Raw genomic sequence first — 240,450 nt, 5'->3', positions numbered from 1 at the left:
GCCCAAAGTACGTGCCCTGACGGAAGTCAAATCTGGGACCCTTCAGTCCGCAGGCCGAAGCTCTATCCACTGAGCCAAATCGGCTAGGGCTACATAATTATATTCTTAAAAAAACTACTACATTGCTTTGGCCAGGTAACTCAGTTGGTTAGTGTTGTCCTGATACACCAAGGTTGTGGGTTTGATCCCAAGTCAGGGCAATACTACATTGGTAGACTTGAATTTTTATACCAAAAAATGTCAAATTTACTATTAACCACAAAGCTGGCTCAATTCCTATGTCTTTCAAAAGCTACTATATTTATCATTTGTTCCATGTGACCATTTTGGTTTCTATTTTCATTTATTTATATAGCACACCTAATTCTTCTAAGTGGACAGTGAATAGTTTATAAAACCGAGACTAGATGAGATCCAGGCCTTGAAGGTGTGTTTTAATTTAAAAAAAAAAATTAAGATTCCTTAAACTCTATAGCAGCAAATCCATTCTCGAAACATTCCAAAAATCTGAAGGGTAGATGTAAGAATTTTGTTACTAAAAAAAAAAAAAAAAAAATTATTGTAGAGCTCATCAAAATTTCAGAGCAATGAAAACTTAGAACTGCTTCTTCATGGAGTTGTCCCCTTAAAGAAGAAAGTTTTTCGGATATTTTCCAGAGAGTAGTTTGAGATGCTTAAAATAAAATAAATCACTGATATATAAAATAATAAAAATACTTAGTACTTTTTATTTACAAATTAATTTCATAATCCAACTATAATAAGCATGTCCAATCAACAAAGAAAGTTACTGGCTTCCATCCATTAGGGCTAGAAAAATAAATTCAGCACTGTGTTCTATTTTTTCACATAGAATTGTAAAGTCTTTAAAAGAAGCTACTTTAGAATAATCTTCTAGTATGAATTTCATAAAATATAAAATTTAGTATTTTATAAATACTATAATTTAGATTAATTGAATTAGCTACGATTAATCTGTGGAAATACAGAGTACAAATATGTCAATCATCCACAATTAGGTCTAACCATTATATACAAGAGACATTTTTCAATGTCAGAGTAAGACTTTATTCATATTCTTGAAAGGTAGCTTTGTTCCCAATAAATATTCTTTCTACCACACTTCTGTAAACTTTAGGGAGATCACATTCCTAACCTAAAAAGAAACAACATACAGTTATTTGACTTTTTGTTTTTTTCTTGCTTGAAACTGCTCTGTTTTGTTTTTTACCGATTTAATCAACATCGACAAGGCAGGATCAATGGACCTCTTTTGTGATTCCTTTTGAATTTCACTCTCTTTTTTCTTTATTGCCTGAGTTAGTTCTTGTTCTTTTTGTTCTCTTTGCCGGGCTTTCTCCTCAAGAATTTTCTCCATAGCTTTTGTTTTCTTGAAGTTAGGATCCGAAGGATCCAAATTGAATAAGTGGGAAGTATACATTGCCTGAAACCGTGCGTCCTTAACGTTTACCTGTAAATCCAAAGGAAAATAAAAAGAAATTAAATTACTAAACCAAAAGGCCCAGAAATGGGGCCAAATTTTAAGTCAATGAGTTGTTATTGGGGGGCGAGGGGATCACTTCATCTACCTAATAAAAGAGTAACATGCTAATTGACCGTACCTTCGCGACGCCCACCAGCCAAGCAGGAGCAAGTATGCAAATTAACCCAATAAGTATGGCGAGTTAATTTGCATACACAGGCTCCGAGCGGCGGGGACAGGGTGGGACGCTTGCATCGTCACCCCAGCCGCTCGGGGCCTCTGGGCAGCGTGGGAAGGCAGAAAGGTGGCTCTGGGCTGGAGCGGAAAGGTGGCTCCGGCCAGAGCGAAGGCGGTGCCGGCAGCCAGGGGAACGAAGGCCCATTCTCACAGGAATCTTCATTCGTGCATTGGGCCACTAGTAAGTTATATAAATGTTTAACCACAATGGTGTACACTGAAACTAATACAATGTTGAATGTCAACTGTAATTGGAAAAAAAAGGTCAGTGAGTGGTTAACTGTATAAAATATAAATGTGAATAATTTGTATAGCTTCATTAGAAAGTTGTTTTCCCACAGGATCTTTAATGGACTTTTAGGGCCTACTCTTAGATCACAATGTGCAGAACACACTGTTCCAATTGTGCGACAATCTCCTTGGAAGGGAACTGTAGTGGTCTATACATATGTGCCTGTAAGTACACTGGCCACATAGACAAAGGACTGTCGAAGTGGTTCCTGAGGCGTGGTGCCCCACGCTTACAGTGTGAAATCTGTTTCTGGCTGAGATAAGTCAGCCAGAGATGGTATCTCCTGTTGGAATTTTATGCAAAGTCACTGTATTGGAAGTACATTAAAACATTTTTAACCTTAGAGCCAAAAAAAGTAGCTACTGAGGGTGATTCATAGATCAAAAGATTTGAGAGACTACTATGGAAAAGGAGGCACCCCTGAAACCAAGGTCTGGTCAGATACAAGTCCCAAATTTATCTTCTATCTTTCTACCAAACCACCATGGTTTCACACTTAAGAGTACACTCTTAACCCCAGCCAGGCTTTCTAGTGCTGCCAGGCACAGGGGTGACCAGCAGAAAGGGAGCATGACTCACCGCCATGGACCAGATGAGTCCACCTAGAGATGGATGTAGCATTACATATAGTAAGGACAACAGATGTGATACTATCACCACCTTTACCAACAAAACACTCACAAAAATGTTTTTATGCATGATTATTAAAGTGTGAAGACAGTTTTCAGAATAAGATTTGACTGAAAATCTCTTTTTGACTTTAACTTTTCATAAGAAAACCATTCACTGAAAAGTGCAAGCAACATACATAGAAGTGACTTACTAGTATAGAAACGGGCACTACAGAATGGCCTCAAAGTCCCTCTACATGCTACTTAGAAATTATCTGTATGTTCCTCTCCATTCTCTGAATAAATCAAAATTTCCCCATGTTCTCTGGGTCTAGTCTTCCACGTTAATGGGTGGAAGTCATTAATTAGTTCCTGGCAGCTGTTTGTAGGTTTTCTGCATAGGGCTCAAACTCATGCATAAGGATATGTGGTCATTAGGAATATGTATTTAGCAAAAAGAAGAAAAAGAGAGAGAGCAATGGAAACAAAAAATATAGCAATTAAAAAAGCATGGCTTACTGCACTGGCCACAGTGAGTGACACTGTGACATGAGCCTGCTATTTCTCAGTTAGGCTCAATCAGCATATCCTTCCCAAACGAGCATCACACTGCATGTGATTCTAACACTGAAAGCTACCTAATGTAGTGCAACATGGCTACCAAAATACAAGCCGGCTATTTCACCCGGTGCTCAACTGGCTGTGTAGGACTAAGATGGTAATTTTGGCTTCATGGTCCTTCCTAAGACATCTCAAGGCTGACTTTCACTATGTTTAATTTTTATCTCCAGACCTGACTCTAGAGTCAACACCAGCTTAAAGAGGCTAATGGCATTTGTCCCTAGTTACCTCAAAGTCATCCTCTAATAATTCCTTCTTTTTCATAAGCTGTTTTTTCTTCTTTTTGCTTAGATTCTGGTGCTCCACAATCTTGTTGTAATTGAAGTGTTTCTTGTTCTCTTCTTCCTCATCCATCATGAGCAAAGCCATTTCAGCCTATAAAGAGAAAAAAAGTTCAAATGTACAACGATGTTTTTCTTCCCCAAACAGGAATATGGAGTATGAAATGCCCTCCAGGAAAGAAGAACTCAGTCACCAATGATCCAGGATAACATCTGTTATCTGTAAACTGATTGTGGATTACTGAAACTCACAAAGAAACCCAGAGACCTTTGTACTGCTGTAAGCAACAGGTAAAAGCTTCAGAAGCAACATCACTGACAGCAGGAGACGGGAGAAAGTCTGTATTTAAAAACCAGACCACATTCCATGTTAGTGTAACTGGGTAGCAGGCTGTAGGAATGAGTCCCCAAGTCACCCAAATAAAAATTTATCATTTTCACTTTGGTCTTTTAATGCAGTGATACTAAATATAGCAAACGTAGTATTTTGTGGTACAAACTACTCTTTAAACATGTATATTAATAACAAGAAATTTATTTTTCTTTTGCCTTTTTTGCCTTTATTGTTTCAATATTGATATGTTTCTATGAAGTGATATATCTTAATTTTTGCTTCTGAACTATATTATCTTGTCCACTAAATAGGTATTTTCTACCGACACATGATGGGATTAAATGTGAACCCTAAAGAACCAAGTAATCAATAATGTATACTAGAGAAAATACAGAGTATACTGTCAGACTTTTGTGAATCTTCCAATATTACTACTTTAGACTGCTTTAATTTCCTCTTACTTTCATCATTGGCACCTACAGTTGGCTTTCTTTTTCGAGCCATTTTCCATAAGAGAGATCATCTTTGTGCTCCTTAACTCTATGAGTATTCCTGTATATGCAATAAATGGAGAACAGAAAAGATCCATTAAAATGCAGAGTTTAAGTGACCAGCCAGGATCACTCCAGATACAGATGTGAATGTCAGTCATAGGGATGTTGTTGGCTCCAATTCCTGCCTCAGCAAAAATACCTATTACTCTGAGCCACGGGTCTTTGTTTTTTTTAAAATATATATATATTTATTTTTTACAGAGAGGAAGGGAGAGAGAGAAAGAGAGAGTTAGAAACATCGATGAGAGAGAAACATCGATCAGCTGCCTCTTGCACGCCCCCTAATGGGGTTGTGCCAGCAACCAAGGTACATGCCCTTGACCGGAATCGAACCTGAGACCTTTCAGTCCACAGGCTGACGCTCTATCCACTGAGCCAAACCGGTTTTGGCAGCCACGGGTCTTTGGAGTCACTGAAGAAAAGGTTCACTGCACTTCAAAGAAAAGACTTTACTTTTGTACATTAAACTTAGGATTTTTACAATAATAATGAGAGAAATTAGGGATTTTATAAACCATAAAAAGCAAAGTCTGTATTATGGGATTCAGATGAACTTCATTTAAATTACTTATGAATGATCGCTTACCTTTTGTTTCTCTATTTCAGCCTCCTCCTCTGGAGATGGGCCATCTGTTGCAGATTTCACAGATTTCTTCTTTTCTTTTATACCAAACAAAATTGGAGGGTTAAAAATTACAAGACTATCAGCAACAATAGGAACAGTAGGAACAAAAATGTAAGATATCTAGGAATAATATTATCAATAAATGTGTAGAAACTAGAGGACGTAAAAAAATATTACTGAGAGATTACTGAGAATGGAATAAATATAATACTTCTGGATGGGATGACTGAATATTATAAAAAAGCAATTTCTCTTGAAAGTGATATATCAATATTATCAATTGAGGAAGAAAAACCGTAAGATCATTTCAATACATATAGAATAAGCATTTGATAAAATTCTATATCCATTCATGATAAGATATATACATTTAACGAAATTCTAGATAAAATTCCATTCAAGGAAATCTTTACAAAGATTAACAAGATAGATTTGATATACTAGTGATACAGTTTACTAAAATGTACTACAAAAAATACTGTACTGTATAATACAGAAAAACAATAGTATAGCTTAGGATATAAGATGTAGCATCAGATATTACTGAAAAAAAAAATCAAGTTATTGTCTTACCCCATAATGTACAGGCAAATGAAATGCAGATAGGTTAATGAGTTAAACATTAAGAAAAAAACTTTATGAGAAAATACAGGGGTATAGCTACTTAAACTCATCTACAAAATGAAAACTTCATCCTTATAATAACAATTTGACAGTAATTACCTGTAAGTAATAGTTTAACAAAACCCTTCCCCTTGTCTCAAGACAAATTTGACCTTTGGTTAACTTCCTACTCAATTATGAGGCAAAATCACTTATGGTAAGAGCTGGTCCTGACTGGAAAACTGCTTGTATTTTCAGGGGCTCCAGGACTTCTAGAGACCACAGGGTGTCAGTTGAGATGTCCTTATCCTAATGGGAGGGAGAATGTGCAGCAGGTAAGGGCACTGGACTCTGGAGCGGTGACTTGGCTTTAAATTCTGGCTCTACCATCGGGTTTTAGCTGTGGTAGTTTGTACCTGTGTCCTTATCTGTAAAATGGGGATTATAATAATAGCACCTACCTCATAGGGTGTTGTGAGGACTAAGTAAATTATTACATGTTAAGAGCTTAGTTAATGCCTGCCACATGGTGCTATAAAGCAGGGGTCCTCAAACTTTTTAAACAGGGGGCCAGTTCACTATCCCTCAGACCCTTGGAGGGCCGGACTATAGTTTAAAAAAAACAACTATGAACAAATTCCTATGCACACTGCACATATCTTATTTTGAAGTAAAAAAAACAAAACGGCAAAAACACCCGGCGGGCCGGATAAATGTCCTCGGCGGGCCGCATGTGGCCTGTGGGCCATAGTTTGAGGACGCCTGCTATAAAGTGTTTGCTGCTACTGTTAAGATAATCTGACTAGGGTCTTTGATGATCAGGCTCATGCCTTATTTTTTCTTCCTATTTTGTGGCTATTGGAGTGAAAGGAATTCAAAGGGAGTTGGTTTCAGGGTGCTAAGGTGTGAAAGACTAGTCTGAAAAGAGAGAGGGTTCAGAATCTACAAAGCCATGTTGTGCTACTCTAGAGCATTAACGCACAATGCCAGTCTTCTCTGAACTGCTGGACCCTGTCTTTTTGAATAAGCTGTGTTCTGTCTTTCCAAAGCAAAGAAACAACAGTCTCTGAATTTTATGGTTAATGTTTACACAGCACTTACTATGTCAGGGAGTAGTAGTGTTCTAGTATCCTATATAATAAAAACCTAATATGCTAAGTGTCCGGTCATCCATTCAACCAATCATAGTGTAATATGCTAATGACTAGAGGCCCGATGCACAAAATTCGTGCATGGGTGTGTGTGTGTGTGTGTGTGTGTGTGTGTGTCCCTCGAGGGATGTCCGACTGCCCGTTTAGGCCCGATCCCAGTGAGCCTAAACGGGCAATCGGACATCCCTCTCACAATCCCGTAGGATCGGGCCTAAACGGGCAGTTGGACATCCCTCTCACAATCCAGTGGGATCGGGCCTAAACGGGCAGTCGGACATCCCTCTCACAATCCAGGACTGCTGGCTCCCAACTGCTCGTCTGCCTGCCTTCCTGATCACCCCTAACTGCTTCTGCCTGCCAGCCTGATCACCCCCTAACCACTCCCCTGCCAGCCTGAATGATGCCTAACTGCTCCCCTGCCAGCCTCTTTGACCCTAACTGCCCTCCTCTGCAGGCCTGGTCACCCCTAACTGCCCTCCCCTACAGGCCTGTTCCCCCCTAACTGCCCTCCCCTGCAGGCCTGGTCCCCCCCAACTGCTCTCCCCTGCAGGCCTGGGTCCCCCCCAACTGCCCTTCTCTGCAGGCCCGGTTGCCCCCAACTTCCCTCCCCTGCAGGCTTGATCGCCCCCAACTGCCCTCCCTTGCAGGCCTGGTCCCTCCCAACTGCCTTCCCCTTCTGCCCATCTTGTGGCGGCCATCTTGTGTCCACATGGGGGCAGCCATCTTTGACCACACGGGGACAGCCATCTTGTGTGTTGGAGTGATGGTCAATTTGCATATTACTCTTTTATTAGATAGGATAGAGGCCTGGTGCATGGGTGGGGGCCAGCTGGTTTTCCCTGAAGGGTGTCCTGGATCAGGGTGGGGGTTCCCTTGGGGCGTGGGGTGGCCTGGGCGAGGGACCTGTGGTGAGTTGCAGGCCAGCCACGCCCCCCAGCTACCTAAGCGGAGGCCCTGGTATCTGGGATTTATTTATCTTCTATAATTGAAACTTTGTAGCCTTGAGCGGAGCCAAGCCTCCTGCTTGCTCCGTGGCCGCAGTCATTTTTGTTGGGATTTATTTATCTTCTATAATTGAAACTTTGTAGCCTTGAGTGGAGACCAAGGCAGGCCAGGGCTGCGGGAGCTTGGCTTCCTCCATCGCCGGGGGCAACTCAAGCCTCCTGCTCTCTCCAGCTCTGTGGCTGCTGCCCTTTTTGTTGGGATTTATTTATCTTCTATAATTGAAACTTTGTAGCCTTAAGTGGAGGCCTGGGCTGGCCAGGATGTACAGAAAGCTTGGCTTCCTCCATTGCTGGGGAAACCCAAGCCTCCTGCTCTCTCCGTGACTGCAGCCAGTTGGGTTAATTTTCATACTCGCTCCTGATTGGTGGATGGGCGTGCCTTGTGGGTGTAGCAGAGTGATGGTTAATTTGCATATTACTCTTTTATTAAATAGGATATGCTAAGGCCGCTCAACCGCTCAGTATGATGTGCACTGACCACCATGGGGCAGACAGTCGACCGGTCAACCAGTCACTATGACATACACTGACCACCAGGGGGCAGACAGTCAACTGGTTGACCAGTCGCTATGACGTGCACTGACCACCATGGGGCAGATGCTCTGACCATTAGGTTAGCTTGCTGCTGGAGTCTGGTCAATTGGGACTGAGCAAGATGGGCTGGACATGCCCTGGAGCCCTCCCATGGTTCCTCCCCAGCTGGCCAACCTCCCGCATCCCTCCCGGCCCCGATCGTGCACTGGTGGGGTCCCTCCACCTGGCCTGCGCCCTCTCGCAATCTGGGACCCCTAGGGGGATGTTGGAGAGCCAGTTTCAGCCCGATCCCTCAGGCCAGGCTGAGGGACCCCACTGATGCACGAATTTGTGCACCGGACCTCTAGTCTTTACATATATTAACTAATTTTTTTAAATTTTATATTTTATTGATTTTTTACAGAGAGGAAGAGAGAGGGATAGAGAGTTAGAAACATCAATGAAAGAGAAACATTGATCAGCTGCCTCTTGCACACCCCCGACTGGGGATGTGCCCGCAACCAAGGTACATGCCCTTGACCGGAATCGAACCTGGGACCTTTCAGTCTGCAGGTCGACGCTCTATCCACTGAGCCAAACTGGTTTCGGCTATATTAACTAATTTAATCCTCATAACATGAGATAGGTTCTATTATTTATTATGATCCCCATTCTGTGGATGAGAAAACTGAAGCAGAGAGAGGTTAAATAATTCCTTCTCAAGTTTGGTAAGTGAAAGAACCATAATTCACATCCAAGCATTGTGGCTCAGGCTCTCACATGTTAACCACACTACCCTCCTCTGCTATCAAATATTCTCCCTGTAACACCCTTTCCATTTAAAGTGCATTTTGATGTGAAGTAACAAAGTAAAATTCAAAGCCTAAAGTAGAGAGACTTTAAGAACTGCTTTGTGTGCATTAGGTCCCTGCTGTACTTACGTAGCCGTGCCGTCGAGAGCATGCCAGCATGAAAGTGCTACTGGTTCACTGTGCACACTACCAAGGCATCTGCCTGCACTTCTAAGAAGAAATACTATTGTATGCAGCCTTTTTCCCTAGGATGAAAATCTTTCTTGCTCCTATTTCAAATGTTTTTCAGGGAATGATGTATCCACTTTAAGATTTTTACCTTTTTCTCTGTTTTATATGTGTATATGTATATATATATCATCAAGGTTTCACTTTCTTTCGGTTTGACTCCCACACCCTAAGTTCCTATGCTCTCAAGGCAAGAGCTCCTTTTGAAGTGAATGGACAAGTGACAAATATAGAAGATCATTCTGTGGGAGGGAAAAAAAATCAGGCTGTATCTGATTAATACATAACAGAGATAAAGATCTTCACATACAGCTGTGGGAAATAATTTCAAAGAGCCCACAATGAACTGTTCCGGATTTTATAACAACCTGGTGAAAAGTCATAAAAATAAACTTGAAAGGAAGACTGCAGCAAGGGAGGAAAAAAAGAAGCTCCAAGATGGTCAGGGTTAAAAATGATATCCCATTTTAGCGTGATGAAAATGTCTTTGCTCACAAAGAATTTACTGTGTGCTAGACTGAACTGTTTAGCCAAAAGATAAATAATGTGTAGAGATCCTTTCTGCACTGTTAACAAGACCGTATTAAGAGGGCACATCTTAATTTATCTTTTTCCCTTTGGAAAGTTTTCAGACTTAAGTTAAATGAAGAGTATGATGGAAATAAAAGTCCTATTCTGCAGTTATCTTTATTTTTTAGTGAATTATTTGGCAAGTTAGAAACCACACACACCTCTTAGGACTGCTGCAAAAAGTACATATGGATTGACTCTAATAAGATGAATACTAACAGAGACTGGAAATCAGGTATTAAGAGTTTTATAGTTAAAAAAAGTAAATCTAAAAAAAATCCTTACTGAGGCTGCTATCCCTTTAAGCAAAAAATGTAACACAGCACATCTATGGAAAAAAATGTGCTGCAATAAATTGATCTGTAAAATGACTATCTATAAAAGAAATTCTATTTTTCATTACTTGTAATGTCATAGAACTGTTCCCATAAAAACCTTCCTCCAGAGGGTTTAGTTAAGCACTTCTTATGAGAGACTAGTTAAGAGAATTCAGTGGAGGGCAGACATGGTCTCAGTACTGACCAGACAGGAGTGGTAAACCCCCTACCAATTCACTTTTTGCAGCAAATTCCTGCATTCAAAATCACTTTCCCATAATCAGATGCAGTCTGTCAATTTTTCTCTGGACCTGGGCATGCTGGCTTTGCTTGGAAATCCAGGAATTCCTCATGTCCAGCTCTCATACATATGGGTCCTAGCTCTGGCTTTGATCTACACCAGTGGTCGGCAAACCTCGGCTCGCGAGCCACATGCGGCTCTTTGGCCCCTTGAGTGTTCTAACGCCACTTCTTCAAAATAAGCTCGCCCAGGCCGAAAACCGACTTCTGCGCATGGGCCACAAAGTTTCAATCGCACTGTACGTGCCCGCCCGCACGTGGGATTTTGTGGAAGAGCCACACTCAAGGGGCCAAAGAGCCGCATGTGCCTGGCGAGCTGCAGTTTACCGACCACTTATCTACACAATATACTTGGAGAATTACAAAATGTAAAGGGAACCCATTAGGGTTCAGGTTCTTCCATCAACCACTGGTCCTACACAATTCAACTATGTTTCTTGAGCTTCAGTTTACTCATCTATAAAGTGGGCTGACGTTTGATTAGAGGACAGAATAAATATAAAAGCATTTGCAAACTGTAAAACAAGATATGAGCAGTACACAATAAGCATTTCACATACCGGATGAATAAAATATGTGTACCATATTACTAAATTTTCAAGCAGGTTTATCAAATATCTTAAGTTGTCAAGACAAAGGATACATTTTAATGGGGTATATTTACATGTGATGTACTTTATTTCACTCCTACTTCATAAAAAACAATCTTAATAAGGAGCTTATGCAATTAGTAAACAAGAACTTTTACTTCATTCTATTAAGTACATTACATTTTCGAAATTCTCATTTGATGTCAAGTTTGAAGTTTACAAAAAATAGAAAAATTATAGCAAGTTTATAGTGTAAGGGCGGAAAAGAGAAGGAAAAATTCGAAAAGATTTCTGGCATTCAAACTGGCTCCTAACCCAAGCCAAACACCATGTCTGGCATCAATCAATGAACTCAGTTCCTCCCTAATTTGAAGAGTTTAAGTTCAGTTCTATGGGCTTTCCTAGGGCAAAGATATCATAAATTGCTAAGTCCATCTGGTTTAAAATATATGTCTTCAACCATGGGATTTGAAATATATATATATCCTTCCAAACATTAATGCTGCTCCTCGAAAGTTTCTTAGGCTTTCCCGCTACCTTCCATGTAGTACCTTCTCTAGTATAACAGAGTGACAGTCCAATCCTGCATTCTCCTCTCTAATCAATGCTTCCTACCTCCAGTCCCATAGTTTGAAAGACTATTTTACTGATTTGTAATCTATATTTATACTTTGACTACTCAGCATATCTCCTACACTAATATTTACATTTGGATATCTAATTGATATCTCAAAGCAATTATATCCAAAATGAACCTACAGACCTTACTTTCCACCCAAACTTTTTGTTCCTACATTCCTTCCTCAGTAAGTGGAAGAGCATTCTTCCAGAGACTCAAACCAAAGATCTAGGAGTTATGCTAAATTTCTTCCTTATCCAACTAAATTAGCAAGCCTACCTGCCAAACATATATCAAATCCCACTCAGTTTTTTCCTTCCAGTTCCGTTACTGATATGCCATCAAAACCAGCCATCATCTCCTGTCTAGACCTCTGCAAAATCCCGATCTCCCAGCTTTTACCAATGCCTTTCTTTAATCTGTTCTCTGCACAGGAACCAGAGTAATGTTAAAATATACACCAGACCATGTCACATACTTGCTTAAAGACCCTTCAGTGACTTCCCACTGTCAAAAGAATAGCATCCAAATTTATTGCCAGGACAAGGCCCTGCAGGGTCAGTCCTGCATCCCAGCCTGGCCATGCTCCAGCTATACTGCTGTCTCAATTTCTCCACCACCACAAGTTCTTTCTCATCTCATAGCCTTTCTACCCACTTTTTCTCTCATTGGCAATGCTCTTCCCCCAGCTCTTTATGCCTGATTCCTTCTTATTCTATAGGTGTTAGCTTTATTGTCACCACCTTAGAGAAGCCTTTTTTTTTTGGCCTACCCTATGTAAAGTAAGCTACTCTCCTTATTCCTCCCCATTTTATCATCTATATTACTGTATTTATTTCCTTTAAAACACTGACCATATTCTCAAATATTCTTATTGGTTTACCAGTTTAGCATATTTTCCCTAAAACTATAGACTCCAGGGATGTAACCTTGCCTATATTACTACTGTTGTATGTCTAGCCTAGCAGAGTGCCCAGCACCTGGTAGGCACTCAAAAGTATTTACTGATAGACTGAGTAAACAAACATGGCAAGATACCATTTTTTAGTGCTAGGTTTTATATTAAAAAGTTCTCAGCCTTTCTATTATTCTTTTTGCTTTAAAAAAACAACTTAAGCCCATATATAAATAATTACTCCTATGCAGTATTCTGAAATCAAAAGTATATTGAAAGTAAGCAAATTTTATCTATACTTTCACTTGGAACTTCTGACAGTAACTTTAGAAAAAGCTTATTCACAATTGAAATGTGCTGATTCCAAGAAATAAGCTACTCCAAGCCATCAAATCATTTAACTTACTCTTTGAATCCTGTCCTGAGTTCTGCAATCAGACCAGATTTCACATGCCAAATGAAGCACTTTGGAATGAGAACAAGGAAACTATAATGCTTTGCATTTCTCCATATAATAAACTTGGTTTCCTGAAATCAGAGGATAAGACTAAAATCCATCATCATCTAGAAATGACCGCTCAGGTATGATAAAAAGCAGAACATGCTAAGTTTCCATTTCCCTTTCCAATTCCTAAGAATCTCACATCCTATAATAGACTTTATTCATTTTGATCTCCTTTTCATCAATAAAATGTCAGTGCTAAAAGGCTGTAACAACCAGGAAATAATTTTGAGCAATTTTGACTTTCCTGTTGAGAACTATTCTGGCCCACTAGTCACGAGGGACAAGAAGCAGGAAAACTTCATAAAATCCTTCTCTTTACAATGCCAGCTTGGGGTTGTTCCAGGAGCAAGCCTTTGGGGTTCATGTGTGTGGTATTCAGATCAGGGCAAAGCAAAATGCATGAGAGGGAATGGAAAATGCTTATAGTGGTCTCTGCACTGACTTGTCCAACTCTGGCCTGAACCTTACCACACACATTTATACATACCAAAAAGGTAAGAATAAAAGCATTTAGAAAAGAATGAGTGGTGCATATGCAATGGAAATAAGACTCCGTGGATATAGGAAATCAAATACCAGATAGTTTAGGGCAGTGGTGGGCAAACCGCGGCTCGCGAGCCACATGCGGCTCTTTGGCCCCTTGAGTGTTCTAATGCCACTTCTTCAAAATAGACTCGCCCAGGCCGAAAACTGACTTCTGTGCATGGGCCAGGAAGTTTCAATCGCACTGTATGTGCGCGCCTGCATGTGGGATTTTGTGGAAGAGCCACACTCAAGGGGCCAAAGAGCCGCATGTGGCTCGCGAGCTGCGGTTTGCCGACCACTGGTTTAGGGAATTCAAGAAAAAAGGGGAGGAAGTTGCTTTTCAGTTATAATGAAGCAGGATAAATGCAAAAAGAATATGAAACATGGATGTTTTGGTATATTTGAGCAGAAAAACTTTCACATAACACCGTGTAAATATTTTAAATTTATAAACATATCCACTAAACAAACAAATTTATTTCATACTTTCAATTCTTCATAGCCTTTGCAAAGAGACCTAGAGTGGATGCGTTATAAAAAAAGCAGTGAAAGCACACAAGAAGATGACTATTCCATTTTCTTTCAGTCTTTTATAGTCAACCTGTCTATAAGTATATTTCCCAGAAAGGATTCCCCAGTAAACTGTTAAATTAATCATGTTACCCAAAACCTCCTGCAATGACATTATTCTTTGCATGTACAGGGAGCAGGCCAATCCTTCTTAATCTGGTCAATCGTTATGCCCTACAAGACAGACCTACTTATAAGGCCCTAAGGGAGGTATACAAATACTAGAAAATTTAAAAGAATGGGTAGCTTATATTGTTTCAACCAATGTTACCTTTTTTCTTTAGATTCCAATTGAAAACTACAAATGTGTGCTGGCTTACCAATTTTTTTAACTTCTTCAGCAAAGTATGGGTCATTCATATCAACATCAGAAGGAAGTTCATCTTCACTGGACTCTTCAGCAAGAGCCTAAGGTTGAATGTAAAACACATATAGTTTATTACAAGGACCATCATACACACACACACACACACACACACACACACATACTGAGTGGCCAGATTATTATGATCTCTGAACGCATAATAATCTGGACACTCAGTGTATATCTTATATAATAAAAGGCTAATATGCAAATTGTCCCCTCGACCAGGAGCTCGACCAGCAGGCAGGCTGGCCAACTGCCCATGTTCCCTCCCTTTGGCCAGGCTGGCCAACCCCACCCATGTACAAATTCATGCACCAGGCCTCTAATATATATATACACTGAGTGGCCAGATTATTATGCATTCAGAGATCATAATAATCTGGCCACTTAGTGTATACGTGAAGGAAAATAATACGATTTCTTTCAAATCACATTTAAATTGAAATAATTTAATTAAACCAGTTAATTAATTGTTCAGTTTATAAAGTATGAGTTATTCTTTTGTTTGTTCAACAAATATTTGTGGAACACTTAATAAATTCAGGAAACTATGTAAGGCAATGGGGAGAAATCAAAGTTATCAGATACATAGTTTATGTCTTCAAAAATTTTACAATCTATTAAGAGAAATTAGACACAAACAGACATATACATCAGTAGTAATAATTCAAGATAGGAAATGCAAAAAGAGACAAAAATAAAATGATAGATATTCAAAGGAGGAAAATACTTTTAGATGGCTAGTCAGTGAAGAGAGGTGGCCTTCTCTCTCAGAAAATTGAGAAATAGCAGTGTGCTATTAATAGTATGAAGTAGTACATTGTGGGTTATCTTTTTTAAAAATATATATTTTATTGATTTTTTTTTTACAGAAAGGAAAGGAGAGGGATAGAGAGTTAGAAACATCAATGAGAAAAGAAACATCGATCAGCTGCCTCCTGCACACCCCCTACTGGGTATGTGCCCGCAACCAAGGTACATGCCCTTGACCAGAATCGAACCTGGGACCCTTCAGTCCACAGGCCGATGCCCTATCCACTGAGCCAAACTAATAGGGCTATCTTTTAAATTATTATTTAAAACACTTTGTATGTTGGTTAATTAAAAATAATGGTTATTTTGAAAATTCAAATAAATATAAAAGCAAAAAGGATAGCTCCCTGTTCGTTTTTATCACCCAAATTTCAACAAATATCTTTTTAAATCCACAATCTACCTCTAAAAACTCTTGGGCTATTTTTAAGCAAATCTGTTAGTTAAATTTCTGCTAATCAAATGTGAATAGGCTATCTACTGAATTAGTATGTTTAATTAAAAATTCAAGTCTATAAAATAAATAGAACATATGGGAATCAAGATCAGACTTGAGTTTATTCCCAGGAATTTAAAACATGAGTCATTTTAACAGAAGCATTTAGAATGCACATTGCTAATCATCATCCTGCATGCTGAAGAAGACCCAGCAAGCCCAAATATATTCATTATGATATTAATATCCTTTTAAGAACCGGGCATCTAAAAATTTTTTCACTAAAATATTATAATAGATTCAGCAATAATATGTTTCTAACAAAGATTATGGAATATTTATATCTAACTTCATATCTATTCATGTATAACTGTTTAGATTAAACTATATTTATTATCAACTATGGCATGTAAACATGTATTCATTTCTTCAATAATCATTTCTCAATATCAAAATTAAAGTCACAGAGCAGAAAAGAGGAAAACTATAACTTGAAAAAATTTCTTGAAACCCTTGTACATATGGAGAACTTGTGGAGTTGGAAGGTATCTGCTGGTATCACCAAGTCCAGTACAGAGCACGGAGTCTGGAACAAACTGGGTGTATTTTTAATGTTATTGGTAAAATGTGCCCAGTCTTAGTCTAATGAAGGGAAGGCGCCTAGCAAATAAAAATCAAAGCTATAATTTATTTTATATAAATAAAATCAAATAGCTGCTAAAGGTCTCAGAAAAAAGGAACTACTTTACTAACCCTATAGAGACCCACTTGTAAGTCTTCCAATAAACTGATGGCTTAATGACTTGTGAAATTATTCTGCCTACTTAGTTTTAAAGAAAGTTCTAGGGAAGAAGAGAGGTAGCATACCAATAATGGGGTAGGGGTCTTACCCCTTTCCCTAGCCACTTCCAGAAATACTGACTATAGGAGTACAAAAATCACTGTACTCCATTGTATCATTCAATTCTGTAGCTCTCTATCTTTATAAGCACTGAAAGTCACAGCTTTACGAAAGTACGAGAGAGAGAGAACACAGTGTAGTAGAGAGACACTGGAGTGAGAGAGCTAGATTTTGGGCTCAGACACATCCCTTAATTTTCTACAACTATAAAACATCAGGGACAGACTAGAACTAATCATTTAAGATTCCTCAAGTTGTAAAATTCTGTGATTAGAGATACCATTTTAAGAAAATGACTTTACTGCTAGAATGCTGCACTTGGTGACAAGAGTATTTTCTGTGGCAAAACCCTTAAGTGGTCTCTGCTATCACTAAGAAGCTAGCTCTGCAATGACTTAATGACAACTTTTATATGCATATATCCTCAAGTAAAGAAGTCTGTATGTACCTCTCTTCTTCAAAAACAAGAGAGAATCAAGCTGTTTTATATCCAGACATGAACTAAATGCAAAATTTTAGAGTACAGTGGCTGTGGATTAAAGTGGCTCTGGGTTTTTACCAGACATTGTATAATATTATGTAACCTCATAGAAAACACTTAAACTATTGGATTTTCCTTTTCGTCTTTCTTAAAACTGCAATGGTAACAAGGCCTACTCCAGTGAGTGGTTACACTGTGTGATAATATGTGCTAAGCACCTGGTACTGTTTCATACATGGTTGTTGTTCAATAAGTATTTGGCCATAATTATCTTTGATACCTTCTGTTTCTTTTTCAGTCTTTTTTTCTCTTTCTTCTTCTCTAAAAATTGTTCCCAAGGGGTCAGTTTATCCTTTCCTTCCAATTTGTTTTTGACCATCTCTTCTGCGCTTTCTTTAAGACCTAAGGAAAAACATAAAAATAGTTATATTTAAAATGTAATTTACAAAAAAGGTAATTTATATATATTTAATAGAGTAATAATGTAAAGTGCAAAAGTGAATTTTGCAATACTACAAGATCACAAAATAATGTAGGATTGACTTATATCAAAGCTATTTCCTAGTAGCAAACAACAATAAACCTAACCAAACCAAAATAAATAAACCCATCAACTTAACCCTTTGCACTCGCTTGCTTTTTTTCTCGATTCCTTTATTCTACTCGGGATTTAATTTTTTAAATACCCCAGATTTTACAAAGCATGGCAGTAGAATAAAAAACTGGAGTTTCTTTTCATACAAACTTATTTATTTGGATTTTTTATATTTTCAATTATTGATACATTCAAAGAGTAATTTTAATCTCTATAATTTTTCATGGTGTGATATTTTTGAAACATTCACCCACATGAAGGCCTGGTTTACATTCACATGTTTCGCAAATATAAATCGTCTCTCTTCTTCCTCCTTTGATTTTTCTGTTAGAACAAACAACACAATCTTTGTGTTTTTTGTTAGGGTGAGGTGTGATTATATGGAGCTTTCCATCTAAACGTTGCTCTAAGTTAGTGGATAATAATCTACCCCTGGAAGTTAGTGTACCATCTCTGAATTCTCAAACAAGATCATGTACTAGTTTCCTAATAAATTTTACATGCGTTATCGGTTTTTCATTTTTTCTTTTTTGGCATCAGTTGAGACGGCATTTACATTTTACTTGTCCTTTCATGCTAATGAAAACAAGAAAAGATACTGGAAAAATAGACAAAAATCCCCCCTCCCCCCCCCCCCCCCGCGGTGAAACTACGTGTCGAGTGTGGCTCGACATACGAGCTGCTACCGATGCTAACCGTGTCGAGTCACACTCGACATCCGAGTGCAAAAGGTTAATATATGATCAAGCCACTGAAGAAAAATCCTTTATTTAGCCTCAAATTTCATTTCTCTATACTAATTGCTTTGAGATTCTAGTAATCCTGGAACAGGTCATTAACAAAAGCTGATTAGTAAGGCAACCCCTGTTGCAATACCCCAGGAAGAAAGCATCCTCATAATCACTCCTCAAGCACTCTGTGAGGCCACATCTTTAAGATCAAAAGGACCACTAAGTTCACATTCCACTTTGTATGGTTTAACTCTTTCAATGTTGTTATTTGCTCTTGTATTTCATTAGACTCTAAAGGTCTTTGTTTCTTGTATTCTGCAGCTCCTGAATGTTTCTAGGTGGCTTATGTAATAGCTGGAGTGCATGAGAAGGTAAAAAAAAAAAAAAAAAAAGCCCCAAGGCTGATAATATCAGTCCATGGAGACCCTCATTATTGCCAAAGTACAGAAAATATGACCACTGTGTGGTCCCCTTTAATAATAAAGATGTTTGTTTTACTTTGTAGTATTTCTTTGGAGGTCATGGTTGGGCTTGGGGAAGAAGAGGTTTCATATTTATATGATACAAAATCCCTTTAAAAAACAATAATAGAATGATTCAAAATGCTGACATGGTCGATCCAGATAATCTTCCCAGATACATTTTAAATTCTAAGACAATGAAAGCAATCTTAAAGATATAATAATTCCCATTTTTCCTGATTGAGAGTTTAGTAACTTGCCTAAGAACATGCAGCTAGGAAGCTAAACAGATGAAATGTGAATTCCTGATTATCCTAAATACCATTACCAGATACATCTGGAAAGCTGGTTTGACTTAGAATAAAGAAATGTATAGCCCATGAGTAAAATCTAAAGCTTTGGGCCTCAGGTTTATCACCTGCAAAATGAGGTTGGTCTAGATCACAAGCATGCAACTGCCCCTCCCAAATACACCATTTTCCTCCCTCAAAGAACATATTTGGTAGAAATTCAAATATATACAACTAAAAGTAGTGCTTTGAATCTTGAGCCCCGAAGGGCAGCATAAAACAAGTATAATAGATGATCTCTATGGTCCCTTTCATGACTTTTAAACCCAGATTTAATCTCCAAATTTCTATGACTTAGAAAAGTATTATATTGTATGTATACTCAAGGTTATATAGATTTGTTTTTATGACATACTGCTGGTATGATCTCTGATTCATTGGATGCCAAATCAGAAACATAACTCTCAATTTTAAAATGCTGCTTATAAGAAAAACACAATTTCCTTTACTGAGCAGATTTTAGGAGAAATGTGAAGTGTATAAAACCATGTCCAGATCTCTAACTGAATCAAGAGATACACAACACCTAGGTCCAAATCTCTGACCGAATCAAGAGATACACAGCACCTAGGAAATATAAACTGGGATCTCCATTTGAGAGAAAGCAGCAAATCCTGACAAAATAAGTTGATTTCAAATAACAAAATGAAATAACATATATTATGCCAAAGGGTCAGGACATAAGCGAGTTTCACATTCTAAATGTACAGTATTATATTATTACACATGTTAAATAATAATCTTTAAGGTATTCTACTACTGTATAATTTCCAAAATTAAGAAAGATTTTATTACTCCAAAATATTAAGTATTGTTTAGATATTTTTTTCAACAAATGTATTCTCTGATTATAATCATGCATCGCATAATGACAAGGATACTTTCTGAGAATTCATGTTGGGCAGTTTTGTTGTGTGAACATCGTAGAATGCCCTTACACAAACCTGGATGGTATAGCCTACTCACACCTAGGCTTATTGTATAGCTTATTGCTCCTAGGCTACAAACCTGTATAGCATGTTATTGAACTGAATACTGTAGGCAACTGTAACACAATGATAAGTATTTGTGTATCTCAACATATCTAAACATAGAAAGTCCTATTTAATAAAAGCCTAATATGCTAAGTGTCTGACCGTTTGACTATTCGGTCGCTTGGCCAGTCACCATGATGTGCACTGACCATCAGGGGGCAGACGCTCTGACCAGTAGGTTAGCTTGCTGCTGGGGTCCGGCTGATCGGGACTGGGTGAGATGGGCTGGAGACACCCTGGAGCCCTCCTGCAGTCCCTCCCTGGCCCAATCGTGCACCGGTGGGGGCCCTCAGCCTGGCCTGTGCCCTCTCGCAATCCAGGACTCCTCGGGGGATGTCGGAGAGCCGGTTTCAACCCAATCCCCGCAGGCCAGGCCGAGGGACCCCACCAGTGCACGATTCTGTGGACCAGGCCTCTAGTATGGTATAAAATAAAAATACGATATACAAAATTAAAAATGGTACATACAGGACTGGGAAGTTGTTCTGGTGAGTCAGTGAGTGAGTGGTAAGTGAATGTGAAGGGTGAGGACAATACTATACACCAGTGTTTTTTCAACTGGTATGCTATGGCACACTGGTGTGCCACAAGAATTTTTAAAACATGCATACCTGTCTATTCAGTCAGGGGCACTGACCTCTTTTCCCTTAGAGTGTCAAATAAAAAAGTGACAACAGCCACCACAACAACAGCTGTCCAGTGTGAATGAATCAAAATAATACCTATTTTTGTCAGATTGACAAAAAATATATTTTTGGTGTGCTGCAGAAATTTATTAATTAGTTTATGTGTGCAATGAGATGAAAAAGTTTGAAAATTACTGCTATATAAAATTGTAGACTTTATAAATACTGTGCACTTAGGGTACATTACATTTATTAAAAAATCTTTTGCTTCAATAATAAATTAACGTTAGCTTACTGTAACATTTTTACTTTATAAACTTACAAATATTTTTTTAATCCTCACCCAAGAATATGTTTTCATTGATTTTAGAGAGAAAGAGAGAGGGAGGAAGGGAGGGAAACATGGATGTGAGAGAGAAACATCGATCTGTTGCCGTCCATCTGTGCCCTGACCAGGATTGACTCCACAACCTAGAATCGAACCTGCAACCTTCTGGTGTGCGAGATGATGCTCCAACCCACTGAGCCAGCAGGGCATTAATTTTTTTTTTTTTTACTTTGACTCTTTTATACTAACACTAGAGGCCCAGTGCACGAAATTCATGCACGGGGGGGGGGGGGGGAGAGAAAGGGTGTCCCTCAGCCCAGCCTGCACCCTCTCCAATCTGGGACCCCTCTCACAATCCAGGACTGCTGGCTCCCAACTGCTCGTATGCCTGCCTTCCTAATCGCCCCTAACTGCTTCTGCCTGCCAATCTGATCACCCCCTAACCACTCCCCTGCCAGCCTGATTGATGTCTAACTGCTCCCCTGCCAGCCTGTTTGCCCTCAACTTCCCTCCTCTGCTGGCCTGGTCACCTCTAACTGCCCTCCCCTGCAGGCTTGATAGCCCCCAACTGCCCTCCCTTGCAGGCCTGCTCCCTCCCAACTGCCCTCCCCTGCTGCCCATCTTGTGTCCATATGGGGGCAGCCATCTTGTGTGTTGGAGTGATGGTCAATTTGCATATTACTCTTTTATTACATAGGATAGATGCCTGGTGCATGGGTGGGGGCCAGCTGGTTTGACCTGAAGGGTGTTCCAGATCAGGGTGGGGGTTCCCTTGGGGCATGGGGCAGTCTGGGCGAGGGGCCTGTGGTGATTTGCAGGCCGGCCACGCCCCCTGGTGACCCAAGCAGAGGCCCTGGTATCTGGGATTTATTTATCTTCTACAATTGAAACTTTGTAGCCTGGAGCGAAGCCAAGCCTCCTGCTTGCTCCGTGGCCGCAGCCATTTCTGTTGGGATTTATTTATCTTCTATAATTGAAACTTTGTAGCCTTAAACGGAGGCCTGAGTTGGCCCGGGTGTGCGAAAAGCTTGGCTTCCTCCATCGCCGGGGAAACCCAAGACTCCTCTTGCTCTCTCCGTGGCGGTAGCCATCTTGGTTGGGTTAATTTGCAAATTCGCTCCTGATTGACTGGTGGGCGTGCCTTGTGGGTGTAGTGGAGTGATGATTAATTTGCACATTACTTTTATTAGATAGGATTTATCTTAAAACCAGTTACACAAAAATATTTTCTTTCTTAATATCCTTATTCTACAAGTTTTCTATTTTTAACCTTTTGCACTCGGATGTCGAGATTAAAATTACTCTTTGAATGTATCAATAATTTGAAATATAAAAAAATCCAAATAAATAAGTTTGTATGAAAAGAAACTCCAGTTTTTTATTCGACTGCCGTGCTTTGTAAAATCTGGGGTATTTAAAAAATTAAATCCCGAGTAGAATAAAGGAATCGAGAAAAAGCAAGCGAGTGCAAAGGGTTAAAGCTTTTAATTTTTAAAAACTTTTAAGTTTTTGATGCTGTTGTTAATAACTAAAACACAAACACACATAGGCCTACATAGTGTCAGAATCACCAATATCATTGTCTTCCAAACCTCCACATCTTATTCTACTGGAAGATCTTTAGGGGCAATAACAGGCATGGAGCTGTTTTGGCTTTTCTTGGGACATAACTTGAGAATTTGATAAAAGGTGTGGAATCCCTCCCTGAAACAATGCACTGGAAAAACTTGCATATTATGTTCAGGGAGTTTACAGATACCCAATGTTCATCTGTATGTAAGGATCCCAGGGCCTCAGGTAAAGAACATTTATAGGGGCTGTAGAGGTCTAAGGGAAGATGGGAGTTCATATTCAACAACTTCAAAACTGATCAACACAGACATTTGTAGGTTTTACATCAGGGTTATTCATTTCAGCATTATCATTTAGGACCAGATATATTCTTTGTTGTGAAGGATAATCCTGTGCACTGTAGGAGTTTTTAGCAATATCTCTGGCCTACCCACTAGAAGCCAGTAGCCCCAGTTGTGAAATACAAATTGTCTCCAGACATTAGCACATGTCCCCTTGGGGGGCAAAATCACCCCTCATTGAGAACCACTGTTCTAGACAATTATTAAAAGACATTTCTGAAAACAAAGGCTATTTCATTATTTGTATTATAAATGATATGAGGTTCTTTTGGTATTTGATTATATAATGTCTTTTCCACTTTAGAAGTTTCATCTGAGTATGCTTTTTCTTCCAACTAGACCAAAGGCAACTTAAGTCACCTTCTTTTGTATTCCATAATATTTAGGACAGTGCCAGACACAGACTAAGTACTTAAGCACTTAACTGATCTGTCTTGAAGGAAGGATTCTTATTTCAAGCCAAATGTTTGATCTTTGATGTTTGGAACATGTTCTCTCCAACAGAAAATGAATCAAAACTTTAACATCTAAATAAATGGCCTTTATCCCAAAGCAATTCATGTGGTTTTTAAAGGTCCTATAGCTCTAGAATAATTCATGAAATATTTATTCCCAGGAAATATTTTATATTTTTCTGGCATTTAGTTTGTTTACAACAGTAAATAGCATCTTCAGTTAAATGATGTCTGTATTATTTTTTGCTGGGCTTTCACATAATACACCAAAATAGTAGAATGACAAATACATTGCCATGGATTAACAGCCCCACGATAACTTAAAAATGCTTTGTTCTCATTGTCATTATGAGGTCATTTAAATCTCTTGCCACAGATCACAGTTGTTTATGTTCTAAATTCTCAAAAATATGCCCATCCCAGAAGCCTCTTGGCATACACACAAGAACATTCTTCAGAGAGTTTTAGCTTCATCTGAGAGCAGCCACTATGTGAATGTAAAACAACTATGTTTTAAGTTTTGCACAGATTTGTTTTAAGAAATTTTTAATGTATACGCAAGGACTGCCAGATTAGTTAAAAATAGCATCAATAATCCTACAAATAAGGGGTAAAACGACTCTTTCAAAGCCAACCATGAACACAGATGACTCAATTAATTTAAGTGCAATCCATTCAGAATTATTTTGGTAATTTGCATACATAGAAAAATACTTTAGAATATCCTTTGAAAATAAACTAAAATAAGACTATACATTTCTCTTGACTCTACTCATTTGAAATATTCAAAAGGTCTTCAAGGGGCAGGACATGAATGACTTCCAAGTAGCATAATGGGTTTTATTTATAAAAAACAAAATGCATGCTTTAAGATTTCTGATACAGGCTGAAACTGGCACTGTATATTTTACGAAGACTTAGGATCCAGAGAATATTTACGAACACTTACAGCTCAAACTTTATTTACGGTGGTATGTTTAAATCAGACAATATATATCAACACTCAGTTTTTCAAAAGTAGCTTTTGAAATGTAACTAACCACTACCACCCAAACTCCCAACTTGGATAGAATTCACTCTGGGTATAAGAGAAAACTACCAATCATGCCCTGAGGAACACTGGCATCAAAGGCACCCCTTCAAAATGGCCAGTTACCCCCAATGGCCAGGAGATGGAAAAGCATATTTACTTATATAATTAACAAAGGTCACAGGGATAATAGGTCCATGAGTAATGAGGATTTTTATCAGTGGCGGTTTTTTTTTCCCTCCATGGTAATCCAGTGATTACGCATGCAGGGTTATCATTAAAGCATATTGAATAAGCTAAACTATATTCTTTTACTCTGTACCATTTTTCACAGTTGGAACTTTATATTTATTTGTGTGATTTTTAAGAATTATTATTATTAATGGCTGCCTCCCTTACTAGGTTGCAAGCTCCATGAGGGTAGAGGCCATAGCTCCTCCCCCCACCAAAGGTAACTAGTGTCTAGTGGAGGACCTGGTATACTAAATGTCTGTTGAATGAAAGTGAAAATGAAAGCATAAATTCGTCAAATTTGTTCCCAACCTCATGGACAGGGAGCAACAATGCATGAAATTAAAAAGTAAAGTAACAACTAGCCTTGGGAACAATAGTAAACAGCAAAAATTACTAATCAGGCAGAACCAACATATGTCCTTTGTATGCAGGTAATACTGTTATATATCTACTACATGGAAACAACACAGACAGCTATAGTACAAATAATAAGATTAACAGGGTATCGGCACGCTAGTTTGGGAAATGGTTCTCATATAGCATTCAATTACGTATCCAGAGAAGATACTATATGCTGAATGAATAAATGTAAATGCTTTATGTTGTTGCCTAAAAGCTATTTCAATATGTAGGAACTGTTTTACATTTGTCTTTAATTTGACCTTATCATACTCAAACTTCTTCTAAATCTCCTTTTATTCTCCCTTAAAATGAAGCCTTCCATTTGCAAGTACAAGAAGGTCCTCAAATAATATTTCACTCAACATCATTTTGTTACAAGGTTCGTGAAATGCCATACAGGACTTAACTCTTGTTTATATCAATTAGCCTATGAAAAAACTTACTTTCATTATACATTGGTTTCACTTAAAGTCACAAAACCTATCAAAGACATTGAGTGAGAACTTAACTGTAATTCAAGTTGTCCCTGCTTCTTAGAATCAAATATTCTTAAAAAGCTGACTTTAAGTACAAGACATTTGGGCCCCATTAGGGAATCATTGTTTCCTGTATTTATCTGTAACTTTATTTGTATGTTTTCTTTGCCTTTCAAGTAGTTTGTTATCACATTGTACATAATATCAAGCTGTCCTAATACTAACAGAAGAAAATCCTGGCCAGGTCTGGTGAAGCCATTCTATTTAATTTATGGCAAACAGGACTGGAGAACTACTTGTTCTGTTATTTTTCACACATAACGTTTACAGACAAGGTAGAAAATATATGAAAACTTTTAAATGAATGGCTAAGAAATAAGAAAAAAAGGGGAATTTTTAAGAGTCCAGCCACAACAAGAAAGCTCAGATAGAAATGTGAAACTAGCTCAGAGCAGGAAGTTTTCCCTGGGGACACACACTAAACTGCTATAGAAGAGTATAGATCTGGGTTTTAGTGGGCTGCTAGCCCAGGAGACAGGAGACAATGTTGAGAGCCACATCATGGTGGAATGTCCCATCAGAGACCACGACCATGAAGCCAGGATCCTAAAGGGTGCCTTCAAGTGGGTGCTGCTCATCCTCTGACAACTGAGAGGGAATAATGCCTATTTGGGCTTCAGCTATGGGCAGAACAAGGAAAGTAAAAATACACCCCCCCCCCCCCCCAAGAGAATTTATAAGTACAAGCCCACAAATCCAGGGGTTTGTGGCTGGAATTCTCACTATCTGTGTGGGCCAAAACACCCCAATCCAAAAATTTGGTTTCAATTGGTTTTGGAACTGCCCTTAGGCACCTGGCAAATACTCTCTAAAAGAGGCACTTTTGACCCAGGCCTTAAAGAATTCCCATAGGTAAAGATCCAAAAACAATGAGATCACAATCAAAATTCAATATGAACCAGAGTAAGCAGAAACAAAATAATATAAGTCAGACCTATAAAGAGTATAGATTCTGGAATTATTCAGATACAGAATATAAAATCAGCACATTAAAAAAACAAAAGAGGAAATTAAAAAATAAGATTATGAAAAGTATGAGACAGGCTTGGGGGGGAAAAACTTCCTGAAGTAAAAACCATAACTGAAATTACAGGCAATGACCAAGTTAACAGCAGACTATAATGAGGTAAAGAAAAAAAATTAATGAACTGAAAGACAGAACTGAAGAAATTACCCACTATGCTACATAAATTGAAAGGTATGGAAAATATGAGTTATCACATAGAGAATGAGAAGGTACCACACATATAAAATAGGATTTCCAGAAGGAGAAAGTAGAGAAGATGAAGAAAAGGTAGTATTTTAAGAGAAAATGCTGAGACGTTTTCAAAACTGATGAAAGATACTCATCTTTAGTACCCAATTAATTCTAAGCAATATAAAAACATTAAGCAAAAAATGACCTAGATACATCATAGTGAAACTCAGAACAGTAAACTATTTTAAGATGTAGGAACGAAAGGCAGCACTGAGGAGCAAGGCTAACCCCTTCCTGACAGGGTCCAAGAGTGAGCCCGTGGGCCCTGGGATTCATGTAGTGTGTTCTTTAGTTACCTGGCTTCCTCACTTGTAACTCTGTCAACAGGAGTCAAGGGGAAGTCTCTAGCGCTCACCGTAAACTTGATCCTCCCCCGGAAGGGGTTAAGAAGGGAACTGGCTTGGCACATCCATGGCACCAGCAGATACCTTTCCCTCCCTAATCCTCAACATTAACAGCCTCACCATCAAAATCTGCCTGGAACCCACCAGGAATAATCTCTTTGTGCCTTTTATCCCTATTTATTTTGGTCACCACAAAAAGCCCCTAATCATCAAGTTCCCCCTAAATGTTCTAATCCTCTGAAGTTAACGGCATATCCACTCTTTTGCCGCCATCTCCCTTCCCTCTTTAATTCTCTACTGCTAAATTCTCTGGAATTCACAATACATCATCAGTAAAAACCCAATTATATAATTCTGAACATTATGTTCTTGCTCTAAGTAAAACCCGGCTCTCTCCTGAGGATATACAGCTCTTTCAAATTCTGTTGTTGTTGCTAGTGGGAGTGGTGTTTGTTTTTTTCACAGAGCCCTCATATAAACTGGCCCAGAGTGCAGATAGGGATGTGTGTGTATCATTAGTGCTCTTCATCCAGTTTTAAGAAGTGTGGTACTAATGGGGGAAGGGCATGCAACAAGAATAGGACCACAGTTCTTTAAAGATGATTCACCTTATTAAACTACAGATAAGAGGTTTTCTTACAGACCCTGGACCCACACCCGCTCCTGGAGTTTGCCTATGGAATGCTGACCATTCTCCAGTCCCAGGAACTGGAAGAGCTGGGTTTTAACATCACTGAAAATTAACTACAGTACCTTGTTATTGGATTTCAAGATCCTGGAAGGAGACACACAGACCATAGACCCTGCGGCCATTACCTTGCCCTCCCCTCACCCCACTTCCCCCTTGCATGTAAGCCTTTCTTCCTTCAACATATACTGTATAACCACCTGGCTAGTAGGGGGGTATTAGAGCAGAATCTACAGGATGACCTGATGTTCTCTCCATACTGCCAGCATTATTGGAATAAACATTCATATATGATTCAACCTGGTCTCTGCTTAATTTGGCTCAAGTAGTGATAGACGCTCGGACCTCTTTTGTGCTCAGGGACAGACAAGCAGACTAAAGAGAGGCAAGCAACAGATCCATGCAGTTTTGAAACTTTGGTACATGACAGAGTTGACATGCCAGATTATTGGGGGAAAGGATATTCAATAAATGGAACAGAATATAAAAATTTTTCCATGTAGAAGAAGATGAAATTGGATCCCTTATATAATATTTAAAAAAATCAACTCCTGATGGATCAAGGATTTAAATGTCCAAAACCTTACATCATTCTACCTTTAATAGAAAACAAAGGTGAATATTGGTCTCATCAATGATTTCTTAGAGGAAACACATAAAGTATTAACTATTTAAAAAAAGATTATTTGATAATATTAAAATCAAGAACATTTTTCATTAGACAACATGTCCAAGAAACTGTGTGTGTGTGTGTGTGTGTGTGTGTAGTTACATATAGAAGAGACATGCTAGCCTATAAAAGACAAAGGAGTTGTATCAAAGATAAAGAATTCCTAAAAATCAGTAGAAAAAGAACAAATAATGTAACAGAAAAATGGCCAAAAGATAGATATCTGAGTATTTTACTGAGGAGGAAACATTATGGCCAATATATATATGAAGAGATGTTTTAACTCATCCTATCTAATAAAGAGGGAATATGCTAATTGACTGCCACACCCTCAAAGATGGTGGCGCCCACAGCCACAAGATGGCAGCGCCCAGTCCCCTCAGCCCTGCCAGGGTGGCAGACATGAGGCATGGCCAAGCCCGCCCCGAGGCGGGTCTGGCAGCTCCGCGCGCCTGCCTCCGGAGTCCCCCAGCTGCCCAGCTGACGCCCGAGGCGCAGGCAAGCCTTGGATGGCAGCTGCCCAGCTGCCCAGGGCAGGCCCAAAGCACAGGCAAGCCTCGAATGGCAGCTGCCCAGTCGCCCAGGGCCACCCGAGCCTCGGGTAAACAGGGTTGGCTGAGGGTTGCACTGCCGGCAGTGGCAGCAGCAGAGGTGTGATTGGGGCATCGCCTTCCTCTGATCGCCGGGTCGCCTCCCGCCCCTGAGGGCTCCCGGACTGTGAGAGGGGGCAGGCCAGGCTGAGGGACTTCCCCCCCCCCCCAGTGCATGAGTTTTCATGCACTGGGCCTCTAGTTAGTGATAACAGAAATGCAAATCAAGTGTGCTGCTTGTGGGAATGTAAACTGATACCATCATACTGGAGAAGAATTTAGTTTTCATCTTGTAAAGCTGAACATTCACATACCCTATGACCCAGCAATTACACTCCTTGATAAATACCCAGAAATACTGAAACACATATCAGAAGATGTATAGAAATGTTCATAGCAGCATAAATCACCATAGTAAACACTAAAGAACATCCCAGATGTGTATCCAACAATATGCATATACAAACTGGTATACAGCAGTCAAATGAATGAGCTACAGATACAAAAAATACAGATAAATCTCAGCAATAAGATGTTGAGTGAAAAAAATCAGTCCCAAAAATCAGTCTAATATAATCCATCTATTTAAAGTATACAATTCAATGGTTTTTAGTACATTTAGATGTGTAAACATCACCAAAGTCTATTTTTAGAACATTTTTTAAAAACATATTTTTATTGATTTCAGAGAGGAAGGGAGAGGGAGAGAGAGATAGAAACATCAACGATGAGAGAGAATCACTGATCGGCCACCCTCTGCATAACCCTTACTGGGGATCAAGCCCGCAACCCAGGCACATGCCCTTGACTGGAATCGAACCTGGGACCCTTCTGTCCGCAGGCTGACACTCTATCTACTGAGCCAAATTGGCTAGGGCTATTTTTAGAACATTTTCATCTTTTCATAAAAGAAACCTTATTTCTCTCCCCAACAGGATAGTCCAAAATATACCTCCTCCCCTACAACTACCAACCTATTTCCTGTCTCTATAGATTTCCCTGTTCTGGATATTTTATATAAAAAATGTGGTCTTAGTGACTGGCTCCTTAAACTTAGCACAATATTTTCAAGGTTCATCCACTTTGTAGCATATATCAGTACTTTATTCCTTTTTTATGAAACTATACTTTTTAGAAATACTATAAATGAGATGAAAATATATACAATAGGCACAGCTGGTATGCTCAGTGGTTAAGGATTGAACCATGAACCAGGAGGTCATGGTGTGATGCCTGGTCAGAGCACATGCCCAGGTTGTGGGCTTGATCCCAGATACAGGGGGTGCAGGAGGCAGTCAATCAATGATTCTCATCATTGGCATTTCTATCCCTCTCTCCCTCTCCCTTTCTCTCTCTGATATCAATAAAAAATAGATTTTTAAAACTAGAAATTCAATATAAGACTATGTTATCCACAATGGCAAAACATCAGAAAGAGCCTAAAATATAATATTAGGGAGTGATTCATAACTTATAAATTAGAAACACAATGGAATGTGATGTAGGCATCCTATATAATAATAGGCTAATATGCAAATAGACTAAATGGTGGAGCAACTGAACAACCGGTTGCTATGACGTGAGCTGACCACCAGGGGGTGTATGTGGAACATGGCGGGCGTTGGCCGTGGTGGGATGGTGGAGCAGGTGAGTGGGGGTGCCAGACCAAGGCGGGGCACCATTTGCTGTCATCGGGCAAACCTCTGGTGATTACTGAAAATTCTTTGCTCCCGTGTGCTGCAGTTCTGCCTGGTCCGATGACGGCACTGGCCCCACTTGCACCTGCTGCTGGTGCTGGCCCAATCGCTCCACACTGTCAGCAGGTGCGAGCGGGAATGGGGCTGCCGGCAGACAGAGGACTGGGGGCCGCAGTGGGAGGGGCCGGACGGGGGGTGCGGAGGATGGGCCAAGACCCGCCCCTGTGCCCACCGCAGCTTCGCAGCACACAGTTCCTTTCAAGGTGCACGAATTCGTGCACTGGGCCCCTAGTTTGATTATAAAGATTATTTAGAAACATGTAAAAATAAATATGAGAAATGAAACCAAAAAATGAGAATGAAAAATGGGGATATAATATAATCAACTGTGTACCTGTATAAGAGAATGTGTAAAAAAGAGTGTTTTATATAGCTAAAACATAAAAGCAACCTATCAATGGCTGGGTTGATAAGCAAAATATGACATATAAACAATGGAATATTATTTAACCTGAAAAAGGAAATTCTGACATGCTATAACATGAATGAACCTTGAGGACATTTTGCTAACTGAAATAAGCCAGTCACCAAAAGACAATGTATGATTCCACTTACATGAGGTACAAAATTATAGAGACAGAAAGAAGAATGGTGGTTGCAATGGGCTGGGGGAATGGAAAATGAAGAGTTATTATTTAATGGATACAGAGATTCAGTTTTGCAAAGATGAAAAGAATTCTAGAGATGGATGGATGGTGGTGATGGTTGTCCAACAATATGAATATATTGAATACTGTACACCAAAAATGGTTAAGATGGTAAATTTTAGGTGTATGTTAATACAATGAAAAAATTTAGGGAAAAATGAATGTGTTAAGGTAGTAAATTTGAGATTATAAGACTTTCCAGTTTGGGAAAATAAACAATAGCAATAATGAAACTGTTGAAAGTTAAGTAGGCTGAGTGAATTCTGTCACAATAACATATGGAACAAGTGTGAGAAAAATGACGGTTTGCTAGTCAGGCAGTTAGTATATAGAATAATGACATGGAACAACCTCAAATAGAATAGGCAAAATTTCTGCTTTAAAGACAAAAGAATTCACAACTTCAAACAAATCAGCATAGCTGTGGGCTGTGGGAAACAATACATGAAACAATTTCTCTTCTTGAACTGACTTCAGGCAGATTGTAAATCTAAGGCAAAGTCAAAAAAGCACTACTGTCTGGAAATAGTGGCAACAGATGCAAACAATACAACTGATGTGATACATGTGCAGAGAAGGCAGGACAGGACAATGTGAACAGAATCATCCTAGATGCTTCAACCGGGAATCTCTTATGATTTACATATTTAATTTGGATCCTAAAACAGCAGACCAATTAACCTGAAACTTCCTAAGTATGGAAGTGTTAAGACTTTTTGAAACTACTACTAATATAAAGATATCCTATTTTTCTTTAGATCTTTAAAAAAAAGCCTTCTTGGAAAAACTTGTTTTAAATGAAATCTTAGTATTAATGAGAGAATATAATCTTTAAAATAACCCAGGAAATTCTGAGAAATTTACTGGCACTGAGAAAACGTGCTACCAGCGTCTTTAGATAACCCTAGCTGCTTCCAGTATTTTAGTACACATTCCACAAGTGATTAAAAAAAAATTTTTTTTGCATAGTAAATTTCAACTTGTTACATTACAAAGTCCTTATAGTTAACATGTTTACAGATGATTTAAGGAAAGAGTGCAAACCTAAGTTTTAAAATTCTAGCTACCAAATTAGCTGTATATAAGTTATGATAGGGCATTGTAAACTGGTTTCCTCCCCATCACCAAATTGCAAATCCTTCTAGACTATTTCAAGTTCAGGTTTTCCATTTAATGCTTTTCTCTACATTCAACTCAAAATTTTAAACATCTGGTTATTTTAAAAGTTCTAACCAAAAAAACATTTTTTTGAATATATTTCAAATAATGGGCACATTGGCAATAAATGGAAATAGAGATATAGCCAAAAGTAAATAGTGAACAGGTTTTGAGATGTTTGACATTAAAATGTTTAAAACTGGGCTGCCTAGAAAAATGAATGCATGACTGAATCAAAAATATTTTATTTCTGAATACAATGGCCAGAGATAATGTCACTGATGTCTGTGTTTAAGCTTCTTGATGAGACACTGGACAGAGAAATGGAGAAGGAATAAAGGAGGGGAAAAGGATGGACAAAGGATAAGAGCAGACACCAGAATAAAAATAGAATTACAACTGTAAAGAGTGGAGGAAAGAGTAAGTTAGTAGAGCAAGGAAGAGCTGCACCCCCACTTCCTGCCTCAACAAGTGGGAGCCAAGAAAGCACTCCTCTTGCAGAGTGAGACAAGAAACCTCGCTTCCAGGCCTCCTTTGAATGAGTTAAGTATCCACAGCACTGGGTGTTGCTGACAAGATCTCTCCAAAGACCATCAGTACCAATTTCATTATACCCTTTATCCATATTTAAATGTGTCACCAGAAAAAGTCTACAACTTCCAAATCATTTCCCTTCTCCTAAAAAATACTGAACATTTCCCACCCTTCCTCAACAATGAAACTTTTCTACACATTAATCAGTCATAAGCAGTCATCAGTAGCCATTAACAAAATCCTCTATATCCATTTGCCTGCTAATCTGAGTCACACTGAAACCTGGTTCTCCTCTGGGGACACTGCTTCTCCTGTACCCCTTTAAGGTGGTGAATTTTTCCCTCCCATAGTCTGTCCTTCTTGCTACTCATTGCCAACTCCAGTTCACTTGCTTGCCCTCCTCCCCAAAGTCTGCAACTTTGAACATCATGTAGAAAACTATACTACCGTCTATCCCTCTTTATTGCAGATATCATTTACTGAAGTGCTAAGCTTTGGCTCATTGCTTGCTCTCTCCAATACTAACCCTGTCATAATTCTTGGTGATTTCAATACCTACACAGATGACCCTTCCAACACTCTGGGCCTCACAGTTCACTGACTTATTTTATTCTATACTCACCTCATCCTCAGAAACTCACTCTTGGAATCATATCTAGAACATGTCATTACCAAAAATTGCAAACTTTTTCACCATAATCTTAATTTGTATCCTACTCTTCAACTACTATCTCCAATCTTTCTATTTTATTCTCTCTCATACCCCAAGGCTAACAATTCTAGGGATCTACAATCCATCAATCCTCTCACTTTCCCCCCATCCCTCGCCCTCAGCAAAACTCATTTCCCTCCTAACCCAACACAGATACGATGGACCATCATTACAATAGCTCCCTTGTCCTCAACTCCCTTGTCCCTCTCTTGCTTGGTCATTCTTGGTTGACAAAACTTCTAGTCTGGTTTAATCTAACTCTCTCCTTACTCCATGCTTGCACTACCCCAGTAATGTGGCTAAAAAAAGATAATTATGTTGATTCATCTTACTTTACATGACCATGAATTTCAAGTGCACCCTTATTGCTCTTCAGCAATACTATTAAATTTCCCTCTTTGCCACTCTCTTAGACAATTATCTCACCTACTTTTTTCAAACCTTTTCCTCCTCCTTTATCCCTACTCTCAGCTGATGACCTTACTTGCTATTTCACTAAGAAAATACAAGTAAGAGTACCACAAGCTCCCACCATCATTTCTACCCATTGCCCTCTGTGACCACATTATCTGACTTCTCTACTGTTACAATGGATGAAATGTCCATGCACATCTAACTGAAGGCCAATTCCTCCACCTGTGCAAAAATATTTCAACTCTTTTTGCCTACTTCAGAATGCAGTTCTCTGCATCATTTCCCGCCCTGTCTCTGGTGGATCATTCCCAGAGCACACAGCATGCCATTATTTTTCCCATATTAAAGAAAAATGCTCTCTTGATCTCACTTTCCCCTCCAGCTTCCTTTCTATTCCTCTGTGATCCATTATAGAAAAACTCAACATCTGTCAATCTATGAGTCTATAATAACTTAAAAGGAGTGGGAAGAAAGCTCCATTAGCTAGAGGAAGCTCTACCAGCACTAGTTAGAAATGCTAGCTAATAAATGCAGAAGGAATGATAGAAGTAGAAAATCAGCATTTTGCGACAAACAATATAATAGAGTCAAGCAGGAGATCACCAATGAAGGCTAACCAGGTAAAATGTTGGGAAACAGAATATTCACACACCCCACATTTTACTATCATTACAAAGGGAAAAAATGTGCCTTTACAATGGAAAAATCAGTCGAACACTACCTTAATGGAGTGAGCAGAGTTAACAGCACAAATAATGGGATAATGGACTTTAAATGCCTCCTGATATGATGCAATGGGAAGTATACAACATCATTTGTGCAGAATTCTTGCCAAAAAGTTTCTACATGAATTGTGAGGTAACAATTAGAGAAATCCAGATTGTTGGGTATTCTGTAAGCCAACTACTGTAGATATTTTAGAAGTGAGTGATCCTGCATCAGGAAACAATTATAAAAAATACTGTTGGAATGAGTGAGAAATCTGACTTAATCAATATTAAATTATGTTAGTGTGGTAAGGGCATAGTGCTCATGTAGAAGAATGTTTTTGTTTTTGGAAGTTACACACTGAAGTTTTTTTTAGGGGTGAAGTGTCATGATACCTACAGTTTTCTAATAGTCAAATATCTTAGAAAAAGGACTTATCTGTACTTGCTGTCTCCAATTTCACTGCTCATTCTCTCTTGATCCCATACCAATCTTATCCTCCCCATTCCAACCAAACTGTTCAATATCACTGATGATTTCTATGTATTGCTAAATCAAATGGTCATTCTTAGCTTGTATATTATTGACCCATTTCTCATTGAAATGCTGTCTTCACTTGGCTGACTTGATACCCTGCAACCCTAAACTCCCTCGTGCATTTCTGGTAGTTTCTTCCCAGCTACCTTTTAATGGTCCCTGCTCACTTCCTCAACCTCTAAATGCTGGAATGCTCCAGGGATCTGGTTTTGAACCTTTTTTTTTTTTTTTCCCCTTCCTATAACCATTCCCTTGGTGTTCTTCACTTTCAGAGATCTATATAATAAAGATTCCCAAATTTATATCTCCAGCCCTGACCTCTCTGGCTCTGATCTCTTCCCTGAACTCTAAACTGTATATCAGCCTCCTCGGTATGTCTATTTCCACATCTAATAGGTATCTTAAACTTAACATGTGACCAAAAGAAAACTTTTGAGGTTCCCTTGCAAACCCACAATCTTCATTATCTCAGGATTGCGATAGCGTCTTGACTGATCTCCCCAACTTTGTCCTTGCCTCCTACTTTGATTTATTCTCAAGATAGCAGCCAGAGTGATACTGTTAAGAATAAGTATATCTATATGAGATGATGGATGCTCACTAAACTTACTGCAGTAATCACATCATACTATATTAAGTAGAACCATTATGCTGTACAACTTAAACTCATACAGTGATGTATATAAATTACATCTCAATAAAACTGGAAAAAAAAAATAGCCCAGGCCAGGTGGAGCTTCATTCCATACATCAAAGGGTTGTGGGTTTGATTCCAAGGCAGGGCACATACCTAGGTTGGAGGTTTAATCCTGATTGGGGCACATACAGGAGACAACCAAACAATGTTTCTCTCTCCTATCGATGTTCTATCTCTCTCCCTTCCTCTTTCTCTAAAAATCAATTTAAAAACAGATACATATCATCGAGGATTAAAGAAAAAACCCCAATATATTCTCAAGTGAGGATTAAAAAAAAGTCAGATCTTATCACTTGCCAGCTGAGACACCACAACAGCTTTGCTCCCACTCACAGAACAAATTTGAACCCTTAAAATGGCCTACAAGGTCTTCATGATCTGGCCCCATGTTAGTTCTATGACCTCATCGATTGTTCTCACCTTCACTCACTCCAGTCATACTGTTCTCTTTGCTATTCTTCAAACATGATAAGCAAGCTACAGTTTCAAGGACACTCACTTGCTATTTCCTCTGCTCACACACTTTCCTCTGCAGGGCTCACTCCCTGACCTCTACTTCCTTTACTCTTTGCTCAAGTATTTTTCTTATGAGAGACTCATGTCTTCTTCTACACCAGAATATAGGATTTATGAGGTCAAGGGTTTGTACGTTCTATTTACATGTTATCTAGAATAGTTCCTGGCATACAGTAGGTGCTCAATAAATATTTAAAGTTGGGGTACTGAAGAATGTTGAATAGAAAAAAGACCAGCTATCCTTTTCACCAGTGTGCATTAAATAAGAAAAAAAGAGGATTTTTTATCGTTTCTAAACTCTTTTAAGATTATAAACAAAGAAATATTATTTGTTCATATTGTGGATACCGCTTTCACTATCTATAACAAAAAATTATTACATAGACTAATTGAACTATTAATATAGGGGAGGTTATTTAGTATATAAGATAAAACTGATTAAGCTTAATTTATATGTATACTAGAGGCCTGGTGAACGAAAATCATCACTCGGGGGGTGGTAGAGGGGGTCCCTCAGTCCGGGAGCCCTCGGGGGGATGTCGAACTGACGGCTTAGGCCTACTCCCCGTCAGTTGGTCATCCTTAGTGCTGCTGCAGAGGTGGGAGAGGCTCCTGCCACCACTGCTGCGCTCGCCAGCCATGAGCCTGGCTTCTGGCTGAGCAGCAGTCCCCTTGTGGGAGTGCAATGACCACCAGGGGGCAGCTGAGGGACAGCTCCTGCATTGAGCGTCTGCCCCCTGGTGGTCAGTGCGCATTATAGCGATCGGTCTTTCGGCCGTTCAGTTGATTTGCATATTAGCCTTTTATTATATAGAATTACAAATTCCCTAATGAGGCACATCACTGATAAAGGCCATTATGCTAATTGCATGCATCACCTTCTCTACTCATCAAAGTGAGTCAGGAAGGATACCTTTTTAACAATACATTGAGATGTAAAGTATTATTCCACATTAAAATAATGAATTACACTTTCTTTAAAAATCTTATAATTCAATATTATTACTTATTTACAATCCCAATTAATAAGGTTGTATTATCACATTTTCATAACTAGACTATCAATAGAAAGAGTACTGTACTTCATTCTGGTTGTTACACCCATATACCTGTTATCTGCCTCCCTGAATATTTACCCTTAAGGAATGAAACTTCTGATGTTACTATACTTGTATAGCCTAATGTAAAAAGATAGGCTATACAACTATAAGGCCCTCAAATCATTTGGTCAGGCCCTACCAAGTCACTAGAGGTGAGTTAAATGTTTGAGCAAATATAGCAGGCTAATTTTTTAGTTGATAATTTTGTATGGCCTGCAAATGATGTTATAACAATATCCAAATGGCCCTTGGCAGAAAAAAGGTTCCCCACCCCTGGCTAAACTAAAATTCCTCTTAAAAACGAAACCAACAAACCATATTCCAGCAAGTGTTAGTGATTAAGAGCACTTATTTTTCTGAAGAGTTTAATATTTTGGAAATTCAAGCTTCAGAAAAACCAATAAATGATACAGTGTAATCTCACACTGACATTGTGTGACTTACTGAAGTGTAACATCACAAAAAAGTCGTTGAGGTTCAGGGTAATTATGGTATTACTGGGAACATGTACTAAGACATAATTCCAACAAAATATACATATGATGTGAATAATACTCTGTAGCTTATAAGGTACCTTTATAAATACTCAAATTAAGAAAGGTATTAGTCCCACTTTCCAAATAAGTAAACTGAGGTCCTGCAAGATTAGCTCATTTATCTCAACTAACAAGTCTAATATGTAACAGACACTTTACATTTACAAACACAGATGCATGTAAGTATATGCCAAAGACTCACAGGTAACAATAATACCCTATATGGGGCCTTCAAAAATACTACAGTTAGCTCAGGCCGGTGTGGCTCAATTGGTTGGAGCATCATATTGTACACCAAAAGGTTGGGGTTCAATTCCTGGTCAGGGCACATACCTGTGTTGCAGGTTCAATTTCTGGCATGGGAGGCAAGAGATGGATGTTTCTCACATCGACTTCTCCCTCCCTCCTTCCCTGCCACCCTCCCTCCCTCCCTTCCCTGCCACCCTCCCTCCCTCCCTTCGCCCCCCTCCCTCCCTCCCTCTCTCCTACCACCCTTCCCCCACCTCCCTCCCTCCCTCCTTCCCCCCCTCCTTTTCCCTATATCTAAAATCAATGAGCATGTCCTTGGGCTCAAGGATTAAAAAAAAACCACAAGTATTCCGGTTAAAGACTTAAAAATGCAGTGTACAGCAGAACATCAATTTTCCCCTATTCACCTAACAGTAAAAAATATATACACAATGTTGATGACAATTCCATGGAATTGGCACTTTTACTCATTGTTGAAGGCTTTATAAACTGGTACAATCCAATTCCATTTCTGGGAAGGTATCCTATGAAAATACTTCAAAATACGGAAAAAGCTATAGATTATAACATCTTAGATGCTTGGCATCTGAGATTTAAAATTTGGGTTTTGACACTGGTAGTTTTAACAGCTTGTGAGAGAACCACAGGTTGATCCACAGCATATGCAAAGTTGCTATGTGAGCGAGGAAGTCACATAACTAACTAGTAAGTGAGCCTGACTGCCAGCATTAGCTTCTCTTTGTGGTCTCTACTAGTTCTCCAAGCAGAGGCATTTTTAAAACGGGGGAGAAAAAGAAAAGCGTCTTTGTTAAAAACTTGTTTTTAAAAGTAAAAATCCCTAAAATAGTAAGCCAATTATTTGGCTGGTAATGAAAGCGAAGAGATCTAAGAAAGTACTGATACTTGTGGGTTTGGAATCGGTAATGGCCTTAGGTCACATTTCTTTTCAATGCCATAGTTCTACTGTAGTGAAAGGTTAGAAATATGATTAAATATTCAACAATAGAGAAATGATCAATTAAACCATAACCTATCTAATCACTCAGTGGCTGAATCAGGGTAATGGAATTATAATTTTTTTGCAATTCAAAACATTTTATATGACATTAAATAGAAGGGGGAACAGATCTTAATTCATATCATGAAGTCAGCATTATCCTGATATCAAAAACTAACAACTCTATAAGAAATGAAAACTGCAGGCAAATATTCCTCATTAACACAGGTGCAAAATCTTTTAACAAAACATTACTAAACTGAGTCTAGAAATACATACATCATGACCAAGGGAGGTTATCCCAGGAAAACTATTGCTTAAATTTTCCAGTTACAGACCTAAGTGTAAATATCACTTTTTGGTATTTGCACTACATAACCATGTTAGTAACGACAAAGGTTAGATCTGGTCCATTCAATTTAACTCTGACATATTGCTATAAAACTTCTCAATCAAGTTAATTTTAAATCTTTCTCAGTCAACCGAATACCTCAATTAAAAATCTGTTCATTTAAAATATCTTCATTTAGTAAGTTCAAAGATTAGAATTAAGCTATAATTACAACATATTTTACTTGAAAGATAGAATTCAACATTTCTTAGAATAATCAAGTCAAGACCGTCAAGTAAAAAATTTCTTCACAAACATCCCAAGCAGTATGGTTGTATTGCCTATTGTGAGACTTACTGACAAAGTGTGCTCAACCCCTTAGAGCAGGCTTTGCGCTCTTTTGCTGGACAATTCTAAAAATATAGAGAATTCCTCTTTATATTACTTTGAAATCTACTTTCCTTCAGCTTTTATCCACTGGCAAAAGCAATGACTTCTGAGATAATAAGAGAGATTAAATCTCCATTTACATATTCATCCCTCAATCACTTGAAAATAACTATTAAGTCACTTTTTAGGCTTTTCTTATTCAGGCTAACTTAACTGAATTCTCTCAACCATTGTTCATATGATAATACTACCAAACTTTATTTTTTCTTACCATCACTTCCTTCAAAAGCCAAACATGGAAAAGAAATGGGTTACAACACAGCACCACTTTCCTACAGGACTATGCAGCAGACACATCCATCCTAATATTTTAACTACAACTGTCACTCAATTCTCAAACATTAAAACATATGCTAAGTTTTTTCCCAAATGAAAAGAACCCATGCACTCTCAATGCAAAAATATACTAGCTAGAAGAAACTGAAAAAACTGAATATAGAATATTTAATTTTAAGAAATAGTGTTATTAGTTAGTATTCTCCCATTCTAGAGGCTGAAAGAGCTGAATCCTTGTCTAAAATTATACCTAACTTTAAAAGATACACATTTGGCTCCTTTAACTTTCAACAATACGTTGTGTTACTGACTAAACTACTGCTCTTCTATTTTTTTTCCTCTACCCTGTGTTCTAACTACTGGTAAAACAGTGTGTGGTAGTGTTCAAAGGGTCAGTGAGTCATGGCCTTCTGAAAATTAATGGGAGTCTGGATGGAGACAAGGGAGGGACACTTTCTAACTAATTAAAATTACCTTAGGTTTTCATTTAATAAAGAGAGCATCTCATTTTGCAAAAACAAAGTTTAATTCAAAATGTTTTTAAAGCACATTATGAGAAACCTGGGCCATTAACAATTTTAAATAAAACTAGTCATTCTTTGAAATGTGAATAATTATTTCTTAATTTATAATTAGGATTTTGAAATATACTTTTAACATATAGGATTGGGGAAGAGATGCAAATATCTGCCCACAACCTCAATCAGACTTTAGCTTTTGGGGTCTGGCCTGAGAAATTGGACAGAAGTAGAAAAATAAGAACCAAAGAGCTTCCGCTTGAGAGAAATGTCGTCCTCAAGGGACTCTGAGCTCAAGCCTGAATGTTTCCAATGCTTCCTTCTATCTCAAGTCCCTGAGGAACTGGGGGTGGGTCCGGTAAGGAGGGGCAATAGTAAATCCTCCTCCACTGGGGAGAGTGGGAGTAACAAGTTATACTTGTTGGGGAAAAAAAAAAAAAGATATACATGTATGTAAAAAGCAGTAATCTGCAAAATCAACATTGTTTGCAAAGGTACTTGCTGATTTACCCAGGATTATTGAAAACCTGCATACACTGGAAAACAATCCTCATTTATCCTAGCTTTTATCTTTGTTTAGCTCTGACATGGTTTTAATTAGTACTGTACTACTCTAAAAAAAGTTGAATGGTTCAAGACAATTATAAAAATCACTTACTATACCATACTTTTTTGACTATTCACAGCAAAACTGAGATGGAAAACTAAGTATTTCATATTTTGTAATAGTGAAACCTAAACTAATTAACTGAGGTCTAGTGGAGTTATGGGTGAAGAGTCCACTTATGAATTTTGAAAAAGGTTTATTTTGAAAGAAGTTTAATGACTTTATTTATTTATTAAAAATATTTTTTATTGATTTCAGAGGGGAAGGGAGAGGGAGAGAGAGAGAGAAACATCAATGATGAGAATCATTGATAGGCTGCCTCCCGCATGCCCCCTGCTGGGGAATGAGCCCACAACTCAGTCATGTGCCCTTGACCAGAATCGCACCCGGGACCCTTCAGTCCACAGGAAGACACTCTATCTACTGAGCCAAACCAGCTAGGGCAAAGTTTAATGACTTTAGAACACATGGTACCTGGATTCAAGTTTCTATATACTGAGACTACTGGAATCAAACCTAGGAAGGTTTACTTTCATAAATAAACAGGAATAATTTGTAGTTAGTAAAATCAAAATAACCTGGCAAGAGTCAAAACACTAGTCCCTAAGTAATTAAGAATTAAATGATGTATGCAAATGCCATGTTAACTTCCTACTAAAACATTCCTAAAAAATAAGATTTTTAAAGTTTATGCTTCCAAAGAGGAGTTAATCTTTTTCTCTGTCACATCTAAAATGCTTTCAACATCCTAAAATGAAGAAAAACAAGCCAACATTTAGTTAGTATCTAATTCTTACCTGGAACCCACTTAATTTCCATTTCCATATCATTTTCTTTTCTTTTCTTTTCTTTTTCTTGAATAACTTGCAAGAGTTGCCTATATTTAGCAATTTGTTCTTCATCATCTTTCTGATGTTTTTTTGTTTTCCCATCTTCTTCTACATTGACTTCATCATCACCTAACAAAAAATAATCAATTTCATTTAATATCTATATATATAAAAGCCTAAGCAACCGTTATGACCGGACAACTGGATGACCAGCCAGTAGCTATGATGGGCACTGACCACCAGGGGGCAGAACCTCAATGCAGGAGCGGCCCCCTGGTGCTCAGTGCGCTCCCACAGCCAACCTCCCATGGCCGGCCAACCCTCACGGGCCCTCCCCGCAGCCGGCCCTGTTTGGGACTGGGTGAGATGGTCCCCAATGGCCCAGATCACTGGCCAGGCCAAGGGACCCCACCTGTGCACAAATTTGTGCACCAGGCCTCTAGTACAGAAATAATTCACATCTAACTCCAAAGTTTAAATCTCAGTCAATTCAGCACCCTCAGGTAAAATGCTATCAGACATACTGTAATAATAGAATATCAAAACTAGACAAACTTTTTTTTTTCTTTATTGATCCAGAGAGAGGAAAGGAGAGGAAGAGAGATAGAAACATCAATAATGAAAGAGAACCATTGATCAGCTGCCTCCTGCAAGCCCCCTACTGGGGATTGAGCCCATAATCCGGGGAATGTGCCCTGAGGGAATCGAACCATGACCTCCTGGTACATGGGTTGATGCTCAAGCACTGAACTATACCAGCCATGACAGACTTAATCTTCTTAATATTAAATGAACTGAATTAAAAACTTATGTCTTATTTATAATAAAAATCAGTTGCAATATAAGTTAGCACTGTCATAGCACGTGGGAATATCACTTTTTATTAAAATTCATATCTAAAAATAATTCTGTAGTCATGTAACATCCTCAAATTTATGTTCCCTATAAGCAAAACAGCAGGGATGGCATTTTATCTTTCTTTTATGTTCTCCACCATCCACCAAAATGTTATCGTCAATAAAAGAAGGCTAAATATTTTTGGGATACATTTGATACATGGACTTAGCTGTGCAGGCTGAAGAGACAGATAAAGTTGCTTATAATCCAAAACAAAGAATAATGAGACCTTTCGATTTGATGGTGAGCAAATATGAAGATTCTCAGGATCTCATTAATACATTAACAAAAATGAATGTTAGAAGTTTACTCAATTTCCCTATGTGGAAAAAACATTCACATTTCCATTTCCCGAATTTATAAAAATAATTAGAATACAAAGGAACAGTATAAAACTCATGGGCAACCAACACCAAAGAAAACCAATACGTGAAAAGTTTGTTTGCTCTACATTTCCACTGTAATTCTCCAAGGCAAAACCATAAATTAAGAACCTGGGTTTTAATGCAAAACATATAGACTTACTGAATGGACTAAATGTCCCAGTAAAGAAAAATTTAGAAGTAGCAAAAAGAAGACCATCTTTTCTATGAGCTATGACTAAATGGTAACTAAAAATGCCTGACATTACTAAGCACTTAGCTGTGAAACATCAATGTTAACATACTGTCCTTACATCTTTAAAAAGGTGATATGGAAAAAAGATTGGTAAAGTAAATGTTTTTACAGTTTTTTTCTCTAAATGAATAAAAAATAGTCCAGGACATTCTTTCCATCCTATCACACTTTTACATTTTCACTCAAACAGCTGAAATTCATTTTTTTCCTGTTTGTGCTTTGTGCCACAATAATAATGTTGGATTGAATTCTGTCATGTATCCCGTAATTCAATGGATAAAACATCAGGAACACATTAACAAAATGGCAATGTATTTCTTTCTATTAAAAGCTTACTTCTGAAAACATAATTAGAAGCAAGCTCCTTCCAGGTTGAAATTTTAGTGGTAAGTCTCTGATGGCCTACTTTAAATTGATTTTTTCCAGTACTAAAATTTACTTTCTGAAGCCCTAGAATGTGGGATAATTTATGTAGGTCTGTTTTTCTCCAATTCAAGGACAATACTTTGTGAAAGCCTTAATACTATATAATGAGTGAACAAATTAATTGTAACAGTAAGAAGCCCTCCTATGATCTCTTACAAACAACACCAGGAATATCTAATAAGTTTAAGGCATTCAAATATACTATTGTATCTAACAGAGGTACTAAATTACAGATTCAAGTAAGCTTGCAATCAATTCAAATACTGAAGAAAAATGCATGCTTTAAATAACTTAATGAGTAGTATATTTCACACAAAAAGCCATTAATCCTTAAAGTTTTAGAAGTAAAAAAATATGACATGAGGTAGTATGCTAAGCACTATATGTATATTATTGCAATCTTTCCAACCATGAGCCAGGTACTATTATGACTCTCATCTTATAGCTATGGAAAAAAAGGCAGAGGCTAAGAAAACATATAATAGTTTCACTATGTTGTAAAGACACTACTTGAAACCAGCAGAGCCCAATCCTATATAATAAAAGCTAATATACTAAGTGTCCAACCGTTTGTTCGACTGGTTGCTATGACATGCGCTGACCACCAGGGGACAGACGCTCTGACTGGTAGGTTAGCTTGCTGCTGGGGTATAGCCGATCGGGACTGAGCGAGACGGGCTGGACAGGCCCTGGAGCCCTCCCACGATCTCTCCCTGGCCCCAATCGTGCACCAGTGGGGTCCCTCAGCCTGGCCTGCCCCCTCTTGCAATCTGGGACCTCTTGGGGGATGTTGGAGAGCCAGTTTTGGTCTGATCCCTGCAGGCCAGGCCGAGGGACTCCACCAGTGCACGAATCCATGCACTGGGCCTCTAGTATCTAAATAAGAATATACTGACAAATTAATGCTTCTTTTCCCACAATACTAGCTGTCCTAATAATAAGGTCATTTAAAAAATCTACTTTAGTTCTCTCAAACCAATCAAAGAAAGCTATTTGAAAAACTTGCACCCAATCTTCACAAGTGTACACGGAATGTCCTCTTTATTTCTTTATCTCAGAACTGCTAGTGAAAAAAAAACAAACCTATCGAGAATTTTCAGTAAAGTGCTAAATGACCACTTAGGCATACAAATAAAAAGAAAATGTAAATACATTAGTATATCTGGGGGCAGAAAAGACAAAGGAGATTTGAAAAAGGACTTGGCTGTTCTGTGTACACTAGAAATAAAATGGATACTCAATTGTTTGGAATGCCAAAGAAATTAGCATTTAAAAAATGTGAAGGCTTTTGTGACCAACATAACTCATTGTGAATCATATATCTTTTCAATGACTATTAAATACCCAAGCAATTATGCGATTTTATTAATATGAAATGTCTGAACAAAGAAACTAGAATAATTAAATATGACTTTCCATTTCATGTATGGAACACAGTGCAAAAGTAGTACTTTATGAAACACTTAGCAAAATGAAGCAATATCTGCAGTAGGCTAAAAGTATGGTGATAGCCCAATCATAGGATCTTTCTTAGGAAAGTTAATGTTTAAAGGACCTATAATAATCCTAAAAAACACTTTAGGATTTAATTAAATTCACATTTAGGTTATAAAAACAATAGACATGTAAAGGAAAGCCAAAAGGATAGCTATGAAAAAGTTAAGCTACAAGTAAAATAATACTTATTCCTGTTATTTTAGAACATTTATATCTTTGTTTCACAGTTGTAGTTCCTCAGCACCAAATCTCTTACTCATAATTTTGCATGATTGGGAATTCTTCTATTAGATAAGAAGAATGAAGATGTGAAGAGATCGGGGAGATAGTGTCAACCAAAAACTGATTAGAAATGACAATCAAGCAACCAAATTTCTAAACAGAGCCTGATCCAGTATAGGGAAAAAGGATGTTTTGAATCTATTTTTAAAAAATGAGTTACTTTAAGCAAATAGCATATACAATTTTAAAATATACCCTTAATCATTTCAATCATCAAAAAATTTTAAAAATAAAGATATAGATAATCAGAATTTTTGCTTCCATTAATGGAGAGCTAGGTACTTCAGACCAGCCCTTTCACTGAGTATCCAGTTGGATTAAATATTTTAAAAATCTTTTTAAAAACTTCAAAGAGGTTTTAAAAAAATTAGACCTATTTTAACCTGAGAGCATTTACTGATCCACAAAAGAAACAGCTGTGGGACTAAACTACAGTTTGGGCAGCCTGGCAGTGCCATGAAGACAAAAGTTAATGACCATAAAGGAGGGGATTTCAACTAGTACCCCTGAATTAAGCAGGGCCCTTGCTATGAGAAATGTATTCTCATAGCAAGGGCCAAACAGAAATAAACCAGCCCTCATGAAGGCTTGTATCACCCACAAAATCCAAGGAACCTCAAGCCTTAAAATGCAGTGATGTGGCCCCAGAATGACCAGAGTAAATGAAGGTTCTCTTTGATGAGGTACTCTCACCTAAAATATCAAATCAGCTCACAAAGTTAACCAGGCACACAAATAAACAGAATTATCTTGTAAACAGAAATCAACCCCCAAAGATTTGAAATACTGAAGTTAACAGACAAGACTATAAAACATGCTTACTCTGTTTACAGGAATAAAAGTGTTAAAAGTATCTGCAGTGAGAAGAAAACTATAAAAAGATATTGTTGATTTGGAAAATAGCTAAATAGGACCTTTACAACTAAAGAATACTATAACCAAAATTAAGAATTCAATGCATAGATCTATCAGCATTTTCAACACTGTTGAAAAGAAAATTAGTGAACTGGAATACAGGTCTGAAGAAAATACCCAGAATCCAACACAGAGAGACAATAGATAAAAATATAGGAGAGTAGCCCAGCTGGAGTGGTTGAGCACTGACCTATGAACCAGGGAGTCATGGTTCAATTCCCGGTCAGGGCACATTTGCCCAGGTTGTGGGCTCAGTCCCCGTGGGAGTGGGGGGAGCGTGTAAGAGGCAGTCAATTGATGATTCTCTCTCATCATTGATGTTTCTATCTTTCCCTCTCCCTTCATCTCTGAAATCAATAAAAATATATTTAAAAAATATATATATATTAGAATAGAAACATGGAAGTTACAGTGAAAAGATCTACCAAATATTTAACTGGAATCCAAGAGGGAGAGGGAAGAAAAAATATCTCAATAGATAATGGCTAAGAATATTCCAAAACTGATGAAAGATACCACGCCAAGAAATGCCAACAAACTCCACACACAATAAATAAAACCTACTCTTAGTTTACAGTAAAACTGTAGGACAAAAGAAAGACATTAAAAGCAGTTCAAGAAAAAAATCCAGACAACCTTCAAAAGACTGAAAAAGCTAAGCTGATAGCTGACTTCTCAAAAACAATAATGAAGCCAGAATGCAGTTGCAAAGGGCTGTCCATTTAGAATGTTTTACCAGTGAAAATACCTTCACTGGTAAAAATACAAGTGAAGGCAAAATAAAGACACTTTTAGACTAAAACTCAAGAGAGTTTGATACCAGATGATACTATTGGAAATTACCAAGGATTTACTTAAGGCAGAAGAAAAATGATCCCAGACAGAAGTATAAGATTTAGAAAAGAATACAGAGGGAAAAAGAGGAGGAAATATGGGTAAATTTAAACAAAGGTAGTATAAAATAGTAATATTAATGTCTATGGGAATGAAAAAACAAAACAAAACAGAATTACAATACACAGGATACCATAAAAGTTGCTTTAAGATTTCTTGTATAATATAGGGCAGTAAAAATATTAATTACCAGTAAACTTTTCTAAGTTAGGGATGTAAGTCATGATTTCTAGGACAATCGCTAAATAAACAAAAACAGAGTCTACTTTCTAAATCAGTTGAGGAATAAAATGTAAAAAATATTCAATCAATCCAAAAGAAGCTCTTATTTAAAAAAAAACGGGGTATTAAAGTATTTTACTAATTTATTAAGAGATTGCATAACTATATGAACCATGACAAGTCTACCAACCAAGCTTTTTTGGTTAGGTCAAAAAATTTTTTTAATCTTTATTGTTGAAAGTATTACATATATCCTCCTTCCCCCCTCCACTGACCTCCTATAGATCACCCGCCCCCCCTAGGCCTTCACCACCCTATTGTCCGTGTCTATGGGTTATGCATATATGCATCCAAGTTCTTTGGTTGATCTCTTCCCACCCATGCATCTTCCCCAACCTTCCCTCTGAGGTTCCACAGTCTGTTCCATGCTTCTATGTCTATGGATCTATTTTGTTCAAGTTTTAAAGGAAATGTTTAAGGTTAAAGCATTTACAACCAAGAAAATACTTTTTAATAAAAATTCCGATTACTAAACTTTTTGTTGCCGACAGTTTAAGAATTAGTTTGGTATTCCCTTTTAAGCTACTGCCAAAGATATATTTCCATTCACAAGTCTAGATTAGGCATATAAATGCTTACAAATGTAGAACACCAGAAAATTAACAAGTAAGTACCTTGTAGTCCATCTTCTATGTCCTCTTCATCTTCACTAGAGGAAGCTAAATAGGCTTGAAAATCCATGTCCAAAAGCTCTTCCTTTTTAAACTTCCTGTTGAGTGTTGTAATTCTTTCATGATCAGTTTCATCCCAAGTGATCTCCACCTTTCACCAATGAAAAAGAAAAACAAGTAAAAATGAAATGTCAGCCACCCAAACTTGTTAAAGACTATTTGTCATTGCCCTGGCCAGGTAGCTCAATTGGTTAGAACATTGTCCCAATATGCCAAGATTGCAGGGTTCAAACCCTGGTCAGGGCATATACAAGAAGCAACCAATGAGTGCAAAAATAGGTAGAACAAGAAATTGATGTTTCTCTCTCTAATCAATAACAATAAAACAGAGAGAATATTTATCATTAACTTATTACAGGTAGTAAGTTCATTACAGGAACTGGTGGCTCCTGTCCTCTATGCAGCTCCCATTCCCAGATGGGGTCGTAATGGTTTTATCTTCATAACAGGATGGGTTCTACATCATTGTTTTCTTTCCTCAGACTAATATCCCCAGATCAGGACAACAAAATGGGCACCAATTAACCAAGGAATCTGATCCTTAAAATAGCTGGCACTGCCTTGGTTCTAATTAGTTATAAGATTCAGAATTATCCCTATTCTGATAATTAAGATTGAGCTGATGACCACAAAACTACTGCTGGAACTGGGACAGATATAGATAATACAGCCAGACCCTAGGAACTCCAGACTGGCTGACTGTACAGGCTTGCTCTGGTCACATTTTAGTCTTAAAATAACATGACTCTACCTTTTATGTGACTGAATCTTTTAGTCTTCACTTATTCATAATGGTGGGGTTATACTAATCAAGGCCATGCAGTGATCATCACAGCATGCATGACATGCACCTGACAGATACAGAAGCCTCTCTCTCTGCTACCAGCCTGTTCTTAGAAGAGCATGGTGGTTTGTCACAAGAAACGCAATGAGAAGCCTATATGCCTTCTGTGGGGGTCCAGCTGAGGATAGAAAGTTAATGGGGGGAAGAGAAAAGAGGGTATGTAGCAAAATAATAAACTAATTCAACAGAAATCTTTTGGCTGTGTGTTATTAAGCATTAATGTGACATCTAGTAGTCCCGAATTATTCTTCTTCAATTATTTTTTACAATTTTGGATCATATTTGCAGAAAAAAATGTGTTTCTATTTTAAATTTCCACTAGTCTTCTTTTAACTAGAATTTGAGGTAATCTTTACACTACCTCCTTCCCACTATTCCCTAGGATATTAATAACTGACATATTACTTATTAAAGAATCTAGTTGATTAAGAGTGTGTGGGAAAGAGAGAAGAAAAAAAAAAAGAAACATTCACAGGTAATTAACTCGGGCTTAAAAGCATAACAAAAGTCTGTAAATAAGTTCAGACAAACGTGGTAGATAAAAATACAAATACACTTTTGTCTCATTTCTATTTATACTTGTGCATTAAAATTTTGAATACTGTCCATTTCTAAAGATTCTATAGTAAATAGTACATGAAGTCTTTTCTTAAAACAATAGAGTCCAGCTACACATTTTTAAAAGTTAAGAAATACCGTTGATGTTCCCATTGCAGCAGATGTGAAATATTTTGGTTTATATGCTGTTAAATCCACTTCTAAGGCTACGTCCTTGGGCTCATCATCAAAAGTAATATCATCTGGTATAAACCTAAGAAACAAAGAGAAAATAAATGTACTTAAACATATGCTACAGTAATAAACAACCAGAGTTTAGAATCTCTTCTAATTAGTTGTAGTTTATACATACATACCATATAAAAGTTTCTACAGAACACACATGTAGATGAGGCAAACAATGTTAGAAATAACCTTGGCACAAAACTTCTGAAATTCATAAGCTATAAATCTGTAATTCTATTAAATTTAAGTGAACTCTGTGTAGGTAGAAACCCTGAATTAGGAGTCAGCTAATATGAGTCAGGTGCAAACACACATGGGTCCCTCATGTTTCAAAAAGAACTAGACTCCTGAAAGCACAGTCATTGGCTTGCTACATAATATTTTGAAGATCAAATAGAATTATTAATGGTTAAATGTTCTGAATATAAAGTATCATATACATGAGGTGTCACTGAAAATAAGGAAAAGCTTCAAGTTAATTCTTCAAGACTAAAAAATCCTAACAATCTGACCTTGCAATTTTTTCTACAAGTAGATAGCTGTTAAATGTAAATAACTGTTACACAATTCTTAGGCATCAGGCTAAGGAATTGGGGGCGCGGGAGAAGTAGAGTTAAATAATCCATGGTTACAGTATTTAGCTTTTGTAATTTATATAGGAGATTTTAATTCCACAAGAAAAGCATATGCTGTATATTCCATAAAAATAATTTTTGGGGGTGAGGAGTGGATAATTGAGGTTTATTACATCTACATAACATCCTTCTCCAGCTATACTTTTGCACACACTTAGAAGAAAAACAAATACATTTTTGAGACTAATATACTTAACTGTTATTAATAAGCATGCTTTCATATTTTGGAGCAGATGAAGAGAGTTTTCCCTAGATAATAGAATTGCAGCAGAAAACTCTATTTTCTTTTACATATGACAAAATAAAACAGTGAATGTAAAGTTTTCCCACGGTCATTGATTTGACTTTCTAGGCACTGCCAGAGCTTATTCTAAGACTGCATAGGAATGTCCCAAAAAGGAAACAGAAAGACAGAACAACCCTGAAAAGAACATCTTAACATTAATTCATGATACCCAGAGTTTGACATTCTAACAAATGTTTGGTAACTACTATTTAAACATTCAAAACAAGCACCTCCTATTGAAATTGTTAACAGATAAGAGAAGGAAATAGCTTGCCTTATGAGATTTGCCCTTCTTGCTATATATTTAAGCATGCTAAAATCTTACCACAAATACCAATTCCAAATTTTATTTGTATTTTTCTACCAGTTGGAATGCCTTTCAAATAGCGGTTGCCAACCGGTGTTCCGCAGACCACTGGTGGTCCATGAGGTCTGAAAGATTGGCAACCGCTGGTTTAAGGAAACCTTTGGAGCAGCTGTCACCAACCAGTAGTCCGCGGACCACTGGCGGTCCATGAGGTCCGAAAGGTTGGCTACTGCTGCTTTAAAGTATGAAAATCATAGTGACTAAGAACTGATATTTTCCCCTTAAAATATTTCATTTTGAGAACAAAGCCTCTAACAAATTTGCATACAAAGAAATAGTTTCTATTGAAAAGTGTCATAGTAGAATGGTTTATTAGGTTCCAAAGGACTAGGATAATGACAAAATGGTACAGTAGTTCAGCTTCCCATTTCCTTAGAAATGACACTCACAACCACCTAAGGTTTTTCACCTCTGGGTCAGTGAAGCCTGAGCACATGGTGAAAATAATGCCCAAGTCTAAAGACAATACCAGCAATTCCATCCACTCTTCCACTGAGCAGCACTAAGAGCAATGTTATTAAACAGAATTTTCTGTGATGATGGCAATGTTCTGTATCTAAGCAAATAAATTTTAAGTTGAAAAGAAATGTTTTTTTCTCAGTCCTCCACTACCACAAATTATGCAAATGAGTTTCTCACACATTTGGAGAAATTGCAGGGGTCAGCACATCCAGAATGGAATGGATAAACCTTGCCTTGGGAAAACCACCTTCATAATGATGGTATCTCCCCTGCCCAGGTAAGTATTTAAACTTTTTTAAAAAAAATCTTTACCCATTTTTTCCATTGATCTTTAGAAGAGAGAGTGTGGAAGGGAGGGAGGACGGGGGGAGGGAAAGAGAGAGAGAAACAGAGACAGACACATCAACTTTTGGGGCTCCCACACACACCCCGACCAGGGTTGGGGGTGGAACCTGCAACCGAGCTACGTGCCCTAGGCTGGAAATTGAATCCACGCCCCTTTGGTCCTCACGTTGGTGCTCTAACTACTGAGAGAAACTGGCCAGGGGAGTATTTTTAAAATTTTAATTAAATACATTTAAATAGCCAGATGCGATTAGTGGCTACTGTACTAGATAACACAGATCTAGAAGTACCAGTTTATTAGCCAATTCCTTTGCCCCCACTTCAACGCTTTTTTAAAAGTAATTCATCTTGTTCCTAATTCTAAAACACAGTTGCCAAGAAATATCACTATATATAACCCATCATCCTAAAAACATAGCCAACATATTTGAAAGGATACAAATGTGGGGTGGCTCATACAAAATACTTTAGCATTTTCTTATTCCAGTTTCTTTTTTTATAAAATATATAACATATTTTTATTGATTTCAGAGAGGAAGGGAGAGGGAATGATAGAAACATCAATGATGACAGAGAATCACTGATCGACTGCCTCCTGCATTGTCCCCCATGGGGCTCGGGTGTGCAACCTGGGCATATGCCCAAACTGTGACCTCCTGGTTCATAGACTGATGCTCAACTATTGAGCCACACTGGCCGAGTGTAGTTTTCTTTCTTAAGAGTGATGTTCCACAGGACAGAGTTCTTCCAAAAGAAAAAAATCCTCTTTTAGAATATGAAATAGCCAAACTGGTATGGCGCAGTGGTTGAGCATCAACCTATGAATCAGGAGATCATGGTTCGATTCCTGGTCAGGGCACATGTCCGGTTGCAGGCTGGTGGGGAGTGCAGGAGGCAGCCGAGAAATGATTCTCTCTCACCATTGATGTTTCTCTCTCTACCTTTCCCTTCTTCTCTAAAATCAATAAAAATATATATATTTTTAAAAAAGAGAATATGGCCCTAGCCCGTTTGGCTCAGTGGGTAGAGCGTTGGCCTGGAGACTGAAGGGTCCCAGGTTCGATTCCAGTCAAGGGCACATGCCCGGGTTTCGGGCTTGATCCCCAGTAGGGGGTGTGCAGGAGGCAGCCAGTCAATGATTCTCTCTCATCATTTATGTTTCTCTCTCTCCCTCTCCCTTTCTCTCTAAAATCAATAAAAAACATGTAAAAAAAGAGCATGAAGCAATACAGAGCACTATCAGTTTTAATATTTTATTTCTTATAATCACATTTACTACAAGATTAAATTGATAAGAGACACTCAGGATTACCTCAGATCTACAAAGGAACAACTACTTTCGAATTCCAGGCCATCACAATCCTCATAAAGTTTAGCAGCTGTTTCAGGAGAATCACAGTCTACTACTGCATAATAGTATTTTAGTCGTTTGAATTGATAATCTCTCAATTTTTCTCTAGAGGTCCTAAAAAGGGAAAAACTCATTAAGCTTACTTATACAGGAACACAAATACCTATCGACATTTAAGAAATAAATGCAATTGTTTCAAGAAAAATATGTTATAACCTTCATACCAATCTTCTTCCTCCATGACTTTGCCTTTATGAACATTAAACACTTAAGTTCAACTTATTATTCTGACAAGGTACAAACTAGGTATTTTGTTTGGAATTTGGTATCTAGAAAAGGAGAGTATAAGAATTGCAAGGGCTTACCTGTTAATTTAGTTTTTGTTTTGGTACCTCAAATACCCTTTTCAAATAAAACTGATGGACAAGCACTGTATTATAAAATATACTAGGAAAGCATTAGTTCTAGTTATAGTCTCCATCTGCTCTCTTCTGCCACCAATAATGTAGTACTTAACCACCATTTTTATTAAGCGCACACATAGCTCCACCTAGTGGTTTCAAAACTTAATTTTTTTCTATATAACATTAATGTGACAAAGTTATCTATCTTTTATTTTTGTATTTAATACTCAAATTAGGAAAATTACATAGCTTGAAGACAAATAGTTTCAATGCCACTTATGTGGAAAGATACATCCCAGAAAAAGCAATAATTATTTTAATGAATACAAAAACAGGAATACACACACAAAATATTGTTGGAATAGTATGCCACTTCTGACAGATTTTAATCTGCTTTGCAAGTTGTTTTAACTATAAATGGCATGTGTAAACTTTAGTCCTAATTTTCAAAGTGACCAGAATTCTGAATTAGTAACACAACTTATAAGGTTTAGTTTTATTATCTACAGTAATTTAATACCAGTCCTTTTCAGGGGCATCTTCAGGAATACTTAATAACTCGACTGGTCCTTGAACTTGCTCTTCCTTCATCCTTTCTTTTCCAAACTCTGAAAAATATATCTAAATATAGAAAAAATAAAATCAATGCAATTTATACTTTCCTTTTCTTTCAACATCCAGACCTATTAAGGTCAGTAACTCCAATTTACAATTGGACTCAATGAACACAGCAAAGTTGCCTCACTTCCAAACCCACTATAGGAAGCTAAAGCATCCTGAGGAATCTCCTTAAAAATGATCATTTTGGCTGGAGAGTAACTGATGTGGGACTTGAGAACAAAAATAGAATATCTCCTCTATTTATCAACTGGGACAAGATGGTTCAGGGCTCCAATGGAAAAATTAAAAAAACACCACCACCAAAAACAAGATTCTAAAGGAACTCAATGTAAACATACACATGAAAAATGACTGTATATTTTATGTAACCGCTCATCTGCCTGCCTGCCTGATCGCCCCTAAACACTCTACCTGCCTGCCTGATGGCCCCTAACCACTGACCTGACTGCCTGATCACCCCTAACTGCCTCTGCTTGCTGGCCTGATCACCCCCTAACTGGTCCCCTGCCAGCCTGATCGCCCCCTAACTGGTAAATAAACAAAAAATGATTAAAGAAATACCTATACTAATAAAAAGGTAATATGCTAATTAGACCAGGTTGACTAGACATCTTCTGGACGTCTGACTTCCTTCTGGACAGTTAGGGGGCGACCAGGCTAGCAGGGGGGCTGTTAGGGGATGGCCAGGCTGGCAGGGGGGCAGTTAGGGGGTTACCAGGCTGGCAGGGGACCAGTTAGGGGGCGATGAGGCTGGCAAGCAGAGGCAGTTAGGGGCGATGAGGCAGGCAGGTAGAATGGTTAGGGGTGATCAGGCAGGCAGGCAGGCGAGTGGTTAGGAGCCAGTGGTCCTGGGTTGCGATAGGGATATCCGACTGCCGGATATCCCCCGAGAGATCCTGGATTGGAGAGGTTGCAGGCCGGGCTGAGGGACACCCCACCCACCGTGCATGAATTTCGTGCATTGGCCTCTAGTCCTATATAATAAAAGCCTAATATGCAAATTGTCCCCTCAGGCAGTCTTTCGACCCAGAGACCAAGAGTTTGACCACTCGCTATGACGTGCACTGACCACCAGGGGGCAGCATGGAACATGGCAGGCGTTGGTGACACGGCATTGGCAGGGGGCAGCAGTAGAGGCACTGCCAGCCCTGATGAGCCCTGATAAGAGCTGGACCTCGGCGGGATGACTGAGCAGGCAGCCCCAGGCCAAGGTGGGGTGCCAGGCCCAGGGCTGAGGGGCTGCAAGGCTGGGGGCGCAAGCTGGGGCTGTGAGGCTGGGGGCGTGAGCTGGGGCCCGATCTCCACAGGCCACCCTAAAGGACCCCACCCATGCACAAATTCATGCACTGGGCCTCTAGTATAAAACATAATGAAGAAAAACAATTTTGTAATACCTACCTTATCTCTAAGTCACATAATTGATTCAATGCTTTTTTTAAAGACATTCCTTTTAATAGAAAGGCACTCTTACGTGACAGTCTTATCATGTACATTAGATATATATAGTCTTGGTATAAGAAAAAGGATTCATCCTCACTAGGATTTGGTATTTTCATATTTTGACTATTTTTGAGTCAACAAATATAACTGTATGTATGGGGAGGAGTGTAAGAGGGGCCGGGACTGGGCTGGAGGAGGTTAATGGGGGAAAAAGGAGGACCTATATAATACTTTCAACAATGAAGATTAAAAAGAAAATATAACTATATTAATTTGCATTGTCTTGACACTACTAGGCTTAATATACATTTAACTAATGCATATTTTTTGGAATTGTGTGAAATATGCAAATTATCAACTGGGGGTGAGTTTTTCTTACTATTTTGAGTTGCATATAATAGGATTTGATGTAGAATTTAAAAATACTTATGTAATCACATCTGTTGATTCTTTTTGTGTGTTTTTGTTTTCCTTTTCTAAGTGTAGAAATTTCTACTAACTATCTCCTAAAACTCAAGATTTAACAAAAACACAATTCTATTTCTGTAGTTTGGTTTTTAATTTTTTTCCTTTACTTTATCTGGAGTTTATTTGGGGCTCTCATAAGGTGGGGATCTGAACTAAGTTCTCTATGCAAAGACTTGTCTCAATGACATGATCTACCTCATTATTTAAACTCTTTTTATCTATACCATTCCATTTACTTGTCCCCTTATTTTTACCCAAACCTGTTAATACTCATAGCATTATAAAATGTATAGAAATTATAACTGGTAGGGTCCTTTAATTCTGGTATGATTTCTCAAAAATTTATTAGTCATCCTTACTTGTTTATTCTTTTATATCAGTGGTTCTCAACCTTTCTAATGCCGTGACCCTTTAATACAGTTCCTCATATTGTGGTCTTAGGCTCTATAGCGGCGGTTGCGACCCACAGGTTGAGAACCTCTAGCAGGGTCGCCTAAGACCTTCGGAAAACACAGATATTTACATTACGATTCATTAACAGTAGCAAAATTACAGTTATGAAATAGCAACGAAAATTATTTTATGGTTGGGGGTCACCACAACATGAGGAACTGTATTAAAGGGTCACAGCATTAGAAAGGTTGAGAACCACTGTTTTATATGATACTGGTATCCTTTTTCTTAACTTTATCTTGAAATGAGATTTTGATCGAAACTACACTAAAACTGTAGAACATCTTAAATAATTAAATATAATAATTATTTAGAGCTGCTTCAGGCACTGTACTAAATACTCAGTGTGAGATCCTTTTCAATCGATCGTTACAACTACACTAGAAAATAGTATTATTTTATCTACTTGTCAGATGAGAAAACACATCTGATTAATAAAATGCCCAAGGTCACATAGCATTTATCAGAATCAAGATGTGAACAACAAAAAAGCAACAAACAAATGAAAAGATTTGAATATAGGTCTGTGATAAATGCAAAGCCTAGATTCTTAATCATAATGCTGGCTCTCTAAAAATATGGTATTTCAAAATTTAGGTTTTTCAAATGTATCCAGTGTTATAGCTTATTTCATATAGGTCATGTGTTTAAGGTAATTTTCAAGGATTTTGTATGTTTCTGATGCTAAGGTAGATTTTTTCTTAATTGGTTAACCTTTTGCACTTGGATGTCGAGATTAAAATTAATCTTTCAATGTATCAATAATTTGAAATATAAAAAAATCCAAATAAATAAGTTTGTATGAAAAGAAACTCCAGTTTTTTATTCTACTGCCGCGCTTTGTAAAATCTGGGGTATTTAAAAAATTAAATCCTGAGTAGAATAAAGGAATCGAGAAAAAAGCAAGCGAGTGCAAAGGGTTAATGCTGATAATGAAGAATGCAATTTATTTCTAAAACTAGAGGCCCGGTGCACGAAATTCGTGCATGGGGGGTGGTGGTGGTGTCCTCAGCCCAGCCTGTACCCTCTTAAATCTGGGACCCCTCAAGGGATGTCCGACTACCTGTTTAGGCAGTCGGACATCCCTCTCACAATCCAGGACTGCTGGCTCCCAACTGCTCGCCTTCCTGCCTGCCTAATTGTTCCTAACCACTTTTGCCTGCCAGCCTGATCACCCTCTAACCACTACCCTGCCAGCCTGGTCACCCCTAACTGCCCTCCCCTGCTGGCCTGGTCGCCCCCAACTGCCCTCCCCTGCCAGCCTGGTCACCCCTAACTTCCCTCCCTTGCCAGCCTGGTTTCCCCTAACTGCCCTCCCTTGCAGGCCTGGTCCCTCCCAACTGCCCTCCCCTGCTGTCCTGATCGCCCACAACTGCCCTCCCCTGCTGGCCATCTTGTGGTGGCCATCTTGTGTTCACATGGGGGCACCCATCTTTGACCACATGGGGGTGGCCATCTTGTGTTTTGGAGTGATGGTCAATTTGCATATTACCTCTTTATTATATAGGATATTTATCTTATACCCCACCCCTTTACTGAGCTTATGATAACGTCTTTATTGATTTGTTTGAGTTTTTTAATCATAGACCATCACATAACCCATCAATAGTAACAATTTCACCTCTTTGTTTCTAACTTTTATTATACCTTGCTATATCAGTTTCATGCCTAACTGTATCAAACTTCCAAATAAATTATTTCCTTTAAAAGGAAAACTATGATTTAAAAAAATGAGAATGAATTTAAACGCTTAGAAATATTTACTTCCATATAAAAACAATTCTCACCTTGACAGAAAATATAACACCTCCTTTAGGTTTAAATGAATTGAACAGAGCCAGCAAATCTTTTGCCTTTAATCTATCCCAGTCCATGTTGCAAACTGCTAATCGACGTGTAATCTAAGAAATAAAAAAAGAGAACTTCAGCTCACACAATAGTAAAACTGCAACAGATAAACATTTCCTTTGATAGTTCTTGAATAAGAACATGATAATGATCTGATTTTTTCACTACCAAGTTTGCTATTTTGCCACTCATGCATAAACAAGAAAGTTGAGTATGGTACCCTGTAGCATTTCTAATAGATGCAATGGGATCTAAAACCAAATTATCTTTCTAATAATTTCATGTAATATTAAATTATTTATGTAGAACTTCCTTATTTGCTTAGACAGACACCAAGAGTTTTTCATCAGAATCATAGTTATTATTTAGCAATAAAGCATTTCCCACTTAATTTAATGACATCAGTCCCACCATCCATAAAAGCTACTTGTATGTTCTTCACAAATTATCTTATTTATTCAAAACATTACCTCATCACTCCGAGGAGCATCTTTATCTAGTTCTCTCCAAGCATGCTCAAAACCAGATTCCTCTGGAAGTAAATCTGCCATATCTTCTTCATCTTCGGAACTAGTTTCTATATTTCCTTTACCTCTTGCAAGATCAGGGCCACTGTCACTTTCATCATCATCCTCACTATCATCATTTTCATCCTCATCTTCCTCATTTTCATCACTGTTATCGTCATCAGCTGAAGCTCTACCAATGCCTGTAATACCATCTTCAAATTCTTCATCACTTCCTATTTCACTATCGCTTTCTAAATCCTCCTCCAGAACATCTTTATCAAACATTTTTTTACCCGGAGAGTTTTCATAACCACCACTGTGTTTTGCCACTGAGAGTGGAACCCCTGCAAAAAGATTAAAGGAGGGAAAATTAATATAAACATGAATTAAATTGAATTCAAGTTATTTCAACCTCAAAGCCAGTAAAAATATAATTTCTATAAAAGAGACTAGAGGGAAATATAAATTCAGGAAAATTCATGCCTAACCAGGTTATTTAATAGAAATCTTAACATTAAGATTATTAATAACTAGAGGCCCAGTGCACAAATTCGTGCACAGGTGGGTTATGGCCAGCCCGCCCCGATAGGGGCTGATCAGGGGTGGGGCCAGCCAGCCAACCGCCCATGGCCCCTCCACCCAGCCGGCCCCACTCCTGATAGGGGTGTTGGGGGCCAATAGGGGCTGGGTCAATTAGGGCCTGGATCAGGCCAGTTGGCTGCTGCAGTGCGCATTATAGTCACCGGTCGTTCTGGTTGTTCCACCGTTCAGGTCGCTGGGCTTTTATATATATCTACGCTAATAAAAGAGAAACATGCAAATTAACCATCATTCTGCTACACCCACAGCCAATTAGGAGCAAGTATGCAAATTAGCCCAACCAAGTTGGCGGCAGTCACGGAGCTGGAGCAAGCAGGAGGCTTGGGTTGCCCCGGCAATGGAGGAAGCCAAGCTTCCCGCCCGCCCTGGTCGGTCTGGCCTCCGCTCAAGGCTACAAAGTTTCAATTATAGAAGATAAATAAATCCCAGATACCTGTTTCCAGCCGGCCCTGGCCTCCACTCAAGGAGGTGCTGAAAAAATAGAAAGAAAAGAAAAAAAGGAGGGGCTGGGAGCCTGGATCGCCGGGGGGGGCATGGCCAGCCTGAAAACAGCCCTCAGCTTCTCACCCAGGCTGGCCACACTCCCATGGGGTGAGGGTCCCCGCTGGGGGGCTTGGCCAGCCTGCAAACAGCCATTAGCCCTCACCCAGGCTGGCCAGGCACCCCAGTGGGGACCCCCACCCTGAAGGGGGTGTGGCCAGCCTGAAAACAGCCCTCAGTCCTTCACTCCGTCAGTGGGGTTCAGTTGGAGGTGATCAGGACAGCGGGGGTGGGAGGGGGGGGGGAGGAGGGGAGTTTGGAGTGAGCAGGCCAGCAGGAGGGCAGTTGGGGGTGAGCAGCTTGGCAGAGGAGGCAGTTGGGGGTGAGCACACTGACACGGGGGGCAGTTGGGGGTGATCAGGCTGGCGGGGGGTGGTATTTGGGGGCGAGCAGGCTGGCAGGCAGAGTGGTTAGGGGCAAACAGGCAGGCAGGTGAGCAGTTAGGAGCCAGCAGTCCCGGATTGCGAGAGGGATGTCCGACTGCCGGTTTAGGCCCGATCCCTGTAAACCAGCAGTAGGACATCCTTTGAGGGGTCCCAGATTGGAGAGGGTATAGGTCGGGCTGAGGGACATCCCTCACACCCCATGAACGAATTTCGTGCACCGGGCCTCTAGTATATAGATAATATGATATCTCAAAATTAAGGTTTTTCAAAGTTATCCAGTGTTATAGTTTACTTCATATAGGTCATGTTTAAGGCAACTCCCAAGGACTTTGTATATTTCTGATGCTAATAAGAATATGACATTTTTCTTTAAAAAATGTATACATATACTTTGAATAATTACAAAGGCAGTGTTTATTAAAATAAATTTCATTTTCAAAATTGAGCTATCAGCTGTTAAGGCGTGTACTCATTTTTTGGGGACACCCTGTATATACCAGGCGATATAAGTAGATTCATAGATTCATTCAATATTTATGAAGTGCCTGCTATGTGGTAGGTGCTTAATATGGAATCATTGGCAAAAGAGAAGCAATCAATGCTCTCAATTAACTTCCAGTTGAGTGAAGAAGATAGATGGACAGATACTGATCAAATAAAATCAATCATATCAATACACATTTAGGCCCTGGCTGGGTAGCTCAATTGATTAGAGCACTGTCCCAATACACTAAGGTTGCAGGTTCAACCCCTGGTCAGGGCACCACAGAAGAAACAACCAATAAATGCATAACTAAGTGGAACAACAAATTGGTGTTTTTCTCTCTCTAAAATAATCAATCAATCAATCAATCAATCAATCAATAAAAAATTTAAACTACACACTAAAAAATATAATTACAACTAGGATAGGTACCAAGTAGGAATGTTATATAATGTTATGAGTTGCTACTTGAAGGATGAAGAGGGATTAAGTAAAAGGACTTGACAAATAGATTAGGGATATGTTCCAAACGGCCAAGAAAAGTATATGGAAAAATCTACTAATAGAAAGAAGCTGGGAAGCATGTCTAGATTGCAGATAGCTAGGAGCCAAGCAATAATTAAACTAAAGTGTTACCACTATCCAAAAACCATGTAGAAGGTTTGGACTTTGTTGTAAAGTAATGAGAAGCCACATGCTTTCAGAAAGAAAGACATGAGATTTGCATATTGAAAAGATCACCTTGACTACGCTATAGAAAACTGACTGGAGGGAGTCCAAAGTATATGTGAATAGACAAGTGTAGTTAGCACTCATGGCAAGAAATGAAGATAGCACTAAGTTGGTGGCAGCAGAAATGTAAAGAGAATCACTTCTGACTTCAGAGTCAATTAAGAAGTAAAACTAATAGTGATCAGTGACGGGTTTAGTAGTTTTGGAAGTGTCAAAGATGAGTCCTAGCTTTTTGGCTTGCAGTCCTAGCTTTTTGGCTTGCAGATCTACTTTTCCAATGTTGGAAAAGAACCAATTTGTTTGGTAGAGGCAGATTATGAGTTAACTTTTGGATATGTTGAATTACAAGTACCTTTGAGTCATCTAAGAAGACATAGCAAGAAGACTGCTGGCTTGTAGCTGTAGACTAAATAAAATTTTTGACTCATTCATGTGTAGTGATAACAGGAGTTGTGATGTGACTAACATCACCTCTGAAATGAGTGAAATAATAATTTTAACTTTCCTGCTAAATCTTGTGCTTTGTAACAAACTTAGTTAGCAATTATGAAGAGTGAAAGACTGATTTCACTTAACCTTTTGCACTCAGATGTCGAGTGTGACTCGATACGGTTAGCATTAGAATAAAGGAATAGAGAAAAAAGCAAGTGAGTGCAAAGGGTTAAATTAGATATTTTCATCCCTCACAATTCTGAAAGGGCTCATTTTCTATTTCTAAAACAATCATGTGCTTCTATCTACTGTGTGTGTATATATAGATAAATCTTACATATTTTGTTAATCTTTAAGTTGGAACTTAGTTTAAGACTAGGAATGAAACTGGAACTTAGCTCTTGGTCCTATAATTTCTTTTTTTAAATCCTCACTCGAGGATGGATATACGTGTGTGTGTGTGTGTGTGTGTGTGTGTGTGTGTATGAACACACACACACACACACATACCATATACAAGCAGTCCTCGGGTTACGTCGAACTTACGTCATTTCGTGGTTACGTCGCCATCTCCCATTTACAGTATTTATAAAAAAAAGTTTCGTTATTTTGATGTATGTACATATGTGCTTTACGTTTTTTTATTATTTATTTACCACAAGTAAAGGTCAGAAATTGTTATCTTCCTTTTAAATTATTTTTACTGTTTCACTTCATTAGTGCTATGTATGTGCTCCATGTGAGTGATGTAGGTGCTTATGTAGGTGGGTTCTGACTTACGGTGAAAATCGTGTTACGTCGCGCCGTAGGAACGGATTTCTGACGTAACCCAAGTACTGCCTGTGTATATATATATATATTTAATTTTAGAGAGAGAGAGAGTCATCAATATGAGAAAGAAATGTTGATTGGTTGCCTCCCATACCCCAGGGATTGAACCTACAACCTAGGTATGTGACCTGACCAGGAATTGAACCTGCAACCTTTTGGTGTACGGGATGACACTCCAACCAACTGAGCTACCAGGCCAGGGTGGTCCTATCTACCTAATAAAAGAGTAACATGCTAATTGACCATACCTATGCGATGCCCACCAGCCAATCAGGAGTATGCAAATTAACCCAACAAATATGGCGGGTTAATTTGCATACACAGGTGCTGAGCGACCAGGGACGGGGCGGGACACTTGTGTCGTCGCCATGGCGACAATGCAGGCGTTCCACACCACCCCAGCCGCTCGGAGCCTCTGGGCAGCGTGGGAAGGCAGAAAGGCGGCTCCGCCAGAGCAAAGGCGGTGCCTGAAGCCAGAGGAACTAAGGCCCGTTCTTGCATGAATCTTTATTTGTGCAGCGGGCCACTAGCAGTCTTATAATAGTCATTCATTGATCAAATACTTATTAAGTATTTACTATGTATAAAGCATTGAGCTAGGGAAAGGGAAAAGAGAGATGATTTGTAAGGTGATCCAATGCTTTTGATGAGTTCATAAACAAAAAGTAATTGTTTGGTGATTTATGAAGCTATATTCTAAAGCACCACAGAGAGAGACACATCTAAATTTGCCTGCAGAGAGGTATTTATAATAAGGAAGGCTTCACAAAGTTGCCATTTGATCTGAAACTAAGTGGAAAGGATTTTTTAAAGAGGAAAAGTAGGAAATAGGCTTTTATTTTAGTACCAAAAAAGAGTGGGAGTAATAAAAAATAATTAGGCAGTAGATATGAAAGAATAAAAAGAAGGCAGTATTATAAGCTCTGTATATAGGATTAGAAAGACACCATCATAATGGTGAAAGAATTTTACTGTAAGATAAGCATCAGAATTCTCTTTTAATCAACATACTCAAAAATAACATGTGGGGGGCCTATGACTAACAACTATTGCAATATTTATCAAGCATTAGACATTTCATACCATTTTCATGGTTTTTGCATATCACCAATATTTTTCATTAAATTGAATATTTAAAAATTAAATTTTAAATATTAGCTTTGTTCTAAATAAAATCCCTGAAATGTGGTGGTTACATTTTTTCCTAAGATGCTGAAGTAAATATGTAACTATTAACATAAAAAAAGTTTTGCATATCTCACATATGACATCTTTTCACATGACAGTAATACTACATATCACACTTTTGGAATGATAAATGGGAGATTTAAAGAGATATGGTATTTTAATATTTTTGACAATATCAGATATATTTGGAGTATTCAATTTTTGCTCAGAGCCCACCACCTACAAAGCTTTATGCTAGATAATGTGGGATTGCCTCTATTCTTAAATGGTACTGCTCTATTGCGATTGTAAACACTACTACTTACCCAGTTCTTTAAAAAAAAGTTTTATCATTTTCCACCTAATTATAAAATTGCTCATTTCAAAAAAATTAAGGAAATATAGTTAAAGAAAGAAAAGATGACTAGTAATTTTTCATTCAGAGATAATTGGATGGTTATTTTGGTACATAACTCCCTAAATTTGTTTTCTATGATATATCCACTAATTTATTTTTAAGTAGCTAATCATACCATTTATGCTATTTTGTAGCCTATTTTTAAAACTGCATATATCATAATCACACTTGGATGTACCATAACTTACTTATTAATCGATTAATGTTACCATTTAAAAATATGATTAATGTTACCATTTAAAAATATATATATATTGATTTCAGAGGTAAGGGAGAAGGAGACAGAAATATCAATGAGATAGATACATCAATCGGCTGCCTCCTGTATGCCCCTATTGGGAATCGAACTCGCAACGTGCGCATGTGCCCTGCCCAGGAATCGAACCATGACCTTTTGGTTCCAGGTTGACACTCAACCACTGAACTATACCAGCCTGGCTCAATTTTTTATATTGATTACACATTGAAATGATGTTTTATATACTGGGTTAAATATATTAACATAATTAATTTCATCTGTTTTTTACTTTTTAACATGTTCACTAGGACATTCAAAACTAGATATTTCTATTAGACAGTGCTACTTTAAAAAAAATGTTTATTAAATTTATTGGGGTGACTGGAAAGTGCTGCTTTCGACCAGGGCTCCAGCATAGTTTAGAGAGCTGTCTTTTGCAATAGAGGATCTGCAAAAGGGCAAGATAGGCTGAAATCAAGGCAAACTCCACACACTAAGCAACGCACTGTGCAGAAAAGCTATGTCTACTCATGTTAACAGAATCTGTTGCTTCACTTAAATATGTTGTCCCTCACCAAACTGTGAGTTCTGTGTGTTCAGAAGGGCATACCTTTTTCTAATTTTCACAGACATTATATAAGCTAACAGTATCCCTGAGAGGGGAACCATGTCTTACTCATGGTCTATCTGCTAAATACTAATCACTTACAGTAGTTGAATGAAGAAATGAATGAGTACCCAACTCCATTATCTTCTTCAGGCACAACTCTTATCATTTGATGAGAACATAATAACACTTTATCTGATTAGAGAATACAGCTCTAACTAGCGCTCACCACAAATCCAATTTATTGTTTAACCTCAGGACTCAATTTTTTATATCTCTTCTAGCCATTATAGTACTAAATCAAATATTAATAATGATTAGATGTTTTTCTTTCTTTCGTACCTTTATACTTTTAAATAAGCACTTGATAAACCCCATTATACTGTAAATATACTTATTGAATATGCTTACATTTAAAAAAGATTAGAATAAATATAAATAATGTAATACCAAAGAATCCTTAATTTATTCCAACAAACCTGACTGCATTTCTCTTCTTGTTTCAGAATACTTGATCTTGGGAGATTTCACAATTCCAGAAGTGCCCGAGTCTACCGTCCTTAGTCTTCCTTTGGGACACAAGTCTGTATTATGTTGAACATTACTTTTTTCCCCTTTTGTACTTTTTGGTATAAATTCTTCACTATCTTTCTTGGGACTTAGTTTTGAATCTACCTTCTGATATTTGCATGAGTTTTTCATTTTCTGAATTTTGTCAGAGTTATCCAAATCATTTTTATTTCCAGAATCCTTTTGGTTAATTTTCTTGGTTTCTTTCTTTTTCTCAACTAGATCTGATTCAATTTCATTTTTCTGGGGTTTTTTCTTCTTTATTTTCTTTTGGTTTAATGCTTTGTTATCTTCATCTGAGAGATCTGAATCAGAATCTGAAAGATCGTAAAAACGTTTCAAGTCCTCTGTAGTGCTGTGGGTGATGGGGCGTCCTCTTTTATCCACAGCATAATTCAACTTGAACTTTTTGTCATGAAACATTGCTCGAAATCTCTTATCAATTTTGACTTTTCGATCCTTTTCTGGCATTTCCCAAAATCTTGGGTCCTTTGTAACCCGCTTAAACCGCTGGTCACTCATTATCTCTTGTTTGGATGACATTTTTAAATGTCTGACTGGACAAATGCTTGAAGAAACCAAACACTGAAAAATAAAACAAATGTTACAATAATGAAGGTTTAGTAATATAATTAAATGAGATGTTTCAGGGAAAAAAAATTAAATCACAATATAATCTAAGTTAAATGCAAATAAAAGTAAAAAGTCTAATTTCATTTAGAAACTTATTCTGAGTCACATGCAGAAAACCAAAAACTATCAGAATATCCTCTTTCAATTACAGAGTACTTAAAAAAATAAATTTAGGGCAAATGCTTACCAACTAACTGTACTCACTTAGAATTTCTATATTTCTGTTTGTATAACGGTATGCATTACAAGTTAAAAGCTAATGTAATTAAGATTCCCAAGCTTCAACTGGTCTCATTTTTTCTTCACATTCTGGTCCCACTTACTCTGTCAGTCCTTACCTCATGTTATGTCAAACAGCCTTTAGTTCTACAAGGCTAGTCTCATAACAAAACAGACCAAAATCAAGTCAGGTTTAGCTCACAAAGCTCCCTGTTTAGATCCGACCATCCTTCAAGAACTAGACAGTCTCACTCTAGTTAATAAATATCATGTCTTTCTATGACTTCTTATTCTAGAAGTGACCAAGGCCCAAATGGGCTGATTCCGCTCCGCCCCCTAACATATTAGAATACGTGTGTTTGTAATTAGCACTGTTTCTTAAAAATAGTCACTAATGGTTTAGTATGTCTAGATTTGAAGTTTTGTAAAGACTCAAAAGTCATTGGTTATTAAGAGCAAAAAGTAACTAACCAAACAGGATATGGTGCTTTGTTCCAAAAAAGCAAAGCTTGATGATAAAGCTGTATTTTTTACCCTAAAAATTTTAAACAACATTTATAGGCCAAGAAAAGTCATAGGTTTCAATAACCCTCGTGCACACTTAAAAGTAGTATTAATAACAGCGTGCCAGGTAGTATTCTACGTATTTTAGATGTATTAAAGCATTTATCCCTTTGAACAGCCTTACGACGTAGGTACCATCTCATCCAACTACCAGAGGTAATGCATATACACGCTTAGAAGGAAAGCATTGGGCAAACCTCCGATATTCAGAGAGGAGAAGGCGGCCTGACCTCACCTCCGACGGACCCTCATCTCTGTGGTCCACCCTCCCCTGATACCCTCCCTCTAACGCGGGGAACACCAGGGTGGCCCGGAACCAGGGTCTCCTTCCCAGCTCCCAAACCTCAGGATGCTGCTACTGGACTGAGGTCCCTCAACAGGACCTGAGAAGGACCAAGGAAGTCTGAAAAATGAGGCTGGAAAGCAAGGAAGAAGGGAGCATCCCTCACGATTCCTGCCACAGACTAGTCCTGTCCCCTCCACCGTCCAGGTAAAACCCTACCCGACTCACCTCCTAGGAGCCTTCTCTGAGCCTCACGTGGGACCGCACCCACAATCCTCTGCGTGACGCTCCGCCGTAATGGCAGGCGACCTGGGCCAAACTACCTCCGTTTTCCCTCGCGAAGCGCTCTGGAGGAGTCGCCGAAGCTGCGGCGGCGCATGCGCGCGCGGCAGGCGCGCCAGCAAATGGCACCATTCAGGGAGATGCTGCCGCTGACCCGGTTCTGGCTCCGGTGGCGGCGACCTTCGGTGGCGGGGGTCCCGGGGAATAACCTTGGTGTCCGAAAGGTCGCCTCTGGCGTCTCTGCCCCGAGCAGTGCCTCGCCTAGAGCCCTAAATATCTTCGATCGGGATTTGAAGAGGAAACAGAAGAACTGGGCGGCCCGGCAGCCCGAGCCTATGAAGTTTGAGTACCTGAAGGAGGAGGTGAGTCTGCGGGGCGGGGCAGGGGTGGGCAGCGCCGAGCCTTGGCTTAGGTCCGGAGCTCTGGCCGGGTCCCGGCTGACCGCGTCTCGCCGCGTGACCTTGAGCAGCGAGCGCCCTGCCTTTCCGGGGCTCTATTCTAATCGCGGAAGGGCTGGGCTCAGATATTTGTAAGGTGCACATTCATTCATTCATCAGATATTTGTAAGGTGCACATTCATTCATTCATTCATTCATTCATTCATATTGCTTGAATTATAGATATGTCCAGGGCAAAGTAGACCGCTGCCCTCAGTAGATTTCATTCTTGTGCGAGAGGAGACAGACAGTGAACAAAACATTGATGTCAGCCAAGAAGTAAGGTGAGATAATAAAGTGAAGTGGTATAGTGACTGCGATGGTCAGGGAAGGCCATCGACAAGGCAGACGATCTGATGAAGCACCCTGAGCCTAGCTGGTTTGGCTCAATGGATAGAGCGTTGGCTTGCGGACAGAAGGGTCCCAGGTTCCATTTCGGTCAAGGGCACATGCCCGGATTGCGGGCTCGGTCCGGTCCCCAGTAGGGGGCGTGCAGGAGGCAGCCAATCAATGATTCTCATCATTGATGTTTCTATCTCTCTACCCCCCCCCCCCCCCGCTTCTTCTCTGAAATCAATAAAAATATTTTTTAAAAAAAAGAAAACTAAAACTCTTAAATAATAGTAATAATCCTCCCTGAGATCTGAGGAGGAAGGCCTTGCAGGCAAAGGGAAAGACAAATGCAGAGCCCCTGCCGCTGAAAGGACCTTGTTGAGGCCTCTAGTGAGAGTGTGGGAGAGGAGGGCAGGTTATAAGAGCCAAAAGGGGTAAGCACTTTGGGTTTTCTTCTCTGTCTCAGCTCCCCATTTAATATGGTAATCTCTGGCCACATGTGGCTACTGAGCACTTCAAATATGGCTAGTCCATAAAAATGCACTGGATTTCAGTGACTTATGGAAAACGATGTAAAATATTTCACTAATGACTTTTTATATTGATTCTATGTTGAAATTATATTTTTGATATATTGGGTTAAATAAATATAAGTCAATTTCTCCTGTTTCTTTTCATGTAAAGTGGCTACTAGGAAAATTTAAACTACACCTGTGGCTCTTACTGTTTTTCTATTGGCCAACACTGCTGTAGAGGAATGTGAGGCAGTTGGATTTTAGCAGTGGAGTGGTAGGATCTGACTTTTGTTTTGGGAAGATCAAATTAAAATACATTAAGATCTCTCGTTTTTCTGTGCTGGTTTGAGAGACCTCCTCTTCTCAGCCCAGGTAGACTAGAGACTGAGGGTTTTCTACTCTCTGAATAGACAGTACAAAGCTGAAGCCTATGTAGTTGTTTCTTTAGGGGTCGAGCAAAATAGAAGTCAAGTAACAAACACAGAGCTCCTACTTTGGTCAGAGCTCTGTGCAAGCCCTGGCCTGATCTGATAATTGATTATCTTGTCAGAGTTCATGATGACATGTACTTAGAAGATCGACATTCCTAGCCAGTCTTCTCCATGAAAAGCTCCTGGATTACAATTAGACTGAGGCCTGGCCAATGTACAGGACTAGAATAAATGAAACAAAGTATATGATAATTCTTTTTATAATAAATACAAGGTATTCATATTGAGCATAATGTCCAAAGTGGACTCTGGCAAAAGACTTCTGCTGTACCTCCTCCCTTCTCCACTCCTACCCCCCAAACAGATACACATAAGTTCTAAACTTTCAGGTCCTACTAGAAACTCTGGGGTGTTTATGAGGGAATGAGTAGAATGTGGGGAATACTAGGCTGCTGCATTCATTCCTGCCAGATGGAGCTAGCCCAGCAAAAGGAGGCACCTTTTTTATGACCTCTTTTAAATTAGGGTGGGGTTGGGGAAGGAGTGGGAATTGCAGTTTCTTCAGAATTGGCTGACTTTTGCTAATTGGCAAATATTGCACAGGGAAGTTGTTTACTCATTTAGGAGTTCTACAGAATTTGTTAGTAGTCATCAAATGATAGAGTTTTTAATTGAGTGATTAAGTTTACATATTGATCTGAATACACCCCAGCTAATTAAATACTTTTTCACTTTTATATACAATATGCTAATATCAGTGGGTAATTAATGTTTCTATTATGTTCCTGTTGATTTTCATTCTTGCGCTCTTATAGCATATGAAATATAAAGGCTGTATACATTTATATGGCACACATACACACACACACAGAATATAGAATATGTAGAATATGTTTAGTCTTGATTTTCTTTAACTTGAATTCTGAAGTAATTTGCCTCAATTTGTTTCCTGGGATATTTTTATTTCTTATGTTCCTATTTAGAATTTGAAAAGAAAGTTGCTATGGTCACATTGAAATGAGGATAAGGTACTTACAAACATGTTGAAATATAAATAACCTATGGATTGTTAAATACTAGAAAAAGAGTGTTACTTCTCTGTTAAACCTACTCATCTTAACTTGTATACATCATTGTCTCTTCAATCCTTCAGGTTGGAAGTCGGATTGCGGACCGTGTATATGACATAGCCAGGTAGGTGATGATGAATAACAAAATACAATCAACTTTGACTGGAGACTTGAGAGATTAAATGATGAGGGTTTGATATCTGGAATGACAGAATCTGGACAAATTTATTACTAGGATTAGTGATTTTAATCCCTCTCTAAGTCTCTTCTTTTTCATGTGTGGAAGAGCAAGTGTTCTTCATTGTTGCTTAAAGAAAGAATGAATGGGAAGCAAAAGGTTTAGCTTCCCTCTGAGCCTGAATGACTGATCCACTTGATTTAGCCGAAAGCCAGTAATGGAAAAATAGCTCCAAAAATGGAGATAAAGAATTGACTGTAGCCAGCTGGTGTAGCTCAGTGGTTGAGCCTCGACCTATGAACTAGGAGATCATGGTTCGATTCCCAATCAGGGCACATGCCTGGGTTGCGGGCTCCATCTCCAGTAGGGGGCGGTGCAGGGGGCAGCTGATCAATGATTCTTATCATTGACTAGAGGCCCAGTGCAGGGGGGGCGGGGGACAGGGGCATGTCCCTCAGCCCAGCCTGCACCCTCTCCAATCTGGGACCCCTCAGGGGATGTCTGACTGCTGGTTTAAGCCTGATCCCTATGGCAGTCGGACATTCCTCTCGCAATCTGGGACTGCTGGCTCTTAACCACTCGCCTGCCTGCCTGCCTGATCTCCCCGAACTGCTCTCCCCTGCTGGCCTGATTGTCCCCTAACTGCTTGCTTCCCCACGCTGGCCTGATCTCGCCCCTAACTGCTTGCTCCCCCACACTGGCCTGATCTCACCCCTAACTGCTTGCTCCCCTGCTGGCCTGATCGCCCCTAACAGCCTCTGCCTCGGCCCTGCCACTGTGGCTTTGTCCGGAAGGAAGTTGGACGTCTGGAAGATACCTGGTCAACCTGGTCTAATTAGCATATTACCCTTTTATTAGTATAGATGTTTCTATCTCTCTCACTTCCTCTCTCTGAAATCAATAAAATATATATATATATATTTTAAAAGAATTGACTGCATCTGAATTTTTAATATTTACTAAACCTAGCTTTAAAAGTTTAACTAAAAATAGCAACAGAATCCTTTATCATCTAAGCAAAGGAGAGTCTACCTAGATTTGTTTCCCAATCAGGATAGAAGAGACTTTGGCCATTTTATCTTAAGTATTCTTAATGGCAATAACTGTCCTATGATAATTATATAGAGGCAGATTTGAGAAAAGAACATTTTCTTTAAGTAATTATTAAAATCTCAATGGATATTGCTCTATATTACACATAGTAAAAACTTTACAGATTTGAATTTATAACTACACTAGAGGCCCGGTTTATGAATTTGTACACCAGTGGGGTCCCTTGGCCTGGCCTGTGGGATCAGGCTGAAATCATCTCTCCGACATCCCCTGAGGAGTCCCAGATTGTGAGAGGGCACAGGCCAGGCCAAGGGACCCCACCGGTACACAGTGGGGGCCGGGGAGGGACACAGGAGGTTGGCCAGCCGGGGAGGGACCGCAGGAGGGCTCCAGGGCGTGTCTGGCCTATCTCGCTCAGTCCTGATCAGCTGGACCCCAGCAGCAAGCTAACCTACCAGTCAAAGTGTCTGCCCCCTGGTGGTCAGTGCACATCATAGCTACTGGTTGACCAGTCGACTGCCCCTGGTGGTCAGTGCACATCATAGTGAGCGGTTCAGCGGCCTTAGCATATCATTAGCATGTTACACTTTGATTGGTTGAACGGATGGCCAGACACTTAGCATATTAGGATTTTATTATATAGGATGGTGGGAACCACAGTTAAACCACAGCTTTGCGTAGAATTACTCTGATGTTAGTACATCACTTTTTGTGCTTTTTTGTTTGTTTAAAAAACATTAAATTAGACCAATATAGGATGAATTTATTACATTTGTCTATAAAAAAGGGAATTGTGTAAAATCACAAACTCTTTCTATTATATTTTAGCTATATCCTTGCTACTTAATAGTGTTGGGATGATTTAATTTCATGAGGTTAAAAACAAGCTTCAGCCCTAACCGGTTTGGCTCAGTGGATAGAGCATCGGCCTGCAGACTCAAGGGTCCCAGGTTCGATTCCGGTCAAGGACATGTACCTTGGTTGCGGGCACATCCCCAGTAGGGGGTGTGCAGGAGGCAGCTGATTGATGTTTCTCTCTCATCGATGTTTCTAACTCTCTCTCCCTCTCCCGTCCTCTCTGTAAAATATCAATAAAATATATATTTTTAAAAAAAGCTTCATTGTTACAAATAATTGCCCCATATTTCATCTGTTTCATTAGTTCCATTATTTTAAAGATCTAAAAACTATCTAATTCTCTATACTGTTGTCATCTTATTTGCCTGAACTTTAGGTCATTTGTGATTTAATAAATTAAACAAATTTTCCAAATCTGTGAATTTAATAATTTTTTTAAGTCATACTATTGAATGAAGCACAGTTTGTGGAAAGAACTATGATTATGGCTAAAAGCATGTCTTAAACTAATAGTAACTCTTTGGAATTAAATTATCCTATCTAATAAAGAGGGAATATGCTAATTGACCCTCACACCATCGCAAAGATGTCAGTGCCCATAGCCAATAAGGAGAGAATATGCTAATTGACTGCCCTGCCCTCAAAGATGGTGGTGCCCACAGCCAATAAGGAGGGAATATTCTAATTGACTGCCCCCCCCAAAGATGGCAGCACCCAGTCCCTTCAGCCCCCCAACCGCCCAGGGCCAGCCTGAGGCGCAGGCAAGCCTTGGATGGTGGCTGCCCAGCCGACACTCGAGGCGCAAGCAATCCTCCGATGGTGGCTGGCCGAGGCTCAGGTAACCAGGGCCGGCCGAGGCTTGCACTGCTGGCAGTGGCAGCAGCAGAGGTGTGATGGGGCATCGCCTTCCCCTGATCGCCAAGTTGCCTCCTGCCCCTGAGGGCTCCCGGACTGTGAGAGGGGAGCAGGCCAGGCTGAGGGACCCCCCCCCTCCAGTGCATGAATTTTCATGCACCGGGCCTCTAGTCTATGTATATAAAAGGCTAGGTGTCCGTTTGACCAGTAGCTATGATGTGCACTGACCACCAGGGGGCAGACACTCAATGCAGGAGCTGCCATGACATGCACTGGCCATCCTATATAATAAAAGGCTAATATGCAAATTGTCCCCATGGGCGGGAGCTGGCTGACTGGCAGTTAGACGTGTGCTGACCACCAGGGGGTGGCGCGGAACAAAGGAAGGCCCTGGCTGGCAGCTGGCAGCTGGGGAAGAGAGGCCCCAGCCAGCAGCTGCTAGGGACCCTACCCATGCATGAACTTTGTGCACTGGGCCTCTAGTTTAAAAATAAACAGCACTGCAGACCTGGCGCCGACAAATCAACACTCAGCTTTCCCCAGGTGGGACACAGGCTCCGCCACCACCCTGGAGCGACACCCCACCAAATCACAGTCAATGCTGCCAAGACCCCATGGTGCAAAATGCGGCCCACAGCTCAGCCCAGCCTGGAAACAGTGGCTATGGGTGCCAGGTAATGACATCACATAGCAACACCCAACTTCCTCTCCCTAGTGACTAGCCTCCTTGGAGTTTCTTTAGCCCAGGAACCCGACTTGCTTTATAGCCAGGTGCAAACATTTTACAGTTTAACCAAATGTTTGTGAAGCAGTTTCCCATGCCTCATCTTGATCCTCACAGAAGTCCTGGAGTAGGTAGATAGGAGACTCAGTAGAATCCTATTTTCTTTTCATTAGCAAGATGCGAATAACGATATTAAAATATTTCTTCTAATTAATTTCCTTTCAATGTGTACAAATCTGTGCACCAGGACACTAGTTTAAAATACCAATCTAAATATCCTTATACTAATGTTCTGGTATTAGAAAGAGTAATTTATATTGTCAGCAATAATAAATTGATGATGATTTTTAAAAACTAACCCACTGATTATTATTTTTTAAAATTTATCTTTATTGTTGAAAGTATTACAGATATCTTTTCACCCCTCCCCCACCCCATTGACCTCTGTCCTCTCCACTCTCTTCCTCTCCCCAGGCCTTCACCCCACTATTGTCTGTGTCCATGAACCCCACAGATTATTACTAGTAAAGCTCTTATTTGCATTATTTGAGGCTCACTTAATACTGTTTTAATCATAACTCATAATTTCTGCTGAGCATTGTACTGGCCTAAATACTTCACATGCACTGTTTACTAAAAGTTGTAAACCAACTCTGAGGGAGATAATAACTTTTCCATTTTATGTTTGGGTAAACTGAGATACAGCAAGATCAAATCACTTGTTTCTAGTCACAGAGACAGTAAATTGCAGGCCCAGAATTCTAACTCATGTCTTTCTGGTTTCAAAGCCTGTGTACTTCTCAGTGCCACACTACCTGTGTTCCTAATCAAGATAGGGTTCTCTTTCACCAGTGATTGTCCAGTTGTGTACTGGTGTTCTATATTTTTGACATATGTTTCAACAGAACTTGAAAAGGGACTCTTTTGGTTCCAATAGGAAAAATGTTATTAATGAGTAAAATTTTAAGTTTTCTTGTCACAAATTTTTCATAAGCCTATGTCCTACAATTAGATGTGTCCTGATTTAGTATGACATGGTATATTTAGAGAAGACAGCATAGTGCAGGGGATAATGGTTCTGGTTAAGGTTTCAAACTGACTGAATTCAAGTTTTGACTGCTGCTTTTTAGTTGGATGACCTTGGGTTAACTCAGTGGTCGGCAAACCGTGGCTTACGAGCCACATGCGGCTCTTTGGCCCCTTGAGTGTGGCTCTTCCACAAAATACCATGGCCTGGGCGAGTCTATTTTGAAGAAGTGGCGTTAGAAGAAGTTTAATTTTAAAAAATTTGGCTCTCAAAAGAAATGTCAATCGTTGTACTGTTGATATTTGGCTCTGTTGACTAATGAGTTTGCTGACCACTGGGTTAACTGAACTCTGAACACTTAGCATACTTCTGAACCTGGTAAGACTGCAATAAAAGTGAGCTATTATTTAGTTGGTGTTTTTGTTTTTAGTTTAACATATGATATTTCATGGTATTTCATATGGTGATATCTAAGTCATGAGAAGTAGAAATAATTAGTATGTTCCTAATAGGTATGTGGAATATTTTTGTTGTTTTTTAAAAATATATATATATTTTTATTGATTTCAGAGAGAAAGGGAAAGGGAGAGAGAGATAGAAACATCCTATATAATAAAAGCCTAATATGCTAAGTGTCAGGTCGACTGGTCGGCCGTTCAACCAATCAAAACGTAATATGCTAATGATATGCTAAGGCTGCTCAACCGCTCTCTATGACATGCAATGACCACCAGGGGGCAGACAGTCGACCAGTTGACCAGTCACTATGACATGCACTGACACAAGGGGGCAGACGCTCCGACCACTAGGTTAGCTTGCTGCTGGGGTCTGACCAATTGGGACTAAGTGAGACAGGCTGGACATGCCCTGGAGCCCTCCCGTGGCCCCTCCCCAGCTGGCCAAACTTCTGTGTCCCTCCCTGGCCTTGATTGTGCACTGGTGGGGTCCCTTGGCCTGGCCTTCACCCTCTTGCAATCCAGGACCCCTTGGGGGATGTTAGAGAGCCAGTTTCAGCCCGACAGCAGAATGACCGGTCACTATGATGCTCACTGACCACCAGGAAGCAGACACTCAATGCAGGAATTGCCCTCTGGTGGTCAGTGCATTCCCACAGGGCAGTGGTTCTCAACCTTTTTAATGCTGCGACCTTTTAATACAGTTCCTCATGTTGTGGTTACCCCCAACCATAAAATTATTTTCGTTGCTACTTCATAACTGTAATTTTGCTACTGTTAATTAATCGTAATGTAAATATCTGTGTTTTCCGATGGTCGCAACCCACAGGTTGAAAACCACTAGCAGGGTCACCTAAGACCATCGGAAAACACAGATATTTACATTACCATTCATAACAGTAGCAAAATTTCAGTTATGAAGTAGCAACGAAAATAATTTTATGGTTGGGGGGTCACCACAACATGAGGAACTGTATTAAAGGGTTGCGACATTAAAAAGGTTGAGAACCACTGCCACAGGGGGAGTACCGCTCAGCCAGAAGCCAGGCTCATGGCTGGTGAGCACAGTGGCGGTGGTGGAAGCCTCTCCAGCCTCCACGGCAGCGCTAAGGATGTTTGACTGCTGGCTTAGGCCCGTGCCCTGACAGTCGGACATCCCCTGAGGGCTCCCGAACTGTGAGAGGGCACAGGCCAGGTGACGGATCCCCCACTGAGTGCACGAATTTCGTGCACCAGGCCTCTAGTTAATGATAAGAGAGAATCATTGATCGGCTGCCTGCTGTGCAGCCCATACTGGGGATCGAGCCCATGACTTGGGAATCGAACTGTGACTTCCTGTCCTGGTTCATAGGTCGATGTTTAACCACTGAGCAACACCAGCTGGGCTCATGTTAATCTACATTAACTTCTTTTTACTCTTTATCTGCATATATTATCAAATTAAAATACACTCACTAAATCTATTCTTTGAATCCATGTCATGGAGCAACCATATGGAAAGCCGGTTGACTGTGAGATCCTATGAATGGCTGGACCAGATAGACTTTCTCTGTCTGGTATGTTTTCTGGTACTTATAGCTTGCAAGGCAGAAAAGAGAGATGATAAAACTTTTTGAAAGTTACACTCACTTACAAATTAGTTCTTAGTGAATTATAAGCAAAATTAGATCTTAATAATTATTTAATGGACTATATTATTACAGACAAAACATAACTTCTGTGTCTGTTTTTTAGAGATTTTCCCCTTGCTTTGGATGTCGGTTGTGGAAGAGGTTACATAGCACAAAATTTGAATAAGGTATATTTATTATTTAATTTACTTTGAGGAATAAAGTTGGCTGGTTTTAAGGAAAGAATTTCTTAATCAGTTATATTTGGATTATATCAGAATTGCTAATTTTTTAAAGTGGTTGAACTAATGGTTGTGTTGTGTCCCCTCTTAAGTATTTTTCCTTAAAATTGTTTTTTTTTTTTACTTTGAATCTATTTTATACAGTGTTCCTAATGATAGCTTTTTAAATGTATATAAGATATGTTGCTCTTTATTTCTACTTTGTGCAAATGTTTTTAATAATTCACAATAAAATCTGATTGACATTCATTTAAAGAATGTGATTAAGCTAATATTTTACCTAGGAAAAATATTAATTTTAGTGTGATAAGTATCCTTTATTAATGTTTATACCATTTTATTTTGCATTTTCTAATTCAACCATAAAGACATTTATTTATTGGTTTAATCCCTATATAAAAGCCACCGATGGATACAGATTAAAGTAGGATTTTTATATAAAATCTACTTACAGTAGAAAAAAAACATACACTTGGGTCAGGACACAGGTAGAGATATGTGTGAGGCTCCACTGTTGTTGATAGTAGTAAATGCCACAGAAATGGTACAGTTATTAAACTGCATCAGGAGTTAAGGGAAAGAAAAAATCAGTAAGGTTCATGTGGTCAGAGACCTCTAAAAGGGTACAGAATCTGATCTGGGAATTAAAAGAAACTGAACTAGTGTTCATAGGCATTGGAAGTAAAGGCATAGATGGAGGAAAGGCACAGAGGTAGAATACTATAGGGTGTGATGTAGTGATGTTTAAGGAAGATTAATTTTAGGATGGTATGCAAGAAGGATTGAAGAAGGAAATGATAAGAAATAGACCAGTTAGAGGGCTGTGTTAAAGGCAGTGCAGACAGGAGAGTTAAAGACCTGCCACCTGTATGGAGGCTGCAAGATATGAAGGAAGGGGTGTATTAGAGAGACCTAGTAGAATCCACAAAACTTGATGACTGATTAGATATGGTGGGCATGCCAAATCAATTCTTCTAGTTGCTCAGGTTAAAAGACTTATTCATTGATTCCTCTTTTTAAAATATTGTTTAAAAATCTTTATTGTTGAAAGTATTACATATGCCTCCCATTCCCCCACTTTGACCTCTTCTATCCCTGGTGTTCATCAGTGCAGGTGGTCCTGATATGGGTAACTTACACCCAATGGTGTGTTGGAGTTAGCTCACACTTGCTCATGAGAGCTGATTGTTAGCATCTCTTCCCAACTCCGTGTTCAGTGACATCGTATTGATAGTTTGAAATCAGCCATTGTGGGAGTATTTGCACCATGGAAGTTGGCAAATGCTACCAAGCAGTCCCCAACCAACAGCCAGTTATTAAATATTTACCAGCACTCCACTGCTTCCACCCCAAGTCTACATGCTGTTCCAACTCTGGGGACTTCTACCCTGACTCCAAGTCTCTTAGTTTACATTTTTGAGTGAAAGACAGGGGTAGATAGTCTGGTTGGCCTAATTTTCACCCCTGGCATTAGTGTACTGGAGCCTATTGTGTAACATCTCTTCCCAATTCCACATTTAGCTCCATCATGTTGGTAGCATTAAATCCTCTATTGGAGTAGTTACACCATGGAAATTGACAAACTCAGGGCTCCATTTTTGGAGAGCTTAGAGTTAAACATTCACCTGCATACCAGTTGTCCTCAGGTGGCCAGGTAACTGTAGGCTGACCTTTCCAAGTTGTGGGAAGGGAAGTTTTTTATTTTTTTAATTTTTTTTCTAGGGAAGTTCTTTAAGAAATGGATGCGGGTGAAGTGGGAAGGATTGACATAACTAGCAGAGGAGGGGAACAAGAGTAGAAAGCAGTGATGTTTCTAGGAGACCATTAACAGGTAAAGTGAAGTAGGACTGAGAGCAGACAGACTGTAGTTGGTGCTTAGGTTGTTAGTGAAATAGTCTTCATAGAGCAGTGAAAGTGGAAATTGAGGAGAAAGACATTAGTAAGAAGTGGGATTGTGGATTACAAACAAAACAACTTGAAGGTGGTTAAAGGAGATTTTTCAAGATTGGGAGGCATCTGCTGTTTCAAGAAGATAGAGATTGAAGATTGGTAGAGATAGTGATGGAGGGAGCTGGATCCAAGAGAAAAGAGAACATGAAGGTGTTAATTGGAAAGAAATATGGTATCCTTTCCTCTTTGAAGGAAGGGAGGATAAGTGAAACAGGGAAAAGAAAGCCACTTACTCCCTTCCTCCTTCCCCCTCAGTATCTGTGTTTAAGTCTTTCTTTACTCTGTGTAAGCTCTGAATGAACAACTAAAAGGCTGGAAAACCAATGCAAGCCTTTTGTGGCACAAGAGTGGGGACTAGCTCAGGGCATACTATGCTTTGGAAAAGTCAATACATATGCCTAACCCAGTGGAGTAAATTAAAGATGTTGATTATTTACACCTGTGTTCTTTATTTAATTAAATATAGTTAAATATATTAAGTATAAGGTTGGGTACTTATATTTAACCCTACCAGACCTGAGGCCCTGAACCTAACTGTCCCCTATACCTGGGCTTCTGAGCATTAAAGAGAAAAAATCAACATGATATAGAAAAACGTTAGTTATATGCAAACAAGTGGTTAGAATAAGATGGAACTTGGAGACATTGTAGAAAATAGGTCTACCTTTCATCTAGCGCCAATATTCCACCTTTGTGTGCCAATCCACCCAGCAGGATGAGCCTTGTTTCACACAGAGGTACTTCTTGCAAAGTGAGCACCAGATGTTGCTCTTCACCTTCTTGCATGGATTGTCTTTGTAAGACACTCCAGGATTTTGCTTGTTGTACCTGGAGTGCTTTTCCATGCACACAACACAGATATGATTAGACGATGTCCCAGGGGAATCTCTGGAAAATGATTGCCTGGGGTCATCCGTTGAGGGCAGGGTTCCTTTTGTGGGTGGTGGTGGGCTAATGTCCTGTATCCACCAATAAGTTGCCGGCACAGTTTCTGAATATATCTGGTGAAATAAACTGGCTTTTTTGAAGCAGCTTGCTGCTTTGAAGCATACAAGATATAAGAATTATAACTGGCCCACATAAAAAATTTTATGAAAAGCCGCCGGGGCCAGCGGTAATGACTACGAGACCGGTGAAGGCGGGTCATCTGGTCATTTTTGTCACAGCCACCCATATATTTATTATAGTCCTTCACCAGCTGTGGCATCTGTATTTCTTGCACACTGCCATCTTTATTTCTCTGTTTATTACTACATTTTGGGCTGGATCGTGGTAGTTCGAAATAAATGTGATGGGCTTTCTAACCTGCCAAACTAAACATGTTACACTTTCTTGACATAGATTCATTGTGAATTTTCAGAATTTTTTCATGTCAAACCACACAAAGTCAATTCAAACACATGGGGGCAGACATTTGCAATGCCTAACCATGAGGTTTGACCATGAGTGGTTGGTTATTTTTAGTTTGTGACGCATTTTTTTCACGTACTAGGCAAAGTACCGAAAATTAGGTACAGCGGTATAGCGGCAGATTCGGAAATTACCAAAAAATTGGTACAGTGGTCTGGTAGGGTTAAACTAGAGGCCCAGTGCATGAAATTTCTTGCATGGGGGGGGCGTGTCCCTCAGCCCAGCCTGCACCCTCTTGCAATCTGGGACCCCTCGGGGGATGTCCGACTGCCGGTTTAGGCCTGATCATGCAGGATCAGGCCTAAACCGGCAGTCGGACATTCCTCTCGCAATCTGGCACTGCTGGTTCTTAACCACTCGCCTGCCTGCCTGCCTGTTCACCCCTAACCCCTCTGCCTGCCTGCCTGCCTGATCTCCCATAACCCTTCTGCCTGCCTGCCTGATAACCCCTAACTGCTTGCCTGCCTGCCTGATCGCCCCTAACTACTCTACCTGCCTGCCTAATGCCCCTAACTGCTTGCCTGATTGCCTCTAACCGCCTCTGCCTGCCAGCCTGATCGCCCCTAACCACTCTGCCTGCCTGCCTAATGCCCCTAACTGCTCGCCTGCCTGCCTGCCTGATCACCCCTAACTGCTCGCCTGCCTGCCTGATCACCCCTAACCACTTGCCTGCCTGCCTGATCGCCCCTATCCACTCTCCCGCCTGCCTGATCACCCCTAACCGCTTGCCTGCCTGCCTGATCGCCCCTATCCACTCTCCCGCCTGCCTGCTTGCCCCTACCACCTCTGCCTTGGCCCCTGCCACTGCAGCTTCATCCGGAATGACGTCCGGAAGGTCATTCGGCTGTTTGGTCTCATTAGCATATTACGCTTTTATTATTATAGATCTTTGTAACTTAATATGTGTTATTAAGGTATTTGTACCATAATGCTTTTATGCAGAAAAATACCCTTACAAAGCTGAAAATTAATCTGTAACTATCACATTCTCCTTTAGAAATTTCAACATTTGTTTTATTGTTACTGGATTTTTGTTTGTTTTTGTAACATTGTAATTATTTTATTGCAGGAAACTGTTGGAAAATTTTTCCAAGCGGACATAGCAGAAAATGCTTTGGTAAGTAGCTTTTTAATACACTATTGGTTTTTGGTCTCTTGGTTTGATTTTTAGTTTTTTGTTTCTTTATTTTTATTTCCTTTGAGATGAAAATAACTATTTTTTTCTGATTATAAATAATAACACAAAAAAGAACTAAATAATACAGGACCTATAAAGGCAAAAAGGAAAAAAATCACCCTAGTTCCATCACTCAGAGACATCTGCCGGTGACATTTGGTCTCCACCTTTGTAGATGTTTAACTGTCCCCAATATACGGTTTTATACAAACAGTTATGCTAACATGCTATGTTTTCAAAGACTATCATTCTTTTATATCAGTGAATGACATACACACACTGTCTTTTAAATTGGATATATAGTATTCCAATATATGAATATTTCATGGTTTATTTAGCTAAGTTTGTATTGTATAGTACAGTTATATTTCTAGTTTCTTAATAACCAACACTGTGATGAACATAATCATATAAAGCAACCTTGTGTGTTTTATTTATTTCTCACTGGCAATAAATTCCTAGTAATAGAATTTATGGATTCCAGATAGACCTTAGGAAGATTGAATAACCATATTAAATGACAGTACTCCTTTTTCCTCCTTTTTGGCAACATTGGTCCAATTGTTTTGTCTTTGTCAATCTGATAGACAAAGACATTATTTGCATTTCTTTGATGACTAATACAACCAAATCACTGTTGATGTCTTTTGGCTACTAGTATTTTTTAATTTGTGAATTTTATAATTTTGTGTTGTGTCTATACCTTCCCTTTATCTACTTTACCCTTGACATGTTTTTATTCTAAGTGGTTTTTATTCTCGCTTATTTTTTAGGGATATTAATCTTTCATTATATATTTCAAAAATATTTTCCCAAGTGTGTTGTTTACACTATTTATTGCTTTTTAGAAGTTTTTGATTAGTTTATCATCAAATATATCAATCTTTTCCTTTATAGTTTCTGCCTTTTGAGTCGTGTTTGCTTATGCATTTTCATCAAAGAAAATATTCACCAATATTTAGTACTTCAGTTATTCCACTTAAACTTTTAGCTTTCTGAGATTTGTTTCGGTGTGAGATAAGTATCCTATTTATGTTTTGCCAACCAGCTAACCAGTTTTTTGACTGGTCTTAAGTGTAATTTAAGAAATATTTTTTGAGTGCCTTCTTTGTGGCTTCCTTGTTTTCCCCCAGAAAGGCTAGAAACTGCCAAGAAATATAACATGTCTTAGGTTTAAGAAACAGTGATTGTGTTAATAATTGAGATTTTATAAATGTGTTTTTGAACTTCTATTTTTTAACCATTAGAAAAATACCTTAGAAACGGAAATTCCTACTGTCACTGTTTTAGCTGATGAAGAATTCCTTCCTTTCAGAGAAAATACATTTAACCTGGTGGTTAGCAGTTTAAGGTTGGTAATCCACTTGTACTTTTAAAAAATAGATGTTATAAATAAAATAGATAAGGGAGTAAATTCTTAAAATCACAAACCTGGTTTTCTTTGTTTATAAACTGTATGATTTCTCTGGTAAAGGATTGTGGATATTGGCTCCCTAGTGGAGATAATAGGATATAGTACCTCAACTTTCATAAACTCACTAGAGGCCCGGTGCATGGATTTGTGCACAGGTGGAGTACCTCTGCCTGGCCTGTGAGGATTGGGCCCAAAGTGGTTCTTGGGTGACGCACCCCAGAATCGGGCTCCCTCCTCTCTGGTTCCAGGTGCATCACCCGAGAACTGCAGCTGCCAAGTCACCGCAGCTTGGCAGCTCCTGCATTGAGCATCTGCCCCCTGGTGATCATTGCGTGTCATAGCTACTGGTCGAACAGTCAGACAGTCACTTAGGCTTTTATATATATAGATTCTGGTAAATAAGGAAAAGCTAGCATTTCCTTCTACTTTAATTCTTTTTTCTACATAGAAATATAGTCCTCAGGATTACTTTTTCCCCTTTGTTCTTTCTACCATGTCCTTCCACACTTATTACACAAACATATATTATAAATATTTATCAAATCTATATATATAAAAGGCTAATATGCATAGTGTCCCCTTGGGAGTTCGATCTGGAGACTGAGAGTTCGATCACTTGCTATGACATGCGCTGACCACCAGAGGGCGGTGCAGAATGAAGGAAAGCCATGGCCGGCAGCCAGAAGGCCCCAAATGGCCCTGATTGCTGGCCAGGCCTAAGGACCCTACCCATGCACACATTTCGTGCACCGGGCCTCTAGTAGATTATAATATGCAAGTCAGTGAGCTAGATGCTTTGGGGGAATACCAAAATGAATTCAGACAGGGATCCTGTCCTTAAAGAACTTACTGTCTAATAGAGAAAATAAAATATTCTATGTGGTACCTTATTTCTCCTGCTTTATTATTATAGTCAGATTTTCTTTCAAAGATTCAACATGCTCAGTACAACCCTTTTGATAGGGTGGACAGTCATCACAGTTTGCTCATTACTTTGCCAGTGTTAGCACTAGAAAGCCTGTGTCCCTGAACACTCCTCAGTCCCAGGCAAACTGGGAGAGTTGGTTACCTTTGCTGTTTCCTTTTTTTCCTCCCTCCCTCCCTCCCTCCCTCCCTCCCTCCCTCCCTCCCTCCCTCCCTTCCTTTTATTTTAAATATATGTTTATTGATTTCAGAGAGGAAAGGAGAGAGATAGAAACATCAATGATGAGAGAGAATCATTGATCTGCCACCTTCTGCATGCCCCTTACTGGGGCTCAAGCCCGCAACCTGGGCATGTGCCCTGACTTCCTGGTTCATAGGTCCACACTCAAGTACTGAGCCACACTGGCTGGGCACCTCTGCTGTTTTCTTCAGTGAGTTTGTAACTTCTTCCCTGTTTATCGAGGGGTGCTGAGCAAACTTAGAAAAGTATTCAGATTCTATTGCTGAACAAATTTTGAAAAGTATTCAGAATCTGTCATGAAATGGAAAACATTACAGAGGCTTGATCTAAGGCAGAGGTGGGGAACCTTTTTTCTGCAAGACACTTATGTTGTTTCCACATCTTGATGGTTGTCAATAATGCTGCACTGAACATGGACGTGCAGGTATCTCTTTGAAGTAAAAAGTGTTTTCATTTCCTTCAGATATATACCTGGAATTTCTTTGAGTTATATGGTAGTTGCATTTTTAAAAATATATATTTTATTGATTTTTTATAGAGAGGAAGGGACAGGGATAGAAAGCTAGAAACATCCATGTGTCAGAGAGAAACATTGATCAGCTGCCTCCTGCACACCTCCCACTGGGGATGTGCCCGCAACCAATGTACGTGCCCTTGACCAGAATCGAACCTGGGACCTTTCAGTCCGCAGGCTGACGCTCTATCCACTGAGCCAAACCGGTTTCGGCGGTAGTTCAATTTTTAATTTGTTTGAGGAACCTCTATACTATTACATGGTGGCTGTACCAATTTACATTCCCACCAATAGTGTACAAGGGTTCCCTTTACTCCACATTTTTGCCAGCATTTGTTGTCTCTTGTTTTTTTCATAATAGCTATGCTAATAGATATAAGATGTTGGTAACTCAAATGATATGCATTTTCCTAATGATTAGTGTTGTTGAGCATCTTTTCATATACCAGTTGGCCATTTGTCTTATTTGAAAAATTTACTTTTACTTTATTCAGCGAAGAATAATTGCACATAAAATCATATCGACAAAGTGAAATGCGATCACATTTTCTAGTGTGACAGAAGGAAAGTTTTTCCCTGGGCATATTTTTAAAAACCTGTATAAAATCAGTCAGTGAATTTTGATATGCAATTTTAAACTTAAAATTAACTCCTTTTTTATGGTTTGTCCTTATATTAGTGATACTTATACTAATTCATTATATGAATTAAGCTAGAACAAATACGTGTTTTCATTCTTTAGTTTGCACTGGGTGAATGACCTTCCTCGAGCACTTGAACAGGTAAGAAATTTAATGTTGATTCCAATAGCATGTGTTATTCTATTTATTATTAGAAACTTATAGATGTTTCTGTTTTCACATGGAAACTTATAGATGTTTTCCATTTTATACATCTGACAATTGGAAATTGAAGCAAATCAGTTAAGTATTTATTATATTCTGTGGGCTGGATATGCTTGGTGCCCTTTGACATATTAAATACATTGGGTGATTTCCCCCCCACCCTGCCAATTCAAAAAATCTAGTATGGAGATATTTAAATATTTATGAAGATTCTGATAACTTGTACAAGGTAATATTGATATTACAAGACTTTTTCTGATTGGGTTTTTTTTTTCTCCTTAATTGCCTATAAATTTTTTGTGAGTACTAACTTATTTATTTATATTTGTATCTCCCTCATGCCTATACTTAGAGAGTTCTCAGTAGATATTGATTGGCTAGTATTTATCAGCGTATAGCTGAGTGGTAGGTAAAAGGCAGATCACTCTGGCTTGGTTCTGCCAAGAAAGCTATAAGAGGAAGGAATTACTTGAACAGGGCCTTGGAGGGTAGGTTAGGTTTGGAGTGGGAAGACATTCCAGAAAGGCAGAATCAGGATAGGTGGGAGGTACAAGAGCCAGGAGCATGAAAGGACCAAGAGGAAGCCTCTTTGGAGGATTAGCATAGTGCTTGGAGATGAGTATACTGGGACCAGATTTGGGAGGACTTGCATGACAGAATAAGGAATTTGGAGTTTATTCTTTAAGCAGTTCAGAGTCACTGGAGAATTTTGAAGAGGAAGGTGACATGATTAAACAACTGGATGGCTGGATAATAACTACCATATGTGAAGCACATACCATTTGCCAATCACTGTGTTCTTTTGTATGTGTTAAATAACTGTGCAAGATGTCTTCCTTTTGATGATTAGAAAGCTGATGCCAGAAGTTGGTTCAATTGAAGTGAGATTGTTTCAGTGTTCCAGGCATGAGATAAACTAAACCTAGGTGGGAATGATAGGAGTGAAAAGGAAGAGAGAGGAATTTAGGACTCTGCAAAGGAAGAATTCATGGTTTAGTGGCTGGTTAGATCTGAAGATCAAAGAGAGGGAGGAGTTAAAGTTTTGAGTCTGGATACCTGGGAGAATAATTAGTAAAAGTAGAGGGAAAAATGATAGTGATCAGGTAAAGGGAATAGAAGATGATAATTAACAGAATTGTGGCAATTGTAAAGGGGAGTTGGTTTAAGAACCAATATGTATTGGATGTTCTGGGGAGTGAGTTTGCCAGGAGACCTAATGTTCATGGCACAGTAAGTTGAAGATGAATTTAGAGTTCTAAGAAGATGTACAAGCTAAACATAAGTTTTGGAAAATAATCCTTGTGAAATCCATAGGAATTGATAAGCCCTCTGAGGTAGAGAGAAGCTGAAGAAGCTGAGGACTAAATATTAGATACTTGCTATGTTAGAGTCTGGTGACTAGAGAAGGAAATAACTCTAAAAGGGCAAAAGGGAAGAAACCAAGGATTTTGTAGTTTGCTTATATACTAGTAGTGTTTTGTAAATGCTTCATATTTTATTATATGTTTTTATATTTTGTAATATAAAATATATAATTAAATAATATCATATCTAATAAAAGAGTAATATTCAAATTAACCATACCTCCGACACACCCACAAGCCACGCCCACAATCCACACCCACCATCCAATCAGAGCGAGCATGCAAATTAACCCAAACCAAGATGGCTACAGCCACAGAGAGCAAGGTTTCCTAGGTAACAGAGGAAGCCAAGCTTTCCGCCTGCCCTTGCCAGGCCTAAGCCTCCACTCAAGCTACAAAGTTTCAATTATAGAAGGTAAACAAATTCAAACAAATGGTGGCAGAATGGAGCTTGAGAGAGAAGGCCAGGGTTGCCGCCGGCAACAGGGGAAGCAAAGCTTTCTGCACACCCTGGCCGGGCCCGCCCGCTTAAGGCAACAAAGTTTCAATTATAACCCCAACACAAATGGCTGCGGGCTTCGGAGGGAGCCCCAGGCTTGGCTCCGCTCCAGGCTACAAAGTTTCAATTGTAGAAGGAAAATAAATTCCAGATACCAGGGCCTCCACTTGGGTCGCCGGGGGCGTGGCCAGCCTGCAAACCATCACAGGCACTTTGCCCAGGCTGCCCCATGCCCCAAGGGAACCCCCACCCTGATCTGGGACACCCTTCAGGGCAAACCAGCCAGCCCCCACCCATGCATCAGGCCTCTATCCTATCTAATCCTCCTATCTAATAAAAGAATAATGTGCAAATTGACCATCACTCCAACACACAAGATGGCTGCCCCTATGTGGTCAAAGATCCTGCCCCCATGTGCACACAAGATGGCCGCCACAAGATGGCCAGCAGGGAAGGGCAGTTAGGAGGGACCAGGCCTGCAAGGGAGGGCAGTTGTGGGTGATCAGGCCAGCAGGGGAGGGCAGTTGGGAGGGACCAGGCCTGCAAGGGAGGGCAGTTGGGGGCGATCAAGCCTGCAGGGGAGGGCAGTTAGAGGTGACCAGGCCGGCAGAGGAGGGAAGTTAGGGGTGACCAGGCCTGCAGGGAAGGGCAGTTGGGGGGGACCCAGGCCTGCAGGGGAGAGCCAGTTGAGGAGGACCAGGCCTGCAGGGGAGGGCAGTTAGGGGTGACCAGGCCTTCAGGGGAGGGCAGTTAGGAGCAATCAGGCTGGCAGGGAAGCAGTTAGGCATCAATCAGGCTGGCAGGGGAGTGGTTAGGGGGTGATCAGGCTGGCAGGCAGAAATGGTTAAGGGCAATCAGGAAGGCAGGCAGACGAGCAGTTGGGAGCCAGCAGTCCTGGATTGTGAGAGGGATGTCCGACTGCCCGTTTAGGCCTGATCCGAGTCCCATATTGGAGAGGGTGCAGGCTGGGCTGAGGGACACACCCCCACGTGCCCAAATTTCGTGCACCGGGCCTCTAGTTTTTAATATAAATTCAAGATGGATACTCTGATTAGAAGAGCCTGCTGTGATTTGGGTCCTGGTTCACTTCAGAATCCATCCTTTCCTGTGATGTTCCTCATTGTAGAGAATAGCCAGTTAAAGCTAGTTACAGATTGTAGGTCTAAGAGGGTCATGAGTAAACATTGGTGATTCTGGAATTCCTTCTAGCCACTACTTTGCTTAAGTTACCAATTAAAGTGTTTTTGTTCTCAAACTAGAAAGAAAGTTAGTTACTTCTTCTGAAGGAAAGCTAATGTGTTTCCAGGTTAATGTTGTGAGTCATAATGGTTTCTTTATAAATTAGCTTTTTCCGCATATCTAGCCACCCCAGCTTAGTGATTTAAAACAACAATTTATGTAGCGTGTGATTTTTGTGGGTTGGGAATTTGGGCTAGGAACTTCTGGTTCTGATGTGGCTCACCCATGTGGCTGTGATCCGCGACTAGATTGTCTTGGATCTTGCTGGTCAAGAATGGCCTCAGCTGGGATGCCTGGCTTATCTCTGCTCCTCATGTCCCTCATCTTTCACCAGGCTAGCTTGTTCACCACATGGTAGCTACATGGGGCTCCAAGAGAGCAGATAGAAGCGTGCAAGGCCATTTGAGACCTCAGTTTGACACTGATGCACTGTCACTTGCCTTGCTTTGGCCAAAGCAAGTCGGAGGCCAGCCCGATTCAAGGAGCGGGGAAGTAGACTCCATCTCTTGATGGGAGCTGTTACAGAATGGCATTTCAGAGGACACAGACACAGAGGGAATTGTGACTTTTGCAATCTTCTACACTATATTTTTTCTTTCGTTATTTTTCTGAATATAAAAATAAGTTTTCTATTAGTAAAAAATTTGAAAACATATAACATTTTACAGATACTGATACTATTAATACATGTCTTGTCTATCTTTACAACAATGTTAAGTATAATGCCTTTCTGATAGTTGTTGCCTTAGGTGTTATTTATTAAATTATCTGATCATTAATTTGACAAAATAAGAATGTAATCACAAGATATTGATTTAGACACCATATTTGTTCTTTTACCATTTTTATATGTAACATTTTGAAAAGTTTTGTTGTCTTGTATTTATTACAGATTCATTATGTGTTAAAACCAGATGGAGTTTTTATTGGCGCGATGTTTGGAGGCGACACCCTCTATGAACTTCGGTGTTCATTACAATTAGCAGAAACGGAAAGGGAAGGAGGATTTTCTCCACACATTTCTCCTTTCACTGCTGTCAATGACCTAGGACATCTGCTCGGGAGAGCTGGCTTTAATACACTGACTGTGGTAACTATCAGGAGTCTCGAGTAACCCAGTAATTACACAGTTCAGAAACAACTTCTCATTTTAAAGGTAGACAACTGTAGGTATTAATGGCATTATGGGAAGGTTTTGGCACTTTATTTATCACTCTGTTCTGTTTTTTAAATCCTCATCCAAGGATATGTTTGTTTGTTTGTCTTAAAATTGATTTTAGAGAGAGAGGAAGGAGGAGAGAGAGAAGCATCGATAGGTTTCCTTCTGAATGTGCCCCGACCGGGGATTGAACTAGCAGCTTTGGTATATGCCCTAAAAGGGAATCGAACGCACAGTCTTTTGGTGTACAGGATGATGCTCCAATCAACTGAGCCACTCAGCCAAGGCTCGCTCTCTCTCTTTTTAAACTTAGTGTGTATAAACACATCTTGATTGACACAAGATAGGAATGTAAAATGTTTAGTATTTGTTATCTGAATAGTAGCTCAAAAACTATGTACCTCAGTTAACAAGGAGGTTATTTTCTTTTTTAAAAAAATCTTTATTGTTGAAAGTATTACATAGGTCCTCCTTTTTCCCCTATTAACCTCTTCTAGCCTGCTGCCTCCCTCCCCCGCCCCCGGCCCTCACCACCCCATTATCTGTGTCCACGAGTTATGCATTTTTAGTTGCATACAAGTTCATTGATTGATCTCTTCCCATCCACCCACTTCTGCCTTCCCTCTGAGGTTATGCTTATATGCATGAATACAAGTCCTTTGGTTGATCTCTTATCCCTCCCCCCACCTTCCCTCTGAAGTTTGATGGTCTGTTCGATGCTTCTATGTCTCTGGGTCTATTTTTGATCTTCGGTTTATTTGGTTCGTTAAGGAGGCTATTTTCTAAGACACACTACTGCTCTATAGAATCTTCAAATGCAGAGGTCGGTGTAATGTGAGCATTAAAGCATTCCCAGTGATAGGTGCCGGGGCTGACCAGCAGACCCTGAGTGATGGATGAATGGTTACTCTGACACACGATTGCTGTGAAAGACAGGGCTAAGGGACAGCCTGGCTATAGGAACCAGACAGCCTCGATCGCCTGCCTCTTCAGAGATAAACTTTTGAGATAAAGTTTATCTTTTAGATACAATCAGTAGGGTAAGTAATCTTAGAGGATATATGTGTCTGCAGTGTCCTTTAGGCAAGGACACCTAAAGATTCAACATAATAATTCCGGTAAACACCAAGGGTCCGCTCATGAACAGACTTGTTTGGAAAGGTCAAGGAACAACTAGGGGTGGCAGCCTTCTGCCAACTTCCCGATGTCGGAATTCCAAGAAACAAGGGCAGACTGCCTTCAGCCAACATCCCTTTTCGGAATTTCCGCCTTACAGACTTTCCAACCAAGTCTCCCGTGCTTCCGTACAGATAGGAAAAGGGGTTGTACAGGAATTTACAGCACTACCTCCACCTCCAGGCCCTCAGTTGAAATAGTGCCATATGAGGCAGACATGACAGAAAGTGCATTCACAAGGCCTAGGGTTAGGTCAGGGTTAGAAAAGGTAGGATGGGGGATGTACTCCATTAGGGCTGAAGAGATCTGGAAAGCAGACCCACAGGCCATCAGGGCAGAAGAAACATGGAATTAGTATGGTGCATTGTTGTCTGACAGGTGTAATTTGGATCCTTACCTTGTCCCTTTACTAGCTAAAGGCATTTAGGGAATTTACTTCACCTCTCTGAGCATTCTTTTTTTCTTTTTCTTTTCTTTTTTATATTTTATTGATTTTTCACAGAGAGGAAGGGAGAGGGATAGAGAGTTAGAAACATTGATGAGAGAGAAACATCGATCAGCTGCCTCCTGCACACCCCACACTGGGGATGTGCCCACAACCAAGGTACGTGCCCTTGACTGGAATCGAACCTGGCACCCCTGAGTCTGAAGGCCGACGCTCTATCCACTGAGCCAAACCGGTTAGGGCTTCTTTTTATTTTTTTAATGCGAATGTTACTCACCTTAGATGGCTGTTAAGATTAAATAAGATAAAGGGTGTGATGTGCCTGCATTTCAGTAGATGCTCAATTAATAGTAGCTTCTGCCTTCCTCTTTCCCCCTCATCCTCCCCTAGCACTTTCCAGGCTAAGGCTTCCAACAGGGGTTCATGTGTAGAGAAAATGATTACCCCCTTCCAAATCCTTTCAATAGCAGAGTAATTCTGAAAAATGCCATTACTGCCTTCAGAGATTGGTTGAGTAGACTTTCCATCATTTTCTAAACCCTTCAAGGCCTGGAAACATCTCTAAACTAATTAGATGAAATAGGTCTTGAAGAAAAGCTCTTCAATACATAATTAGGATGATAGGCTTAAAACCATCTGTTTAAGGTGATTTAATGTGAATATATTTCATAAAATGAGGCAACCAAAAATGAATTGTCATATCCGTCCTTGTTTTGATAGAAAGGAGGGGCATAGACCAGGGCCTCTGATGGTGGAAGAGGCTTTCAGGGAAGGAAGAGGCAATAGGCTAGGAACTAATAACAATCCTCAAGATTTCACAGTTCTGTCTTTTGTAAACTCTTAAATGGCATGAGCCAATAGAAACTGCATTCTGACATGTTGGGCAGCTAAAAAATGGAAAACTGCTTCATGTGAGGGTTCTGGTTTATAATTAAAGCAAACACTCTCAATGTAGGCAATTGTACATTGAGGGATCACTATATAATTTTAATGGATTTTTAATTATATAAGTAATAACACAAATATATTGGTTGTGAACATTGTACTCTACAGATAAAGTGAAAGTCTGTCATTTTCCTCTTAGTCCCCAAAATTTTAGTTCTCTCCTGAGATCAACACTTCTCAAAAATTTGGTCTTATGATCCCTCTACACACTTATTGTGCGAGCCACGTACTGAGTGGTTCAGGGTTCGGGACCTGGAGAAGGGCTGCGAACAAATGACAGAGATGAGACAAGAAATAATAATTTGGAAATATTGGGGGCCAGACAGGAAGCCCAATGCAAGGGGAAGGACTTCCACTGGTGCCCATACCTTGCCAATGTTTTATTCAATTTTGGATACATATATAGCCCTTAGTCAGGCAGGCAATTCTGGTGACAGACAGACTATCTTAAAGGTCAGTAAATATTAGAAAGATTTACTCTGAGACTATTTGGTCAGGAAATTGCTTGAGCCACCATTGTCTGGACTAAACAATCGGTGCATAGCTCTGGCCCTTGCCAGGGCTCAAGGTTCACCAGCGTTCTGGGCTCCTTGTTTACACTTCTCTGATAGTGAAGACAATGGGTGGCTTCCTACACTTATAATTATTGAGGTCCTTAAAGGGCTTTTGTTTATGTGGGTTAGAGCTATCAATATTAGCTATACTGGAAATTAAAACTGAATTTTAGTCATTATTCACTTAAAACTATAATAATCCTACCTAATAAAAGAGTAATATGCAAATTGACCACACCTTCATTATGCCTAAGCCATGACCACCAGCCAATCAGGGTGAGTATGCAAATTAACCCAACCAAGATGGCGGTTAATTTGTATATCCATACAGTGTAGAAAGAAGCCAAGTGCTGCAGAAGGGAGCAAAGCTGCAGAGAAGCAAGCAGGCAGGGCAGGGAAAAGGGAGGAAAGCAGGCGGGGCCAGCGGAGAAGGGAGGAAAGCAGGCGGGGCCGGCAGAGAAAGAAGGGAAGCAGGCGGGGCCGGCAGAGAAGGAAGGGAAGCAGGTGGGGCGGGGGAGAGTGCAGCAGGAAGCCCTATTGCAGGAATCTTCCTGCAACGGGCTACTAGTATACCAATTATATGCTAACATAAATGACCTATTATTTTGTGAGAAAGAACTGTATTTTCCAGAAGTAAAAAAAAAATTTTGGGGGGGAGAAAAGAATGTCATTGCTTTGCAGTTTTACATATTTCTTTAATGTATGGCATAATAAAAGCTAGAATCTCATGTCTGCTGTGCATTTACATCAATTGCAATATCACATCATGTAACTTCTGAAAAATCCCACTGTATTCTTAGGAGAGAATGGAAGATGAAGAAGTCAGATAGCATTTTAGTATCATTATGAAAATAGTTTGACTTCCTGAAGCATCAAAAGGGCCTCCAAACCACATTTGAGATCTAGAAGTAGCTATTGTCATCAGTTTTGTGTGTAATGTTCCAGATTTTTAAAAATAACAAATACTCTACCATACTATATATAGACATGCATGCAAATATATGTATATATTTCTGAAACTTAGTTTTAATTCTTAATGGAATATTTTAAATTGTTTCCCAAATCAATGTGAATATATTTGCCCTAACTTATACGTATTATTCTCTAGTATGACTATACCGAAGTTTTATTTAACTACTAGAGGCCTGGTGCATGAAATTCGTGCAAGAGTAGGCCTTCCTTCCCCCAGCTGCCAGCACCGGCTTCCCTCTGGCACCGGGGACCTGGGCTTCCCTCGCAGCCCCGGTTTCATCCGGAAGGACGTCTGGTCTAATTAGCATATTACACTTTTATTATTACAGATTTCCCTAATGAACAGCATTTAGGTTTGTTCCAGTTTTTTGTTGTTGGTTCTTTTGCCAATAGAAACAATTCTGAAATGACTATCATTGTATTGTGTTTTTATTTATTTATTCAATATTACGACAAACATTTATTGAGTACTTTCTGTGTGCCAGGCACTATTCCAGGTACTTTGGATGTAGCAGTAAAAACAAAAATCCCTGCCTGATTTTCTTGGATTTATAGGGGACCTGTCGGTAAACTAGAGGATCCACGTTGTAAAGAAACATGTTTTTTTGTTGTTGTTGTTTGTATGTAATTTCATCAGATCTTGAGAGAGGACTGTCACTGAAATAAGTCAGAATCCACTGGTTTAAAGATTATCTTTGTAGTTCACCCTCTTAAGAATTGCCTCCCATATTGTTAAAATTCTGTTAGTCCACATGGTTTTCCATGGTTGTCAAGTGGATTGTGTGTTTTAGAAAGATTTCTACTAAAAATGCTTAATCATAGCATATAAAAGCCTACATTTTTCTTAATTAGGAAATCTATTAATTCAGAATAAATTTTTTTTGGATATGTATCAATCCATGTTTGTTTTTTTTTTAATCTTTATTGTTCAGATTATTACAATTGTTCCTCTTTTTTTCCCCCCATAGCTCCCCTCCAACCGGTTCCCAACCCACCCTCTGCCCTTACCCCCTCCCCCGCCAGCTGTCCTCATCCATAGGTGTACGATTTTTGTCCAGTCTCTTCCTGCACCCCCCACACCCCTTTCCTCCCGAGAATTGTCAGTCCACTCCTTTTCTATGCCCCTGATTCTACTATCTTCACCAGTTTATTCTGTTCATCAGATTTTTTATTCACTTGATTTTTAGATTTCACTTGTTGATAGATATGTATTTGTTCATAATTTTTATCTTTACCTTTTTCTTCTTCCTCCTCTTCTTAGAGAATACCTTTCAGCATTTCTTATAATACTGGTTTGGCAGTGATGAACTCCTTTAGCTTTTTCTTATCTGTGAAGCTCTTTATCTGACCTTCAATTCTGAATGATAGCTTTGCTGGGTAGAGTAATCTTGGTTGTAGGTTCTTGCTATTCATCACTTTGAATATTTCTTGCTACTTCCATCTGGCCTGCATAGTTTCTGTTGAGAAATCAGCTGACAGTCATATGGGTGCTCCCTTGTAGGTAACTAACTGTTTTTCTCTTGCTGCTTTTAATATTCTCTCTTTGTCTTTTGCTCTTGGCATTTTAATTATGATGTGTCTTGGTGTGGTCCTCTTTGGATTCCTTTTGTTTAGGGTTCTCTGCACTTCCTGGACTTGTAAGTCTATTTCTTCACCAGGTGGGGGAAGTTTTCTGTCATTATTTCTTCAAATAGGTTTTCAGTATCTTGCTCTCTCTTCTTCTGGCACCCCCATAATTTGGATGTTGGTACGCTTGAAGTTGTCCTAGAGGCTCCTTACACTATCTTCATATTTTTGGATTCTTTTTGCTTTTTGCTTTTCTAGTTGGGTGTTTTTTGCTTCTTTGTATTTCAAATCTTTGACTTGATTCTTGCGATCCTCTAGTCTGCTGTTGGATCTCTGTATATTATTTTTTTATTTTAGTCAGTGTATGCTTAATTTCTAGTTGGTCCTTTTTCATATCCTTGAGGGTCTCACTAAATTTATCAGCCTTTTCTAGAAAATTCTTGAAAAACCTTATAACCGTGATTTTGAACTCTATATCCAGTAGTTTGCTTTCCTCCATTTCTTTCATTTGTGACCTGTTTCTTTGTCTCTGCATTTTGGCTGCTTCCCTGAGTTGACAGAGTGGCTTTGTGTGGTAGGTGTCCTATAGGGCTCAGTGGCTCAGCCTCCCCAGTTACCTGAGGTGGACACTCTTGGTGCACCCCTTTGTGGGCTGTGTGCAGAGTCTTGTTGTAGTTAAGCCTTGATTGTTGTTGGTATCACTGGGAGCAATTGACCTCCAGGCCAGTTGGCTGTGAGGATCAGCTGTGTCTACGATGGGAGAACTTCTGTGCTGGAGACACCCTTATGGGGCAAGACTTGCTTCAGTGGGGCTTTGGTGCTCACTGAGTCTGTCCCCTGAGTGTGTCCCTTATGGATCTGAGGAGTTGTAATATGGATGGTCCCACTCTGATCCCTGGGTACACTGGCTCTTGGATCTCCAAGGAGGTGCTAATTTAGCCTCTGCCTGAGGCCACCCAGCAGGAGCTACGGAGAGATCTGTAGATTCCTCTTCTTTGTTTGGGTTTTGGAGGTGCCCAGATGAGGCCCAGGTGTGAAGCAATGCAAGCTGCTGTGGGGCCTTGGGCCTTCTTTTGGATGTTCTGGGTCTCACTGACTCAGCTACAGTTTGTTAGGTAAGTTTAGATTTCAAAGGACCAGGCCATTCATATACAAAAGCCTCTGTGCACAGCTTGGATGGGGCGGAGTCTCAGGGCGGAGCAAACAGCAATGGCTTCCCATCAGCCCTGCCCTCAGAGGCCCCGGGTCTCAGTGTCCCTTGGTAATCGCTGCAAGCACCTCTGAGAGAAAGGCACCCTCGAGTTCCACTCTCTGCCAGACAGTCCAGTTTCTCCCTGTATGAGTCTGGGTCCCCAGAGTCTCGCCCGAACTGGAGTTCAGAGCAGTCGGGAGCTTGTGTCTCCCTCCGGATTGAAAAAGCCAGCCATGTACTCAGTTGCCAGCCCTCTCCGTGCGTGCGCCTCCGTACCTCTGCACTTTATTTCCGCAGCTCCTGTGAGTCTCAGTGTGCTTTTCTCTTCCCTTCTAGTTGTAGAATTTCCATTTAGCCAGCCTTCCTGTGGTTCTGGATGATGACCGTTTTATCTTTTAGTTTTGAGGTTGCTGTGCGAGGCAGCAAGTTCAGGTGTTTACCTATGCCGCCATCTTGGTTTCTCTCTCCAGAATTATTTTCATGTTCTTCTCCAAACATGAACTGAATAACTTAAACATTAATATAATACAAAAGTATTGGTGTAGAATCTTATTTATAGTTTCCAAAATTAGAGAATTGCTGATTTAATAATAAATTTATAAATTTGTTCCTTGAGACATATACACTGTCTCTAAAGTGCTGTATTAACATTGCACTCTAATTCACTTTCTAAAAAATCCATCCAAAAAAGCTTTTATATAATCAATTATAGAGGTTGATGTTGCATACAACATTAGATATATTGCTTTTATACTGCTATAGTTTCCTATTTTTAAATGAAATCAAGTTAAATTAAAGCCAAATAGTTATATTTACATTTATATGACCCTCTTAGTGAATTATTTTCAGAGTCATTTGGCATTCTAAATGAAGCTCATTTCCTTTTAGTATCAAGTGCCAGACTAGTATATTAGGAGAAAATGCAGGTGGTCCATCTTGATTTCAATAAGGCCTTTGACAAAGCTATTGTGGTACTCTGATTGAGATGAAGACAGTGCTTTTAGATTGTTTCATTGTAGAATGGTTTTCAAAGGATATTGCTTAATGGCTGCATATCAGCTTGGAAGAAACTTTGTTTTTAATCTTAGGATCTCTTTTTAAAAATAGTTTCTTAATGTAGAAAAATATGTAGAAGAAATGAATTACCCAGGGACTGTCTTGTTAAAAAGTTCACACACAAACTGATTCATGCATTTCTTTTTAAAAAAAGTAAGCCCTGGCTGCTCAGTTAGTTGGAGCATCATCCTGTACACCAAAAGATTTAATTCTTGGTCAGAATACTTACCTAGGTTGCTGGTTCCATCCCCAGTTGGGGAGCGTGTGGGAGGCAATCGGTCTATGTTTTTCTCTCACATGGATGTTTCTCTCCCTCCCTCCCTTTCTCTCTCTCTCAAATCAGTAATAAAAAAAAATACCTTCGGGTGAGGATTAAAAAGAAAAACTGGAAACAATCTCAATGTCCATTAATAGAGAACTGGTTAAATAAATTAAGGCATATCTATTTAATGAAATAGTATACAGCTGTTAAAAAAGGAATGCAATAGATATATGTTTATAGGGGAAGATCTCCAAGATGTTATTTTTTTTTTTAAAAAAAGAGTGCAATATAGAAAAAGAGCAAAAGAGTATGTATGTATGTACACATATACATATATAGTTGCATATGTAGGTTTTAAGTGATATAATTATATTTGGGTCTATGAGGAAAAATTGTTCTGAAAGGATGTATAAGACAGTTAACAAAGGTTATCTTTGGGGAGAGGGACAGAGTATCAGAAGTCAGGAGGAGGAAACTTCTTTTCACTTGTGACCTGCTCTGTATTTATCGCATTCTCTCTACATTTTTTATTTCTTTTTAGGCGGTTAAGGTTAAAAGCTTTTCTGAAGTCTTTTGATTTAAAAAAAGAATCAGTCTAAAATAATCCAAAGAAACATATTTTGGGGTGAAATCCTGCTCCACTACAGTCTCCTGGCAGAATTTTTAGATGTGAAGAAGAGGGTAATGGTTTGCAGAGCACAGAATGGACTGATTCTGTGTTGTTCCCAGAGAAAGAACTAGAACCAGTTGATAGAGTTTTAGGAAGCGTTCTCTTAAAATGGCAAATATTTATTCTGCAATTTGAAATCATCGTAAATCAAGCATAAGCCAGATGACATCTGTGAAGAATGTTGTAACTAAGAATCCTACTTACCATAAGAGATTGATTTGGGTAATCTCTGTGGCCTTTTGAATCTGGATTTTTTGTGTGATAAATGTCAAATGAATATTTTTTTTTTCAATAGGACACTGATGAAATTCAAGTTAACTATCCTGGAATGTTTGAATTGATGGAAGATTTACAAGGTAAGGCAATTTAAAGCATTTTTACACTTTCTCCAACAACACCAGGCAAAGAACAGATAGTTAAATTTGTTTGGGTTGGGACTTTGCTAATTGAGAGTGACATAAAGACAAATGGATGCAAAAGGTGAAGGGATTAAAAAAAACGGATTGGTAGTTACAAAATAGTCATAGGGGGTAAAGTACAGCTTAGGAAATACAGTGATTAATATTGTAATAACTATGTATGATGCCAGGTGGGTACTAGAATTATCAGCCGGGTCACTTCTTAAACTACATAAATGTCTAATCACTGTGCTGTACACCTGAAATTAATATAATATAACATTGAATGTTCACTGTAATTGAAAAATGTAAAAATAATTCCAAGAGTGTAATTGAAATAATCTAAGCTGGAAGGAATGGTACTTTGAAAGAAAAGAACAAGCTAATGGATTGGCAAAAAGTAGAGGAGACATGCACAAATGATCCCCAGGTGGTCAGAGAGTGATTATGGTTGAAATACCAGAATGCTGGAGCACAGGAGATGGTCAGCAGATGGGATATTTGAATTAATGATTTTGGAACATGTTGCAGGTGTGATGGAGAAGTCCATTAGTGGTAAGGAGACTAAGAAATCTTAGAGGCTGTGGTTATTAACAGTGAAATCATCTGTGCTGGTGGCAGGACTTGGTTACAGAGGGAAATTGAACCAGGTGAACGACAGGAGGGCCTGGGGGCCTGATATCTGACAGCAGCAGGAGTAGTGGTCTCAGCAGGGCTAGGGTTTTAATAGGCAGAGAAGTAATGGCTTGGAAGAGGCTTGGAGCAGCTACAAGGACACAGACCCTGCCCCCAGCCATGAAAGAGGCGAGGTATGCAAAAATACACATCTACCACTGAGGGCTGCAGGAAAAGTGACTTTCTCAAAGGAGAGCCTCAACTAACCCCCAACCCCGTGAGCATTTGTGAGGTTTGATTCTTTTGTTACACAAATGGCATAAACAAGTATGGATTGAAGTGTGTTGTGTGAAACCAGGGAGCCTTCATCTGGATCCTGAAAACTTAAAGTGACTTAAAGCAAGAGGATTATAAAAAGAAGTACTTTGTTTATAGACTTATAGTTTTTGTAAGCGTTATTGCACTCGCTTCCCTCAACCACTCTCTGGTAACTACTTCATCTCTGCATTACAAATAAGAAAAAGGAGGCCTAAAAGAGAACACTTACCTCCTAGTGGAAGAATTAGGTGCCAAACTCTTGCCTTCTTAACTCTTGCCTTCTTGAGTCTTGCATTGGAATTCTCTAACCTGATTCTACTGCTTCTCGTAACTACCCATTTGTAACAGGTCTATTTGAGCCATTGTCCAACCTCCTTTGAGAATTACAAGGGGAAAGACGTGTAGTGGAAAACTTACTATTATTGTCATTCTTTATTTATTATACGTCAGTACAGGGTCTGGCAGCCTTAGCGTGCAGCCCAACGTGACAGGGAAGCAACAATAACTCACACACTCCCTCCTGAGCACTGCCCCTAACGCTTGGCTCCCCCTGATCACTTTTACTGGAAAGCTTGAGAGATGATGGTATGCTGGTAATTTATCATTCAAATGGTTATGATAAGGGTATTTTTCAAATACACCATTTATTTTTGTTCTACTATACAGTAAATGCTGTGCTCATGATTCATTTCAAAAAAGAAAAGAGAGACTAGAAATTAGACCTATCAGTTGAAAGAGGTTGCAACCTCCTGATTTGAAAATATAGTACTTACTCTGTGCCAGGTGCAGTTCTTTGAGATTTCCTAGTATCCTAATTTTACAGATGAGCACATTGAGACATTGAGAAGTTAGTATCTTATCTGTGATCACAATTAAGTCTGGAGTTATGATTTGAATCCAGTTCTTATACTGGGTATTTGATCTATGTGGTGTTTTTTTTAATTGACGTTAGATGGATGTTCAGTAAAATGCACTAATCTTAAGTGTACAGCGGCTTGTATTTTTAACTGTCATCCAAATGAAGCTATAAACTAGAAGGTTGACTCGTACCCCCTCCCAGTTGATAACCTGGGTTTTAAATTGGTCATTATTTGGGGAAACTGTTGTCTTTCATTTACCTTCAAGAGGTTTGGCCAATGCCCTATTTTTACTGTATAGTCTTTTACACAAATCATGTGTTTTAGTCTTAGATATTTCCTGTCCTTAGGAGGTTTAAGAGGAATTATTTAAAGATAACTTGTAGGCCAAAACCGGTTTGGCTCAATGGATAGAGCGTCAGTCTGTGGACTGAAGGGTCCCAGGTTCGATTCCGGTCAAGGGCATGTACATTGGCTGCGGGCACATCCCTGGTAGGGGGTGTGCAGGAGGCAGCTCTTTGATGATTCTCTCTCATCGATGTTTCTAGCTCTCTATCCCTCTCCCTTCCTCTCTGTAAAAAATCAATTAAAAAAAAAAGATAACTTGTAAAAATGATATCTAACAAAGTAGATACAAACATTAGCTGATTGATTTTTATATTCATTCACTTACCATTTATTGAGCATCTACCATGTGCCAACCACTGAGCCAGTGATGGGAATACACAGTTCCTGATGTCAGGGAGCTTGTGCTCTATGGAGAGACAGACATCTGTATTTAGCTGTAAAATGAGATCATTGTTGGTTACAGTGCAGGGAAAATGAGAAAAAGCCCCTAAACCTTCTTAGGGGGGAAGGGATGCTTTTGCAGAAGAGGCAGCACCTCAGCTAAATGGGCTTGCCAGGAGAATGAAGGAGTGGGTGCAGGCTTGGGGCGTGGCGGGCATTGCATTCCAAGCCAAGAAAGTGGGCTGTGTAAAGTTAGAGATGTAAGAGGGCACACACTTCTCTAACTAAGGAACTGTACAGTAATCCAGTACTGCTTGGACATGTAGAATGGGGAGATGATGGAAAATGATGCAGGAGAGTCCATCAGAGGCTTCTAGATTTTCTCAGGTGGGCCTGGTAGTGTCTGGGAAGAATTTTGCACAGAGGAAAGACAATCAGATTAGTGTGTCAGAGGGCTCACCCTGCAGCTATGTTCATGAGCATATTTATGAGGAAGATGAGACTAGAGCTACCAGAGTTAACCTCTCTTGTTCTGCCTGAGGAAATTGAGGCACAAAGAGAAGTCACTTGCTCATGGTGATGTATTTAGTAAGTGGTAGAGCCAGGGTTTAAACCCAGTGTAGCAGCCTGATTCAGATCCTGAATTCTTGACTACCCTCCTGATGAGAGGTCAGAGGCAGCTGAGACAGGAAGAAGTGGTCAGGGGATGAATGGAGGAGAGAGAAGCGTGGGAGAATTCCAGGTGTGCGGCTTTGCAGGCTGGAAGATGGTGCTACCTTCAAATTGTTTTTTGGTATTTTACATTGCATTATACATTTTTTTCTTGATGGTTGTGGTGTTTCTCATTCAAGCTGCCATTATTATTAATTCACAGAAAAAAGTCAAGAATGTTGACCTAACTTTACAAAACAAGTTGTATATCAGTGATGAATGCATGAAAAATTTTGGAGGCTATCACAGTAGTTTTAAGGTAAGTTCAGTTATTATTATTTTTTTAGACATTACTCAGTATTTTTCCTAGTAAACTGGAATAAATCAGATTTTTAAAAAATAAACAATTGAACTTAACCTTAAAAACACTGTGAGAGTCTTAATCAGTTACCTCCTTCCAGATTTTTCTGTTATACCAAAGTGCAGAGCTGCTCAGGAGTCCCCATATGTGTTTCCGAGGTAGTCTTCAGTAAAGGCCCATCAGGAAGTGTTAGGAAGTGTTATCATTCCACTTTGAAGATCACAAAACTGAGTTTAGTAGAGATTAAATGACTTTGCTCCAGGTCACGGAAGGGTCAGAACGGGGATTCTGATCGCTCAGTCTTTGCGCCCATCACAGCGCTTCTGCAAGGAGGGAGGTTCAGGGTGGCTATGCACGTCCCTGTGAGGGGTGGGCTGCCCTGGCAGCAGAGTTGCTGGCCATGCTGCGTATTAGTGCTCTTGAATTTCTGTATCAGAAAGAGCATTATGCCTAGGTCAGACCTTCAGGAAGAGCATTATCACTAGTAATCTCAATTAGCAGATCCCAATAACAGTTAGTTAGAAGGCATTTCATAGAAATGCATTAAATATTTACATTTAAAAACTGAAACCTGTTTTTCACAGGTGCTACCTGTTATCTAATCGTCAGTCATGGAAACCACAACCATCATCAGCAATAGACTCTTCCAGTATGAGTCCCAGTTTACCTATAGTTGATACTCACTATGTAGGAGAATGTTTTAAAAATTAGATTATGTAATGGGTCCAAAATGTCAGCATTGGAAGCCCGGGAGATCCTCTAGTCTGACTACCTTAAAGACCCAGAGCCATTGCTCTGAGATCATCTAGCTGCTTCATGACTGCAAGACTGACATCCACCTTTTTCTTCCTGGTGATTAATCCGCTGGTTTGTCTGTTGTTCTTCATGAATTGGGCTATTATACTCACAGGATGTGGGGCATTGCTTTTAGTATTAGAGATTCATTATTTTAGGGAATAATAGGAGCCTTTTAGGGTTGGAGAGAAGAAAAAGGTTTACTTAGTACAGCAAATTTGTTGATTGTTTTCAATAAGGGCATTGAAAACTTGGAATATTATTTTTAAACTAATAAAGAACATTGATGTTGAAAAGTTTATTGGTTTCTTTTGTGAATGTAGAAAAACAAAACCAAGAAGCTGATTTCTAGTCATGTAGTAGATAGAGAATAAATATAAAGGATTTTGCTTTTGAAATCCTTTTAATATTGAGACTAGTTTAAAATGTAGCCTTACAAAGTAATTTTATTTAAGTAAATGCATTAGGAAAAATCAAATGTAGCTTTTAGCTATCAACTTGAAAGAAAGAAATCTAAAAGTGAATTTTAAAACATTAAGGAAAGTGCCCCTGAAAAGAATGTACCTAATTTTTTCCTAATCCGGGACTAGCAAAGTATTGTAAGATCTGAAAACACATTAGCTTTGGTATTATCTAACAAGTCTCGGAGCCCTTTTCCAGGTTTCATGATCATATTACATTTATGGCTTTGAAGGGGTGAGGCATTGTAACAGTGTCCTGTCCTCCTTTGAACAGCAGCTCAAAGAGGCATAACGTGGCATCCTTCGAAAGGCACTTGGCAACTCCTAATGGCTCACTGGGAGGGCCACTCACTTTGCTTTTTGCCCAACTGGCTTGCTTGCTTACTTACTTACTTACTTATTTATTTATTCATTCATTCATTCATTCATTCATTCATTCATTCCTCACCCAAAGATATGTTTATTGACTTTAGAGAGAGGAGGGTTCATCGATCGATTGCCTCCCATACATGCCCAGACCAGGGATTGAACCCACAACCAGAAACCTTTTGGTTTATGGGACGATACTCTGACCGAGCCCCCCGGCCAAGGGCCCTACTGGCTCACTTTAGAACATTTCCGGCAAGTAAAGTGTGCTATGGGGCGAGCCTCCTGAAATTTGACTTCTTCACTGTCTTAACATCCAGACGCTCTAGGTAGTTTTGCCTTAGAATCACTAAGAAGCCTTGCTACATTCTGAAAGCAAAAATGAGATTATTTAGGATGTTTTGCATGACTGTTAGAGCATGATGGTATACTGTTGGAGGAGATAAGAGTAAATCTGTGGTATTGATTGAGCTGCTCAGGGTTTTTGCTGTATTATCTCCAACTGCCTATAGTGTATTTTTAGGAATGGGTGAGAGTAACTGTGCCTGGAATAGAAAAGCTCTTCTGCACCGAGACACGATGCTGGCGGCTGCGGCGGTGTACCAAGGTAAGGGAGCCGGCCCTTCCGTCACCCGGGACTCACTGAGAAATGTGCCCTGTCATCTTTATCCCTTAACGTTGCCAATGCTTTTTCCTTTTCTGTTAAGCACCATCAGAGTTCTTTTTTTTTTTTCTTTTAATATATTTTTATTGATTTCAGAGAGGAAGGGAGGAGAGAGAAACAGAAACATCAGTGATGAGAGAGAATCATTGATTGGCTGCCTCTTGCACACCCCACACTGGGGAGCAAGCCTGCAATTCAGGCATGTGACCTGACCGGGAATCAACCGTCACTTCCTGGTCCATAGGTCAATGCTCAACCACTGAACCACCCCAGCCGGGCACCATCAGATTTCTTGTCCTCCCTTCCAAACTCAGACCCCATGTCTCCATATCACTTTCCAAACAGTTCTTACTCCTCCCCTACTGTCAGCTTCTCCGGTGTCGAGGGTTTTTCACAGGAGGCATTTTCAGAATCCCACAAGTTCCTACTATCCATTCTCTTTGGAGGATACAACTTTTGTTGAGCAGATTATTTTTCCTACTGGCATTTTTTCAGACTTTAACCATTGTCTGTCTTTATAGAAATGTACAGAAATGAGGATGGTTCGGTGCCTGCCACATATCAGATCTATTACATGATAGGATGGAAATACCATGATTCACAGGTAACAGTAAGACCAATCACTTTTCTTAGTGGGCTTATGTTTCCATTTGCTCTTTATTGTTTATTTACTTAGGGTGAGGGATGTTTTTCAATACAAGACAGCATGAAGGGGTTCATTAGGACTACATATTTATCTATTTCTGATGTCTTTAATCTTTCTCATTAATTTCAGGCAAGACCAGCTGAAAGAGGTTCTGCAACTGTGTCATTTGGAGAGCTCGGAAAAATAAACAATGTTATATCACAGGGGAAAAAGTCACAATAAATATTCTATTCAATGTTAATGTGGTCCAGAATTTTCATCCGAGATGGGTAACTTTCACATCCAAAATTATTACAGTTTGAAGCAAGAAGCAATATACTAGCTATTTACTAACAGACTTTTAGAATAACCTAAAACTATCTTTAGTAACCTTTTCAGTTTCTCATGGTTTCTCTTTTCTAGTGATTTGAGTGCCTTATTTGCAGATTCTGCCCCAAAGCAAGAAGATATTTCTCCAAAAAAATCCACAAATACGTTCACATAAAAATCGCTGACTTGATGAAAAAACATTACACATGCTGACATTTTATACCTCTTTTCTCCTGACCTGTTGTTTCTATAAGAGGACCATAGCAATGGAAATGAGGGAAGGTCAAGTTGGTAGATTTTCTGGTGTTCTGGCTTATTTAGAATAAAAACAGACTTTTTATAATGACTATTGTGAGACACTTAAGGCAAAATTATTTGTCACACTGTCGCTTTGTCATGAAGAGAACAGAGATTTATGTATTCTCCAGAGCTATCAGGTAGTTTTTCACTTCAGAAGAGTGTGTACCTTTATTGGATCCTTCCTCACTTGTTTAAAGCATCAGAACTTGAATCTTATTTCTTTTTTACCTCCAGGATCTGAGCAGGACCCCCATCGCCCTCCTTAGGATAATTGAAGAGGCAAAATCACACATAAAAGTGTCTGCACAGTGATAAAAAGTGCTGTTTGTGGTTCGACTTTCCTTTGTCATTTCAGCCCTTTGGCACTGTTATTCTAATCCAACTCCACTAGGAGCAATCACAATCATTTGGAAGCATTTAAGCTCAGACAGCATAGTGTGGGGGAAGAAGGTGGTCATAGAAGGAAGCAGGGAGGAAGCTGGGAAGCACACAGGAGTGCGAGTTTGTTTGTACCAGTCAGTGGTGAGCACTTGGCTGTCCTTTTCACGTAACCGGGCCAGGTCCCAGGTCTTCAGCTTTAGTAATTTATCTTACAGTACTTGCCCCTCTCCCATCCGCCTCCCTCCCTCCAACATACAAGCACTAAGCTCTTCCTGGGTAGGGGCTGGGTCTCACCCTGTACTCCTAGATATTCCTTTAAATTTGAATTAAATTATGCAGAAAACACATCCTTGGGAAGACTAAGTTAAAAAGCCAAAGTTTTGTAAGAGAAAAGAAATTACTGTTCTTGCTCTCTTCAGTTAAGAAATTCATCAATATTAGAAGTTGGGATACTCTTGGTAGTCTTTTTGTTTTGTTTTTGTTTTTAACACAAAGGTAAAGAATACCTAGGAAGTAGAATTTGGGAAAGGTTTTTTGTTTTTGTTTTTTAGCTTAATTTTCAGAATTTAAAGGGAGACGAGAACAAAAACAAACAAAAACACCCACCAAAACCCTGTGTATTAAAGTGCAAACTGGTGACTGAGGAACAGATAAATTCCATGTGTCTGTGTTCCCTAAAGGACATGTGTTTATAGGCATTCGTGTTTGTTTTTGAAGAATGCAGACATATGTGGTTACTGCTGAGGAAAGGGACTGTCTATCATCGGGTTTGAATGTCTGTCAGGGGTGCAGTTGGTAGGCAGAAACCAGGAGGGAGACTTGTACTTCTTATCTTTATAAATCATGAAGTTTTTACTGAGGATATTACTTTTGTTTATTTCATGCCAACTGCACATGTGGATGGTGGGGTGGGGCTGGAGAGGAATCTACACTGAGCTATTTCAAAAATAAGCTCCATTGTTTTTTTTAAAAAAGGAAAGCCCTGGCCAGATAGCTCAGTTGCTTAGAGTGTTATCCCAGTTCGCTAAGGTTGCAGGTTTGATCCCTGGTCAGGGCATGTATAAGAATCAACCAGAGAATGTATAAATACATGGAACATCAATTTGATGTTTCTCTCTCTCTCCCTCTCTTTCTCTTTAAAATAAGTAAATACAATTAAATAAAGGAATGAAAAATAAACACAATTAGTTGAGGACACTTATTAACACTAGAGGCCCAGTGCACGAATTCATGCACCAGTGGGGTCCCTCAGCCTGGCCTGCGGGATCGGGCCAAAACCAGCTCTCTGAAATCCCCTGAGGGGTCCCAGATTGCGAGAGGGCTCAAGCCAGGCCAAGGGACCCCACCGGTGCACGATCGGGGCCAGGGAGGGAGGTGGGAGGTTGGCCAGCTAGGGAGGGACCGTGGGAGGGCTCTAGGGCATGTCCAGCCCATCTCGCTCAGTCTCGATCGGCTGGACCCCAGCAGCAAGCTAACCTACCAGTAGGAGCATCTGCACCCTGGTGGTCAGTGCACGTCATAGTGAGTGGTTGAGCAGCCTTAGCATATCATTAGCATATTATGCTTTGATTGGTTGAATGACTGACTGGACACTTAGCATATTAGGCTTTTATTATATAGGATGGGTGAAAGTAGTAAAATTAAGTTAATGTCTGCTTGAAGTATTAAGCTTTAATTGTTTGGAACCTTCAGGAAATTAATTTTTCTGAGCTTACCTTTAAAAAAATTTTTTAATTTGTATTGATTTCAGAGAGGAAGGGAGAGGAAGAGAGCAAGAGAGAAACATCAATGATAAGAGAGAATTATTGATCTGCTGCTTCCTGCATGCCCCCTACTGGGGATTGAGCCTGCACTGGCTGGCTTTAGTACCATTTTTATATACTAGGTGGAATTGGTATGGCCTGTATTGTACAGTTTTTATATTCAGTATGTATCCCTTAAGTAAGGAGGGATAAAAGTATTTTACCATGGATTGGCTTCTGAGTAAGGAATCCAATTGGAAAGAAATGAATATTAATTGATAACTGGGAGAAAGAAGGATACTTGGTGCAGTGTTTATTATTTCTTCACCAGAGGCTCGGTACATGGATTTGTGCGCTGGTGGGGGGCGTGGCCTGTGGGGATCAGCCCGCTGTTGGAGTGCTGCTCATCCCGGTCAGCTGAGCGGTGCTCCCACTGTGGGAGCACACTGACCACCAGGGGGCAGCTCCTGTGTTGAGTGTCTGCCCCCTTGGTGGTCAGTGTGTGTCATAGCGCACTGTCATTCTGGTTGTTCCACCGTTCAGTTACTGGGCTTTTATATATATAGATAAGTTATTTTAGCCTCTTTTGCTGAAGAAGAGACGTTATGAACTTTTGGGAGGTGGGGGTGTTTTATTATTGTTTCATTAATAATGTGAAGTTTACCTTCAGAAAACGTACAGTAAGTGGACCTGCCCTTCCAGAAATTGATATACTTGAATTCTCTGCCTGGATATCTGACAGATTTTTATCTTGTTGATTTAAAATATTAATTTGAAAATAATGGAAGGTATATTGAGCCCTGGTAAGTTGTTAACAGATAAGGAAAGAATGTTCCTGGTGTCTGTGGTGGTTCTAAAATCTATCCACAAATTTTTTGACATGGTTCTCTCTTAAAGGTGGAGCCCCAATAAATTCAATAAAAAGGAAAAAAGCAAATAAACTACTATTTCAAACATAAAAATAAATTAATTAAAAGGTAGAACTTCCTTGCCCTCCCTTTGAGTATGAGTTGAATTTAGTGACACCTTTCCAACAAATAGAATATGGAAGTGGAAGTGTGTTACTTCTGTTAATAAGAGGCATTGCTGCCTCCCTGCTCTGTCTGGGGTTGCTCACTGGGGAAAGCCAGCTGCCATTCTGAGAGGGCTCTCGGGCAGCACAGTGGAGCGCACCTAGGGGTGAGGACTGCCACGCTGTGGGATGAGCCATCTTGGACATAGACCTTCCAACCCCAATCTGTCAGGTGACTGATCCCTGCTGACATCTTGATGGCAACCTCAGGAGAGACCCTGAGCCAGAACCCCCAGATTAACCTCCCAAATTTCTGATTCACAGAAACTGAGATAAGAAAAAAATTTTTTTTGAGATAAGAAATGTTTGTATTTAAGCTACTATGTTTGGAGTAATTTGTAAACACAGTAATAGATAACTAATTTCCTCTCTTTGGGAACAATTGGGTGCCTAGCATGTATGGCATTGGTACTTCAAGTATAGAACATAGCTTGCTTATTTGAAATTATGTAAAGCCAATATTAACTACCATATTACATTGTTTCAGGGAATACTGGCCCTGAGATTCTCTTACCTTGAGGTTTGAGTCCATGATATTTCAAAATAGAACTAACCTTCCAAGGTATATTTAGCAAACCTCAAATTTCACTTCCTAGGAATATTAGGATCAATTTTCTGGAAGCCTGATGAGGCTTGTCCAAAATTAAACCAGAGAATTTGAGAACACTCTGGCCTTGAAAATTCAGTGAGCTAAGCAACTGCATGGTTTCCTCAGTCACTTCCCTCTGCATTAGCTTTGGGTGGCTGACAGCTGGCTGTCAGGATGGACCGTTGACACTGCACGTGTTACCAGACTCTCAGGTGTGCATGATGCTGTGGAAATGGGCTTTTTGCCCTGCTGGCATGGCTCGGTGGTTGAGCATCAACTTATAAACCAGGAGGTTATGGTTCGATTCCCTGTCAGGGCACATGCTTGCTTAGGTTACAGGCTCGATCCCCAGTGTGGGGCGTGCAGGAGGCAGCTGATCAATGATTCTTATCATTGATGTTTCTATCTCTCCCTCTCACTTCCTCTCTGAAATCAATTAAAAAAAATTTTTTTTTAAAGAGGGGCTTTTTAAAAACTAGAGTTGATCCTGTCTTGCTAGCCATGGTTGACACAAGACAGGTAAACAGCCTTCACTTTCAAAGTGCAAATGTAGTCCGTCCAATCTCCAGACACGTCGTACAAGAATCTCGTGAGTGCTCAGGACGTGGTTCCAGGTGTGACAGAGCCAGCCTGGCAAACAAATAATCGGGAACAGCTCCAATCTAAACTGTGTTTACGCTTAGATTGAGAATAGGAGATTGGGGAGGAAGTTTCCACAGGATCTGCCAGTATTTGCCAAAATAAACACTGGAAATAGAGGGCAGCGCAGGGACTGGGAGTCAGGTGGTCTGGGGTTAGTCCTGGCCCTGCTGGTGCCCAAGGCTGAGGCCGAATCCATCTTTCTGGCCTCAGGGTTTTCATCTAAAATTACAGGTTTGGTGCTCAGTCTCAAAGGAGGCCACAGGCCTGCCTTCCAATCCCTAAGGGGCTTTTTCGAACAAAACTTTCCCACCTTCCCATTTTGGTTAATAATGGCCTTTGGGAGGGAGTCCCTGTCACTGAGGGAAGCATGGGACACCCCTCTATCATGTTATGGTGTGAGCCGTTGGGCTGGATGATCTCGGCAGCATTCAGTCTGATCCTAGGACTTGGGTCCTGGAACGGAAGAGACAGGGTTCCTTTCCCATCTTTACATGCTCTTAGACTCCATGTTGATGTTTTGGAAACTTTTTCCCCCTTCAGAGTTCACTTGAATTTCATCTGAGGATAAGGTTTGAGGTGAACACTGATTAGCCTTGGGTTCCCTAGTCCACAAAAGGGGTACAGCATGCATTACTGCTGTAAGTATATGGGACATAGTGAAGGGCTCTAGAACCTAAAATATGCAGCGTGGACTGCCTTCTACATTTTCCATGGAAGATGACATTTTCTTCTAGGCACCGAGCATTTAGCATTTGGTAAGCGTCCCTGAATTTTGCTGAAAGCTCCCAGTTACTCTTCTGGGTGACGAGGTTCTGACTCTTAAGTCCCACCTGAAAAGGAAATGCTCAGGCTTCGGGTGGCTGGAGGACCAAGTGGAGAAATAGATAGGGAAGTCCTTTGGGATCTCTAAACAGGTTGTCTGCATCATTTCTTGAGAAGCTAGCTGAGCGCTCATTGTTCTCAGATGCAGCTTATTTAACGTCTCCTAAGATGTCATGAGTTGGTAAAGCCCTCCTTTGAAAGCTCAGCGTGTTCTACACCCTTGCCAGGCAGTGTGCCAAGCCTTTGTCACATCCTCACATCTCCCTCTAAGGTGGCTAACAGTACCATTATCCCCATTTTTCATGAGGAAACAGGCCTAGAGAGGTAAGTTCTCCAAAGTCACATAAATAAATGTCAGCCAGCATGTGACTTCAGTCCTGCATGTGACAAAGCTAGTGCAATTAACAATTTTATTACGGTGCCTTCTTCTAGAGGTCAAAGCCTTCTGTGAAGTACCAGTCTTTTCCTCTGTGTTCTCCCTCCTGCCACAACCTTTTTGTGGGAGCCAGACAGGTGACTCCATCCAAGGTCTCCCACACACACTCAGCCCTGTGCTTGAATGTGTCCTTGTGCAGCTGCCTGCCCTCCCAAGTCTTTGTCTCTTTTACGCTAAGCTCAGGCATTCTTTAAGTCCAGCTCAAGTTCACCTTGCTTTCTTGTCCCAGACCATCTTGAACTTTTGTTAGTTCCCTTTCCTTCAGCATTATTTTTACATCATTTCCTGTCCATGAGTTCTTCCTCTTCAGCTAAATGTTCAGTTCCTTGGGGATTGGCACTCATGCTGTGAATCTGCCGGAGGAGCCTATATTTTATGGCATCTTCCAGACCTAAGGACCAGCAAGCTATCAGGAAGCATCTTGCAAGATCTTGAATCAGTCCTGGGAATCATTAGCTCTACACAATGCTAGGCATTGCAGAGACATTGAATAATTTGAACAGTTTCAGGAAAACCTACATTCAATTACAGTATCCACACACCTGCAAAATTGTTTATGGAAATTTGTCAAGGCAGTTCAGTGCAGTGGTCAAGAAAATGGACTCTGAACCAGTTGCCCTGGCTGTGTGGTCTTGGGAAAGCTACTTGACCCAGTTTCAACGTCTTCTGTAAAAGAGGGAAGATGATGCAGTATCCTCTCAGGAAGGCAGTTGTAAAGAACAAATGAGTTAATACATTTAGTTAGAACAGTGCCTGGCATATAATAAGCATGATATGTTAGCTGTTATTATTCAGAGAGAATGAATCTTAGAGAGGCTTTCAAGAATTAGTGACTGCTGTTGTGATGCTAGCTTACCATTTGTCCTATGTAAAAGTTGCTCTTGCTTACGCGAGTAAATTGATTAGTAAACAGATACTGCTTTTAAAAGGAATAAGTCAAAAGACCTCAGAGAGCTGTTTTACCTCTATGCCAAAATCCAAATAGCTCTCAAATGTAAGAGATTTGTTCTAATGCTCTTCGGTTAAGAGTGAATGCTCCTTTAATAAAAGACACTTTATCTTTACCTAGACTTTATTTTCTGATGAATGAAATACAACTTAAGATAACTCATCCTATATAATAAAATCCTAATATGCAAATTGACCAAACAGTGGAATGACTGGTGGCTATGATGCACACTGACCACCAGGGGGCAGACGCTCAACACAGGAGCAACCCCCTGGTGGTCAGTGTGCTCCCACAGAGGGAACACGGCTCAGCCAGAAGCTGGGCTCATGGCTGGCGAGCGCAGTGGCGGGAGCCTCTCCCGCCTCCGCGGCAGCGCTATGGAGCAGTGAGCCAAGTGGTAAGGAGCAGCGAGCAGGCAGTGGTAAGGAGAGAGGGGTCCTGGACTGCGAGAGAGCTGTCCGACTATCAGCTTAGACCTGCCAGGGATCGGGCCTAACCTGGCAGTTGGACATTCCCCGAGGGGTCCTGGACTGCAAGAGGGCACAGGCCAGGCTGAGGGACCTCCCCCAGTGCACAAATTTTGTGCACCGGGCCTCTAGTGATGTTATAAATATCCAAATGGCCCTTGCCAGAAAAAAAGTTCCTCACCCCTGACTTACTTTCTGCCCTGACAGAGCTCACAGCTGGGCTCACTGGAGACCACAGTGAAACTGACATTGGGTATTTTCTTACAACTAAAAGTACTTTGAGACTCTTAGTGAAGGCACTGTGCCAAATAGGGTACTATGATCCTCAGGTAAATAGGGCGGGGACCCTGCCTTCATTTCAATGGTGTCCGGTAACAGGCACTCAACTGTAGTTCAAGGTAGAACATGAGATACTCCAGAAAAGAGGTCTGACTGAAGGGCCTCGTGAGTTCAGAGGAGAGAGGTGACATGCAGTCTATGTGCGGTGGGGGTGGGGGCGCCCTTGGGGAAGGCTTCTTTCCTTTTTGCAATCATTCCACCAATTCACTGGGCACTGCGAGGTCCTAGCCATGGTGCTAGGTGCTGGGGTGCTAGGGTGTAATGATGAAAGAGCCTCAGCCATTCAGGGGCTTCCTGTTAAATGGAGCAGAACAAATAAAAATACAGGAGTTCTTCAAATCTAAGTGCTATTCATTTTGAGTGTATCCTAATTTTGGAAATGTTAAAATTTGGAAAGAAATTTTAGAATTAATGAATTAAGGTAGTAGTAGAGAACCCAGAGTGCTTCCTGTGGACCTGACACTGTCCTAAGTGCTTACACGTAGCACTTATTACTTACTTAATACCAGTGAAAAGCAAATTATATACAGTGACAAGTGGCTTGTACTGAGTAGGCTCTTGGGAAACACGGTGAATAAGTAAGTGAATACATGAATGAATGAATACTAGGAGGATAAACCTTCTGCCCTTCACCCTTAGACCCTCTGGTGAAAAGAGTTCCTTTTCTAAGAACTTAGATCTTTACAAATAAATGGTAATTTCAAAACTTTAGTGTTACAAGGAAACAGCCACTAAGAGAGGTCTCAGTAATGCTCTAAACCACTCATATTTTCAAAGGCCTTGCTCATATTTACTTGGAACAATGAGCTGAGACAGGAAACTTGGGTCACATTGCCCTTGCTCCTATATTTTAGCCAGAGCTGAGATTCAAGCCTGACCTTTAAGATGAGTCATGGGCCTTTTTCACTCTCCTTGCCCACCCTGCCTGGGCTCCTCTTCTTTGCCTGTCAGGGGAGATAGAAATCTGGACCCTTTAGCTTCTATCCCAGGAGACTGGAACCATCTATGGGTACTCCAAGGGAATTCCACCCAATTCCTGGGTGAGGAGTGTGAGTTGGCCCCTGGCACAGATGCCACAGGAGCTTTTGCTCATTAGGTTTTTGATGTGGTTCACAGGATCAACCCCACAAGAGGAAGGTTCTATTGTAATTTTTGTATTTATCAGATCTGAGGGATCTGTGTTCCTGCCCTTCCCGGACTTGGCCTTCTCCCTATCTCACTGTGTCTGCAGGAGCCAAGACACCCATTTGTTCTCTTGAAAGGTTGTTAGCATGAAAATTGGCTTGGAATTGGAGTCTATATCCCTGACTCAGAACTAGATCACTAAGATGATAAGTTTGATAAGCCTTAGGTGACTAGTCCCCAGTACCCCTCAAGTGGTCACCTCAACTAAGCAGGAAGTGAAATGATTTCTCAGAGGACAGGTCCCAAGCTTTGTCCATTTTCCATCACAGGCTTTTGAGAAATCGTGCAAACTCTCGAGCTTGACAAGAAAATTCTTTATTTAGTGAGTGAACTGGCTCTCATGAGCAGGTTTTTCTAGAATCCAGATCCTATCCGTAGCGATTTCTAAGCAAGTAGATCAGCATAGCAACAATGAGGCCAATCGCAAATAAATCCCAGTATTGTCCAAGGGTATCATCCAATTTCATCCATTTCCATCTCATTGTAAACTGCTGGGAAAAGACGTTTTGTTAGAAAAAACATCCAAGCCTCCCACTCTATTCAGGGGAATAGATCCCTCCATTCCACCACCCAAGAGTTGCTCACTGGATTTTTTCAGAGATTTCGGACCTATTTGAGACAAACTCACATTAAAAAACAGGATATCTTGGAGCAAATGCATAGTCTCCAGTTTCACGAGAGCAAAGAAGACAGGCATATGAGCGTCGGGACTTGTTTGAGCAGCCATGTCATATAATCTCCTGGCCAAGTGAATGTCCTAGAAATAGAAGAACAGCCCATACTCATTAGTAAACAGAAGCCATTGTGTAAAATATTGTAATTTGTCTTGGGTATGCAGCATGGCTCCCCCAAAGATGTTATGTTCTATTCATTGGAACCTGTGAATATGTTACAGGCCTTAAGATAGAGAGATCATGGTCTATCCAGATAGACTCAATATAATTACTTGAGTTCTGAACCACAGAGTTTTCTCAGGGCTGAAGGCAGGAGAGAAAGTTGGAGAGCTTAGCAGGAGAAGTCAGATATTCTACACATGCAAAGGACTCACGCACCATTGATGGAGGGCCACAGGGAAGAAATAAGAAGGAATGCAAACAGCCAGCAAGGAAATGGGGCCCTTAGTCCTATAAGCACAAGAAACTGAATTTGGCTAACAACCTGAATGAGCTGGAAGGTGGATGCTTCCCAGAGCCCCAGTAAGGAGCATAGCCTACACAGAGGACCCAGTCAGCTCACCCACACTCCCGACCTACAGAAACTGTGGGATAGTAAATGTGTGTTGCTTTCAGCTACTAAATTTGTGATAATTTGTTACAGCAGCCATGGGAAACAAACACAATCTCCAAACACTTTCTTGGATACCTCTGGACTCGATATTAGGTATGACTCCTTTTAAAGAGGCAGGAGAACCCTAGACACAGTACAGTTCCCTAAAACAAATAACAATACAGATAATAACAAGCATTTAAAATTCCTAGTTTTCTTCATATGCTTATCATCGCTGATGTTAATAGAATTTGTTTATTCATTTGCCTGTCTCTTAGTCCTGAAGGCAACGACTTGGACTCCTGCTTACCTTTGAATTCCCAGTGTTTTATGATATGCTGAGTACATAGTAAAACTCTGATAATACTAGTAGAATGAATGAATAAACTATTTTGGTTCTCAGGCTAGAATTGGATTCCTCAAAGGACATACTATATTTTTAGGGACTTTCTTTTTTTTTTTTTTTTACCATTAACTTATGTGATGGCACATAATCATTAAAAAAATGTTTCACCTGCTATGGCTTGTTTTTGTTTGCTTTGTTTTCTAAAGCAATGTAGTGAAAAGGCTAAGCAGAGTTGCTTTTCAAGATTGAAGTGACCTGGGACAGTCCCAGAATTGTACTTTGCTGGGTGCCTGTAGATTATTTTCAAAAGAAGGGGAAGAAGAGAGATTTTTCACAAATTGTGGCCATTCAGTATCTCTTTCTTGTTCCTCTCCATCTCTCAGAACTTCATTACACAGAGTTCAATAGTTATGAATCCTTGAGACCTGTGCCAAACCATTTATTGGGCAGTGTCCTCTCTCAGCTGTGTTCTGCTGGTCATTTCTTAAGTTTTCTCAAAGCTTTGTGATCCAGTAAATTGATTTGTAGAGAAAAAAGAATACTCTTGCTTAAAATACTAAAATTCAGAAGACTGGTTCTGAACAAATCTTCCTGGCAATAGAGAAAATGGATGTCATAAAAAAACTCCTCTAATTTGTGTCTCTAATTCCAACAAATCCAGTGGGTGTTCATTTGAAAGTGCCCTGCAGATTAGAATGGCATGTCACCTGCCCCACATATGAAAGGCATATTGACTTGAATCGTTCAAGGGAAGGCAGCCTTTTTCAATATCTCAGGCAATCATTCTTATTTGAGACAGGCAATAGGTATTAACTTATTTCTTGAGGCATAAACATCACAATTCAGTCACTAGCTTATACTAAAAATAGTGAGAAGTACCTTTAATGCCCAGGCAGCCTCACAGATTATAGTGGGGGTGGGGTAGGATAGAAAAATATTTCTTTAAAATTTCCAGAGAAAGAAATTTCTGAACACTTGTGGCTAATAGGGTAACCCATATAAAAGAAATTTTATTACTAGATTCTAGAAAAGACTCCCTATTCTTTAGTCTATTTAATAAAAAATCCAAATGGCTCAACTAAAAAATTTCCTCTGAATAGTGTTTTGATGATGACTAGAGTTCATTAAATAAGTCCATTGAACTCCTACCCCATGAACACTTAAACTTTCTGTGGTACATTTGTGTTTATTTTGCTTTAACTTCAGTGATTCAACAGATTATGCAAAGCAATCTACAGATTCTTCTTGAATCCATTTTCTAACTAAAATGTCAGGTGTGCCAATGTTCACATGTTCAAAATAGCTTCTTATAATTCAACTAGAGGCCTGGTGCATAAAATTCGTGCATGGGGGGGGTCCCCCTCAGCCCAGCTTGCACCCTCTCCAATCCGGGGCCCTCGGACATCCCTCTCACAATCCAGGACCACTGGCTCCTAACTGCTCACCTGCCTGCCTGCCTGATCACCCCTAACCGCCTCTGCCTGCCGGCCTGGTCACCCCTAACTTCCCCCCACCCCTGCCAGCCTGGTCACCTCTTACTGCCCCCGTCCCCCCTCCCGCTGGCCTGGTCGCCCCTTACTGCCTCCCCTGCTGGCTGGGTTGCCCCCAACTGCCCCCCCCCACACTGGCCTGGTCGACCCTTACTGCCCCTGCTGCTGGCCTGGTCGCCCCCAACTGCTCCCCCTGCCAGCCTGGTCACCTCTAACTGCCCCCCCCCCCCCCCGATGGCCTGGTCGCCTCTAACTGCACCACCTGCCAACCTGGTCGCCCCATGCAGCCTGCTGTTCAGTCGTTTGGTCGTCCCTCACCAACCCCCCTGCTGGTCTGGTTGTCCCATGAAGCCTGCTGTTCAGTCATTTGGTCGTCCCTCACTAACCCCACTGCCGGCCTTGTCACCCCACACAGCCTGCTGTTCGGTTGTTACTGTTACTGTGACAGCATCCTGGACAATTTGCATATTCCTCTATTATTAGTATAGAAGATACAGAATTCTTCAGCAATAAAGGATCTGATTTATTAAAAGTATTCAATTACATGATGAAGGAGCCCCAAAGTGCAACAGCAGGGGTGGACCTGTAGATTATTATGCTAGTGAAATAAGCCAGTTAGAGAAAGACAAATACCATATGATCTCACTTATATGTAGAATCTAATGAATGAAATAAACTGACAAACAAAATGGGTCCAGAGGCATGGATGCATGGAACAGAATGACAGATCTCAGTGAGGAGGAGAGTGGAGGGGACAGGAAGAGATTAACCAAAGAACATATATGCATTTATGCATAACCCATGGATACAGATAACAGTGTAGGGAAGGCCTCAGGTGGGAGCTGGATGGAGGGGGAAAAAGGGGAGAAATGGAGGGACATCTGTAATACTCTCAACAATAAAAATAGTTTTTATATTGGAACAGGTAATTTTTGAATAATTTATTCTTTTCCTATAAATATAGTATATGCTAATTTAAGGAAACTTTGAAAATATAGAAGTGAACAAGTTTTAAAAATCACCTACAATTTCACTGTAAAGAGGTAAGTTCTGATACTATTTTATATATATTCCTCCAGCATTCCAGCATTTATATCTATACTAGAGGCCCAGTGCATGAATTTGTGCATGGGGTAGGGGGGCCATCGGGGGCAGGGCCAGTCACAGGGAGGGGCTGCAGGAGGTTGGCTGGCCGGTCCCACCCCGTCTTGGGGTGAAGGGTGTGATCAGGGGCAGGTCAGCCAGGGGGAGGGGCCTCGGGAGGTTGGCCAGCTGGCCACCCCCCCCCGATCAGGCAGGTTCGCTGGCTGCAGTGGGCGTCATAGTGACTGGTGGTTCCGATTGTTCCAGCGTTACGGTCCCTGGCTTTATATATATATATATACACTAGAAGAGATTCTTATACATATAATTTTAATTCAGGAATTTTTCACTTTGGGTAATATTATGTCTTCTGCTTTCAATATATTTCAATACTTTTCAAACAATTATACCATGTCCTAAGATATTCCTTTAGTCTATAACCGTGGTCGGCAAACTGCAGCTCGCGAGCCACATGCAGCTCGTGAGCCGCGGTTTGCTGCTCTGTTGACTAATGAGTTTGCCAACCACTGGTCTATAACATTTTATTTTTAATGGTTGCATAGTGTTTCAGAACAAGGGCTAATAATTAAATACTTATGCTACATGCCAGTCATCACTGTCATTTAGTTAAATCTCATGACAATTCTATAGGGCAGATGATATTATAACCCCATTTTAAAGATGAAGAAACTAAGGCACAGAGAGGTTAAACCACTTACCCAAATTCATGTGACTTGTAAGTGGCAGAGCTGAGATTCAAATCCAGACTTCTAGCCTGCTCACTTAATGAGGCCACAGAATACCTGATGGAACCACACACTACCACACAATAGTTCAAGTACAGGGTTTCTATTGGGGAGCATTTTGGTTGTTTGTAGGTTTTTTTTTCTGTAATAAAGCTTTATGTACACAATTTTTTTCCATGTTTCTAATTATTTCATTAGGAAATATATTTATTTCAAGAAAGGCTGTGACTATATTTAAGAGGTATATATTCTATCCTGTCATATTCATGAGAGGATCATTTTAAATTTCTAACTTTTACTTGTCCTTTCCAGAAAAGAATTCTTTTCTGGTATTTAAGACTACAGTTCTAACTATCCATAGGTGGTCAGACCAGACAAGTGAGAAATAAAAATGCTTTGTGCCATAATTACTTTTATTTTTGACAGGACTATTTATAATTTATTCAGTATATACAATTTTTGTTTTCCCTGAAGGATCCCCAAAAATGTGTTATCTACTATGTTGCAATATTGTGATTAATAAGAAATATGTATTTGTTCACTCAGATAACCAAATATATGCGACCGAAGGTCAGGAGGGTTCAAGGTCTTTTGTGGGGGAAGGAAAAGTAGTCTAGAAGATATATAGAGAAATAGTGGCATATCAAGCCATTATAATCAAGGTAGGGTAGGTCAGGGTAAGAAGTCTGGACTTCATTAGGCAATAGAAAGTCAATAAGATTTATTTTTTGGTTTGCTTGCTTATTTTTTTCGTGTGTGTGTGTGTGTGTGTGTGTGTGTGTGTGTGTGTGTGTGCATGTTTTGGGTGGGGGAGGGGAGAAAGGTAGAGAAATAATGGTACCAAAGTTATTTTTTATCAAGAATAACCTGATAGCATTTTGTTAGATGGATTAACTAAAGTAATGCTTATATCTGTAACAACCCCCCAAATAGCAGCAGTTTAACATATTTAGCATTCCAAGTGGATGCTCCTGTTTAGTGGGGAATTTCCTTCTTGTGATCATTGAGGAACCCAAGCTCCTTCTGCCGCGTGCTTCTGCCTGTCCCTAAAGCCTCTGGGTCTCTGCGTTCAGCCAGTGGAAGGGGAAGGAAACCAGGGAGAAGCTCCATCTACTTCTCAGCCACCTTAGACCAGAAGCGACACCTTCACCTTCACTCCCATTCCTTTGGATGTGACAGGGGCCTGGAGATGCAGCCTATGACTAGGAGGCACACAGCAGCAGTGAGACCTCCCTGTGGATGGGCATTACAGGGAACTGGTGGACAGACCTATCTCTGCCACAGACTCAAAGGAAAATGCTAGAATGGGAGACTCCTGAGGAGCCTTTACAGAAGAAGTCTATGTGAGTAGAAATTCCAGCCTGAACCAGGATATGGGCAGAAGGAATGGGCAGGAGGGGATGGGCATCAGGTTTTGTCCTAGGTTAAATTTCTGAAGTAATTCTGAATCAAGTATAAATTGAGAAGTAGTTTCATAACAACTTGTGAGATGAATATAGAATTATATATAGAATGTAGAATTTCTAAATTTAGAATTGGGAGGTCATCTCCCAACTTCTCCCAGATAGTTATTTTTTGTTCTCAGAACAATGGTGCAGTCAGCTCTGGGCCACAGTTTAAGTAAAAAACTTACTGAGTTTAATCAGAAGTCAGAAATTGAGGAGTGAGATGCTTTTCAGTGAGGCTATTAGGATAACTCGCCTACATCACCCTAATCCCAATGTTCTTTTCTAAAAATAGATGAGAACCATGACCCATATTTTTACACTGATTTACTTAGAGTTGATTTATATTTCACTTTCTTCTCCCAGTGGGCTTAAATACAGAGTCTACGAAACCTGATTCCATACTACACCTGTTTTGATTCTCAGAGAAAGCCTAGTAATAATATTATACTCACCTTTCCCACGGGTTTGCACAAGGATTAACTAATAAAGAGGATTGTGAAGTGCCTTCCTGAACAAATGTGTAATCACTGGATGATTTAAGTGCTGTGAAAGCCTGTTCTAATTGTTGTTTTGCTTTCATTAACCATCCCTGGAACAAGCTCTGGGCTTTTAATTATCAGCATACTCATTTTGAGGATTAGGAAAGGTGGGATCTCCTTGTTAACCTGACTGTGAGATAACAAGATTAATAAACCTGGCACCTTTGTACAGTACTTGGTTATTATTTTCTAATTGTTAAACAGAGAGAATTAATAAAAACAAAGAGCAATGGCACTCATTAACTATATCTAAAATTTCCATATCCCGGCCTGAGGTTGAGTACACCTGTGTGCGCCTGTGTGTGTGTGTGTGTGTGTGTGTGTGTGTGTGTGTGTTTACATGTAGAGACTTTCTGTAGAAAAATGTCTGTGAATGAGAGAGTGATCAAAATGCCCTGTGATAAAACAGGAACTGTAACAGAAAAAGAACAGAAAGTCAGAAACTCAGAGAAACTTCAGAGTTTTTTCTAAATGTCTGAAATGTATGTTTCGACAATTGTTATTTAAATTGTGAAGCAAGTGCCTAGGGGAGCCATCAGCAGTGACTCCAAGGAGAAAAACCCTCTGACACAGCTGGGGGTGGGGTGGCGTGGGGGTAGGAGAGTTAATTTGAATTTAATCTATGGGGTGGGACCACTTTTATCTTTTATGCAAACTACGTTCTTCTCACCATTATGGTTGTTTTCCATGGGGAATGATGAAGTAAAGCTTTAATCTTTCTGAAGCTGCCTGGGGCAGGACAGGTATCACTATTCTGTTTTGCAGATGTGATGACAGTTAGAGGGGAACTGGGTGTGGCTGAATAACAGCCAAAAAATCAACTAATACAGCTATACAATCCAATCCCAATACCTTTCACTTTCCATAAACACAGGAAGCTTTCAGCTTCTAGAAATGGGGAAAACAGACTAGATTTGGGGTTAATATTCTTTCTACTGCTTAGGGTACTGGGGCTGATGAAAAGTGATCAGCCAGCCTGGCCGGTGTTCTCAGTGGTTAGAGCACTGGCCCGTGCACCGAAGGGTGGCCTATTTAATTTCCTGTCAAGGCATGTACCTAAGTTGCAGGTTCAATCCACTGCCCCAGTTGGGGTACATGTGGGAGGCAACCTATTAATGTGTCTCACATCGATGTTTTTCTCCCCCACACCCACTCTTTCCTCTGTCTCTCTCTCCCACCCTCCCTTCCACTCTCTCTGAAAATCAGTGGAAAAAATATCCCTGGATGAGGATGAACAACAAGAAAAAGTGATCTGCCAAAAGGCCACAGGGCAGCACAGAAAGGCAGGGATCTTCTCTGCTGGATTGTTAGGACCCGACGAAGGTACTTTGGTTGCAGTGTGGACCATTAGCCGATGTCACATAGGAAATTCCCTACCTCTAATTCTCAATTACTGGCATAACTGGAAGAAAAAAGAGAGCATTAAAAACAAACAAAAAGCATAGAAAAGCTGATAACCTCTCATTATTTGGCTCTGGAAATGCAGCCCAGAATATAATCACTGAAGTGAAATATATCCTTGAGCATTAAGGATGACAAAATGCAAGGCCCAGCCTTTCCTCAAAAAGCAAGGGGTCAGGCAGTCCTGGGTTCAAATTCTGACACTACTACTAACCTCTCTGTACTTCAGTTTCTTTTTATTTTTTTTTAATATATTTTTATTGATTTCAGAGAGTAAGGGAGAGGGAGAGAGAGATAGAAACATCAATGATGAGAGAGAATAATTGATCAGCTGCTTCCTGCACGCCACACACTGGGGATCAAGCCCACAATTGGGGCATATGGCCTGACTGGGAATTGAACTGTGACTTCCTGGTTCATGGGTCGATGCTCAACCACTGAGACACACTGGCTGGGCCTGTACTTTGGTTTCTTGATGCATTCATTGAGGACAATTATAGGGCTTATTTCATTGAGTGGTTCTGTGATTTAAATAATAAACCAATACCTGGCTATTATCATTATTGATATTTAATACCTTTCTCACCCTGTCAGATACCAAAACCCTCTTCTGCCTTAATTACACTTACTTGTCTAAGTGATTTACCCAGTATTTCCTTGTTTTGTTAGCTCTTTTTCTTAATAAATATGCCTCACCTCCTCAAGTCACATGTAATCTTTGAAGGATGGAGATCTATTTTCTTGGGCCTCTCCAGAGTGCTAAGCACTGTGTCATATACACAGAAGGTGTTTCAGAAGACATTTCTGGATTAATGTCACTTCAGTGTCCACCTCTAACCTCATTCCCACTTTCTCCATGTTACTAAGAACCTAAGAGTCAATGGAAAAGGTCACTAGGTAGAAGGGAGTCGGGGCAAGGTCCACCAGTATTTCTTGAAAGAAGCATGAATTTATAAATCAAATTGGCCAAGCCTATATTTAGTCTACTCTGTAGTTATGTCCTTGGGCATAAATGTAGGAAATAACTTCTACCTCAGAGGGTTCTTAATAGGGTAAGTAATATGTGTTGGTACATGGGATGGACTTAGCAAATGTTAAGTCTTTTCCTTCCTTTCTCTACATTTTGATGACATCAATGAAATGCAAAACAATTATAAATTGCCCCTTCCCATAGAGCTGCCATAGCCAGGTTTGGATTATTACCAATAAGATTACCTTTGCGGTACCTAAACCGTGTTCATACATGTAGGCCAGATTGAACATGGCTTGTGCGCTCTGGTATTTATGGGCTGCAATGCTGTAATGTGTGGCTGCTGTTTGATAGTCCTTCTTAGTCCCATAGCCATAGTAATGGTAATCTCCAATTTTCACTCTAGCGAATGCATTGCCTGGTAGAAATATTAGAATAAAACATAAATGATTCATGTTCAGTTCCTAGCAACTCAACCTATAATATATATAAAAGAAAAAATTTACACTCAGGATCCAAGAATCAGGATTAGTTATCATCTATGGAACACAAATATAACACTCAATGCTAGCCATCTTCACTATGGGATAACTCCCATGGTATAGTATAAATATCCTTAAAGAATAAAAATTGTGCCCTAGCTGGTTTGGCTCAGTGGATAGAGCATTGGCCTGCGGACTAAAAGGTGCCAGGTTTGATTCTGGTCAAGAGCACCTACCTCAGTTGTAGATTCAATTCCCAGCCCTGGTCGAGGCTCGTGTGGGAGGTAACTAATACATGTATCTCTCTCACAGTGATGTTTTTCTGTCTCTCCCCCTGCCTTCCACTCTCTAAAAATCAATGGAAAAATATCCTGAGGATTAACAACAACAAAAAGAATAAAAATTGTGAATATCATCTTTTAATTTTTTTCATTTTTTCAAAATATATGTTACTAATTTCAGAGAGGAAGGGAGAATGAGAGAGAGATAGAAACATCAATGATGAGAGAGTATCATTGATTGGCTGCCTCCTGCATGCCCCACACTGTGACCGAGCCCACAACCCAGGCATGTGCCCTAAATGGGAATCAAACCATGACCTCCTGGTTCATAGGTCAACGCTCAACCACTGAGCCATGCTGTCTGGGTTTAATTTTTTTTTTGAAGATAAGTCACTTTTGAGAAACTGGACCCCACCTGTTCTGTCCTTAGATTCACTTCTGAAACTCGACTCTTCTGCATCATCAGTTTCCTCCTCTTTCCTAGATCAATCCCATCAGTCATTCAAACCCACTTGGTATTTTCTATGAAAAAAAAAAACCCTTAGAAATATTTCATGGTGTCTCTTTCTAACTACTCCCATCTTTCTATTCCCTTCATACTAACCATCTCTAAAACTTCACCTCCCCTCCCATATACTCTTCAACCCAATCCAATTCTGCCCCTCCTCCATGAAATGGCTAATTTCAAGGTAGTCAATAACCTCCATGCAGCCAAATCCATTGGCCACTTCCCTGTCCTTATCTCGCTGGACCTCTAAGCAGCCCTGGAGTCACTGGATCTACACGTATGTTCCCAAGCACTTTTCTCTCTTGACATAAGTGACCATGCATCCTCTTGATTTCACTTCTACCTTATAAGCCTCCCTTTTCGCACCCTTGCCTGACTCCTCCTCTACTCAACTTCTAAATTTTGGAACATTAAGGGCTTGTTATTCAACTCCATTTTCCCCTTTCTTCTCTTCCTTCTTTTCTCTTTTCTCTTCTCCCCCAACCCTCCTTTTTCCACTACTCTCCTCTATCTCAACTCTTCCTCTAGGTAATCTCATGTAGTTACGTGGCTATCTTTATGTTTACTATTCCTGAATTTATTATCTACAGTCTTATCTCTTCCCAAGCCCCGTACTCTTATAATTGCCTTATTGACTTCACTACTTGGATCTAAAACTTAAAACATTCAACAGAGATTTCTAACACCCTGCTACCAGGCCCCCTCCCCTTGCCCCAAACACACACACACACAAAGACACACACACACACACACACACACACACACACACACACACACACACTCATCAGTTTTTTTCCCTATTTCAGGGCCAGCACCACCAATGTGCAGGGCATGAATCTAGGATAATTATTTCTAATTCTTTTCCCTGACTTCCATGATCAAATCCATCCCCAAGTTGGTTCTACCTCTAAAACATACCTATTATATTCTCCTCCACCATCTAGTCCAAGCCTGGAGTACTACAATAGCTTCCAAAGTGTCCTTCTATTAATCTATTCTCCATACAACAGCCAAGATGATCTTTAAAAATATATAATTAAATCATGTTATTCCCCTGTGCTAAATCCACCCAGTGCTTCAGTTTGCACTCGGGATGATTTCCAGATGTCTTACCTGACCTACAAGTCATGACTTTTCTGCCTCTCTGACTAGCTAGCCTTCTCACATGTTACTTTCTTGATTTCCTCTAGCCTTCTTAATATTCCTTAAACACATTTGAGTTCATTCGTATGATCTGACATATATCACTAAGGGCTACAGGACTCCTTCCAAATTCCATTTGGCCTAGTGCAATGCCTAAAATCCTTTGGAATTGATTATTTGGGGTACTGAAGTTCTTTTAATCTTTCAGAATCCTCTATTAAAATGTAATACCACAAGCCATCTTTAGCTCTTTCTGAGTAGAGGTAACGTCATACAATCCTTAAGCTGCCAAGACATTAGTTATCAGGGTTTGCTTCCCAGGTACTTCAAAATGTACAGGTAGCTGGCAGCAAGACCTTACAGAAGTGATGCCCAGAAGAGGGGTCTGCAGGGACCTAGAGAGGCAAGAGGCCCCAGGAGCCCTTTGAGAAACCCACTCAATCTCTAATTTTGCCCAAATCTGCCTTCCTTTGACTCCAAGATTCCTTCTGGGCCATAAACCAAAAGGACAGGACTTCTGTGTACTTCTGAGCTGTACAAGCAGTAAGCAAGACCCCTGAGGTCTCTAAGAATAGAAGGCAGTGAACAGTAGGTTCTCCAGAGGATTCGGCTGCACCCTAATTAGGGAGATAACTGGGGACATGGGGGGATCCTGACAGGCTCCCAGGGGTCACTTGACAAGGGTAGGGATTTCCCCTTCAATTTCATAGTCACAGGTGGTGGTGACTTAGTACTGATGGCTCACCACTCTCCTCACACATAGTAACTGCTGAAAGAAGCACCACCAGTGACTGATTAGAAACTTTCATTATCAGATTTCCTAACTGATTAGAAACTTTCATTATCAGATTTCCTAACTGATTAGAAACTTTCATTATCAGATTTCCTAACCTCAAGGGAGCGACATCTTTGGGGACACTCATGCCTGACCTCTCTTGTGACAGGTAATTATTTTTAGCGGCCTAACGTTCTTATATTGGTGAATTCTGTTTAATATTAATGTCCCCTCATTTTCTTTTGTGTATGTGTATCTGTCTTTTTTCCTTTTTATTGAATTTATTGGGGTGACACTGGTTAACAAAATTATACAGGTTTCAGGTGCACAATTCCACAACACATCTGCACACTGTATTGTATGTTCACCACCCCAAGTCAAGTTTCTGTCCATCACCATTTATTCCCTCTCCCCTCATTTTCAATGGCTCTTTTCCTTGGTGCAATTTTCACACCATTTCCTGGCTTTGAATAAACAAGTATTTGTTGAAATTGGGCTAATTTGCCATAGCTGAGAGGTTGCTGGTGTTGTTTCCCCACTCCAAACAAGGTCTTTATTGCATTTAGAAAATATAGACTTCTTTTTTAGGGAATTTCTCACTAAAATTGGCTGGATGGCTTGCTGCTGTATTACCAGCTCAGCTGGGTGTGAGGAGGCACCACTGTGACTTTTTCTTCTGCCTCATATTAACATCAGCTGAGAATCACTTTTTATCCCATTCCCTTCTTGTAGAAAAGGGTGATTTGGCTTCAGCATGATTTGATTTTAAGAAACTTAATTGGAAGCAAAATTGCTCTCTTACTGCAAGAGAGTTCCTCACATATCCAAATGCCAACAGTGACAGCTTTGCAGTATCTCTCAGCTCTCAGTAATATAAATGTAGGGAAAGAATGGAATGAGACATAGTGATGCAAATGCCACTTGTCAAAGCTTCCCCACCAAATGCTGTCTTAACATTCCTTATTGCATGTGAGCATGTGATCCCTATAAGCAGGGCTCCAGGAAGGAAAGAGGATCTGGCCAATTAACTCTGTGTTGTTTTTTGTTTGTTTGTTCTCTGATGCTAACATGCTAATGGTTATAATAAAGATCTGAAGTTTGTGGCCATCATCAATGTGATATTTTAAAAGAAAAGTCAAGCAAGTCTTAGATCTGTAAATAATTTTACCTATAACCTCATTGAGACATAACATAGACCACACTTTTGATTAAATTCAGAAAAAAACTCAGCAAATGAGTGAATGAAGCCAGACCAAGAAAATTGGTTTCTTGAGTAAAACTGTCATGTGTCAAACAACTGTTCTGGTGCCATTGAGACAGAGCCACAGAAACATTCATATGGTTTGTTAAACTGAGACTTGGAAAATAACAAAGAAAAGAAAATTTTGGAAATGACCTGTAACCAAAGGCTGATCCTAACACCAGTACAATCTGAAGTACCACCTACTTGTGCACCTCTTTGCCTATTGCCCAAGAACTCAGCTGGAGCAAATCAGATGAATAATGGTGGACAGGGAACAGGTAGGTGCTCATTTTTATCTGGTTCTATACCTTGAATGGCAGCTCGATTCCACAGGAGAAGTGCCATTGGATACATCTTCTCTTTTTCAATAATTTTAGCCTTTTCTAAAAAAAAAGGAGATATTCCGTTAGGAAGACTTAAAATACTCCTGTAGTGAAATCATATATGAATATGTATGATTAGGGAATTTTAACTTATCTTACTAGATTCCAAAATGAATGCTGAATTGCTTTGAGCTACTTCATACCCCATTTCTGCAAGTAGTGCATACTGAACAAGGGAAGAATCTATATCACCATCCTTATAGGCAAAGTATGCTGTCAGGAATTTCTCAGCCCAGTGTCCTAGTTCACAGACACCTTTATAAAGCTGTATATGGGAAAAGAAATCAAGCAGATTAGTTAGATAATATACTTCATTCCAGGTAAAAGATAAATGACATCAGTCTTCAGCTCCTGCTGGCTGGTCAGGCAAGCATTTCCAGTCTAAAGCATGGCTTTTGCAAATTATTTAGGGTTAAGAGTTAATTCCTTTCATAGACTCAAAGATTACAGGTGCATTTTTTTATTTTTTTTTTTATTTTTATTTTTTGGTCTTGAGCTGAAACTTCCTGAGGCTCATTTTATGTTTTGTAATAAACTTTCCTGACTTACAGGTGATTTGGCAGGACAAGACTACATTGACTTCTGTTTTTTTAAAAGGGCCTTTCTGGGCACTGCTGCTCTGCAAGGGTGAGTTATAAGGTTACAGCTGATATGGAAAGGAGGGAATGAAGGGAAGAAAGTGCCTGGGGCTGTAGGTGACATAATCACGAGGGAGCTGTGCGAGTTCTATGGGGACAAATGTCAACTTAGCTGAATAGCCCTTATGTAACCAAAAGAGGTTAGCCATACATAATTCATTAGGAAGTTGGCAAAGGAGCAAATCTAAAGATAGATTATTAGCTGGCAGCTTTTGAACTGAGTTTCAGAGGGGCCAGACTGCAACATGGATATATTTATACTGGTGCAGCTGAAGTATTTAATAAATCAATGAAGGGCATTAAGGTCCTAAAAGCATTCTTTTGAAAAGTACATCACTGGCTCAGGCTGAAACAATTCACTTTGTCAACCAAATCATCAAATACCTAAAGACCCTGCTTTTTGGGAGGAAGTGAACTACATTTTCCAGGCTAGATCAAGCCTTTTGATTCCCAAACTGCATTGCCTAATCCCACTAGAAGTGCCAAATTGTCCTGGTGATTTGATTGAAGGCTGAAACAGAGCTCCTTAACTGCATTTGAGGGAGCTCTGAACTTGATGAAAAGCCAAATGCAAGAGGAGAGGGATCATTTCTTTTCCTCCATTTCCAGCTTGAGTTACATCAGTGCTTTCCCTCCCTAACCAATGTCAGTGCTTACGTTGCCAACTGGGAGAAAAGAGGTGATATCTATAAAATCAAAGGCACCAACAATTTAAGGGCAGTATAGCCTCTTCTGTATGATAAATGAAAAGTGCTTTACAAATATCTCATTATTTACCTCCACAGCAGTTCTGCATGACCTTAACACTCCGGCTCCTGTTGCATACATCTCAGCCAGGTAGTAGATGGCGAGGGGCTGCCCACTCTGAGATGCCAAGTAAAAATATTTGAAGGCAAGTTTATAATCCTTCCATACTCCAGAGCCAGCTGAAAAGTAAAATGATTTTCCGCTATCTCTTATTTATTTTTTACATTATAATCTACGGATATAATGGTCATAGTGATGCCTGCTATTTCAAATAGGATGGGAAAATCCAACCCAAAGTTAAGCTGTTCTAGTGTCACTGGGTTGTTTTTTTTTGGGGAGGGTGGTGGTGGTGGTGGTGATTTTGATTATAAGTAAGAATATAGAAATTCTTGTTCTTGACCCATTCAGAAAACTGAAGGACTGTTTAGTTTCATGAAAATATCTTCTCAATATGAAAAGGAGACCAAATGCTGGTCTCTGAGGACCAGAGCCCCACCATGATGTATCTCTGCATCCTTGCCATCTTTATATCAGGAGATCAGTATAGTTCCTCCCAGCCATAACTATGGAGTTTGCAGCAGGCAAATCCCAGCTCCAGGGGGCTCTGCCAGGACTCAACTCATCGTCAGAGCAAGGGAATCAACATACTCCCAGCAGCTGGGATTCTTGTCTTGGCTCTCTTTTATGAGCTGGGCACCTCTAGGCACTTCATTTGCAAAAGAAGGAGCTTTCCCTAGTTGGTCCTTAAATTCCTCTCCTGCATTAACGTTTAATAGCCTTCAGAAGCATGTCATGTAAAGGCTACTAGCAAAGGCTCTAGAGGCAAATTGCTTGGTTTTGAATCCCAGGTTCACTGAGATATTGGCCAAGATGTTTAACCACAGTGTAGCTCAGTTTGCTCATCTTTAAATGTTGGGATACCCACTAGAGAACTAAATGAGTTAATTCAAAATGAGTTAATACAAAATGAGTAAAGACTAATAAACTTTAGCTGTTACTATTACTGTTAGTCTAGAAACTTAAGGAGTCTGATGGATCCTGAGCCTGTGACTTGGAAAGAACTAGAAGAATAAGGCCATCTTAGGCAAGCCCCCAAGACAGTGCAGAATAGGCCCTGCCCCACCTACTGTGGAAAATGCCAGCCAACTTTTTGGCCAGATCTGACCTCCTTGATGATGTGGTCTGTGGCTACGCTAGCCCCAACTCTGACAGGAAGGACTTAATGGGGAGACTAACATTGTTCAGATCGCCTGGTACTTGTCTTGGCCACCTCCCATCCTCTTAGTCCCCACAGAGATGATGACAGAACTTCATGGCTTTCTGAGACCTCCTACCCCAATCACTCTATCTCTTTTCTCAGAAGACAACTTTGTACCTCCTAACTCACTGAGGAAACCCTCCCTTTGTCTTTCCTCTTGCCTCTTTCCTGTGTCCCCCAGATTTACATATGCATCATCCTTTCCTTTCCGCCTTCATCTTTGAGGATGAGAAGTCCCTCCTCTCTGTGAAGTATACAGATCCTAATGCCACCCTACTTTTGACAAAACCCTTTTCATCAATTATCTCATTTCTCGCACGATTCATTAACCATCTCTATTGGCTGGCTTTCTTTCCTCTGTCAAAAATTATACTCATAACTCTCACCATCTTAAAAACAACTCCCTCTTGGTTCTCAGTCCCCTTCATGCTACCATCACATCTCTCTTCTTTCATTTAAAGGTGCAGTACTTCCAAAAATATTTTTACTTCACTTTCCCCTCACAGTTCAACCCATTGTATCTGGCTTCTATACCAACCTGTCCAAGAACCTCACTAACATCCTCGATATTGACAAGTCCCATGGGTACTCAATTCCTCTTTTAAAATTGAGAACCAGGCTTCTTGCTGCATTCAGAGGGATGCTCACTCATTTACTCTTTCTTGAAAGTTCCATCTTTTGGCTTCCTTAAGATCATCCTCTCCCACCTCTGCCCCCACCTCCTCTAACCAAGCCTTTCCAGCCTTCTTGTGACCAGTCTTCTCTGTTCATCTTTTTAATGGCACTGAGTATCACCATATTTCTAACCATGGTCCACTGCTTCTCCCCCTCACACTCTCATTTGCAACCTCAGTTATTCTTAACAAACACCTGCAAGTTGATGTTTGTCATGTCCCAAATGTTTTTCTCCAAATTTGACCTTTCTTGTGAGTTTCTTTTAAAAAAATATGTATTTTTATTGATTTCAGAGAGGAAGGGAGAGGGAGAGAGAGAAACATCAATGATAAGAGAGAATCATTGATTGGCTGCCTCCTGCACAACCCCTATGGGAAATCAAGCCTGCAACTGGGGCATGTGCTCTTCACTGGAATTGAGTCCTGGACCCTGTAGTCCAAAGACTGATGCTCTATCCAGTGAGCCAAACCAGCTAGGGCTCTTCTGAGTTTCATACTTGCTTCTGGGTATGTGTAGTATTGGATATCACAAGGCAACTCAACCTTTTCAAAGGTGTGTTTCCTGACTCTGTACCTCTTTGCCTCCTCCTCCCAATGGTATTCTTTCTTTTCATTTTCTTTAAATTCCCACTCAAATTGCTGCCTGAATGTTTTACCTAAACCACACATACCAGTCCTTTGATTTTTGTTTAAAAAGGAGCAAAGTTAGTAATCATATTCATAGCACTTACAGTAGTACATGAAGCCTAATTGAAACTGTGCGTTGGGCCATCCTTTCTCTGCAGCTTTCTGAAAGTATTTAAGTGCTTCACCATAATTCTGCAAGATAATTATACTCTATTATTCAGAGGTATAGATATAACTCCATGGTAACAATTGCCTTCTACTTTTAAAAGAGAGTATAGATAGTGCCCTATGTGATTTAGGCTAATTAAAATAGTATCAGAAGTATTATATATTTTGTTTCATTATTAAATTATGTTAGGAAATAATTATCTCATTTTCAGTGTAAATTATGACTTTTCCTACATTGATAGTAAGTTTTGTTAGACATTAGGGAAGGTCACTCAAAGACAGAGGATATCAAAATTTCTCTATCAAAAAAATCCTCAGGGGTTAGATGATTTCTAAGGTTACTATTACATTTGGCTATTATTCCTTATGTAATGATTAGGGTTTGTAATTCTTGTCACAAGGCTGTTCTATGTCTCTTTGGAAAACATTTCACTAGATTATTTTATTCTCTATTATAAGATGTTATAGTCTGGCATATCAGGTAATAGAGACTAATTTCTTTAAATTAATCAATGACCATGAATTTTACTTTATAAGTTGCTAGAAACATGTTGAAAAGATAATGGGAATTATTTAACTTACCACAGGAACGCCTTTTCCATAAAAATAAAGAAGACCAAGCCCATGAAGACCAATTGCATTACCCTAGAACAGGTTTAAAAATCCAAGTTTTAGAAGAATTCATGGTAAAGAAAATTACTGAAAAATCATTCAAAATATTTGAAATTCACCCCATAGTGATTAATCAAGGCAGTTTAATCAGGCAGTTGGCAAGTTATTCTGACCCTCTCTAGTTTCTCCTTTCATATCTTCATAACTCCCTCTGACTGAAAAAAAGAAGAGGAAAATGAAAGTCAAATCCTTCCTCCATTCTTTCATTCAGATTTCATTTATTGCTCTCCCTGTGTATGACTCCATAAGAGTCATGGGGCAGAGGAGGGAGGTGAAAGGTAGAAGATGAATAAACCATGATCCTTGTCTTAGAAACTTCACAGGTTAGTGGTCTCTGACTTACTAGGTAGCTCTTCTTATCTTAAAGTGATCATGTCAAATGTGGTAGTCCTATAATAGAATGTGGTGGGTTCCTAGAAGAGGGATACTCAACTGCCTGGATCAGCTTAGGGTCTGAGGGATTTGAGCTGTCAGACTTAGCTACATTTGAGCTTCGTCTCGGACTATATATAGGAGTTTTCAGGAAGGGAGAAATCTATCCAGACACTTGTTACCTGCTTTGGTCAAAGGAGGTTACCACAAATGGCCAAATAACATTTTAGTGTGTGAATTTCAATCAAGTCATTATGAATGGTCAAGCATTGTTGGTATATATTACCTTATGCAAACATACCTTATGGAAGGGAGTACTTAGCACTTTAGCATTTAGTACACATTCAAAAATATTTATATTTAGCATATTAATCATTGATGAAGTAACTTCTCTACCAGAAAACTCACTTTTTCTTTCTATCTGCCATCATGCATTTCATTCTGTAGTAACTGAGTAAAAAGCCACACTTGGCCATTTGGCTTTCATTCAGCATATCTGTAGGATTGTTTTATTGGTTTATAGTATTTCCTCAGGAACTTTCCCCAGGAACTAGTTCTAATAGAAAACTCTCCAGAATTCTTACCATCTAAATGTAATTATTGTGGGTGAAGCCAGAGTACCCCTCAGTGATACAGGAATAGCACATAACTAGAGAAGGCCCAGTTAAAAGACTACTTGAAGATTCCAAAGTTTGGGCCTATGAATATGAAAGGGCCAGCTATTGTAAGAGTTCTTAAGAGTTGCGCACCTGTATTTAAAGCAGGTGGTATATGTCTGCTTTCTTCTCCCTTCTCCCTGACAACATCTACTTGTGGTCTTAGGAGTACTGTAATAGTCTGATCTGGGGATAGTCATGCCTAGTATGATAGATGTGATAAAGTCTAGTGAGTCTGTCTTCTAATTATCCTCATTTAAGGGTTGAGAAAAAAGGAAGGGAAGGAAAATGAGAGGAGGGAAAGGAGAAAGAGAGAAGGTGAAAGGTTAGAATAGTGGAGACAAATTTCTCTAAGAGAGTCCCAGAGCCTCATTGGATGACTCACCAACTGTTTAAGCCCACAACACCGTTTTAGAACTTTCAGATCAGGAGTAACCATGCAAGTATGTAAGACGGAGATTAAACCAGGTTATTAGGTGGCTGGGACTGAGGAAAGCCAGAGAGTGCCTGTCCTGTCTAAAGGTAGCAGCAGGTCCATGCTCTCTGCTCCAGGAAGTTTAAAAAAAAATAAATTAAAAAAATATATATATTTCATTGGCAAATTCTGGGAAAATATACATCAAACTATTAACTATGATGATGAGATTATGAGAAATTTCACTTTCTAAGAAGATTCTGGAATTTTTTGGTTTTTATCTTTTTTATTTTTTAATTAAAAATTTTTTTTCCAGTTACAGTTTATATTCTGTATTCTTTTGTATTAGGTGTTCAGCATAGTGGTTAGCCAATCATATACTTGACAAAGTGCTCCCCCTGATATTTCCAGTACCCACCCGGCACTATACATAGTTATTACAATATTATTAACTACTAGAGGCCCGGTGCACAAAATTCGTGCACGGAGGGGGGTTGTCCCTCAGCCCAGCCTGTACCCTCTCCAATATGGGACCCCTCGAGGGATGTCCGACTGCCCGTTTAGGCCCGATCCCGGTGGGCAGTCGGATCCCTAAACGGACAGTCAGACATCCCTCTCACAATCCAGGACTGCTGGCTCCCAACTGCTTGCCTGCCTGCCTTCCTGATTGCCCCTAACCACTTCTGCCTGTCAGCCTGATCACCCCCTAACCACTCTGCTGCCAGCCTGTTTGCCCCCAACTTCCCTCCTCTGCCGGCCTGGTCACCCCTAACTGCCCTCCCCTGCAGGGTTGATCGCCTCCAACTGCCCTCCCTTGCAGGCTTGGTCCCTCTCAACTGCCCTCCCTTGCAGGCCGGGTGCCTCCCAACTGCCCTCTCCTGCTGGCCATCTTGTGGTGGCCATCTTGTGTCCACATGGGGGCAGGATCTTTGACCACATGGGGGCAGCTATATTGTGTGTTGCAGTGATGATCAATCTGCATAGTACTCTTTTATTAGATAGGATAGAGGCCTGGTACAGGGGTGGGGGCCAGCTGGTTTTCCCTGAAGGGTGTCCCGGATCAGGTTGGGGTTCCCTTGGGGGGGTGGGGCGGCCTGAGTGAGGGGCCTGTGGTGGTTTTCAGGCCAGCCACGCCCCCTGGCAACCCAAGCAGAGGCCTTGGTATCTGGAATTTATTTTCCTTCTACAATTGAAACTTTCTAGCCTGGAGCAGAGCCAAGCCTGCTGCTCCCTCTGAGGCCGGCAGCCATTTGTGTTGGGGTTATAATTGAAATTTTGTTGCCTTAAGTGGGTGGGCCCGGCCAGGGTGTGCAGAAAGCTTTGCTTCCCCTGTTGCCGGGGGCAACCCTGGCCTGCTCTCTCAAGCTCCATTCTGCCGCCATTTGTTTGAATTTGTTTACCTTCTATAATTGAAACTTTGTAGCTTGAGTGGAGGCTTAGGCCTGGCAAGGGCAGGCGGAAAGCTTGGCTTCCTCTGTTACCTGGGAAACCTTGCTCTCTGTGGCTGTAGCCATCTTGGTTTGGGTTAATTTGCATACTCGCTCTGATTGGGCGGTGGGCGTGGCTTGTGGGTGTGTCAGAGGTATGGTCAATTTGCATATTTGTCTATTATTAGATAGGATATTTCTTATCTGTACTTTACATTTCCATGAATACTTTGTAACTACAAATCTGTACTTCTCAATCCATTCACTTTTTCACACAGTCCCCCAACCCCTGTCCCCACTGGCAACAATCAGTGTGTTTTTTGTATCTATGAGTCTGTTTCTGTTTTGTTTATTCATTTATATTGTTCTTTACATTCCACATATGTTACATCATATGGTTTTTGTCTTTCTCTGTCTGGCTTATTTCACTTAGCATAATACTCTCTAGGTCCATCCATGCTGTTACAAATGGTAAGGTTTCATTCATTTTTATGGCTGAGTAATATTCCATTGTATATATGTACCACCACTTTTTTATCCACTGATCTACTGATGTGCACTTGGGTTATTTCCATATCTTGGCTATTGTAAATAATTCTGTGAATACAGGGATGCATATATTTTTTGAATTATTGTTTTGGGTTTCTTAGATATATATCCAGAAATGGAATTACTGGGTCATAAGGTAGTTCCATTTTAATTTTTTGAGGAACCTCCATTCTGTTTTTCATAGAGGCTGCACCAATTTGCATTTCCATCAGCAGTGCAAAGGGTTCACTTTTCTCCACATTCTCATCCACACACTTATTTATTGCTGATAGCCATTCTGACGGGTGTGAGGTGATATCTCATTGTGGTTTCAATTTGCATTTCTCTGATGATTAGTGATGTTGACCATCTTTTCATATGTCTACTGGCTATCTGTATGTCCTCTTTGGAGAAGTGTCTATTCAGGTCCTCTGATCATTTTTTAACTGGATTGTTTGTTTTAGGTTGAGTTATATGAGTTCTTTATACATTTTGGGTATTAAGCCTTTATTGAGTGTATCATTAGTGAATATTTTCTCCCATTCAATAAGTTGTCCTTTTCTTTTGTTGATGGTATTCTTTGCTGTGAAAAACCTTTTTAGTTTGGGGTAACCCATTTGTTTACTTTTTCTTTTGTTTTCTTTGTCTGAGGAGAAAAAAAATATTGCTAAGAAAAATATCAGAGTATTCACTGCTTATGATTTCTTATAGAAATTTTATAGTTTTGAGTCTTCTATTTAAGTCCTTAATCCATTTTGAGTTCATTCTTGTATATGGTGTAACAAGGTGGTCTAGTATCATTTTTTGCATGTATCTGACCAATTTTCCCAACATCATTTATTGATATAGATTTTCTTTATCTCATTGTATATTCTTGCCAACTCTGACAAACATTAATTGACCAAATAGGTGTGGGTTTATTTCTGAGCTCTCTATTCCATTCCATTGATTTATATGCCTGTTTTATGCAAGTACCATGCTGTTTTGATTACTATAGCCTTGTAGTATAGTTTGATATAAGGTAGCATGATACCTCCAACTTTGTTCTTTTTTCTCAAGATTGCTGTGGCTATTTGGGGTCTTTTGTGGTTCCATATAAATTTTGGGGTTATTCAAGTTTTATGAAAAATGCCATTGGTATTTTGCTAGGAATTGGGTTGAATCTGTTTATTGCTTTGGGTAATATGGACATTTTAACAATGTTAATTCTTCCTATCCATGAGCATAGTATATGCTTCCATTTATTTGTATCTTCTTCCATTTCTTTCTTCAATGTCTTATAATTTAAGTACAGGCCTTTTACCTCCTTTGTTAAATTTATTTCTTAAGTACAGTATTTTATTTTTTGATGTAATTGTAAATGGGATTGTTTTCTTAGGTTTGCTTACCAATAGTTCATTACTTAGTATAAAAATGTAACCAATTTCTGAATATTTATTTTGTATCCTGCTACTTTACTGAATTCATTTATCAATTCTAGTCATTTTTCCCACCATGGAATCTTTATAATAATTGATATACATTATCATGTCATTGCAAATAATGACAGTTTTACTTCTTCCATTCTCATTTGTAGTCAGTCTGTTCAGATTTTCTGTATCTACCTGATTCAGTTTTGAGAGATTGAATGTTTCTAAGAATTTATCTATTTCTTCCATATTATCCAATTTGTTGCCATGTAGTTGTTTGTAATATATATATTTAAATAATCCTTTGTATTTCTATGGTGTCAGTTACTTCTTTCATTTTTTAAATTTTATTTATATGGGTCCTCTCTTTTTCTTGATGAGTCATTTATCTTTACAAAGAAACAGATTTTGGTTTCATTGATCTTTTGCATTTTTTTAGACTATTTCTTTTATTGCCCCTCTGATCTTTATTATTTCCTTTCTTCTACTCACTTTGGTCTTTGTTCACTGCTCTTTCATTAGTTCTTTTAGGTGTAAGGTTAGATTATTTATTTGAGATTTTTCTTGTTTCTTGAGATAGGCCTGTAATGCTATAAATATCCCTCTTAGTGCTGCTTTCACTGTGTCCCATAGATTTTGAGTTGTTGTGTTCCCATTTTCATCTGTCTCATGGCATTGTTTGATTTCTTCCTTGATTTCCTTATTAACCCATTCATTATTTAGTAACATATTATTTAGCCTCCATGTGTTTGTGTGTTTTTCAGTTTATGTCTTATAATTGATTTCTAGTTTCATAGCATTATGATCAGAGGAGATATTTGATATAGTTTCAATCTTCTTATATTTATTACAACTTGTTTTATGTCATAACATGTGGTCTTTCCTAGAAAATGTTCTGTACTTTTAACAGAATGTATATTCTGCTGCTTTGGGTAAAATGCTCTGGAAATATCAATTAAATCCATCTGATCTAGTGTGTCATTTAAGGCTTCTGTTTCCTTGTTGATTTTCTATCTGGAAAACCTATCCCTTGTTATCAATGAGGTGTTAAAATCCCCTAGTATGACTATTATGGTGGACCTCTTCTTCCTTTATATCCACCAAGATTTGCTTTATGTATTTAAGTGCTCCTATGTTGGATGTATAAATATTTAAAAGGGTTATATCCTCTTGTTGAATTGTTCCCTTTTTCATTATACAGTATCCTTCTTTGTCTCTTATTATATAGACTTTGTTTTAAAGTATATTTTGTCTTACCTAAGTATTACTACCCCATCTTTTTAAATTTCCATTTGCATAAAATATCTTTTTCCATCCCTTTATTTCAGTCTCTGTGTGTCTTTCATTCTGAGGTGGGTCTCTTATAGACAGTATATACTAGTATATTGGTCTTGCTTTCTTATCCATTCAGTTACCTTATATCTTTTGATTGGAGTACTTAAACCATTTACATTTATAGTGATTGTTGATAGGTACATATTCATTGCTACTTTATTCTTTATAACTATGTTCCTTTATTTCCTCTTTCTTCTTCTTATAGAAGTCCCCTTAACATTGCTTGTAATACTGGGGTGGTGGTAATAAACTTCTTTAGCTTTTCTTGTCTGGGAAGCTCTTTCTCATACATTTTAAAATGATAGCCTTGCTGGGTAGTCTTGGTTGTAGGTACTTGCTTTTCATCACTTTGCATATTTTATGCATATCCCTTCTGGCCTGAAATGTTGCTGTTGAGTAATCAGCTCTTAGGGGAACTCCCTTGTTGGCAACTTTCTTTCTCTTGCTGCTTTTAAGATTTCTTTATTGTTAACCTTTGCCATTTTAATTATGATGTGTTTTGGTGTGGGCCTCTTTGGGTATATCTTGTTTGGGGCTCTCTGCATTTCTGGACTTGTATGTCTTTTTCCTTCACTGGATTAGGGAAGTTTTCAGTTATTCTTTCTTCAAATAGGTTCTCAATCCCTTGATTGCTCTCTTCACCCTCTGGTACCCCTCTGATTCAGATGTTGTTACACTTCGTGTTGTCCTTAAGGTCCCTTAAACTATCCTCATTTTTTAAAACTCTTTTTTATTTTTGCTGTTCTGATTGGGTGTTTTCTGCTACATTGTCTTCCAAATCATTGATTCAGTCCTCTGTTTCATCTAACCTATTGTTGATTCCTTCTAGTGTTTTTTTTCACTTCAGATATTATATTATTTATTTCTGACTGGTAGTTCTTTTTTATGGTTTATGTATTTTTTTTAAGCTGTTGAAATTCTTGCTTCTTTGAGCATTTTTGCAACTATTGTTTTGAATTCTACATCTGGTAGATTGCTTGCCTCCATTTCCTTTAGTTCTTGTTCTGGAGATTTTTTTTTGTTCTTTCATTTGGGGCATGCTTCTTTGTCTCTCCATTTTGGCTGCCTCTCTGTGTTTGTTTCTGGGCATTAGGTCAATCTGCTATGTTTTCCTGTTTTGGCAGGGTGGCCTTATGTAGTAGGTGTTCCGTGGAGCAGTCTCCCTGATCACCTGAGCTGAGTACTCTAGGAATGTCTCTGTGTGGGTTATGTAAGCCTTCCTGTTATAGATGAGTTTTGACTGCTGTTTGCCCCTCTTTGCAAGAGGTCGTCCCTCTGGCTGGCTGACTGTGAGGACTGAATCCAACCATAGTGTGTGAGCTGCTATGCAGGCACTGTCCACACTAGCCTCAACAGGGTTTGGGCCTGCTGAGTCTCACTTTGGATGCAACTCTTGTGGAGTTAATTGGGTTCTGCTCTGATATTGTCTGTATTCTGCCATAGGATGTGCTGATTCTGGGACCTCTTGGGAGGGACTCTGGTGCAGGTCAATGTCAGATGCTGCCTATGACTGTCCCTAAGCAACCTCTTTTGAGCTACAAAGTGATCCACAGTTTGTTGCTGCCCTTACTGGGCCTGGGTGTGTGTTGAAAGTGCCAAGCTCTGGACCAAGGCCAGCTGCCTCCTGCATCAAACTGGGGAACAGGTCAGCATAAGACCCAATTCATCCTGATATCTGCCTCTGCCTACCTTCACCTGCTGGCTACCTGTTAGGCTCAGTCATTGAAATAGCCTCTGGTGGTACTGAAGTTACATGAGGTAGGTTCTCAGTGAGTCATCAAATAGGGGCAAGTGGTGTTTACCTGACTGATACAGATTCAAACTCTGTGCCAGTGCTGGATCTGACTCAACTCAACACAAGTCCCAAAGTACACCAATGCCAACTACTACCCATCAGGCCCCTGCAGACCTTTGTGGTGGGACAGGGTCTCAGGGAGTCATCAGCATGAGGCCTGCAGAGCTTATCGGGCCCAAACAGAACAGTCTGGCCATGGGAAGGGAGGATTCTGCACAGGAATATTGTGAGGAAAAAATGGCCTCCACCCTGGAGACACCATGAATTCTGTGGAGACTTCTTCAAGAGCCTGAGCTCAGCAGTGTGGGGTGGCAAGGAGTTAGGAGGGTGGGGCTAGTGGATCTGCTGTGGGGTGGCCATGCCAGCCAGACTCTCAGGAAGGGGAGAAATGGACTCAGTCTCTGATACAACTCCAGTCCACCCAGACCTCCACCACATGTGCAGGCAGTCGAATCCTCTGCAGTGAGCTCAGCAAGATGGGGTGACAGGGAGTCAGGAGGGTATTGCATTTCCTGGGGCTACTGCATTTCCCCAGGCTGATGCCCTATGGAGGGGCGTGCTCAACCCAAGAAAGATGGCCTCGGTGGACGGTGGGGGAAAGGGACACAACATAGGGACCCTAGCAGTTGTCCCTTCAGCTCCCTCCTCTTACTCTCCCCCGAGAGCCACTCAACTTAGTCTCTCCTCACACACTCTAGTCTGCTCAGAACTGCCCTCCCTTTGCTGGAGCCAGGGTAAGTGGCTGTGAACAAGATTTTGTGTGCTGGCCCTTTAAGAGGGTGCCTGGGTTTCTAGCACACTCTCATCTCTCCCTGGCAGACAGAATCCCTCCTGATTCTCATAGCCTAGCTCTGGTGCTCTGGGTTGGGGAGCCAGGTTTGGGGTTGAGATCCCATGCTCCTCAGGGAGAACCTTTGCAGATGAGATATCCCTCTGGAATTTCAGCTGCCACGTGTGGGAGCCAGGCCAGGCCTTTGCAAGTCTCTGCCCGTCCTACCAGTTTCAATGTGGCTTCTTCTGTAAATCCTTCTGTTCAGTTGGTCTTCAGTTGGTTATTCAGACTGATTATTCTATATGTTAGTTGTAATTCCAGTTTGTTCCTACTCTGCTGCCATCTTGGATCCTCTCCAGGCAGTTGTTGTTATATGGAATAGTGGCCTTATAGGTCAGCTCTTCCTATTTTCCAAAAAAAAATCTGGATATTGAGATTTTAATATGAAATTTTCTAATTTTAAAAACACTTTCTGGGCCAAATATAACATGTGTAGGCAATCTCATTATATATAATTCCACTTTAGGGCTCTTGCTTAGGTTAACTGACATGAACTCAGTGAGCAAATGATCATTTATCTGGCAAATATTGTACTAAGACTGTAGCCCTTTTGGAATTGAGGAGACATGACTTCAGACAGCAGGAGAGACGGCACAAGGTAGAAGCAGTGAAGTTCCAGTGGTTGGTAGCACGAATGCAGGGCAATTTCAGAAGAGGAAAAAGATTATGTGAGCAAAGGAGGATAAGGGTGGCTTTGTGCAGGAAGAGAGGTTAAACTCTCATCTGGCGGATGGGTAGGATTCAGAATGGGAGAGTCTGGGAAGGGAGAAGGAAGGACAAAAGTATGGAGATGGGGTGGACCTGATGTGTTCAGAGGTATGAGAGAGAAAACCAGAAGAATATGGGCCCAATATCACATAGGATAAATGTTCATGATTCTGAGTAAATAAAAATCCAAAGAGGTTATAACGTTTGTATCTTTTCATCCTGGTACTGATATGACCTAAAAACAAATTGAAAAAGCAATGTTTTTTTTTTTTTTTTTTTAAATTATTAGTGAAAGAAGAGTATGGATGTGCAGAGTGGAAGACAGAAACTTTTTTACTTTACTAGTGACCCAAAGTAAGAAATTAGTGCTGATAAAGGAAAAAATGGCCTCCACCCTGGAATATTGGTGATGTCAACCCAATGCCATTCAGAACAACTACTTTAAATATATGTCAGATTTCCTCTGTAAATGAAGGTAGCTTAGGTTTAGAACTCGAGTAGCTCAGATCACTGCTGGTCATACAACCCTGGATAGTTTGGGAGCTGGGTTAATTTACACACTCAGCTTCCTGGCATTATTCCTCTGGACTGACAAATCAGCATTATTTGCCAGATTATAAGAGATCTTCCCATTACATTACCTCTTTTTCAGTTGGCTTTCCCTTGTCATCCTAATCTAATGGTACTCCAGATAACTGTCTTGCTGCACCACAGTTCCATATAAATTACAAGGAAGAGGAGCCTCCTACCAGCCTTCTCAGTAATTTACACCACAATAGCAGCAGCACCAAAGTGCTAGTCATTTATAAATAGGCTCCTAAAGCAGCATGTGGGTTTTTAAAAAAGAACAGTTAAAAATATTCCCCAGTTTGAGCACATCTTTACTGCTAGTGTTATAGTATGACATAGACAACAAAATGTTTTTTATTGTGTAGGGATAGAAAGTTTATTAAAGCCACTCACCAACATTAGGTTGATGGGTGTTGCGATTAGGAGCTCTTTATGTACTAAAGGGATTCAGAGTAGTCTACTAAGTTTTATCTGGCAGATACCAGCCTCACTGAACCTAGGAACCAAGGCAAAACTTCAATGGCAGGATTCAAATAACATCATTTATATATTCCCTAACATATTCAATCCATTTTGGCTTAGATATGCTTTGAAGCTCACTCTATCTAACTGGTCCCAGGCTGCAAAATATAATAGCAGACACATACCACTTACAATGTGCCAGGCAATGCTTTATCTACTTTATAATAGGAGGCACAGAAATGTCAACTCAATAAATCCTGACAACAACAACATGAGCCAAATCTTCTTATACTCCCATTTTATAGATGGGGAAATTGAGGCACAGAACGGTTAAGTACTTGCCCATAGTTATATTGCTAGTAAGTAGCAGGGCTGGCATTCAAACTAAATGTCTCCAGAGCTTTGCTCTCAATCATCTTGTCCTGGCTACCTCTCTGACAACCCCTTCTCTGGCCAGGGGAATGTCTGCTTTTGGGTAAGATCGAATGGGAGAAAACTGGGCACTTCTTGGTTGTTTTTGTCCTGAATGGATTGCTTTATTGATTGAATTTTCCCTTCCTCTGTCCTTATCTTTTTTCATTTCTTGTTTTATGAGCTAGATAGCCTCGTCTACAGCATGGGAGAGGGGAAAGCTGAACTTCTGTCTGTCCTCCTGCTAGGAGTCACTGGCGTTTCCCATTTACCAAGAGGACAAGACATACCTCCTACCCAACCAAGCCCCATGTTTTATTGTTAACAATATTCTTCTCCTGGACACCAAACTCCTCCCAGGTGTAGCTACTCTCTAGTAGCCTGCATGAGGCTTAGGAGTCCATGTAATACAAGCCAAATGCTTTTATGCATTTGCAGAAATGGGCTGAGTACATACCTTATTGGCTGCCATGGAAAAGTATTTGAAAGCAGTAGCATTATTTTGTGGTGCTGCATCATTACCTTCTAAATACATCTAGAAAAAAATTAAAGAGAGTGTAAAAACTAAGGAATTTGAGGTGATGGTTACACAAAACTGTGAATATAGTAAATGCCACTGAAATGTATACCTTTAAACGGCTAATTTATGTTCCATGAATTTCACTTCAAATTTTTAAAAAAGAAAAACTAAAGAAACAATCTACTATATACATTCTGGAGTGACCTTGCACAAGAACCAAAACACGAGCCCTGTTTGTGTTTTTTTTTCATGTTTCCTTGTATCTACATTTACTGCAGATTGCACTTCTGAAAGCTGGGCACTTGTCCCCACGGTTACTAATAAATGCAAACTGGCTGCCGGGAGCCAAAGGCAGCACCTGGCAGAGCGAGTGGTCTTTGAAGAAAGCAGAACATGCTCTTCTAGAGGGACCCTCCACAAAGGCTGCTCAGGAGCCGCAGGGGGCTCCCATTATGCACTTTGGTCAGCCTGGATCTGGGTCTTACTCTTGGAGTTAAGGAAGGAGGCACTCATTGGATTGAGGACTGTACCAGTCTTGGATGCATAACCATCCCGGGTCTCCTGTTACATGCCAGGGGAAGGGGTCATGGGAGGGATTCTGAGTTATATTCAGTCAAAGAGCCCTAAGACAGGTGAACTTTCAAGGTTGTGTTTGGTGTCCCAGATAAAAGCTGCTGTTTTGTGGGGCTCCTTCCCAAACTATCACCTCAGGAGTACCCTCAGTCTGTAACCACATGCCTCTCTCAGCTGCTTCTGTGAAAGAGACCTGCATCATTGTACCTATGCTGGGTTCAATCAGCTGATAACATTTAAGAAATGAAAATTATTCATCAAGATGAAGCATTTACCTTTCCTATGAATGCCATGGCATTTGCACTCCCAGCCTTTGCTGCCTTTAAGAAGTAGTATAATGCTTTCTGGAGAGAAAGAGAACAGTATTATTGGTAGTCATGAACATATCCTACAAAATGGTGTTTCAAAGCAAACAATTTCATTCAACATGCATTAAAAAATATCTATGAAACGCCCACTTTCTTCAAGGTACTATTCCAAATGCTATTTGAACCATAAACAGGAAGATCTGGAGATTATATATCTATCTCATATGCATATTTAGAATGTGAGGACTTCTCACATTGGGAAAAGCTCAATGGACATGTGGCTTAGTGGAGGACAAATGAATCCCAGCCGCAGACCTAACAGTCTAGTGTTTTGAAAAAGTAAGCTTCTATGTTGATACTATGTACTTATAAGACAGTTTATACAACTGGCAGGATTTATCCTAATGTTTGTAAGGCAGAGTGAATAGGACCAGACACACATGGCTGCCTGCTGAGACCAGATCTTCCTTCAGAGGTGAACTTCAAGCCAATTCTTTCTAAGTCAATTTGAAGGAGCCCAGCAAAGCCTCTGATTTTCTCTAGGTCATGACATTAAATGAATGGCTCCGTCTAGAACACATAAGGGTAGCCCTGTACCTTGCTGCCTCATTCCCCAGCCTCATCCTGAACTTCCAGAAGTTTTCCTCAGAGACCACATGGAGTAATGAAAGAAATCAGCCCCGGGAATGAGAAGTTCAGAACTCTCCAAAGTGTCTTATTAGGACACAATTCTGCTCTTTAAACAGCCTTGACTCAGTTTATGTGCAAGGCTCTGCTCCTTCACAAAGAGGAGAGAATGTTTAAGGAAAATATGTGGGTCGTTTTTTTATATATAAACTAGAGGCCCAGTGCACGAAATTTGTGCACTTGGGGGCGGGGAGGGGTCCCTCAGCCCGGCCTGTACCCTCTCGCAGTCTGGGAGACCTCGGGGGATGTCCAATTGCCAGCTTAGGCCTGCTCCCTGCAGGAAGCAGGCCTAAGCCGGCAGTCAGACAACCTTAGTGCTGCCGCAGAGGTGGGAGAGGCTCCTGCCACTGCCACTGTGTTCGCCAGCCATAAGCCCAGCTCAGGGCTTCTGGCTGAGGGGCGCTCCCCCTGTGGGAGTGCACTGACAACCAGGGGGCAGCTCCTACATTAAGCGTCTGCGCTCTGGTGGTCAGTGTGTGTTATAGCGACTGTTTGTTCCACTGTTTGGTCGATTTGCATATTAGCCTTTTATTATATAGGATTTGCTCTAGAAATATTGCCAACTTATTTGACAACCACATGCTTGGCCAACCAGCTCTGGCCAATAATACTCTAACTAACTATAGATGCATGAGCAACCCCAGCCAACATTAGTTGAGTTTGGCCCAGACCAGAATTACTCTGCTGAGTTCAATCAAAACTGCTGACCTGCCAAAATCATGAATTAAACAAGTGGTTGTTGTTTTAAGCTTCCTAAGTTTGGGAGTGTTTTCTGATGCAGCCTAAACTAACTATAAACCAATCACTATTGAGCGCCAAGACCTTGACTGGAGTCTCCCATGGAAATTCCAGTTTATTAGGCTGAGGAAAGCAGCAAGGACCAGCCTGTGCATGCACCAGAATGTGCCTGAACCATGGGGGGTGGTTGTGGAATTAAACCAGCTTTTCCCCCTCCTAATCCTCACCCAAGAATATGTTGTATGGCTTTTTAAAAATTGATTTTAGAGAGAAAGGAGGGTGGAGGAAGGGAGGGAGGGAGGGAGGGAGGGAGGAGAGGAGAGAGAGAGAGAGAGAGAGAGAGAGAGAGAGAGAGACTCAATTGAGAGAGAGAGAGAGAGAGAGAGAGAGAGAGAGAGAGAGAGCGAGAGCGCTCCACTGGTTACCTCCCATATGTGCCCCTACCAGGGACTGAACCTGCAACCTGGGTATATGCCCTGACCAGGAATCAAACCCATGACCCTTCAGCACTCCGGATGATGCTCCAACCAACTGAGCCACACCAGCCAGGGCTAAACCAGCTATTTTGAGATGTATGGATGGGTAGCATGGGACCTAACCCATCTTCAGAAAGTTAGATCTGAAGGAACCTGAGAGATTATGCCATCCCTTGTTTTTGCTTTATTAGAGAGGAAACTAGATTTTAGAATCCCTATTCCCCCTCCCCCCAGGTCAAAAGGAAATAAGGCTTAATGGAAAGAGCACAGGTTTTAAATGCTGAAGCCCTATGTTCAAATTTTGCTTCATAATAACCTTACTACCTGGTAGTGAGACTTGAAGCAATTTACTTCATTTTCCAGCCTCAGTTCCACATCTGTATAATAGAGATGTAAAACCCCTGTGACTGAGCTCATGGGAGGGATAGATTGAGCTCCTGAGTGATTCCAACTGCTTGGCTGTTGCCACTACAGAAGCAAATCCTTCAATGCCAGCCTTGGATAGCACTTCATCCTCACCTGGAAGCAGCTACCTCCCATCTGGTGTTCACAAAGCTAGGTGGCTGGAATTGACCAGAAGTACCTAGCTTTGTGGGGTTTTATGCACTCTACAAAGATTGGTGGATTTTCTCTGTAGCTGAAACTTTAATGCCTTAATGATCAAGCTTCATGCTTGCGGAAAATGGAGAATTTTTCTTAGTTATGCATCACATGGTTGCATGAGAAATTCATTGCAGGCTGAAATCTGACATTGGAATAATATTGTAAATTCAGAAATTCCCATCTAAAGAGCTAAAACCTTGGCTAATGATTAAGATAATTTAATCTGAAGACCTTCAATTGAACTGTCATTGGCACACATATGCTTATTTCCATTGCTACCTATTTTTATCACATTTTATGAACTTTGAATTTACATAATATATAATATATCTCATATAAAAAAACTATATTACCAATGACATACTCATATCATAACAATATGAAATTATATGGAAGGTAAGAGTAGATTACTCTTTTAAGTAACTGCCTTAGAAAGTAATATTTTCTATTGCTTAGCTTTTGGGACCATGTTAAAATAGGGTATGTGCTCCTTTCAGCACGTGGCTCCTATAAAATAACAAGGGTTGAAAAAATCATCTTTTAAAAAGAATCCTAGTTACTTCCCCAGGCCTATGGGGATCTAGGGCCTTGAAATCATAGCCAGGATCTAGACAAGACCTCATCCCAGGGCTCTGGTATCTAATTGAGGAGGATCCTGTATAGGATTTGCTCTTTCTTCACTAAATTTGAATTGTTAATTAATCTTCTAACCTCACTGGGATAAAGTAAGGTTAAGCAAGGTGATTGAAAGAAGCTTTGAAAATTCATAAATATGGTGAATAATTCTTCTAATTACTGTACATTGAAAGCTGTCTGGCCTCTGATCTAGCTAAATGGGGCTGAGGCTGGTCCTCAGGCTCCTTAGTAGGAGACTTCCAGGTGGATTTGGGGAATGGGCAAGTCCCAGGCCAGCAGGTGGGGTATCCTCCTCACCTTTCCCCAGTACAAAAGTCTGTTTGGATAGAAAGAGGCTAGGTTCAGAGCATGGGAACTCCCCTGCCCCAACGGTTCCTTCAGAAGCCCCTACCCCTTTGTACTTGGAGGCAGATAGAAAGAGCGCTCCCTCTGGTGAACTTTGTTCTCCTTCAAAAGCTGGAAAACTGATCTGACCAAGGAAGCAGCAGTGGGCTTTCCCCAGCAACTCTTCCACATCCCCTCCCGTTTCACTGGCTCACCATCCTCCCTCACTACTACGCTCCCCTCCCCACATGATGGAATCTTGAGATTGACTTACGTAGTAATCCTGATCTAGACCTTTCCTCCCAATTAGATGTAATTGTCCAAGAGAAACCTAGGAAATATGATTTTTGAAAATTATTTTAGCAGTTGTATTAATTTACATAAAGAAAAGAAAAATTTTACTTGGTGATTTTACTATAGTATGTTGATCCACTTTGATGTAGTTGGCATGTCTTTAAAAAAAGCAGGAAAACATTCCAGACTATATCTTTAATTGGGTAATTGGTTGATGCTGAGCATATGGCTTCTTTAATGAGTGGCCTGCTAGTGTATAGCAACACGTGGGCACATAAACCTAGAGGCCTTAACTCTTGGCTATGAAAGGCCCACAAACGCCATCCCATTCTCACTCCCATAGACAGAACATTTCTGGATCCTGGTAAGAAGGAGTTCATTCATATTAAAACCAACATTGGATGGTGCTTTTTTCTATAATTAAAATCTATGTTTTTTAAAAATGAGTTTTTAGGAGTAAATGTAAAAAAAAAAATTGCCATTACTATGGCAACTGGCTCTTCCATAGGCCATAGGAACTGCAAGTAGCAGGGGACAAAAAAAGAGTAGGACAAAGAAGAGAGGGTATCTCTTCCCTTTCTCATTTAGGATGGGGCATTGTTAACTCTTCTAAGACTCAGAGCAAATAAAGCCCCTTGTAATTTAAATGTTCTTAAAAATTCAAGTTTGTCTGTATACTTTACTTGTATCTGAACATCTCCTCTTTCAGCCAAAAATTTATAGTATTGGTATATGTCCCAATCCAGAATCTCACTGTTAGAACTCAGATTTTCAGGTCTCTCAGTTAGTCTCACTTTTTCCACTGGAATACCTTCACTTTTTTCCAGTTTGTCAGCAACTGTGAGTAGAAACAAGCCAGAGAATAGCCAAATACACAAGTTTGCAAAAGATAACAGTCAACTTAGAGAAAACACTGATAGGTCTATTCTCTTTATGTTGTACAGAGATCTGGTCTATTAACAAAGGAAATATCCTTAGGTGATATAAATTTGCTAGATTTATTCGGTTCTGAGAAAAGTGCAAGCAAGCTTTGCAACCCATACAAATCTTGTATCAACATATATCAAACCATACTGAAGATCTTGGCCAAGTAGGTTTAAGAAAAAAAGACAGCTGTCCAGCTGGTGTGGCTCAATTGGTTGAGTGTAGTCCCATGCAACAGAAGGTCGCTGGTTTGATTCCAGGTTAGGGCACATGCCTGGGTTGTGAGCTCGATCCCCAATAGAGGGCATGCAGGAGGCAGCCAATTGATGATGTTTTTCTCTCTCCCTCTCTCTTTCTCTCTGAAGTCAATGACAAACATATTAAAAACAACAACAAAAATCTGTCACACCTTAAAAAAAAGAGAGTTATTGTATGACTAATAACAAAACAACTCTGGTAGATAGAGTGAAACTTAAAACAAAACAAAAAAAAAAAACGAAAAAAGAAAAGAAAAGAAAAGTAGAGAAAAAAGGACAGCTCTTTTGGATTTTAGGAACAAGCAACTGACCCCTTCTACCACTGTCTTTTTCAGAGACTGAAACTACAATATAAGAGCAATAACTGCTCCTTACTTCCTATGGGTAATCTGAAAATAAATATAAAGATAACTATGCTTGAATAAATATAACAAAGCATGCACTTTGAACTATACATATAGTGATTCTAGTTTCATTAAACATATGAAATGATCTTGTTTTATATAGCATCTTAAATTCAAAATTAGTTATTTTAATTTTTTTCTCAGATCCCAATAATGCCAAATATGTGTATTTAAATGTTGTTGTGATTATAGAAATTAGCCAAATGGACTTTACCTTATTTACTTCTTGGCAGACTTTTATTTAAAATTCTATTATGTAGTCTGATTCAGTGATTTTGCATGATGAAATGTGATATACAGCTTTGAAAATTATTCTAGGGGAGAAACCAATATGGCGGCATAGGTAAACATCTGAAATTGCTGCCTCGCACAACCACTTCAAAACTACAACTAAAAGACAAAACGGACAGCATCCAGAACCACAGGAAGGCTGGCTGAGTGGAAATTCTACAACTAGAAGGAAAGAGAAAAGCACACTGAGCCTCAGAGGAGGTGCGGAAGGCAGAGGTACGGAGGCGCGCGTGCGGAGAGGGCTGGCAACTGAGTACGCAGCTGTCTTTTTCAAGCCGGAGGGAGACACAAGCTCCGACTGCTCTGAACTCCAGTTCTGGGCAGGACTCTGGGGACCCAGACTCATATGGGGAGAAACTGGACTGTCTGGCATCAGGCGGAACTTGAGGCGACTTTCTCTCAGAGATGCTTGCAGCGATTACCGAGGGACACTGAGACCCGGGGAACCTGAGGATCAGCCATAGTGGTTTGCTCCACCCTGTTGATTCCCTGAGACTCTGCCCCACCCAAGCTGTGCGCAGAGGCTTTTGCATATGAATGGCCTGGCCCTTTGCAATCTAAAACTACCTAACAAACTGCAGCTGGGTCAGAGAACCCCAGAACATCCAAGAGAAGGCCCAAGGCCCCACAGCAGCTTGCATTGCTTCACAGCTGGGCCTCATCTGGGCACCTCCAAACTCCAAACAAAGAAGAGGAATCTGCAGATCTCTCCATAGCTCCTACTGGGTGGCCTCAGGCAGAGGCTAAATTAGCACCTCCTTGGAGATCCAAGAGCCAGTGTACCCAGGGATCAGAGTGGGACCATCCAGATTACAACTCCTCAGATCCATAGGGACACACTCAGGTGGCACACTCAGTGAGCACCAAAGCCCCACTGAAGCAAGTCTTGCCCCATAAGGGTGTCTCCAGCACAGAAGTTCTCCCATCATAGACACAGCTGATCCTCACAGCCAATTGGCCTGGAGGTCAATTCCTCCCAGCGATACCAACAACAATCAAGGCTTAACTACAACAAGACTGTGCCCACAAAGGGGTGTACCAAGAGTGTCCACTCAGGTAATTGGGGAGGCTGAGCCACTGGGCCCTATAGGACACCTAGCACACAAAGCCACTCTATCAACTCAGGGAAGCAGCCAAAATGCGGAGACAAAGAAAGAGGTCACAAATGAAAGAAATGGAGGAAAGCAAACTACTGGATATAGAGTTCAAAACCACAGTTATAAGGTTTTTCCAGAATTTTCTAGAAAGACCGATAAATTTAGTGAGACCCTTGAGGATATGAAAAAGGACCAACTAGAAATTAAGCATACACTGACTGAAATAAAAAATAATATACAGAGATCCAACAGCAGACTAGAGGATCGCAAGAATCAAGTCAAAGATTTGAAATACGAAGAAGCAAAAAACACTCAACCAGAAAAGAAAAAAGAATCCAAAAATATGAAGATAGTGTAAGGAGCCTCTGGGACAACTTCAAGCGTACCAACATCCGAATTATGGGGGTGCCAGAAGAAGAAAGAAAGCAGATACTGAAAACCTATTTGAAGAAATAATGACTGAAAACTTCCCCCACCTGGTGAAAGAAACAGACTTACAAGTCCAGGAAGCGCACAGAACCCCAAACAAAAGGAATTCAAAGAGGACCACACCAAGACACATCATAATTAAAATGCCAAGAGCAAAAGACAAAGAGAGAATATTAAAAGCAGCAAGAGAAAAACAGTTAATAACCTACAAGGGAGCACCCATATGACTGTCAGCTGATTTCTCAACAGAAACTATGCAGGCCAGACGGGAGTGGCAAGAAATAGTCAAAGTGATGAATAGCAAGAACCTACAAGCAAGATTACTCTACCCAGCAAAGCTATCATTCAGAATTGAAGGTCAGCTAAAGAGTTTCACAGATAAGAAAAAGCTAAAGGAGTTCATCACTGCCAAACCAGTATTATAAGAAATGCTGAAAGGTATTCTTTAAGAAGAGGAAGAAGAAGAAAAAGGTAAAGATAAAAATTATGAACAACAAAGTGATAACAAATATATATCTATCAACAAGTGAATCTAAAAATCAAGTGAATTAAAAATCTTAGGAACAGAATAAACTGGTGAATATAATAGAATCAGGGGCATAGAAAGGGAGTGGACTGACAATTCTCGGTGGGAAAGAGGTGTGGGGGTGTGGGAAGAGACTGGACAAAAATCATACACCTATGGATGAGGACAGTGCGGTGGGGGGGGGGTAAGGGTAGAGGGTTGGGTGGGAACCTGGTGGAGGGGAACTACGGTGGAAAAAAAAGGAACAACTGTAATAATCTGAACAATAAAGATTTATTTTAAAAAAATCTTAAAAAAAGAAAATGATTCTAGGAACATATATTAATCTCATGCTTTTTTTTTTTTGTAGATAAAGGTAGGGTGATAGAATAATGATTACTTGAATTGTTCTCAAGTGCAGTAATAGAGATCGCCAATGTGTGTACCTTACATCCATTTATCCTGGAATTTTAAACAAGTCATGCCATATTATAAATGTTAATATTCATTGATGCTACATTCAAATTCTCAATAGAAGGAAAGAACATCACAAGAACAAGTAAAACAGAATTGTTTGGGGTCATGTACTAACAAAAATAAAAGATGAGCACAATAATTTAAAACTTGAAAAGTAACTGTTAAGAAATCAGAAAACTACATTGCATTGAAATAATTGTATTATAACAGATGTTAAAAGAATAGTATTTTAATACTTTCATAAATATGTCAATTGGCATTGATTTATTTATTTTTAATGCTTAGCAAGTCTGTTTATCTTAAAATAAACTGTGTGGATTACTCACTATAATCTGCCACTTTCTTGTAATGATATAGGGCAACTTCACAATTCTGTAGAACATTGATTCCTGACAAATATCTGTATCCCTAAAACACAGGCATATATCCTTAGTATTCTGACAATGCTGTATTTACAACATAACTATCTGGGTCCAAGAATATTTAATTTACAAACCAATATCATCTGGGACATCATGCTTCCTCCAGCACTTCCAAAGGTGTAATATATCAGTGCCTAGTTAAAAATAAATGAATATATATAATCTAAATTTGAAACTCAAACTAATCATTGCTTTTCTTATTCTTAGCACAGAAATGAACCCGAAATAAATTCCAAATTTCATTCTCTTCCTCTGTAAAGACAGTTGGCATTTTTTTTTTTTTTTTTTGAGGGATGGAGGGAGTCTTAGTGATCTCTGCAGTCTGTGAAAAGGGCATTGTCCATGAGATTGTATTTACTCATCACAAATCCCTATGAAATAGATATTATCTATCTTTAATGAAGAAACTGAAATACAGAACATTAAAAACGTTATGGTATTTTAACCCTAAACTTCTCTGACTATTCAGCTGGTGCTTTCAATCACTGTACTAGAGTGAGCCCCTTTATCTAAAGCAGGGGTGGGGAACCTTTTTCTGCCAAGGGCCATTGGGATGTTTATAACATCATTCCCATGCCATACAAAAGTATCAACTTAAAAATTAGCCTGCTATATTTGGTCAAACCTTAGTTAACTCACCCCTAATGCATTGGCAGGGCCAGCTCAAATGATTTTGCCAGCCTTATACAGCCTGCGGGCAGGATGTTCCCACCCCTTACTAAAGCATAGACTCTAGTCAATGTTAATGTCCCTTTTAAAAAGAAATCAGTTTTGTTTCAGAAAAAAATAGAATGATCTTACCTTGGCTTGATTATATTCCATTCCTATTCCATAAGAAGACAAAAACCCCAATGCCTAAAGCTCAAAAGAAAAAGTCAATAAATACATTTATTTCACAATTATCTTATCTATATTGGTAAGGGATATTTTAAGTATCTGTTTCATAATAATTAGTATTGTTAACATTTCTTATACCATAACAAATAGGAAGTGTTAACAAGGATATGGAGAGACAAGAACGCTTGTGCACCATTGGTGGGAATGTAAAAGTGCAGCTACTGGGGAAAACAACATGATGATTCCTCAAAAAGTTAAGCAGAATTACAATATGATCCTGTAATTCCACTTTTGGGTATATATCCAAAAGAACTGAAAACAGGATCTCAAAGAAATATTTGTATACCCATGTTTATAGCAGTATTATTTACAATAGCTAAAGTTGTAAGCAACCCAAATGTCCATAATCAGAGGATGAATGGATAAACAAAATGTGGTTTGCAATTATGTTGATTACTGCAGCTTAAAATATGTCTTGATACTTCATGGAGCAAGTCTCCCCTCATTATTATACTCCCAATTTGTTTACTATTCTTAAACATTGTGGATACATTTTAGTGTATGTATTCCAAGTGTCACCAAACTTTCATAACATAAATATATCTTTTTAATTTTTTTATACATTTTGGAGATTTCCTCCTGCCAATACTTACAGGTAGACATGCCATAACTTCATAACATAGCCATTTCTCTACTGTTAGCCATTTAGGGCATTTAAAATTTTCAGCTCTTACTAAAAACACTGCAATTCTTGTACATGTATATATATATAAAAAATATACATATTTTTATATATATTATATTTTTTTTATTGATTTCAGAGAGAGAGAGAGAGAGAGAGAGAGAAAGAGAGAGAGAGAGAAACATCAATGATGAGAGAGAATTAATGATTGGCTGCCTCCTGCAGACCCCACACTGGGGATTGAGCCCACAACCTGGACATGTGCCTTGACCGGGAATTGAACCGTGACATCCTGGTTGGTTCATAGGTTGACACTCAACCACTGAGCCATACTGGCCGGGCCTGGTATATATTTGTTAGAACAAATAACTGGAAATGGAATTGCTGAGTCAAAGTGCTTCTGCAGTGAAAATGTTAATACGTACTGCCAAATTGCCTACCGAAGTGTTATACAAATTTACGTTCTTACCAAAAGTATGTGAATTACCCATTCCCTCATAATCTCACCAACACTGGATATCATTGATCTTCAATTTTTCAGTTTTACCAATCTAATGTATAAAAAAATCTTATTTAAATTAGGGTGTTCTGAATTTCTGGTGGGTTTATCTTTTCTTATTTACTAGCCATTTAATTTCTTTTGTCATTTGCATGTTTATATCATTTGTCCATTATTACTAGGTTTATGTATCTCTTCTTATTGTTATGTAGGAACTTCATATAAACTATATGTATTAGTCATTTGTCTGTTATATATTTTGGTGAATATTACCTCTTAGTTTACTGCTTGCCTTTCAATAATGATTACACCACTAATGGTTAGTGATGTTCAGTATCTTTTTATGTGCTTATTGGATATATATATATATATATATATATATATATATATATATGTGCACTTTGTTATGGTATAAGAAATAAGTTAACAATACTAATTATACAGAAGTTTTAAAAATAAGATTTCTCAAGTTTTCCTTACAGAACTAAACAAATCCTACCTAATAATAGACAAATATGCAAATTGACCATACCTCTGACACACCCACAAGCCACGCCCACCATCCAATCAGAGCGAGCATGCAAATTAACCCAAACCAAGATGGCTACAGCCACAGAGAGCAAGGTTTCCTAGGTAACAGAGGAAGCCAAGCTTTCCGCCTGCCATTGCCAGGCCTAAGCCTCCACTCAAGCTACAAAGTTTCAATTATAGAAGGTAAACAAGTTCAAACAAATGGCGCCAGATTGGAGCTTGAGAGAGCAGGCCAGGGTTGCCGGCGGCAACAGGGGAAGCAAAGCTTTTCGCAACCCTGGCCAGGCTCACCCTCTTAAGGCTACAAAGTTTCAATTATAACCCCAACAGAAATGGCTGCGGGCCTCGGAGGGAGCCCCAGGCTTGGCTCCGCTCCAGGCTACAAAGTTTCAATTGTAGAAGGAAAATAAATTCCAGATACCAGGGCCTCTGCTTGGGTTGCCAGGGGGCGTGGCTGGCCTGCAAACCACCACAGACCCCTCGCTCAGGCCGCCCACACCCCAAGGGAACCCCCACCTGATCCAGGACGCCCTTCAAGGGCAAACCAGCTGGCCCCCACCCCTGTACCAGGCCTCTATCCTATCTAATAAAAGAGTACTATGCAGATTGATCATCACTGCAACACACAATATAGCTGCCCCCATGTGGTCAAAGATCCTGCCCCCATGTGGACACAAGATGGCCACCACAAGATGGCCAGCAGGAGAGGGCAGTTGGGAGGCACTCGGCCTGCAAGGGAGGGCAGTTGAGAAGGACCAGGCCTGCAAGGGAGGGCAGTTGGAGGTGATCAACCCTGCAGGAGAGGGCAGTTAGGGGTGACCAGGCCAGCAGAGGAGGGAAGTTGGGGGCAAACAGGCTGGCAGCAGAGTGGTTAGGGGGTGATCAGGCTGGCAGTCAGAAGCGGTTAGGGGCAATCAGGAAGGCAGGCAGGCAAGCAGTTGGGAGCCAGCAGTCCTGGATTGTGAGAGGGATCCCATATTGGAGAGGGTACAGGCTGGGCTGAGGGACAACCCCCCTCCGTGCACGAATTTCATGCACTGGGCCTCTAGTATTAATAATAAATCCTCAGAGTGACTTTTCTGGAATCTACACATGCCATTTGTTCTGTATTTTACATCAGTGAAATTGAATATAACATGTCTTCATGTTACCTTCTCAGATTATGTATTACTAACCCACTGTTGTGTATTGGGATGAAAATAGTGCTTACTTGCACATTAGGTGCTAAGATCAGCATTTCAGCTTGATTAGTCATTGGAGGGAGACAATGGAGTGAGAAGTGGACAAAAATGCTTTTTAAAAAAATGAAATTAAGGACCCAAATCCAAAGCAGTGATAACATTAAATGTTAGTGAGGATGTGGAGCAACAGGAACTCTCATTCATTATTGGTAAGAATGTAAAATGATATAGTCACTTTGGAAGACAGTTTGGAGGTTTCTTACAAACCTAAACATAAACAAAAATAAAACTATACTCTTACCATATGATCCATTAATCACACTCCTTGGAATTTACCCAAATGAAATAAAAACATGTTCACACAAAAATAATTTGCACACAGATGTTCATGGCAGCTTTATTCACAATTGTCAAAACTTGGAATCTATCAAGATATCCTCCAGTAGCTGAATAAGTAAGCAAACTGATATATCTCGACAATGGAATATTATTCAGTATTAACAAGAAATGAGCTATTGAGCCATGAAAAGACATGGAGGAAACATAAATGAATATTACAAAGTGAAAGAAGACAATCTGAAAAGGCTACATTCTCCATGATTCCAACTATATGACATTCTGGAAAAGGCAAACTGCAGACAGTAGAAAGACCAGTGGTTTGCAGGGGTGGGGAGGGAGGAATGAATAGGTGAAGTACAGAGGATTTTGAAGAGCAGTGAGTACACTATACCATAAACGTGGGCAAAAAAAATTATATATTTGTCCAAACCCATAAAATGCACAACACCAAGAGTAAACTCTTAAAAATGAAATTAAATAAATTCCTCTTACTGAAAAAAACAAAAACCTGTGGCAGGGGTTGCTGGTTGTACCTTAGGATTCCCCCTCCTTCAAGAGTAAAAGAACTCTTGATTTACAGCTGAGGATGTGGCAACCAAAACACTAAGGTTGAACCATAAGAATTTGATGGTGTTGTAGGTCAAATAAATAGCAATGTCATGATTTAACTTAATATTTTCCTTAGCCTCCTTAGTTAGCAGTCAGATGTGCCCATGTGGTTATTACCAATAGATACCAAGTGACACTGACGTAAACAACTTCCACGTCATGTTTGTAAAGGTGTGCCTTCCCTTTCCCCTCGTCCTCTTCCTATTAGCTAGAATGCTGACATGATGGTAAGCCAACTTGGACAGTGCAAAGGAGAGCATATCCTAAAGATGGCAAAGTTACAAATTAGGAGTCTGAGTTCCTGATGACTTTACTACTGAGCAGAGCCACCTTCTCTACTCAAATTGAACTGTAGGGAAAATACTATACTGTTTTGTGTAAGTCATTTTATTTTGGGTCTCAGTCATGCTCAACTAAACCTATATCCTAACTCTGTAGTTATCAAAGTATAGTTTGTAATGACTTGGAACATCAAGTCCTTTCAGCAGGTCTTCAAGGTCAAAACAATTTTTATACTTCAAAGATAGTATTTGTGTTTCTCTTCATGGTGACATTAACATTAATGTTGAAGAGCAATGGTAAGTAAAACTGGTAGCATGTTAGCATGAATCAAGGAAGTGCCCCAAGCCTCCATTTATATTATTATTCTTCATACATGACACTCACAGGAAAATATGCTAGTTTCATTTTAGAATGTTTGTGATGAGGCAGTAAGAGCATTATTTTTATTGTCTCAACTTTTAAATACATGTTTCTTTAATATTCTGCATGAGCAGGTATGAAGTAGGCATAAAGCACTTCTGATAGTAAAATATGCTGAGTATTTCAAATAAATTCTTGAAGTGCTTGTTTGAGTTGCAAGCTGAACTAGCCACTTTTTTCATGGAACACCATCTTTCCTTAAAAGAACAATGAACTGATTATGTTCATTTAGATTGGCAGACATTTTCCTGGAAATGAATAAAGCAAGCTGGTCACGTCAACAAAACAATTAAATGTACTTGCCAATAATAAATTTAAGCTTTTAAGAAAAAAAACCCTGAAATTTGGAAAACTTGTATCTGATACTATGAGCTTGATACCCCATTAAAGACTTTTGATGAGCTCAATGGCAATATTAGCATACATGATTTTTTGATACCATATAATGAAATTTGTCAAATTTGGAAGATTTGCATAACTTGGAGAACCAATATTTTCTAAATGACCACTGTATGATGATATAAAATCATATATGAGTAAAAAATTTCCATTCAAAATGCAAGACAGACCAGTCAATTTAAATGTAAGGAGTAGGAAAAGATCATTGATAGGATTTCAGATTCCACATTGCAGCTGACCTTTAAAAAGTTATCAATCACTGTTGAAGTTTGGTGAGGAACTAAAGAAGAATATATACAATTATCTGAAAAAGTTACTAAAATACTGTTTTCTTTTGTACTGTTATTTTACTGTTTTTTTCTTTTAGCTTTTTGAGATATAAATTTGTGTTTCTTGTTTATTAAAACATTTAAAGCTGTGTATTTTCCTCTGCATATGGCTTTAGCTATATTCCATAACTTTTATATGTAGTGTTATTATCATTGTTGAGTTTTAATATGTCATTTCAGTTTCTATTTTATCTCTATTTGCTAAAAACTAGGAGACTTAGAATTTATAAGAGGCTAAATTTTAAGCTATATTTTTGTCATTAAGTTTTAGTTCTATTGCTTCTAGTCAAAGAATGTAGTATCATTTATACTTTAAAAAATAAATTCACATCTGGCTGGTATGGCTCAGTGGTTGAGCTTTGACCTATGAACCAGAAGGTCACGGTTTGATGCCCAGTCACGGCACATGCCTGGGTTGCAGGCTTGATCCCCAGTGTGGGGCATGCAGGAGGCAGCCAATCAATGATTCTCTCTCTCATCACTGATGTTTATCTCTCTCTCTTCCTCTCCCTTACTCTCTGAAATCAATAAAAATCCTATATAATAAAAGGCTACTATGAAAATTGCCCCCATGGGCAGGAGTTGGACTGACCGGGAGTTAGATGTGTGTTGACCACTAGAGGACGGCGCAGAAGATGGTGGTGTGGAACATGGTGGGACTGATGGGCCTTGATAAGTGCAGGACCGCGATGGGATGGTGGAGCAGGTGAGTGGGTGGCACCAGGCCAAGATGGGTGCAAGTGGGGGCCCCAATTGCCCTGCTGGTTGCCCCACAGATGGCGGCCAGCGACAGTGTGGGGCTGGGCTGGCTAGTGGGCAGTGTCAGGCCAAGGCGGGTGTGAGCAGGGGCCCTTATCACCCCACCGGTCATCCCACAGATCGGCCCTGATTGCTGGCCAGGCCTAGGGACCCTACCCGTGCACAAATTTCGTGCACTGGGCCTCTAGCACATATATATATATATATATATATATATATATATATATATATATATATATATATATAATTAACATTTTTCCTTGTGTGATTATATTTTGAAAATACTTTTTCAATTTTAACTTTTTAATTTTGTTTGTATTTTGCATGTAGATGTCGTCAGTGTATACTTTTTTGTCTTTCTGGATTCTCTTTGTGAAACCACCTTCAATTCTCTGTTCATTTGTTCAATGAACTAATGGGCTTCTCACTCTTTTCTGAATCCAGAGGAGGTCATCTGACATTGGCTCAACCAATCTTGGATGTAGTGAAATTTTTTTGCACTTTTTTCAATATATATTTTTTCAATTACAGTTTTGCTTTAGTTTCAGTATACAGCATAGTGATTAGACATGATACTATACATAGTTGTTTCAAAATTATTGACTATATTTCCTATGCTGTACTTTACATCCTCAGGACTACTTTGTAACTACCAATCTGTACTTATCAACCCCTTCAACTTTTCACCCAGTCTCCCAATCCCCTCTACCCCCCTTCTGGCAATCATCACTCTGTTCTCTATCTATGAGTCTGTTTCTATTTTGTTTGTTCTTTAGATTCCACATATAAGTGAAATTATATGGTATTAATCTTTCTCTGACTGACCCATTTCAGCATACTACCCTCTAGGTCCCTGGATGCAATGATTGACTCAGGGTTGGCTTGTGATCTAACCCAGTGCTTTTGATGAAACCATTGGGAAAGAAGCTGGCTTCTCTCACAGAGACTTTCAGATATAAGGGAGAAGGATATCTACAGCTGTTGTTGGCCATCTTTGCTTCCATATGGGGTCAGCTGGCTCAAAATAAAGCCATAATAGAAAAAAAGAAAGCAAAGAGCTCAAAAAAGTATGTCTTGATATCTTCATTCTTTCCTCTTTAACCAGGTTATTAAGGCAGCTACAACTTGGACTTCACCATTACATGAGCCAATAAATCCCACTTTTGCTTAAGCCAGTTAGGTTGTATTCTCTGTACTTGAAACTCAGAGAATCCCAACTGATACAATTGGACATCTCTGTTGGTGGGAAGTTTATTAAGTTAATAGATACTTAAGCAAAATTAATCTCTATATAGTAGTTGTTGCCTTAGTACTTAGTTGCCTTAAACTGTATAATAATTTGGTGCTCTACAAATCACTTCCTTTTTTGCAACACTCTCTGCCTTTTAGACACTTGAGGTCAGCTGTCTGGTACCTCAATTGTTCTCTTCTACAAAGATTCCCCATTCTGCCTTCCTCACATAATATATTTTGGGTTATAATCACCATCCTCTGTGTTCTCTGAATCTGGACTACATTGTGGATGCCATATTTCTATCATGACCTTGTCCAAACAGAGTAGTTACAAGTTCCTAAAAAAGGGAAGATATCCCAAAGTGGATGAAACTGTGTTACTTTCTATTACTAATTTATGTGCAAAATGTATGGCTGCAAGCCAAGCCTTGAAACTCAAGGCAGGAGAAATTGCCAAATCCCAAGGAATAGATGAAAACTGTTAAACAATGAGAAGCTGTGGTGACCAATTTATTTAACATGATATATAAGGATTAGGGTGTTCAATATTGAACATTGTCAGATACTTCTTGCTGACTTTGAACTGAACTTCCAGAAACATGTGATTCAACTGAAGAAAAAAAATAAGTACTGTATGTTTAGTCAAATTGGAAAGAGTCAGCACTAACAGGTGCAGAATGAGTCAGTAGTTTGGAAGAAATTCTGGAGGTAATCGAGGAACACTCCCTAAAGATATTCTTTTCTTAAAAACTTTTAAAATATATGTATTTTATTTATTTCAGAGATGAAGGGAGAGAGAGATAGAAACATCAATGATGAGAGAGAATCACTGATTGGCTCCTTCCTGCATGCCCTCTGCTGGGGATTGAGACCACAACCCAGACATGTGCCTGGTTCATAGGTCAATGCTCAACCACTAAGCTATGCTGGGTGGGCTCTAATGATATTCTTAATGTACAGAGAATGATATCATGTTGGACAAAGATAGTTACCAACTAAGTTTTCTAAGTTTAAACTGATTCAATTGGACTCTGAATGAGAAGAATTTTGGAACACCTTAATTTATTTAACTTAGAGTATTTACCTTTTTTATATAACCAAATACTGGCCTATGATAAAAATCTGTGTCTAAAATGTCTAAAACAAAACTTTTAATAGAAATAAAACATAAATTCTAATAAGAAAACACTGATTTATGCTTTAATTGACAACTTTTATATGATACAAGTATATAACTGACATTTAAAAAGTATATAATTTATAGTCAATGGTGTCTTATAATAGATAAAATATGGAATTATCATCTCTACTGCAAGTTTCCCATTTCTCAATTTAGCAATTGCTTAATACAAATTGTTCTTAATGAATCCATGCTGCTTGACAAATAGTACAGCTTCATTTTATGGGATTTTCATAAACAAACATCATGAAAATATGATGGGGAGTCTTCCATTAAACTCACCAACACTGTGTGATTTGGACGAATTTGGCAACCAGCCTCCAGGGTTTGTGGCTTCTTTCCTGCCCTTGTTAGTCTTTGACAAGTTGGCAGTGACATTTACAAATTCTCTCAGTATCCAAGGATGAAACTGAATTGGGTCAAGAGACTTGAACTCACTGCAAACAGATGTTCGCTGCACTCTGCTTTAGGTGCTTGCGAGAAAAGTACATTCTAAGCTTTTATTACTTAATATAAGTACCCTTGTTTTATTTTAAACACAATTTATATTGAGGGTAAAGTTAATATATAAATTTAATATTTTATATAACTTCATCAAACTAATGGATGCATATGTATATAAAAAATTAAAATTCTAATACTTCTGAGGGCTTATAATATAAACATCAATACCATGCTCCTTTATAAGTCACTCCTTATTCTCTTCATAAACAACAATTTTTGATTATTTTAGCATTTTTCTTCTGATAATTACCACTGTTGTAACACCTGATAAGCTGCTACTACTTGCTGTTAATTTATATATTTCGCACATTATCTATCTGATAGATATTTATTTTGGTCATCTATATCACTTTCTCATTTTTTTCTCCTCCCTCCTCTTCTTAATAGGGTCACAACACTGTATTTTGTCAGAATATAATTATAAAATTTGTTTTGGTGTTTCTAATCTTTTCAAGGTTCTATCATTTGGAGCTTTATCATTCCTGTCAGCATTTTTACAAGCTTGTCTCACATTTTTATGTATATCATTGGTAATATGCCTTTCTTTCCATGCTTTATATTAAAAACAATCTGATATTAGCCATTCAACTCAATAGTTGATGAAATATTTGAAGAGCACAGGGTCATAGGCAGAATTCTTTGGCGGACTGCCAGAGACTTGATTTTACATTGGCATTGATCCATTAGTCTACACGCTTTATCTACCTTCATCAAAGCCCACATTTTTATTTTTTCATCTAGTTCACGAGAACATCATGCAAGAACAAAGAACTATGCTACTTTTTAAAGTAGGGAATTGACTACAGAGTTCAGTTCCCCCAAAGCTTATAGCTCTAACATGTGGTTTATAAGTATAATTTGTATAATCTAGTTAATCTATAAACTGAAAAAAATATTCTATGATTCAGCCAATTCTTTTTTCGTCTCCAAGGCTCCCTTTTTTAGAATAGTTGAGCACAAAGGCTGTTATTAGTAATGGAAGGCATCTGGAATCCTGGCACTCCTGTAACCCTTTAAAGTTTATATTTAAAGCTAGAGGCCTGGTGCACGAATTCGTGCATGGGTGGGGTGCAGCCGGCCCGCCCTGATCAGGCCAGCTGGGGGGAGGGGCCATTGGTGGTTGGCTGGCTGGCCCCACACCCTGGTCGAACTCCCTGTTGAACTCCTTGTTGAGGGGACAATTTGCATATTAGCCTTTTATTATATAGGATGATTTAATTGGCTCCTTTTAAGGAGTCAATATTAGATTCTTATTTTTCTTGAAATACTTGAAATTTTTGACTCAGCTTAATTTAGAATCTGGTTTACTTATGTAGAAATTTTGATAGTAAAGAAATATTTCATCAACTATTAAGTTGAATGGCTAATGTCAGATTGTTTTCTATAAGAAAATTAAGATACTGTGCTATTCAGTTGAGCTTGCATTTTTAAATATGCTTCACCAACAGTGTTTTATTTTGTGCAAAGCCTACTATACTTTTTGGCTTGATCCCTCTGAGAAATTTGTGAGGTCCTGAAATTGTGAAGTGAGTTGTGTAGAAGTTAAATTTCCATCCTGTGACTGTGGAGAAGAGCTCACCTCTGTATAAAGCTCACTCTTGAAAGAAAGAACTAAAACCATCATTTTACCAGCTGCAAAGAACCATCCCAGAGACACACTTCCTCTCTCTTCAGCAGAAAAGTAACCATGGGTGATTTTGAATTAATTTTTGAGGGTTCAACTTTCTTTCTTTTTTACATTCCTTAAAGCATGGCAGGCACTAGAGGAAGACAAAAGATGTTATGGGCTCTTTTGTAGTAGATATGCTGATTATAGTCAGTTTTGCCCTATTCCTTTACACCTGGGCATTGTCTCCTAACAATTTACAATAATCAAGTTTTGGTATTTGATCTTTTTCTGAGATAAGGACTGAGATGAAATGAGATGGATTATAGAATGATAAAATCTTAATCCAGATAAAAATGCTTTGAGTTGAAAGAGAAGCTACATAATAGTGATGACATCAATGACACTTTCAGTGGCTTTTAAAGGTCGAACTCTGCAAATTAGATTTGTTTATAATACTGGATTCTGAATTCAACCGTTGTACTGTGCTTTTTAAGGATCTGTTAAAGCATCTGGAATTTGAATGGAAGGAGTTAAGCATAGGGAATATTTTATTATATTTCAAAACAAATTACACAGGTTCTATAATAAGAATTTAAAAATTAAATATTCCTCCTTTTATTTGTTACATAAGACATTATTGTTAAAAAAGAAAAAATATTAAACAAGTTTCCATTAATTGTTGTACAAGGCTGAAATCATTACTTTTAGCTCAAATTGCTACCAAACAAAAGTGTGAATCAACCTTAATGAGCAACTTAGATCTGGTCTATAGTCTTACTACAAAAAGAGCAGTCACATCAAGATGAAATGCTTTACAAAGCAATCCTAGAATTATCAAAGTGATTATTCGATTGATACTAAAATATTTTTTCAGTAGTAGCACGGTGCTAATAATTATAGTCCCTCTATAAAACACATCTGTAATTCAAATCTGAAATAAATGAAGAATATGTATAATCCACCATTGTGATAGAATTATTCTAGAATCAAAAACCATGGTAAAATAGTTCTCACTTATATACTAATAGTTATTTTTACATTGTAAAATGGATTTCCTTATAATTCATATTAAAACTATTTTGAACTGTGTAACCAAGAGAGTAGATGCATCTAAGTTAAGTAACTTTTTCTGGTATCAAAGTAGTACATATCCATGAATAGAAAATTTAGAAAAAAAACACCATAGAAATATTTTTAAAAAGAAAATAGCTACAAATAATACCACCACTTAGAGATTACAGTGATTAAGTTTTAGGTGGTACGATGTGGATGATTCATTTATTGGTTCTTTTTTAAAAATATATTTTTATTGATTTCAGAGAGGAAGGGAGAGGGAGAAAGAGATAGAAACATCAATCATGAGAGAGAATCACTGATTGGCTACCTCTTGCGCACCCCACATGGGGATGGAGCCTGCAACCTGGGCATATGCCCTGACCGGGAATCGATCATAGGTCGACGCTCAACCATTGAGCTACAGTGGCCAGGCAATTTGGTTCTTAAAGCACATGAGATTTAACCCTACGTTCTTATTTGGCAAATTAACAGACAAAATCCCATTGAAACAGCTCATCAAGAAAAGAGTTCATCTTTCTAATTCTGAATTTTTGCTTCCTGAGCGAGAATCAGAGAAATAAAAGGTAAATAATTTATCTACCTCCAGCTAGTATAATACAACATCTTATAGGACATCTTCCAGGATATGACTGTTTTTTGTTTGCTATTTTCTCAATTTCCACCATTATTATGAAGATTACTCCATTAATTAATAGTTCTCATTATTTCAAAGGTATAGATTCTTTGAAAATCAATTAAATGAACTCTGTTCATAACTTTAAATGCTTTTATTGGGATTTATTTTAGTTGATTTTGAATTTTGTGAGATGAAGCCTTCAAGGTGCATGAAAATAAATAATTATGCCTTTTCTACCATCAGCTGCCCTTTATACATAGCTTGAAATTGCATTTCTTCCACCCCCTCAGTGCCACTTTATAATATGAATTCATACCTCTTTTTTCTTTGTTAATTCTGGTCTCTCCTAGACCTCTGGCACTCCAGGTTTCTCCCATTTAGTATTACATTTCAGTATTTCTGATTATTCTGCCCCTTTCTCCCCAGAGGTAGGTGTTTTAATTCTTTTCATTCCCTTTCTCTCTGTCTCTATTCCTCTCATATTCTTTTATTGTCATTTTCAGCTTATTTAGCCACATTTCTGTTATGTTGTCCTCAGTTTCCAGCAAACATTACTTACAAGTGCAGGCTGGCACAAACAGCTTGAGAAGAAAGATGGTTATCTGGCCAGCCCTACTAGAGAGCTGTGATCTATATGCCTTGTGACCAATCCTGGCTGGGTGGTTCAGATGGTTGGAGTGTCATCCTGTACACCAAAAGGTTTCGGGTTTGATTCCTGATCAGGGCACATACCTAGGTTGCGGTTCAGTCCACCAGTCAGGGCACATATTCGAGAAAGCTGATCAATGTTTCTCTCTTACATCTATGTTTCCATAACTCTCCCTTTCTTTCTCTCTAAAGATCAATAAGAGCATATCCTCGGATGAGGATTAAAAGTATATATATGGCATGTGACCATCCTGGTCCCAGCAGCCAAGCATTGTTGGTAGCACAGAATCTCTTTGTCTAGTTGTGCTTTGTACCAGGAGATAAATCAACTACAAGAGGACTGGATATTGGAAACAGATTTTCCTATAGGGATGACAGGGACAATAGTCAAAATTTCAGAATATAATCTGGCTGCAGCACTAGACCAGGGTCCTATTGGCTCCATGCTCATTGAGATGTTAAAGATTTGATCACTAGGGAATTCATGGGAAGAGGGGGAATCTGAAGTGAAGAATAAGGGTGTCCAGGATCTCTTGCTAAGAGATCTTTTGGATATTATTTAGCTCTTGTAGTAACCTAGTGAAATATCATAGTGTGAACCTTATTAACAATCACCTTTTCAGGTGTGGGAAACCTGAGGTTTCGATAAGTAACTATTTCAGGAATACTAAAATAATGAACAAAAGAATGAACATCATTAGGATCTAGAATCTGGATTCACACACTGTCAAACTTTCTGATTCCAGAACCTCTGCTCTGCTACTACACAATGACATCCTGATGTCTGTAATTATACATTTCCAAGAACACTGTCCCCCCAATGCCTGCTCTTCTCTACAAAGATGGCTTTCATAACACATGGCCAATGGTATATATTTCGAGTTTTATTTTTTATTTTTTCGGGCATTGAGTTAGCACTCAGCCAATTACATTCCCCTACCTGATTCTCCTTAAAATCAAAGGCAAACAATTGATGGTCAATTAACTAGGAGTAGAGAGTGATTTGCAACCATGTAACAGAACCACACTAACTACAGTAAGTAGAGTGAAACTTGGAGTTCAGCTCTAAAATCCATGTGTTTTAATGTGCCATTTATATTAATTTGAAATTTCTTTTCTGAGAGAGTTATTTTGACATTAAATCAAATACTTTATTTAAATACAAATAAATGTTTTATATTATCTATATCCAATATTCAAGACTGGGTTGTCAATGTAAAATAAAGACTTTAATCTATTAATCTTTTTCTCTCATCAACTAGATTATGTTTAGCAGATAATAAGTGTCCAAGAAAAATTATTGACTTAACTAATTAATATACCCATTGAAAAATAAAGTACATGTCCACTAGTTTGGAAAGGATAGGTGAGTTTTTTTTTTTACTTTAAATATATATTTTTTCAATTACAGTTGATGTACAATAGTATATTAGTTTCAGGTGTATAATTCAATGATTAGACATTATATACTTTAATAAGTGATCACTTAAAAAATCTAGTATCCATCTGACACCATACATACTTATTACAATATTATTGATTATATTCCCTATGCTGTACTTTGCATAGTATGACTATTCTGGTTTTTAGTATATGTGCTGTCAAAGCGATTATCTCTGTGACTATTTGTACTTCTTAATCACTTCACCTTATCACTCATCATCCCTCCCCCTTCCCATCTGGCAAAATGTTCTCTGTATGGGTCTGTTTCTGTTCTGCTTTTTCATTTTGTTTTTTTAAAATCTATTTTATCTGATGTAAGTATCACTACTCCAGCCTTTATTTGTTTCCATTTTCATGAAATATCTTTTCCCATCCCTTTATTTTCAGTCTGTGTATGTCTTTCAATCTGAAGTGAATTTCTTATGGAGAGCATATGTAAAGGTTTTGTTTGTTAGCCATTCAGTCTCTATATGTCTTTTGATTGGAGTGTTTAACCCATTTGCATTTAAAGTAATTGTTGATAGGTATGCCATTTTATTATTCACATTTTGCTCTTTTTCTTAAAGAAGTTCCTTTAGCCAAAACCGGTTTGGCTCAGTGGATAGAGCGTCAGCCTGTGGACTCAAGGGTCCCACGTTCGATTCCGGTCAAGGGCATGTACCTTGGTTGCGGGCACATCCCCAGTAGGGGGTGTGCAAGAGGCAGCTGATCGATGTTTCTCTCTCATCGATGTTTCTAACTCTCTATCCCTCTCTCTTCCTCTCTGCAAAAAATCAATCAAAAAAAAGAAGTTCCGTTAATCCTATATAATAAAAGGCTGATATACAAATTGTCCCTTCTACAGGAGTTTGACCAGGGAGCGGGGCCAGCGGCCAACCTCTCACATCCCCTCCCCCATGCCACAAACACACTGAGTGGCCAGATTATTATGCATTCAGAGATTATAATAATCTGGCCACTCAGTGTAAACTGACAATCTTATGGGACCTCCCTTGTAGATAACTAACTGCTTTTCTCTTGCTGCTTTTAAGATTCTCTTTGTCTTTAACCTTTGACATTTTAATTATGACATGTCTTGAGGTGGGCCTCTTTGGGTTTATCTAGTTTGGAAGTCTCTGAGCTTCCTGAACATATATATTTCCTTCACTAGATTAGGGATGTTTTTAATCATTACTTTTTACATAGGTTTTCAATTTCTTGTTCTCTCTCTTCTCTTTCTGGAACCCTCATGATTTGAATGTTGGTATGCTTAAAATTTTCTCAGAAGCCCCTTATACTATTCTCATTTTTAAAAAATTCTTATTTCTGTTGTTCTGAGGGTGTTTTCTGCTTCCTTATCTTCCAATCTCTACTTGGATTTTCTGCTTCATCTGCTCCACTACTGATTCCCTCTAATGTATTCTTCATCTCAGCTGGTACATTCTTCATTTCTGACTGGTTCTTTTCATGTTTTCTATTTCTGTTTTTATGTTTTTTATCTCTCTAAGTTCTCACTAAGTTCAACTACTATTCCCTTAAATTCATTAAGCATCCTTATAACAAGTGTTTTGAACTCTCTCCATTTAGGTTAGTTCTTTTTCTGGAGTTTTGTTCTGTTCTTTCATTTGGGACATGTTTCTTTGTTTACTTATTTTGGCTGCCTCTCTGTGTTTGTTTCTGTGTATCCAAGGTGCTATATCTCCTGGGTTTGGTAGAGTGGCCTTGTGTAACAGGTGTCCTGTAGGTCCTGGTTTGCCCCCTGGGTGGAATATGTATACCCTCCTGTTGTAGTTGAGCCTTGATTGCTGTTGGTACATCAATGGGAGGGATTTACCCCCAGGCCGATTGGTTGCAAGGGCTGGCTGTGATCACTGAGGAGAATCAGCTGTGCAGGGACTGACCCCACTGAGCAGGACCCACTTCAGTGAGGCTCTACTCAGTCTGCCCAAGTAGTGTGTCTCTGTGGAGGAGGTAGGGTGGTGCTTTGACATGATCTGAAGCTGTCTACTAAGTGTGCTTGCTCCCAGGAGGTACAGGCCAAGGTTAGCTGCCACCTGAGTCCTGCCCTGGGGCTACCTAGCATGAGCTACAATGTGATCTGGAGATGGGGCTAGGAGAGGCCAAGTGGTTAACGAAGGCCAGATACCACTACTGCTGGGCCTGACCACTTAGAAAGAGGTACGCTGTATGCTGAGGCCAGATGCTACTTGTTTGAAAGATTTTAGGAATGTTGTCTTTAGCATGAGCCATGATAGGTTGTTTGTATGGAAAAGCTACTGAAAATTGCTTGGGTTGGGCCTGCAAGTTGGGTAGGGTGGGCTCTTGGGGAATCACCAAGGTGGGGCAAACTGTGTTAGCGAGGTTGATGGAAATTCAGATATGGTGCCTGCCTGCTGGCTCTGTGAGGGGAGAGCCCAGACAAGAAACAATGGCCTGTGCTCCCATTTCTGTCTGGGAGAAAGCTGCCCCCGCACCAACTCTTGCCCCAAAGCTAGACAACTTCCTTCCGTCCTGTATGTCCCTGGTGCCCAGTGCTAAACTCAGAGTGAGTGACTCTGTGTGTCAGCCCTTAAAGAGGAACTTCTTAGGACTTCCGCAGCCCTCCATCTCACTCAGCCACAAAGTTCACTGGCTTTACCAGCCAGAAGTTATTGGGACTTCTCTTCCCAGCTGGGGCCCTGGTGTGAGGCTAAGACCCCTTGATTCTCAGGGGGCACCACTGCATTTGAGATAGCCCTCCTAATTTTTATCCAACACACATGGGTGTGGGACTAGCCCATTCTGCATCTCATCCCTCCTACCAGTCTCAATGTGGCTTCTTCTTTATATCCTTAGTTATAGCACATCTGTTCAGCTAGCTTTTAGGAAAATCTGAATGATGGTTGTTCTATAGTTTAGTTGTAATTTTGATGTAGTTGTGGGAGGAACTGAGTACCGCATTTACGTATACTACCATCTTGACTGGAAGGGCTCGGTGGTATCATTTTAGTGGTGGACATGATGATAAAATTTGGTCTGTCTTGAAACTTTATATTTTTGATTATCGAAATATTGAGAAAGAAGGTTTGATAACTCATATTTTATTACAACATTTATAAATCTGTTTACTGTTTTGTAAATATAATTATATTATACTTAACTACAAAACATTGCTTAGGGTAAAAATAGTATTCAACAACTCACATTAATTAAAATTATATGGCTATTTAAAATTATGATGTAATCTGTATATACTTATATGGGAAGATGTCTATAATATATTGGTAAGTGAATAAAGAGCAGATTAGGAAACAGGAATTAAAGTATGATCTCATTTTCAAAAATAAATTCTACATAGTTATAGGTAAAATTTTAGAAGAATAATAGTGGGAATAATATTTATATTCTTTCTTTATAATGAATGATTACAAAGTTCCAGGTTGGAATTAAGTAGCTTCACATATTATTTTAATCCTTACAATAACTCCATTGACTAATTCATCATTAATTGTTATATAGTTAATTACATATAAATATATAATTAATTATATAAACATATAATTATTTATATAATTTATAATTAATTAATTAATTATATTTTTTGTCCCAGGTATTGTGCTAAATGCTAGAGATACAGCAGTGAAACAGACAGACACAATACCCAGTGAAGTTTTTTTTAAATTATAATTTACATTCACTATTATTTTGTATTATATTTAGGTGTATAGCCATAGTGGTTAGACAACCATATACTTTACAAATTGTTCCCCCTGATATTTATAGTATCCACCTGGAATCATATGTAGTTATTACAATATTATTGACTATATTTTCTATGCTATACTTTACATCCCCATGACTAGTTTGTAAAGCTTTACATTTATACAATGGAATATTACTCATCCATACACAAAAAATGAAATCTTACCATTTGCAACAGCATGGATAGACCTAAAGGATTTTATGTAAGTGAAATGTCAATCAGAGAAAGACAAATATCATATAATTTCACTTACATGTGGAATCTAAAGAACAATATAAATGGACAAACAAAATAGAAACAGACTCATAGACACAGAGACAGACTGATAGTTCCCAGTGTTTTATCATTATCCTAAATACAGATAAAAATTAGAGAGGTTGCACCACAGTCTTATGGACCAATTTCTGGTTCAACTAAACATAAAGACTCACAAGATTCCCATAGGCTACATTTACCAACAGTCTATTCAGTTGGATATAGCACAGGAACCACAGTTTCAGAAGGCAACACCAGGCCCTCTTGTCTGTGGGAGTCTTCCCAGCAGTTTGCACAATATTCCAACAGCTATCTTTGGTCCCTTAGATGATGGCTCAGATCCAAAGGCTTATATCAAGACTGGGTGGGTGTGGGAGCCACCCTAACATAAAAATGTCATGCCCCATGTAACAACTCCATAGATTGTCCACGGTAAGAATCACTATGACTATCAGGTATTTATAGTTCATTATGGTTCCTCCCAGTCCAAAGGAAGTTTGCCAATCAGAGATCATTTCAATCATAAGCAATGCTTCCTAGAAACACAGTTAACATTTTGCTTCTATCAAATTACCAGGGAAACAGAGCTAGAGTGAACGGAAGGTCAAATTGTCATGCAGAAGAGAAAAAAATTTTCTTACATAGCTACACAATAAGCAAGTGGCAGTATAGATTCAAACTTAAGTTTTTCTGATTCCAAAGCATAGTTTCTGAAATTTACTGGATGGTTAAAAAAAAACACAAAAACACAAACACAAAAATATCTGGGAGGAAAGTTTTTAGACAACTTTGACTTTCTTCTTCATATTTTCTGAATTCTCAGATTTCTTTTTGTAATGAGCATTAATTTCTTTTGTAATTAGGAAGAAATATTTTCAATAAAAAGACTAGAAACATGAAAATATGATTTTGCTATAGCATTAAGTAGCCAGAAACAAAATTATATATGCACTTGTATTGTGATTAGAATGGTGTAAAAAGGAAGATGCAGAGAGGAAGAAACCAAGGGAAAATGCAATAGTCGAGTCAGGGTAGTTGGTTTATGAAGGTCTTTTTTTAAGTTTTTCAAATTTTCTGTGAAATGCTTATGTTATTCTTGGAATAAAATGAAATGCATTTTTTAAATAGAAAAGGAAATGTATATAGCTTATAAAGTATTTCAAACGTAAAAAACAGAAAAACATCCTCCTAAGGTAATAGATTTAGTTCTATATTTCTTTGTATAGGTGAATATACTTTATGTATAAAATGTATGTTAGGAATTCAGAGTTCTCAAATTTTCTCAGAACACACATGGACATGGAAAATGGAGTAGAGAGCAGTTCTGTTCCATTCCTGAGGGTCACTAATGTAGCTAAGGATTTGCCCAGGGCTGCTGCTGGGTCCCTGCCCTGACACTAAACTATTCTGTGCATTGCAGTAACTTCCCTAGGTCTGGATTCATGAAGTAGAGTGGGAATACTATTGCCCAATTCCTCTTACATGTTATAGTTATTTCAGGATGTAGTTATTTAAGATTTATTTTTTTCCAAAACTCACATTTTGGGCTTTATATGATCCTTCTTTGGCCAACAATTCATATAACTGGATAGCTGCTGTTATGTTTTGCATGCCAAAATTTCCAAATAGCAAAGCATCAGCCATTTTCTCCATAGCTTTCAAATTTCCCAGGTCAGCTGCTTTGGCAAAGAATATGTAGGCTCTGTTTCAAGAATATCAGGTTAGAAGTTTGATAATAAAAAATGAAATTTTCTGTTCCTTCTTTCATATTACTTCTCTCTAGGACCCAGTTGTCATTGCTCTTAACAATATGGTTTAGCTAAAGTTCATTGCATCTCTAGACTAATAGATTCTTTTATCCTTAGATTAGTCTAAGATTATAATTTCAATATATATGACAAATAGGGAAGCTGATAAAAAGGAGAAATACATAAAATACATTATATATACCAAGCTTATATACCAAGTGAAGTGAAAAATTGAGGCACTTGTCCTAAAACAGTGAACTCCAAGTTCACTATGAATATTTGTTTTATAAAGTAAACTCTGAAATATATAACAATATAATAAAAAATAAATTGAATATAATCAAAGTGTCACTTCTAGGAAGTTACTATCATGAGAACAACAGTCCCTTAATATTCTGAAATAGTTTTTTAAAACACAACATATTCTTATCAGATCAAAGCTAGGACTATACAGAAAAACAATAACCAAACAAAACCTAATGATTATAAGGGCTCTAGATTCTGACTGCCTCAGTTCAAATCCTGGCTCTACCATTTATTAGTTCAGATCTTTGGGCAAGTTTTTTAACTTCCCTCGGGCTCTTTCGCCTATGGAATAGAGATAATAATAAAACCTATTTCATAGGGTTGCTGGGAAGATTCAATTAAATAATCCATAGGACGTAATTGGTATAGACCTGGTACAGAGTAAGTACTCAATAAATTTAGCTACCATCATCATCATCATCATCATCATCATCATTATCATCATTTTTGCATAGATTCTAAAGTTTTATGGCATTGTAATTTTCTCCTGTAATTAGTGGGTAAATGATGGGAAAGCTTAGTGATTGCAAATATAGATGCCATAGGATTGCTTCACATTGCATTTTCTGAGGGGTCAGAAGCCACCTTCTGTACAGCAGTAACAGATCTGTGTAACGGATCTGTATGACAGCAGTGATGGAGAGACTTGCAAGGTCAAAACTTGTGTCAGAGACAGAGAGTACTTTTGGGATTGATTTTTACTACTATAACTTCCTTTAGGGTAGTGGTAAGACATGAAAGCATTAACCTTTACCTGTGACCTTGACTCAAATGCTGGAACAAACACACATATCTGCCACTGCTACCAGTTTAGAAGGATCAGGAGACTCAGCTTTATTTACCACCTCTCCAGGCTGATGCTAACATAGCCTGCTCTTGGTAAAAGGCTGGGATAGAATGACCAGACAAAAAAGGATGGGCTAGTGATATCCAGGTAGGCATTAGGGTCCTGGATGGCAAAACAGAGAGTAGACTCCAGTGGAAAAAAAAAAGCCAGGAGGTTAAGCAAGAAATTGTCAGAGCAAGTTGAGAACCTGAGAAACAGAAAGCAAGTAAGCTAGAAGGTCTCAAAGGTGAATAAATGCATATGTCTGGCATCCAGGGATAGATTTGACATCAGGATATAGACTCTCTAAAGCTCTTCTTCTTACTGCTGCAACTGCATAGCCTGCTGGGATGCTCAGACCAGAAGGGCATTGACATGGATCAGGGCAGAAAAACCTTGGATTTCGGATCCAGCAGTATATCCATTCACTGGTGCTGGGTGCAGCAATGGGTTGCAAAACCAATCTTTCTATGTGTCTTTGATTTTGAGAGAGAGAGATGGGTATTTAGGTCCCCCTATCAGGAAGGTCCAAGGTGATATAAGGAATACTAGAAGCAGGACCTAGGGCTGGAGAAAGTTGTTGGTAAATTAAATAGGATTAAGATCTGGGCTACAATCCCCAAGAGGAGAAACTGGGCAGCAGGGGCAAAAGGAAAGTTCAATTAGGTATCTGGTATTAGATGCTAAGGTGGGTGCAGGGAGAGGGGAAGGCTAAATGCATCTCTAGAACACATCAGAAACTTGGTGTGGGGCAGTAGCATAGTTCCCAACCTTCTTTGTTGATGTGGAATAATTCTTAATGGCAGCTAACCCTGGCTGTCACAGAGGCTTCTTGACTCCTTCAGACAAATTTGTATTTCCCTGACATGCTTGCTTAACATCTGCAATTCTAATAGCACTGACTTGTTTAACCATTTGCCTCTCATACATACAAAGAGGCTGAATGACTGAAGGAGAGGACCAACTCCCTTACTTTTTTCTTTTTGACTTTGAAAGAATTACAGAATCCTTTTGACCTTCCATTTCATCCTCTGTCAATTGGGGATAAAAATCTATGTCTATCAATATAATAGTAAACAATGAATAATATTACACATAAATGCCTAGAACATTAATTAACACAGAATAGGTGCTTACTGGTATAGATGGGAATTGCTGGTGTTGTAATAATCATGTTCATAGTTGAGTGTCCCCCCTCATCTTTTATACTCTTACACTCGTATCACTTTGAGTTTTAAGAAAAATTCTGCTGTTGTCCTGTCTCAGGTTGGCCAATACAGCTCTGGGATGCTTCCTCAGGGCTAATTAAGTATGCTTAATTTGTGAGAAAAAAAAGATGTCTCCTTGTTGGGAGTTCTGAGCCCATTCTTTCTACTATTGGTACAATACACTTGCTTTTTTTTATCCCACACCTTCCACTTATTGGTTAGAGGATGAGAGATAAAAATAACAAATGCCTATCATAATCCTGGTTACTATGTGTCAGGCATTGTTCTAAGAGCTTGACTGTATTTTTCAGGGCAAAAGGAGTTTAAGTAACTTGGCTGGGATCACATAGCCAATAAATGGTAGAGCTAGGATTTGCTCCAAAAGCTTTAACTACAGACTTGAAGGGTGACCTCATATTGTGCCCTCTGCTGAGGGGAGGAGATATTTCTGACTCTCTTGAAGACAAAGTAAACAAGTGAAAAAACAGACGTGCACAGCTTAGTCATTTCCCAGCTGTGTGTTTGTGATCACCTCAGTTTAACATCCTCAATTCTGTTCTTAACTTTTTAATGTGGAAGAATGATGCTCTTCTTAACTCATAAGTCTGGGGATAAAATGGGATCACATACATGAAAGTGCTTTAAAACCAGAAAGTACTGAATGAATACATAGGAGAATAAAGCATTCTAAAACAACTACACTAATTTAAATAGCACATTTAATTTTATTTGGAATCCTATATTATAAAAGCTTAATATGCTAAGTGTCCAATCATCCAGTTGGTCATTCAACCAATCAAAGATTAATATGCTAATGATATGCTAAGGCCGCTCAACCGCTCGAGGTGACATGCACTGACCACCCGGAGGCAGATGCTCCGACCACTAGGTTAGCTTGCTGCTGGGGTCCGGCCGATCGGAACTGAGTGAGACAGGCCAGACATGCCCTGGAGCCCTCCTGCACTCCCTCCAGGGCTGGCCAACTTCCTGAATCTCTCCCCGACCCCAATCATGCACCTGTGGGGTCCCTCGGCCTGGCCTGTGCCCTCTTGCAATCTGGGACACCTTGGGAGATGTCGGAGAGCCAGTTTTGGCCTGATCCTGCAGGCCAGGCTTAGGGACCCCACTAGTGCACGAATTTGTGCACCAGGCCTCTAGTATCTAATAAAAAGTCAACAGAGAATATTTTTACCTGAATGTTCAGATAAGTGCCTTAATTCTAAATTTCACTTAAAGTATAGGAACCACAATTTCACATATGGTTCTATTTATTATGCTGATAATATGTGGGATTCCTTAAACATGATTTGATCCTATTAAAAATAAAAACTTACGGGTAAATATGTTTATTTGTTATTTCAATGACATTTTAATGACATTGAAACTAGATTTTGAATTGTTCTTTTTCTCAACCTGGAAATTTAACTTGGCTTATGTCACTGGATAAAGACTTACTGTGCTTTTTGTCTTTGGCCCTTAGACTGCTGGAGAATCTTGATGCCCATCTTAAATAGCTGTTCGCCTTCAGCTGTGAAATTTTTCTTTGATCGCTTTTTTGCTGTATATTAAAAAAACAAGGAAAAGTAACATTAGTTTTGTGTTTTATATTTTAAAAATAATGTGCTGGCATATAAGCTTAACTTTTGTTCTCCTTATTTTTTAATCTCTGCATTTCAAGAAAATCACCTTACATTTGGTCAGAAGGTAGAAACTGCTTACAAAAGTACATTTGTCCTGCCTTTTGTGAAAGGGTCTGGAAGATGGAGGAGACACTGAGATGCTTTTGATGGTAAAAGGGAAAGAGATGTTCCAAGTCTGGAAAGGGGATACAAAGTCCTAAAGCAGAAGGCAGAAAGCAAGGCCTCCAAGAGAAGGGTTTGCCTGGTATACCTGGAGGCCAGCTCTTAGACATCAGGCTCCCAGTTCCCAGACTCCCTTAATTAAGCATGGACCATAAACCTCAGAGCCATAAGATCCCAAGAGGACATAAGGAAGGACATAGGCAATGGGCATCTCCAAGATGACTGGTGTACACATAAGATTGGAGGTAAAAATTTAGCTTTGCCCAAGGCTCCCCACTCCTCTCCTAGAATCTTTCTGAGATCTTTCTAGACTATCTGAGAACTGTTGGAAATGAGTATCAGAAATAAAAGAGGGCTGAGTAAGTGTGCCACCTTTAGGACCTTAGGGAAGACACACAGAAAGAGTATCAATAATAACTTGCCTTGTGGGATGGGGACGTAGAGTAAATTTAATAGGATTTAATGAAAATAAAGAAACAGAATTTAACCTGCTGCAATCATGATATTTCTCAAATGTATATAACACCTCACATTATCACCAGTTTACAGATAGGAAAATCTGGCTAGCTTTAGAGTCCTTCACCCCACCACCACAACATACACACACACACATACACTCACACACACACAAATTCACAGTGCATCTTAAAGTCCATTAAAGCACTCAGTGAAACCTCTAATTAGATGAACCCCTTCTGAAGCCATTTTAAAGGAAGGCATTCTGGGATTTGATGCTTCATTAACAAGACTACAAAGACTTAAGTGCCTCTTGTTTTTCTTCTCCTTGATAAGCTATCGGAATTGTTCACTTTCTTTTAAAAATGTAAACATTTTAAACTAATGTCTAAATTTAAAACTAATTCATAATTATTTTGAATGTTTCAAGTTATCTAATCAATTTAGTAATATCAGACATTTTAGCATGTAATTGCTGCTTTGAGTTATATGTTATCCATACTCATAATTAAGGAGTATAGATAATGGGGAAAATCCTAAGGACACATATGTAATACCTTAATCAATAATAATAAAAAAAACAACCCCCCAAAAACAACAACAACAACAAAAAGACAACACAAAACAAAACAAAACAAAACAAAAAAACCTACTAATCTGTGTTTGGAATAGCAATGTTCCTATTAACATGCTTTCAATGAGGGAGAATAACTTGGAAGATTAACTCTGCCATGCATATACAAAAGAGAAATTACTACTACTACAGCTTTCCATCCATGGCTTTTACTTTTTCATTAGTAACTCTTTTTTGTGCTTTCCAAATATATTGAAATACAATTTTTATTTAATATGAGAGCACAATTATTAGAGAAAGTTATCTTCATGCTACTTTAATTTCTTTTTTATGGTTTAATGATTTCCAAATTTGGGGAAATGATTTGAGAACATCCTGAACTTGATGTAAAGGATTTTCATGAGTCTGAAGTCCTCTGAGATAGCCATCTTTAAGCCAAGGGGAGAAGGATGAAACCAACCTTGCTGATCATAGACTTTTGCCTCCAGAACTGTGAGAAAACAAACTTCTGCTATTTAAACCACCTTGCCTCTGGTATTTTGTTATGGCAAACTAATACAGATACCAACTTCATATCACGTGAAAAACAAGCTGCCCCTTTTCCCCATGGGAAAGAATGCACCCAAAATCAACTTTCTGTCAGATCAGTAGCTACATTCTAAATGAATGTAGGAGGGATTGCAATTTCCCCTGGGCCCTTAAGGTCTCCAGGTGCTAGACATCTGATTTTCCCAGGCAGTTAGATGCCCAAGTAGCTCACCTCTGAGAAGGGTACTTTTTTATGATTGTACTCTAAGTAAGCAGTGTAGCAGGTAGACTTTCCATGTATGCAGAAATCCCTGGACCTCTCTCACCTCTCTGAGGGATGAGGGAGAACGGGGAACCTATGCCTTCTCATGTTGACCCTTCAACTGTAAATTTCCCTAATCAAGTCTATTCCTTAATCCCCATCACTTGTCCTTGTGGAATTAATACCGATTCTTCTTGTTTATAATGAGTAGAAGCAAATCTTTGGAACAAAAAGTGCTCACTTGCTTGTTTCAGATACTAATGAGAAAGAGGAGAGCTGGAGACAACTTATTCTCTGTCATTCATACATTTACATATTTATTCAATAAATATGAATTGAATATTTACCATGTGTTAGACACAGTGATAGATATTGTGTTCACATATATGATCAAGACACTGCCCCATCCTGGCAGGGGAGATAGACATGCTTACCAAAAGTTACAATAGTCATGTGGTAGGCACTATGGGAGCATAGGAGCTTTCTTGTTTGTAATAAATACAAAAAAATGGAACATTCTCAAAAATAGACCACATATTAGGGCACAAAACAAGTCTATATAAATTCAAGAAGACTGATAAAATACCAAGCATCTTCTCAGATCACAATGACATGAAGTTAGAAATCAACTACAATAAAAAAAAAACCCCTCAAAAACACTCAAATACATGGATGCTAAATAGCATGTTATTAAACAATGAATGGGTTACCAATGAGATCAACCAAGAAATTAAAAACTTCCTGAAAACAAATGAAAATGAACACACCCAAAACCTACAGGACATGGCAAAAGCAGTCCTGATAGGAAAGTTCATAGCATTATAGACCTATCTCAAGAAACAAGAAAAAGCACTAATAAACTATCTAACCCTACAGCTAAATTAATTAGAAAGAGAACAACAAGAAAATCTCATGGGAAGTAGAAGGAAGGAAATAATAAAGATCAGAGTGGAAATAAATGACATAGAGACAAAAAAAATACAGTACAAAATATCAATAAATTCAAGAGCTGGTTATTAAAAAAGACAAATAAGATTGATGAACCTCTAGCCAGACTCATCAAGAAATAGAGAGGACACAAATAAATAAAATATATCTTAAAAATCCCCCAAATACCAATCAGAAAGAATATATTCACCCCTATATTCATAGCAGAATTATTTATCATACCTAAGATTTGGAAACAGTCCAAGTGCCCATTAGTGTGTGAATGGATAAAAAATCTATGGGACATTTATATGATGGAATACTATGCAGCTGTAAAAAAGAGGGATCTCCCTTTGGGACAGCATGGATGGACCTGGATAATATTATGCTAAGTGAAATAAGCCAATCAGAGAAAGACAAATATCACATAATCTCCTTTATTTGTGGAATCTAATGAACAAAATGAATTGACCAACAAAATAAGACCCAAAGCATGGAGGCATGGAACAGACTGACATACCTCAATGTGGGGATGGGGGGACTAGAAGAGATAAACCAAGGAGCTTATATACTTATATGCATAGCCCATGGATACAGGCAATAGGGTGGTGAAGACCTGAGGGGGTGATTAGGGGCTGGGAGGAGGGGAGATAAAGGGTGAGAAAATGGGGGACATCTGTAATACTTATCAACAATAAAAATATATTTTAAAAAAGAGAATAATCCAAGACTCATCCATTACCAGTTTTTTGTTTTTTTTTAATCCTCCAACCGAGCCACACTGACCAGGGCCCATTACCAGTTCTGATCATAGCTTGCTAAAACATCAGTGCACATGCTTATTTTTCATTTCTAGTACTCAAGGAAATAAATGACAGAGCCCAGCTCTGCATTAAAAATAAAAAGATAAAAGTTTTGGTATGCTTTAGGTATCCTTTTTCAGATATTTGTAGCAGCAGGATTTCCATATTGGACTAGCCCACCATTTTGCTAGAATGGGATATCTTTAGTAATTTTCTTTTAAAAACAACTCATTTACATACATTTCCTATTACTAAAAGTTTTTATTTGATTTAAATAAAAACTTTTAGTAATAGGAAATGGCATGTAGATTGGGTTTCCTGATAAGCAGACTGTAAGAGTTCATAGTGTTATAAAGAAGTGCCCTTGGGAACCACACACGGGGAAGAAGATGGATTGGGCAGAAGGAGAAATTAAAGCCTTTAAACCCTTTAAACCCTTCCCTGACCCTACAGTGTGCTCTGAAGCTTAAATGGCTTTTCTAACTCATCCCAAGTTAGGCTGACATGGCCCAGTCTTTATGCTCCTGAATTTACTAGTCATAGGAAGTGGGCTGTCCCAGGGAGGAGGCATAACCTTGGCTATGCAGTATTCTGCACCTGAGACAGTCCCTGAAGGGACTGACTGCTTGAAGGCTGTCTGCATACAGACTGCCAGCAACTGGGGCAACAAGTCCCTCACTGAAGAGAGGGTCTGAATGGCACTTCACAATATCCTCCACGTTCATTCCAAAAGTCCATAAAGTGAAAAACAAGTGATAAATTTAGCCTAGTTAGTCATAGACCACAGAAACAAGAAAAAGGATGCCAAGACTGGCTTAACACAAGATTCCAAAACAGCTCTTCCCCAAATCAAGAACACTGTAGTGATCTGATTTCCAAAATTAATAATGATTAAATCCAAGAAATGCACATCCTTTCGGTGTATGCCCTGATCAGGAATCAAACCCCCAAACTTTAGGTATACGAGATGATGCTCCAACCCACTGAGCCATACAGGCCAGGGAAATCTCTTTAATTTTCAGAACAGGTTATTATACATGGTTTTTGAGCCTTCAATTAAGGTGATGTGATCACTAAGAATTAGGAATGTTTTTTGTTGTTTTTTTGAGAATGTTAGATAAAATCTCATTTCTTACTTCTGAAGGACTAGCAAGTCTGAGAATAGCATTTATGCAGAACACTCATATCCCATCTTTTATGATATCCTTTGTACAAAATGTTGAATGAGAATAGAATTTAGCATAGTTTTAGCCAGTCTGACAACCATGTGTAGCCCATATTCCTTTTCACTCCACAACCTGTGAAGTTCAAACCCTCCCTTTAGAGAAGGTTACTTCTCCATGGCTTCCTCTACTTTCTTAACTTGATTCCATAGGTACATTTCCTAGGTTGTTCCATATCCACCCACAGGTAACTCAACATCACTTCTAGTTGTTCCCCCAAAATATTCACTCTTACAACGCATTTATAAGGAAGATTGATTTTTACCAAAGATTTTATAAAGCAAAATGAGATCATTAATTCCACTAACAAAAACAACTCTAGGAGAGAAACCAAGATGGCGGCATAGGTAAGCACCTAAACTGCTGCCTCGCACAACAATTTCAAAACAACAACTAAAAGACAGAACAGACATCATCCAGAACCACAGGAAAGCTGGCTGAGTGGAAATTCTACAACTAGAAGGAAAGAGAAAAGCTCATGGACAATCAGAGGAGTTGCAAAGGCCTGAGGTACAGAGACACGCACGCAGAGAGAAAGGGCGGCCGACTGCCTGGCTGGCGTTCTCTGGTGGGAGAGGGAAGGAAGCCCCCGACTGCACTGAACCCCAGTTCCGACTGCACTGAACCCCAGTTCCGGCCGAAACCCCATGGACCCAGGCTCATATGGGAGGAGTTCAGACTGTCAGGTAGAGAGAAAGGCATACAGAGACTCGGGGGATATGTGGCGGGCAGGGGTCTGAAGGCACTCGTGCGCGCGAGTGCGTGCAGAGAAGACTGGCTGCGGAGGTTGCCACAGGCTTTCCCTAGGGGAAGGGAGTTGGAAGCTCCTGATTGCACTGAACCCCAGTTCCGACTGCACTGAAACTCAGTTCTGGGCAAGCCCCTGGGGGACCCACGCTCTTACAGGGGGAATCTGGACTGTCAGGCAGAAACTCAGGAGAGCCACGGAAGGTAGAGGTCTGGAGGTGCGTGCGCAAGGGCAGGGCTGATGGGAAGCCAAGACTGTCTGCTCAGCCCTGAGACTCCGCCCCATCCAAGCTGAGCACAGAGACTTTTGCAATTTTGCAAGTCTGGTCCTATAAGGCTGTCTCCAATACAGAAGGTCTCCCGGCGTAGACACAGCTGATACTCACAGCCAATTGGCCTGGAGGTCAATTCCTCCCAGTTATACCAACAACAATCAAGACTTAACTACAACAAGGCTGTACACACAGCCCACAAAGGGGTGCACCAAGAGTGTCCACCTCAGGTAACTGCGAAGGCTGACCCACTGAGCCATATAGGACACCTAGCACGCAAAGCTACCCTACCAACTCAGGGAAGCAGCGAAAATGCGGAGGCAAAGAAACAGATCACAAATGAAAGAAATGGAGGAGAACAAACGACTGATCTAGAATTCAAAACCACGGTTATAAGGTTTTTCAAGAATTTCCTAGAAAAGGCCGATAAATTTAGCAAGACCCTCGAGGATATGAAAAAGGACCAACTAGAAATTAAACATACACTGACTGAAATAAAAAATATTATACAGAGACCCAACAGCAGACTATAGGATCGCAAGAATCAAGTCAAAGATTTGAAATACAAAGAAGCAAAAAACACTCAACCGGAAAAGCAAAAAGAAGAAAGAATCCAAAAAGTTGAAGATAGTGTAAGAAGCCTCTGAGACAACTTCAAGCATACCAACATCAGAATTATGGGGGTGCCAGAAGAAGAAGAGAGAGCAGATACTGAAAACCTACTTGAAGAAATAATGACCGAAAACTTCCCCCACCTGGTGAAAGAAACAGACTTACAAGTCCAGGAAGCACACAGAACCCCAAACAAAAGGAATCCAAAGAGGACCACACCAAGACACATCATAATTAAAATGCCAAGAGCAAAAGACAAAGAGAATATTAAAAGCAGCAAGAGAAAAACAGTTAATAACCTACAAGGGAGCACCCATACGATTGTCAGCTGATTTCTCAACAGAAACTATGCAGGCCAGACGAGAGTGGCAAGAAATAGTCAAAGTGATGAATAGCAAGAACCTACAAGCAAGATTACTCTACCCAGCAAAGTTTTCATTCAGAATGGAAGGTCAGATAAAGAGCTTCACAGATAAGAAAAAGCTAAAGGAGTTCATCACCAACAAAGCAGTATTATATGAAATGCTGAAAGGTTTTCTTTAAGAAGAGGAAGAAGAAAAAAGTAAAGATAAAAATTATGAACAACAAATACATATCTATCAACAAGTGAACCTAAAAATCAAGTGAATTAAAAATCTGAGGAACAGAATAAACTGGTGAATATAATAGAATCAGAAGCATAGAAAGGGAGTGGACTGATAATTCTCAGGGGGAAAGGGGTATGGGGGATGCAGGAAGAGACTGGACTAAAATCGTACACCTATGGATGAGGAGAGTTGGGGGGAGGTAAGGGCAGAGGGTGGGGTGGGAACCGGGTGGAGGGGAGCTATGGGGGAAAAAAGGAGAAACAATTGTAATAATCTGAACAATAAAGATTTATTAAATTAAAAATAATAAATAATAATAAAATAATAATAATAATAATAAAACTCTAAGTGTTATCATGAGTTAAAAACCTCAGTTGGGTTCTCCAACTTTGATGTTTTATTGGTTTCTTAAATTGGCATAATAACTATCTTTCTGACCCCTTAATTTCTCCATATTTTTTTTCTATTCTCTTATTCTTACTCTTACAAAAATAAAATGACAAGATTAATCTTTTTGGCTCTACAGTGAAATTTCTTTCCACCCTTGAATACTTGGAAACAGCTGACACTAGGCTTCTGTGTGGATTAGAGATGGGGCATCAGAAAAGGGTGTTTGCCTCCCTTCTATCCACAAATGCATATTAAGCCAACTTCCAAAACAAGGACAGTGATCACTTTACAAGGTATTCAAGTTAATAACATTTTATTTTTTCAACCTCATTACATATAGATTTGCATCTGGTTGATCAGTGGGTAAATATAATTCTAAAAATTTATGGTGGATTATTGAAGGTTTTAGGCTCTAATGTTGACCCTGTCTTGCTAACTTCTTTAACAAGACCTTGAGCAAAAGATTGGAAAGCATGCTTGTCAACATTTTGAATGACAGAAAATAGAAGAGAATAGCTGATGAGTTGGTTAGAATAATAGTATAAAATGAACACAATAAAATTTAATATACATAAATCTAAAATCTTAGGCTTAGATTCAAATATTTAGATGAACATATAAGAATTGGAAGATACTTGGTTGTAATGATTAGTTTTATGTGTCTACTCACCTAGGCTACAGTCCCCAGTTATTAAATAAAACAGTAGTTATTGCTGGGAGGGTATTTTATAGATGTTATTAAAACTTGTAAGCAGGTGACTTTAAGTATGGGAGATTATCCTAGATAATCTGGGCTGGGCTGAATTAATCAGATGAAAGGCTTAATCAGTTAAATGGGAGCTGGGGTTTCCCTGAGAGGGAAAAATTTAACCTATAAACAGTGGCTTCAGCTGCTGGACCTGGAGTTCCAGCCTGCCCTTGACAGCCAGCCCCCCACAATTATGCAGGCCAATGCCTTGTGATAAATCCTTTAACATATATCTCCTATTGGTTCTTTTTTTCTGGTTGAGCCCTGACTGATACACTGGTTTAGTACTTTAGGTGAGCAAATATTTCAATTTGCTATAAGTTCATTATATGTCATCACTGATAGTGGTACCAAGTACAACTAACAGGATCTTAGAAACAATATGCATGAACCACAGTAGTCAGGGAAGTAGGGTAACAGCTCCACTATACTCTGCATGGAGCAATCAATAACAGGATGATTAGGTCTGGCTCCAAATGGCATAGTTTAATACCAACATAGACTACTACTTAAGATCACTGTTGGCAAGTGATTTTGGTTTAATCTAAGTTAAGAACATAAGAAAGAGATGTATTAAATCTATATATATAAAAGCCTAAGCGGCCGTCACAACCAAAACAACCAAATGGACAACGGAACAGGCTGCGTGGGGCGACCAAGCCTGCAGGGGGGTTAATGAGGGACAACCAAATGACTGAGCAGCAGGCTGCGTGGGGTGACCAGGCCGGCAGGGGGGTTAGTGAGGGATGACCAAACGACTGAGCAGCAGGTTGCATGGGGTGACCAGGCCCGCAGGGAAGTTAGTGAGGGATGACCAAAGGACTGAGCAGCAGGCTGCGTGGGGCAACCAGGCCAGCAGGGGTGTTAGTGAGGGACGACCAAAGGACTGAGCAGCAGGCTGCGTGGGGCAACCAGGTTGGCAGGGGGGTTAGTGAGGTACTGACCAAACGACTGAACAGCGGGCTGCGTGGGGCAACCAGGTCGGCAGGGGGGTTAGTGAGGTACTGACCAAACGACTGAACAGCGGGCTGTGTGGGGCAACCAGGCCAGCAGGGGGGTTAGTGAGGGACGACCAAACGACTGAGCAGCAGGCTGCATGGGGTGACCAGGACAGCGGGGGGGGGGGGGGGGCGCATTGGAGGCAACCAGGCCAGCAGGGGGGGGGGGAGTGAGGGGTGATCAGGCCAGCAGGGGGGCAGTTAGGGGCGATCAGGCAGGCAGACAGATGAGTAATTAGGAGCCAGTGGTCCTGGATTGTGAGAGAAATGTCCAACTGCCGGTTTAGGCCCGATCCAGGATCGGGCCTAAACTGGCAGTCGGACATCCCCTGAGGGGTCCCGGATTGGAGAGAGTGCAGGCTGGGCTGAGGGAACCCCCTTCCCCCATGCATAAATTTCATGCACTGGGCCTCTAGCAATGTCATAAGCTGCTTTGTATGATGTAGTGAGCTTAGTCACGAATATTTAAGTAGGAGCTGGTTGTCATCTGCCAGAAATACCTGATGAAAGATGACATTAGACTAGATGACTTCTAAAGTTTCTAATTCTAATATCCTGAAATTTTACTTTTAATAACTATGCTACTATTCCATATTACTGAAAGTCTATCCTTTTAGTTCATGCCATCTAATTTCTTTGTCTGGAATACCTGGTGTGTTGGATAGGTTCTGATTGCCTGTCTAGACCAACTCTTCTCTATTCTGTTCCCTGGCACACGAACCCACATGGACTAGAATCAGGGGTCCTCAAACTTTTTAAACAGGGGGCCAGTTCACTGTCCCTCAGACCGTTGGAGGGCTGGACTATAGTTTAAAAAAAAAACAAACTATGAACAAATTCCTATGCACACTGCACATACCTTATTTTGAAGTAAAAAAACATAACGGCAAAAACACCTGCATGTGGCCCCCGGGCTGTAGTTTGAGGATGCCTGGACTAGATCAATGAACTCCCTTCTCCTCTAGCTTCTGGTTAGGTTGGGCTGAAAGGCACCAGCAGGAGGGATGGAGGGTAGGAAGAGCATGAGGAAGGCCACTAAAAATTATCCAATTTAATTGTAGGTGAAGCATCTAGAATGAGTAGGGGAAAAGTCTGCAAATATATGGCAGGATTCTGCCCACAGATTGCTCCATAAATGTCTTTAGTGCTTCGCTTTATTAAATACCTGAGATGGGAAATTATAAATGTTTCAGTTTGAGTGAGGTTTATACTACAAATGCCAATCAGTGGACCTATGCTAAATAAAAGGCAGGCCATGTTTCGATGTAAAAAAGAAATGGTTAGGTGAAATGTTTCAATGTATATCACTTAGATTTAAAATAGGTTAAAGAGATGTATATATAATTTTTTATAATACCATTAAAATTGATCTTAATTTTTTCTGTCAGAACTCTTAAATGAGATGTTAATAAAATAGAACTTCATACATATGTTAGAAAAGAGAAAGCTTTCATGCATCAGACTTAAATAAAATGTTGAAATTGACTCTTAAATTTTATGATTGAGCACTAGTTAACTCATACAGACAGAATCTATGCAGACTTTGTTTATATTATCTAGACCACTCTTGCATCCAGAGAAACTGATGCATTAATCAGGCATGTCTTTACCAGGGAGAGTTTCAGATAGACTAGGGAAAATAAGAGTATAACATCAATTTTTATTTTCTTCAAAGTATAAGGGTTTCAATTAGCAGAATAGCTAATAAAAGTTTTATCTGCACAATTTTTTGATATTTTCCCCCCAGGAGTTCTATTTATCAACCTTGCTTATTTTCATCAGTACAAATTCTGAATCTAAAATGAGGGTCAGAAACTGCCAAATTTAAGGCTTTTGTATATATAAATATTTATTACTATACCCTAAGACTTTTAAAAAAGTAGCTCTAAAATTCAATTTTAGATTACATAAAATTATTTTACAATTACATGTGAAAGGCAATTCAACTTACAATAATTTTTATTTCTTTTCGAGATATCTTTATTTCGAATTCCTTTTATTCTTAATTTATGTTGATTCTTCTTTTTTTCCAAGAGATTTTCTCTTTTATTGATTACTTTGATCAATTTTCTTCGTTCCAATATATATGATAAAAATTGTTTGATTTTGTTCACTGATATCTACAAAGAAAAAGATTTTTGCTCATGTTTTAAAAAATAAAACAAGAAAGTAAAAAATTCATCTATTCATGGGAAAAATAGTAGTTTAATGCAATCACTCTAATGACTGCTTAGTTCACTTTAAAAATTCGTATCATTTTTAAAATCCTCACCCACGGATATTTTAAAAATTAATTTTAAAGAGAGAGGAAGGGAAAGTGAGAGAAAGAGAGAGAAACATCAATGTGAGAGAAAAACATTGATTGGTTGCCTCCAATACACACCCTGACTAGGGATTGAACCCGCAACTTAGGTATGTGCCCTGACTAGGAATAAAACCTGCAACCTTTTGGTGTACAGGACGACACTCAAACCAACCAAATCACCCAGCTAGGAAAAGAATTCATATCTTTTATAAATAAAAACTTTTAAATCTATTGTATTGTCATCTGAACTGCAGAGCCAAGCATTAAAACCTAAATGTTATAAATAGAATAGTCAGAGAATTTAACCAACTTTACTTTTCTACTGCTAAGTTGTCATGGTAATATCAATTGTGTACACTTAAAAAAGATGAAGATGTTGATACTGCCTTCACATTACAACAAATTTATGATAGAAAGAAAGAAAGAAAATCCTGTGACTAACTAAAATAAAAATGTTTTTCTAAACTTCTTTCCACAATTTAAACTCCCTCTTTCCAAGGTCACTTTCTAGACTGCTTAATATCTTCCCATGTTGCAGCAAAGACATCAGAGCAATGACCCAGAAGCTAGAACATGCAGGGGCATGAAGCTATGTAGTAAGGACTTTTATTTTTAAAGAGATTTATTGTGATATAATTCTCATTTTATAGTTATAAATGTACTAGAGTCCTGGTGCATGAATTCGTGCACCAGTGGGGTCCCTCTGCCTGGCCTGTGGGATCAGGCTGAAACCGGCTCTCTGACATCCCCTGAGGGGTCCCAGATTGCAAGAGGCTGCAGGCCAGGACGAGGGACCCCACCGGTACACAATCAGGACCGGGGAGGGACACGGGAGGTTGGCCATACGGGGAGGGACCGCAGGAGGGCTCCAGGGCATGTTTTGCTCAGTCCTGATGGGCCAGACCCCAGCAGCAAACTAACCTACCAGTCGTAGCGTCTACACCTGGTGGTCAGTGCATGTCATAGCAACTGGTTGACTGTCTGCCCCCTAGTGGTCAGTGCACATTATAGCAAGCGGTTAAGCAGCCTTAGCATATCATTACCATATTACACTTTGATTGGTTGAACAGAAAACTGGACTACCAGACACTTAGCATATTAGGCTTTTATTATATAGGATAATTGTATGTTTAAGTGAACAATTCAATGGTTTTTAGAATAGTCACAGATATGTGTAACCATCATCACAGTCATTTTCAGAACATTTTTTTCACCTCAAGAAGAAACCATACATCCTTTAGCTATTACCCTCCCTATTTTCCCAATTCCCCTACTCTCAGTCCCAAGCAACCACTAATCAATGTTCCATCTCTATAGATTCCCCTATCCTGCAATTACTATACTATGTGGGTTTTGGTAACTGACTTCTTTCACTTAGCATAATGCTTTCAAAGTTGATCCATGTTGTTGCATGCATCAGCATTTCATTATTTTTTATGGCCAAATAACATTCCTTATATGGCTATACTACATTTTGTTAGTCTGCTGATGAAACATTTGAGACGTTTCCACATTTTGGCTGTTATGACTAATGCTACTGCAAACATTCATGTACAAGTTTCTTTATGGATATGTAAGGGCTTTGAGTGTGGGGTGGCCAGACTCAGCAAATAAAAATACAAGATGTGTAGTTAAATTTGAATTGCGTATAAGCAATGAATTTTTAATAAGTATAAATATGTGCCATATATAGATCTTATATCATAGAAATGTATACTTGAAACCTATATGATCCTATTAACCAATGTCACTCCAATAAATTTATTAAAATCTATAGTAGTAAAAGCATAATATGCTAATTAGACTGAATGTCCTTCCGGACGAAGCGGAGCTGTCAGGAAAGCCCGGGTCCCAGGTGCCAGAGGGAAGCTGGTGGTGGCAATCGGGGGAAGGAAGGCCTACTCTTGCACGAATTTCATGCATCGGGACTCTAGTAAATAAATAAACAAATAAAGCCAGTTAGACTGTAGAGAAAAATAAGTATGTGCCAAATATTGCATGTTAACAAATAAACCCACAATGTATAATGGCTCAAAATCAATAGGCAGGTGTTCAACTTAGTGGCAGCTGTCACTCAGGGATCCAGGCAAATAGAGGGTGTGCTGACTTCAACATGGGAATCACAAGGTTTCCCTAAGCATTGCTATCTAGCAAGCAAAAAGGGAAAGAGCATGGAAGACCATGTGCAGAAGGGTTTTTGTTTTATTTTGTTTTGTTTTGTTTTCTTCAATAGGCCAGACCTGGAAGTGGCACAGTGCTTTGAGCCACTTTACACTGGGTAAAACCATAAAATAGCTCTACCCAAGTGACCAGGCAGCTGGGAACATAATATCTGGGTATCACAAAAAAGAGAACATGGATGATGATGAGCCTCCAGAATTCTTTGGGACAGTAGGATTATCATATGCTATTGTCATTAAAAGAAACAAAATTTTGATTCAAGACTAGCCAACAGCTAAGTTAAGGAGGCAGTGCAAACTTATCAAATGCCTCTGATTGTCTAGTATTTCTATCTTCTCCTTCTACAGCGGCCATTGTTTCTTGATTTTGATTCCTTTTTCACTCAGTGGGAGTGGGCAGTACAACAGCCAACTGGAGCAAGTACTAGTATAACGGACCTCAGGCAGATAGAGAGCCTTTCTCTAACTCTCAAAAGCATCTAAAGATTATAAATTCAATAAAAGACACAAGTATTTACTGCGTGTCCATCTCAGGCCCTGTTCTAAGATAGACATATATAAGGGAGACAGCCAGGCACAGTAAAAAGACTGCCCTCATGAAGATGATGTTAAGATAATAGTCAACTGATAAAAGGAGGTTTTTAAAAAAGAGTAGGAGGATGAAATTGATAAAAGTTGGTGTTATTTGATATAGGATGGTTAGGGACAAGTCCTCTGATAATTTTTGAGTAGACCCTTCTGTGAGGAAGGAGGGATTAGTAATAAAAGTACCCCAGAAAAGAGTTCTAGCAGAGGAAATATCAAAAGTAAAGGCCCTGAAGCAAGGGCACCTAGTGATGCAAGTAAGATAGTGTAGTTGCCACAGAATACTTGGTGATATTAGATATTAGATTCTCAAGGTCTTGGGGGTTTTTACTAAATGCTATTTTTGCTAAATGTTAAAATGTAGCATAGTATTTTGTAGAGGAAGAGGTAAACAGGAAGAACTTGACAGGAACTTGAATAAGCGTAGCCAAATGCAAGGAGGAAATCAATGTGTAAACTATATATATGAAAAGCCAGCGACTGGAATACCATAACAACTGGAATGACTGGTCGCTATGACGTCCACTGCAGCCAGTGAACTGGCCTGATTGGGGGGTGGGGCCGGCCGGCCAACCTCCTTCGGCCCTTCCCCCTGGCTAGCCCTGCCCTTGATCACCCCCACCCCAATAGGGGGTGGGGCTAGCCAGCCAACCTCCTGCAGCCCCTCCCTCTGGCCAGCCCCGCCCATGATGGGCCCCCACCACCCCGATCAGGGGTAAGGCCAGCTGGACCACGGCCCACAGCCCCTCCTCACAGCTGGACTCACCCCCAATCAGCCTCCACCACTCCAATCGGCCCACGACCCCTCCCCCGGCCAGCCATGCCCCTAATAGGCCCCCCACCCCAATCAGGGGCGGGGCCCACTGGCCAATTGCCTGCAGCCCCTCCCCCCAGCTGGCCCAGCCCTGATTGAGCCCCAATTGGGGTGAATTGGCCGACTGGCCAACCTCCCGCTGTCTCCTCCTCCCGACAGGCCTGGCCCTGATCCGCTGATTGGGGTCAGGCCAGCCAGACCCCACCCATGCATGAATTTGTGCACTGGGCCTCTAGTTAACCTATAATCATGGAGCTTAATTTCCAGTGTGGGAATCAAAGATGAATAATTATATAGAAATATAATGGCACATGGTGATAAAACATGAAATCCCAATCTGGGTAAAGAATATGTTCATAGCAACATCTATAATAATAAAAGCATAATATGATAATTAGACTGGACAGCCAAACAACCTTCCAGATGAAGCCACGGCAGCGGGGGCCAAGGCAGAGGCGGTTAGGAGTGATCAGGCAGGCAGGCAAGCAGTTAGGGGTGATCAGGCAGGCAGGTTAGTGGTCAGGTGATCAGGCAGGCAGTCAGAGTTGGTTAGGGGTGATCAGGCAGGCAGGTGAGTGGTTAGGGGCAATCAGGCAGGCAGGTGAGTGGTTAGGGGTGATCAGGCAGGCAGTCAGAGTGGTTAGGGGCAATCAGGCAGGCAGGTGAGTGGTTGGGGCAATCAGGCAGGCAGGTGAGTGGTTAGGTGATCAGGCAGGCAGTCGAGCAGTTAGGGGTGATCAGGCAGGCAGGCGAGTGATTAGGAGCGATCAGGCAGACAGGTGAGTGGTTAGGGGCGATCAAGAAGGCAGGCAAAGGCAGTTAGGGGTGATCAGGCAGGCAATCAGAGGTGGTTAGGGGCGATCAGGCAGGCAGGCAAGCGGTTAGGAGTCAGCAGTCCCGGATTGAGAGAGGGATGTCCGACTGCCGGTTTAGGTCTGATCCTTGGAATCGGGCCTAAACTGGCAGTCGGACATCCCCCGAGGGGTCCCAGATTGTGAGAGAGTGCAGGCCATGGTGAGGGATCGTGCCCCCCCCCCCGCCCCATGCACAAATTGTGTGCACCAGGCCTCTAGTTATTTATAGTAGCCAAGATCTGGAAACAGTCCAACTGCCCATCATATGAGTGGATAAAAAGATGTTGTACATTTACACAATGGCACACTACTTGGCTGTAAAAAAGAAACAACTCTTACTTTTTGCAGTATGGATGGACCTGGAGATTATTATGCTAAGCAAAAGAAGCCAGTCAGAGAAAGACAAGTATCATATGATCTCACTTATATGTGGAATCTAATGAACAAAGTAGAACTAGAGTCATGGATACATGGAACAGACTGACAGAGGTCAGAGCAGGAGGGTGGTTGGAGGACTGGATAAAAGAAGTTGAAGAGAGTAGCCAAATAACATATATACATAGCCCATGGACATAGGCAACAGTGTGGTGAAGGTTAGGGGGGAGATGGATAAAGTGGAGGAAATGGGAGACTTTTGCAATAGTGTCAATAGTAAATAAAATTCATTTATTTAATAGAAACTTGTCTATTTTCACATGTCTTGCTTATTTTATATTTTAAAAGAAGACAGTATTCATCTATGTGTTTTGTGTAATGATTATATCAAGTGTAGGGGTTTTATGTCATGTTATTAAAATTAGTTAAGCAATAAAAAAAGTCTTGCTTGGCCTAACTGGTTTGGCTCAGTGGATAGAGCGTCAGCCTGCGGACTCAAAGGTCCCGGGTTTGATTCCGGTCGAGGGCATGTACCTTGGTTGGGGGCACATCCCCAGTAGGGGGTGTGCAAGAGGCAGCTGATTGATGTTTCTCTCTCATCGATGTTTCTGGCTCTCTATCCCTCTCCCTTCCTCTCTGTAAAAAATCAATAAAAAAAAAAAAGTCTTGCTTTTTGAAAAAAAAAATTGAGGGGGAAACATATTAAGTAGATTCCTGGTGATTATTAGGCAGATCACCCTAGCAGAGGAAAACAGTAGGCACTGAGGTAGAGGTATCCTTGGGTATTCTAAGCTAGTATGAAAGCTGAGATGGCTGGAATGGAGTAATGGGGAGAGTGGTCAAAGTTCAGATAAACAGCAAAGACCAGGTCATGTAGGACCCTGTGGGACATGAAAAGAGTATATATCTTTGTGTAATGGGACATATACTTTGAAGTGAATAGACTGCAGTGGGGCAAGAATGTAGGCAGGAAGCCAAGGAGTTGACTAAATTTTTACCCCAAGCATCTGGTGGATGAAGGGGCCATTTACTGGTACAATTAGACACTAGGGAAGGAACAGGTTTGGGGTTGAGGAAAATCAACATCCCACTAGTCAACATATCAAGTGTCATGCCTTTTAGACATTCCAGTAGAGATGTGTCTTAGTTTGTGACTAAGGTTGAGGTACTGTACACGGTTAGAGATCCTGGTAGACTGATAGAGTGGTTGGTGTAGGAGGATGCAGGTTTGCTCTTCAGACTATTTTTTTTCAATGAGAAAACAAACCCAGCTGAGAAAAGTAATCATCTGAGAGTGTTGAATTTTGAGAAGAATATATGCAACAGCAGCATTAGAGAGGGAGAACAATTTGATTAGGGAAATGTTCAGGTTTGCAGGGACACATTGAAGGCCTACTTGAGGCTTGTGGTCATAAAGTTGAAAAGATTGGTTGCCTGATTGTGCTCGTTTCCAGCCACATTCAGATACTCAGGTGCAGGAATTGATATGTGGAGATCTGCATTCAATCAGGGTTGATGTTTTACCAATAAAGTGGATGGAGTGCAAGAGGGGTAACTAAATGGAAGTTCTGTAACAAGGGAGAGATTTCACAGGACCCCCAAACTCTTATCTGCAATTCCAAAATCCAAAAATATCTGAAAACTGAAAGCTTTTCAACTGTTTTGTATTCACATTCAGATGGTGAGAAAATCTGCCTGCAGCTGATGTAAAGTTATGTTCTTTATTTATCTGATTTAATGTGAATATTTATGTGTTTTACTACATAATGTTAATGTGTTTGAAAACAACTTATTTTTCCAGCCTCTGATGGAGGTATTCTATAAATATGATGTATAATCTCTCTCTCTCTCTCTCTCTCTCTCTCTCTCTCTCTCTCTAGTATTATATTTCTACCTCTTAAAAAACCTGACTTCTATCTCATACTCTTCCAAAATATTAAATTGGAGAGAACACTTCTACACTCATTCTATTAAGGCAGTATTACCCTGATACCAAAGCCAGACAAGGACACTATAAGAAAATTACAGACCAATAATCCTGATGAATATTGATGCAAAAATCTTCAACAAAATACTAGCAAATAGATTCAACAGTACATCAAAAAGATTATACCATGACCAAGTGGGATTTATTTCTGAAATGCAAACATGTTTTAACCTACAAAAATCAAGCAATGTAATATACCACATTAACATAATCATTTCAACTGATGCAGAAAGAGCATTTGACAAAATTCAACAACCTTTCATAATCAAAACACTCAACAAACTAGGAATAGAAGGAAACAACCTCAATATAATAAAAGCCATATAGAAAAACCCACACCTAACATCACACTCAATCTTTCACTTTTGTGAAAGACTGAAAGATTTTCCTTTAAGATTAGGAACTAGGCAAATATGTCTCCTCTCACAACTTCTATTCAACATAGCTTAAAGTCCTAGTCTGAACAACTATGTAAGAAAAAAATAAAAGACATTTAAACTGGCAAGGAGAAGTAAAATTATCTCTGTTCACTGATGACATGATCTTGTTTAAAAATATATTTTTATTGATTTCAGAGAGCAAGGGAGAGGGAGAGAGAGAGAGAAACATCAATGATGAGAGAGAATCATTGATCAGCTGCCTCCTGCATGCCTCACAATGGGAATTGAGCCTGCAACCTGGGCATATGCCCTGACTGGGAGTTGAACCGTGACCTCCTGGTTCATAGGTTAATGCTTAACCATTGAGCCATGCCAGTCGGGCAGATGATGACATGATCTTATATGTAGAAAACCTTAAAGATTTCACAAAAAGCTGTTAGAATAAATAAATTTAGCAAAATTACAAGATATAAAATCAACACATAAAAATCAGTTGCACTTCTACACACTACCAATGAACAATCATAAAAAGAAATTAAGAAAACAATTCCATTCAAAATAGCATAAAAAAGAATCAAGTACGTAGAAATAAACTTAGCCAAGGAAGTGAAAGGTATCTCCATATTGAAAACTATGTAACATAGAGGCTGGGTGCATGAAAATTCATGCACTGGACAGGGGGTCCCTCAGCCTGGCCTGCCCCCTCTCACAGTCTGAGACCCCTCAGGGGCAGGAGGCGACCCGGCGATCAGGGGAAGGCGACGCCACCATCACACTTCTGCTGCTGCCACTGCCAGCAGCACAAGCCTTGGCCGGCCCCGGTTACCTGAGCCTCGGGTGGCCCTGGGCGGCTGGGGGCTGAGGGGACTGGCGGACTCTGGAGGCAGGCATGCAGAGTGGCCGGACTCGCCTTGGGGGGGGGGGGCCCGGCCATGCCAAGCACCTGCCGCCCTGGCGGGGCTGAGGGGACTGAGTGCAGCCATCTTGTGGCTGTGGGTGCCACCATCTTTGAGGCCGTGGCAGTCAATTAGCATATTCCCTCCTTATTGGCTGTGGGCGCTGCCATCTTTGTGAGGGTGTGATGGTCAATTAGCATATTCCCTCTTTATTAGATAGAATTGCTGAAATAAATTAAAGAAGATAACGATGAATAGGCATCATGTGCTCACAAAGTAGATTTAATATTGCTGAAATGTCAATAGTACTCAAACTGATTACAGAATTAATGCAGTCCCTATCAAAATTCCAATGGCATTATTTTTTTTTTCAGAAATAAAACATTGAACCTAAAATTTATATGGAGCTTGAAGAGACCCTGAATATCCAAAACAATCTTGAGAAATAAGTTGTATGTCTCACACTTGCTGATATCAAAACTTTTTACAAAGCTACAGTAATCAAAATAGTACAGCAGTGGCATAAAGACAGACATGGAGTAGCATAGAGTTAAGAAATAAACCCTCTGAAATATGGTCAAATGATATTCAGTAAGAATGTCAAGACCATCCACTGAGGGAAAGAACAGCCTTTACAACAAGTTGTGCTTGGAAAATTGGATATCTACATACAAAATAATGAAGTTTGTCTCTTACTTTAAATTATATATAAAAGTTAATTCAAAATGGATTAAAGACCTAAATGTAAGACCTGAAACCATAAAACTCCTATAAGAAAAGCTACGGGAGAGTTTTATGACATTGCATTTGATATATGACATCATAAGGACAGGCAAAAAAAAAGAAACACTAAGTAAATTGGATTACATCAACATGAAAACCTCTGTGCAACAAAAGACACTATCAATAGAGTGAAAAAGCAACCGATGGAATGGGAGTAAATACTTACAAATCATATATATGGTAAGTGGTTAATATCCAGAGTACATAAAGAATTCTTACATCTCAACAACAAAAAGCTCAAACAACCATATTTAAAAAATGGGCAAAGAATTTGAATAGCTATTTCCTTAAAGAAGACACACAAATGACAGACAAGCATATGAACAGATCCTCAACTACTAGGGAAATGCAAATCAAAACCACAATGATATACCATTAGTGTGGTTACTATAAAAAAAATCAAGCAAATGGAAAATAAGTGTTAGCACAGATATGAAGAAATTGGAGTAGTTGCTGTGGAAACCAATATGATGATTCCTCAATAAATTAAAATTAGAATTACTATATGGTCCAGCAATTCCACTTTAAGGTATACACCCAAAAGAATTAGAAGCAGAATATCAAACAGATATTTATTTGTACACCCAAGTTCATAGCAGCATTATTCACAACAGCCAAAATTTGTAAAAAAACTCATGTCCATCAACAGATGAATGGATAAACAAGATGTGGTATCCTCTCTAATAAAATGGTAATATGCAAATTAACCATCACTCTGCTACATAAGCCACGCCCACCAGCCAAGCCACGCCCACTAGCCAATCAGGGTGAGTATGCAAATTAACCCCAATCCAAGATGGCTACAGCCAGAGAGATCAAGGTTTCCCAGGTAACAGAGTAAGCCAAGCTTTCCATAGCCGTTGCAGGCCTAAGCCTCCACTCAAGCTACAAAGTTTCAATTATAGAAGGTAAACAAATTCAAACAAATGGCGGCAGAATGGAGCTTGAGAGAGCAGGCCAGGGTTGCCGGCGGCAACAGGGGAAGCAAAGCTTTCCGCACACCCTGGCTGGGCTCACCCGCTTAAGGCTACAAAGTTTCAATTGTAGAAGGTGAATTAACTGCCACAGAAATGGCTGCCGCCCCGGAGGGAGCAGCAGGCTTGGCTCCGCACCAGGCTACAAAGTTTCAATTGTAGAAGGAAAATAAATTCCAGATATCTGGGCCTCCCCTTGGGTTGCCAGGGGGTGTGGCCGGCCTGAAAACCACCACAGGCCCCTCACTCAGGCCGCCCCACGCCCCAAGGGAACCCCACCCTGATCCGGGACATCTTTCAGGGCAAACCAGCTGGCCCCCACCCGTGCACCAGGACTCTATCCTATCTAATAAAAGAGTAATATACAGATTGATCATCACTGCAACACACAATATAGCTGCCCTCATGTGGTCAAAGATCCTGCCCCCATGTGGACACAAGATGGCCACTACAAGATGGCCTGCAAGGGAGGGCAGTTGTGAGGGACCAGGCCTGCAAGGGAGGCCAGTTGAGAGGGACCAGGCTTGCAAGGGAGGCCAGTTGGAGGTGATCAACCCTGCAGGAGAGGGCAGTTAGGGGTGACCAGGCTGGCAGAGGAGGGAAGTTAGGGGCAAACAGGCTGGCAGGGGAGCAGTTAAGCATCAACCAGGCTGGCAGCGGAGTGGTTAGGGGGTTATCAGGCTGGCAGGCAGAAGTGGTTAGGGGCAATCAGGAAGGCAGGCAGGCAAGCAGTTGGGAGCCAGCAGTCCTGGATTGTGAGAGGGATGTCCAACTGCCCGTTTAGGCCCAATCCCACCAGGATCGGGCCTAAACGGGCAGTCGGACATCCCTCCAGGAGTCCCAGATTGGAGAAGGTACAGGCTGGGCTGAGGGACAACCCCCTGCTGTGCACGAATTTCATGCACCGGGCTTCTAGTATACATATAATAGAAAATTATTCAGACCTCTAAAAGAAGAAAAATTCTGACACATACTGTAATATGGATGAACTTTGAGACATTATGCTAAGTGAAATTAGTCAGTCACAAAAAAGACATCTATAATAATAAAAGCATATTATGCTAATTAGACCAGACATCCTTCGTCCTTCTGGGACTGCTGCTGCTGCTAGGGCCGGGATGGCAGCCAGCGTTGCTGCCTCGGATCTTGGAGCCCCTTGCATGGATTTCGTGCATTGGGCCTCTAGTATACTATATGATTCCACTTGTATAAGGTACTTAGGGTAATCAAATTTATAGAGCTGGAAACTATAATGATGGTTGCCAGGGGCTGGGAGGAGGCAAGAATTTAAGAGTTTTATGGATATAGAGTTTCAGTTTTACAAGATGAAAAGAATTATGGTGATTGGTTGTACAATCTTGTAAATGTACTTAACACTAATGTACTATACACTTAAAAATGGTTATGAGGGTTAACTTTTATGTTATATATATTTTAACCACAGTTTTTTATTTTTATAAAAAAACACCTGAATTTTGAAACACAATTGTTCCCAACGGGTTTTGGAATAGGGACTGTGAGCCTGTAGTAATGCACCATTCAACTCTAAGCCAAGTAAGAGAAGTGAATATCTGAGGGGAACGATGAGCAGTAAAATAAGCAAATGGATTTAAGATCCAGTGATGGAGTATTCTAGAAAGCACCAAGTGGTCAGCAGAGACTTGGAAACTTCAAGTTTTAATTTAGAAAAGACATACTAGTAGTTTAGGTTATAAAGTAGAGAGGATATAGTTATCAGAGCAAAAATATCTAGACAATGAAAATGAGGGGCTAGGTCCTAGCCAGGTAGCTCAGTTGGTTAGACCATCGTCCTAATATGCCAACTTTGTGGGTTCAACCCCCAGTCAGGGTACACACAAAAATCAACGAATGAATGCATAAATAAGTGGAATAACAAATCAATGTTTTTCTCTCTCTCCCTACCTCCCTCTCTTTAAAACCAATCAATAAAAATAATTAAAATAAAAAGAAAATGAGTGGTTAGGATTCATGGATACTGAAATTTCCAGAGCAGAGAGAAACAGATAACATAGTTGGGGAGAAAGACCATAGGTTACTTCTATACTTATCTTCTATAACTCTCCCAATGAGAACGTGGCAATAAGAAGGGAGAAGGATAACAACCACCCCAACCAGGACCAACATAATTGGATTGTGGGAGAAAATGTTGGAGAGCACTACAGGGTAAGTTTTCATGAGACAATTAGATTTACTAGATTTAGTTAAAATGAAAGCAAAGGTAACATTTAGTAGAGAAGTATGATACCAGGATGGATGATTATAAAAAAAAAAAGAAAAGAAAAAGAAAAGTCCAGGGAATGGAGAATCTATCCATTTTATAACCACATCTTGAGTAAATGATAGTAGCATATTTAATTAAATCTGTAAACCTACTTTATCTTTCAGATGTTATTGGGCAGACATTGCATATGACAAGATATCAAGAGCCCACAAGGGAAAGCAAGGTGATCTGATAAAGCTGATGTCCCTTCAGTTTCCACCTGCCTAAGGACAAACTGAACTTTATGGCAAGATCAAATTTATTTCTGTACATAATAATCCCACCATTAATTATGGGATGTGATGGTTATGATAACTGAAGATGAACTAAATTTGGAGCGATTTAGAAAATGTTGCAATGTAGAAAGGAGTTTTTGATTTACATAAACCTTTTTTCCAAGTTTAGTCCTTTAATCTTGATTTAATATTTATTCATTAATTGAATTAACATTTGTTGACTGCATCCTATGTGCCTAGCACTATTCTAGTTGCTAGAATAACCACAGTGAACAACACAGACAAAACCCCCTGCTCTTATGAGTTTACTAGGGGCCCAGTGCACGAAATTTGTGCACTGGGGGTCAGGGGTCCCTCAGCCCAACCTGCCCCCTCTCACATACTGGGAGCCCTCAGGGGATGTCTTACTGAAGGCTTAGGCCAGCGCCCCACAGGGAGCGTATCTAAGCCGCAGTCCGGCCTCCCTTTGTGGGAGGCAACCGGACTGGTCAGGGGAAGGCACCAGCCCCATCACCCCACTGCTGCAGCCACTGTCAGTCACCGCAGCCACCAAGGTGTTTTCATCAACATGGACTCCAGTCCCTAAACCAAGAAAAGTGACAACTTTCTTTAGGCATTTTCAAGATGTGTCTTTCATAGGATATGGATTTCTTTCTTTATTTTTTATTCTCACCTGAGGGTATGTTTCCATTGACTTTTAGAGAATGTGGAAGAGAAAGGGAAAGACAGAGAGAAACACTTTGATTGGTTGCCTCCTGCATGAGCCCTGATCTGGGCCCTGGCCAGGGAGGAGCCTGTAACCTAGGTACATGCCCTTGATCAGAATGAACCCAGACCCTGCTGTCTGCAGGCTGAGGCATTATCCACTGAGTCCAACCGGCTAGGGCAGGATATGACATTTCTTAGCCTTCCAGCAGCGAACCTTCATTTTTTTCTCCAAAAGTGTGGTGGAAAAACCCTAGATCACCTTTTTGGATTCTTATTACCCAAGTTACTAAGAATATTACCAGTGGCATACAGGAAGCTTAGCCAATGTGCAGTCAGAAAAGGAGTTTCCTCTATAGTTCACACCAATGGAGGGCTGGGTCCTGCCCAGGCCTAAAGCCTCTGGCCAAAGCTTTAGGCCTGGGCAGGCCTCTCCAGCTCCCTCTGATCACCAGCTCAGCCCCTGCCCAGGCCTGCCCAGACCGAAAGCCTTTTGGGCAGGAGCGGACCCCCAGTTTCCTACAATCAATTGCAGGGGTCCGCTCCTGCCCAGGCCGAAAGCAGACCCCCAGCTCCCTGCCCAGGTCATCAATCTCAGGGGGTCCGCTGGTGTACCAGGCCGAAGAAACCCCCAGCTCCCCACTTTCAATGGCAGGGGGTCCGCTCGTGCACCAGGCCAAAAGTCTCCGGCAGAGGCTTTTGGCTTGGAGCCAGAGCGGACACCCAGCTCCTTGCTTTCGATGGCATGGGGGGCGGAGGCTTTAGGCCTGGAGCCGGAGCGGGCACCCAGCTCCCTGCTTTCGATGGCAGGGGGTCTGCTCGCCACGCCCACCATCCAATCAGAGCAAGGAGCTGGGTGTCCGCCACGCCCACCATCCATGGAAAGCGGGGAGCTGGGTGTCCACTCCAGCTCCAGGCCAAAAGCCTCCAGCTGAGGCTTTCGGTCTGGTGCCAGAGCGGACCCCAGCTCCCTGCAATCTGTCGCAGGGGGTCAGCTCAGGGCGCCTATATATGCAAATTAACAGCCATCTTGGTTGGGTTTATTTGCATACTCACTCTGATTGGCTGGTGGGTGTGGCTTGGCTGGTGGGCGTGGCTTGGGCATAGTGAAGGTGTGGTCAATTTGCATATTGCTGTTTTATTAGGTAGGATATTCTAACTAGAGGCCTGGTGCATGAAATTCATGCACGGGGGAGGGGGGAAGGACCCCTCAGCCTGACCTGCACCCTCTCCAATCCAGGACCCCTCAGGGGATATCTGGCAGTCAGACATCCCTCTTGAAATCTGGAACCTCTGGCTCCTAACTGCTCACCTGCCTGCCAGCCTGATCCCCCTAACTGCTCTCCCCTGCTGGCCTGATCCCCCTAACTGCTCTCCCCTGCCCGCCTGATCACCCCTAACCGCCTCTGCCTTGGTCCCGCCACCATGGCTTTGTTCGAAAGGTCATTCAGAAAATGTTCAGTCTAATTAGCATATTACCCTTTTATTAGTATAGATGGAAGGAAAGTGACAACAAACAACAAAATATGGTATGTACAGCCCTGGCTGGTTTGGTTCAGTGCATAGAGCATCGGCCTGTGAACTGAAGAGTCCTGGGTTTGGTTCCAGTCAAGGACACATGCCCAGGTTTCAGGCTCAATCCCCAGTAGGGAGCGTGCAGGAGGCAGCCAATCAATGATTCTTTCTCATAATTGATGTTTCTTTCTCTCTCTCCCTCTCCCTTCCTCTCTGAAATCAATAAAAATATATTAAAAAATATGGTATGTACATAGTGGTAATTCTGAGAGAAAAAATACAGAAGGGAAGGGAGATAGAAGGTGTCATTATAGGGTTTGCAATTTTAGAAGAGTGACTGCAAATTTACAGTGTGTTAAGGGACAGACTCTCCAAAAAGATAACATTTGAGCAAAGTCCTAAAGAGGTGAGTGAAGGCAGCCACATGATATCTGGATTCAAGGGCATTTCAAGCAGAAAGAACAGAAAGGTGAGTGCATACCTAAGGTTTCTGAGGAATAACAGACTGAGTCTAATAATCAAGACACTGCTTTGACTGAGTGAGATGGAAAGCCACTTAAAAGTTTCAAGTACAGGAATAATTTCAAATGACTTACAGTTACAGAATTATGTTGGGTGCTGAGTTGAGAAGAGACTGACACTGTTGAATTCCTTACTTACTGCCAGAACAGATTATGAAGTTAATGAAGTTTAAAAAGCATCTGTGACTCTATTAGCCAGACTGGCCTCTGTCCTTTTTGTTTTAAGATTTAGGCCCTCAGACAGGTCATGGCTTATGAGAATGCTTGTCTTATCTTTTCACAGTAGAATGAGTAAATATTTGTTTAATGGATGAATACAAAATACTGATTGAGAATGAAAAAAATAAGAACAGAAACAATAGTCAATAATTACTTGTGTACAAATTCTGAGCAGGCCAAATTAATACTAATAGTGCCTACTGCCTAAATTTTGTATTAGAAAATACAATGATTTAGCAAAATATTTACCTGTGTGGTGACATTTCTTTGCTTTTGCTTTTTATTATGTCTTTCTGCTTCAATATCTACAATATAGAAAACATTTCTATAAAATTTGAAAACATCAAAAAATTTCACTAAATACAATTTCTTGTTAAAAAACTTTCTAATTTTTAGAACTCTAAGAATAATAGTTAAACATAATGTACAATTTAAGTAATGTGTTTAATTCCTTCACTGATAATTTAAAAATATTTTTCTTTTTCTTTTTTCCCCTTAAATACACCAGAGATGATATTTAATCAAGCATTTTGAAAGAATTCTATAAATAACAGAATTAATCACAATAATGGAAAGCTTTCTGACCTAGAACTTAATTTAAATGTATCTATGTAAATAAATGCCATCTATTAATAGAGAATATTAAAATGGAGAAGGAATGCAATCTTTTATATTTTCATAGATTTATATGTCAGAGAGATGATAAAAAGTAATATAGTTGAATGATATAAATATCTGAGAAATGTAGACTAGGATAATTACATCAGGCTTCAAAATTTGAGAAAATAATTTTCACAAGCAATTTTTTTTTAAATATATATTTTATTGATTTTATTACAGAGAGGAAGAGAGAGGGACAGAGAGTTAGAAACATCGATGACAGAGAAACATCGATCAGCTGCCTCTTGCACACCCCCCACTGGGGATGTGCCCGCAACCAAGGTACATGCCCCTGACCGGAATCGAACCTGGGACCTTTCAGTCCGCAGGCCGACGCTCTATCAACTGAGCCAAACCGGTTTCGGCTTCACAAGCAATTTTAATGAATCTTTTTATAAAGAATAGAATACATACCATATATTCTATGTTATCTTTAGTATATTTCATTCCTGCACAGTACTTAAAAGCTCTTAACTTACATATTTAGAAAAATAAGTATTTGAAAACCTGGTATAACAGGGTGATACATCATAGCATATCAACTTAATTACTTTATTAGAACTGATCATTTTTAATTACTGAAAAATTATTTGATGCTCAGTATAAATGACCTTATATATTCCCTGAAGTAAAACAAGCATGAATATCATACATTTCCATTTTACAAACTGAAGAATTTGACTCAAGACAAATATGGGGTAGTCAAAATTTTATATTTCCCAAAATCATGAGTTTGTACTTTAAGAGCAGTTTATAAATTTTCAAATGTTACCTTTGCATTATATTTATTAATTTGTTATGTTTTATTCTTTCTCTCACTGGTTTGCTTTAATACTTGGCCTCATAATTCTGTCTATTCTATTTACGTTGTAAGCCAGACCTTATAGAAACTGTCCCAAAATGTTTGATATTTAGTTCTTTTTTAAACTGGAATAATTGGCAAATTCTAAATAAAAATTCAGTAACTGCATGTTCACAAATGCTTTAATATCAAGCATATGAAAAATTTAAAAAGATTATGCATAGTTCATACTATTAAGTACATTAAAAATGCTTTTTAGGTTCAGGATATAAAATAAATTACACCAGAATAAGATTGTTATTACAAATGAAACTTTGTCCCAAAATTGATAAGTGATCATTTTGGGCCATGGATACTCACTGTCAGAAGTAACATGGCATCATGGTTCACCATGTAGCCTATGAGTCAAATAGGCCTCTGTTCTAGTCCTGATGTTGTACCTATTTCATTAATTTATGGTAATCAAATGAGATAATCTATGTAAAATATATAGAACAATACTTAACACATGTTCAGTGTTTAATAAATGTTAGTTATACATAGTATTATGATTATTATATTATGTCTACTTTGTTAAAGGATTTAAGATGCCTTCAAGATAATGTATGTAAATTAGTATTTTAAAAGGACTGTGGCAAATAAAGCATTATTAGAGACTTAATACATTAGAAGTTATTAATACTTTTCCTATAATAAGACTTCTTTCTCAATTAAAGTATTTTCTTCAAAACAAATTACTTTGCCTAATTATATGTGTACTAGAGGTCTGGTGCATGAAATTTGTGCACTGGGGGATGAGGAGGGTCCTTCAGCCTAGCCTGCACCCTCTTGTAGTCTGGGACCCCTAGGGGGATGTCTGACTGCTGGCTTAGGCCCCATGGGATCAGGCCTAAGCCAGCAGACGGACATCCCTTTTGCTGTCTGGGACCCCTCGCTCCTTACTGCTCACCTGTTCGCTCCTTACTGTTTGGCTCGCTGCTCCCGCCACTGCCGCTGTGCTCACCAGCTGTGAGCCCACCTTCTGGCTGAGCAGTGCTCCCCCTGTGGAGTGCACTGACCACGAGGGGCAGCTCCTGCATTGAACGTCTGCCCCCTGGTGGTCAGTGCACATCATAGTGACTGGTCGTTCCAGTCATTCCGCCATAATGGTCACTTAGGCTTTTATTATATAGATGGAACTACCTGACAGTCAATATGCCCCCCTGAGGGGTCCCGGATTGTGAGAGGGCACAGGCCAGGCTGAGGGGACCCCACCGTTGTATGATCGGGGCCAGAAAGGGACATGGGAGGTTGCCCAGCTGGAGAGAAACCGTGGGAGGGCTCCAGGGTGTGTCCAGCCCATCTCACTCAATCCCGATTGGCTGGACCCCAGCAGCAAGCTAACCTACCAGTCAAAGCATCTGCCCCCTTGTGGTCAGTGCACATCATAGCAACTGGTCGACCAGTAGACTGTCTGCCCCTGATGGTCAGTGCATGTCATAGCGAGTGGTTGAGTGGACTTAGCATATCATTAGCATATTATGCTTTGATTGGTTGAACGGATGACCGGATGACTGGACACTTAGCATATTAGGCTTTTATTATATAGGATTAGAAATTTGACAGTGTGACTGATATTATAGCCACAGGAAATGTTTAGTAATTCTTTTTTTTTTAAATATATATTTTTTATTGATTTTTTTACAGAGAGGAAGGGAGAGGGATAGAGAGTTAGAAACATCAACGAGAGAGAAACATCAATCAGCTGCCTCCTGCACACCCCCTACTGGGGAAGTGCCTGCAACCAAGGTACATGCCCTTGACCGTAATCGAACCCGGGACCCTTCAGTCCGCAGGCTGATGCTCTATCCACTGAGCCAAACCGGTTTTAGCTGTTTAGTAATTCTTAAACTCCATTATCACAACTATAAAAAATAAACTGGAAAAGGCAATGTGATTTGATATATTCCCATTATTATAGTCTCTAAAGTATACAGAAAAATTAGAGTTAGTATGAACAGTATGTATAGACATAGAAAAGGAAATATAATGCCCAGACAGCATGGCTCAGTGGTTGAGTGTCAACCTATGAACCAGGAGGTCACAGTTCATTTCCTGGTCAGGGCACATGCCTGGTTTGTGGGCTGGATCCTCAGTGTGAAGCATGTGGGAGACAGCCAATCAATGATTCTCTTTCATCATTGATTTTTCTGTCTCTCTCTCCCTCTCCCTTCCCTACCTGTTTGGCTCAGTGGATAGAGCATCGGCCTGCGGACTGAAAAGTCCCGGGTTCAATTCCAGTCACGGACACATTGCCCAGTTGCATACTTGATCCTCAGTTTGGGGGCCTACAGAAGGCAGCCAGTCAATGATTCTCAGTTCTCATAATTAATGTTTCTATCTGTCTCTCCCTTTCCCTTCCTCTCTGAAATCAATAAAAATATTAAAAAAATAAAAAATATAGTTTTTAAAAAAGGGAAGTATAAAGCATCATGTGTATTACAGCAACAGGAGAAAATTATAGATGTCAAATGGAATAAAGTTTGTATTATACACTGGACCAGAAAATCAAACTGTCATTGGTTAAATATTAACATGAAAATTACAAAGCTAAAAGCAATTATCAAAGGTGGGATATGTTTAGATAGAATTAGTAAAATGGGAAGAGGTATAAAAATCTAACTGAAGAAACAAACTCTTTAATAGCTTAAAATATAAAAAGAAGGTAAAAGAGCCCTGGCCGGGTGGTAAAGTGCTTAGAGTGTCAGCCCATGCACCGAGTGCTCACAGGTTTGGTTCCTGGTCAAGGGAAAACATTAAAAAAGTGTTTCTTTTATAAATTTCAGGCTTTTAAGTTTTTTATTGGCTACTGGAAAAAAATTTCTGCTGCAAATAGTATCTTGAAGAATGCTTTTTCTATCAGTTGAGAAACACTGGTGATTGCTGCAGACCTGTCCAACTGTTTCATTACTTCCCTCTATATGAATACTGATAGTTCCATAAATTCCATCCTATGAAAAACACAAGCCACTGGGTGCAGGAAGAAAACATTGATCTACTTATGTTAAATTTTAAAAAATCTCCTTTTTAATTTCTACTTTAGAATATGTTTTATAAGATCAGTAATATATCATCATAATGAATAAATAAATATAAGAGAGTATATCATCAGAAAGGATTGATATACAGTTACCCTTGGAAGGGTTTCATTCAGCTCTAGAATTGTAGCTCTAGCTGTAATTATGCATCAGTTGCTTTACATAGTTTATATCCAGCCTCCATAACAACCACCAATACATCAAGCAAAGAATATTTGTATTCCTATTTTACTAGTGAGGAAATTGACATCAAATGAGAATAAATAACTTGTTCAAGATCATATAGCAGAGTGAGATTCAAATGCAGATCTGACTCTAGAGCTGTTCCTCTTTCTACCTCACTGTCTCTCCAAACTTTACCAAAGGATTCACAATAGATTGATTTTCAATGGCAAGCTTCTACAATGACATAAACTCCATTGTCTTGACAAAAGTTGACTTATGTAGTAAATTTTATGAAACTTTTATTTGCATAATGTGAAACATCATTTTATATACACTAGATTTTTAAATTACTAAAACTTACTCCATTGAGATGGAGTAAGGAGAAAGCTAGCACTACAGCCCACTGCCTTCAAAAGAATTATCCATATTGTTTCAGGTTCATGGAGTGAACCCATCTGATTCACAGAAAACCCACAATGTTTATTTATTTTTAATTTAATAAATCTTTATTGTTCAGATTATTACAGTTGTTCCTCTTCCCCCCCCCCCATAGCTCCCGTCCACCTGGTTCCCATCCCACCCTCTTCCCTTACCTCCTCCCCACTGTCCTCATCCATAGGTGTACGATTTTTGTCCAGTCTCTTCCTGCACCCCCCACACCCCTTTACCCCTCAGAGTTGTCAGTCCATTCCCTTTCTATGCCCATGATTCTATTATATTCACCAGTTTATTCTGTACATCAGATTTCTAATTCACTTGATTTTTAGATTCACTTGTTGATAGATATGTATTTGTTGTTCATAATTTTTATCTTTACCTTTTTCTTCTTCTTCCTCTTCTTAGAGAATACCTTTCAGCATTTCATATAATACTGGTTTAGTGTTGATGAACTCCTTCAGCTTTTTCTTATCTGTGAAGCTCTTTAGCTGACCTTCAATTCTGAATGTCAGCTTGCCTGGGTAGAGTACCCTTGGTTGTAGGTTCTTGCTATTCATCACTTTGGCTATTTCTTGCCACTCCTGTCTGGCCTGCATAGTTTCTGTTGAGAAATCAGCTGACAATCGTATGGGTGCTCCCTTGTAGGTTATTAACTGTTTTTCTCTTGCTGCTTTTAATATTCTCTTTGTCTTTTGCTCTTGGCATTTTAATTATGATGTGTCTTGGTGTGGTCCTCTTTGGATTCCTTTTGTTTGGGGTTCTGTGCACTTCCTGGACTTGTAAGTCTATTTCTTTCACCAGGTGGGGGAAGTTTTCAGTCATTATTTCTTCAAATAGGTTTTCAGTATCTTGCTCTCTCTCTTCTTCTGGAACCCCCATAATTCTGATGTTGGTACGTTTGAAGTTGTCCCAGAGGCTTCTTACACTATCTTCAACTTTTTGGATTCTTTCTTCTTTTAGCTTTTCCAGTTGAGTGATTTTTGCTTCTTTGTATTTCAAATCTTTGACTTGATTCTTCCGTTCCTCTAGTTTGCTGTTGAGTGTCTGTATAATATTTTTTATTTCAGTCAGTGTATGTTTAATTTCTAGTTGGTCCTTTTCCATATCCTCGAGGGTCTCTCTCATATCCTCGAGGGTCTTGCTAAATTTATCAGCCTTTTCTAGGAAATTCTTGAAAAACCTTATAACCGTGGTTTTGAACTCTATCTCCAGTCATTTGTTTTCCTCCATTTCTTTGGTTTTTGATCTGTTTCTTTGTCTCCACATTTTCGCTGCTTCCCTGAGTTGGTAGGGTAGCTTTGTGTGCTAGTTGTCCTATATGGGCCAGTGGCTCGGCCTCCCAGTTACCTGAGGTGGACACTCTTGGTGCACCCCTTTGTGGACTGTGTGTACAGCCTTGTTGTAGTTAAGTCTTGATTGTTGTTGGTATCCGTGGGAGGAGTTGACCTCCAGGCCAATTGGCTGTGAGGATCAGCTGTGTCTATGCCTGGAGACAGCCTTATTCGACTAGACTTGCAAAATTGTAAAAGCCTCTGTGCTCAGCTTGGATGGGACGGAGTTTCAGGGTGGAGCCTACAGCCTTGGCTTCCCGTCAGCCCTGCCCTATGTGGTTCCTGGGTCTCAGTGTCCCTCGGTACTCGCTGCAAGCACCTCTGAGAGAAAGGTGCCCTGGAGTTTCACCTGCTGCTAAACAGTCTAGTCTCTCCCCCAATGAATCTGGATTCCCAGATTCTCACCTGGAACTGGGGTTCAGTGCAGTCAGAACTGGGGTTCAGCGCAATCTGGAGCTTTTGTCTCCTTCCCGCTAGGGCAATTCAGCGGCACAGTCAACAGTCCATCCTCTGCACGCATTCACGTGCGTGCCTCCAGAGCTCTGCCTTTCGCCGCTCCCCTGAGTTTCCGCCTTACAGCCCAGATTCCCCCAGTATGAGCCTGGGTCCCCAGGGTCTCGCCCTGAACTGGGGTTCAGTGCTGTCGGAGCTGGGGCTCAGGGCAGTCTGGAGCTTTATCTCCTTCCCACTAGAGAATGCCAGCCAGGCACTCAGCTGCCATGTCCTCTCTGGCTCCTTCCTCTCCACACGTGCGCGCCCGTGTCTCCATATCTCAGGCTTTTACAGCTCCTGTGATTTTCCTTGTGGTTTTCTCTTTCCTTCTAGTTGTAGGATTTCCAGGCAGCCAGCTTTCCTGTGGTTCTGGATGATGTCCGTTTTGTCTTTTAGTTGTATTTTTGAAATTGTTGTGCGAGGCTGCAGTTTAGGTGTTTAACTATGCCGCCATCTTGGTTTCTCCCCCCACAATGTTTTTTAAAGAGCTCTGTTGATTAAAAGAGATTGAGAGCTCAAAATGAAAAATGAAAAGTTTACCTGAGGGCACACTGTTGTGGATTGTTACAATAATGGCCCCCAGTGAACTACAACTACCTGTGCTCATACCTGCTGCAGCCACCTTTCACTTTATATTCATTCTCTTGGTTGCTCTTAGCATATCTACGACAGTCTGGCATTTTCAAAATAAAGCTTATTATCTTAAGGAAGAACAAAGAAAACATAAAAGGCATAGATATAGTTTAGTATGGGGGAAAAAGTAGGTTTATAGTTGTGAGCACACAAAACAGCTTATTCTTGTAGTATTATTTAGTAATTATTGTATTATTTATTTGTACTACAATAATAAACCTACTTTTGCCCACCCCGATATACTAACAATCTTTGGTTCTATAATACCTCTACTGCATCTGTGGGAACCCTAATCAGTTAGTGTATGCGTATGTTCAAGACCACTCTAAGCATTGGAGTCCTAATTAGGGTGTTCAAGGCCAAGTTGCCATAAGCAGGTACAAAGATGCAGCAAGCTATACACTGCGCAGGTGTGCCTTTCTGTAGCCCAAATACTGAGGTCACTATTTGGCATGAAGCCTCTTTTGTTTGAGTGTGTCTGAGCTTGTATATAAGTTGCCACTGACCAGCCTGTGGTTAGCTCCTGTATACCAGTAGATCCTATGTTGGGGGCTACATTGTAGGGAAGATGTATTACTGACCAGCCGATGATGGCTGTTTTACTGACCAGCCGATGATGGCTGTTTTTGCTAGGGGATGGCTCTTGTGTTTGCTACTGTATTAGCAAGGACTGCTTTACTGGATTGCTTTGTCTAATGGCTCCTTAGTAGCAATGGCTATTTGGGCTACAATAAAGACTCTCTTATATACCCACGACTTCTCATGTCTTCTCCATTTGATACCTGGCGTCTAAGGAGGTCCAGTCCCTGGCAGAGGGACTCAGACACAACAGTTGGCATAGTCGAACAGCATAAAGGACCTGTGCACCCAACAACTGACTAGCCATATACTCTTGCACATTTGGGGGCAAAAATTTTATTCTTTCAGTTCATTCCCATCTCTTATTTTGTCCTTTAAATATTTCTAATTTCTTTTTCATCAAGGGCCTTCCTACTTGTTCTCCAGAGCTGATGAATCTTGATGCTTTAAAAAAATATATTTTTATTTATTTCAGAGAGGAAGGGAGAGGGAGATAGAAATAACAATGATGAGAGAGAATCATTGATTGGATGCCACTTGCACACCCCCCACTGGGGTTTGAGCCCACAACTGGGGCATGTGCCTTGACCAGGAATCGAACCATGACCTCCTGGTTCATAGGTTGATGTTTAACCACTGAGCCATATCAGTAGGGCAATGCTTTTTTTTTTTTTTTTAGAAAAAAAAAAATCTCTTCTGTCAGGGAAACTGAAGGGTGTACATCACTCTTTCTGATCTGGGAATAATTATCTTCAATCCCAGCACTGTAACCTTGGCTCCAAGGTTGGGGGCGGGGGGGGGGGGAGGGCAGAATTAAAAAGAAATCTTAAAAGAAACAAGTTTTTCTTGCCTACTACATCTCATTTGCTGATGAACTATAAAAATTAGATCATAGATACAGTAAATAAATTGCAGATCCAGTAAAATTACAAAATCAATGAAAAACTAATAAAATGCCACTGTTGGAGTTCATGTAATCACCATGCTGCCAAAACAACTGGTGGAAAAGTAAATAACTTAATCCATTACTTAACTGTTTGTTCTATATGAAAGCAAACATATGAATACTACATTTTAAAATATTTAGATAATTGGTTAAATTTTTTATTTTACATCTGGCTGTTTGATAGAATGTAGAAACGGCCTGAGGCAAGTAAATATGATTATGCGGTAAATACACAGAGCAATTCACTTTGGAGAATTACAGACTTAGAATAACAAACAGGTGATATGGAGTAAAAAAAAAAAAAAAGTACAAAACAAACCTTGTTTCCCATTAGAAGATTCAGGTCTTACTAAACTCTATCTCAGGGTTTTGAAAATGTTTACATTTAGAATAATAAAAATGCATGACCTACTCCATATGTTTGCAGAATATATTTTTAAAAATTGAAAAGTATTACACAGATGTTAATTATTAGTCTATTTTACAAGTGCTAATTGAGCATCTACTATATGCCAAGTTCTGTAATGAATATAGGAAATAGAAAAAGTAAGTAAAACACAGTCTCTGCATTTAGGAAGTTAACAATCTAGTGTGGGAGTTAAAACAAACTCAATTATGAGACTATGATGCATACGAAAATAAAGGCACAATGTGCCATCAGAAAGGTCTTGGGAAAGTTTTGGAGTATGTAGAACTTGAGATGGAAGAAGATGGGATGACAGCCCTTCATTGCAGACAGTCCATCTGCAGAACAGACTAAGAAAGACTTGGAAGTGAATTAGATAGGTATACTGAGTAGCTAATAATTTGAATGGGTTGGAAAAAATATGTGTGTAGCAGAGACAAAACAGAAAGGAACTTGGCATCTGATTGCATAGGATTTTTATGCCTGGACACTTGCAATTTATTCTTTCCCCATTTGGAGGTATAAGGTTAAAAAAAAAAGAGCAAAGGTAACTTAAAGCTCCTTGATTTCACAAGTTTTTCAAAACAGCACTGGTAATAGCAAGAACATTTCTGAAGTAGGATATTGATTGCCTCTATTGCTTAGGCTCAGCATCCTCTGCAACAAGTCTAGGACATGCCCTTTGTGTGGTCCCTCTCTGAACATGACAGTGACCTAAACATAATTGCTAGGGAATTGCTTCTTGACCTATGATTAATGTGAGACTGGTGAGCTACTTGTTGTTTTTTTCTGCCAAGAAAGAGAGTTGCCAGGTGGATGAGTGTCAGGGGAGAGAGTTGTTGTAAATTTTCTTTTAATTTAATTTAATTTTTTCTAATTATAGAAGTGTATGATAGTGAGGAATTACTACTAGAAAGAGAAAGACAGGATAGAGAAACCTTGGATGATCTAGAGCCAGAACTCCTGGCAATATCTTTGCACTGCTTCAGTTATATTGCCTTACACTCCCTTCAGACAGCCGCTGAGTTGGTAGGGTGACAGAGAAAAAACACACTATTAGTTCTACTTCCATTTTCTAAGCCACACTTTGGGGGTACATTATTCATTCTTTCCATCATCATCAACTACTTTTTTTCTGAGGATTTACCAAAAAACAAAATAACTACTAAAGACTTTCTCTAGATTCTCTACAGTCGCGACCCACAGGTTGAGAACCGCTAGCAGGGTCGCCTAAGACCATAAGAAAACACAGATATTTACATTACGATTCATAACAGTAGCAAAATTACAGTTATGAAGTAGCAACAAAAATAATTTTATGGTTGGGGGTCATCACAACATGAGGAACTGTATTAAAGGGTTGAGGCATTAGAAAGGTTGAGAACCACTGCTCTAGATGAATGCAGAGTCAGAGATAATCACATAGTAATTGCATCATCCCTCTCTATTATTTTTTATTTTTTATTTTTAATGAATCTTTATTGTTCAGATTACAATTGTTTCTCCTTTTTCCCCACATATCTCCCCACCACCCAGTCCCTACCCCCCCTGTGCCCTTACCTCCCCTCCCCGCTGTCCTTATCCATAGGTGTATGATTTTTGTCTAGTCTCTTCCCATACTCCCCACACAGACACCCCTTTCCCCCTGAGAATTATCAATCCACTCCCATTCTATGCCTGATTCTATTAAGTTCACCAGTTTATTCTGTTCCTCAGATTTTTAATTCACTTGACTTTTAGATTCACTTGTTGATAGATATGTATTTGTTGTTCATAATTTTTATCTTTCTTCTTCTTTTTCTCTTTTTAAAGAATACCTTTCAGCATTTCATATAATGCTGGTTTGGTGGTGATGAACTCCTTTAGCTTTTTCTTATCTGTGAAGCTCTTTATCTGCCCTTCAATTCTGAATGATAACTTTGCTGGGTAGAGTAGTCTTGGTTGTAGGTTCCTGCTATTCATCACTTTGAATATTTCTTGCCACTCCCGTCTGGCCTGCATGGTTTCTGTTGAGAAATTAGCTGATAATCGTATGGGAGCTCCCTTGTAGGTAACTAACTGTTTTTCTCTTGCTGCTTGTAAGATTCTCTCTTTGTCTTTTGCTCTTGGCATTTTAATTATGATGTGTCTTGGTGTGGTCCTCTTTGGATTCATTTTGTTTGGGGTTCTGTGCGCTTCCTGAACTTGTAAGTCTATTTCTTTCATCAGGTGGGGGATGTTTTTGTTCATTATTTCTTCAAATAGGTTTTCAGCATCTTGCTCTCTCTCTTCTTCTGGCACCCCCATAATTCTGATGTTGGTTCGCTTGAGGTTGTCCCAGAGACTTCTTACACTATCTTCAACTTTCTGAATTCTCTTCTCTTCATGCTTCTCTGGAGGAGTGTCCTTGGCCTCTTTGTATTCCAAATCTTTGAGTTGATTCTTGCAATCCTCTAGTCTGCTTTTGGGTCTCTGTATAATATTTTTTATCTCAGTCAGTGTATGTTTAATTTCTAGTTGGTCCTCATTGAATTTATCGGCCTTTTCCATGAAATTCTTGAAAAACCTTATAACCGTGGTTTTGAACTCTATGTCCAGTCGCTTGTTCTCCTCCATTTCTTTGGTTTGTGATCTGCTTCCTTGCCTTCTCATATTCTCTGCTTCCCTAAGTTGGTAGGGTAGTTTTGTGTACAAGGTGTCCTATTGGTTCAACGGGTCAGCCTCCCAGTTACTTGAGGTGGACACTCTTGGTGTACCCTTGTGTACTGTGTGTCCCCCAGCAGGAGCTACAGCAAGGGCTAGTTTTCTCCTCCTTTGCTTGGGCGGTTTTGGAGCAGTCTGACTGGAGCTGCAGTTAATTAGGTTGAGCAGCCCCAGAACAGGCCATTTATATGCAAAAGCCGCTGAGTGGAGCCTGGGCGGGTTTGTAGAATGCGGGGCCTCAGGGCGGGGCGGGGTCTCAGGGCGTCACTAGGCTGGGGCGTGGCCAACGGCGATGGCTGCCGTCAGCTGTCTCTGCCTTTCCACGTTTCCAAGTCCCTGCGCTCCAGCGCAGTAAACAATGATTGATGGGCGCACCTCTGCAAAAAAGTTACTCTCACTTTCCGACCCGATGGCCGAGAGTCCAGCTTCTCCCCGTAGGTGCCTGGGTCCCCCGAGTGTCCCCAGAAACTGGATTTCAGAGTGATCGGGAGCTTGTCTCCCTGCGGGTTGAAGAAAAGCTGCGCACCCAGCCGCCCGCCGCCGGCCCGATTCGCGTGCCTCCGTACCTCAGTTTTTCAGCGATTGTGTTCCTTTCTCTTCTTAGTTGTAAATCTTCCACTCAGCCAGCTTTCCCGTGGTTCTGGGTGGTAGACGTTTTTGTCTTTTAGTTGTATTTTTGAAATTGTTGTGTGTGGCAGCAGATTAGTTGTTTAACTATGCCGCCATCTTGGTTCCTCCTTCTAAGTGTTTTTATATAGGTAAAATCAAAGTACATTGAGCATCAAGTGAAAAAAAATTAATGAACAGGCAATATGCAAATTTGTAAGGTATAGCTGAGTGGAAAAGGACACTCTTTTTTTTGCCTTGAGTGTTAGAGTAGAGGGGCAGAGAGAGGAAAAAAGAGTGGGGTTTAAGGGCTGATTTTGTGTATGAGTCTTAGTTTTTTTAGTGCTAGCTTGAAAAGCAACTGTCCCTCTCTACACTTCCCTGGGTCTCTGTAGACCTGCAATCAATAAATGATCTGTTGAAACTCATGTCTGACCCTGCAAACCACCACATTCCAAGAAGGGCTCTGTCTCTACCTTTTCCTCTCCTGTTCACTCCTATGAATTGAAATGAGGTTCTGTCCCTGCTCCTCCAATACAACTGTCCTGGAAATGTAGATTCCCCAGCTATTAAAGCCATTGCTCATTTGTTGGCCCTTACCTCCCCATTCTCTCTGGCATTTGGCACTATTGGCCATTCCAATCTTCTTGGTACAATCTCACCCTGGACTCTAATGACACTATTCTCTCTAGCCTTATTATCCATCTACTCCTCTCAGTCCTCACTGCTATTGCTATAATTTAAGTCCTCATTGTTCTTATTTGGGCTATTCAATAGTCACCAGAGTTACATAACTAGAGTCCGTCCACCTCTTTACTGCCAAAGTCAAAGCAAAATTCTATTCATGTTCTTCAATGAGTGAACCCTTAAATGACTCCCCATTGCTCACAGGATAAAGTCCAAACTTCATAGCCTGTCTCTGCCTACCACTCCAACCTCATTAATTGCTGTGTTTTTATATCCTACGCCAGAGCAAACTGATATGCTTATTTATAGATCATGTTTTTTTTTGTTTTGTGTCTTTGTTACCTTTATCCGGTTTGAAATGTTCTTGTTCTCCTTTCTCTGCTTGGTGAACACCAATCTTTCAAGATTCAACTTATGCGAGTTCCTTTATGAAGTCTTTCTGATCAATTGGTCACTCCCTCATTTGTGCCCTACAATACCTTCTAAAATAAATGCTTCTATTTTAATATCTACAAAACTTTACAATTAATAAAACTTGTTTACCTGTTTTTCTCATCTAGACTCTAAACTACTGGAGGATAAGGACTATGTCTTAGATGGCCTTGTATCCTCAATATAAATTGGCACATAACTTTTATTAAATATGTCTTTTACCCCTACAATTCAATGACTTTTAGGATATTCACAGATTTGTGCAATCATCACTACAACTTTAGAACATTTTCATTACCTCCAAAGAAATCCCTTAGTCATCATCTCCTCAATTCCCCTATATCTCTGAGCCCTAGGTAACCAGTAATTAAATTTTTATCTTCTGGATTTGCTTATTCAGAATATTTCATATACATGAAATCATACAATATATGGCTTTTTATGTGTAGTTTTTTTTTCTCAGCATAGTGTTTTTAATGCTCATCCATATTGTACTCTGTTTCTTTTTTTGCTAATATTCCATTGCACAGATATACCAAATTTTATTTATCCATTCATCAGTTGGTATACATTTGGTTTTCTCTTTTTTCTGGCTACTACCAATAATGCTGCCATCTGTGTACAAGTTTTTGTATGAAAATAAGTTTTCAATTTTCTTGGATATATACCTAGCAGTGGAATTTCTGGGTCACACAGTAATTCTATGTTTAATCTTTTGAGAAACTGTCAGATTATTTCCCAAAGCATTGCATCATTTTTAAAAAATGAGGTGAAATTCATAGCATATAATTAACCATTCCAAAGTGCACAATTAAGTGACATTTAGTGCATTAACAATGTTGTACAACCACAATCTCTCTCTAGTTTGAAAACTTTTTCATTATCCCAGAAGTATACTCTGTACTCATCAAATAACTCATTCCCTTCTCCCCCACCCTTGATAAGTACTAATCTGCTTTTTGTCTCTATGGATGTGGTCTTTTGTATCTGGATTCTTTTACTTATAATGTTTTTGAGGTCCATCCAACTTGTAGTATGTATCAGTACTTTGTTCCTTTTTATGGCTGAATAATATACCATTGCATATATATATATATACCACAATTTGTTTACCCACTCACTCATTGATGAACATTTAGGTTGTTTAAACCTTTTAACTCTAACGAATAATCTATACAAATAAAAGTGTAATATGCTAGTTATACCGGACGTCCTTCTGGACGATCTTCCGAAGTAAGCCGCTATGGTGGGGGCTGAGGCAGAGGCTGCTGCCGCGGTGGGTGGGGTCCGAGCCCCTTGCATGAATTTTGTGCATTGGGCCTCTAGTGTTTTTTATAAACATCTGTGTACATGTTTTCTGTTTGGACATATGCTTTCATTTCTCTTGGGTTTATACATAGTAGTGGAATTGATGGGTCATATGATTATCCTATATTTAACATTTTGAGGAACTGCCAAACTGTTTCCACAGTGGCTGTATCATTTTACATTCTTATTAGCAATGTATGAGCATTCATAATTCTCCATATCCTTGCCAATGCTTGTTATTTTCCACTTTTTAAATTATACCCATCTAATGGGTGTGATGTGGTATCTCATTGTGGTGTTGATTCTCATTTTTAAAATGACCAATGAGCCGAAACCGGTTTGGCTCGGTGGATAGAGCGTCAGCCTGCGGACTGAAAGGTCCCAGGTTCGATTTCGGTCAAGGGCATGTACCTTGGTTGCGGGCACATCTCCAGTGGGAGGTGTGCAGAAGGCAGCTGATTGATGTTTCTCTCTCATCAATGTTTCTAACTCTCTTTCCCTCTCCCTTCCTCTCTGTAAAAAAATCAATAAAAATATATTTAAAAAGATAAAATAAAATAAAATGACCAATGATTTTGAGTATCTTTTCATGCATTTGATAGTCACTTGTATATCTTCTTTGGATAAATATCTGTCAAGTTCCCTTGCACATTTAAAAAATTGGGTTGTCATTTTTTTGATGAGTTGTAAGTGCTATTTATATATTCTGAATATTAAACCCTATGGGATATATGATTTGCAAAAATTTTCTCCCATTCAGTGGGTCATCTTTTCAGTCTCTTGATAATGTTCTTGAAGCATAAAAGTGTTTAATTTTGATGATACCCAGTTTCTCTATTTTTTCTTTCTTTTATTTTTTTTGCTTGTGCTTTGGTAGCACATGTAATCCAAGGATACAAAGATTTATGCCTATATTTTCTTCTAAGAGTTTTTCAAGCTTTAGCAAGTATATTTAGATCTTTGACCCATTTGAATTAATTTGTGCATATGTTGTGAGGTTTGCATCCAAATTCATTCTTTTGCACTTGGCTCTCCTGTTGTCCTCATTATTTTGTTGAAGAGATTATTCTTTCCCTTTCCCACTGAGTTGTCTTGGCATTCTTGCTAGAAAATCAACTGATCATAAATGTGAGGGTTTGTTTCTGAACTCTACATGTCTATCCTCATGCAAATTCTACACTGTCTTGATTATTGTAGCTTTGTAAAGTTTTGAAATTGGAAAACATTCATTTTCATATGAATTTTCCTATAATTTTGTTCATTTCTGCAAAGAAGTCAACTGGGATTTTGATAGGGATGTATCAAATGGATGTAGATCCATTTGGAGAATATTACCATATTGATAATATTAAGCTTTTCAATCCATGAACATGGGAAGTATTTTCATTTATTGGGGTTTTAACTTTTTAAAAAATATATTTTATTGATTTTTTTTTCAGAGAGGAAGGGAGGGGGATAGAGAATTAAAAACATTGATGAGAGAGAAACATAGGTCAGCTGCCTCCTGCACACCCCCTACTGGGGATATGCCTGCAACCAAGGTACATGCCCTTGACCAGAATCGAACCTGGAACGCTTCAGTCCACAGGCCAATGCTCTATCCACTGAGCCAAACCGGTTAAGGCAAGAGTTTTAACTTTTTTGAACAATTTTGCAGTCATCAGTGTATGAACTTTGCACTTCTTTTGTTAGATTTATTCTTAAGTACATTATTCTTTTTGATGCTATTGTATATAGAATTGTTAATTTCATTTTTGTTTTGTTCATTGAGATGATATAGAAATGAATTTTTATATATTGATCTTTCATCTTGTGACTCTGCTGAACTTATTAGTTTTTATAGTTTTTTAGTGGATTCCTTGGGATTTTTAAATATAAGATCATATCATTAGAGAATAGAGATAGTTTTACTTCTTTCTTTTCAATTGATGGTTTTTATTTCTATTTCTTATCTAATTGCCTTGGCTAGAACCTCTAGTCCAATGTTAAATAGAAATGGCAAGAGTGGACATCCTTGTTTTATTCCTGATCTTAGGAGGAAAGCATTCATCTCTTACCATTAAATATATTAGGTGTGGTTTTTTGAGGATGCCCTTTATAAGGTTGAGGAAATTTCTATTTCCAGTCTATTGTGTGTTATTTTTTTTAAACAAAGGGGTGCTGAATTTTATCAAAAGCTTTTTTCTGCATCAATTGAGATGATCATGTAGTCTTTGTCCTTTATTCTATTGATGTGGTGTGTTACATTTAATTAATTTTTGGATTATACCAACCTTTGTTTCCTGGGTTAAATGCAAATATTTCTTAAATTGAATTCATGATGATTAACTTATCTGAGGATTGGGTAAAAGTTAATTCAATAAATGGCCACAGAAACAAGATTGAAAAATAATTTCCATTGTAAGACAATAACTAGTTAGGAAACATGGAAACTTTGGAAGTAGAATTATTATTGTAAAAAGATCCAAAAAGATTATATGAGTATAAATTTATTACAATTTACCACCCTTTGAGTCCTATATTTTTCCTTTACAGTCCTGGAACAAGATCTTCATGGTATTTTAGATTTAATAAAACTTAACTATTACAAATATCCCTATACTATAAAAATGACTTCAATGCTTTCCTCATACACTTTCTCTATCTGTTCTCCCAACTTACTTTCTCCCTCCCTCCCTCTCTCTCTCTCTGACACACACACACACACTCACACAAATGTCTTTCTCAAGTATTATCCTAAATGAGAGTATAACTACTATCAACCCTTACTGAATATCCAAAAATGGTGTTAATTGGGCATATAGTGAGGTTACTTCTGATTTAAATAACCTTAGTACTGTTAGAGGAAAAGAGCCTAACATAGAATAAAAAGGACAGAAAAACTTACGTTTAATTGTGACCCCAAGAATTATCAATATCTCTATTAACAGGGACAAGAGCTTCATCTTCTGAGCAGCTCCTCCTCTCTGTAACACAAGCAGAACTATGTGGCTGGCCTATAGCTTCTTTACAGTTTTGGTGGGGGGGGGGGAGGGGTGGTGGTGTCAGGACTTGGTTGCTAAGCAACCATTTCTTTACTCTTTGGCCAATGAGCTGCCAGGAAGTTTCTTTCAACCAGGAATAAAGGCAGGTGCTGGAAGAGCAGGTTGTGGGAAGGAATCATATCTAGTTTGTTACTCCTTTGGCAGGAGATAAGGGATAGGCTTGAAATAGATAGTTGCTCTTTGAAACTGAAGGAAGGTGAATAAGTCCAATTAGTCCACACTAATATTAATGTTCAGAGTTGCTGAAAGTTTTTTTAAAATTCTTTATTGTTTAAAGTATTACATATAGTATTACATATGTCTCCTTTATCCCCTATTGACCTCTCCCCGGCCACCCCCACCCCCCCACATGCCCTCACCCCCGCTAGTGTCTGTGTCCATTGTTTATGCTTATATGCATGCATACTAGTCCTTTGGTTGATCTCTTACCCCTCCCCCCCCACCTTCCCTCTGACGTTTGATGGTCTGTTGGATGCTTCTATGTCTCTGGATCTATTTTTGTTCATCAGTTTATGTTGTTCATTATATTCCACAAATGAGTGAGATCATGTGATATTTATCTTTCTCTGACTGGCTTATTTTATGTTACCTCAAGAGGTGCAAGCTGCATTTATGTGAAAACAATTAAGTACATAAGCTGACCTGACATCTTTAATATCTCAAGGCTAGGGTGGACAAGAAACATATGGACCAAGTCTTTGGTCTCCATCTGGGTGAAAACATCATTTATCCTCTCTTCACATAAGGAACTCCTGAGCTTTCACTGGGACAAAGACAAATACATATATCCACGTCATCTATGATTTTTTAAAATGGTCTTTCATTAAAAGGAATCTTAAAATACCTTCTTTACTATCTTAAACAATATGGGCATTTCATGAGTGAGTGATCTCAAGGTAGGACCAGGAACTAAAATGAGTATTTGGTTAAAAGGACAGTAATATTAAGGATAAACCAAGAAATGGAGGCAGTTGAGAAGTTATGCCTAAAATATATTCAACTTTCACAGTGTGTCCAGGTAATTATTTCAGAAACTCTTACATTTATTGTCTTGAATTTACAGGTTTCCCCCCTTTATTAGTTTCCCATTGTTGTCTTGACAAATTACCACCAATATAGTGGGTTAAAATAACAGAAATGTATTCTCTCCTGGTTTTGGAAGTCAGAAGTCCAAAAGGATTCTTACAGGACTAAAATCAAGGTCAGGTCTAGTTCCTTCTGAAGGCTCCGGAGGAGAATCCTTCCTTGCTTGGTAGCTCCCAGCTTTTAGTGGCTGCCCACATTCCTCAATTTGTGGCCACTTCATTCTAATCTCTGTTCAGTCATCACTCTGCCTTCTCCTCTTCTGAAGTCTAACATCCCTTTGTCTCCCTCTTATAAGGACACTTAATGATGATGTTCAGGGCCCACCAAGATAATAAAGGATAATTTCCCCATCTTAAGATCCTCAATCACATCTGCAAAGTGAGATGTGATTTTTGCCAAATGAAGTAACATTCACAGGTTTCAGAGATTAGATTCTGGAAATCTTGGGGAGCACTGTTCAAGCTACCCGTGTCTTTAATGTCTTTTCCTTTCAGCAACAGACTTCAAAATGGAACTTTCTTTCCTAACTTCTGTACTTTAAAAAATTGCCTCAATATAATTTATTTAAAGTTTTAAATATCATCCATTAAACATTCTCCAAATAATATTTTTTCAGTTCCCATTTGGATCCAGAATTTTCAGCATTGTCCAGCAGATGATTTGCCTCCTACTTTTACTGAACTTGAGGTCATTTGACCTATCTTCCCTCAACTTCCTTTTTATTTGAAATTTCTTTTCATGAGATTTTTCTTTTTCTTTTTCTCTTTTTGGCTCAATCCCTTCACCAACACCATCCCCAGCCACCAACCCTCCCAATAGCTGTTATCTTGTTCTCTATCTATAGATCTATTTCTATTTTGCTTGTTAGTTCAGTTTGCTCATTAGATTCCACATATGAGTGAAAGCATATGGTACTTCTCTCTGACTGGCTTATTTCACTTAGCATAATGCTCTCCAGGTCCATCCATGCTGTTGCAAAAAGTATGATTTCCATTTTTTTTTTACAGCCGAGTAGTATTCCATATGTAAATGTACCACAGCTTTTTTATTCACTCATCTACTAATAGATACTCGGGCTGCTTCCAAATCTTGGCTATTGTAAATAATGCTTCAATGAACATAGGGGTGCATGTATTATTTTGAGTGTTTTGGGTTTCATTGGACATATTACCAAACTAGAGGCCTGGTGCATGAAAATTCATGCACTGGAGTGGGGAGGGGGGTCCTTCAGCCCAGCCTGCCCCCTCTCACAGTCCGGGAGCCCTCAGAGGCAGGAGGCGATCCCGCGATCAGGGGAAGGAGACGCCCCCAACACACCTCTGCTGCTGCCACTGCTGGCAGCGCAAGCCTCGGCTGGCCCTGGTTACCTGAGCTTCGGGCGGCCCTGGGCGGCTGGGCAGCCGCAATCTGAGGCTTGCCTGCACCTTGGGCTAGCCCTGGGTGACTGGGGGGCTGAGGAGTCTGGGGGACTCTGGAGGCAGGCGCACGGAGCGGCCGGACCTGTCTGGGGCCGGGCCCAGCCGTGCTGTGTGCCTGCCGCCCCAGCGGGGCTGAGGGGACTGGGCGCCGCCATCTTGTGGCTGTGGGCACCGCCATCTTGGAGGGTATGGCAGTCAATTAGCATATTCCCTCTTTATTAGATAGGATGTGGAATCACTGGGAATCTCCATCTATTCATTCTTTTTGTAATTCATCCCAAAATATGAAATGCCCTTCCTATATTCTAAGTCCAAGCTTCCTACTCTCACTTTTCCTTCTATACACATCTACTTTTTCTGGAAGTCTATTGACCATTTGTCCTCTCTCAGTTTTAATCTTTTTGTTACCAACCTTCTTCATTTTTTAAAGTCCCATCCATTTTTTATTACTAATGTCCCTTGTTTAATTTCTTTGACCTAGGTGGAGCCAGGTCAAATGGATGAAAACCAAACAAAAGCGCTGAATTTGTCCTGGCAGGTTTCTTGCAGACACCATCTATTAAGGCAGGCTATTTGTACTATTTATTTTCTTCTATGTGCCCATATAGATAGGTGATGTCCTCATCATGGTCACAGTGGTCTCTAATAACTATCTGAATTCATCACCCATGTGTATTTTCTTCTTGGACCTTTGTTATTCAACAGTAATGACCCCTCAGCTTCTGGCTGATTTTTTTGACCAACTTTCTTCTTAGTTTAAAAATTCTTCATTCCACCTCTCCTAAAAAAATTTTCCTTTGACTCTGGTATCCTTTCAACTACTATCTCCTCAACTTTCCCTTTAGCTTCTAAACATTCAAAAAGATAGTCCATAATCACTGCTTCTGGCTTGTTGCTTCCTAATTATTGTTTAACTACTTGCTTTTATTTTTGCTAATTTACATAGATCCTAAGTCCAATTAATTATCTTTTCTCAGTTCTCATCCTTCTGATCTCCATAAAACATCTGACCTTTCTGACCACAAACATCTTTTTGAAAATATATTATTGGTTTCTCTAAAACTGAATTGCAATTATTTTCTATACTCTTAAACATTATTTATTCTTCTTCTATCACTCCTTCTTCCTTCATTCATGTATTGCATACTTATTATATGCTAAATATGAATGGTAATTCTCTTTCAGGTGTCCATTAATTTCAGTTCTTAGTTCCTCTTAGTCTTTACATTAAAATTAGGGCCTCCTCACAGTAATCCCATTCAATATCATGTGTTCTTCCTTAGTTTTGCCAATATTTCTCTTTTTTTTTTAAATACATTTTTATTGATTTCAGAGAGGAAGAGAGAGAGAGAGAGAGAGAAGAGAGAGAGAGAGAGAGAGAGAGAGAGAGAGAGAGAGAGAGAGAGAAACCAATAATGATGAGAATCATTGATTGGCCGCCTCCTGCACACCCCACATTGGGGATCAAGCCTACAACCAGGGCATATGCCCTGACTAGGAATCGAATCATGACCTCCTGGTTCATAGGTAGATACTCAACCACTGAGTCATGACAGCCAGGCACCAACATCTTTTTATTGCTCCTTATTTAACTCTCATTCATTATCTCATTCATTCAATAAATATTTATTGAGAGTCCAGTATGTGCCAGGCATTGTGCCATTCTCTGTGGATAGTGAACAAGAAGACATATTTCCTAACCTGAGAGAGTTTATAAGTCCAGAGTGAAAGATAAATATAAAAAAATAATCACAAAAATAAATGTATAATAACAAACTATAAAAAGTACTTTATAGGTAAATAAATGAGCACTGAAGACATATGAGGGGATACTGTGGGTAGAAGTAAGGTGGGATCAGAATCAAGACAGGTACTGTCAGAAAGTGATGTTTAAGTTGAACTGTGAAGTATGAGAATGGGTCAACTAAACAAATCATGCCCGAAGTATAGCAAAAAACACATGAAAAGGCCATGTGGTAAGCATAAGATGTATTCAAGAAAATGAAAAGCTCTAAGGGTTGCTATGATTTGAACTAGAGACTGGGAGGTATAAGATAAAGCAGAATTGGTAGGGATGTTCACTCAATTCTTAATGATTTCATTTTTATAATTAGACTATATTAATTGAATCAGGTTGCCATAATGAAATGCCATAGACTAGGTGGCTTAAATAACAGAAATTAATTTTCTTACAGTTTTGGAGGCTGGTCTGATTCTGGTGAAGGGTCTCTCCCTGATTTGCAGATGACCACCTTCTCACTTTATCTTCACATCAAGGAGGTCTGAGGAAGGAAGATAGAGAAAGATATTTTCCTTTAAAAAAGAAAGGCCATAGTCCTAGTGAATTAGGGTCCAATCTTTATGGCCTTATTTAACCTTAATTACCCCCTAAAGACCCTATCTCCTGATATAATCACATTGAGGTCTAGGGCTCTGACATACAAATTTGGAGGGAACACAATTCAGTCCATAGCAAAGACCACCAGAATGTCATTGAATGACTTACAACAATGAGATATGATCATATTTAACAAGATAACTCTAGATGTGGGGTAGAGAATGGACAGAAGAGGGGTAAGGGTGAACAAGGGATCCAGTTAAGAAGTATTTTGCCGTGGTTCACTTGAATTCAGACTGAGCTTACTGAAGTGCTATTGGAAAGGAGAGTTAAGTTATATAGGCTAAAAAAATGAGAAGGTATAGCAATTCATTTAAAATGATACTGAAGTGTCTGGCTGGTATTGCTCAGTGGTTGGGTGTTGACCCATGAATCAGGAGGTTACAGTTTGATTCCCAGTTAGGTCACATGCCTAGGTTATGGGCTGGATCCCCATTTGGGCATGGGCCATGTAGGAGGCAGCTAACTGATGATTCTCTCTCATCATCAATGTTTCTATCTCTCGTTCCCTCTCCTTTCTTCTCTCTGAAATCAATAAAAACATATATTTAAGAAAGTGATACTAAAGTTATAAAAGGAACTAAGGATGGTACTTAGGTTTCCATATTGCTCAACTGAACAGGTGATGGAGTCATTCAATGAGAAAGAGAACACTGGAAGAGGTCTAAGTGTGGGGGAAAGTTCATGAGTTCATTGTGGCATATGGTATATTTAAGGTACTTTAATACATTAAATAATATTTTGTCAGAATAATTAATACTAAATGCTGAAAAGAATACCCTCTAAATATTAATGCCTTAACACAATAAGAGTTTCATATTTATATCATAGCCTGATGTAGTGCTCCTTAGATTCCCTGAGATACTCCTCCAAGTAGTGACTCAGAAATCAAAGCTAGCCTTGGCCAGTAATGCTAAGTGGTTATAGTATCATCTGGAGCACTGAAGGGTCACAGGTTTGATTCCTGGTCAGGACACATACTCAGGTTGTGTGGTTGATCACTAGTTGAGGCATGTATGGGAGTACAGGAAGCAACAGATTGATTTTTCTCTCTCTCCCTTCCTCTCTAAAATCAATAGAAACATATCCTCAGGTGAGGATTGGAAAAAAAAAATCCAAGAGAATTTCCTCCTTTAGATGATACTTCTGAGATCACTCTGGAAAGAAAAGAGAAAATATGGATGAATGCATAGGGGATGTGCTATTCAGGCCTGGAAGTGGCATGCATAATTTTTATCCCATAACCCAGTCAGAATGGAGTCACATGTCCTAACTACTTTAGGGGAGACTGGGAAATATAGTTTCTATAAACCAAGAGAGAGGAAATTGTATTAGTCAGCATCTCTGCCTCATTTACCTGTGCTAGGTACTATTCTAAGTCCTTTATATGTATTAATTCATTTATTCCTCACATCAGTCTTATAAGGCACATACTGTATTATCATCCCCATATAACAGATTTAAAAACAAACAAACAAGGTACAGAGATTTTGAGAAACTTGTCAAAGCTCACATCCTATATAATAAAGAGGTAATATGCAAATTGACCCTCACTCTGTCATGCCATCACAAGATGGCTGCACCCACAGTGGAGGCGGGGTTCCCATAACAAGCCATAGTGGGCAATCATCAGGGACCTGAGGCTGCGCGGTGCCAGGCCAGGGCAGGGGACCTGAGGCTGCGCCCCCTGCCCAGTGGGGCTTGATGGGGGACCTCAGGCCCCACCCCCTGCCTAGCGGGGCTTTAAGGGGGACTTCAGGCCACGCCCCCGGCGCTGGGCTGGGGGACCTGAGGCTGTGACCCTGCCCCGGCGCCGGGCCGGGGGACCTGAGGGTGTGCCAGGGGACTTGAGGCTGCATCCCCCACCTGGCGGGGCTTGACGGGGGACCTGAGGCTGCGGCCCCTGCCCAGCAGGGCTTGACGGAGGTGGGGCCAGCCGGGTCTGGATCTTGTCCAATGGGGGGTGGGGCTAGCCGGGTCTGGGTCTCGTGCGATTTCAAGGTGCACATGGGTGGGTGGGGACTTGACTCTGGGTCCCCTGGCATGCCCCAGACTCTGACAGGAGGAAGATTTTCATATACATTTTACTAATTTTCTTTCATCTCTGACACTTCTATTATAGAGAAAGGGCAAATTATAGAGACTGGGCAGCCCCCACTGCTGCTGGGTTCCCTCCTGGAGCGACAGGCTCGGAGGCGGAGACTGCGCCCTCTTGAAGGGGAAAGTGGATGTTATAGGAAGCCTGAAAAGCCCTGTGAATCTACAACTACGGCACCCACTGAACAGCTGCAAACCCGAGAACACCGGTCCCCGAGTGGCACAAGCACACGGATTCAGAGGAGCTCTACACTCCCTCATGGAAAGGTCAGATTTTGCCTGGGATAAGGTGAGGTCTGTGGTCCTGGCAGGAGAGAGAAAAACGCGCACTGTGGGAGCTGGAGAACCCAGGGAAGTCTGCGCCTAGAAAAATCCGTGGCTGTTGGGGTTGGCGTGATCGGTGAATGTGGAAGGGGTTCCTCAGAGCTGCTAACAGAAGGGAACTCTAAAAAGCAACCCATTTTGATCTGGGCGCAAAAGGACAGCCTAAAAATTTTAAAAGTGTGCCGGCTGCTTAGACCCAAGAGGAAAAAAAGACTGCACAGACTTGCGTGCAGCCCTGGAGTTTGCACACTTACTATGTTTTTGTTTTTTGTTTTTCCTCTTTAAATCCTTGCTTCTGATTACTAAGCCCAATACATAGGATCACCCAATTGGGGACACTCTAAGAGACTGTGGGGGAAAGTTGTCTTTCTGGAACCTGGGGATCAGAGCGGGGAATAATCAGGGCAACCCACTCCCCCAAATCAGTATTAAGTGCCACAGAAAAACAAAATCTAAACACTAGCAAGAGAGGACCTATAGACCCGGAGGCCAATCCAGAAACACTGCCACCAAGGGGCTGAATCACACATGGACTCTTGTGTAAACAGAAAAAAGACTTACTGCCTGCTTAAAAATCAGGACTGGCTTACATCACTGAGGAGCAGTGGAACACAGGGAACTTCAATACTGTCCTGACTAGGAAACAGGTGTGCCAAACAGAACAGTAGAGGAAGTGAATGACCTTCACTACTGCACATTTTTATTTATTTTTTCATCTTTTACTTAAGAAACTAATTTTTTTCTTTTTTCCTCACTTGATTTTACCTTTTTAATTATTACATTTTTATTTTCAATCAGTATTATTACTACTACTACAATTTTACATTTTTTTAAAAAAGTATCATTTTATTTTCTCTTTATTTTACTTTGGGATTAGTGTTCTACATTCTATTTTCATCTTTCCTTTAGCATCATTTTACTCTATCTCAACTTTACCTTTATGCCATCACTCTCTTCCTCACTTTTCCCCTTTTGTTGTCCTGTTTCTCTTACCCTATTCCTGCTTTAGATTTTCCCTATTCCTTCTTTTTACCCCCTGTTAAAATTTCACCCTACTTATATATCTAATTTCCAATTCCCTGCTCCAAATCCATACAAACCTCTCTCTTCTCTTTCTTCACTATCCAAATTTTTTTTCTCTCTGTCCTTTTGTTGTTGTTTGCTTGATTGTTGATTATATCGATTTTTTATGCTTGTTTGTGAGATTGTTTTTCTTTTTCTTTTTGTTTTTTTGGTTTTATTTTTGTTTGTTTTTTGCTTCTGTTTTCCTTCGCCTCATTTGATATTAGTTGTTGTTTGTTGTTTGTATTCATCTCCAGGTACTTGTTGCTGGCATGTGTTGGGATTAGTGGCTGTTCTATTGGAGTTTTCTCCCCATATATATAGTTTTTTCCCCTCTTCTTTCTTATTCTCTCTCTTCTCTCTCTTACTTTTTTTCCTTTTCCCAATTTCATTTTTGCACTCCTTTTTCTTTTTCTTTTCTCTTCTCCTTTCTCTCCTATCCTCTAATTCACCTTTCTTTGGTGGTCACCTTTATTTGGGGTAATTAATATCGTGAATACATTTGTGTTCAGTGCCTTGTGCATTGTACATTGTTGTGTTGTATTTTGTGCCTTTAAATCAATGCAGGAGAGAGTGAACTACAAAACCAGACACATGGAGAAGAGAGATCATGGGGAGACAAAGAAACAACCCGCATATGAAAGAAAAGCAGGCATCACCAGAAAAGGAAGTAAACGAAATGGAGGGGAGCAACCTGTCAGAGAAAGAATTCAGAGAAATGGTCATAAGGTGGATGAAAAGAATGGAAGACAAATTTGACAATATGTGTAAGAACCAAGAAGAAATGAAGAAGAACCAAGAAGAAATGAAAAATGACATCACTGCTGTAAAGAACTCAATAGAAAGCATCAAGAGTAGACTAGAAGAAGCAGAGGACTGCATCAGTGAGCTAGAAGACAAGGTAGGAAAAAATACCCAAGTAGAGCAGCTTCTAGAAAAAAAAATTAAAAAGCAGGAGGAGAGCCTAAGGGAACTTTGGGACAACACAAAACAAAACAACATCCGCCTAATAGGGGTTCCAGAAGGAGAGGAAACTGAGCAAGGAATAGAAAACCTGTTTGAAAAAATAATGACAGAAAACTTCCCTGATATAGGGAAGAAAAACCCCACACAAATCCAAGAAGCTCACAGAGTCCCAAGCAAAATGAACCCCAAAAGACTGATGCCAAGGAACATTATAATTAAATTGTCAAACACCAACGACAAAGAATCTTAAAAGTGGCCAGAGAGAGACAGAAAGTTACCTACAAAGGATCCCCCATCAGACTAGCAACTGATTTCTCAACAGAATCTCATCAGGCCAGAAGGGGATGGAATGAAATATACAAAGTCATGCAAAGGAAGGGACTGAATCCAAGAATACTGTACCCAGCAAGGCTATCAATCAAAATTGAAGGTGAAATCAGGGGGTTCACAGACAAAAAAGGACTAAGGGAATTATTACCAGCAAACCAGCAATGCAAGAAATGCTAAAGGGTCTGCTGTAAAAAAAAGAAATAGGAAGCAAAGAAGGAACACAGGGGTAAAGAATAAAAATGGCGACAAACAAGTACCTATCAATAATAACTTTAAAAGTAAATGGATTAAATGCCCCAATCAAAAGACATAGGGTAACAGATTGGACAAGAAAACACGACCCATATATCTGCTGTCTACAAGAAACCCACCTCAGAAAAAAAGACACACACAGACTGAGGGTGAAGGGATGGAAAAAGTTTTTTCAGGCGAATGGAAATGAAAAACAAGCTGAGGTACCAATACTTCTATCTGACAAATTAGATCTCAAAGTGAAGGACATAACAAGAGATAAGGAAGGCCACTTCATAATACTAAAGGGAGCAATCCAACAAGAAGAAATAACTCTGGTAAACATATACACACCCAATACAGAAGCCCCCATATACATAAAAAAACTCCTGGAGGATATCAAGGGAGAGATTGACAGCAATACAATCATAGTAGGAGACTTTAATAACCCACCATCACCATTGGACAAATCCTCTAAACAAAAAATCAGCTAAGAAACATCAATCCTAAATGACTCACTAGACCAGATGGAATTAATTGACATCTTCAGAACATTTCACCAGAAAGCCACAGAATATACATTCTTCTCAAGTGCACATGGGTCATTTTCAAAGAGAGACCATATATTGGGTCACAGGCAAAGTCTCTTCAAATTCAAGAAGATAGAAATCATATCAGACATCTTCTCAGATCACAGTGGCATAAAACTGGAAATCAACTATAATAAAAACAATCCAAAAAAATCAAACACATGGAGACTAAATAGCATGCTATTAAACAATGACTGGGTTACCAGAGAGATCAAGAAGAAATAAAAAACATCATGGCAATCAATGACAATGAAAACACAACACTCCAAAATCTATGGAACACAGTGAAAGCAGTCTTTAGAGGGAAATTCATAGCTCTACAAACCTACTGCAAAAAACAAGAAACAATGGTAATAAATTACCTAACCCTACAACTCAAAGAGTTAGAAAGAGAGCAACAAGAAAAGCCCAGTGTAAGCAGAAGGAAGGAAATAATAAAGATCAGAGCAGAGATAAACGACATAGAGACAAAAAAAAAAAAACAATACAAAAGATCAACAAAACCAGGAGCTGGTTCTTTGAAAGGATAAACAAGATTGATGAACCTCTAGCCAGGCTCACCAAGAAGCAAAGAGAGAGGACCCAAATAAACAAAATAAAAAATGAAAGAGGAGAAATAACAACAGACCCCACCAAAATACAAAGGATTGTTAAAAAATACTATGAACAACTCTATTCCAACAAACTGGACAACCTGGAAGAAATGGACATATTCCTAGAAAAATACAACCTTCCAAAACTCAATCAGGAAGAATCTAAACATCTCAATAGGCCAATAACTATGGAAGAAATTGAAGCAGTCATCAAAAAGCTTCCAGCAAACAAAAGCCCGGGACCAGACAGCTTCACAGGAGAGTTTTACCAAATATTCAAGGAAGAACTAAAACCTATCCTCCTCAGACTATTCCAAAAAATTCAAGAGGAAGGAACACATCCAAGCTCATTCTATGAAGCCAGCATCACCCTAATACCAAAACCAGATAAAGACAACACAATGAAAGAAAATTACAGGCCAATATCCCTCATGAACATAGATGCCAAAATCCTCAACAAAATTCTATCAAATCGGCTCCAGCAGTACATCAGAAAGATCATACACCATGACCAACTAGGATTTATCCCAGGGATGCAAGGATGGTACAATATCCGTATGTCAATAAACATGATACATCACATAAACAAATTGAGAGATAAAAACCACATAGTCCTATCTATTGATGCAGAAAAAGCATTTGACAAAATTCAACACCCTTTCTTGATAAAAACTCTCAGCAAGGTGGGAATAGAAGGATCATACCTCAACATAATAAAAGCCATATATGACAAACCCACAGCCAACATCATACTCAATGGGCAAAAACTAAAACCATTTCTCCTAAGAACAGGAACAAGAGATGCCCACTCTCACCACTCCTGTTTGACATAGTACTGGAAGTATTAGCCATTGCGATTAGACAAGAAGAAGAAATAAAAGGCATCCAAATTGGAAAAGAAGAAGTAAAACTGTCCTTATTCGCAGATGACATGATATTGTACATAAAAAACCCTAAAGACTGCATCAAAAATTATTACACTTAATAAATGAATTAGGCAATGTAGCAGGATACAAAATTAACACCAAGAAATCTATGGCATTTCTATACACCAATAGTGAAATTACAGAAAGAGAGACTAAAAAAGCAATCCCATTTACCATTGCACCCAAAAAATTAAGATACCTAGGAATAAACTTAACTAATGAGGTAAAAGATCTATATGCGGAAAACTACAGGACACTAAAAAAAACGAGATAGAGGAAGACATAAACAGATGGAAGAACATACCATGTTCATGGATTGGTAGAATCAACATCATTAAAATGTCCATACTACCCAAAGCAATCTATAGATTCAATGCACTCCCCATTAAAATACCAACGCCGTATTTCACAGACCTAAAAAGAACTCTCCAAAAAATTCATCTGGAATAAAAAAGGTGCCCAAATAGCCACAGCAATCCTGAGAAAGAACAACAAAGTAGGTGGGATCTCAATACCAGATTTCAAGCTGTATTACAAAGCCACTGTTCTCAAAACAGCCTGGAACTGGCACAAGAACAGACATATAAACCAGTGGAATAGAATAGAGAACCCAGATATCGACCCAAACCACTATGCTCAATTAATATTTGACAAAGGAGGCATGAACATACAATGGAGTCAAGACAGTCTCTTCAATAAATGGTGTTGGGAAAATTGGACAGATACATGCAAAAAAATGAAACTAGATCACCAACTTACACCATACACAAAAATAAACTCAAAATGAATAAAGGACTTAAACATAAGACAGGAAACCATAAAAATACTAGAGGAATCCACAGGCAGAGAAATCTCAGACATATGCCGAAGCAATTTCTTCACCGATACCGCTCCTAGGGCAATACTAAAGAGAGAATAAACAAATGGGACTGCATCAAAATAAAAAGCTTTTGCACAGAAAAGAAACCATCAAGAAAACAACAAGAAATCCCACTGTATGGGAGAACATATTTGCAAATGTTATCACTGATAAAGGTTTAATCTCCACCATCTACAGGGAACTTATACAACTTAATAAAAGGAAGATAAATGATCCAATAAAAAAATCGGCAACGGACCTAAATAGAAACTTTTCGAAAGAAGACAGAAGGAAGGCCAAGAGACACATGAAAACATGCTCAAAGTCACTAATTATCCGAAAGATGCAAATCAAAACGACAATGCGGTACCATCTCACACCTGTCAGAATGGCTATCATCAGCAAATCAACAAACAAGTGTTGGCGAGGATGCTGAGAAAAAGGAACCCTCATGCACCGCTGGTGGGCATGCAGACTGGTGCAGCCACTGTGGAGAACAGTATGGAGTTTCCTCATAAAACTAAAAATGGAACTCCCATTTGACCCAGTAATCCCACTTCTAGGAATATATCCCAAGAAACTAGAAACACCAATCAGAAAGGACATATGCACCCCTATGTTCATAGCAGCACAATTCACCATAGCTAAAATTTGTTAACAGCCTAAATGCCCATCCGCAGATGAGTGGATTAGAAAACTATGGTACATCTACACAATGGAATACTACGCTGCTATAAAAAAGAAGGAATTCTTACCATTTGCAGCAGCATGAATGAACCTGGAGAGCATTATGTTAAGTGAAATAAGCCAGGCAATGAAAGAAAAATACCACATGATCTCACTCATTTATGGAAAATAAAGAACATTATAACCTGATGAACAAAAAGATAGATTCAGAGGCAGTAAAGCACTGAACAGACTGTGAAATTACA

General features: G+C 39.6%; 3 protein-coding genes and 1 non-coding gene across 16 annotated transcripts; 1 reads left to right on the top strand and 3 right to left on the bottom strand.

The window, feature by feature from the left end:
* Window positions 1–713: 713 nt before the first annotated feature.
* On the bottom strand, window positions 714–69,474 carry ESF1 (ESF1 nucleolar pre-rRNA processing protein homolog). Of its 2 annotated transcripts, none has more exons than XM_054723808.1 (14): window positions 69,288–69,474; window positions 67,270–67,945; window positions 60,317–60,699; window positions 59,786–59,899; window positions 55,537–55,637; window positions 54,574–54,726; window positions 51,080–51,194; window positions 49,483–49,630; window positions 43,025–43,186; window positions 17,519–17,640; window positions 14,561–14,648; window positions 5,000–5,073; window positions 3,473–3,619; window positions 714–1,471 (listed from the first exon to the last, which is right to left on the bottom strand). In XM_054723808.1, the coding sequence occupies exons 2-14, from the start codon at window positions 67,901–67,903 to the stop codon at window positions 1,178–1,180; spliced, it is 2,535 nt and encodes an 844-aa protein (XP_054579783.1). In that variant the 5' UTR covers window positions 67,904–67,945; window positions 69,288–69,474; the 3' UTR covers window positions 714–1,177. The 2 variants fall into 2 exon arrangements, with proteins under 2 accessions (XP_054579783.1, XP_028000611.2); XM_028144810.2 differs by lacking the exon at window positions 69,288–69,474 and adding an exon at window positions 68,684–68,752.
* Window positions 53,034–53,201, bottom strand: LOC114231450 (U1 spliceosomal RNA). Its single transcript, XR_003617410.2, has one exon. It is a non-coding gene; the product is annotated as a U1 spliceosomal RNA (small nuclear RNA).
* On the top strand, window positions 69,402–107,799 carry NDUFAF5 (NADH:ubiquinone oxidoreductase complex assembly factor 5). 7 transcript variants are annotated; one of them, XM_008141102.3, is made up of 11 exons: window positions 69,402–69,703; window positions 72,211–72,251; window positions 79,012–79,075; window positions 83,559–83,606; window positions 84,914–85,017; window positions 87,502–87,541; window positions 91,599–91,796; window positions 100,999–101,059; window positions 106,778–106,861; window positions 107,440–107,522; window positions 107,694–107,799. In XM_008141102.3, exons 1-11 carry the CDS (start codon window positions 69,437–69,439, stop codon window positions 107,784–107,786), a joined length of 1,083 nt encoding a protein of 360 aa, XP_008139324.3. In that variant the 5' UTR covers window positions 69,402–69,436; the 3' UTR covers window positions 107,787–107,799. The 7 variants fall into 7 exon arrangements, 4 of the variants coding, with proteins under 4 accessions (XP_008139324.3, XP_054579784.1, XP_028000618.2 ...); XR_008557622.1 differs by lacking the exons at window positions 107,440–107,522; window positions 107,694–107,799 and adding an exon at window positions 104,495–104,590 and having other exon boundaries at window positions 106,778–106,854; XR_003617357.2 differs by lacking the exons at window positions 107,440–107,522; window positions 107,694–107,799 and adding an exon at window positions 104,495–104,590 and having other exon boundaries at window positions 106,767–106,825.
* A 9,297-nt stretch (window positions 107,800–117,096) lies between these two features.
* Window positions 117,097–231,413, bottom strand: SEL1L2 (SEL1L2 adaptor subunit of ERAD E3 ubiquitin ligase). Of its 6 annotated transcripts, none has more exons than XM_054723928.1 (20): window positions 231,336–231,413; window positions 208,600–208,655; window positions 192,692–192,860; window positions 181,267–181,369; window positions 177,263–177,425; window positions 157,372–157,425; window positions 156,645–156,704; window positions 156,475–156,556; window positions 152,448–152,602; window positions 151,745–151,801; window positions 147,974–148,042; window positions 147,063–147,140; window positions 135,596–135,658; window positions 134,950–135,037; window positions 132,317–132,465; window positions 131,001–131,166; window positions 130,827–130,901; window positions 126,332–126,504; window positions 117,426–117,554; window positions 117,097–117,288 (listed from the first exon to the last, which is right to left on the bottom strand). In XM_054723928.1, the coding sequence occupies exons 4-20, from the start codon at window positions 181,314–181,316 to the stop codon at window positions 117,166–117,168; spliced, it is 1,734 nt and encodes a 577-aa protein (XP_054579903.1). In that variant the 5' UTR covers window positions 181,317–181,369; window positions 192,692–192,860; window positions 208,600–208,655; window positions 231,336–231,413; the 3' UTR covers window positions 117,097–117,165. The 6 variants fall into 6 exon arrangements, with proteins under 6 accessions (XP_054579903.1, XP_054579898.1, XP_054579899.1 ...); XM_054723923.1 differs by lacking the exon at window positions 231,336–231,413 and adding an exon at window positions 226,482–226,582; XM_054723924.1 differs by lacking the exon at window positions 231,336–231,413 and adding an exon at window positions 226,482–226,582 and having other exon boundaries at window positions 117,097–117,285.
* Between the last annotated feature and the right edge of the window lie 9,037 nt (window positions 231,414–240,450).

This window comes from Eptesicus fuscus, chromosome 12, assembly GCF_027574615.1.
Source record: "Eptesicus fuscus isolate TK198812 chromosome 12, DD_ASM_mEF_20220401, whole genome shotgun sequence".
NCBI classification, from domain to species: domain Eukaryota; kingdom Metazoa; phylum Chordata; class Mammalia; order Chiroptera; family Vespertilionidae; genus Eptesicus; species Eptesicus fuscus.
The sequence above is the reverse complement of the archived record's forward strand: the minus strand, read 5'-3'. Positions and strand labels throughout refer to the sequence as shown.

Bases quoted from the DNA above. Each gene is read 5' to 3' on its own strand.
- NDUFAF5 (XM_008141102.3), top strand. From the start codon at position 69,437: ATGCGCGCGCGGCAGGCGCGCCAGCAAATGGCACCATTCAGGGAGATG. The intron at 101,060-106,777 runs GTAAGGCAATTT...GTGTATTTTTAG, and splicing joins ATTGATGGAAGATTTACAAG to GAATGGGTGAGAGTAACTGT. The intron at 106,862-107,439 runs GTAAGGGAGCCG...CTGTCTTTATAG, and splicing joins GGCTGCGGCGGTGTACCAAG to AAATGTACAGAAATGAGGAT.
- SEL1L2 (XM_054723923.1), bottom strand. From the start codon at position 226,539: ATGAAGCTCTTGTCCCTGTTAATAGAGATATTGATAATTCTTGGGGTC. The intron at 156,557-156,644 runs GTTTGTAAATTA...CCTGTGTTTTAG, and splicing joins TGATGTCCCAGATGATATTG to GGATACAGATATTTGTCAGG. The intron at 117,555-126,331 runs GTAATCTTATTG...TTCTATTTCTAG, and splicing joins ACGGTTTAGGTACCGCAAAG to GACATTCACTTGGCCAGGAG.
- ESF1 (XM_054723808.1), bottom strand. From the start codon at position 67,903: ATGTCATCCAAACAAGAGATAATGAGTGACCAGCGGTTTAAGCGGGTT. The intron at 59,900-60,316 runs GTAATGTTTTGA...TTTATTTCTTAG, and splicing joins ATGCTCCTCGGAGTGATGAG to ATTACACGTCGATTAGCAGT. The intron at 17,641-43,024 runs GTAAGAATTAGA...GTTTTTCCTTAG, and splicing joins GGAAATTAAGTGGGTTCCAG to GTCTTAAAGAAAGCGCAGAA.